This window comes from Schistocerca cancellata, chromosome 3 (assembly GCF_023864275.1).
Source record: "Schistocerca cancellata isolate TAMUIC-IGC-003103 chromosome 3, iqSchCanc2.1, whole genome shotgun sequence".
NCBI classification, from domain to species: Eukaryota; Metazoa; Arthropoda; class Insecta; order Orthoptera; family Acrididae; genus Schistocerca; species Schistocerca cancellata.
In genome coordinates this window covers 127302927-127591284 of record NC_064628.1, presented here as the reverse complement: position 1 = coordinate 127591284, position 288358 = coordinate 127302927, and the positions used below count along the sequence as shown (strand labels likewise).

Here is a 288358-nt window from a genome sequence, read left to right as displayed (position 1 = left end):
CTTCAATGGGTGGAAGAACTAGGAGACTGCATTCTGTGGTAGCTCCTACAGCACCTACGCACACTAGCCAGTGATGATGTGTTACATAGTATCTGGTTGTTGAAGTTACCTGCCGATGCACAGAGTGTATTAATAGAGTGTCCAGGAGATCTGAATGCATTAGCACAAACAACGGATAAGATAGCACAGAAGTATCCCTCAAAGTGAGTTGCAACACTGATGTTGCAACAGGATAACACATCAGCTGTGATTTAGCATTGTTGCACTCTCAGTCAGCAGAACAAACTACACAAGTTCCCACATTGCAAACAGCAATCACCAAACAATGACAGCATCGACATTTGTCAAGAAGTTGTGACCATTCACCTACAGCATCAAACAGCTGCTGGTATCACGAAAAATTTGGTAAGGGCCCACGAAAATGCACACCACCATGTAAATGAAAACGTAACACAAAATCTGTGCAACAAATATTTTTTGTAAAATTGTTTCAGTTTTATAATAACAGAACAGAACTGTTACATACACTGTGTATAAATAATAATAACAAAGGTTGATTAAGGACTTTTGATTAAATAACATTTTAAAGTGAAAATGCCAGTTCTAACAATGGAGAAAAATGCAGTTATTTATGATGTTATTAGTTATGCAAGAACAAATGTACAGGATATGGTAAATAGACTCTACTTATTGCCTTATAAATATTGTTTGATGTGTTTGTATGCAGTGCCTATATATTTTCACTAGAGAAGAAATGTTGTTCCACTTTTCAGCAATTTAGCACACAAAATTAATCAAGAACATTTGAAGTTTCCTTTGGCTATTAATAAAATTTATTATTGTTAGTACCCCAATTCCAATACTATTCTTTGATGTTTTTTGTCACAAGTAGTGTCTTATAACCTCACTTTCAGTATATTAAACAACGTAAATCTACATTTTTCTATGTATGTAAGGCTCTAATTTCTCTAATATTTTCAAGATAATAAAATCCCTATGTTAATATAGGCACAATACACCAAAGAGTACACTCTGTAATTTTGAACAAGTTCTGGCAAGTAGGAGCCAAGAAAAAGTACATTCTATTCTTAAGAAATACCACTTACAAGAAACAGTCATTAAAGTTGGCAGTGCATCCCTGCTCCATATTATGGCTTGTCTGAGCACTGCCTCTTCCATCTCATCTTGCAGTTTCCTTTTTCCTGCTCATCAGCACTGTCTTCCCCATCTTTCAGGGTCTCTAACAGTTCTCCCCGAATGCCTAATCTTTCTTTATCTAAATTTAACATTTGTTTCATTGTGAAACAACTAACAGTTTGTAGCAGTATTTTATGATCTTCACACATAGCAAGATTTCATTCATTGAGTGTTACAACTAAGTCAAGGACATAAAAATGCAGTGTATTAATTGACACTGCTGGCATACACTGGTGCCAGCACACCATGTGGCATAGAGATTATGAGAGAATCAATAGAAGCCAATGACAAGATTCACTGGAAACACGTCGCCAACGCCCTCTCAACCACCAGTGTTTAGGATCACCACTGTGGACCAGAGGGCCAGTTTAGCCAGTTAGTTTAATCCTGTTATGCTCCTTAGTTCAAGTCTGTACGCCGTGGAGTTCCAGCGTGTCACCAAGACAGAGCTGGAGATTTAGCCTCTAGCACAGAGACAGCCAGCGCATAGCAACCTTATAGTGGACATAGCAGACTTCTACTTCACAGCATTAAGGGTATGAGGACTATACAGAAGAGAGCTTATACCACAGCACACGGAAACTTAAAGTTAAGTAGCTCTTTGTTTATGAATAAAGAGCCCAGTTATTAATTACGTGCAGTTTGTGTTATAGATCAAGGACTCTGGCCACCAACCAATGTCCTCTCCTTGCTTCCCATGGTACATCACAACAGAGACAATGAGATGACATGAAAGTGGCTAAAGAGAATACAACAGAGGTGATGAGAATCCTTAAGTGAAGAAGAAATTTGCTTGCATCCCTTGTGCTTCAGATTGCAGGGGTACCTAATTGCAAATTTGTTATTGTGTTCTTGCATGTATTCCAGTATGGGGACCGCAGAACTAATCAAATTTCTCTTTTCAGAGGCTTTGCTTGTTTCTTGCTATAACATATTTGTGTAAACCATGGCTACCATGCCCCTGCACCTCAGCCACAGACAGCCAATGCCATGGATCCAACACAAGCTTTTCAGTTGTAGAAGCAATAAATTGTTGCCTTGCTGATGACAGTACAACAACTTCTGGCTGCACAAACAATGGTGGCTGCCCCACAGACTGAACCACACACCCAACAAGTGCCGCCTACCATCATTCCTACATTCCAGCAATTTAACGACACGGAACAGGAATGGCATGAATATCTGATACTGTCCCAAGTTCATTGTGCAGTTCATTACATTAAAGGTACTGTGAAGCTTCATACTTTCTTTCAATTGCGGGGTTACCAGTGTGAGGTTAGTACAAAAACTATTCCCAACTGCATCTCCTGACGAAGTCATTGCTGCATTAACCAAGTACTATGACCAGCAAGTTCAAGTAGCTGCAGCCAGATACCAGTTTTTTCATTTGCAGAAAAAGCTGGAACAGACGTACTGTCAGTGGTATACAGAATTAACATGCATGACTAGGAAGTGTAAATTTAAGTGTAGTTGTGGCAACTTTTACAGTGATCTCATAATTCGAGGTGCTATAAAATCAGTGTCCTCAATAGGAAACAGATCCTAAAATACTCTGATCTTCACTTCCTCAAATGTTGCAAATCTTAGAGAAATATGATTCAGGTACCATAGAGGCTAATAAATTTGATCGGGTCCCAGTTTGTTGGGTCAAGTCGCCCCTTGCTTGGAACTGCCCCCTGCAGCCACAACAATGAGAACGAACACAGCCGTGTGGACAGCCTTGTAAAATGTAAACAGACCTGTGACCTTAGTGAAGTCTTGCCCTAGATGTTTTGCTCATGATAAAAGGTAAGATTGCCCATCACGTAACACAACATTTTACATGTGTGGAAAAACAGGCCCTGTCCAAACAGTTTGTTCGCAATGGCACAAACACACCAATTTTGCCCAATTCCAGAAAAAACAGGCTCGTGCAAATGCAGTGAACATTCTGTTTTCCAAACATACAACAAGTTCTTACAAACATAAGATAAAGGTTGTGCCTCATTCTTGCCCTAGTGCTGTGCAACAACATTCTAACAAACTATTTGTCCCATTATGCATTGCTGGCCGTCGTGTGAACCTTCAGTTAGACACAGGTGCATCAGTCACTTTGCTTAATCGTGCCATATATGAACAGTTAGGCTCACCAAGTCTTTCTAAATTTATTTATTTATTTACACATCAAGTTCTAACATTTTCCGGATGACCGGAGACTGTGTGGTACTGGAGTGCAAGACTCACATGTCTCTCATGGGTGATTTACATAATGCGATCTTCAAAATGCTTCTTCTCCAAAGATTTCGTACTGGTTAGGGAAATGATACTGAACTACTTCTCTACTTTTGAAATGGTTTCTTACTCTCAGAATATTTTCTTATCAATTTCGCCATATTTTCTTCTTCACAATAAAACAACTACACAAGTTTCACATGCACTTTCAAGTCTCACAAATCAACCCCATCTGGAAAACATTAGTACTTAACATTACCATTACAGTCTCTTTTGGTTTTAATAAACCTTGTCAAAACAGTCCTTGCTCATAGCAAGTCAAACTACAGAGTATATGAGTCTCTAGATAAAACATATTTCATTTGTTCCCAATAGTCACTATATTTCGCTGCCAAAGAGTAACCTTTCATTACTCCTTGTACTGCTTCCAAGGCATGCGTGGCCACCACTTGTCAGCGTCGATAGACTGCCACAACTTAAGTCTTCTCGTAACACACACCCATCCTGCACACATATAAACTGTGGCGAAGTAGACACATTTCCACTCTCACACACTCATCCTTAAAATATCGTGTGTTAGAGACGGTGAAATACGAGTGTCTCTAGAATCTACACCGAAATTCTAGAGGCATTACAAAGTTCCATAGGACCAAATTGAGGAGCAAATCTCCAAGGTCATGAAACATGTCAGTACATGAAATTACCACACGATAGTAATAACAGATAAAAATAAAGTCTTTATGAACCAGAAAAAAGTCAAGCAATAAGGTTAAGTAAACGCATTCAACAATATAACAAGAATAAGCTTGATTTTTGAAGGAACTCCTCGGCAGAATAGAAGTGACCCATGAGGAAAGGCCGGCTGGGGTGGTCGAGCGGTTCTAGGCGCTACAGTCTGGAACAGCGCGATCGCTATGGTCGCAGGTTCAAATCCTGCTTCGGGCATGGATGTGTGTGATGTCCTTAGGTTAGTTAGGTTTAAGTAGTTCTAAGTTCTAGGGGACTGATGACCTCAGAAGTTAAGTCCCATAGTGCTCATAGCTATTTGCACCATTTGAACCCATGAGGAAATTCTTCAGTTTCAATTTGAAAGTGCCTGTATTACTGCTAAGATTTTTGAATTCGAGTGGTAGTTTATTGAAAATGGATACTGCATACCTTTCTGCACAAAGAGTTAAGGAAGTCTGATCCAAATGCAGGTTTGATTTCTGCTAGGTATTAACTGAGTGAAATCTGCTTATTCTTGGGAATAAGCTCATATTGTTAACAAGAAATGACAGTAAGGAATATATATATTGAGTGGCCAATGTCAAAATACCCAGACTTGTGAACAGGTAGGGTTACCATACGTCGCGGATTTGGCGGACAGTCCGCGATTTCATGCTCGAAGACGGGTGTCCTGGACGAAGAGGAAAATGTCCGTGAAAAAAGTGGATAGCAAGTAAAAAAAATTTTTTTTACGCAAGTTTTGCCACTGGCCACTGATCAAGCGTTTCATAACTCCTGCAAACTTGACGACAGCCGTTGAAACCTATGCTGATATTCCGTGTCACTTTAGAATCGCTCGGCTATTTTCAGAACAGACTGTGGAAGCAGTGCAATAATCGATTCTTTGTGATTGTTTCAGTTTTCCGCTGTTGGTTTAGAACATCACTGCTGTCGGTATCTGACGTACTTTGGTCGTGTAAAGGCGAACTGATAGCGTATCTCCTGATGTGAATACACAAAGTAACCAATGTCAAGTGAAGAGGAAGAATTAATGACATTTGGTGCTGAATTAATAATACTTAACGAAATGAACAGACGAAGAAAAACAACGTAGTCGTCGTTGGTGGACCAAAAACATACTATAGAAGACGTGGCGGGAATGACATGCTTTGTGAGCTGAATTTGAAAGACGGTTCTGGCTTTCGTAACTTCACTAGGATGTCGCCGTCAGATTTTGAAATGATGTTGAATATTACAGGACGAGTTGTTTCAAAGAAAGACACAAATTTCAGAAAAGCAATCCCTGTGAAGCAAAGACTTGCTGTTACTCTTCGTTTTCTGGCATCAAGAGATTCCTCTCACAGCCTTGATATTTATTCCACATTTCAAAACCAGCCATATCTCATATAGCTCCGGAAGTTTGTGAAGCTTTGGTTGAAGAATTGAAGGATTATGTAAAGGTAATTAAGCAACGTTAGCAGCACTGAAACACATACCCCAGCAAGAAAAGTGACACAACTCGAAAATGGGAGTTTTGAGTTTATGTCACTGAAAAATATGGATACAATTACAGTATTACTTTTGTATATAATATAACAGAATATAATGCCGTTAAATACTTACTTGAAATGCAAAATAAGCTTGTTATACTTCACTATAAGTTTCGTATAATTCTTTAAAAGTATTTTCTCAAATATTGCATTTTTGAGTTGTGTCACTGTTCTTGTCAGGTTGCGACGTATTTAACTGTTTAGATATTTATTTTTATATTAGCATTTACATATTTGCATCATTCCATGAATATAATTTCTTCAGAATCCAAATCAGATATTAATGTGACAGGGGAATCTGCAGTTGAAGTTGACGCTGATGATTCTACAGTGTCTATGCTTATTATTGTATGCTGCTGCTTCCTCAGAGCATTCAGTTCTTTCTCATACAGCACATCACTTATTCGTTTTGTAGCCACCGCCCTTTCATAGGACGAAAGCTCTTTCAACTTAGTGACAAAAAATTTTCCGAAATCTGTTGCCGAGTCCTGTTGTTGTCGGCGTTGATGTTGCTGCTGCATAATATTATGCAACATTTCTGCTGCATTAAGTATGGGGTCGCTTATTCCCCCCTCCCCTCTTGGCCCGTTTTTGTCGACGTGGTGTGCTGTCCTCTTCATCTTTCTCTGCAGGTTCCTCTGTTTCAGATGCTGCATGTTGAGGTACCTCTTGTGAAACCTGAAGCCAAATTTACTTGTTTCAGATGCCAGCTACTGAAGACAAATGGCGTTCCCATCAATTGCGTGAGAGCAATTGATGGGAAGCACATTGTTCTACAGTGCCCTGCTGCTAGTGGGAGCGAATTTTGTAACTATAAAGGATCGCTTATCATTGTGTTGCTTGCTGTAGTTGACGCCAACCACAACTTTTTACATGCTGACGTTGGCTGCCATGGGAGGATTTCTGATGGAGGTGTTTTCAAGAATGCCCCCGTAAGTGAGCTAATTCACAAAAACAAACTGAACTTGCCACGTCACGAGTGTTTACCTGGAGGGACAAAGCCACTACCATACGTATTCACGACAGATGATGCTTTTCCATTACAGGAAAACACCATGAAGCCGTATCCCGGTAGGCACAACAGAGGCTGGAAAAAGACAGTCGATAACTACAGATTGTCAAGGGAAAGGATGTGTGTGCAAAACACGTTTGATATTATGGCTTCAGTGTTTCGTGTCTTCGGCAAACTGATGCTATTACAACCACAAAGGCACAAACCATCACAATGACAGCAGTGTGTCTGCACAATTTTTTAAGAAGAAATTCGGAGTCATGAAGTTATTACAGCCCACCAGTAAGCTTCGATTCTTTTTGTCCACAAACAGGTGAAGTCATTCCAGGGGCATGGAGACGAGATGCTAATGCATCCTCTATTACTGCACTTCGAAATATACCGTGGAGAACATCTCAAACATTCAAGGAAATTCGCGACGAATTTGCCAGATACTTTATAAGCCCACAAGGAGCTGTTCTATGGCAAAATAATTACAGTTAAAATTGTTGTACACATGAATAAAATTAATCATATGCAAGTATAACCTTGTAGCGACGCTGCCGTGTGCTAATTCAAGCTCGCCGGTGTGTGTGTGTGTGTGTGTGTGTGTGTGTGTGTGTGTGTGTGTGTGCAGTGCTGCGCGGTCGTAATTACTGTACATGACATCTGTGTAGTTCCAAGCCCAACCTCTAGGGGGGCTATGTTTTCTAGCTTTTATATATCTGCAGGTTCCTCTGCTTCAGATGCTGCATGTTGAGGTACCTCTTGTGAAACCTGAAGCCAAATTTACTTGTTTCAGATGCCGGCTACTGGAGACGAATGGCGTGGGAGCAATTGATGGGAAGCACATTGTTCTACAGTGCCCTGCTGCTAGTGGTAGCGAGTTTTGTAACTATAAAGGATCGCTTATCATTGTGTTGCTTTGCGCGAACTTTCACGATATATACAGACCACAAGCCACCCACGTTCGCCTTCCGTCAGAATAGTGTCAACTGCTCAACTGCCCCCCCCCCCCCCCCCCCCCCCCCCCCTCCGTCAATTCCATCACCTTGAGTTCGTGGCCCAGTTTACTTGGATTGCCCATCGCCCATCACGGATCAGCAGTGTTTCCAGTACCATAGACTTTCCTGCGCTGGCACAGGCACAGAAAGACGACGAAGAACTCCTTGCCTATGTTAAATATACGGCTTCCACATTGCAACTGAAACTCGTTGATGTTCCGGGGGAAGATACACAGCTATACTGCGACGTTTCTCGCGGCCAACCTCGTCCCTTTCTGACGCCGGCTTTTAGAAGACAAGCCTTTGTTACAGTACATGGATTGTGCCATCCAGGGGTACACCCGACGTTCCGCCTAGTATCGCAACGTTTCGAGTGGCAGGGCATACAAAAAGACTGCCGCGAGTGGGTCCGATCTTGTCTTCAGTGCCAACGCTGCAAGATTAACCACCATGTACACGCATTGATCGGCGATTTTCCTGATACCACCGTCCGCTTTGCCCACGTTCATTTGGATGTAGTCGGACCACTTCCACCTTCGAACAGACAAAGATATCTGTTTACAATGATCGACCGTTTTACACGATGGCCGGAGGCAGTGCCGGTGGATAATGTCACAGCAGACACATTACCTTCCGCTTTTGCATTGTCTTGGTTGGCAAGATTTGGGTGCCCACTACATATTACCATTGACCGCAGATGGCAATTTGAATCAGACCTGTTCTCACAGCTGGCCAAGTTCTGTGGTTACACCCACCATAAGACCACAAGCTATCACCCAGCAAGCAACGGAACGAAGAAACCTGGACAACCACACTAGCAGTGGTCTTGTTAGGCTTACGGACTACTTTCAAACCAGACTTGGGGTCGTCAGCGGCAGAACTGGTTTATGGAGAAACACTGCGCCTTCCTGGTGACTTTGTAGACGCTGATGCCATAGAGACAGTTGCTACTGGCCAGCCAGATTTCTTGCGATGCTTGAGGAACCATGTATCAAAGATTCGCCCTCCGAAAGCCACACGTCATGGCAAGCCATCCACTTTCGGGCACCAGGACCTGGAACAATGTCGTCACGTCATCACAAGCCGTCCACTTTCGGGCACCAGGACCTGGAACAATGTCGTTACGTCATGCTCCACACTGAGAGCGTTAAACCGCCTCCACAAGCTCCTTATTCTGGTCCATATGAATTGCTACGGCACAGTGCCCACATGATGGATATCCTAGTGCAGGGCTCAACAACTGGCCGGATTTGAGTGCGAGTACTTGCGTCTGCTCAGGCACATGCTTGCGAGCAGGTGCAAGGTCGCGGAGTAGGGAGGGGAGGAAGGGGAAATGCGCGCGCACGTTTGAATAGGGCTGCAGCGTGCCTATGGAATTCGCGCCGACTTTGTAACGTTTAAAGTACTACGATCAGCTCTAACAGTCACTTTGCTGGTTAAGAATCATGTCAAGTCGCCGTTGTGTAACCCCAACCATGCTTTCGCAGTTCAACCCCCACTGGGAGGAATTGTATCTGTTTACAGAAGAAGATGGTGTTGCAAAATGTTTAGTATGTCACAAAACGCTGAATTCTTTTAGGAAATTTAATTTGCAGCAACATTTTATGTCATACCACGCGAAAAACTACGGAAGTGGAAAATGTGATGGACCAATCGTGCACAGGAAGTTATTAAACCTAAAAGGAAGCTATCCGAAGAAAATCTGGACGATGAAGAAAAATCAACTGAGGCAGCTCTCAGAGCAGGTTACAAAATTGCTTTGCTTTTAGCAAAATCCCTGCGCCCCTTCACTGATGGCAATTTAATAAAAGAATGTTTGGTAGTTGCCGCGGAACATTTGTGTCCATCTCAAGTTGAACAGTTTCGGATTGTGCCATTATCTAACATGACCATTATGCGTCGCATACAGGACATGGCAGACGACGTCCAGAGCCAGCTTGCAAATATCTGTAAAGATTTTATGGCGTATTCTCTAGCTCTGGACGAAAGTGTTGATATCACTGGAACAGCGCAGCTTGCCATATTTATTAGAGGTGTTAATAGAGATCTTCAGGTGAGGGAGGAGCTCCTCGATGTGTAGTAGCCATGAAGAAAGTGTTGAAAATATAGGATTGTCGTGGAACACTTTAGTTTCAGTGTCTACAGACAGTGCACCAGCGATGACAGGGAAAAAATCCGGTTTCGTTGCGCTGTTGAAGGAGAAAATGCAAAAACTGACCGTGCCGAATGAAATAAGGGGCGTTCACTGTGTGATCCACCAGGAAAATGTATGTGCAAAGAGTATCACTCTAAAAATGTGATGAATGTTGTTGTTCATACAACCAATTATATGAGGAAGCATGGGCTACAACACAGGCAATTTAAAAGCTTTCTTGAGGATGTAGAAAGCCAGTATGGTAGCCTGCCTTATTACAGCGAGGTCCGCTGGGTTAGTCGTGGCGAATTATTAAATCGACTTTTTTGCCTATTAGATGAGGTAAATATGTTCATGGAAATAAATAACATGTGTGTTCCTGAATTGAAAGCGCCTTCATGGATATGTGATCTCGCGTTCTTAGCAGATTTAACTAGCCATCTGAATGCTTTGAACATTTCACTACAAGGTAAAGATCTGCTAATTACTCATTTCATAGATCGAATACGAGCTTTTAAAATGAATTTGACCCTTTGGGTGAGTCAGCTGGAAACAGAAAATCTAGCTCACTTTCGTAAATTATCATCCTTGCAAGATGTTCACAAAGACTGTGAACGTTATTCACATAGTTTAGTTGCCCTTAAGGAAGAATTTGATCAACGCTTTCAAGATCTGACAGCACTAGACAGTGATTTTGATCTGTTCTCCTCTCCATATTCAGCGAATATTGAAGAGATTCGTCCTGAGCCACAACTAGAAATTATTGACCTGCAGTGTGACAGAGAATACAGAGACAAATTTCAGAACAAGAAAAACATTTTGGAATTCTACAGACACTTCCCTCAGGATAGATTTCCTCGTTTGCACAAACTGGCGGCTACAATAATATCAATGTTCGGTTCCACGTATGTTTGTGAACAACAGTTCTCTGCAATGAAATGTAACAAGATGTGCCTGAGAAACGCATTGTCTGATCGAAATTTAAACTGCACGCTGCGCCTTCAATGCACAAGAACAATTACTCCGAACACAGACGCAATTGTAAAGGGCAAAAAGTACAAGATAACCGAGAATCCCACACTTCAGTGACACCTTTTATTGTGTAACAGTTCACAAATTAATACGAATGTAGAGGCATACACTAAGGTAATAAAATTATGTGGCACGTGTACATTCTCCTTTATTTGTTTCATTTGTCACAGTAATAATTCGTGAGTGATATCCCTGCAGGTATCCGCGGATTTACATTGACTGGCGGCAGCTGTTGTGTGCCCCACGTGACTCTCCCCACTCTCCGCTGTGGTCCGGTAGTGGGGGTAGCGTGCTCGTGCTGCTCCGTGCTCATGCCTTGCTGCTCACAGCTTGCTCCGCGAGCACGTATGTTGTGAAGCCCTGTCCTAGTGAATGGCAAAACCACGACTGTTGCGTTGAATCGGGTTAAACCTGCGTATGTTTTTCCTAACACCCCACTAGCGGCACCTCTTCGTAGGCATCCACCTACCGCTGTTCCAGACACTGACGCCACATCTCCGGCGCCGGCTCTTCAACATCTGCCGCCCAACGCAGCACAACATCTGCCTCCTGACGTTGTCCCTCCTCCTTCTCCGACGAGGACGACCCGTTCTCGACGTCGGGTGCACTTTCCGACGCGGTATCTCGATGCCGACGCTCCGTTTCCGCCCGGGGGGCTGATGTAGCGACGCTGCCGAGCGCTAATTCAAGCTCGCCGGTGTGTGTGTGTGTGTGTGTGTGTGTGTGTGTGTGTGTTTGATGCGCGTGTGTCGTTGCAGTGCTGCGCACCGGAAGCAAATTTTGTAACTCCGATCAGTCCATGCATGCCGGGCGTCGTCAGATACGCGCTCGCAATGACGTTATTGTTGCTGAACTGAAGGTCTTTATTCTTCTGAATCACGTTAAGCAAAGGTCGGACAGCCACCAGTTTAGCTGAACCCGACAACCTTGTTTACCTCTTCATTTGTGTCCCGGGTCTCCTTTGGTTCCTGGATATCATCCAGGAAACATAGATATTTAAATCCAAACCACTTCGTTTCATTAAGTGTGTCAGTATCACATCCAGATTTTTTACTTTCCTCTATTTTTCTTTTCTGTCGTCAGTACTGAGACAACAGAGATTTAATTTTTTTCTCCACGCCACTGCTGCTGGTGCCAAGCACCGCAGCAACTTTTTGTAATGAATCATGTTTGATTTTAGTATTTTTGTAACCTGCGCAACGTACATTCCACAGGCACTCCTCTGCCTCGTAGAGCGATATGAACTGGAAAATTTTGTCTCGTGACCACTCCATTTCACATAAAAATGAAGGGACATAAGATAAACGCACCACTACACTCCAGAGAAACAAAGACCAAAACTGAAAACACTCACTCAGAGCAAACGAACACTAGCGCTGCGTAGCGGAATTTAGTGGTAGTAGGCCACGAACAATGTTTCTTTGATCTCTACCGACGCAGCAGTGGAAGTGGAGGAACGCATTGATGGGCTAAGATTTTCCGATATCGGTGATTTCTGTGAATGCTAATTTTCAGTATCTGTTATTCGTAACTGTGATTTGTCGCAGTTCAGGAATCCAGGTCGTGTATCCCTCTGCACTCTATCACTGCTATTTCTGCGAATTCTGTGACTCCTGCGATTTCTGTGACTTACCACCGTATGAAAAAGTTACATTTGTCCACACAGAAAACTGCATCTCAACAAAACTGTCATTAGGATGTTTTACATTTGTTCTTCCGTTAGCTTTATTTTTGTATTAAAGAAACAACTATGAAAATGTTGATAGTGTAATTAATATGTAAGTAGCCATACAGTACCATAATAGTTAGTGTTTAGAAAATGAATTCTAACATATTGTTATGTTCACAGGTACCCGAACTACATTTCAGTCACTCAGTAAAGTGATAATTCAAAATATCTATGTCAACAGATCTGGAGAAATTTCCACTTCGTCTTTAGACTGTCTTCGTCAGACGAGTGGTTAGTTTCTAAGTGTTTGGATGAACTTAATTACTTAGTGACATTGTTCTTGCAAATGTGAAATATACCCCATTGAGTGGCTTTCATTACAGCAAATATTAGCAATACTACTCTGTCAATTACATTGCTTGTAATTAGTGACAGCAAAAATGTTAAATAATCCTTGTGATTTTGCAGACGCAGTTTCGACTCAGATTACTGGTTGCTGTACGAATCTATCCACAAAGCTCTTGAGAGAGAATCGTGAAGATTAGAGGAGTTAGATACTTTCACTGGGTACCCACAATATGTGGCTAGACTGTATAAGGAAAATAGTGGAGGTTGCAGAATGCAACAACACTTGCCGGCAGCTGTACCTGTTGAACAAGCACAGCTGCCACGCGCTACACCACAAGCGAACATGAACACACCTGTCACTGACAGCGTGGCATGTTTGTCAACATTACTTGCAGATGAAGGATTACCTAGGCAGATTAGATTAGATTAGGTTAATACTTGTTCCATAGATCATGAATACGACACTTCATAATGATGTGGAATGTGTCAGGTTAATAAAAGATGCCTGTGCAAGATATTACATTACACAAAATATTGCATGCCACTAATGTTTAAGTTGGTTTTTTTAGCTTCCTTAATTTATATCTAAAAATTCAGCCAATGAGTCGAAGGAGTTGTCATCTAGAAATTCTTTTAATTTATTTTTAAATGTTAGCTGGCTACCTGTCAGGCTTTTGACACTGTTTGGTAGGTGACCAAAGACTTTTGTGGCAGCATAATTTACCCCTTTCTGCGCCAAAGTCAGATTTAACCCTGCATAGTGAAGATCATCCTTTCTACTGGTGTTATAGCTATGCACACTGCTATTACTTTTGAACTGGGTTGGATTATTAACAACAAATTTCATAAGTGAATATATATACTGTGAGGTTACTGTGAGGATCCCTAGATCCTTAAATAGATGTCTGCAGGATGACTATGGGTGGGCTCCAGCAATTATTCTGATTACACGTTTTTGAGCAATGAATGCTTTTCTACTCAATGATGAATTACCCCAGAATATGATGCCATATGAAAGCATCGACAATTTATGGTATTTACCTCTGAAGAGAAAAGAACAAATGCTGAGGTCTTCATCAGAGTGTTTCGAAATGTTTTACCTTGTACCTGGACCGAAGTCCAGAACAGAAAATTAGACTTGTTGTTGGATACACAGTGGGTGATGTTCTGCTATGGGCTATGGACATGGTGGAACACTGCCAGTACTATGAACAGTTTGAGAGAGCCTTTCTGGATAAATATTCATCTGAGGCCATACAAGAGAGGATCAGACTTGAGGTATTCAACCCAGCTCCATTCAGTAGCAAACATGGAAGCTTAAGCGGCTATTTTGAAAATTACTTGAATAAAACCAGATACTTGGCAAACCCAGAATCTCAAGTAGACATGCAGAAAATTTTAAAAGAACTGTCTACCTGCCCACATTAGGGAAAAACTCATCACCATTCCGAAACACAACACCGAATACTTTCTATTTGTACTGTACTTGACAGATTTGATATACAAAGAGAGACAAGTACAACCCAAGCATGTTAATATGCAGGTAGTGCCACAGAGATTTAAGGACCAGCAAGTGAACAACAGATTTGTAGTAAAACACGGATGGCTACCTTACCCCACACAGACCTACAGTAACTGTAACAGTAATCACAATGGCAATGGCAAAAGCCATAAATTCAAGGGCCAATATAAAAGAAGTGGGCAAAAATTGAACAAAACAGCATATGGTCACCCTGTACAATATGTACAGACACAAGCTACCAGCAACAATCATCCAATTGCTTGGCAAACACAAAACAATACTAGATAGCCATATAAGCCACAGACAGCAGAATTCGACCAGGAAAGTAATGCACATATGCCGAGTAACATGCAAAGGCAAAGAGAATTTCAGTTGAGAGCCTCACCTGTGAGGTGTAATCAAACAACAACAGGCCATATAGTAGAAGTTATGCCTAACCCAGAGACCGATGCCACCGCAATGTCAAAAAACTTGAACCAGTCACAGTAGGCCCCGTTCTGTGTCCTGGGAGGAGACTAGAGGCACGAGCTTGATCGACACTTGCTTCATTAGATATGATCAAGGTAGTGATGTGAAAGATGATTTGTATCAAAGTAACAAGGATACACAGGAATACTTGACAGAGGGCAAGGAACACGCTACTATAAAAGCCGAAATATTTGACCTTGATGTAGCCATTGTGATTGACACAGGTGCTACGATTTATTTGATGTCACAGGGATTCTTTCAAGAACTGAAGAAATGTGAGTGTATACCCACACTACCAGTGCCAAATTGCAAGGTACACATGAACACAGGTAAAGACAAGAGCCTCTATCCACGCAAAGACTTGAGAATGTTTACATATTGAAGAAGGGCTGTATGCCCTCTAAGTTGTATATATGTGTAATAATATTAGATTTAGGCTGCTGAAAAGTCACATTCCAAAGTTTTTGTTGTTAGTTGTCATGGAAAATTTTTGTTTGTGTATTTTCTTATATGTCAAATGTGTAAATGATGAGTATTTATAACAAGGAAGAATTCTACTTTTATATGTGTAGAGATGACGACAATCTAAATACATTGCTTCACCTTGCACATAGCCTAGTTGTAAACAAATAAATGAACTTGTGAAATACATGGTAGCATGCAATGCAATACACAACTCACCACAATGCAAATGGCATCAGAGTGATGTAGTGCAAGTGCACTGGGGAGTAAGCTAGTCAACAAAACACAAGTGCATGCGAGCCAGACAGGCACAGCTGGACGTGTTGGAATGCCCAAAACAAACAAACCTGATGAGCTACAGCCCGTGCTAGCATTTGTAAAGCCTGTTGAATAAACAGAGACATAGAAAATAAAGAGAGAGTCTATACTACAACTAGTACTATCTGCACAATACACACACACACACAAAGATAAGCTAAGGGATTATATACACAGGAAAGGGACACTAAACTATGAGATATTTACTTAAGCTACACTACTATTTACATTATACCTATATATGTACAATATTTGCAAATTTAAGTATTGAAAGTGCACGCACTAATCATACTTGGTAGATGAGGAAAGTCTTGCTGAAGGTAAATAACCGAGTACAGTATAAATGGCAAACTGAATAAGAGGTCACACCACACCTCTAATACACTTTATCTTTCAGATTTATAAGGTAAGTAAAGAGACATACATGACATTAAATAAGTTTTGTGATAACATGACTGCACACTGAAGTCAACGAATACATGGCTGAATGTATGAAGAAAGTATTAGTAGCTATCGAGCCACTATACACTCATCTATGAGGATTTAGTTTTAAGTTAGAAAAAAAAAAACTGTTTGCACATCATGGAGTTCATGCTTATACATATTAGAACGATTCCTGGAGTTAGTGTCCATTATGGGAGTGATACTTTTAACTACACTTGCAGGTCCCCCCTGTGGTTTCTAGCAATGAATTAGAATGTTGTTGTTGTCTTCAGTCCTGACACTGGTTTGACGCAACTCTCCATGCTACTCTATCCTGTGCAAGCTTCTTCATCTCCCAGTATTTACTGCAACCTACATCCTTCTGAATCTGCTTAGTGTATTCACCTCTTGGTCTCCCTCTACGATTTTTACCCTCCACGCTGCCCTCCAATGCTAAATCTGTGATCCCTTGATGCCTCAGAACATGTCCTACCAACCGGTCCCTTCTTCTTGTCAAGTTGTGCCACAAACACCTCTTCTCCCCAATCCTATTCAATACCTCCTCATTAGTTATGTGATCTACCCATCTAATCTTCAGCATTCTTCTGTAGCACCACATTTCGAAAGCTTCTATTCTCTTCTTGTCTAAACTATTTATCGTCCATGTTTCACTTCCATACATGGCTACATTCCATACAAATACTTTCAGAAACGACTTCCTAACACTTAAATCTATACTCGATGTTAACAAATTTCTCTTCTTCAGAAACGCTTTCCTTGCCATTGCCAGTCTACATTTTATATCCTCTCTACTTCGACCATCATCAGTTATTTTGCTCCCCAAATAGCAAAACTCCTTTACTACTTTAAGTGTCTCATTTCCTAATCTAATTCCCTCAGCATCACCCGACTTAATTCGACTACATTCCATTATCCTCGTTTTGCTTTTGTTGATGTTCATCTTATGTCCTCCTTTCAAGACACTGTCCATTCCTTTCAACTGCTCTTCCAAGTCCTTTGCTGTCTCTGACAGAATTACAATGCCATCGGCCAACGTCAACGTTTTTATTTCTTCTCCATGGATTTTAATACCTACTCCGAATTTTTCTTTTGTTTCCCAACCACTGCTTCCCTTTCATGCACCTCAACTCTTATAACTGCCATCTGGTCTCTGTACAAATCGCAAATAGCCTTTTGCTCCCTGTATTTTACCCCTGCCACCTATAGAATTTGAAAGAGAGTATTCCAGTCAACATTGTCAAAAGCTTTCTCTAAGTCTACAAATGCTAGAAATGTAGGTTTGCCTTTCCTTAATCTATTTTCTAAGGTAAGTCATAGGGTCAGTATTGCCTCACGTGTTCCAACATTTCTGCGGAATCCAAACTGATCTTTGCCGAGGTCGGTTTCTACCAGTTTTTCCATTTGTCTGTAAAGAATTTTGCAGCTGTGACTTATTAAACTGATTGTTCGGTAATTTTCACATCTGTCAACACCTGCTTTCTTTGGGATTGGAATTATTATATTCTTCTTGAAGTCTGAGGGTATTTCGTCTGTCTCATACATCTTGCTCACCAGATGGTAGAGTTTTGTCAGGACTGGCTCTCCCAAGGCCATCAGTAGTTCCAATGGAATGTTGTCTACTCCCGGGGCCTTGTTTCGACTCAGGTCTTTCAGTGCTCTGTCAAACTCTTCACACAGTATCGTATCTCCCATTTCATCTTCATCTACATCCTCTTCCATTTCCATAATATTGTCCTCACGTACATCGCCCTTGTATAGACCCTCTATATACTCCTTCCACCTTTCTGCTTTCCCTTCTTTGCTTAGATCTGGGTTTCCATCTGAGCTCTTGATATATATGAATCTTAATCATATAGGTAGGGTGATTGCAAATGTTAGAATATGTCACAGAAATGGCAGAACTGCTATGAACATTTGAGAAATTAACAAATGAAACTTAAGAGGACACTTACTAACCAGTAAGCAAAGTAATCCCATTAGTCAGTTCTGTTCGAGGCACAGTTTGAAGATATGAAACCTAGAAACGAAATGGTTGTTCAAAAAAAAAAAAAAAAAAAAAAAGAGCTGGCAAGACAGTTTGCCAACTTACAACATTCCGCCATCCTGGCAAATCCAACAACTCTTGACCCAAGATTCAACTTCACGCAATTCACAGATGCTGCCACTAAAACAAAAGTAATTAGTTACTTAAATAAATGTGTAAGGAAATTTAACATACCTAAAATCAAGACCAATACCTCTGATGAGTCTGATAAAGAAGATTCAGCATTTGAAATCTGGAAAGACCACAAGCAGTTGTCACACAAAGACATGAGAAATAAGTCATCAACATCTATTGGAAACATGAGTGAAACTGAGGACTATTATGCCAATAAAAGGAGACCCTACTGAAATCTGGGAGAACAAGAAGTCATTTTTCCCAAAACTTGCAGAGGTGTATCTTCCCATCATCGTCACATCTGTGCCAAGTGAGTGCTTGACCAGGGCAACCATCACCCAGGAAAGAAAAGACTTCTGGGGGTTAGATTATCTAAGATTGTTTTAATAATAAAACAAGAATTTTCTTTGGAAGATCCATTTTATTTAGTTTAGTAATCTGATTTATATCAAGACGGTTAGTCATTGCATCAGTCAGTACTTTTCCATATGAACACCAGTGTTTTTAAGAGTTATGCCGTGACACTGTCTGCAGGCATCTTTCCATTCTTTACACCTTGTATGACTTTAAACACCTCACCTTGTATTACTTCAGTAGCGTCATTATTAACTATTTGTGCTCCTGAATCATCTCTTGAATTGTTTGAGCTTAAGGAAATCTCTGTACACTTGTACAAAGTTTTTTTCTGTTTTCTGTTACTGTACCATATCAACGGGTGAAAACTCATGTCTACCCAACAAAAAGGGTGTCTATCTGGTTTTTTTTCACACTGTTGTTGTTTTCAGTTGTTACTCTTCCCAAATATTCTTTGCATCTCATCAAATCTTCATGAACACATTTCTGAACAGTTTTGTTTAATGCAGCTTATTCAGTCTTGCTCCCCTCAATTTATCTTTAATATACTTCATTCATCATAAGAATAAACCTGATGTAAAAAACAAAGCCATGATGATTAGCTGTAGCGCGCGCGCGTGCGCGCGCACACACACACACACACACACACACACACACACACACACACACACACACACACTGGTGCTGTTTTGCTCTTGGAAGTAGATGCAACTGTGGGGCAGTGGATAAAATAAATCTAAATCTTTGCCATTTACAAGAGCGTGAAAACTATTCTTGCTGTCAGCCACAAAACAATGGAGGACATACTGACCATAATTCCAGGTCTGCAAGTCCACATTTCTCTGTACTCACTGAAAGAAAATGTTCCTACTTACTATTTACTCAGCAGGATCAGGAATTATGATTATAAATACAAGTTTTGAGTTGTAACTGATTAATATATGCAGTAAAATTTCACACACACAAAATATAATAATATTCCTGATGATAATAATAATAATAATAATATCCCTATTGGAAACAGCACTATTAACAGTTCAGAGGTGACTTCAACAGAAGTAAAATGGTCTATCACCCTGACTTCAAATCATCAAAATGAATTGGTTGCCTTAAAAGTGGAAAATAATCTCGCCCCTGGATACGCAGTATTGCTAATGTTATGCGTGGCACAGAAGCAGTTACTTCCATAAAATCTAAGTGATCCAGGACAGTGTACAGTCCTCTCAAGTTCACTTCCTACTTTCACCGAAAACATTTTTGGTAGCTATCTGGCTGTGACATTATCCGAGTACAGTGTACACAGGCATTTGACTGAATCGGGCAGGTTGATATCTCAGTGCAGTGTGTCTCTTCTTACTGTCTCTCTGGCTGTATTTATATATGGATGCGGTGGACCACCGAACAGAACTGCTCTAGGCACAGGTATTAGCATCTAAATGGCTGCTTTCTTGGACACATATTAATTAATAACTCTGCCATTTAACACTTTAAATCTTCTTAATTTTTATATAATTAGGGTTAAGTTTGCTTTAGTTACTTAAAAAGTCTTAGCTCGACCACATTTAAACTTTGCCAGCTAGATTTTTTAGAATGGAACCAACAACAGAACATAACCTCTGAACCAGCTCTTTAAAATTCCTTGTAGCTGTAGTTATTTACAATAAAATCTTGAAATTTGGTACAGGTATATTATTGCTTTAATGTAATCAAGTGCTGGAATTAGAACTTTCTATAACAAATACAAATGATACTTAATCTATTATGAAGAAAGAAGTTTACATTCAAATTTGGTTTTTAGTGAATAACTTGAAAACTAATAGAGCTTAATCGAGTCACATAGTTGATGTTTTATATGATACTGAGGCTACATATAAATTTTCATCTTCCTGAGTATAATATTTGGCACCTACAAATTTTTGTAAAAATGGCAATTTTGACCAAAATATTGCCTCGATCAAGTTGAGACTCGTATCTTTTGATTGTGACACACATTTGCACATTCTGAACAATTTTTAGCTTTCTAGCATCATTATTTAGCACCACTTATTTTTTTCTTAAAATAATATATTTAGCAAACCATATTCATTAGATCAATGTTAATATTAATAAACTGAAGCACACACTGACAAAGTTTGGAAAATTTATTTTAATTTTTAATTTCACTCTTGGATTGTGGTGCAATCCTTTGTATGCTATGCACAGATGCGTTATGATTATGTAGCACAGGCAATAGTGAACTGGAGTAAGTTCCAGCATACTCAGTTGCCTCTGTATCTCTCGCAATTATACAACACTTGTTTCACCACACTACTTAGGTATTACATATCACATTACTGTAAATGGTACTTTAAGATATTCTAATGCATTAGCCAACAACATTTTTCTTGATCATGATGCAGGGTGAAAATCAATAATGTTGACTAACTGCAAGGACAGATTCCTGCCGGCCGGGGTGGCTGGCCAAGCTGTTCTAGGCGCTACAGTCTGGAACCACGCGACCACTACGGTCGCAGGTTCGAATCCTGCCTTGGGCATGGATGTGTGTGATGTCCTTAGGTTAGTTAGGTTTAAGTAGTTCTAAGTTCTAGGGGACTGATGACCTTAGAAGTTAAGTCCCATAGTGCTCAGAGCCATTTGAACAGATTCCTAACTGGAAATGGAGGAAAAAAGGTCCTTTGAATACGTAACTAGCAATGTATCAAGGTAAATGGCACTGATGAGTGACAGTTCCTCCAACCATGTGTCATGTGTTCCTTATGTGTTGCAGGCTGTGTGACTGACAGAGCATGCTGCAAGCAGCAGAATGGTCCAGTATTCATATCAGGGACAAGTCGAGATGTTGTTTGTTTATGGCCAAGCAGATGGAAATGGTTGATAGACAGCACAGCTATACCAAAACGAGTACCCTCACTCACGCCAACCACATCACATGACATTTCAAGCCCTTTTTGTACTAGAGTTTGTCTCCATATCCCATATAACCCAGTTCTCCAAATCTGATGTATGCACAGTCCTCAGCCTCCCTGCATGTCAGTCTGTCTGAAAGGACAAATGATCACACAAATGCCCCAAAAGGGCTTCTGTGATGTGGTTGGTGTCTGTTACGATAATTGTTTCTGGTAGAGCCATGCTGCCTCACGGCCCTTTCCATCTGTTTGGCATACACAAATACCATCTCAGCTTGTTCCTGACATGAATACCAGACCATTCTGCTGCCTACAGTATGCTGCATCAATCACATAGCATGAAAACACATGCCACATGGTCAGAGGAACTGTCATTCGTCAGCACCATCTACCATTGCAAATATTGCATTTCGGATACACATTTGTAGGACCTTTTTTTTTTCTCCATTTCCAGTCCGAAACCTGTCCCTGCAATTTGTCAGTTTTATTAATATTCACCCTGTATGGCTATGTAGTTCTTATTTCAAAAATCATGTACAGTGTCAGTCTCTGTAAACACTATTATAGTTGTGGTGTATATGTTTTGCTGTTAATACGTACTGTGAAAACAGCTGATGCTGTGGTTAAAATAGTGAGAAACATGTTATTCTTAATGTTTCTCACAAGTTTACATAGAAATTCAACTCTGAAGTTTTTCAAGGAACTTCGGTACATATTTAATGTTAAGGACTTTTTGTAAATTACATGCAGGGCTCAGTAGTTGATTACTGATGAAGGTGTAAACTGTCCATAACTGATTCAAATCTCAGTGTGGGCTTTCATTATTTTCATTTCTAATTTTTTTTTTTCAGGCCAGTGGCCTTGCTGCAGTAGTAGCACCGGTTCCCGTCAGATCACCGAAGTTAAGTGCTGTCAGTCTGGGCTAACACTTGGATGTGTGACCATCCGGTCTGCCGAGCACTGTTGGCAAGCGGGGCCCACTCAGCCATTGTGAGGCAAGCTGTGGAGCTACTTGACTGAGAAGTAGCGGCTCCAGTCTCATAAATTGACTTAAGCAGGGAGAATGGTGTGCTGACCACATGCACACTGTATCCACATCCAGTGAAGCCTGTGGGCTGAGGACGACACAGTGGCTGGCGGGTACCGTTGGGCCTTCCGAGGCCTGTTTGGGCAGAGTTTAGTTAAGTAATTTTTTTCTGATCAGTTCAGATACTTACATCATTTAGTTATAAAAACTTCATTAAACACTCATATATGCTAATGAACATATACTAAATCATCATTTTTTGAACAATGTTTGTTTGTAATTGTATATCACACAAAAAACTCCATTTTCATTGCAGGTATAAATTCTTAGTTATCAATATTTTATAAAAGATTATTAATAAATATTGTTTAAATTAAGAAAACACTAAAATTTTGGGACAAAAATGAAAAACCCAAATACTCTTTTTTTTACTGTGTCCATTGTTTTATGCCACAGATGTGGTCTCATATCAGTCAAAGCAACAAGCATCATCGAAACAGAAGAAACAATAACTTTCATGTCACAAGCATACTATACAAATGCTGCATTTTCACAGTTGCTACCATACCATTACAATCTGATCCTAATAGAACTGATCTGGATCCAAGTTCAGAGGTTTTTCATGAGAAATAACAAGATATTTAAGCTGCCAGATGTACTGGAAATAATGCGTGAGGCTTTGTCACACATCACTGCCAAACACATCATAAAAGAAGAGGAGAAAATGTGATGCTTGTGTGGCTTTGTGGATTCTGTTGTTGATGACCTCATTAGCAATGCAGCAGATGACAGTTCCAGTACTGAAATATGTTCCTCGGATTCAGATGTAGAAGAAATTTGGAGATTACCAGATGACTGACAATTACTAATATCTTCAGTGGCTCCAATATTTAACTACACAGTGAAATCCCTGCAATTGCTTTTACATCAAACATAGGTCACACGAAAAATTACTCTGTGTTTAAATTAGTAATTTTTTTTTACTCTTGCTTTTAATTACAATACTATGTTAGGTAAGAATGAGAATGTGTTATGTTTTCAGTCTGGTTCCCCAAGAAGTGTGTTGCCACAGTTTTGCTGTGTGGTGTATTATTTCACCCTGTTTACAAATTAAATGACCATCTATATTGTTCAAACAAAGGAAAATCCAAGATGGGATGTAACAATATTGTGAAAAGAGCAGTTGTACTCATCAAATGGTGGAGATGCTGAATCGCAGATAGGCACAACAAAAAGACTGTCACAAAATAAGCTTTTGGCCAACAAGGCCTTTGTCAAAATTAGATCACTCACACACACACACACACACACACACACACACACACACACACACACACACACACACACAAATACAACTCATGCACACATGACCATAGTAGCCGAAGCCAGACTATGAACAGCAGCAGCATTGCATGATGGGAGAGACAGAACTGTGTGGGGGTAAGGAGGAAGCTGGGTTGGGGAGGGGAAGAGAGAGCAGGGTAGGGATGGTGGACAGTGAAGTGCTGCTGGGGAGTGTGCAGGGATGACGTGGAGAATGTGTAGGGCAGCTAGGTGCAGTCATGAGGTTAGACAGAGGACGGGGGAGAGAGGGGTAGCAGAAAAGGAGAGAAGTAAAAAGATTGGGTGTGTTGGAACGGGAACAGGGAAGGTGCTAGATGGGAGAGGGCAATGACTAACGAAGGTTGAGCCCAGGAGGGTTATGGGAACATAGGATATACTGCAGGGAGAGTTCCCACCTGCACAATTCAGAAAATCTGGTGTTGGTGGCAAGGATCCATATGGCATAGGCTGTGAAGCAGTCATTGAAATGAAGAATGTTGTGTTGGGCGGCATACTCAGCGAAAGGGTGGTCCAGTTGTTTCTTGGCCACAGTTTGTCAGTTGTCATGCCCACATAGAATGCAGTACAGTGGTTGCAGCTAAGCTTGTAGATCACATGACTGGTTTCAGAGGTAGCCCTGCCTTTGATGGGATAGGTGGTGTTAGTGACTGGAGTGGAGTAGGTGATGGTAGGAAGATGTATGGGACAGGTCTTGTATCTGGATCTATTACAGGGATATGAGCCATGAGGTAAGAGGTTGGGAGCACGGATTGTGTAGGGATGGACAAGTATATTGTGTAGGTTCAGTGGATAGCAGAATACCATTGTTGGAGGGGTTGGAAGGATAATAGGCAGAACATTTCTCATTTCCGGGCATGACAAGAGGTTGTTGAAACCATGGCAGAGAACATAATTCAGTTGCTCCAGTCCTGGGTGGTACTGAGTTACGAGGGGAATGCTCCTCTTTGGCTGGATGGTGAGACTTCGGGAAGTGGTAGGTGACTGGAAAGATAAGACATGGGAGATTTGTTTTTGTACCAAGTTGGGTGGATAATTACAGTCTGTAAATGCCTCAGTGAGACCCTCGGTGTATTTTGAGAGGGCTGCTCATCACCGCAGATGGAACGGCCATGAGTGGATGGGCTGTATGGAAGGGACATCTTGGTATGGAATGGGTGGCAACTGTCAAAGTGGAGGTATTTCTAATGGTTAGTAAGTTTGATATGGACAGAGGCACTGACATAGCCACCTTTGAGATAGAGGTCAACCATCTAGGAAGTTGGCTTGTTTGATTGAGTAGGACCAGATGAAGTGAATGGGGGAGAAGGTATTGAAGTTCTGGAGGAATATGGATAGGGTATCCTCACCCTCAATCCAGATCGCAAAGATGTAATCAATGAATCTGAACCAGGTGAGGGGTTTAGTATTCTGGGTGTTTAGGAAGGAATCCTCTAGGTAGCCCATGAATAGGATGGCATAGGATGGTGATATGCAGCAACCCATAGTCATACCCTTGATTAGTTTATAGGTAATGAATTCAAAGGAGAAGTAATTGCGGGTGAGAATATAGTTGATCATGGTGACTAGGAAGGAGGTTGTTGGTTTGGAATCCATTGGGCTTTGGGAAAGGTAGTGTTCAATAGCGGTAAGGCCATGGGCATTAGGAATGTTAGTGTAAAGGAAGATGGCATCAATAGTGACGAGCAGGTCACAATGTGGTAAAGGAACAGGAACTGTGGAGAGTTATGGAGGAAATGGTTGGTATCTTTTATATAGGAGGCTAGTTCCTGGGTAATAGGCTGAAGCTGTTGGTCTGTGAGGGCAGAGAGCAGTCCTCTCAAAATATACCTCGGGTCTCACTGAGGACTTTACAGAATGTCATTATCCTCCTAACCTCGTACAAAAACAAATCTCCTGCTCCTTATCTTTCCAGTCACCCACCACTTCTCAAAGCCTCACTGTCCGACCACAGAGAAGCATTTCCCTCATTACTCAGTACTGGAGCAACTAAATTACATTCTCCATCAGGGTTTCGACTACCTCACGCCATGCCCTGAAATGAGAAATGTCCTGCCCTCTATCCTTCCCACCCCTCCCACGGTGGTATTTTGCCATCCACTGAACATACACAATATACTCGTCCATCACTACACAACTCCTGCTCCCAACCCTTTATATCATGGCTTATACCCCTGTAATAGATCTAGATCCAAGACCTGTCCTATGCATCCTCCTGCCACCACTTACTCCAATCCAGCCACAAACATCACCTGTCCCATCAAAGACAGTGCTACCTGTGAAACCAGTCAAGTGATCTACATGCTAAGCTGCAATCACTGTGCTGCATTCTATGTGGGCATGACAACCAACAAGCTGTCTATCTGCATGAATGGCCACCGACAAACTGTGGCCAAGAAACAAGTGGACCAACCTATTGGTGAACATGCTGCCAAATATGATATCTTTCATTTCAATGACCACTTCACAGCCTGTGCCATATGGATCCTTCTCACCAACACCAGCTTTTCTGAATTGCATAGGTGGGAACTTTCCCTGCAATACATCCTACATTCCCGTAACCCTCCTGGTCTCAACCTCCAGTAGTCACTGCCCTCACTCATCTAGCCCCTTCCCTGTTCCTGTTCCAGCACTAGATAGCCATATATTCCATCAATTTCTTTTGCTTCTCTCCTTTTCCGCTAACCCCCCCCCCTCCCCTGCCCTTCGTCTAACCTCCTGACTGTACTTAGCTGCCCTACCCTCTCTCCACCTCATTCCTGCACACACCTAAACAGTAATCCACAGACCCATACCCAGCTATCCCTCGGCCTCCCCACCCCAACCTCCTCCTTGCCCCAATGCAGTTGCCCCTCCCATCACGCAATGCTGCTGCTGCTGCCCGTAGTCTGGCTTCAGTTACCAGAGACTGTAGTCATACTTGTGCATCTGTCATCTAATTTCGACAAAGGGCATGTAGGCTGAAAGCTTATTTTGTGACAGTCTTTCCGTTGTGCCTTTCTGCAGCTCAGCATCTCTGCTATATGGTAAGTAACAACTATCCTTTTCATAATATGTATTGTTCTATGTCCCCCCCCCCTCTTCTTGAACCATGGACCTTGCCATTGGTGGGGAGGCTTGTGTGCCTCAACGATACAGATAGCCGTACCGTAGGTGCAACCACAACGGAGGGGTATCTGTTGAGAGGCCAGACAAATGTGTGGTTCCTGAAGAGGGGCAGCAGCCTTTTCAGTAGTTGCAGGGGCAACAGTCTGGATGATTGACTGATCTAGCCTTGTAACACTAACCAAAACGGCCTTGCTGTGCTGATACTGCGGACGGCTGAAAGCAAGGGGAAACTACAGCCGTAATTTTTCCCGAGGGCATGCAGCTTTACTGTATGATTAAATGATGATGGCGTCCTCTTGGGTAAAATAGTCCGGAGGTAAAAAAAGTCCCCCATTCGGATCTCCGGGCGGGAACTACTCAAGAGGACAACGTTATCAGGAGAAAGAAAACTGGCGTTCTGCAGATCGGAGCGTGAAATGTCAGATCCCTTAATTGGGCAGGTAGGTTAGAAAATTTAAAAAGGGAAATGGATAGGTTAAAGTTAGATATAGTGGGAATTAGTGAAGTTCGGTGGCAGGAGGGACAAGACTTTTGGTCAGGTGAATACAGGATTATAAATACAAAATCAAATAGGGGTAATGCAGGAGTTGGTTTAATAATGAATAAAAAAATAGGAGTGTGGGCAAGCTACTACAAACAGCATAGTGAACACATTATTGTAGCCAAGATAGACACAAAGCCCATGCCTACTACAGTAGTACAAGTTTATATGCCAACTAGCTCTGCAGATGATGAAGAAATTGATGAAATGTATGATAAGATAAAAGAAATTATTCAGGCAGTGAAGGGAGACGAAAATTTAATAGTCATGGGTGACTGGAATTCGAGTGTAGGAAAAGGAAGAGAAGGAAATGTAGTAGGTGAATATGGATTGGGGCTAAGAAATGAAAGAGTAAGCCGCCTGGTAGAATTTTGCACAGAGCATAATTTAATCATAGCTAACATTTGGTTCAAGAATCATGAAAGAAGGTTGTATACATGGAAGAACCCTGGAGATACTAGAACAGAGGTTCACAAATTTTTGTTTGTCACGCCCCCCTCCCAGGGGGGCGCGCCCACCAGTTTGGGAACCTCTGTACTAGAAGGTTTCAGATAGATTTTATAATGGTAAGACAGAGATTTAGGAACCAGGTTTTAAATTGTAAGACATTTCCAGAGGCAGATAAGGACTCTGACCACAATCTATTGGTTATGAACTGTAGATTAAAACTGAAGAAATTGCAAAAAGGTGGGAATTTAAGGAGGTGCTACCTGGATAAACTGACTAAACCAGAGGTTGAACAGAGTTTCAGGGAGAGCATAAGGGAACAATTGACAGGAATGGGGGAAAGAAATACAGTAGAAGAAGAATGGGTAGCCTTGAGGAATGAAGTAGTGAAGGCAGCAGAGGATCAAGTAGGTAAAAGGTCGAGGGCTAGTAGAAATCCTTGGGTAACAGAAGATATACTGAATTTAATTCATGAAATGAGAAAATACAAAAATGCAGTAAGTGAAGCAGGCAAAAAGGAATACAAACGTCTCAAAAATGAGATCGACAGGAAGTGCAAAATGGCTATGCAGGGATGGCTAGAGGACAAATGTTAGCATGTAGAGGGTTATCTCACGAGGGGTAAGATAGATACATACTGCCTGCTGGTAAATTAAAGAGACCTTTGGAGAAAAGAGAACCACTTGCATGAATATCAAGAGCTCAGATGGAAACCCAGTTCTAAGCAAAGAAGGGAAAGCAGAAAGGTGGAAGGAGTATATAGAGCAGAGGTTCCCAAACTTTTGTTTTTCACGCCCCCCCCCCCCCCTTCTGCCAAAAAGAAAACTTCCGTGCCCCCCCCCCCCCCCCGCCCCTAAAAAAATATAGAGATTTTTATTAATTATCAAGAAACTATTGAAAAATTTGTGATGGTGACATCATGTAACATGGTGGACTGTTAATGTATCGAGTCACAGTTATTACGTCATCAGTCTAGTCTAGTGATTATAAGCCACTCCTAAAGTAAAGAAAGTCCTTAGTAAATATTTGCTACCTTTGCAGATTAGTGGATGCGGGCCATTATTTTAAGTTGAGTGTAGCTTATTACTTTCACTCATTATCAAAAGTAGTCACTCAGTCATGGTGTTAATGAACATCACTGATTTGTATGCCTAAAGTGCTCCCTATTTTCATAGCGCATAGGTTGGCATTTATGTCAACGACGACAGTTAACAATATCTAAAGCTGTGAAAAAAATTGCGAATGATTCCTCATTATACATTACGACAAGGAACAGGTTTGATGTGCTACAAAAAGATGAAAATTGTGAACAACAAAGCACTGAGGTAAATAAAAACTTCATAGCTCAAGAAAACATCATAAGTAGCAAGAAACATTCGTACAACAGACACAGCAGTAACATAAAAAGCTCACCTAAACACAAAAAAAGAATAACAGTGGTTTCAGACAGCCATGGGCGATCAGTTGCAGTTAACTTAATGCATCAAAGTCATAATAATTTCGTAATCCAAGAAAATGTTATACCAGGTGCATCATTAACTTCAATACTTGAAAGCTGTAACAACTTACAGAATCTCACAATGAATGACACATTTATAATCTGGGGTGGCACAAATGATGTAGCCAAAAACAAAGCAGACAAGGCATTAAATGCTATAACATCTGCATTAATTAAGCTTCAGCACACAAATGTAATCGTAGTAGGGATACCCCATAGATATGATCTTGCAAACTGGTCTTGTGTGAACGATGAAACCAGTTGAACAAATAAGAAAATAGCCAAAATAATGAAATCTTTCCAAAACACTCAGTTTGTAACAGTCCCTGAGAACAGAGACTGGTACACTTTTCACGGACTACACGTAAATGCTAATGACAAGAAAGAAATGGCCAGAACTCTACTTGCGGTCATCTCTCCAAAAAATCAACTAAAGCCTGCAATATCACTTGAGTGGAAGGATCCAGATGGAACTGAGCAAATAACACCACAACAAGACAAAATTAAAGTACCAGAAATCAACCACAATTTTGTCAAGAGGACAGTAATGAACAATGGAGTAGGAAGATCAGTTTGCAGCAACAGGATATTCAAAAGTCCAGAAACACATTGTGCTCCTAGAAGATCCTCAAGACCAATAAAACCCAGAGTTCAAAGTGACATGTTTTCGTGGGAAAGTAAAGCAACTAACAAATTCCCAGGTCTGGGTAAAAACAACTTGCCAAGCCAGCCAGTTAAAACAACAGAAGCTGTGGCATCAACTGCAGACTCTTCAGCATCACTTATGCAATCAAATGTGGTGGAGTATACACCTCCAGTTACTGCAACTCCTCAGACTGTACGGAGCAAGAAGGCACCTCAACAGCTACCTTGACAACTAGACAGACAGAATCCAGGTTGGGTAGTAGATCGAGAAATGCAAGATCGCCAAAGAACAGGAACACTTTTAATGCCTGGATCCAGAACTTACGTAAGTGAACCAACTCAGTGCATTTTAAAGGAAGATAATCAGAGTAACCAGTTAAAAATACCACTAAGGCTCATGCACCTAAACATACAGTACCTTAGAAATAAGCTTAATATATTACAGGTTTTTGTAAATGAACAGTCAGCTCATATAGTAGTGTTAACTGAGCATGGATTAAAATCTGATTAAATTATTTACTGTAAACTGGAGGGCTACTCCTTAGCAAATAGTTATTGTAGACAGCAACATAAGGGTGATGGTGTGGCAGTTTACATTAGTGAGAATCTCGAGTACAAGAAAAACTATCTAGAGCAGTACAACAAAGAGGGCTTGATTGAAATGACAGGCATTGAAGTCCACACCAAAGAGTGTAGAGAGGTTATGAGAAAACATAAAGTTATTGGGATTTATCATCCACCAAAGGCTGATGTAGTTAGCTTCATAGACATATTTAGTATAGTAGTGGGATGTTGTGGTCCCAGTGATCAAAATATACTTGGTGATATGAATATTGAGGCAATATCTTCCAGTTTGTGTAATATGAGGTTAATAGATACTCTTAACTCATATAATCTCATAAATGTAGTAAATAGTGATACCAGGGTAACAAAGTCCACATTTAGCAGAATTGATTACGTTATACTATGTAAACATATTAAAGACAGTGTTAGGTGCTGGAATATGGATTTTCACTACTCTGACCACAAATGCCAGCTTGTAGAGTATGTAAACACAAGCATCCCAAAAATGACAAAAGTTATTGAAAATAAAAGAATCCTAAAAGAGGGTAACATCCTTGCCCTAAGAAATAAATTAGCTATAGAGGACTGGGATCAGGTTTACCAGACTGAAGGATCTGAAAACAAATGGGTCAAATTCTATGATACTATGCTAAGACACTTTGACAGATGCTGCCCTGTTAAGAAAACATAAAGAGTGTTCACCCATAACCAAAATGCAAAAACCAACAGACTGATACTTCCAGCAAATATGACAAAACTCAGGCAAAACATCCAGGACCTGGATGTGTTACACAAGTCAACAAACCTGCAGGTTTTTAAGGCCAAGTACGATGAAGCCAAGAAAATCATTAAGAAAGAGCTTTCAAATCTAAGAAAACAGATATACAGCAGTGAAATAGCTCAATCAGACAATATAGCCAAGACCTCATGGAGAATTGTAAATCAATTTCGCAAAGCCACACCGAAGCCAGAAACTGAAATTGTAAATATAAGACATGAAGGAAACACAATTAAATATCCTAATAAAGTCTGCAATGTTTTCAATAAATACTTTATATCTGCAGCTGTTAGTCCAGTTAATAACACAATTGTGAGTAGTGAGGTAAAGCTCTGCCCCTTTGAAGAGCCACCTTTTGAATTCAAACAAGTGAGTGAAAAAGAAATAGGCAGGATAATAAATAACCTAAAGAATAAGTTCTCATCTGGATGGGATGGTTTGAGTAGTATCGTGATTAAAAATTGTAATAAGGAATTAGTTAAAATAATCACCCACCTGGTAAACTGGCTGCAGTATCAGAGAACATACATTTCCAAATGTATTGAAATGGAGCACAGTTAAACAAGTGCATAAAAAAGGATCCAAGGAAGAGGTTTCAAATTTCAAGCCCATATCATTAATACCTATCTCAGCAAAGTATTTGAAGTTGTGCTGCTGACACAACTTGGTGACTATTTCTTGAAAAATAAGTTCCCAACAGAGACACAACATGGATTCCAAAAAGATCATAGTACTATCACAGCAACTACGGAATTTCTTCACAAAACGTATGGTGCCCTTGATCAAGGAATGCAAACAGCTGGCATATTTCTAGGCCTTACTAAAGCCTTTGACTCGGTAAACCATGAGTTACTTTTAAGTAAACTTGAGTCATACAATGTAAATGCTGCATCCATGCAATTGCTGGCTACATATTTATTTAACCGCAAGCAGTGTACAAAGCTGACTTACAAAATCAACAATCAGATCATTAATTTCCAGTCCAAATATGAGACAGTCACACAAGGTGTACCCCAGGGCTCAATTTTGGGCCCTTTCCTTTTCCTAGTGTACATAAATGATATAGAGCAACCTTTCAACTCCCAATTGGTAACCTATGCAGACGATACCTCACTGTTATTTCTTGGTAAACAAAATGATGAGTTAACATTGGTAGCAACTGAGGGACTATGTCAAATAACTACTTATTTCCAAGATCAAGGTTTGAAAGTTAATATCAGTAAATTTCAGTTATTGCCATTTAAACTTACAAACTCACACCAAACCTCTATCAGTAACATAGGTGGAATTGAAGTAGTGGACACAAAAGGCTGCAGATTTCTAGGTATTCACCTAGATGAAAATCTAAGATGGGTAAACCATATCAAATTTTTATGCAATAAAATCAGCAGTTCATTACATCTAATCAACCAGTTATCAAAAGTAGTTCCACATCAGACATTAAAAACAATTTATTATGGAACCATTTTTGCACAGATTAATTACAGGGTAGTGCTGCCGACATACATATGAACAGAATATTGACCTTACAGAAAAGAGCAATCAGAATTATCCATGGATTAGGGTATAGAGATTCATGCAGGGAAATCTTTGTTCATCATAAATACCTCACAGTCTACTCACTGTATCTTTACAAATTAATTATATTTTTTGTGACACATCAAAACAAAGCAACAAAGTGCTCTGATATGCATGCCTATAATACAAGAAATAAAGACAGCTACTACAGACAAAGAACAAAATTAAAAACAACAGACCATAGTCCATGCATTAGTGGCCAAATATGGTATAACAGATTACTGAGCTCTATAAGGTGTCACAAAGGGAACTTATTCAAAGTGAAACTGAAATATTTCTTGATTGACAAGTGTTTATATTCTTTACGTGAATATTAATATTAAACTAAAATAAATTATTGTATATATGTGTAGTTGTGTAAAATCTGAATATTTGTAATAGGTACAATGTAACACCCGATATTGTGCCTTATTAGGTACAATGGTACATTTGTATCATGTATATGTAATCACATATGTATATATGACTAAAAATACAATAAATAAATAAACAAGTTACCGAACGGCAACAAATGCCCAGTTCTCAGAACCAGACAAAAAATAAAAAATAAGTTTTACGAAATAATTTTACAGACTACACAGAACTTTCAAAAATATGAATAAAACAACTTCCTTACCTTGATTACATTCCCCTGCTGCACACCATTTCTTTATCAGTATATGATTTTAGGACTACTCTTCGCTTGCCAAACTTTCGCTGTGTCTTCATCCAGAAGAAATACTATTATTAGTTGAAATAACATACCACACGTAACATCAGAATCCATAAGGATCACACGCAGTATTTATATTTAAACCAGATTCACTATGTTTATTTTATATTGTTTCTTCGAAATAGTTTTTTTTATAATTTTACAGTATTACCTACATGTAAGGATAGTTAGGAGAAAAATAACAAGTTCTCTTATAATGTGACGTATTTATTATAAAAATATTATTTCCACACACATATGGCAAGAAACAAACAAATAAATCAATGTGAAAGATGAGCTTGCATATTTTTTACAAGATTTTGAATTCTTGGCTGAATAGTAGAAACTGCGCAACATAAATCATGGCAATACTGAGTTTGCTTCTAAGCTTATTTTTTATCGCCACTACCGCTGAAAATGCTCTTTCACACAAATAAGTGCTTGGAAATGGTAAATACAGTTTCAGTGCTTGTTCTGCTGTGCTGGGATACACTGTGCGATATTTCACCCAAAATAAAGGCTTATCCATCGTCACAAAATCATACTTCACTGCAGAATCATTTTTAATTTTTAAGACTTTCTCTTGTAGTCTGTCTGGCAACACATCCACGTCAATGTGAAATGGACCCGTCGCTAAACTATAATAAATTTTATCATCACAATTGTTAGGGAAGTATCGTTCGAATTCATCAATGAGGTGCTGCAAATGGTTCGATATTTTACTCTTAGTATCAGTATCCTTAAAATCGTTGTGAAATTGGGCTCCTTCCAGGATTCCAAACAATCTGGCAAAGCATGAATAATTGCAGGCTAAAATTTTACGTTTCCTTAATTGCAACTTTTCAGTAAACGCTTTGATGGCATCCCGATGAAAATTATGTTTGACTCTCCACCTTGTAATTTCAAATTCAATGTGTTTAAAGATTTGAAAATATCTGACAGATGGCATCCCGATGAAAATTATGTTTGACTCTCCACCTTGTAATTTCAAATTCAGTGTGTTTAAAGATCTGAAAATATCTGACAGATGGCATCCCAATGAAAATTATGTTTGACTCTCCACCTTGTAATTTCAAATTCAATGTGTTTAAAGATTCGAAAATATCTGACAGATAAGCCACTGCATCATGAACACCGGGCTTTCTAAATTCCACATGCAATTCAGATTGTTTGTTATTTTCCAGAAACTGCATCACTTCGTCTCGAAGTTCAAATAATCTTCCTAGCATATTTCCTTTTGAGAGCCAGCAGACTTCTGTATGAAATAAAAGTGTTTTATACTCTGCTCCCAAGTCTTCACAAAGAGCTGTAAATAACCTGGAATTTAACGCACTCTTTTTTAATATGATTCACGATTTTGATGCACAATTTCGAGATATCATTGCGTTCCTTTGGAAGTGTCTTAGCTGCCAACGTTTAACGGTGTATTACACAGTGGATAGCAGTAACACTAGGGTTTTTTTCTCTGACCATCTGCACGAATCCTGAGCGACATCCAAGCATTGATTGGGCGCCGTCTGTGCATACGCCTATCAGTTTCTGTCATGATAACTCATTTTTACAAAAGAATTCAGAGACGGCTGCCATTATATGAATTGCTTTTGAAGTTGGCTTTAACTCTGTAGAAAACAGCAACTCTTCTTTAATTGCTTCATTTTCTATTTAGCGAACGAAAGCTAGTAGTTGGCAACAATTCGCAACATCGGTACTCTCGTCTAACTGTATTGCGAAAAACTGCGATTGTTTGACGGCCGTAACTAATTGATTTTGTATGTCTTCGGCCATATCATCAATCCGACGTTCCACGGTATTGGTCAGAAAGAGGTATTTGTGACAGTTTTTGTTTACTTTGTGACCCAAGAACAATATCAGCAGCTTTCAACAAACAGCGTTTGACTAGTGTCTCTCCGATAATATGACTTTTCTAGATCCTTGAAATAAGTAGCGATAACTCATATGAGGCTTCCAGTACCTTTTTCTGATGTCTGAGCGAAGGATCCAGCAGTGTGAAACTTAATCCATTTCAAATTATCGCATTTTGCAGCAAAAAATTCCTTCGGCTTCTCTTTCAATGCACCATGCTTTGACCACAAATGGCGTTCCAGACGAGAAGGTCTCATGGAATCATTGCTCAATACCTTGTGGTTTCACAAGGCTTAGGCCTGTCCCACCCCTCATTAAATTGACCAAGAATTATACGAATAATTTTAAGAACAGTTATTATTATTATTATGTTCTTTATGTTTGTTTTTGGGTTTACAGAAGTACTGTGAGAAGAAAGTTTATTTCTGTTGCAGATAATGTGGAAGACGTTGCCCAACGATCACCACGAAAGTTTGACGTAGCGGCAAGTGGACAAGAAATAAAACGAATGCTGCAAACTACCGCGAGCCATGGAAGAGCCTAGGCCGCGAGGGCGTCAACCTTACTACGTCGTTGTTGGACAACGTCAAATGAAGAGATATTCTGCTTTCTCTTTGTAAACAGATCGATCGAGTCTTGAAAGGTTCATGTAAAACGTATAGGCGGGTGACACATTAGGTGGGACCCGATGCCGGTAATACTTCCACAGTTATTAAACAGTTGTTAAATGGCAAAACAAATAGTTCATCATTTATATAGATAAAAAGTAGTAAAGATATAGGAAAGGAAGAGTTGTGGCATCAGAACGAAAAGTGATACATTGCTCAGCAATGAAGGACATAAACTGCGGACGATACATGGCGAAAACAAATCAACTGATAAAATAGTAAGTTCGTAATTAAGCATAAAGCCACGTAACACACATTGCGTCTGGTCAATACCATTTTTTTTGTATAGAAACAAAACCGTATTTGATGTAATCATCATTATATTTACGTTTTTTCACGACACTCATGGTGAAGTAAAAAGAAAACAAGAAGTTAACAGTATAATTTCGCACTAGCACTGATTTTACTGAGGCACAACTGTGAAAGATTCAACGCGATTTCAGCAAAATTCAATACATCAGATGTGTCAACAACTGAAAGTAACCAACTAAAATAAAGGAAAGCTACTGTCATCTGTTGGCACCTCAGATGACTGCTGTGAGGAGTGTGGCGAAGAACGGGGAAGCCTAGCAGCAGCGCAGGTAGTCAGTGCACTGTCTGTCTGCGACCTGGTGGCTGGTGCTGGGAGAAACGGGCTTTTCCCGGATTAGGGCAGAAAGAGCCCACAGACACCCTAAGAATTTGCTACATGTTCTGTGTTGCTGTTCTGAGCAGTGCAGCCTGGGGTTTTATGCGAAAATCGTTTTCGTGCCCCCATCTTTCGTTACTTATAAACGAAACGTTATAAGTTTTGAGATAACATCAATGAATTGGTTGTCAAATTTCACAGTAATTAAGTAAGGTCATGTATACACCTCACACTTCGCTGGAAACTGTGCACAGTGCCAAGCAGTTATTTCTGTACTCGTACCAAAAGAAGCCATTGTTGCAGCAAAGTACGTACACTAATTTCAAACGAAATTATGCCATATTTCAAAACTGCAGAAGAAAAATAACTGTTTAGTCAGATAAGTAATCCGAATGAAAGAGCTGTAGTACTGACCGTTGGGAAAAAAAAACCCCACTAATGGACTACATTGCCTACCTAGCTGGGTTATGTTTCATTGTTAGCACTCACGACAATGTTTCCAGAACGGCGTGAAGTACTCTGCTCAGAACGAACACTTGTACTAGTTTCGCTTTCATGTCGTGCATATTTCTGGTGACAAAGGGCATAACCATGGTGTCCAAATTACGAACCCGCCAGTTCATTTGAAGCGTATACAGTCTGTTAAAGTCACTGTAATCGCATCACATGGGGATCCGCAGGTTGACAGGGTAATAAAACGGCATTTTTGCAGTTTGCAGTATAAGCGATTATTACTCTGATACACATAGCCTGTTGTTGTTGTTGTTGTGGTGGTGGTGGTCTTCAGCCTACTACGGCTAAAAGTTATAACATGACAACGTTCAGTTCATGTGTACAAATGTACGGAATAGTTACCCAGATAGCACAGTAAGCCGGTTTCAAACTTGTTTCCAGCTGTAAAGTTCAAGTATATAAGCTTGATCAAAGCTGGAATATTCAAGCCTGTTAGCTGGATTCTAGCTTGAAATAAACATCAAAGTTGGCAGAGTTCAAGCTATATTTCAAGATTGACTTATCAAGCTTGGCTCCAGCTGTATCTACACACGTGGAATACAGCCTGGTATTTACAGCTTGTTTTAAGCTATATAAATATTAATCTGAATTTATTGAACCTAATTAATTACGTTACGTAATATTTAACATTTGTAACATTAACGCACCGAACTGTTTTCTAGTATAAAACAAACTTGTCAACGAACCACAACTATTAACGCGCGTCACAAAGGTAAAATGGCCGTAAACGTAACTTTACGTTACGTAATATTTAACATTTGTAACATTAACGTACCGAACTGTTTTCTAGTATAAAACAAACTTGTCAACAAACCACAACCATTAAAGCGCGTCACAAAGGTAAAATGGCCGTAAACATAACAAGGCTCAGAAAAGTAAATAAAATAAGATAAAACATAACTAGAGACAGCCACACTCAAACCAAACTCCGCGCCGTCATGACGTCACACTCGACAACACCCTTACGTCACGGCTTATAAACGCTTGTGGCGCTTCCCGTGGATGTCTATGGAAGCTATGCTGCGCGCGCATCTGCTGTACAGCCTTCCAGGGAAATTACAGTTTATTTCAAGCTTGGGAAAATTATTTTAATTCAAGCTAAATTTTTACAGCTTGATGTAAACTGTGTAACAGGTTGATTTTTCAATCTTGAATTTTCAACTGAACCTAAACTCAATACCCACCTTGAAACAAGCTGTGTAACAGGTTGATTTTTCAATCTTGAATTTTCAACTGAACGTAAACTCAATATCCACCTTGAAATAAGCTTGAGTGCTAGCTGGGTAATACCTGACTTCTCTGTTTTCCAATTGTCAGAAATAAGTTGATTACAAATCTGATATATTAGAATTAACGCATATCGCCTTCGTAATTTTGAGAGTTTCTGTGTGTGACATTCTAAACGTGATCTTCAAAAGCTGTATATTCTAGGATAGGTTATTGAGATAGTATTGCGGGAAGTGGGACGCCAAACGACTGCATTTAGCACCATAATCTATCATTAATACACGCTCATTCATTTTTATTAAAATATCGATATTAAAAAGAAAAATTAGATTTATACCGCTAACTCCACCCGCGCGCCCCTTGCAACAAGATGAACATCAACAAAATCAAAACGAGGATAATGGAATGTAGTCAAATTAAGTCGGGTGATGCTAAGGGAATTAGATTAGGAAATGAAACACTTAAAGTAGTGAAGGAGTTTTGCTATTTGGGGAGCAAAATAACTGATGATGGTCGAAGTAGAGAGGATATAAAATGTAGACTGGCAATGGCAAGGAAAGCGTTTCTGAAGAAGAGAAATTTGTCAACATCGAGTATAGATTTAAGTGTCAGGAAGTCGTTTCTGAAAGTATTTGTATAGAGTGTAGCCATGTATGGAAGTGAAACATGGACGATAAATAGTTTAGACAAGAAGAGAATAGAAGCTTTCGAAATGTGGTGCTACAGAAGAATGCTGCAGATTAGATGGGTAGATCACATAACTAATGAGGAGGTATTGAATAGAATTGGGGAGAAGAGGAGTTTGTGGCACAACTTGACTAGAAGATGGGATCAGTCGGTAGGACATGTTGTGAGGCATCAAGGGATCACCAATTTAGTACTGGAAGGCAGCGTGGAGGATGAAAATCACAGAGGGATACCAAGAGATGAATACACTAAGCAGATTCAGAAGGATGTGGGCTGCGGTAGGTACTGGGAGATGAAGAAGCTTGCACAGGATAGAGTAGCATGCATCAAACCAGTCTCATGACTGAAGACCACAACAACAACATTGTTCTATGTTCTTCTTACATCTTAACTGCAACTGTTCACATCACTGCAGGTTATTTGGACCAGATGGCTGGTCAGTACTCTTCAAGTTAAATGTGTCATTAAAGCTGTTGTCTCATATTATTGCTGAGTCACTGTGAGCATATCACATAGCATAAAATGTATCTATATTATCATATTTGATTGTACTCAAGACAGCTAGGCCTCTGTTCTATGTGAAACAAAATTCAATAAGATTCCAGTAAATGTGGAAGAGTACAGAGTGTAATGTCTACATCAGGTTTATTTGTCTGAAGAATACTGTATATAACTGCCTTGTTCCATCTGCATGTTCCAAATTACCCCCATGTCAAATAATTGCCCCTTTATCTTCATTTTCTAAAATGCTAATCTTGTTACTAAATTTAATGTTATAAATTCCTATTTTTAAATAAATTCTGATGATCCACATTTTTGAGTTACTGCCTGATGAGCCTGTTTCTCTCTGGTTTGGTATTTATTTTTACTTCGGATCTTACTTCTCTATGGACATCTCTTTTAAAGTTCTATCTATAAAACTTCTCAACTGTTAGTTAAAAAATAGTCATTTTTCATTTGGTCTTTATCAAACCCAATGCTTTATTTGTGACAGTATATGTTGGAATGCCATACCAGTACCTCTGGTAGAAAAAAAATGTTAAAATAATGTTTAAGGCATGTTGTTGTTGTTGTTGTAGTCTTCAGTCCTGAGACTGGTTTGATGCAGCTCTCCATGCTACTCTATCCTGTGCAAGTTTCTTCATCTCCCAGTACCTACTGCAACCTACATCCTTCTGAATCTGCTTAGTGTATTCATCTCTTGGTCTCCCCCTACGATTTTTACCCTCCACGCTGCCCTCCAGTACTAAATTGGTGATCCCTTGTTGCCTCACAACATGTCCTACCAACTGGTCCCTTCTTCTGGTCAAGTTGTGGCACAAACTTCTCTTCTCCCCAATCCTATTCAATACTTCCTCATTAGTTATGTGATCTACCCATCTAATCTTCAGCACTCTTCTGTAGCACCACATTTTGAAAGCTTCTATTCTCTTCTTGTCCAAACTATTTACTGTCCATGTTTCACTTCCATACATGGCTACACTCCATACAAATACTATCAGAAACGACTTCCTGACACTTAAATCTATACTCGATGTTAACAAATTTCTCTTCTTCAGAAATGCTTTCCTTGCCATTGCCAGTCTACATTTTATATCCTCTCTACTTCGACCATCATCAGTTATTTTGCTCCCCAAATAGCAAAACTCCTTTACTACTTTAAGTGTCTCGTTTCCTAATCTAATACCCTCAACATCACCCGACTTAATTCGACTACATTCCATTATCCTCGTTTTGCTTTTGTTGATGTTAATCTTATATCCTCCCTTCAAGACACCATCCATTCCGTTCAACTGCTCTTCCAAGTCCTTTGCTGTCTCTGACAGAATTACAATGTCATTGGCGAACCTCAAAGTTTTTATTTCTTCTCCAAATTTTTCTTTTGTTTCCTTTACTGCTTGCTCAATATACAGATTGAATAACATCGGGGAGAGGCTACAACCCTGTCTTACTCCCTTCCCAACCGCTGCTTCCCTTTCATGTCCCTTGACTCTTACAACTGCCATCTGGTTTCTGTACAAATTGTAAATAGCCTTTCGCTCCCTGTATTTTACCCCTGCCACCTTTAGAATTTGAAAGAGAGTATTCCAGTCAACATTGTCAAAAGCTTTCTCTAAGTCTACAAATGCTAGAAACGTAGGTTTGCCTTTCCTTAATCTTTCTTCTAAGATAAGTCGTAAGGTCAGTATTGCCTCACGTGTTCCAGTATTTCTACGGAATCCAAATTGATCTTCCCTGAGGTCGGCTTCTACTAGTTTTTCCATTCGTCTGTAAAGAATTCGTGTTAGTATTTTGCAGCTGTGGCTTATTAAACTGATTGTTCGGTAATTTTCACATCTGTCAACACCTGCTTTCTTTGGGATTGGAATTATTATATTCTTCTTGAAGTCTGAGGGTATTTTGCCTGTTTCATACATCTTGCTCACCAGATGGTAGAGTTTTGTCAGGACTGGCTCTCCCAAGGCCGTCAGTAGTTCCAATGGAACGTTGTCTACTCCGGGGCCTTGTTTCGACTCAGGTCTTTCAGTGCTCTGTCAAACTCTTCATGCAGTATCATATCTCCCATTTCATCTTCATCTACATCCTCTTCCATTTCCATAATATTGTGCTCAAGTACATCGCCCTTGTATAGACCCTCTATATACTCCTTCCACCTTTCTGCTTTCCCTTCTTTGCTTAGAACTGGGTTTCCATCTGAGCTCTTGATGTTCATACAAGTGGTTCTCTTACCTCCAAAGGTCTCTTTAATTTTCCTGTAGGCAGTATCTATCTTACCCCTAGTGAGATAAGCCTCTACATCCTTACATTTGTCCTCTAGCCATCCCTGCTTAGCCATTTTGCACTTCCTGTCGATCTCATTTTTGAGACGTTTGTATTCCTTTTTGCCTGCTACATTTACTGCATTTTTATATTTTCTCCTTTCATCAATTAAATTCAATATTTCTTCTGCTACCCAAGGATTTCTACTGGCCCTCGTCTTTTTACCTACTTGATCCCCTGCTGCCTTCACTACTTCATCCCTCAAAGCTACCCATTCCTCTTCTACTGTATTTCTTTCCCCCATTCCTGTCAATTGTTCCCTTATACTCTCCCTGAAACTCTGTACAACCTCTGGTTTAGTCAGTTTATCCAGGTCCCATCTCCTTAAATTCCCACCTTTTTGCAGTTTCTTCAGTTCTAATCTACAGGTCATAACCAATAGATTGTGGTCAGAGTCCACATCTGCCCCTGGAAATGTCTTACAATTTAAAACCTGTTTCCTAAATCTCTGTCTTACCATTATATAATCTATCTGATACCTTTTAGTATCTCCAGGGTTCTTCTATGTATACAACCTTCTATCATGATTTTTAAACCAAGTGTTAGCTATGATTAAGTCGTGCTCTGTGCAAAATTCTACCAGGCGGCTTCCTCTTTCATTTCTTAGCCCCAATCCATATTCACCTACTACATTTCCTTCTCTCCCTTTTCCTACACTCGAATTCCAGTCATCCATGACAATTAAATTTTTGTCTCCCTTCACTATCTGAATAATTTCTTTTATTCCATCATACATTTCATCAATTTCTTTGTCATCTGCAGAGCTAGTTGGCATATAAACTTGTACTACTGTAGTAGGTGTGGGTTTTGTATCTATCTTGGCCAGAAGAATGCGTTCACTATGCTGTTTGTAGTAGCTTACCCGCATTCCTATTTTCCTATTCATTATTAAACCTACTCCTGCATTATCCCTATTTGTGTTTATAACCCTATAGTCACCTGACCAGAAGTCTTGTTCCTCCTGCCACCGAACTTCACTAATTCCCACTATATCTAACTTTAACCTATCCATTCCCTTTTTAAATTTTCTAAGCTACCTGGATGATTAAGGGATCTGACATCTACATCTACATCCATACTCCGCAAGCCACCTGACGGTGTGTGGCGGAGGGTACCTTCAGTACCTCTATCGGTTCTCCCTTCTATTCCAGTCTCGTATTGTTCGTGGAAAGAAGGATTGCCGGTATGTCTCTGTGTGGGCTCTAATCTCTCTGATTTTATCCTCATGGTCTCTTCGCGAGATATACGTAGGAGGGAGCAATATACTGCTTGACTCTTCGGTGAAGGTATGTTCTCAAAACTTTAACAAAAGCCCGTACCGAGCTACTGAGCGTCTCTCCTGCAGAGTCTTCCACTGGAGTTTATCTAACATCTCCGTAACGCTTTCGCGATTACTAAATGATCCTGTAACGAAGCGCGCTGCTCTCCGTTGGATCTTCTCTATGTCTTGTATCAACCCTATCTGGTATGGATCCCACACTGCTGAGCAGTATTCAAGCAGTGGGCAAACAAGTGTACTGTAACCTACTTCCTTTGTTTTCGGATTGCATTTCCTTAGGATTCTTCCAATGAATCTCAGTCTGGCATCTGCTTTACCGACGATCAACATTATGTGATCATTCCATTTTAAATCACTCCTAATGCGTACTCCCAGATAATTTATGGTATTAACTGCTTCCAGTTGCTGACCTGCTATTTTGTAGCTAAATGATAAAGGATCTATCTTTCTGTTTATTCGCAGCACATTACACTTGTCTACATTGAGATTCAATTGCCATTCCCTGCACCATGCGTCAATTCGCAGCAGATCCTCCTGCATTTCAGTACAATTTTCCATTGTTACAACCTCTTGATACACCACAGCATCATCTGCAAAAAGCCTCAGTGAACTTCCGATGTCATCCACCAGGTCATTTATGTATATTGTGAATAGCAATGGTCCTATGACACTCCCCTGCGGCACACCTGAAATCACTCTTACTTCGGAAGACTTCTCTCCATTGAGAACAACATGCTGCATCCTGTTATCTAGGAACTCCTCAATCCAATCACACAATTGGTCTGATAGTCCATATGCTCTTACTTTGCTCATTAAACGACTGTGGGGAACTGTATCAAACGCCTTGCGGAAGTCAAGAACCACGGCATCTACCTGTGAACCCGTGTCTATGGCCCTCTGAGTCTCGTGGACAAATAGCGCGAGCTGGGTTTCACATGACCGTCTTTTTCGAAACCCATGCTGATTCCTACAGAGTAGATTTCTAGTCTCCAGAAAAGTCATTATACTCTAACACAATACGTGTTCCAAAATTCTACAACTGATCGACGTTAGAGATATAGGTCTATAGTTCTGCACATCTGTTCGACGTCCCTTCTTGAAAACGGGGATGACCTGTGCCCTTTTCCAATCCTTTGGAACGCTACGCTCTTCTAGAGACCTACGGTACACCGCTGCAAGAAGGGGGGCAAGTTCCTTCGCGTACTCTGTGTAAAATTGAACTGGTATCCCATCACGTCCAGAGGCATTTCCCCTTTTGAGCGATTTTAATTGTTTCTCTATCCCTCTGTCGTCTATTTCGATATCTACCATTTTGTCATCTGTGCAACAATCTAGAGAAGGAACTACAGTGCAATCTTCCTCTGTGAAACAACTTTGGAAAAAGACATTTAGTATTTCGGCCTTTAGTCTGTCATCCTCTGTTTCAGTACCATTTTGGTCACAGAGTGTCTGGACATTTTGTTTTGATCCACCTACCACTTTGACATAAGACCAAAATTTCTTAGGATTTTCTGCCAAGTCAGTACATAGAACTTTACTTTCGAAATTATTGAACGCCTCTCGCATAGCCCTTCTCACACTACATTTCGCTTCACATAATTTTTGTTTGTCTGCAAGGCTTTGGCTATGTTTATGTTTGCTGTGAAGTTCCCTTTGCTTCTGCAGCAGTTTTCTAACTCGTTTGTTGTACCACGGTGGCTCTTTTCCATCTCTTACGATCTTGCTTGGCACGTACTCATCTAACGCATAATGTACGACGGTTCTGAACTTTGTCCACTGATCCTCAACTCTATCTGTACTTGAAACAAAACTTTTGTGTTGAGCCAACAGGTACTCTGAAATCTGCTTTTTGTCACTTTTTCCAAACAGAAAAATCTTCCTACCCTTTTTAATATTCCTATTTACGGCTGAAATCATCGATGCCGTAACCGCTTTATGATCGCTGATTCCCTGTTCTGCGTTAACTTTTTCAAATAGTTCAGGTCTGTTTGTCACCAGAAGGTCTAATATGTTATTGCCATGAGTTGGTTCTCTGTTTAACTGCTCAAGGTAGTTTTCAGATAAAGCAACACGCTCCGATCCGTAGAACGCCAGTTTTCTTTCTCCTGATAACGACATCCTCTTGAGTAGTCCCCGCCCGGAGATCCAAATGGGTGACTATTTTACCTCCGGAATATTTTACCCAAGAGGACACCATCATCATTTAACCATACAGTAAAGCTGCATGCCCTCGAGAAAAATTAAGGCCGTAGTTTCCCCTTGCTTTCAGCTGTTCGCAGTACCAGCACGGCAAGGCCGTTTTGGTTATTGCTACAAGGCCAGATCAGTCAGTCATCCAGACTGTTGCCCTTGCAACTACTGAAAAGGCTGCTGCCCCTCTTCAGGAACCACACGTTTGTCTGGCCTCTCAACAGATACCCCTCCGTTGTGGTTGTACCTACGGTACGGCTATCTGTATCGCTGAGGCACGCAAGCCTCCCCACCAACGGCAAGGTCCATGGTTCATGGGGTTAGGGTTTAAGACATCTAAATTAAAAAAACACCTACAGAAGGTCACAGTACTGGAACCTTTCTCTCTCTCTCTCTCTCTCTCTCTCTCTCTCTCTCTCTCTCTCTCTGACAAATGTGTTGTTGTCAATGTGCTTTCTCCTGGAAGGAAGTATATTGACCAATGTGTTGGTGTTCTCCTCAAATTCTATTAGTGTGTGACATTTGTTTTTTCTGGACTTATGTTCAAAGCCTCCCAATGAAGAATCATCCTCTAGTTTTTAGCTTACTTTCATATTAAAATACTTCTTTTACCACTTGCTGTTACTCTCTGTAAAGCATCATGAAAATTTTCATGGAATCTGTTGTGTTTATTTTTAGAACAATGTGTGCTATTCTGTGTGATATTCTTTCAGCACTGGTAATTTTTTTAAATGGTTTGCAACAGGATTTGCACTTGAATTTCCTTTGTGATTTGTGTTCCTCTGTGTTGTTTCCATACCCAAGTTCCATTGCTCCATTACTCCTAAAGTTTCTTTCATCCTGTAGCCAGACTACACACACTGCAGAAACTTGGAGGTGGAGCATAGTCTTCAACAATCCCTACCCATTGTATTCCAGCATGATAACCTGTGATGGCTTGAAGACCTTGGTGAGAATTCATCCCCCTCCCCCCCTCCACCTCTGGCCCCGCATCTTTCACGCTAGAGGCCTGCCACCACAACTTAGCCACAGGACACACAGTCTGTGCGCCATGAAATCACCTGCTCTTTCAGTTCCAGGTCTTGCAGAAGTCTGCTCTCCCTCTGTGCCCTCCCCACATCAGCCTATGAAAGAGATGCCATCTCCCCTGCCTCGCAACCTGAGTGTGACATATTATTTATGGATGTCATCCCGTCGCCTTTGGTGATGCACGATGACCTGGTTGTGTGACTTGTCTCCACACCATTTCCCTCCTATTTTGACAACTGCTCCGTAATTATTCAATGGAACTGTACTGGACACTACCATCGCCTCCCAAAGTTGCAATCCCTTATTGTCTTTTACTCCGAAGCTTATGTCATTCTCCAGGAACCTCATTTTGCTGATGCTCACTCACCAACCTTCACGGGTTACGTGCTTTCTGTTGGAACTGAGTTGGCCCTTTGAGGGCTTCTGGTGACATCTACACGTCGGTTCATACGAATGTTGTTAGTACATGTATCCCACTTCATACCACATTGCAAGTGGTTGCTGTTTGGGTCCACTTGGACTCTGCCATCACAGTTTGCAATCTATATTTCTCTCCTAATAGGCCACCTACATCTGCCGCCCTAACTGACCTCGTCCAGCAACTTCGCCCTCCCTTCCTCCTCCTTGTGGATTTTAATGCCCGTCACCCTTTGTGGGGCAGTGCTGCTTCAACGAGCTGGGGACTCCTCATTGACCAATTCCTTGTGGACCACAACCTGTGCCTTCTTAATGATGGTTCCATCAATCATTTTAGTGCTGCATTTGGCACTTTCTCTGCCATTGATCTTTCGGTCTCTTCCCCTCCCCTTCTTCCTTCCTTACACTGGACACCACACAGTGACCTCTGTGATAGTGACACTTCCCGTTGATTCTCTCATTAGCCGGCCGCGGTGGCCGTGCGGTTCTAGGCGCTCCAGTCCGGAGCCACGCTGCTGCTACGGTCGCAGGTTCGAATCCTGCCTCGGGCATGGGTGTGTGTGATGTCCTTAGGTTAGTTAGGTTTAAGTAGTTCTAAGTTCTAGGGGACTGATGACCACAGCAGATGAGTCCCATAGTGCTCAGAGCCATTTGAACCATTTTTTGATTCTCTCATTCCCTTTCCACCTCCCTATGACCAGGTTTCCCTGCTAGGTTTTCCATCATGCCGATTGGCCTCTAAATACATCCCAGGTTGTGTTTCCACCTCCTTTGTCAGGTCATATTGACAAAATCTGTTCGATACGATAATCTCCACTGCCGGCATTGCCGTTTCCCACTTGACAGTTCCTGTTCATCGTCGGCCAGTTTCACGGTGGAGCACAGCTGTTGCCACCACCATCCATGATCATCACTACACCTTGCAACATCTTATGCAGCACCTGTCCACGTCTTCACTATAAAGACCATTACTTAACCAAACAGAGCAAGTGGGTGTGTTGGGAACACTTTGTCTCTTCCCTAGGTTCTTCTGGCCCTTCATCACAGCTGTGGGCTACACTCCGTACACTCCAAGATTGTCAGCAGTAGTCTTGCATTGTGGGCGTTGCCCTTCCAAGTGGCCTTCATACAGAGCCATCAGTTCTTGAGGAACACCTCACGACTCATTTTGCATTTGAATTGGTGACAAACTCCCAGCCAACTGCCTTCCTCTACCGGAAACAGCAGGCTTAAGCTTCCCACTTGTGTTTTACCCCTTATAAGGCAGAATCCTACAGTGAAAATTTCACTAAATGGGAGCTTCTTCTGGCTCTCTCTTCTTCTCATGATTCAGCTCGTAGCCCTGACTCCACCCACAGCCAATTACTTCAACTTCTCAATCCTCCACAATAGCGACGTCTCCTCCAGGTGGTTAACCATATTTGGCTCCAAGGCATTTTCCCCTCTAAATGGAGAGACAATATTGTGGTCCCTGTCCTTAAGCCTGGCAAGGATCCATTGTCCCTTGATAGTTACTGGCCCATCTGCCTGACAAATGTCCCCTGCAAGTTACTAGAATGGACGGTGGCTCGTTGGCTCAATTGGGTCCTCGAATCTCGGGGTCTTTTATCTCCTTACCAGTGTGGCTTTAGGGAGGGACGGTGTACTCTCCGATCAAGCATCTGCTTCAATTGGAAACTGCTGTTCAGTAGGCCTATAGGCCTTTTCTCAGCATCGCCACCTCGTCACAGTTTCTTTCAATCTCTGTACGAGGTGCATTCAAGTTCTAATGCCTCCGATTTTTTTTCTCCAGACTGGAAAGAGACAGAAACATGCGCATTGTTTTAAAATGAGGCCGCGTTCATTGTCAATACGTCCCAGAGATGGCAGCACCGTACGGCAGATGGAATTTTACCGCCAGCGGCGAGAATGAGAACTGTTTTAAATACTTAAAATGGCGACGTTTTCCTTACTTGAACAGCATGCAATCATTCGTTTTCTGAATTTGTGTGGTGTGAAACCAATTGAAATTCATCAACAGTTGAAGGAGACATGTGGTGATGGAGTTATGGATGTGTCGAAAGTGCATTCATGGGTGCGACAGTTTAATGAAGGCAGAACATTGTGTGACAACAAACCGAAACAACCTCAGGCTCGCACAAGCCAGTCTGATGATATGATCGAGAAAGTGGAGAGAATTGTTTTGGGGGATCGCCGAATGACTGTTGAACAGATCGCCTCCAGAGTTGGCATTTCTGTGGGTTCTGTGCACATAATCCTGCATGACAACCTGAAAATGCGAAAAGTGTCATCCAGATGGGTGCCACGAATGCTGACGGACGACCACATGGCTGCCCGTGTGGCATGTTGCCAAGCAATGTTGACGCGCAACGACAGCACGAATGGAACTTTCTTTTCGACAGTTGTGACAATGGATGAGATGTGGATGCCATTTTTCAATCCAGAAACAAAGCGCCAGTCAGCTCAATGGAAGCACACAGATTCACCGCCACCAAAAAAATTTCGGGTAACCGCCAGTGCTGAAAAAATGATGGTGTCCATGTTCTGGGACAGCGAGGGCGTAATCCTTACCCATTGCGTTCCAAAGGGCACTACGGTAACAGGTGCATCCTACGAAAATGTTTTGAAGAACAAATTCCTTCCTGCACTGCAACAAAAACGTCCGGGAAGGGCTGTGCGTGTGCTGTTTCACCAAGACAACGCACCCGCACATCGAGCAACGTTACGCAACAGTTTCTTCGTGATAACAACTTTGAAGTGATTCCGCATGCTCCCTACTCACCTGACCTGGCTCCTAGTGACTTTTGGCTTTTTCCAACAATGAAAGACACTCTCCGTGGCCGCACATTCACCAGCCGTGCTGCTATTGCCTCAGCGATTTTCCAGTGGTCAAAACAGACTCCTAAAGAAGCCTTCGCCGCTGCCATGGAATCATGGCGTCAGCGTTGTGAAAAATGTTTACGTCTGCAGGGCGATTACGTCCAGAAGTAACGCCAGTTTCATCGATTTCGGGTGAGTAGTTAATTAGAAAAAAAATCGGAGGCCTTAGAACTTGAATGCACCTCGTAAGGCTTACAAAACAGTTTGGTGCCATCACTGTCTCCTTACATTCGACAAGTGGGTTCTTCGGGGCCCCACCCAATTTTTGTTCACCAGTTCTTATCCCACCAGTCATTCAGAGTCTGGGTTGTCACTGTTCTCAGCTCTCCACGGATCCAGGAGAATGGCATTCCGCATGGTTCCATATCGAGTGTCCTTTTTCTAATCACTATTAACAGACTTATGGCCTCGTCTTATGTTTTGCATGTAGACGATTTTATGTATTTGGGCTAGCTCCCACTTAGTGGTCTCTGTGGAATGAGAGTTCCAGGGTGCCATCCAGCTTGCTTCCATGTGGACACTGTCACACAGTTCTCAAATCATCTGAGGCTGGTTCATTTTTGTTGTACTACAATCCATCCTGATCCAACACTCTGCCTTGATACCCAGCTCCTGACCATGGTCCCTCACTTCTGTTTCTTGATGTTCTTCCTACCACCCCTTGGTCTCTGCAATCCATGACCTCCTAGCTGATCATGGTGCTGCTGCTTGTTTGGTTGACATCCTCGGGGTTCCTGGCCATGTTGGTATCCCGGGTAATGAACTTGCTAATCATCTGGTAGAGGTGGGGGGGGGGGGGCGATTGGAGGACTGCAGCTAATCCCTTTTCACTCAGTCATGGGCTTCGGAGGCTACCCTCTTGTCTAAAAAAAACTCCATACCATCAAGGACTACCCCACCGGGTGGTATTCCTTCATCTGCCTCTCCTGGGGGGAACCTGCCATCCTTACAAACTTCTTATTGGCCATACTAGGTTGAACCATGATTTTTGACTCCACAATGAGCCACCAACCTCCACTACCTCCCCCCTCTTTGTAGTTGCGGGGGTTAGGTTCGTGGTGATCCATATTTTGCTGGACTGCCCCCATCTTTTGCCCCTTGCACTAAATATGCCCTCCCACCTCCTTTATCTTAGGTGTTGGTGGACAACCCACGCACGGTTATATCTGTCCTTGGTCTTCTTCATGAAAGTGGTTTGTACTCTCAAATATAAGTCCTTGAATTTTTCTCTGTAATTTGAGACCCTATGTTAGCTTAATTATTGGTCACGGAGCCCTCGATCTTGCCTCCAAATCAGCCAGGTTCTTCCTGCATTCTTCCTACATTTTGTTTGATATGTTGTGCTGTTTTCTGTCCCCTTTTCTTGTGTCTTCTTCCCCTGCTCTTGCCCCCTTTGTATTGTCATAATGGTATGGAGTGGATGTCAGAACAGGTTGGTGGCTGTGCTGGTACCCCACTACATGTAGTGTTTCTGGGGCAGCCCTCTCTTTTCTATCCTCTTCCTGCTGCCCTGATGTCCCTTTTCCCTCTTTGTTTGCACATTATCCCTTCCCCTTCACTGGACTATGCCGTTTGTGTTGTTCCTCCCTTAATTTCTGCTTTCCTAGATCATGGGACCAATGACCATGCTGTTTGGTCCCTTCCCCTAAATCAAAACTAATATTTTTTGCCACCATTCTTCTGACTGGACTGATGAGGCTTGCTATGAAGTCCTCCCATGCCAATATCTATATTTCAGAATGTCCTGTACTCACCACATCCTCAATTATTTGTTGGGTATATCATAGTTTCCATTTCTTTGTTCAGTTCTCACCCTCCACAGGTCTCCCAAGTACCATAGAAGTTATTCCTTGTGATCTCTCAGCTTTTCTCAGCTCAGTTGTTCAGTGGTGTTCAGCTAAGTCATTGTTTTCATTTCACACGCAATATTTCAACGACTGCCCCTGTCTTCTCCTTCAGGTGCATGGACTTCAACCAGACTGTGAGCTATTGTCTGTCTCAAGCCACTATTTACAGTGGACTGTGAGTTTGATTCTTCCTCATGCCCACCATACCCTTCATTGTAATTATGTTTACTAAATGCGGTGACCACAATCATAATTCAGTGATATTCCCAGAGCACACAGAAGCCAAGGGTTTCTAGTGTATGCTTCTATTAGGTGCTATTTTTGTGCAGCTAGAGTAGGGGGGGGGGGGGGGGGTGGAAACAACTCTTTTTGTAAGAATGTAGTGTAATGGTAGTGCCATTCTGTGTCTGTATATGTGTGTTTTCTGTAAAACATTTATCAACAGTGATGATGTGCGTGTTTTTGCGTGTTTTTAATTCAGCCGCCCACCAACATCCACGTGTCAATACTCGCTGTCATCATCATCAGTTATCTGCTATATTAGCAGGTCCTTTGCCTCTCCATTTTCTGCGATCCATTGCTTCCTTCTTAAGGCTGCTGTATGTTGTACCGTCCATCATGTCATCCAGTACCTGGAATCTCTTCCTTCCTCGCTTCCTTTTCCCTTCTTCATAACCTTCTAAAACTGTTTTTATCAGTCCGTCATTCTTTCTTAATATATGCCCAATCCAATTTCTTTTTCTTCTCTTTATTACATCTAGTAACTGTCTTTTCTCTCCCACTCTTCTCAGTACCTTTTCATTTTTTACTCTGTCCATCCAACTTATTCTTTCCATCTTCCGCCATGTCCAGATCTCAAAAGCCTCCAGCCTTTCTCTGTCTTTTTTCCTCATAGTCCATGTTTCAGCACCATATAGAAGAACACTCCATACAAGACATTTTATGAGTCTCTTTCTGAGTTCTCTGTCCAGACCGCTGCAGAAGATTCTCCTTTTCTTATAAAACGCCTCTTTTGCCATTGCTATCCTTGTTTTAATTTCTGTGGTGCACTTCCAGTCGGTGTCTATCCTGCTTCCAAGATACTTAAAATTTTGCACCTGTTCTAGTGTTTCTCCATTCAGCACAATTTTTATTTCCTTATTTCCTCCTATTGCCAATACTTTTCTTTTATTTGTGTTAATTTTCATTCCATATTTTTTTCCGTTAGTTGCAATGGTATCCACCAAATCCTGTAATTCTTTTTCCCCTGTGGCTAGAAGGACCATGTCATCAGCAAATCTCAAGCACCCTACTCTTCTTCCTCCAATTTCTACTCCTTTGTCATCTAATGAGCATTGGTCAGTCATATTTTCCAAGTACAGGTTGAAAAGAGTAGGTGATAAACAGCTTCCTTGTCTTACTCCTTTCCCTAGTCTGATCCAGTTTGTACTTTCTCCTCTCACTTTAACTGAAACTTTTTGATTAAGGTATAATGAGTTTATAAGTCTTCTGGTTTTCCAGTCCACCTCTTTTCCCTCATAATAGTCGCCAGCTTGTCCCAAACCACATTGTCAAATGCCTTTTCTAAATCGATGAAGCATATATATAGGTCTCTTCCTTTTTCAATAAACCTTTCCCCCAAGATTTGTAGGAGCCCTATTGCATCTCTGGTGCCCATATTCCGTCTAAAGCCAAACTGCTCCTCACCGAGATTCTCCTCTATTACTTTTTCAAGTCTTTTATTAATTATTCTTAACATCACTTTGGCTGCATGTGAAATGAGGCTGATTGTCCTGTGCTCACTGCATTTCTTGGTTCCTTGTTTTTTCGGTAATGGAATCATTACTGTTGTCAGAAAGTCCTCAGGCCATTCACCACTGTCATATATTTTATTACATAATCTCAATATTTCTCTCATTCCATTATGGTTCAAGCATTTTAGTATTTCTCCCGGTATTGTATCTGTACCTACTGCTTTGCCATTTTTCATTGCAGCAATGGCAGCCTTTACTTCTTCCATTATGATGGTCGGTCCTTTCTCTTCATCACTTACACTGTTGTGTGATTCAAGCTCCAGAGTTTCTGGTTTGCTATTTGTGTCATATAGCTCTTTTATATATTCTTCCCATCTCTGGAGGACATCGTCACGATCTTTGTACACTACCTCTTCGTCTTTACTCAAAATTTCCATAGTAGCACTTCCTGCTCTGTTTTGTTCCCATGTCATAGTCTTTACTCTGTTGTATAGTAAGTCGTATCTTCCCTTCCTGTCCAGTTCTTCAATTTCATCACATTCCTCTTTTAGCCATTTTTTCCTAGCCTGCTCTGTTTCTCTTCGCAGTTCATTATTTAACCTTCAGTATATCTTTCTTGCATCTTCAGTGTTCTTGTTTTTCAATTTTCTTCTCTCCTCCATCTTGGAAATCATTTCTTGTGTGACCCATGGTTTTTTTTACCTTTTACCTTTTCCCTTTTACATATCCTACATTTTGCTGTCCTGCTTTAATGATTCCTTCTTTCAGCATATTCCAGTACTCGTTGCCATTGTCAGGTGCTTCTTTGCCTCGTAATGTGTTTAGAAAGTCCCGAGACAGCATTTCTGTAATTTGTTCTTTGTTGGACCTTATCTTCTCTAAATCCCACTTCTTCACCATTGTCGCCTTTTTCAGTTTTTTCATTCTTATTTCTATTTCTGCCATAAGTAAGTTGTGGTCACTGTTAATATCTGCACCTGGTAATGTGTGCACCTTCTTGATTCCATTCCTGTATCTTTCTTCTACCAGTATAAAATCGATTTGGTTTCTGTATTTATCCCCTGGTGATTTCCAAGTGTATAGCCTCCTCTTATGGTTCTTGAGCCATGTGTTTGCTGCTATCAGCTACCTTTCCCTGCAGAAGTCAATTAACCATTCACCTATGTCATTTCTCTTTCCAAGACCATGACTGCCTACTATGTTTCCCTCTTTCCCTTCTCCCACAATGGCGTTCCAGTCTCCCATTACTATTTTGCAGCATTTTTTATTTTCGTCCATTATTCTCTCTATTACATTGTACGTTTCCTCTACAATTTGGTCATCATGTTCTGAAGCTGGCATATACACCTGGACAATCAGTAAATCTTTTTGTGCTCCTTTCAGCCTTACACCAATAACCCGGTCATTTGCATAGTCTACATATTCCACACATTTAGCCAATTCCTTTGTCATAATCATTCCTACTCCATTAATTCCTTTTACTTCTCCTCCTGAGTAGTAGAATATATATTCATCTGACTGCAACTCTCCATGTCCATTCCATCTTACCTCAGCAACTCCTACGAGGTCCATATGATTCTTTTCCATCTCTCTTTTAAGGTTTTCTAGTTTTCCTGCTTGTAGCAGAGTTCTGACGTTCCAGGTACCAATTCTCGTTTTGATTTTTTGCCTCCTTTCAAGTTGTCCCCCCCGGAGATCCAAATGGGGGACTATTTTACCTCCGGACACTGATTTAACATGAGAGGAAGCCATTTTTTGTGCATAAAATGGAGACTGCATTATGCAGGGAAGATAATCTGCGGTGGTATTCCGTTGCCTTCCGCAGTTCTGGAGGCCGCCCCTAACATGGGATACAGACGACTTTTGCAGCCGCCCACTCCGGGTCAGACACTGCATGAGAAGTATAGGTTGGAAAATGAAAGACCCGTAGCCCTCGAAACCTAATAGCGTCAGGGTCGGAAAAGAACAAGAGCTGGCCGAGGGTGGCCAGATAGGAAAGATAAAAGTGAGGAGCCTGGCATAAGTAAGTGGAAGCAATGCCAGGACTCAGCTCGGGGCCCCGTGGTCGCCAGCCACGTATCACTAGGTGTGACTCCCTGAGTCCAGTACTCGCTGTACATGTAAAAATTACAACACCGATTCATGTGCTTTTGTTTTTTAGAGCCAGACAGATATTCCATGAAACACACATTCTCTCAGCATTTCCCAGCTTTGATGGATGTGATGGCCAGTGAGCTATTAATAAACTGAGTACTGGACCACAAGCCTTATTTTAATTGAAACCTTCATGCCTGTTCACAAGGTTTTCCAACATTTTTATTTCAATTTTAAGTAGACCATCCCAAAAACTTGTTGTACCACAGTAATGATCTAATGATATTTATTTCATTGTTAAATTAAAGGTTAAATTAAAGGCAGGGCTTGATGGCAGCTGATTTGCTTACCTTTTTTAGTCAGATGTGTCACTGATGTTCCTTGCATTGGTCCTCAAGTGCACTAACAGTCTGCTCCACAAAAGACCTGCCACATTCATTTGGAATCTTTGTCTCAGTCTCAGCCTCAGCCTCTTTCTCTGTCTCAGGAGCAATGATTTTTCAGACATCCTTGATTTTGATTGCAACACTCATGCTGTTTCGTGATTTGAGTACTCAATCATAGGGAACACAATTGTAGGTGTAATTACTCAGGGAGGCTTTTTTTGTCTGAAAGTGTTTGAGCTCTACTGGCACAGTCTTTAGCACTGCATTTCTTCATGACAAATGGCGATAGTTCAAGATGTAGAGGTCAGTAGTCAGTCATGGTCACATCAGTGTTGTGTGTAGTTGTAAGTGCATATGCCAGAGCTAAGTGAATTCAAACATGGGTAAATCATTGATGACAGTATTGTGAGTGATTCCATAACCAAGATAGGCAAAGGGTTTGGTGTTTCAAGATGCACCTTATCAAAGGTTTATACCACATACAGGGAAAGTGGAAAACATTATCCATTAAATCACTATGCAGATGAAAGTGTGTGTTCAGTGTTTGTGACACACTGTAACTGAAGAGGATAGTGATGAAAAACAGCTGCAGAAGTCACTGTAGGACTGAATGTCACACTCACAAATCCTATCAGCAGCAAAATAGCACAAAGGGAGCTCCATAAGCTGGGAATTGCAGCGTGAACTGGAATTCAAAAATCACACATCACTAATACAAATGCCCATAACAGGAAAAAATGGTGCAGTAGCGATGGATGAAAATCAGTTGGTTGGGTGGGTCGTGATTCATACATTTTACAACTTTTGATTGAGTTAACATCTGGTGTACACCATCCTAAACTCAGTAGACTGCTTACTGACAAGAGTGAAAGGGAGTGTGGGTTTGGTGATGATTTGGACAGCCATACTGTGATATTACATGGATCCCATGGGAACTGTGCAAGGTTGCTTTACTGCCAAAGATTATGTGAGCATTTTGGCTGATCAAGTACGTCCTATGGTATAATGTTTGTTCCCCAATGGTGATACTGTTTTCCACGCAGCTTGTGTTGTCTAGGACTGGCTCTGACCATGAGGGTGAATTGTCACATCTCCCCATATCACCACAAAACAAGATCTTCATATTATTGTGCTTTGTGGTCGACTTTGGAGAGAAGAGCACATAATCAATATCCACCTCCATCATCGTTACTCGAACTTTCCACTATTTTGCAGGAATAATTCCTTGAAAACCATACAGGACGTATACTTATTCATTCTGAGATAACTGGAAGCTTCTTTGAAAGCCAACAGTTTTCCTACACCATTTTAGGCATGGCAATTTGTTGTGTGGGGGTCAAAGGAGTATTATGCGGCCCTGTGGGTGACTTTCCTGCTGGGGGAAATGTACTAACAAAACACAGGAAATGTGTTCAATCCATGCACATCCACACTGTATTCCCTGGACACTGGATACACTCAGTGTACATGGCTAAGTCACGCAAGGGTGAAAATGTGTGTTCCCGACACTTTAAAATGGGGACCCACCCGTTAAGGGGGCAACCCTAACAGAAAACATCAGTACTCCAGGACCCATGGGGGTTGGCGTTGGGCTGACCTTCCATTCTGTAAAAACCAAATACTCCAAAACCTAACAACGAAATAGCTGGTCTGACCTGTTTACAATGAACAGGCAGATAACTAAAGGACTTGAGATTGGGATCAAGGAATGTTCTATCTCTCTATCAAGCTGGAGCCTTAAAAAAATTATTTGATCAGCTGAATGAGTACTGACTGGATTTTACAGCTATTCAAGAGGTGACAGAAGAAGAATCACACGATTTTTTATACCTACCAAAAGAAAGATCATGTATTTGGTACTGGTTTTATTGTATATAAAAGGAAAAAACATCTAATTATGGACTTCCAGGCGAAATCACACAGATTATGCAGCCTCAAAATAAAAGAAAATTTTTTCAGCTATAGTCTTACAAGTGTTCATGACCCAACTGAAGAGAAGAGGCAAGAAGAGAAGGATTCTTTTTACGATGAGTTAGATGACGTATGCACTGAATGTCTGAGAGGGACAAGTAATATAATTTTTGGAGATAAGAATGCTAAAATAGGAAAAGAAGATGAATGCCAGTCTTGTAAAATGTAAACTTTCACGGCAGGGAATGTCACAATTAATAAAGTTTTCCAGGCTGTTATGCTGTGGTTGAATGGATTTCACCTTAAAACCCGACACTTCATCCCCATCTGCGGGGACTACTGATTTGCCAGGGAGTGAATCGGACATTCAAAGTAGCTACAATGCCCCTCGAAAATGTCCTCTGCACGTGGGCATGAAATGTTGGTTTTTAAGATGAAATCCATATGACCGTGGCATAATAGCGGAGAACATTTTATTAATTGTAATGTCAGTCTTGTTTTGGAAAATACAGTCTACATGAGAACTCAAATGACAATGGGATCAGACACGCACACTTTGCTTCTTCAATAAATGTGGTAGTGGGCAATACAACTTTTAAACACAAAGACGTACCTAAAATGACATGGATATCTACAGATGGAAATATTTTTACCCAACTTGACCACCTCCTAAAAGATGCAAGACATCTGTCCAATCTAATGGATGTTAGATGTCACACGGGTGCTAATTTTGACTCTGACCATTACCTTGTAATGGCAACACCGGAAGTCAAGTATCTAAAGCAAGGAAGGTACGTGGATCTCAAGTAAGAAAATTCCATATTGATAAGAAGCAGCCCAAGTCTGCTCCGAGATTCTCTGACCTACCCAATGAAGACCTGGCACACTTTCCCGACAGTGAGAGGATTGAGGAAATGTGGAAGAATGTAAAAGAAACCCTTACAAAAGCTGCTGGTGAAGGTCTACGAAGAATAGATTGGGCCATACACAATTGACGGTTTGATGAGTGAACACTAGTAACAGCAGTTAAAAATGAAGCTTACAAGAGAATGCATTAGGTAAACAGTATCTGAAGATCTGTAGAAAATTGTAAAATAGCAAGAAGAGGAAGAGAAGAGGAAGAGGAAGAGGAAGAGAAGAGGCTGCACAAATGGAGAGCATAAAAGGAAAGAAAGAAACAGCTGAAAGAGATGCATGAAAAGTTAAATAAGAGCCGAAAGGATTTCCAGACAAAGATGAATTTATGTAGAAATATAAATGGTTTAGTTTTGAGTAGTGATGAAGCAATATGTAGATGATGGACACAACACTTTGACGGACTGATGTATGGTGGTACAGCAGAGAACCAAACAATGTGACCCTCTGTAAATACAATGAACTCCGAGGCAGAGGAACCAGTACGAACTGGTACAGAAGTGGAGGCAGCCTCGAGAAGCTGAAAAATAGTAAGGCCTCAGGAATGATTTAATAAAAGAGAACTCATTAAAATGTGGGAAATGAACTTGTCAAACATTCCCATAATCTTGTGATTAAGATTTGCAGAGATGAAAGTATACCTGACAAATGGAACACAGATACCATATGCCCAGTACATGAGAAAGCTATATTACGGTGTGCTCTAACTACAGGGGAATTTGCCTGTTACCTACAGCATATAAAATACTCTCCAACATCCTTTTTAAAAGGCTTACACTCTGTGTTGAAAATGCTGTTGGTGACTATCAGCGGGGATTTCATCGAGGAAGTTCTACTGTTGATCAGATCTTCAGGATATGGCCAGTACTAGAAAAATGCAAAGAATTGGGACTGATACACATCTCCTCTTAATAAATTAATTGCCTTAGTGTAAGCTACTATGGAAAACACTCAGAGTCAAATTAAAATGCAGAATAATAATTTTATGAAAAGGATAGTTGTTACTCACCATATAGCAGAGATGCTGAGATGCAGACAGGCACAACCAAAAGACTACTAAACGCATAAAACTTTCAGCCAGTAGGCCTTCTTCCGAAATGGACAACATACGTACACACATGCACACAAACACAGCTCACACACATGACCACTGTCTCTCACTATCAAGACTAGACAGTGAGCAACTGTGCATGATGAGAGAAGCAGTCTGGGAGGCTGGGATAAGGACAAGTCTGGGGAGGGGAGGGGGAGGGAGAGCAGAGTATGGATGGGGTGTGGTAAAGTGCTGTTTATGAGAGCACACAGCGGACAAGGTGAGCAAAAGGTATGACAGCTAGGTGTAGTCGAGTGGCACGACAAAGGACTTGTGGAATAGGGGGCTGTGAATGGGAAAATGGAAGGGGATACATGGCATGACAACAAACCAGCTGTCTGTCGGCATGAATGGCCTCTGACAAACTGTGGCCAAGAAACTGCTGGACCAGCCAGTTACTGAGCATGGTACTTAACATAACATTCTTCATTTTAATGACTGCTTCACAGCCTGTGCCATCTAGATCGTGTCTATCAACACTAGCTTTTCTGAACTGCACATGCTGAAGCTCTCCCTGAAACGTGCCTTACATTCCTGTAACCCTCCAGATCTCCACCCTTGTTAAACCGTTCTTCATCCACCTATCCCCTTCCCTGTTCCCACTCTGCAGTCTCCTATTCCACAAGTGCACCATCAGTATTTTCATTTCTCCCTCCCCCCTTCTCATCCTGTGTCTTATCACCCGACTGCACCTAGCTGCCCTAACCTCTCTCCACCTCGTCTCTGTATTCTCCCACAAACAGCACTTTACCATCCCCCACCCACAGCCTGCTCTCCCTCCCCCTCCAAACCCCAGCCTTCTCCTTGTCGCCACCACACACATTGTTTCTCCCATCCGGCTGACAGCTTATGTGTTTAGTAGTCTTTTGGTTGTGCCTGTCTGGGACTCAACATCTCCGCTACATGGTGAGTAGCAATCCATTCTTTTTGTAATATTGTCGTCATTCCATCCTGGATTTTCCATTGTTTAAAATACAGAATATGATATCAAGTGCCTTGACCACAAAAAAGAGGAAAGGGACACACACTATTCTGCCTTCTGTTTAATATAGCCATGGAAGAGGTAAGAAGAGATGCAGGCATCAATACAAGAGGAACTGCCCTGTACAAATCAGTTCAGGTGCTGATATATAAAGATGATATTGATATAATTGCAAGAACAAGATTAGCCTACAGATAAACAAAGCTAAAACAAAGTATATACCTGCAACTACAAGGGGAATTTCATAAGTAATGCACAGGATGATATTACTGTGCATTGTTTGATGCAACAATAATGAAAATTTTGTCAGATGTAGTTGGGAGATTGAGGTAGAAGCACAAGTTTATGTTTTTTCACTGTGTACTCTAAGATAAAATTGGTAACAGGTGTAAATGGACCCTGCAAGGGTCTCAGGCAATGTGAATGTCGAAGACTATAGTTCAATTCTTTTATCTTGGCGGCTCGCGCATGCCCGCCCAGACATGTTGCCAGCTACAAACGACGCACACGCCAAGAGAAGCAGCGCCATAGTACAGTATAGTTCGCAAACTTACCTTTAGGGGGGAGTGTGCAGTTTATGAAGTAAAGCCACCATAGCCGCATTAACCCTTTCACTGCTACAGAGACGCGCTCCCTGCATTCCGCATTGTGCGCGATTTTGTCATCACTGCACTGCTCGCCTGTGCAGACACATGGTGTTCCGACTGCTTTGACACACTTATCATTCAATTTCACAAAAACTATTTGGCCCAAAAATTTGATTTTAACACATCTTCTTGACATACTTTCCCCCGATAAATGACTTAATTTTGTTTCGATGTTCAACACAGTTATTGTACAGCATTAATTGTAGTAAACCATTGCATGAAATTTTGAAGAGTTTGCAGAGGTAAAAGTTCATAGCATATGCTTTCCGTATGGTCGATTTTAGTTGCCACAATGTCGAGAATGAAATGTGGACAAGATACCTAAATTTCATATAAAATTTACTGTATAACAATATCTCATTTAATTTAAGTACCAGATAGGTTTCGTATGTGATATTGGGAAATATTCCATCTTTAGCGACTGTAATAAAACTTTTATTTATACCAGAGTCATTTCGCTTTTTTGTAAAACGTTCTGATTAAAACAAAGTTGGCGAAGTACAAAACTGAATTGTGGACGTAATAAAACATACAAACTAAAATATATTGCCAATGAGGCACAGTGCACAAACAATTTGTGTTTGTCACAATGGACAGCAAACACTTCCCAAAACAAAAAGCATAGATCAGTCGATGAAAACATTGACTATGATGTTGCCAAAGCAGCGAAGCAAAGAATTGCGCCAGACAATCAAGTAGCTCAGCAACGTAAGAGCTGAAATTCTGCTCTAAATAATACTTTTAATACTGTCGCAAAAGAATATATCTCAATATGAATAGTAAAACAGCGACTGCGGAAGAGAAGACATACAAACAAAGCAGATAACATGAATATTGTATGTGTGCCTTTTCACTGTTTTTAATTGCTGTGAAAGGAAATATTGGAGGACAAAATTAGAAAAACTGAAAACTTATTATGATTATAATGAAGAGACAAAGCACTAGAAATATCAAAAAATTGCATTCAAATGAATAAAATTCATGAAGTAATACTCTTTGATATTGTTTATAAATAAAGAAAATATTTAGGACCGACCAAGGTTTGAACCCTGTTGAAGTTCATTGTTGACCGATTAACCCTTTTTTTTTTTAATTACAGAGAGCTGCTAACCCTCTGACCGAACACGCTGAGCTACCGTGCCGGCCTGGTTTAATTAATTGATAGAATGTGAAGCAATTGGTATAAAGAATGCTTTTTCTAAACTTTGTATAAAAGAAAGTCTGCTATCAAGACATTGCTTTTGTTCAATTACTTTATTTATGACTGAACGTTTCTAAAACTGAAGACACTCGTCCATGCTCTGCACTGCAGTCCAGCTCTGGCAGCTCTGGCAATGTCATTCTCTGTTCATTGGCTGATGTGTTTTGTGACGTCAGATGCACAGAACGAACCTTAACTCAGCCGCCGTCATAAATGACGCACACTATAGTAGTCGTACATCAAAACTGAACCTTTATGTGGAAAAAACCTGACAGAAATCCACAGTGCATTAAGCGAAGTTTGTGGGATTTAATCATATCTGTGGTGGTCATACGAGCATAGGCAATAATAATCCAAACCCTGGAAGCCCAAAAATGTCGACAGATGAATGAAATGTGAAATTAGTGGCAGACGCTCTTGAAGAAGATTGCAGTATGACTTGTGAGGACTCTCTAAGGCCATGGGAATACCCTCAACATCAGTATCCTGTAGTCTGACAAATGATTTGAAGAAGAGAAAAGTTTCTATAAGAGGGGTCTCACACTGTTTGACTGAAGAAGAGCAGCAGAAATTCCTGGGCATTACAACCTTGCTCAAACAACAATTCTTGTGTCAGTTTGTCACTATTGATGAAGCGTGGATGAGAGACTTTGAACTGGGAGTGAAATCACAGTTCAGTGAGTGGAGAACTTTAAATTATCCATGTCCAAAAAAATTTCTACGTGCTCAATCAAAGCTCAAGCTTTTGCTTATGATCACCAAGGAATCATCATGACAGATAGAGTTCCACGTGGAAAAAGTGTCAGAGCAATGTATTACCATATTTTCATGCAAAACCTGCACAGTAAAATGGACAAAACCTGACCTCAGTTGCTCCAGGCTGGGCCACTCATTCTCCACAATAATGCTCACCTACATATTAGCAATGTTAAAGCCCAAAAACTGTACGAATACAGATGGAAAGTGCTGTCGCATCCTCCCTACAGCCGCGACATGAGTTCACCAGACTTAAAAATGTGTTCCAGAAGTGGAAAAAACCTAAGCGTGGGTGTCATTATCTTTCTCTGGAAGAGGTTTCTACCATTCAACACATGAATAGGAGTGGTGTTCTAGATGGAATAATAGAGCCACTGAGACATTGGGATTCAGTCATAGAGAAGCAGGGAGACTAAACTGAATGACTGGAAAGAGATATTGAAAAAAATGTGTAAATACACCAAAAAAATTGTGTAGAAGAACTATCCAGATGGGGTCTCATCCATAGAAATTGGTTCATATAAGTTTCATGTCAGGTGTAGTTTCACTTACCTTGGATCAGAAGTAAACTGTAAGAATAAAGCAGTGCTGAAATCAAAAAATGAATATTGTCTCCCAACAAGTGCTACCATGGCCTCAGAAAACATCTGAAATCTAAGTTGCTTTTCAGGAAAACTACACTTATGAAGCTTAAAGTTAACAATATCTCAAACATTTTAACACTCTACTTTTTCAAATTTCTCCGAGTCAATGATTCACTTACAGACAATCCTGTCCTACAAATACACATCCTTAGAAACTGCTTTTTCAAATTAAGATCCATGTTTGATACCACTACATTTCTTGTGGCCAGAAATGCTCTTTTTGCTTGTGATAGTTTTTTATGTCCTCCTTGCTTCATCTCATCCATCATGTGTTACTTTACATCCAAGGAAGCAGAATTCCTTGACTTTGTCTACTTCATGGTCCGCAATTTTGATGTTAAGTTTATTGCTAACCTCGTTTCTGCTTCTCCTCATTACTTGTCTGTGTGTGTCTTCAGTCTGCTCTCAGCCCTTAGGATGTGCTCATTAGACTGTTCAATAAATCCTATAATTCTTCCTCACTTTACCAAGCAGGACGGCACAGTGGTTAGCACAGTGGACTCGCATTCAGGAGGACTACAGTTCAAACCCAGGCCCAGCCATCCTGATTTAGGTTTTCCATGATTTCCCTAAATCACTTCAGGCAAATGCTGGGATGGTTCCTTTGACAAAGGTCACAGCCAATTTCCTTCCCCATCCTTCCTAACCTGAGTTTGTGCTCCGTCTCTAATGACCTCACTGTCGACAGGACTCCTCTTCCTCATTTTCATTGAGGATAATGATGCCATCAATCAACCATATCTTTGCTAGCTTTTCACTGTGAATTTTAATTACACTTCAAAATCTTTCTTTTATTTCCAACATTACTTCTCCAAAGTACAGATTGAACAGTAGTAATGAGAGATTACCTCATTGTCTTATACCCTTTCTAAACCAAGCACTTCATTCTTGGTCTTCCGTTCCTATTTTCCCCCTCTTGGTTCTTGTATCTTTCCCTATAGTTTATACTTCCTTTCCTGAGAATTTTGAACATCTTGCATCATTTTACTTTTTCTTGGATCGACAAATCCTATGAACATGTCTTCATTTTTTTAGTCTTGCTTCCATTATCAAGCACAGTATCCTAAATGCCTCTCTGGTGCCTTTGTCTTTTCTAAAGCCAAGTTGATCATCATCTAATAGATCCTTTTCCATTCTTCTATATATTATTCTTGTCAGTAACTTGGATGCATAACCTATTAAGTTGATTGTGCAATAGTTCTAGCACTTATCTGCCCCTACTGTCTTCAAAATTGTGTGGATGATGTTACTCCAAAAGACTCGTAGATCGTACACACTTCAATAGTCATTTGGTTACTGCTTTCTCCACTGTTTTTTGAAATTTCAAAGGAATGTTGTCTGTACTTTCCACCTTCTTTGATCGCAAGTGTTCCAAAGGTCTGTTAAACTCTGACTAATATTTCATCCCCTATGACTTCAATATCAGCTCTCATTTCTTCTTCTATCACTTCATCAGACAGTTCTTCCCCCTTGTAGGGACCTTCTGTGCACTCTTTCCACCTCTTTACCCTCTCATCTGTGTTTATGAGTTGAATCTGATTTGTCCCTTGGTGTTTATACCTTTGTTTTTAATTTCAGCAAAGGTTGTTTTCTTACTTTTCTATGCTCTTTATCAGTCCTTTCAATGACCACTTCTTTCTCAATTTCTTTGCATTTTTCTTGCAGTCATTTCACCTTTTCTTTCCTGCACTTCCCATTTTATTTCATTCTTAAGTGATTTGTACTGCTATATTCCTATCTTTTCCTAAACAGATTTTTACTTCCTTCTTTCATCAGTCAGTTAAGGTATTTCTTCTGTTACCAAGGTTTCTTTGCAGTTACTATCTTCCTTGCATTTACATTTGCCTGTCCACCTTCTGTGATTGACCTTTTTAGATGTGTTCATTCGTCTTAAACTGAACTATCTATAGTGGTATTCCTTATTGCAGTATATCAGATATATATAACTTCAAATGCAGTTCATCATTCCTCAGTACATGAGTATCCCAGGTCTTTCTACAGTGATTGTTCCTGACAATTCTCTTAAACTTGAGTCTACTCTTCATCATTACTAAATTGTTATCTGAGTCTACATCTGCTACTGGGTAAACTTTACAATTTAATGTCTGATTTCCAGATGTCTGTTCCAAAATGATGTAGTCTAACTGGTAGCTTCCTCTTTCTCCAGGCCTTTCCCAAGTATATCTTCTTCTCTCTCTCGACTTTTGAACATTGTATTGACTATTACTAGCTGAAAGTTGACAGAACTCAATCATGCTTCCTCCTCTCTCATTCCTACTACCCATCTCATTATGTAATGCAACTCTGTCTTCTATTTCTTGATTTTTTCATTTCTCTTTAGAGGTTCAATATCATCATATATTTTCGCTACCTCTTCATCTCCTGCATGTATAAGTGAACTACCATATCGTTGCTGTTGATTCTGATAAGAACTAAATTGTTCACAGTAACTCACTCTCTTCTCTACTCTCCTATTCATGACAATTCCTCCTCCCCTTCCACCATTTTGTGCTGCTGTTGATGCTACGCTCTACTCATCTGGCCAGAAACCCTAATCTTATTTCCAAAGACACCCACTATAACTTGACTGAGCCTTTTCATTTCAGATTTTCTAGCTTCCCTGTCACTCTCAAACTTTTGACATTCTCCATTCCGACTTGTAGAATGTTATTCTTTTGTTGGTTATTCAATCTTTTCGTCATCATTAGTCCCCTTCGGCAGTTCCTGCTCAGGGCTTTGAATGGTGACTGATACGAAATCTTTTGGCTATTAAGTTTTCAATTACAGGCCATATGTCCTGCAGATACATGTCATGTGTCTTTAATGATAAGAAGCCTTCAGCTGCCTTTGCTGATGATTTTAATTCAAAATTTAAACAGTGGTTGGGATTGAAGCTGGACTCATAGCTCTTGGGCCACACTAGAGACATGGTACGTGCTTCTTCATTCCAATTCCTGATATCAGTTTCCTGGCATCAGTACGATCAGATTCCTTGCTGATTATGTGAAGATTTTTTTATGGTACATCTACATTTACATCTACATTCACAATTAAGTGTCTGGCAGAGGGTTCAATGAACCACCTTCAAGCTGTCTCCCTACCTTTCCACCTTTTTCCTGTGGGAAAAACGAGCACTTAAATTTTTCTGTGTGAGCTCTGATTTCTTTTATTGTGTCATAATGATCATTTATCCCTATGTAGGTGGGTGCCTACAGAAAGTTTTTGCAATCAGAGGAGAAAACTGGTGATTGAAATTTCATAAGAAGATCCCGTCACAACGAAAAATGCCTTTGTTTTAATGATTGCCACTCCAATTCATGTATCATGTCTGTGGCACTATCTCCCCTATTTTGCAATAATACAAAATGAGCCACCCTTCTTTGAACTTTTTCAGTATCATCCATCAGTCCCATATGATACAGATCCCACACCACACAGCAGTATTCCAGAATAGGGTGGACAAGTGTAGTGTAAGCAGTCTCTTTAGTAGATCTGTTGCACATTCTACTTGTTCTGCCAATGAATTGCAGTCTTTGGTTTGCTCTACCACAACATTATCTATGTGATCATTCCAGTTCATGTTATTTGTAACTGTAATCCCTAAGTATTTAGTTGAATTTACAGCCTTCATATTTGTGCGACTTATCACATAATTTTCTTTATTCAGGGTCAATTACCACTTTTTCCACCACACAGATATCTTATCTAAATCATTTTGCAATTCGTTTTGGTCATCTGATGACTTTACAAGACGGTAAATGACAGCATCATCTGCGAATAATCTAGGAGGGCTGCGCAGATTGTCTCCTATGTCGTTAATATAGATCAGGAAAATTAAGGGCCTATAACACTTCCTTGGGGAATGCCAGATATTAATTCTGTTTTACTCAACGACTTTCTGTCTATTACTACAAACTGTGACCTTTCTGACAGGAAATCACGAATCCAGTCGCACAACTGAGGCGATGTTCCATAGGCACACAGTTGGGTTAGAAGACGCTTGTGAGGAACGGTGTCAAAAGCCTTCTGAAAATCTAAAAATATGGAGCCAATTTGACATCCCCTGTCGATAGCACTCATTACTTCATGAGTATAAAGAGCTAGTTGTGTTCCGCAAGAACAGTATTTTCTGAATCTGTGCTGACTATGTGTCAGTAAATCTTTTTTCATCGAGGTACTTGGAATACAATATATGTTCCAAAACCATACTGCAAATCGATATTAGTGATACGGGCCTGTAATTCAGCGGATTACTCCTATTTCCCTTTTTGGATGTTGGTGTGACTTGAGCAACTTTCCAGTCTTTAGGTAAGGAACTTTCTAAGAGAGAGCGGTTATATATAATTGCTAAATATGGAGCTATTGCATCTGCATACTCTGAAATGAACCTGACTGGTATACCATCTGGACCAAAAGCCTTGCCTTTATTAAGTGATTTAAGCTGCTTTGTGATACCGAGGATATACTTCTATGTTTCTCATCTTCGCAGTTGTTCTTGATTGGAATTCGGGAGTATTTACTTTGCCTTATATGGTGAAGGAGTTTCAGAAAACCGTGTTTGATAACTCTGCTTCGGTGGCACTGTCATTAGTGACTTCACCGTTGTCATCGTGCAGTGAAGATATTGATTGTGTCTTGCCACTGGTGTGCTTTATATATGACCAGAATCTCTGGGTTTTCTGCCAGATTCTGAGACAGAGTTTCGTTGTGGAAATTATTAAAAGCATCTGGCATTGAAGCACGCACTATATTTCGAACTTCGGCCAAACTTTGGGATTTTGCATTCTTTTGAATTTGGCATGCTTTTTCTTTGCTTCTGCAACAGCGATCTGACCCGTTTTATGTACCATGCGGGAATCAATACCATCACTTATTAATTTATGTGGTACATATCTCACAATTGCCATTAATACTATCTCTTTGAAATCATTCCACATTTTTTCTACGCTTATGTGATCAGATCAGAAGGAGTGGAGGCTATCTCTTAAAAAGGCATTAAGAGCATTTTTACTGCCTGGAGCTGTGAGCGAAGGGTCACCAACTCAGCTCACATCTGCACAGCAGTGTACTCACCTTATTAGCAACAGGAACTCGTGGTGCTCTCTCACTTGACGGTCTAACTGGCACTCAGTAACAGTGAATAGAGTACTTCTACGCCACTGCTCTTTTTATAAAGAGAAATTACATCAGATATTAAATGCAGCATATGTACAAAGTGTGGACATTCATCTACATCTACATCTACATCCATACTCCGCAAGCCACCTGACGGTGTGTGGTGGAGGGTACCTTGAGTACCTCTATCGGTTCTCCCTTCTATTCCAGTCTCGTATTGTTCGTGGAAAGAAGGATTGTTGGTATGCCTCTGTGTGGGCTCTAATCTCTCTGATTTTATCCTCATGGTCTCTTCGCGAGATATACGTAGGAGGGAGCAATATACTGCTTGACTCTTCGGTGAAGGTATGTTCTCGAAACTTTGACAAAAGCCCGTACCGTGCTACTGAGCGTCTCTCCTGTAGAGTCTTCCACTGGAGTTTATCTATCATCTCCGTAACACTTTCGCGATTACTAAATGATCCTGTAACGAAGCGCACTGCTCTCCGTTGGATCTTCACTATATCTTCTATCAATCCTATCTGGTACGGATCCCACACTGCTGAGCAGTATTCAAGCAGTGGGCGAACAAGCGTACTGTAACCTACTTCCTTTGTTTTCGGATTGCATTTCCTTAGGATTCTTCCAATGAATCTCAGTCTGGCATCTGCTTTACCGACGATCAACATTATATGATCATTCCATTTTAAATCACTCCTAATGCGTACTCCCAGATAATTTATGGTATTAACTGCTTCCAGTTGCTGACCTGCTATTTTGTAGCTAAATGATAAAGGATCTATCTTTCTGTGTATTCGCAGCACATTACACTTGTCTACATTGAGATTCAATTGCCATTCCCTGCACCATGCATCAATTCGCTGCAGATCCTCCTGCATTTCAGTACAATTTTCCATTGTTACAACCTCTCGATACAACACAGCATCATCTGCAAAAAGCCTCAGTGAACTTCCGATGTCATCCACCAGGTCATTTATGTATATTGTGAATAGCAATGGTCCTATGACACTCCCCTGCGGCACACCTGAAATCACTCTTACTTCGGAAGACTTCTCTCCATTGAGAACAACATGCTGCGTCCTGTTATCTAGGAACTCCTCGATCCAATCACACAATTGGTCTGATAGTCCATATGCTCTTACTTTGTTCATTAAATGACTGTGGGGAACTGTATCGAACGCCTTGCGGAAGTCAAGAAACACGGCATCTACCTGAAAACCCGTGTCTATGGCCCTCTGAGTCTCGTGGATGAATAGCGCGAGCTGGGTTTCACATGACCGTCTTTTTCAAAACCCATGCTGATTCCTACAGAGTAGATTTCTAGTCTCCAGAAAAGTAATTATACTCTAACACAATACGTGTTCCAAAATTCTACAACTGATCGACGTTAGAGATATAGGTCTATAGTTCTGCACATCTGTTTGACGTCCCTTCTTGAAAACGGGGATGACCTGTGCCCTTTTCCAATCCTTTGGAACGCTACGCTCTTCTGGAGACCTACGGTACACCGCTGCAAAAAGGGGGGCAAGTTCATTCACGTACTCTGTGTAAAATTGAACTGGTATCCCGTCAGGTCCAGAGGCCTTTCCTCTTTTGAGCGATTTTAATTGTTTCTCTATCCCTCTGTCGTCTATTTCGATATCTACCATTTTGTCATCTGTGCGACAATCTAGAGAAGGAACTACAGTGCAATCTTCCTCTGTGAAACAACTTTGGAAAAAGACATTTAGTATTTCGGCCTTTAGTCTGTCATCCTCTGTTTCAGTACCATTTTGGTCACAGAGGGTCTGGACATTTTGTTTTGACATAAGACCAAAATTTCTTAGGATTTTCTGCCAAGTCAGTACATAGAACTTTACTTTCGAAATCATTGAACGCCTCTCGCATAGCCCTTCTCACACTACATTTCGCTTCGCATAATTTTTGTTTGTCTGCAAGGCTTTGGCTATGTTTATGTTTGCTGTGAAGTTCCCTTTGCTTCCGCAGCAGTTTTCTAACTCTGTTGTTGTACCACGGTGGCTCTTTTCCATCTCTTACGATCTTGCTTGGCACATACTCATCTAACGCATAATGTACGACGGTTTTGAACTTTGTCCACTGATCCTCAACACTATCTGTACTTGAGACAAAACTTTTGTGTTGAGCCAACAGGTACTCTGAAATCTGCTTTTTGCATAAATGAGAAGACATTACTTGCACAACAAATAGGCAGAACATTGTTACCCTATCCTTGTGGTTTCCAGTATTTTCATTAAGACTTTTTTTAGCGTATTTATTTCCAAACGACCAGCTGCCAAATAACTACAGACACAGTTGTACCAATCAGTGGAGACATAAAACATGGCAGCTTGAATAGCACAATGGGTAACAACCAAAATTCATTTGAACTTCTCCAACAAAACAAACATTTTCTTAAATAAGGAAGATGAGTATCTCATATCACAAAGGAAACAAAAAAATTAAAGATATTTATACAGATGTGTTACACACAAAAGATCATCATTCAGAAATCATATAAAAACTGAACAGATGTACCTACATGGATACTAGTCAGTATTAAATTACATTATGTATGAAATAAGGAAAAGGGGAGTGTAGCTACATACAAAAAAAGTGGAGAAGTCCCATATCATAGATCTAAATAAGTATTACACTGAAAGTCTCTTTTTGTGCTATGCTTCAATATGAGACTCGAAGTACACACAGTAACAGCTCTGAGAATGTACAGGCCATCAACAGGAAAGGATTCAAACTTCATGACGCATTAAGGGCACTAACCATGCTTAGTAAAAATAACTGAGAAGTGGTTGGTTGTGGACTTGTCAATACTGATTTCATCTCAGATACATCTGATCAATGACACTTAGAATGATTTGCAGCGGAAGGATAACCCCTTAATCTTACAAAAAACTAATAACATGCTTTTCCAAATACATAAAAATTACTTACAGATATCAGAAGTAGATATCAAAGGACATATAGAATGAGGTTGAATATGTGAAGTTACTAGTCATCCAGATGGATAATAAGGGAAGACAGTACTAGCAAATGAGTAAGTTAAGAAAAAAGCTTAGTTCTGTCCACTTTGCACTTAGGAATCTCTCTTACTGTTTTGACCTGCAGTCAGGATTGATAGCAGATTTTTCATACTTTCATTTAGTACTGTTCTATGGCATAATCTTCTGGGGTAATGCAGCTAAGGTCAAAAAGTATTCCACAGAAGAATGCAGTAAAAATATTATGTAAAGCTGACAAAACATCTCACAGAAGCCTTCTCAGGGACCTGCGTACTCTCACACTTATGTGTGAATACATATACTGCCTGAGGGTATTTATGTTTAACACAACTGAATGAGCTGTGCAAGTCACTCCCACAAAAGTAGAAATAAATTCCACAGTGACTATGCAACCCTATAAAGAGTTCAAAAACGAATTTTATATTTTGGTGGCACATTCTATGATGGCTGCCAGTAGATTCATAGAGGACACTGAAAATCCCCAGATGGTCAAAAACAAAGAACAAGGATGCTTCATCAGCCTCTTCTTCTACTGTTAAAACAGGATCTAAATTATCCTTAACTCTAATGCCAGTGTTAACAAGATCATAACTTTGCCAGCATACAGATAGCTAACAGCATTCTTGAGTTAGTAAATGATTTGTTTGAAGTATTTGACAAAAATGGCAGTTGAGTAGAGAGGGAGAGAAAAAGAGAGAGAGAGAGAGAGAGAGAGAGAGAGAGAGAGAGAGAGAGAGAGAGAGAGAGAGAGAGAGAGAGAGAGACTTTTGAAAAACTAAGTGTTTCCTCCTTATGTATATAGACTAGCAACAGCTAAATTTTGAATTAGCCTGCTGCAGTGCCTCCATCTTTATCTTAATAAATAGCTTGATCACTCTTGTCCTTTAAGTCTCTATTTCATTATAGGTTTACAGAACATGATATATTAATGAATGACTAAATGAGATGGGTGGTGGATTGAAAGGTTGTTTTGATAGAAAGAACTTCAAAAGTAAGTACATCATTTGTGCACCATTTTATAATACAAAAATCTTTGGTATTTATACAACAAAATAATTTAAAAAATTAATACATACAGTGTACAATATAGAAAAACATAAATCCTTTAGTGTCACATAAGGACTGGTGAACTTTGAAGCTGTTCCATAATGTTTCCATTCCCAACTTGAATCAACAATCCTGATAACATACTCTGATGACAACCAGTTGTAACATACAACAATCTTTCATTACACAACATTTCATTGACTGTATATACTCAGGCAGCATAATTCATTTGTAAGTCAACTGGTTGAAATTTCAGCTAAAATAATCTAATTAAGACATACCACTTTCAAAATAAATGATGTTTTTGAAAGGCAATCTTGTTATTACAACATGTGTAAACTGTCATTGCATCAACTTCTCCAGCACTCGTGTGATTGTTACACACTTCATAGAGCTGAACAACAGCATCTGTTTCTTTGCGAATCATAGCAATTTAGAATTCATAGTAGTAAAATTTGCCATAGAGACAATTATACACACATGACATGATGAAGTTAATCAAGTTTATGTATAATGCACAAATCACTGCAACCATATCCACAGGAATTATGCTGCTCTAGTACACCAAACTTCAATCTTGTAATAAATAATATGAAGCACACACATATACCATATACACAAGGTTTTTTTACACTGACATGGTATTAACATCTGACTATCACTGATACATTAATAATAGTACAGGCAGAGCATTTTTACAAAGTACACTGAGAATCAAATATTGACATGCTAGAAAAATCCATATCTCACGGACATGTAAGAAAATATAATCATCAAATCTGGATTGTCAGTGCTAATAATTAACAGCAAAATCTACATAGTTTTACAGGTAATAATAGTGACTCTCCAGTAGATACCTTCAAATTTAAAGTGAAATAGAGAAGTATTATACTTTCAGAAGGAAAACTTGTCATAAAATACTTTTATAAGAGACATGAGCTTAAAATTTAACTCAATCAGCATTATCAGTAGTTTTTAATTCACTGTTCTGAAGTGTCACAAGCAATTTTATATAAATGAAAAATAACTGTGTTATTGTTGTTGATGTCAGATCTCATTTTTTAGTATGCTATATGACCAAAAAAAGATATTCAAAGAATTCGTCACTTGTTTGACTGCCTTAGCAGATGCGAATCATTACCACCATCAGTTGAAGTTACTACAATATAGCATTAACAAAATATCTTCATCAGATGTCACATTAAATATATCCACTACTTAGAGATCAACTTCCTAACATTTGTTAGTTATTTCGAAGCATGAGCACACATACATAAATACTGAAGTCTTGACATTTTACTAGAAATATGGAAAGGAACAAAGCAAAATTATTTCCCTAGAATTGAGATTCTTATTTTTTTCTACAATAAAGTGCAGGAAATGACAGCTGTTCTCCATAGAGATGAAGGTGTAGCACAACACAGAAATGGATGTACTGCCTTTTTGCCAAATAAGTACATACAAAACTAACATGTAACAGACTCAGTTCTGACTGTTCTATAGCCAATATTAGCATGAGAATCAATGCCACCCCAGGTAATTATCCTGATGCACATGACAAAAAGGGCCACTTGGAACAACATTATGGCACTTCCTAATACACTATATTTTAATGATATGAGAACAGTATTTCTAAAGCAGAATATAAATTAGTCAGGTTTATACATACAAATGCATACAGGTTGCAAGCAGGACATGAGCTCAAGCATTAGACAAACGTATAAAGCCTAAGCCATCACATTATTGTGTTTCTAAGTGGGAAACTTGCATATTGTTGCAAAAATATAGATTCTATACACAAATATAAAATGAAAAGTAATTCACATCATTGAAGTCACATAAAACATACTGTATGGAGATGAGTGCTGCATTTCAGCTTAGTTGTTCAACTACAAAGGAATTAGAACACCTGCATGCCAGCATTTGAGACTGCTTATTGCATTGCTTCCACCATTACTGATAAGAACTGATACAATTCAGAATATAGTTTTCGAAGTTTCAGATTCATTTTTGGGGTTGATAAGTAAGTATATTCCAGTTCTAATTTAACTGTGCCACCTCTATTGCATTTTGAGACTCGAGGGAAAAATTAAGATAATTGCAGAAGTAAAAATATTCAAACCACAGTGAGTTCTTTTTTTCTTGCCCTTGTCTCAGTAACATGAACTATATCAGATTTTGCACAATAATTCTGGCACACACTTGCAGAACATGTATGATGTGTGCGTGACCCCCCCCCCCCTCCCTCACACACACACACACGCGCACACACACACACACACACACACACACACACACACGGGGGGGGGGGGGGGGAGAGAGAGAGAGAGAGAGAGAGAGAGAGAGAGAGAGAGAGAGAGAGAGAGAGAGAGAGAGAGAGAGCTATTCTACATGCAGTATTACCCTACAAAGCTTTGGAAACCTATTCAGATTCATTTTATTTTTTGGACTACACTTTCTTTATAGACACTGAATTAAGAATCGCATCTTCTTTGTTTGCAGATATGTTCATCATAGAAATAGATACAAGATCAAGGGAAAGGTTGTATTTAGTGTCTCAGCTCCCACAAAACAGCCAATTTTGGTGTCAATTGTTATTCTATTGTATTGCTCTTGCAAATTTGATGAATATTGTAACTTACGAAAATCCATTGGAAACAGTGGAAGTCGCAGTACATTATTTGAATACAGTAGTTTTGGAGCACATACAACTCCCAAAGCACTAGCATCTGATGCAGCTGTTATGCCTATAAGATTATGTACTTCACATGAACATCCTCCTCCCCTGCCCTGGCAATTCCATATAACAAAATTTCTTCCAAAATCTTAGTAGTGACATTACCCATGAGTCTATAATAAAGAGCGTCTTTTGCAAGATATCAAAAACACAGTTAAATTAATGAAACTGAACTCTTAATTGAATATTTCATTAAAATATTTCTTCTAAAAAAAGGAACAATTTGCAGTAGCTTAAAACTGCTATAGGAAGAAATGTAGATTTCCATTGATGGTAAATAGTTATTCTATGCTCCAGGTCCATAGCACCAGTACAAATTGGCCAATGTTTAGTACACCAAATCTGCCACTGCATATAAGATTTAACCACACTCCATTATGTCTAAATCTGAATTTTTATATCAGATCTAAATACAGCCAATTGCCGACAACTACACTATCATATAACACTCGTTATACAAAAGAGCTACTATGTGGGTACACATCTCCAAATTAACACCACACACAACATTCATATATATCAAATAGCTGATATGCTTGACAGTTAAAGAGCACCACACAACTAAATGAAATGAAATACTGTTTTCTGAAACAAAGAAGATGGAGTAAAGTGATTGTTCAATTCAGATTAAAAACGCAAAAAGTCTTTCTCAGGAACTGAAGCCACTTTTACTTTAAATGATAATGAAAATGCAACTTATGGTCTGTCATGACACAAAACCTACATTCAAGGGAAGTAATAGATTTAAAAAAATAGGTTCATATTTCAAAAAAGGGAAGAAAATTAGATATTGGACATGAATATAAAAGTATCCTATTTTAGCACCAAGGCCACACATCTGAGTCATCACCAAAAACACCTCACCACTAATAGCTTCAACCAATATTCTCACCCATGTGCTGCCTCATTCTAAAGACTTCTCCATTCATTTTTGCTTTGTTTTTCTTCTCCATCCCTCTTACCCCTGTATAATGTGGTTCTATGTCATCTCGATTAAAGAGGAATAGTATAGATATAAACTGATAAAAACCTATCACAACTGTAGAATCAATAAATGAATAGTGAATTACACAAATGCCACCTAAAGATTATTTTCTCCACAGCAACAATTTTTTTCCACCCCTAAACCTTTGGGTTAAAACAAAAACACTAAAAATATATATCCTGCATGATTGTGACACAATTAAAACCACTATATAGCTGTAGTTCTAAAGATAATAATAAATGGTCAAAAATATTCTTTCACTTACATGTGATAAAAAAATTACATTTCAAGTATGGTTGAAAAACAATGCATTCTTGAACAGTAATAATCAAGACGTTCAGAAGTTTTCTTCAGATGAACAGTCCAATTCAAAATGCAATAAAAAGTGTGATTACTTTCTCTTCATAACTTTAATTTACTATTAGCAACATAAAAATGGCAACATCTGTGTTGATCAAGTATACCAGATGCAAATGTAGGTGATATGGAATAGAATAGAATAACAGTGTAAGAGGAAAACTGTACAGTGATTCAATGAGTGGTCCATAAATATGCAACATGTGAAGGAATTTGATTAGTGGAAGTGTGACTGCATGTCTTATACTTTAGTCTAGTTGTCATACACAGAACTCTCTTAAGAAGAGTTTCAAATATCTGCAAACAATAACAGTTCTTCAAGGTGATAGACTTGTAAAAAAGAGATGTGCAAGCAATACTGTGTAATTAAAATTGATAACTCTGAAGTAATATTGCCAGGAATTTCTCAACAAATTGTGAACTGAGGCGCTGTCTGACATGGATGAATTCACTGAAGCTCGAATTGGCACTCACTTTATGTTAGCATTGGTAATCAACAGGAAATTATCAGAAGAATAGTACCAGCCTCTTTCTTTCTCTCACAGGTAATTAGTTTAAATTAATTCTGAATGTGATCTTGTAGCTGCTAACTAATTGTTGTTTTGTTCTTAAGTTCTGTCAAGCATATGATGCAAAAAACTCAGAGCAGTAATACCAATAATGGTCAATGAATCCACTTTAATTCTGAGATTGTCTATGCTATCCTGGATACACACTGTATCTCAAATACACTTGTTTTACAGACAATGTGATGTAAAAAATAGTTGGATGAGCACAGAAAGTTCTGTAGCTATTCACATGCAGATACAAGCATGTAAAGAGAACCACAATTATACTCTTACTTAAAGTAAACTGATGAAATGTAATAAAACCTCACTTAATGGTCCCTTGCTGTTGTGCAACACTGTTTATAGGCACCTCAGATAAGTAATCTACCTAAAACAACAGTTATTCAAACTTTCAAATGTAATGTACAGTTGCACATAACTAGGCTTTTACTGCAAGATCTCCTCCAATAATGTGTAAGCCTACAGGAGCAACTGCTTCCCCCAATTAAATAACTACAACTGTAGTTCAAGTTTTATGTGGAATAAAAACATTTTAAAGTGTTGAAATAATGGAGATCCTTCCATCAGCGTTTTAGTACCAACAATAATTCCCAAGCAAAGCTGACACACTACATTATAGAAATTAGCTATTTTATAAAGGGGAGAAAAGGTTAACACAACAACAATAACAGCTGTTTCCATCTGATAGGAAAGTGGAATGATTTGTTCATACTGTATATCCTGTAATTCATAAAAAAGGTAAAACTATACTTCTCCCTGCCTCAAGTATCACATTTACTGGACAAGGACATATTTCCCTACTGCAATACATACTACCAACTTTAGAGTTGCACTAACAGCTCTATGACTTAGCCAGATTTCAACTTTTGAAAAGAAACTTGCCATTTCAAGACTGCAAGGCAAAAAGGTAAATTACATAAATGGTTTCTTTTAAGCTTTCTTAATCATTAAAAGAACTGCAGTACTGTTCTCCTCTTATGTTTCTTCCAATGTTCAATGTGACTGTACTGGATAAATACGAACTGAAGCATTGCTCTAGACACCATTATACAAATTACATTAACAGTAAACAATTTACACAATAAAAAAATATTATCACAGTTGTCATGTAAACATTTAAACAAACCTGTTACCAGTATCTTGGTAACAATCAACAAGTTGAAAACTCTGCTATAAAAAGTATATGTTATGCATTAACAAAACTTTAAAATCGTCTGACACATTGCACCACTATGTTTTCATAGTTCCAATAATTCTTGTAACACATAAAAGTGATCTGGAAAATTAACATTGTTTCTTAAATTGTTCATCAAAATAAGAAACATATTTTGGATACCATAATATGGTAATGAATGTAACAGGAATGCTTTGATTTTGTTTCTCCAGATTAAAGTTTTTCAGTCCTAGGCTAAAAAATACATTAATCAGTTCACCACAGTACACGGTACAGAGCCATTTTCTTAAATACAACACAGCAGCAAAATCAGTGGCACATGTCCTACAATGCTCATTACTTTGTCTCTCAGCATTGTTAGTCTAACTTCAATTTCTCGACTATTCTGTGCACATCGATGCTATGAGTTCTAGTTCTTCATTACAACAAGCACCATTACAGAACTTCAAAAATGGAAACAAAATGTTCTGTGAGAAATGCCACAAAAGATATAAAAGTTACATAAGACACTTATCTCATTTGATGGCCATGCAAGTCATATTCTCACTGAATTAGGCATTCAGCAGTACACCTTGCTTATGAAGCCTCATGCTTCATTGTAACAAGAATCAGAGTGTTAACTCTAGAACAAAAACACATATCCTTCACTTTTTAAAGGAAACAGTTCTTCCTGAATCAGAAATGGCTTTTGAACTTGCACTGGGTGAGGATGGTTTAACTTTATTTGAAGCATTTGAGGGTACTCTTGAGCTCGTTACAGACCCAGTGTTCTTTTCTGATACAGTTTCAAATTTTTGTTGCAAAGATGCAACATGGGAAAGCTTGCTGGCAGCCTGGCGAGCACCAGTGGGCACTGTTCGATTACCAGAAGATTCCGATGCTGACCTTGCAACAGTAGGCCCCTTCCCTGCTGTCCTGATACCACTTTCCTTGCCACTGTTTGACACATTCCGTTTATCTGCTGCACTGCTAACAGATCTTGGTACTGTTGGCTTTGGAGCTGTCTGGGGTTGTTTTCCTGAAACACTTGTCTTCCCTAATGTCATTTGTGGTTGTTTTGCTAGCCCTGTTGCACTAGAAGCTTTAGAAGCACTGACAGATGGTGCACTTTTGTTATTATTTGTTGCTGAGCGTCCAGCAGTCCTTTGACTTATTTGTGTTTGTGATTTATCGACATTTGTTGGCACCACATCAGGAGACCTAGCACCTGACCTACTACCTTTTCCACTTACAACATCAGGAGATTTCTCTGCAGATCCATTCTCAACAACAGAACAACTAGAAACTACATCAGGACTATTATTTACATTACCAGTTTTAACACTGCTAACAGACGTTTTATTTTTACTTGAAGTAGAGCTAGTAGGAGAAGTTACTACATTTCCTTTTGTTATAATTGCAGAAGTGGGTTTCTGAGTTCCATTTGCAGAAGCAGCTACTGGACCTGACACTCTGGTCAGGGCAGCTGCACCTGTTGCAGGCTTTGGTGCTATTTTTTCATTCTTTATGCCTATTTGTGCTTTTGTTACAGATTCTGATGATTTTTTTGCATCTGTTACTGTTGAAGGTGATGAAACACTTTCAGATTTTAATGCTGAGGCTACACCTTTATTTTCTGAATTGATGTTGGCTTTTGTATCAAGTTCAGCACTTCCTGCATTTTGTGGTGTTGAACAGAAAGCTGCAGCCAACGGGCCAGAAGAACGCTGGAGAGAAGAGCTAAACGGTTTGTACGATGACACATCGAAACTTTTAGAAAAACTTTCTGTTGTGGATGCTGCTGAGTGACTAGGAGTAGTCTTAAAAGTGCTAAAATCGCCAGGCTTACTGCTTAAAGTGTTTGGTTTTGTAGTGCCCATTGATCCAGAATTGACAGCTAATGGACTCAGGTAGCCACTACTGGAACTGGATGAACTGTTTGAAGCCTTTGTGCTTGGAGGACCCACTCCACTCTGTGAAGTGTTACTATATGTGCTGGCAGAAGATCTGTATATGCTGCTGGCATATGGTGCATTTACGTAAGTGCCCAAAGAACTGTTAGAAGAAGCTACTGCACTTAATTTTTCAGGAAAAGGTTGTGGTGATCCCGAACCAGCCACTGAAGAGTCTGTGCCTGTTACTGTAGAAGCAGCATCATCGTCTTCCGTTTTGAGTGTGTCACCTTCTTTCTTTCCCCTGGCAACAGTAGAACTACTATATATAGATTCCATATTCCTTGCCTGAATTTCATTTACTATCTCTGAAAGTAGGCCAACTGATTCAGCACTCCCAGCAGAAACACTGTTTTCCAGTGGTTTTGGTGAATGATATTCACTAAATGAGGGTGCAGCATACTCAGATTTCTCAGCTGTTTTTGTATTTCCATTTGTTGTCTTTGCAGTTGTTGAAAAGCCTCTTTCAGTATTCTTCCTACTTTTTTCAGGAGGACTTTCTTCAATCACAGCATATATGTTGTCAGCACTCACGGGGCTTGTTTCTTCATCAATGTTAGCTAATGGGGCAGAACCTTCTTGTATGAGATTTAAGCAGTCATCATAAGCATATTCACCATTGTTTACTGCAGGTGGGTTCTGATAGCCTGGTAGTCCTATGATTCCTGTATGTAATTCATCAGCTTTGGTTGTCGGAGGTGGAGGTGGCCGAGGTGGAGGTGATGTAGGACGACTTCCGGCTGGAATGCTTGTAGGTCTCTTTGTGGCAGAAGACTGTCTCATTGATCCAAATGTAGGAATAGCCGGTCTCTGCACAACCGATCCTGTGCTCCTCATGCTCTGAGCTCGCATGACAACATTCTTATTGGGCTCTTCATTTGATACTGATGCAGCAGCTCTTACTGGCAATGCATTCTGTGGAACTTCTATTTCTTGCAGTGGTATTGGCTCAGAAATCTGCAAGTTTCTAAGTGTATCACGATCAATTTGAAGTTTAGCGGCTTTAACAGCATGATGGTGTGTTCTAGGAAGTGAGTTTGTGCCATCCCCTAGTTTATTTTTCAGTTTCTTTTCATTATTATGGCCTGTTCCATGAGCACTAGACTGTGATCTATTTACTGGATTTTGACGCATCATAAAAGATGCAATACGAGTAAGTGTGGGATAGCTTGAACCATTTTCTTTAGATTTTCTGTCTTCTAATGACGAAGAGAAAGCAGACATATTAACAGCAGATGTGTTAGGTATAGACACAGGCCTGGCAGGTTTATTTGAACTGGTATTGGTGTCTGAAGTTATATTTGCAGGAGGAACTTGAGGTGCTGGCCTTGTAGGTACTGACGGTGCTGCTCGAGCAGCAACAAGCTCCTTAGCAGTGCAAGTAGTTGCATCAAGAATTGGGTTGCTAATAACTGGTCTAGACACAGGTGCACTCGTTACTGATGTGGACAGAGGTGCTGATGCAGGAATAAAGTTATTCTGTGCGGCTGTGGTACATGTATTACTTGACCTTGCAGGAAAATTAGTTGGCTTTGGAGGGAGTATGGCGACAGAGGGGACTACTGGAGGAGAAACTGGAGAGGCCAGTGTCCTCACAGGTGGTGAATGAATCTGCGAAGATCCTTCTGACGAAGAGGGTAATGGTGTAATTGTGAAGCCTTTAAAGTGTCCAAGTAAATTATTCTGAAGATTCCCTGAACTGTTTGTATTTGTCGATGCTGCTGAACCAGTAAGTGATCCAGAACTGCTGTCATGTGCTGGAAGCAGAGAAGCACGAGCACTATCAGAAGCACTTCGGTGGTCAGCAGGAAGCGGAGCAGAAATTTCCAATCCATTGCTTTTATCAGGGTGATACGCCAAGGAATTTCCACGGCTTATTCTCCGTAGTTGACCGTTTTTCTTCTCCAAAGGTTTCATCCTATAGAGAGAATCATTATCATTATATTTCAAGCAATTTACAGCACACAAATTTAAAAGACTGTAAGCAAATTACACACACTGTAAAGAATTCCGTAAAGAGGAGTTAATGTCACAGTATTGCTGCATGATAAATAAGCAACTTTAGTAGTTGATAAACAAACACCACACACACACACACACACACACACACACACACACACACACACACACACACACAATATGCATGTTAAAAGCAACTTCAAAAGCAAAGCAGGAAGCCAGATGAAAAAAAAAAAAAAGAAAAGAAAAAAGAAAAGAAAGATAAATTTACTGAACCACCTAAAGGATAAAACTGCTCAAATATGTTTTGTTTATGAGTCTGCAAATAATAATAATAATAATAATAATAATAATAATAATAACAATTATCATCTTAATTATCAAAATGACTACAATGTAACACATTTACAAGAGTGAAAAGTATGTAAACATTACACACATTATAATAACTAAGTGTAACAATGCATGGTAAAATGTAGTTTATGAACTATTTATGTGTTTTAAAAAATTTCATATTACTCGGAACCAGAAATTTGTCTAATGTACTGCAGTCTGTCCCAGTCCAGATGTATATAAGAAGATATACGTTGTGTTATGATTGCAGGTACATATCATATCTTAAAGAAAAGGTAACATTCATTGCAAATCACACCCATGCTTTAAAAATTAAAGAATTAAATTCATAAATTTAAAAGAGCTTACAGAGCAACAGACCAACACAATGTTAAGTTTAAGACGACGATAAATTATAAAAAGCTTTTCCATTATTTAGCTATTAAAAACAACTAGTAACTGAAAATGAGCCAATTGCAACGATGCTACAAAGCATTTAAGAAATTTACAGATGAAAGCTCTGCAGGGCAATATGAAATAAAATTAGCACTTGAGGGTAGTATCAGTATTTTTTCATGAATAACATATTTAAATAAGTGTTACAGTATGCAATGGTGTTTCTCTGATTTCAACATAATATTTTGAGTAATGACTGTGACAAAACAGTCTTGTGTCTAAAGAAATCGATGGTGGCTTTACTGAAATCATGTTTCCATTCAACAGCTCTGTTATGATTATGCCGAGAAAAACTGGGAGATAAAACATATATGTGCCACCCCTCTGGCAAACGGAGTCAGCTTAAAAGCACGGGATATTTACATTATACTTGAAAAACGTCATGAAGTAATCTCATTATATGGAAAAAAGCATCTACATTATATCTGCACTACATTATTTTGAGAGGCTGTTGCTTCAAATCTTGATGCAAGTGCTGAAACGCTTGGCTTGCTAACAACAGATTTGAAGGCCACATCATTCATTCTTAGCATTGGTGGTGTTTCTGGTGTAGAAGCACCAGATGAGTCTGACTGTTGCAATAATCGTTTTTCTGAAGTTGCAGTTTTTATGGACAAACCTCTAGAATTTTTTCGGAGAATATTTTTGGTGGAATTCCTAATATGATTGCCTACAGATGTAATATTACTCTCAGTGCTTATGCTCTTGGGATGTAGAGTACTTTGAGTGGTTGTAGGTAGATGCACTTCAACATTGACTGTGTTTACACCACCATGTTTTGTCTCTTCACATAGTCCTGCAACATTGTTAGGCACTGTACCTGGTATCTTTGACTCATTAACAATTTGGAAACCTTTTTCAGCATTAAGAATATGGATAACATTACTGTTTGTTGTGGATATTAAACCAGTTTTAGTAATTTCTTTCTTACTTCCAGAAAGGCAACTGTTAACACCTGCACCAGCAACAGAAAAAGAATGTATTTCAGCAGCTGAAGCAGTTTTCTGGAAGTTGTTTTGGCTATTTTCATGCACTACATCACATTTAAAGTAAGTATGCATTCTGTCTCTTAAACTACTGAAGTATTCATGCATAGCTCTGCACAGACCATTCCCACATTCCACTCTACAACAAGAATTACAAATCTGACGCAGTCTCTGGTGCAAGGAAGTTATGAAGTGAGGCATTACGTACGATGGAGGGCCTCTTCCATTCATTGTAATGGTCGAAGATGGGATGCTGCTGTTCTTCTTCCACCAGTACTTCACATTTCGCCGTGTGTAATGAATGAAAACAGCAATTATGGCAACTAAAGGAACAATTCCTAAGAATATCACGTACATTGCTGTGATTACATCTTTTCTTCCTGAAAGAGAAATAACATTCATTAGCAATTTTATATACTAATATGAAAGAAAAAAATGAAAAATGAAATACAATAATTAGGGAAAGCCCAAATGCAACAAGCCATGAAAGACAGTGGTAATAAATACAGTTAATCAAGCAGAGGAATAGAAAGGTTCTTTAACCGCCAGAAATGCTACAGTAGTTTATCTGGGTGGGGGGGGGGGGGGGGTGGAAGAAAAGAAAAGGAAAGAAAAATGTTTGGAAAACAACACAGATGACCTGGAGAAATTAAATTACATTACTGCAAATGACGACATGTTCGGAGGCATCCAGGCATTCATTTTCATAAAATTCCTAAAAGTTACAATGATATTTTTCACAAATAAGCTGCGGAAAAGTTCATACAACATGAGAGTTGTAAGAATGAAAAGTAAAAATGGGCAACACAAAAATGTATGAAGGAACATAACAATCATATGGTCTTAGAAAAATTAGATACTGTGTGCAAGATGATGACACGCAATTACAAGGAAATAAAAGATAGTGATGTTATATCTATAACAAATATCAATAAATGAGGAAAAAATCAAGAAATAAAGTTCACATTAGTAAGAATGTAAAGCGTGTTTTATTGCCTTTGTTGTGTTATAGAAACCCTAAAAGTAAAAATGGAATGAAAGAGAATTTCAAAACATGAACAAAATTCTAAAGAAAATAGATACCAATGCACAGATGAAAAAGCACTTCATCCCAGAAGTAAGAAACAACTAGAAAAACTATTGGCAAGAATGGCCTGAGTCTTCAACATGACTACTGCAGCAAGTCAAAATATTGGTCTCAGTATATAACAACATGATAATGCAGTCACACATATGGAAACATTTTTGCCGAAGATAACAACAGCCACAGAAGCCTACACTTACGTAATTGTCAGGTCAATTAGAGAAGATGCTGGGTCAAGCTAAAATGAAACGGAGGCAAAAGTTATGAAAAGTGATAGAAAGTAGGATAATAACATCCCATCAAAACTGGACCTCTTCAATGTTGATGTTTAGCAGATTCATTTTATAGCAGGAGACGTGTAATCATTGACCTATTTGGAAAGCATGATTTCAAAAAAAGAGAAGAGGGGGAAGATTAATCTTTAATACTCTACTGATGATGGGGTCATCATAACTTGAGAACATCACAACTGGACAAGGATAAGAAAGGAAATTAAATGTGTCATCTTCAGATCATCCATCCTCTCTTTCATCTTAAGAGAGACACATGAAACGCAGATAATCCTGCTCTTTCAGTATGTGAACTAAGTGTCTTCTTAACCACTGTGCCACTTGTATCAATACTGATTATAAAATATGGAAAAATAAAAAAAAACATAGAAGATTGATAATGGTGAAGAAAGTTATCCTTAATAAAACAGATCTATTGATATCAAATATTAAACAACTGAAACTCTGGCATGGAATAACAATAATATAAACTAGGATAGGTTGCCACGCACCACCTGGAGGACACAGCGAGCTGCAAACAGCTAATTTAAAAGTAGACTATTGGATATTATTAAGCTATCAGAAAAGGTTGCTCATCTGATGTAGGGAAAAAACCACTCTCTCTCTCTCTCTCTCTCTCTCTCTCTCTCTCTCTCACTCACACACACACACACACACACACACACACACACACCTCATAAGCACATGGTTATTGTTGCATTCAAATGCAGAGACCCAACTTCAATCATTTCCTCTACAGACTTCCCACATTTACTGCCCTTTATCACCTAGCACCCTGCTCATCACTTTCAGTTTGCCTCCATTAACAATATCATCCCCAGTGCTTACTGCCTTGCCACCACTGAACAGTACCTTTCTCAAACCCGACTGTCTCTAAACCTACAACCTACTTCCTGGTCACCAAGACAATCTACATCATCACCTGTAATTACTTCTTTGAGGGCATCACCTGTAAACAGATCTGCAGTACAGCCATGGGCACCTACATGGCACCATACTATGCCAACCTATTTATGGACCATCTAAAAGAATCCTTCCACTCAGAATCCCAAACCCCCTTACCTGGTTCAGATTCACTGATGACATCTTCACGACCTGCAACAAGGGTAACAACATCCTACCCACATTCCTCCAGAACCACAACACCTTCTCCTCCCCCACCCCCCCCCACCCCACCCCCACTTTACCTGGTCCTTCTCAGCCCAACAGACTACCTTCCTTGATGTCGACCACCACCTAACAGACAGCTCTAACAGTACCTCCATCAACATCGAAACCACCGACCACCAATATTCCATTTCAACAGTGCTACCCATCCAAAACCAAGCAGTCCCTTCCACACATTCTAGCCACCCACGGTCATCGCATCTGCAGTGAGGAGCAGTACCTCTCTGCCAGGGTTTCAACTACCTTTTGTCATGCCCTAAAATGAGAAATCCACATGGTATTCTGACACCCACATCCATCTGTCCCTATTCCCAGGCCCAGATCTAGGAGGGGCAAACTGGGATATCTACCCTTGCAGCAACTTTAGGGGGCGCCAAATTCATATTCTTGAAGAAAAAAAGCCTTGTTTCACCAAGTGCCTAACATCCAGCATACGTTGGTCTATCAATTATTCAAATGATTTTGAAAAACATCCTTGTTATTTTTGAACATTTTACATTGATTTCTGAATGAACCATAAGTTGAGTTTTGAATGCGTGCACAGTGTACATGATATGTCTGCCAGTGGAATCCCCATCACATCTAGAAATAAAAATCTCTGGCAGACAAAGGGGGAGGAGGCCATACGAGCTGAGCTGAATAAACTCGAATGGGTGAATGCCAATCGCTCTTTGTTTATGCAGTTGATTGGGTATGCAGATGATCAGCATTAATTTTATTAGCAAAATCCATATATTCAGACAACCACAGTAGAAATAAATGACTAACAGGAATAACAGGTAAGTAAGATTAATGTGCAATCTTCTTGGTGTATCCAAGAAAATGAGATTTTAACAGAAATTTTTGCCAGGTTGCCACATTACTGAAGGCCAGTTGTATTGTCCCCGGTTGGCTGCCACTTAAGTTCTACCCTCAGAATAGTGTGAAAAACATGTTGTACGAACATGTAATGATGCCTACCCGGAGAATAAATGTGAGATAACTAAACTAGTGATTCTGAAATGGTTAGTGAAGTTAACCAGAGAATAAGTTTTGACAATAGCAGGAGTATCTGATGACAAAATTGGTTTTTAGAACGAGGAAGGAGAAGAAATGGGGACAGCACAGAAATTATGTGGAAGAATATGCCGCTCCCAAATTTATATAAAAATTTCATACTACTACTTTTTGATCTCGTGTTTGAGAAACTGGAGCGTATGAATGAAATGTGGAATTATTTCCTAAGTAAAACTTCTTGCTTGTAGTAGGCCTAATAGACATTTGATACTGGTACTTTGGTGAATTATATTCTGACGTGTTATTTATATAAATGAGGTAGACAAAAATGACCATTTGTACCAAAACAGTCTCACCTATTAGCTGCATGTTACAACTGCTGCAATATTAGAAAGGTATATTTCGTTTTATCTAGCAGACAGTGAAAAAATAGATGTAATCAAACCAAAAAAACCACACCAGTCTTGGATACTATTCATATTAACAGCTTTTTCAGTATTAGACAATGACATTTTGATATTTCGGGTAGCAAAATATTTGATGAACTTTAATGAAGTAATAGATTCCTTCTCCGAAAGGAAAGCACACTATGTAAAGCTGTAGCAAGACTAGAGAGAGAAAAATGCTGTGTAAAGAATTAAAAGAGATCTATTACACTGTTCAGTCCAATGGAACAAACATACAGTACACAGTTTCAGTGTGTAAAATACACACAGTCACAAATCAAACAATTTTTGGTCAAAATTACTAGTGAACTGAACAGTTAATTATATTGATGGAGAAAAACGTGCTTATCAAATGGCAGTAGATTTAAATATGTAGAGAGCTATAAAATTGCTAGCTTTTTCTAGAAGAAGGAATGTGATGGGGAAAAAAACCTGGGAATGCTTAAGGACCTAGGCAAGCTCACTCAATCCCAGGCCAACAGACAATAAAAGAGGGGTAAATTAAGCACAAAAAACATTGTAAAAAAGGATCAAAAATAAAAGAAATTAAAAGGAAAAACAACGAAAAAGAATAAAAGAAGAAACAGAGAGAATACTGCATAACTATCAAACAGAGGCCAAGGAGAATGCAAGATCCAAGCATAGGTTGTGGAGCCAAGTTCTGAGAAGGTATCAGGAGAGAGAATAAGATGGCATGTAGAGTAAAATAAGTAGCGAGGTCATGTGTATGGTACTGCAGAGTGTACTCAGCCATGACACAGAGTACAGACATGAGCAAACATCCTTATTGACCATGCGGTGGCTGTCACATTGATAAGAAAGGTTAGACAGTGATCATATTATGATGCAAGTTGTTTAGCAGATGTTTCTCACTTTGAAGAAATTGGTTTTGCCAGTAAAGGGGCTTGTATAGTATCAGGAGGGTGAACAAGACAGCATGGGCAGTCACACAGGGATAAGCAACACAAGGTATCAGTAGGTAAAATGAATGACGATGGAGTGTTGAGTCTGATGAGGATGTTCCTGAAATTGAAAGATGATGAAAAGCTGTTATGTGTGGGAAATATTAGGTAGAGCACATCTCATTCTTGGACTCAATTTCAGAATATGATAGTCCCGTCAAAGAAGTTGGTTAACTCATTATTGCATTATAAACAAAAGCATAGTAAAGGACAAGAAGACATGCTCTTCCGTCTTGATTCTGAGATGTATTGTCAGTATTACACTGGTTCTTCCAGACAGATAGGGTTGCATCATTGCCAAAGCTATAGAGGAGGGTACATTTCACATGGAAGGGATGACACTTGTTAAATGTAAATATTTCTGTTTGACAGCTGGCTTTATATGTACTGAGTTGTGAACTTTATCTTCTATAAGGATGATATCAGTATTGAGGAAGGTGTTACGAGATTTACACAGGGATCATGTGAAAATTAGTTAACTGTTCATGAAGAGAGAAGCATTGGAAAGAGCTACCATTGTTTCGTATGGGTGCGACCCTGATTCATTTCTATCGTTGGTAAGTGTGTAGCTGATTCTAGTGAACAGTCATTGGTATGGTATTAGAAGAGTTTTCACTGCAGTAAGGTTTAGCACCACAAACCATGTGTATGAGGAATTTTGGTGTAGAGGTAGGTGACTTAGTGGTGACTAGTGAAGTGTGTGGTTGTGGTGGGGCAGTCACTGACTTCAGCTGTTCCAGGAAATTATTGGTGCCTTTAATGTAAAAGGAAAGTTTTTATGTAATAAGTTTCAGATGTCAGTTATCACAGGAATTACCCTGAATGCGTAGTCCATTCCCCTCCTGAGTTGCTCGTATTAGCCAAGGGACTGACTAGTCTTAGGGCTAAGACCTATTTTCCTTTTCACACATTGGTTGGAAGTTATTACTTTTTTATGCAACCTCTAGTACACATTGAGCTAACCAATTAGAGAAGTACTTAGACTTTACCAGCTGTCATCCTTTACAGGTGAAACAACTCCGTCCCTACAACCTTGGCATTCAGGGTAAACTTTCTTACTTGGATGCTGGCTCCTTATGAAAATATAATGCCAGTCTCATTCTGTCTTCACTACCTGGAAGAATCCCACCAGATAGTTCACATAACAAATTTTGCACATGACCTTTGGAAGTCACATATTTCTGATCCTTTTCAAATCAACAAATGAGAACGATTCTTATTACCCATTACTAACATGGTTTAATGTATTAACGAACTTCTTTGGTTGTCCTATGATTTCCCAAAACATTCTGTTCAGATTCCATGCTCATCCTTGGTCAATTTACTTATCATACGATACTTGTGCCTACTCCTACAGTATGTCAACCTTACGCACTCTCTTACTACTACCTGCAACAGTCCTGGTAGTGTCAAAACATGTTCCACCAAAATGAGTGTTACACATTGGCACAAACAAATTTGTTTATAGTAAATATCTAGCCTTTTATAGATGTATGATAGCCTCCAGAAGCTATTAGTCAGGAAGAATAGCCCTAGACAGGGAGCACATACTGGCAACTCTTAGCATCGCATTGCAGAGTTCATTATGCAACATCATAGTTATGACCTTGATATCAGTTTTACAGTATGTGCAAGTTTGTATTCTTCCTCTCAATGCCAGTTCCTTCTTTTTCTCTTACTGTTTTTCTCTTCAGCATTCCTTGTAGTATCATTCATTTTATGTATCCCATTACAAATTTTCTTGGTCTTCATTTCCCTCACTTTTTTGGCTCACTTGTGACATATTTTCATTCATCTTTAATTTGGATATCCCTCTCCTCCAAACACACACACACACACACACACACACACACACACACACACACACACACACAGAGAGAGAGAGAGAGAGAGAGAGAGAGAGAGAGAGAGAGAGAGAGATATCAACTACACAGTTTCCACTCTCATGCTGCCTGTCGAACAAGGCACCCCTGACCCTGAGTGCTGGATACTTATTCTGACAGATACAGTAATTTTTTCATTCTGAAAGCTAGCAATTTTACGTCGTTTGAATATTTCTATCTACTATCACTTAGTGAATATGTTTTTCTTTACCTATATTGTAAACAGTAATTTATGAGAATCTATTGTTATGGGAAGAATTTTAAAGCAATTTATAGTTGCTACAAGCATTTTGAATCATGGATCAACATAAAAGAAAACTTTATGGAAAATGTGACAGTGCACAAATCTAATTTGTTAGGAAAAGAAATAACTTTTTAACCAATATCCACCACACAAAGGCAAATGGGTGGTCCATGTCTTTGTTCATTCAAGCTGCGCATCAAAATAAAGATTTCCTGCAAAAAAATGATCACTCTGTCTACTACAGCCTAACAGTTTTTCTAGTATGTAATCAACAGCAAAACAGGGTAGAAGATGATTACTTGCTTATCACCTGTATTTAGGTCAATTAATTTCTTCGCTAAGAAAAAAATCAAAGTAAAAATTGAGAAATTATGAAAGACTAAAATAAAAGTTGCTATAGAAAAGAAAAAGTCACAGAGAAGCTCAGCTGTAGTCAGACATAACAGATGTAGGAGGAAGATAAGTTTGCTGCAATAAACAGCTGCACCTGCCACAGCACTGAGAGCTGGTAATGCAGAAATTCTTTCTGCTTTTTATTACTATCTTCCTGTTATTAGTAAATTACTCATCTTAACAACAACTTAATAGTATGTTTAAGTGTAGGCTTTGGTGGCCTATCACTGTCAATCACTGTCAATAAAATTCTTCAAGATACGTGACCAAATTGTTTGCATGTAAAATTCTCCGACACTTTGGCCACATTTGCAATTGGCTTTCCTCAGGACCTTATGCTTACATTCAGCAAAATGCACCGAGGGAGGCCATTTGCGACAGTGGCCAAAATGTCAGAATTTTTTATATTGACAATATAGTCACATATTGAATTTTATTGACAGTTAATATCATATACCTGAAGTCAGAAATCCTTATTTATTACACTATACTGTACACTAACTGGTGCTCAGACAATTTTTGGGTCTAAAATTTACAATAGAAATGTAACATGAAATGAAGAATAAACTATAAAATGAAATGTCCCAAAACATAATCTCAATACAAAGGTCCAGTTCATGACTGTAACAAACAAAACTTTAATGATTAGGGTGTTTTATAAAACATTAAAGAAATCAGAATACTATTGATGTTCTCTACAAACCATTTGGATCTGAAGCAGGTCCACTATCTTCACTGCCACCAGTCCCAGGATAGTCACACAATGGAGGAGCAAATCCTGTAGCGCAGTGGCAATGACCTCGACTGTTACAGACACCATTACCATTACAGTTCTGGGGGCACACAGCTGCAGCTCGCAGTGAGCCCACTGGCATACAACGCTGGCTCACACACATCTATCAGAAAATTCAATACGGTACACAGTGAATTCAATCGTGCTGACACTGACTACTTCTCAATTTAATACTTATCATGAACAACATTATCAAGATAATATCAAATACACTATCTTCATGCACATCCTGAAGCAAACTGACTTGTAAATCAGATTGATAGCAGTATTATAAGGTTGGAATCAAGAATCTTTTGACTGTCAAAAAACTTGTTAGCAGAAAAGAAAAATCGATAAGTTACATATTCTGAGAATCACCGTAGTATGCACTCTTATTTTTTCTCTCTGCATTCTTTTCTATTGTTTGAGTGCAGGAGATGGATGAGGGGGGGGGGGGGGGGGGGGGGGAAGAGAGAGAGATAGAACTGTGGTTCACTCCCAAATAACAGCCTTTTGAAAGCATTTCTGTGACTACACATTTCAGTCTTGTTGCTGCACATGCATGCACCACAAACAGTCTAGGATAGAACTGAATGAGCTGTATTGGTAGTGACAATTCCTCTTTCCCCCCCGCCAAAGCGATCTTCAGACACAAAAATTACTACTAATGAAAGTTCTAAAAGTAGTGAACACAACATATTTTATTATTAATAATTTGTCATATTCATTGTCATATTCATTCTAAGAAAAATGAGACAAATAGGATTATAGGTCGCAACATAATTTAAATTATGGCTGTAACCAGTGCCTTGTTTTATTCTTTATATCCACAGTGAACACAATGCAATTATATTTTTCCCCCTAACTATTCAAAATGATTTGTTATATCGCGTCCTCAAACAGACCTACTATGCACTAAATATTGTAAGCACCAACCTATAAACCTTGCCATGCAGCAATGTGAATTTTGAGCCAAATGAGTTTATGATTCCATCACTGGGTGCCCACCGATCAATAGCCAGTGGGAATTTTAAGGAACTGAGGAGATCATTTATATCTCACACTTGTTAAGATCAACAGAGAAATGACTGAAGGAACAAAGATGGAAAAAGAAATCATCTGAGATCTTTTTCATGGAATCAGCTCAGCTTTATCTGAAATGATTTGGGGAAATCATAGAAATTTTATATTGAGACAGTCAGATAATTATCCAAACTCTTCTCCACCCAGACAAAAATGGTAAAACTGGTAACACTGTTATATATACCAATTTCCATATCTGTCAGCTAACTTTCAGTGAAAAAGATAGTATGAAAACAAAGGGTTCCGAAAATGTGTAGAAACAGTCTACAGACCTATGTTCACAGTCACACTGCAAAGATAATAGTCCAGGCTGTAGGTGGAGAAGGGCATGTAGAAAGTATTCCAAACTTAATTCTACTTTAGAGTGCTGTTTGTGGGTATTCTGTGGAGTAGAATCTGAGTTTTTGATCTTTAGGAACTATGCTAATATGATAGGGGCTGAAAAAAACCTTGAAATTTTAGGCCATCGTTATTTCACAAAACAGCAACAAAACACAAGTTTTTTCCTTATAAATTTCATTCATCAAAAATTTTCTGAAAATTGTGTTAAGTGCAACATACATTCCAAAAGTAGAGGTTCTCGTCCTTTAATCAGGTTTCTTACAGTTGTTCAATGTAAATGTTCATTGATGACTTCTTATTCGAGTGACATAAAAATACATTTTTTGTGGACATGCTGTAATTCGAATTATTTTCGTGGTGGTAGTGAGCTAATATGGCAAGTGCTTCACATGCAAAGAAAGTTTGGCAGAATAATAAGTGATTGTAGTTAAAAAGAGAAGAGTTGCTATGCTTAACTTCCCCCAACCCAACTCGCTCGGGGAAGTCATCGTTATCATTTGATTTCAACAACAAGTGCTTCTCATGTGAGGAAGAGTTTACTGAAGAGTTCTGACGTGCAATCCCATGATCAAAAGTAACAATCCCAGAGATAGCAAGCACAATTTTGTCATGTGCAAGACTGAAAGGTATGAATGGGAACAAAAAATTTAAACCTGTATGAGCATGTTGGATAATACAGACACAGATTTAACTGCAGATAATGTGGCATATCAGCAAAAGTGTATTCATAGTTTCTACAAAATATCTGGACATATTCGTTAAATACCGGACAACCTAAACGCAATATAGATCATACCATTGAAATTATATTCGCCTTTCCCAAGGAGAACACTGACAAGCGCCAGTTTTCCCTTGGACAGTTGCTTGACGAGGTACCTGAAAATTCTCATCCAGAAGTTAAGCACATGAAAGAGAAGTATAAACATGACAATCATCTTTGTTTCATCCAAGAGTGGAAATATTGTATGTTTGAAGAAAACTGGCCACAAAATTTTGTCAGACAACTGATACTCTAAGGGGAAAAAAAAGAAGACACTCAAGAAGAAATGGCTCAAATTGTGAAAACTGCAGGCAAAATTAGTTTAGAAGATACCCGCTCTTAAGTGTCCGGCACTACTGCTTACCCTCCCATTGCTAGTTTTTTTGGTGATTCCCACCATGTTGTCCTTGAGACAATGCATCTCCTCCTCCATACAAATCGGGTTCACTGGAATCACGAAAGAAGAATTGTCTTACTGTGGCACATGTCAATAAGTTAGCCATGCAACCAAAATTATTCTTGTCTCCCATTTTAATTGGGGTTGCCAAAAAAAATTACAAGAAGTTAAGATCCAAACTGCTTCTAAATCTCCTAGCGACGTTAGGATTTTCAGCTTCCTATGACAAAGCTTCTAGGTTTGATGGATCATATGTGCTGCAGGCAAAGAAAGATGCAGTTGGTAAGCCAGCCAATCCTTTCACATTGTTCATATGTGACAACACTGATGTCAATGCGAACATGCTGGCTGGTAAAGGCACATTCCACACCCCGAGAGGAACAGACGATACATTTCAAAATAATGGCATATCTAGTCACAGTCAAGTACTATATAAGGATGATTCGAACACAGCTGGTAGTTCAAAACTCAAGTCTTAGTCTTATTTAAAACTCGGAGGGACCGCACTGAAGGAAAACACATCACATATCAATTGAGAAGAGAGAAACACTCTCCTCCCCCCCCCCCTCTCTCTCCCCCTCCCTTTTTTTATACAAGTCAAATTTGAGGAGCCATGAGAGTTAAATCTTATTTTTGTGAACAATTTAAAGTCATAATCCTGCTCTCTTACTAATAGATCTAGTCAGTTAATTTATTCCAATTATATCAAATATAAGATACCGCAACTGTGCTTGTCATCATAGTATCTACTGCACAAAAAAAACATTGCTCTAAAGTTTTAATTTTTCTGCATATCATCATATTTTGGAGCAACTGCTCACAGATATTGTATGTAACAAAATTCTCACCTTTCCTTCACCACACTTTGCTCCATTTGGTACAAGGCCTGGATCAACTTCATTGAGACCAAGGTCAACAAGGGCAGTTCTGCATGGGATAAGGCTTCCACCAGCATTTATAAAGGAATGTGCCAGCCTGGCCACTGATTCCATTCCAAATTCAAGCTTCTCATTCAGATGCTTGCAGTGTAGCATTCCACAGTATATGTCTCTGAAACAGTGAACAGCAACAGTGATAAACAAGAAAAAAATTGTGATAGTAGTGTGGCTGCCACAATACTGTAAATTTTCGAGTACCATCAACAAATATGAGTGCAAAAATCTGCTAAATAAATGGAATATATTGCAAACAAAGAAAATATAATATGAGATTTTGAAATCAGATGTTGGAAGCAAATAGAAGTTAAAATTCTGCTTACTCTCACCGTATTTATGTATTGGAAAGAAAACACACACATTAGTGACTATATATGTACAAAAATAAAAAAGTAGCTTACTCTTTTGTGCATTTGTGAAACGAGCGGTTCAAGCGATCAAATCCACAGTTGCCATTTTGATTGCCTTGTTCATTCATTTCATAACATTGCATGTCAGAGCTCTTCCCTGAGGGGCCCCACAGCAGACGACATTGGTCAGAATGCGTACGGCAAGAACCTTGATAGCAAAATGCCTGCAAGAAATTTCCCATTACTATGCACAACTGTTTCATAAGTTACCTGAATTATATGAAGACACCACAAGAACCTCTGATGTAGTATCTGCAATGCAGCACAGGAAATTTAAATAAATGACTCAATTAATGGCAAGAACACAAGAAACAATGATTACCTGTTCCAAAAGAACATATTTTCATCCTAAACTAACTGGTGCAGTAAAGAGCTATAATTGCACTTTATTAAAAACAAATTTACAGATCTGCTGTTCCTTCTCCTGAAGCTCCCACAACAAATGGCAAATATAGGCACAAGGATTACTTATTTTGATCGTGTGTTGATATGTACAAGTTTTGTTTTGCATTAGCTAAAAGAAGGAACTCATTGCGCTACCCAAGCTCATATAAATACATTAACACAATCTATTTTTCTTCTGCATTGAAAATCTAATAAACATTCTACAACTGAATATTTCCCAGACATACAAACAGTTAGCAGACAAAACATAAAAATCTGTAACCTGCCCTCCCCCCTTTCTCAAAAGTTGTGCTTTAATCACAAGGAGGTTGTTGTCAAGAAAAAGATATGAGACCGAAACAATCATGCCTTACACATGTTTGAAAATTTTGCTTTTACTAATATATTAGCACATAATAAGATAGATAAGGTCATATCAAAAGAAAACAATTGTGCTTGGTGCCCAAATGGATTAATCTAAACAAATATTGTTGATACAGACTTCTGACAAAAATTAACACATAGCAGTAAGGAAAGTTTCAATGCCTGAGACTTAGTGTAGGTTAGTGCAAGGTAGAATGATTTTAGTTAGTTCATGACTGCATGTTTATTGCCAGATAATAAAAGTGAAACAAGCCTACACATGTTCAGTTAGAGTATTTTGTGCAGCCAGCAGCTATTCATTCAGTGTGGCAATTGACTGTTCCATTTCTTTTCCAATTTTAAAAAACTGATCAAAGGCAAGTTCTGTATCACCAGTTTGTTTTATGCTGACATGTGACAGCAAATGAAAATACTGTACCAGAGATAGATAGATAGAGAAAGAGAGGGGGGGGGGGGGGGGGGGGGTTGCAACGCAAGAGCAAAGAGGGGAGCTATGAGTAACTGCCCAATTGGTTAATACCATAGGGTGGATAAACATTACCTGATAATTAGGTCCAGGCAGGATAATGGAAGTTAAATCAAGCGAAACTAAACAACCATGGGCCAGAAATGCAAAGTTGTGAAGCTGCAGCAACAAATCAGTGACGACTATGCAAAAGTTTGTTCAATAAGTGAAAATTTTTTTGTGTGTCTAGCAGTGCATGTAAAATTTATCATCTTAACAAATTAATGGCATTTCATTCCATTTGGTGTGGTTGATTTAATAGTCAACCATTACCCCATAATCACCACATAATTTATGTCGCAGTCAGCCACGGAGTGGAATTCAAAGGTTGCCTTGCTTTGACTGTTCAGCTGGAACAATTATCTTTGGCTTACTGAATTAGTAACTGCACTCTTTACTACAACAGATACCAGCTGGGCAAGCCGGTTTGGATACATACACATCAATGCATTTTATGGCCATAGATCCACAACTGTGCATTTCTGACCTACGGTTCTCTAGAAAATTTTGCTCAATTTGGTGCCCCCTACCCTGCTCTCACCATTTTATCAGGTTGGTTTTCTCTGACCCATATAACAGGCACCTCCAGCAATAGTCATCGGTGCATTTTCTATGGTGCTACACAAAGATTTGCAATTTCATTACTGCAATATGGGTAGTTGGAGCTAGCACAAACTAGTATTATTCATTATGTGTTTCATTTGAAGCACACTATCAGCAAAATAATGTCTGTCTGTCTCTAACTATAAAAAAAAGTGTCTTTAAAAGTGAATGCCCATCTGACACAGATGTGTCATATTAGTCTCATGTGATAACTGGTTTAATAATATGTGCTGGTGAGAGTAAAACATGAATAATAACCAGTACAGTGGTAGCGATCGGGAATATTTGTTCCATGGCAACTGTAATCAGACAGCATGGCACAGAACCACACATGAGATGGAGCAAGTTAGTTAAGAAGGATGTAATGAACAAATGCTCACCATGTCAACCAGTGCAAGAGGACACTGGAGCAGACTTTTCTTTTAAAATCGCAAAGCACATTATGCACAGACATATTTTTGTGTTAGTGATATGGACAATTAAAAATCACATTATTTTGCAAAATGTCTTGAAAGTTGTACTGTCATGGGCTGTACCAGTACTAGGATTATAAGGCTTGTGCTGATCAGCCTCTCAAACATTCATGAGGAACAACAGACATTGAAATATTGGTAAACATTTGTTCACTACTACTTGATAGCTCAACTTGCCCCATCTCGTGTAGGAATTTGCTCTGTCTCCTAGTGCCATTCAGCTGTGTTATTTAGTTGCTGATAAGAGTACTCATTATCCTTCACACCTGTCATAGTTAACAGACACTCTCTGTTGCGATTCCTCTTATGTCTCTCATTGTCCTCACAAAAGGTAGGCTCCTCTCAACCTGAAGTCTGAATGACCTGACTCTCATTCCCAAACTTCTTAGCTATCTTCCTTTCTCCTCGAGGAAGGAACTGACACAGTTAAAAAATGCTAGATATAGAATTAATACATGTATAAGATGCATACAATTGTATGCACAGTTGTGTACAATTATAATACATATCAGCATACTTCATGCTATCCTGTCTCAAATAGCACACTATGAGCAAAATATAAGCACATGACATTTGTCTTCCATGTGCCACTGTTTAAGTGAAATGGCCTCTTGTTTTCTTCCTATCGTATCTTATTTCTGCATACAATTCTGTGCATGTTGCTCACTGGCAATGTACTCGAATCATCTAATACACAAAAAAGTTGCTGAAATCTTCAGAATGATTACTAAAATTCTACCTCCTAAAGAATACTCTCTTATGACATAGCTATCAAAATTTCTCTGGGGAACAAATTACTAACGTCCAAATTTTGATGAGTTAGCTGCTACCTTCATGAATATACAGGTAGCATTCCATATGCATGTGATGAACTATCTTTTTCAGTATTTTACTAACCAGTTACAGTTTTCACATCTACATCCATAATCTGTAAACTACTTAAAAGTGTATCCTAAAGGATACTTCCCACAATACCACATATTAAGGTTTTTCCTGTTCCATTCAAGTATGGAGCACAGGAAGAATGCATCTTGGTATTTAGTAACAGCTTTTCTATATTTGTTTCATATGATTTCTCTAAAAGTTGTTTACAATGGTACTTGAAAAAAACACTGCCATCATTACAGAAATCACTCTTCAACTACTGCATGCCAAATTACAATTCACAACACTAAAATGTAGTTCCTTGAACTTACTTTTCCCCCATCACACACTTCCCCATCCATCTTGTACACGTCATCAGGACAATACTCTGACTGGCCTGTGCAGTATTCTGGAAGATCACATTCATGGTCAGCAGAACGGCACATTGTCCCTGCCTTCATTGGATGACATGTCTTGAAAGACAGGAACAAGGATAATTTATTAATCAAAACTGTACCAAACTAAATACTGTTTTGTAAAAAGAGAATGAAACACTGACAAATTGTAGCACTGTAATAAGAGCAATATAGTTTCTTATAAACAAGTAAAATGCACAGCAACCATCAACAAAATCATGTTTTCTATTTCATCCATAAAAAGAAAGAAAAATTAACTGGTGGGTGTGGATGAGGGAGGCGGGTAGGAGGGGGAGAGGAGATGTAAATGGTCTTGATCTTTGAAGTTATTCTTCAGATAGCACTATATAGCAACTGTGAGCTTTGAAACAATTGTGTATGAACACTAACCATTCAGCTTGATACTGTTTCAACATTTAAAATAAGGTCAATATTTTATGAAAGTAAACTGATACACTCAGTTCAATTTAATGGCATTAACAAATATACAGTCACTCATATAATTTTTCTGAGTAAGTAAAATAAAGTTAAGTAAACATGTTGACATCAATCCATAATCAATCAGTGAGTAGTGAGTGGAATATGGAAATTCCACACAGTGTCCTGGCAAAGAGGCAGTTATTTGTAAGTGCCTTCCTCCATATCATACATATGACTGATAAGTGCTTGCACAATATACTGTTGTGTTTTTGTTATTGTAGATGAATACACAATTAAAGGAACAGGAAGGGTGAAAACCAGTACCAGAACATAACCTACCCCCTCTTGGATAGCACAAAGGCTACCTCCAAGTAATGTTCCCATCCAACAACAGATAAACATAAAATGTGGCACTGCAGAGAGGTATGATATTTAAAGGCAAGACGCTGATCCATAGTGTGATGATCAATAAATTTATAGCAGTCTGCTCCTAGATTAATTTTTCCACCCGAGGACAGATCACCATCAAAATGTGCCACTGGAGAGAGGTTTGGAATTTCAAACAAGACACTTTTGCTTGGTCTGATGATCAAGAACTTTATCAAAGGACTAGATTAAATTAGATTTACTCTGCTCATCTTGCCAGTCTACATCTACACTCTGCAAACCACAAGGTGGTGCATGGCAGAGGGTATGGGTGATAAATCAGAGATATGAGTACATTAAGTTAATTAGGTACTTTGTGGGTGGCTGGTTTGAAATTGCTTTACAAATAAGTATGTAGAAAAAGACTTTAAATGCAATAAAAATGTGTAGAGTTCAGTTGTCTTTATGAAATAAGTAACAGTGACTAAAAGGGATACATGAAGTATTTTATCTCCAAGCACATAACCCACACATTTTCTTTCAGATTACGTCTTACAATCAAGGAGGTGTTGTCACAAGTATTTTTTTAGAAACAGAATGCAGGCTGATTAAATCTTTCTGGGTTATCAGTCAAGTGACACTGTCACCTTGAAGCAATCATCCTCAGACGAAGTATTCAGGTGTGGTAGGATGTGATTTTTTACTAGACCTAACACTCTTCTACCAATGAAGTATCAATGGTACCAGTATTTTGTATCTAGAAGGGAAAGTTATAGTCTGTGGTGGTGGTGGTGGCGGCAGAAGTCCAAGTATCACATTCTGGTGCTGTATGGCCATCCTGTCCTCTGCCTGTTGTGACGGTTTGCCCGCTTTTATTTCTTCATTGATTGTTTTCGGTGTCGACATACTGTCTGAAAAAATAGGGGGTGGAAGTGCAGTACTGTCTACTGTAAATGATGTAGCCGACAGATGCACAGTTGTGTTTCACAGTCCTTTATTTTCACTGTTCACAGCCCCCCCCCCCCCCCCCCCCATATTACACAGTTATATGGCCAGTGCACTATTGTTTAACTTTCGATAAGCCTCATTAATAGGTTGCAGGCAAACATCCACATACTGCTACAATAGCTTACTGTTTAACATCTACGAGCACTAAAAAACATAACCACATAGCCCACAGTTCTTTCGGAATAATCAGGTACGTATGGAATAGACACTGTCATTGTTTTAACACAGTGTCTAATTGTGTTACACTTATTTCACAGTTAAGCTGATGCATTGTTGTTGATATAACCAATACGGGTTCCTCGTCTGAAATTCAGCCTTAGACTGACTGTCTTGGGACCAAACATCTGGCCCTTATATATATCATCACAACAATAGGCACTGAAACTACACATTATTTGATGTTTAATTTGCAGAAATTACAATTAAAACTTAATTCATTAAATTAATTGAATACATCGAAAAGCTGGTTCTTTTTAACGGTTTCTTCTACTACAAAGGTTAAGCTGAATTACGAGGTATGTCCACAAAGTAAGTTCCGTTTGGTTATATAAAACAAATGTGTACACATACAGAAAAAATATGTATTGTACAAAAATCAACATCTGTTAAACTACTTTTCTACATAGCTTCCAAAATTTTGTAGGCACTTGTTATAGCATGGCACAAGTTTCTGTATCCCTTCTTCATAGAAGTTTTGCCGCCTGTGTATTCAACCATGTGGTAACATGTTCTTTCAGCTCGACATCACAATTGAAGTGTTGACCACCACGGACAGATTTGCAGAACTTCCACAGCAAATGCACTAAGTGTAAACTTAGGGCTGTGCTTACTCTTCTCTTCAATTGTGTGAACCAGTTCATCAGTAACCCCGATGGGTGTCCACTTCATTCTTCATTGTGCACTTGATCACATCCTTCATTGAACAGTCTGACCCATCTTCTAACCATTGAATCACTCGTAGCATTCTGTCCATAAACCTCGCAGATTTGCTGATGAATTTCCTTTGGTTTAACTTTCTTTGCATTTAGAAAATGAATCACAGATCTGATTTCACACGCAGCGACATTTTCAATTACGGCTGACATTATAAAGAAGCAACTGCAATCATAACGCTGCCGTGCATGGAAATAGAAACGGAACTTACTTTGTGGACGAGCCTCATTTTTGTTTAAATCATGAAATTAACATACATAGTTATGTAAACAATACTTTTTATGAAGCTGTTAATTACTTTGGAATTAATTAAGGACTAGATTTGCTAATATGTTTTCGAATGGAGCCAAATAAATACTTAAAGAATGCTAGTGTTTCGTCTTCCAAACATTTATAGTTATTATAGAATTTATATTTGTTTACAAGTCAACAATAGAATTTAAGTTACAAAACAATTTCTGATTACATCCTATAAGAAAAGATACCACTAGGAATAGCCAAAATAAATTAGAAAATCAATTACATACATAAAATTAACCACAAAATTAGGTATGGCAATATATTCTTTAACACTGAGGACCAACCTTTCTCTTTTATGAAAATGCAGATTATACTCATGTATGTTAAAGGTATTAAATTCAAAAATGAAAAAATGAATTTTAAGGAGGCAGATGGCAAAACAAGAAGGGAAGTAAAAATATCCCAGCTTGCTTCATCACATTGTGCCACTCTCAGACAAGAGTGGTATTGATGAATTTAGGTTAACACTATGACCCATTCGGAACTTCATTGGCAACAACTGCCCTTGTTTGATACAGTCATCATTTTCTGTATTTCCTCTGCCTCTTAATAACATTACACAGCGCCTTAGTTTAAAATAGCCGCTGTTGGCTCTATCTAACCAAACTGAACACTTGTCTTGTTTTCCACACAGTGCTGCAAGATACAATGCTGTGTCCGGCAGACGAACAAGTGTCAAACTCACACCCAGTACTGTTTTGTGATGCATTTGTAGTTATTGGATCTAGTACAGCATCTACATGAATTTTCATGTTGTGTGAAATATGGTTTCTACAGTGTTGTGGGAACATTTGCAGAGAGCAGCTCTGCATATAATAGGAATGCCAGACACCTGATTCCTTCTTCTGGCTTCTTCTACTTGTTCTCCTGGAGAACACATTTTTTCAGATCGCCAAGTAGCCATTCTCATAAAAGGTTTTTGATAGGTGCTGCAATTTAACAGGCAGGCTTTTCTTGTCACATGTGGCTTGAGTTCTGTGCACCAGGGTGGTGAGCACAGAACTGTGTGACAGGTCTTGATGAGCCCTAAGCTCTGAGTCAATATGACACTGATACAAGCCAAAACACAGATCCATATATAGTGAGCCACAGACTACATACCCAGAAAAATAGAGGAGACACATTTATAATATGTGTAAGAGAAAATGGCAGCAAAACAGCCTCTACTAAAAAATGTGGATGTGGTCTTTAATTACATCTTAGTGTGAATTAATGCAAGAAACTGGAGTACAGCCTGACACACAAATTCAGAAATTTACACCACACATCTTTTAGTACCCATAAGACAACAGTCTTAATGAGTTACTTTGTGAGGCACAAATGTGGAAGGGCTACCCGCTGACTCACACTGCATACAGAATGGTGGGTCCAAGTCTGTTACATTCTGGGTTAAGTGTTTTATAAGTAACAAGAAGACAGACTGACTGACTGACTGACTGACTGACTGACTGACTGACAAGTCACAATATTTATGACACTGTTGGTCAGGGGCGATTCTAGAAGTCGATCAAGTGGGTGGGGTGGGGGTGGGGGGGTAGTGGAATGGAATATTGCTTAAGAAAAGAAGAGTTGGGAGTCAGCCACTGACAAATTCGTAAGATTTGGTTTTGCTTAAAGTAGTTTCTGGTAACTGTTTTGGAGTTCAGGGTAAAAAATGTGTATTAATAAATAATAAGATGCCAGTTTTAAGTTAAATGATATTTACTGGTTTAGGTAGTAAGCTATCTGCCGCTCTTATTTTTTCAGAGTAATGTATTCGCTGATTTCTGAAGTCATTTTATCCAGTGTAATATGATACTGCATTGGGAGGGAGGGCTGTAGCCCCCGGGGTAGGGGGGGGGGGAGGAGGGGGGGGGGCTATAGCCCCCATAGCCCCTCCCTTGGCACTGCCCCTGATGTTGGTAGGTGATCAGTATGCAAACTGATAATGATGAATCAAGATCCTAGAACTTAGAAGTGCTAAGGCCTGAGCTGAGATTGCTGTGAGCATAACTTTGATAAGGTTTAGCATTGTCTCCCCTAACCCTTTAGCTACGGCAGGATTGTTGAAGAGCTTAGTGCCACATGCAAGTTTCTGGAATGCCGTTACTCTAGCATCAGTGAAAGAATATTTGGAGTAGAGGACTGAAGAAACTTGGATAATAACTTCAGGTCTTTGGGGGAGGGGGGGGGGAATAGGGGGAGGGGGGAGAGGTGTTCAACCAGTTCTGTCACATTAAATTTGCCAAGGAGCCTTAAGAAACCCGACTGCTGCTATTATATTTTCAGGATCAGTAAATTGCAGTACCTTATAGAGTCTAAAATAGGCTAGTGGAATTAAAAGACAAGTTGAATAAGATCAAATGGGATGTAGTGGAAGTGCAGTAAAAACCAATAGCCAAATGGAATTAAAATAAGATCATATGAATTATTACAAGGGACCAAATCAGAGAGGCATTTCAGGTGTTTTTATACAGGAAGATGAAAACCAATATTACAGATACTGGAAGAAAGAATAGCAAGAGACTCATAAAAAGAAACGCAAGCTATTGTATGGAAATCATCACATGTGCTCACATCTTGATAATGGGATAGAACAGAAACTGAAATCACAGCATATCCCATAACAATATGGTAGTGGAGGATCTTAATGCAACAGTAGAGAAAAGCCAAACAATGATTTATCAGTGGGAAACATCACAAGAATTACCAGAATTGACTGAGGTCACATGATAGAAGAATTTACAGAGAAGAACAACATGCTGGTCCTGAAAACAATATTCCAGAAGAAAATGAAAATAAAATAGGCTTGTCATGGATCACATAGAATTTAAAATGAAATCAACTACATTTTATATATATGTCATGGTTCTAAGACAGTTTCAAATTGTAACTGATCATTTTACTAGTAAAATGCTTGTGCGCATGTTACTCACCTTCAGATCACAACATTCCCCTGTAGCACAAGAAGCATTAGAGAAAAGCATACAAGTTGTGGCATTACAACATGGATTGTCACAGTGTTCAGGTAATCCACAGTCACACTGCTCTCCGGCTTCCACAAATCCATTGCCACATACTGGGCCATCAAATAGACTGCAACAGCAAAAAATTTTGAGATGTGGAGTCTTTCAGTATTTTCTTTATAATATAATAGTATTTTGTTGGTGATGTAAGTACATAGTATTGGTAATCTTCTGAACATACTTTCAAATTAAAGAAAAATTATTGCACACAATGAATTGAAACAAACAAAGAATTGTAACATAAAATCTCCAGTATCCCTTTAAATGCTGACTATATACAAGCGTGCATTCTATAGAATCAATGACAAAGGAGACAAAAAATTAACATCGTAATTGAAGTTACTTCAGTATTAATGTACACTTATTATAACCGAGTATCATAACTGCACAAAAAACGTGCTTTCAAGCATAGTCTAATTATCTTCTTAAATCTGTACATTTGATTTTACTATAAAATAGTAGCACTTCCAAAACTAATATTATGAATACAATATTCTCTTTTTCTTCAAAATAACAGAGTTAAAGGTAAATGGCTAAAACAATAATGTATATAACAACCTTATAGAAACACTCAAATTTGTGGTCACTTACCTTTTAGGTTTGTTTCTTAAGCAGTAATCCATACCATGCTCAAATGCTAGAGCTAGGTACTCCAAACTACATGAGCTCCAGTGAGTTGGACTCATTGAGCTAGAATGTAATGATTATTGATTAGATCAGTGCTGCACAAAACATATGAAATCAGATCAGTCATAAAGGACAATGAATTCTGAAAAAAAATTACTTAAAATGCTAACAATGCTTGAAAATGATTAAATCAATTGAAATGCTGGTTACCCAATTACACATTTTATTTAAAATAAGTTAATGATATTTCTGCTTTGTTTATACAATTTTACTTAATGCTTCTCTGAGAGACATAAGAGATAAAAAGCTGAGAAAATGGAACAGGGAAGGCAGTTCTTCAGTAATACTGAATACAATGAAGTCCGTCTCTGCAGTTGAGTGACCAGCACATCTGACTGCCATGAAGAAGATCCAGGTTCTATTCATGTTACTCTCAGGGATTGTTTCCTCTGTGGTAAGACTGGAATAATGGTGCACCCAGCCTCATGAAAACAACTGAGGGGCAGCTCTATGGTCAAGAAAACTGATGACAAGTGGGAGGGGGAGGACACTACATCCCTCTAGCTGCATACGAATGGTGCCACTGTATTGTGACAGACAGATTCAACTACTGTAGTATACAATACACCTGATTAGTTAACAATACAATGCACAATGATTTTTTATTACATAGTTGTATATTTGTGGCCATGTAACAATAGTTTAAATAATTTTTTTGTTCAAGTCTTATGAAATTACGTGCTGTAATGGATTAATCACAACGAAACAGTTATCTCATTCCAAGTATTCAGTAGTACTTGAAATGCTTTTTGTTGTAAAGTTTTAGTATTCATGTCACAAACAATGAAGGGAATTAGTGTACATAATTATTTTAATGAACATTTTTATATATTTGTATAGTAATTCTTAAACATATTTATTTTACTAATTTATTACAGAAAACTTTTGTAATTGACAATAGATTTTAATAATACCTAAGGCTGTTGCATTGTAGGAATCTTTCAAATGTGATGGTGGCTGCAACTGCATAGTAGTATGGGGTTCATTATTATGAGTAGCAGTGGGAAGCAGTAGAAGGGTTGTCAAGTTTGATTAGTGTGAATACATGAAATTCTTTAAAATAATCTGATTCAAGATTCTAATAATCTTCATGATCTCTAGTTCAACCAGATGAGTATCAGATCACTTTAGTAACTTTTTCCTACTTCAAAACTCAGTTTAAAATTTTTCAAGAATCATCATATTAAAATGTAGCTACTGAAAATAACTAATTTTGTTGAACTGAAACTTTGACTTAATTCTCGTCTGTATTGTGTAGTAAAGTTACACATCCAGCAAAGGATGACATGGCAGCCAGTCAGCATCACAGTCCTCTGGGCCTGATCACAGAATTACTTCCAAACAATTATCGAATACTGTCCGATTTCCTTAGCAATATAACTGAATGGAGGAATCTTGTAATAATGGCATACTCATGTAGTCAGCATTATACCTTATAAAAATTAGGTTATGTATGGGGGATGACTGCAGCATATAAGATTCCTTCATTTTGCCAGTTGCCCTTTCTTCTGCACTAATATTTTCAACTCTATGTATTTAATCACCTTTGCCTCCTTCCAAAATTGAATTTCATCTTGTTTTCACTAATAATTAATTTTCAGTAGTTTATTTGAGGGATGAAACTATAATAGTGGCGACTATTTATTTACAGCTTAAATAAATAGATACATGTTTCAAGTTTTACTATCCTTCAAAGTAATCACTAGCATTGTGTCAACTCATTTCCAGCAATCTGGAAGTCTTAGGATACCCTTATCAGTGCCAGTTGTGTTGATGATGTTGAACGGTCTATTTAGGGTGACCAACTCTTGTATTTCCCGCGATCTCCCCTATTTGAACATATTTTTTTGTAATCTCCTGGCTCCCATATTTTCAGGCTCATTGGGCATTTTTCTCCAGTTTTTAGATTTTTTTCTTTTTTTACATATGCACATACATTTTTCAAGCATTTAAATTTTGCATGCACGATCAGAATTCATTGAAATGTTGGACAACAGAGACAAGTAATTCTATATCGACATTATGTCTACTGATTATCTTAGAAATTGTCAACCTACACTTGGTGGTTAGACGTGACTTTGTTTCAGTTCCAGTGCTTATTGTGAATCGTTATTCAAGATTTTACAATCGGCAATGAGGACAAAGCTAAAACACCACCAAAAAAGAAAACAAAGTATATGTGTACATATCTTACGAAGTGGGAAGCTTTATATTCCTGGATTGGACCAGCATGGTCAAATGTTTACACAGTAAATTGCTCCATCTGCAAATGTGAGTTTAGCATCACACATGGCGGCTAGAATAATTGTGTACGCCGCATGAATACTTCAAGTAATAAATTATTACTCTGTATTCTAAAAAATATATATCTTACTGTTCAGCAAGTAGTAATTAGTAATCGGCAATTTTCTGAGTTAACTACTTGTATTTGCTTGCAGGTCACATAAGCAAAGCAAATGATGTCACTACATCATCCATGATAACTACCTTCTTCAGCTCTCCTAACCTGAGAAAAGGCCTAACAAACAACAACATGAAAAGCATTGCCGGTGAACTTTCATTTATCCTACTACACAGTATAACACAATCTAAGCTATAGGAACTTGGACTATGCAACCAAACTTTCAAAAACCATATTCAGTGAAACTACTGTGTCAAAGAAAATATCTTGCCGGTGAACTAAAACTGAAATGATCATAATGAATGTATTGGCCCCAAGAAGTGTGAACGATTTTTTGAAAGTTTGACCCCAAAAAGTGTAGCAAGTTCTTTTCATTAGCAACAGATGCCTCCAGTCACCTGAACAGGAAAATGTTTCCTGTTTTAATATGATATTTTAACCCCTTTAGTGGAATTCAAAACAAATTGTTGGATTTCATGGAACAGGCAGATGAACTTTAAATGCATGTCCATAGGTTGTTAAGAAACTCACTTAAGTCAAATAATTTGAATATCAGTAATATATCATCTTACTGTGCTGATGGTGCCAATATAAATTATGACAGTCATGAAACGGTTAAGTAATGAGAATGAAAAAATCCTCAAAGCCAGTTGTTTTTTAACCATGTGCTTCATAATTCCATGAAAAGTGCGTGCAATTGTTTACAATATGTAGATGTTGAAGTGTTAGTATTGAGACTATATAGTCACTTTTCCTGTTCTGCGAAACGAAAAGAAATGTTAAAATCATTTTTTGAAACTGTTGATGCTGAATATGCAGAAAGACTGCAACATGTAAATACTAGATGGCTATCTCTCACGCCTGCTGTAGAAAGGCTTTTAAAAAATTTGGAACCTATAAAAAGCTATTTTAAAAGCATAGATGATTCAGACTGTCCTAAAGTTTTGAACAAGTATTTTTGCAATGAAAATACAGAAGCAGACACAATTATTCAGGCTTATGTTAGTTTCCTTGTGAATACTGGAAAGGTTTTCATTCAAAAAACAAAGTAATTGGAGAATTCTGATCTTAGTATTATGAAATCTCATGAAGCTGTACAGTTAGACAGAGTTAGTAAAGTTAGACAGAGAAAGGAAGATAGATGTTTTGGTAGTGGTACTGTTATTGATCGAAATTTGAATACTACTAGTGAGAACAACTTCATTGAATTGTATGATTCTTTAAATTCTTACTCAGTTAGCATATGTGATGATAGTTTGAAGTGTTTAATCCCACTATGCCTCAAAGGGGAATTGACATTCAATGACATGCATGAAGTTGTGGAATGTGTCAAACTGGATTGTGTGAATGAAGATGAATTATATAAGGAACTTTGTAGTTCTAATAGAAGGAAACATTCCACGAGGGAAAAATATATCTAAAAACAAAGATGATGTGACTTACCAAATGAAAGTGCTGGCAGGTCGACAGACACACAAACGAACACAAACATACACACAAAATTCAAGCTTTCGCAACAAACTGTTGCCTCATCAGGAAAGAGGGAAGGAGAGGGAAAGACGAAAGGATGTGGGTTTTAAGGGAGAGGGTAAGGAGTCATTTCAGTCCCGGGAGCGGAAAGACTTACCTTAGGGGGAAAAAAGGACGGGTATACACTCGCACACACACACACACACACACACACACACACACACACAATGGATGTGTGTGTGTGCGCGCGAGTGTATACCCGTCCTTTTTTCCCCCTAAGGTAAGTCTTTCCGCTCCCGGGACTGAAATGACTCCTTACCCTCTCCCTTAAAACCCACATCCTTTCGTCTTTCCCTCTCCTTCCCTCTTTCCTGATGACGCAACAGTTTGTTGCGAAAGCTTGAATTTTGTGTGTATGTTTGTGTTCGTTTGTGTGTCTGTCAACCTGCCAGCACTTTCATTTGGTAAGTCACATCATCTTTGTTTTTAGAACTTTGTAGTTCTAATGATGTAACTAAATCTGCTCTCTCATTAGAGGGTAGCGTTGGTCAGAAATGGATAAAAGTTTTAACACCTTTGAAATCAAATAATGTGAATTTTGAAAACTTTGGTAAGCTGGTAGATTATGTTATGAGTATGCCAGAAAGTAGCATTCACACTGAGAGAATATTTTCTCTTATGAATAATAAGTGGACAGATGTAAGGAACAGAAGTAGTAAAAACCTGATCAACTCTGAATTTTCCTTATTGTGCAGTGAATTCTTTGAATTTGCTAAAAATGATATAAACTACTGACTGAGGCAAAATCTGTTGCAAAATATGTGTAAGTATTTGCAGTGTGTAATTAAATAGTTATCTTTTACATATACTGCTTTTCTTTTTGGTGAAATTTTACCTCGATTTTAATCTCCCTTATTTTTTGTCAAGGATACAAGTATTTCACTTATTTTCTTTTTAAAAAGTTGGTCACCCTGAGTATATTGCATGATGAATCTCTGTAATGTTTCTGAGGTGAATGCCATTAAGTGCTTTCTTCAATTTTGGAATCAGGTTGAAGTCATCAGGGCTAAGTCTGAGTGTGTTGAATGGTATAACAGTCCCCAGCCTCATCAATCAAACAAATCAGTCATAACTTAAGCACTGTCGTGCAAAATGATGGGTGGAACCCGCAGGAAGTGTTGCCACTTCTTTTTTTACACTGGTCACAGGCTATGATCCAAAAATGAAAAATTCAAAGAAAGAAGCGGCAACAATTTCTGAAGGACGCACTCCTCATTTTGCAGGACAGTGCTCGCACACATATGGCACGAATTGTGACTGATTTATTCAGTTGATGTGACTGGGAAGTGCTGTACCACCTGGTGCATGCCCCAGACTTAAACTTCACTTTAAAACAGTTACAGAGATTCATCAGGCAATAGACTACTCCACTGGAAATGTCACCACAACTGGCACTGCTAAGGGTATCCTATGACTTCCACGTTACGGACAGTTTATTATACATAATGCTGGTGACTACAATGAAACTTTGAAACATGTATCTATTTTGTATAAACTGCAAATAAATAATTGTCACTAGTAAAGTTTCGTACCTCATATATGCATCAATGTGATTTCCATCCATATAAAATTTTGCTTTTGGTAATCTTCATTCCTCTCTCACTATCTATATTTTCCCATTCCACTTGAAAGGACATACATGTGATAACAAATCAAAAGCTGATAAACTTCAATGTCATCTCAGGCAATGAGATCATCATGATTTGTATGCATTAAGGAAAGTCACTGTCTCTTCCAATAACGTAACAGGATATGTTTTGCAATAAACTACAGATTTTTTTGTAAATAATGAAAAGCACACCATATAGTTCTGACCAGATCCTTACCAGTGCAACCTGAAATATGTTGCAGAGCACTGTCTCAACTGGATGCACCATGATCTACAAAGGTACCCACCTGCTGTCACAGACATCCAACTTCCAGAAATACTCATGAAAAACTTCATCAAAATCAGAATTTCAGAAAATCACTGCAACTTCAAATTAGAATATCACCTTAATAAGGTTCAGCATACTTCTTACTAAGAGCTATTTTGCCCTATGTTGGCAGGGAAATGGTAATGTTTTTGAATTTTGCGTATCTCCACACTCTAATATTGTGTGGTATAATATACTTGGAAAATGCTGCAAAAGTAGAAAAAGTTTTTAAACTATAGAAAAAAAATGAGCTGTGAAGTTGACTTGTGGTCTTATAAACTGGACATCCTGTAGGCACCTATTTGAGACTCTTGGGATACTGACACTCAAATCAGAACATCTACTCACTGATGATATTTGTAATCAACAATGAAAAAATTTTCTGAACTAATTGTGATATTCACAATCATGACACAGGGCAGAAGCAAAAGCTTCACAAAGAGTCAGCAACTGTCAATAGAGTACAAAAAGGAATTATCCATTCTGGAATAATAATTTTCAACAACCTTCCTCTGAATATAAAAAAAGGACACTGCCAACCCGAATGTATTCAAGAGGAAACCGAAACAGTACCTCTAAAACCATCTGCATGTAACTCAAATGCATTTCCAGAGATGTAAATCTTGTGAAAGATGTATTATATCATAAATGGTGTTATAATATTATAAAATGCTACTGTACATAATGTTTATACCTTGTGTGTATATTGTGTATAACACTGATGTTTTTCTTGAAATTTTGAAAGTAATCTTACATACCTAGCCAAAAGAAAACTGAATAAGAAAAATCTTAAAAATTATGCTGGATATTTCAGGTATAATGTAAACACTTTAGGAGTAAAGGGCAACAACTTACAAAAAGCAGCCACTAGGTGGTATAATAAGAAGCAATGTTGGGCACCAAGAATACTTGCTTGAAGGGGTTTGTAAATAGGAAGAATAAAACTCTAAAGTGACAGGTCAAGTTGACAAAGTGAGTGACCAGAAAAAAGAAAACAGGAATAGAAGTAGAAAAATGGAGCTTCCAAGGTGAAAGTGCGATACAATGAACATTTATGAGTGTTGATTAGGGACTTGCTTAGTGGAACTGAATGAACAGTACAGAGTACTAAATGAACTAAACTTATTCTCATTGATAAAACCTCTCTCATCAGTAGTAATTACAAGTTTATATATATTGTGACTCATCATGCACATATTAGTGAATTTAAGAACTTTATATATGCTTCATTATCACTATTAGCATAACAATGTTATCCTTTTAAATTGTGAAATAACATTAATAGATACCAACAATTAATCAGAGACAATGTTGAAACTTCATACATGGTAATAGGCTGATCAGTTTAGTATACTGGGTATGTACAATACTCAGTGGAATAGACAAAATAGAATGGTGAAGATACATCTGCAATTTTTTTTTCAGAAACAAAGAATACTCTGCAGATAGAAAAGATTTTAGAAAATGTATGTGTCATTTCTCATGACATGGCATGTGGCCATATTTTTTACTGAGAACTGTAAATGTCATGAGGCAATATTATTTACTGAAAAAGTGAGTCATAACAGTAAACTGATTCTTTCCACAATTGTGACTTACAGAACATATGGATAAGCAACTAACTTACCCCATTTGCCAAGCAAACAAAAGCTTTAACAAAATAGGGTAAAAGAATGTAGTAAAATTAAATCAGTTGATGCTGAGGGAATTAGATCAGGAAATTAGTCACTTGATGAGTTTTGTTATTTGGGCAGCAAAATAACTGATGATGGTTGAAGTAGAGAGGGTGTTAACTGGCAATAGTGAGAATAGCATCTCAATAGGAAAGGCAAGGGTAAACTGGCTGGGATGATAGCAGAATCTTTGGGTGGGAGGTGAGAGCACTAAAACTCATTAGAGTACTTTTTTAGGCTAAGATCAGTGTCCAATCATCCTACATTGATTGAAATTAAGCTTAATGAAAAGTTCAAACAGGCAGGTACTAGAGATGTGAAAATATCACATGATTCTCATAACAGTACAGTGAAAAATAATGTTAGTATGTCACAAGATTCCCATAAAAGTACAGTGAAAAATATTGCATCAGAATATCAGGGGATTAAAAAAAGAAAGTAGATGAGCTTCTTGTTTGTTTAGAAGATTTAGAAACTGGGGGTGGAATAGATGTACAATGCCTGTGTGAACATCAAATAGTCAAGGGTATGGAAAGGAAGCAAGTGCATGTGAGTTTAAACTAAATAGTGGCACTTTTATAACTGTAGCCATGTATAGGTCCCCATTGGGAAACTCAACTATTTTTGAATAACTTTGATCCTTTGTTGTGCTACCTTCAGACAAAGGAAAGCAAATTATTGTTTGTGGGGATTTCAAAGTAGATTTTCTGAAAAATCTGAAAGAGTCAGATAGAAAGCTTGACCTTGAAGTATTACTTGGTTCTTTCAATTTGACATCAGTTATTGATTTTCCTACTCGGGTGGTACAAGAAAGCAGCACACTGATAGGTAACGTTTTCATAGACCAAGATAAATTTAATCAAATAAAAACTTTCCCTGTTAAGAATGGTCTGTCTGATCATGATGCACAGGTAGTTACAGTATATGATATAGCTCCATACAGTAATGCAAAACAGTCCTCCAAAATAGTGTGTTCCATTAACGATTTAACAATTCAAAATTTTAGGGAAAGCTTGCAACAGTTAGACTGGGACTAGGTATACAGGAAACATGATGCTAATTTAAAATTTAACCTATTTCATGATACCTTTGTGAATATATTTGTAAACAATTTCTCTAACAAAACAATGAAATGTAATTGTAAGAAACCATGTAAAAAGCCATGGCTTACTAAAGGGATAAAAATATCTTGTAAACAGAAAAGGGAATGTATCTTATAGCTAGGAGGAGAAACGATCCTGGAACAGTGAAACATTATAAAAACTACTGCACTGTATTAAGAAAAGTTATTAAAAAGTCCAGAATTATGTGCATTATGTCTGAGAGTAGCACATCTGATAATAAAATTAAAACAATTTGGAATATTGTGAAAAGGGAAACAGGGCAACTGAGAGCACAGGAAGACTGTATTTCTATCAAACACAATGAACAGTTTGTTAACAAGAAGTTAGAAGTAGAAAACATTTTTAATAATAATTTTTTAAGTGTTGTAGAAAAAATAGGATCCAGCTATTCATCAGAAAATGCAAGGCAGTATATGGAAAAGGCAGTACCTATGCAGTTTGATAAAACTGAAATTCAACCCACTTCTCCTCCTGAAATTAGGAAAATAATAAATTCACTCAAAAGTAAAAGCTCATATGGAATTGATGGCATTGCCAACAGAGTACTAAAAGCTTGTTCCCAACAAATAAGCAGGGGTCTCAGCCACATATGTAGTAGCTCACTGAAACAGGGTATTTTTCCAGATAGACTGAAATACGTTATTGTTAAACCACTGCATAAAAAATGGGAAAGAGCTGATCCTAACAACTAACGCTGTTGTGACTCGCCGATTATTCAAAGTGCCGCCGCGCAATTGCGCACGTCCTCTACGTGCGGCTCTGTCTGCCAGCCATGCAGCAGCTGCGCCACCTAAGCGGCCATCCGAGCAGCGGCCGCTATACTGAAACTCAGTGTTTAATCGAATGCCGACTTGTACACAGGTCAACTTACTCAGTGACTTATATGTGTTGTTGTGTTGTCCGAAATATGTGTTAAATTTGAAGATTTAACAACCGCCAAATCTCACTTCTGACAGCTTTATCCAAAATTCTTAAAAAAGTAATATATTAAGAGTAGCATCACATATTTGTAAAAATGAAGTACTAACAAAATGTCAGTTTGTTTTTCAAATATGCTTTTCAACAGAAAATGCTGTATATGATTTCACTGATCAAATATTAAATGCATTGAATAACCAAACACCACCTATTGGGATATTTTGTGACCTCTCAAAGGCTTTTTATTGTGTGGATCATGAAATTCTTCTATGAACAATAAACAGTGTAGACAAGAAGAGAATAGAAGCTTTTGAAGTGCGGTGCTATAAAAGAATGCTGAAGATTAGGTGGGTAGATCATTTCAATATCAATTATTCACTGATCAGAACTGATCACTATTAATTATTCATTGACCAGAAATGGGGGGGCAATAAATCTGTGGCACAACTTGATTAAAATAAGGGATAGGTTGACAGGACACATTCTGAGACATCAGGGGATCACTAATCTAGTGTTGAAGGGAAGTGTGGGGGTTAAATTATAGAGGGAGACCAACAGATGAACACAGTAAGCAGATTCAGAAGGATGTAGGCTGCAGCAGTTATTCAGAGATGATGAGGTTTGCATAGGCTATAGTAGCACTGACAGCTGCATCAAATCAGTTTTTGGACTGAAGACCACAACAACAAAAGTGCTGCATGAAGATAATTTATCATGTTAGGACAAAGATATTCATCATTAATACAGGATTTCAGAAATGAAACTATATTATTTAATAAATGTAGCTAATACAATATGAAAATAATACCAAGAATACCTTGACTTTAAAAAGTCTGACAGAGTAACAAGCTGGAAAGTAAAACAAATTTTACTTATTGAAAATGAAAATAGCATTGACAAAACAACTTCCTTTCCATCCAAGTTCTTCTATTTGTCTTTTGTAGCATTACTACTTCACTTTCCACAGTCACGTGTAATAAGTAAATATGTTTTACAAATTATACCTACTATTGTAAAAGCCATTATACTTTTCTTCCAATGAGAGACAAGGCCTACAAATCTAGACATGTGGAACTAACAAGCATATGTAAGGACCTTTAATGTGATAATGTAACTAAGAGATTTACATTACCTGGAAGATGGAGCCATTATACAGCGCTCACTTGGACACTTGCACTCTGCTGTGTCGTGCTCCATTCCAAAGTTGTGACCCATTTCATGTGCCACTGTTGTTGCTACTAGTCCGACCACACTACTATGATCCATACTGACACCACCAGAAAATTCATATGTGCAGATTGGTCCCTTGAGGGCCTTCCCCACAACACCACCCTCAAACTGCACTCTCCTAATTCAAAACATAACACATTAATTTAATTATCAGTAATTTTTTGAACTGAATATTCACACAAACAATAAATAAAGAACAGACAAACCTTTTAAATTTCAGTTAAGCTTGTGTCCCAATAAAAATTAAATTCAGAGTTATTCTAAATGATTGTTGAGGTTTGAAAAATCATAAGACAAAGAACAACTGATGTAGGAATATATATCTTATCAAAGCTATTTTTATATAGTTTTAGAAAGTCTTGTAAAATTACAAATGCCCAATATGAATTATTTAGGAATAAAGGAGATGACTCACCAAAAGACAGGAGTGCCGTGTCTTTGATAGGCACATAAACAAAAGGTAAGGAGCTTGGCTAGCTTTTGGAATGCAGTTCCTTTTTTCTACCTGTAGAAAAACATGCACCCCCCTCCCCCCTCCTGCCACACACACGCGCCTGTCCCCCTACATTGTGCTCAGTCGATTGCCAGCTCTTTACTGCCCCACAGTGAGTGTACTGGGGTGAGTGGGGTGAGGTACGGGTGTGGGGGTGGGGGGTGGGGTAAGGAATGAACACACACACACACACACACACACACACACACACACACACACACACACACACACACACACTCTCTCTCTACCGGGTGGAGGGTGGAGGGGGGCAGTGAGTTATCTTAAGTTCACACCAGGAAGATTATGGGAGCGAAGGATGTGCTGTAAGGATAGCTCCCATCTGCTCAGCTTAGAAAAGTTGTTGGTAGTGGGGAGGATCCTGATGTCATTCGAAGCAGCAATAGATATCTTGCATATTGTACCCTGCCGCATGTTGTACCATTGGGATTGTTGCAGCAGAGTTGGTATATAACATGGCTGCTTTCACAAATGGACCAGCATCTCATGTGGTAGAATAAACCTGTGATGGGACAGGGGTAAGTTTTGCTGGGTGGGTGGACTGGGCAGGTCCTGCATCTGGGTCTTCCTCTAGGGCATGACGCCAGTGGCAGGGGATTGGAGGTGGAAGTGTCATAGGGATGGACTAGGATGATGTGGAGGTTGGGTGGGCAGTGGAACACCACTTTGAGAGGGGGTTGGAAATATCTTTGGTAGGGTGTCCCTCATTTCAGGGCATGATGATAGATATTCAAAGGCTTGACAAAAGATGTGATTCAGTCATTTCAATCCGGGAGGGTACTGGGTGACAAGGGGGAGTGCATCTTTGTGATTGGTTCTTGGGATGGATGTGAGGATCAGGTGTGTTATGACCATGTGGCATGGGAAATCTGATTGTGAATTAGGACTGGAGGGTACTGCCTGCCTGTGAAAGCCTTTTTGAGGTTTCAGCAGACTGAGTGAGGGAGTTGTTCTCACTGCAGATGCATCTACCATAGGTGGCCAGGCTGTATGGGAGGGATTTTTTTGGTGTGGAAGGGGTGGCAGCCGTCAAAGTGCAGGTACTGTTGGTGATTGGTGGGTTTTATGTGGACCGAGGTGTGGATGGAGCCACCTGAGAGGAAAAGATCGACATCGAAATCGGTGACGTGACAGGAAACAATGTGTTGAATTTGTGGAGGAATTAGGATAAGGTGACTGGGCCTTGAGTCCAGATTATAAAGACATCATCAATAAACCCAAACCAGACCAGGAGTTTGGGGTTTTGGGGAGCTAGGATTGTTTCCTCTAGGTGCCCCATGAAGAGGTTGGCAAAGGAGGGTGCCATATGTGAGCCCGTGGCCAAGCAATGAATTTGTTTGTATACCCAAGATACTTCCAACTACTCCAAAAGTCACGATCCGCTGGCCACCCAACTTCCACAACATCCTATCCCATTCCTATGCCACTCCCACCCCCAATCCCCTGCCAATGTAATCATACCCCTGTGGAAGACCCAGATGCAAGACCTATCCAATACACCCACCCAGCACCACCTACTCCAGTCCCATCACAGGCCAATCCTACCCCATCAGAGGGTATGCAAACAAACATCAGAGGGTAGGCAAACAACCAGCCGTCAATTACCACCAAACTGTTGCCAAATTACCGCCAAACTGTTGCAAAAAACAAGGTGGACCACCCAGTGGCACAATTTCCAATATGCTCTGACATTAAGGATGCCTACTGCTTCACCCTTTACATAAACAAGGCATGTCCACAAATTTATTAGACCATCTGGGCACAAAGTTGTCAGATGGAGTGTCCTTCATGCATATCATTTGAAAATGCTGCTGGACTATAGTAATGGAATGATGATGATGATTATGATGGCGATATTCAAGAGTACAAAATACTTTCTCTTTGCTGCTGGCTGCTATATTGAAAACACTGCTATAACTGTCATCTGACAGAAACCGAGGCAGCTACTATCGAGGTAGAACAAAATTTCAAGAGCTTGTCTATCCATCACTTTAGCAATATTAACTGTATATTTTGCATTACCTAAAACAAAGTTATTTAGAATAACTCTGTATCACGACCAATTCACAAGAATATATCACCGATATGTTACCTCCTAAAACACTACCAGTGAGAACTGAACACAATATATGTCCATTAAACACTATAACCACTGCTCACTCAAACAAAACAATTAATAAATAAAGTTTTATAATGGCAATTTCTTTCATCAATTTACCTACTGCTATGGTATCTGCAATACTTCACATAATAGCTAATCAGAGTACAAGAGGTAAAAACTTACGTAAGAAGCTGTGCATTATCATTTGGGTGTTCTTTGACAAGTCTCTGACGACGGTATGTAAGGAAATTGGTCAGTGTAGAATCTCCATTAGACAAAAGTTGGATTTCATCATTTTCTGTCCACACGACTACACCAACCAATGCAATGAAAATATTAAGTGGGACATACAACTGAAAACAAGAAATACATATAGCTGAAATGAAAATTATTTTTAATAATACCTGCATGTATAACACAATCAAAATTTTATGTTTAGTGGATACCTGAAGCCAAATACTTACTGCATTGATAATGTTCGCAATATTCTTACAATGTTCATACACATTATGTCGGCTTTCTCCATGTGCTTTATATTCCTTATTGTCCACAACTAGAACCAGTTCTACAAAACGAGACTTTTTGTCTGCATTGTATGGTCCTCGTACCATCTCAGCCTCCCTTTTATACTGTACATAAAGTAAGGTTGTAGTTCAAAATGCATAACAAAATGAGAGACTTTAATATAGTTGGAGGCACAAAGATAAGAAAATCAAACTTTTGTTCAATGAAGTATCATTTAAATGAAAATCAGTATGTGATATGAAGATAAAAATAAAATATCCTTTTTAATGGTTTTTACTGTATCAGTCTTTAGCACTCTCTGAATAAGTAGCAAGTAATCTTTCTTAAGCTTGAGCCTATAGCTGTGTTAAAGTTCTCAAAGTAAGTCATTTTCATGCATTTGGCCATTATTACAGTATTATTATTATTTTAAATGAACACTTACATCACTTGATAATATCCAAGGTGGCAAAATTAGCTAACTGAAAACGAAATAAAGTGTTCATTTCTGATAACAAATAGCCTCAGTAAGGAAGATGCCTTTTCAAGAATCATCAGTCAGTGCTCTTCACAGAATCTATTCACTTCATTCACTAAGGTGACTATTGAGAGATTGAAATAATGTAACATAAAAAGGAGAAACCAATCAAAAAATGAATCATATTTAACTTAAAAATGTGTATTCAATAGACCTGAACATACCCTGAGAATTCTGTTAAATTCTTCACTTATTATAACATCATGAGGAGTGTCATGGTAACCTGTAAAGTAATTAAACAAATAAGAGTGTTACACTGCCTATCAGTTACAATATAATCAAATTACCTTGTGTAAGATTTATCTCCAACAAAGATGGACTTACCACATGTATGGTTTGTAATAAGATCTGAATGGCTGTACAAAATGTGAGATTCTAGTTCTTCACTTCCGCCACCTCCATCCCCTCCTCCGCCAGCATCTTCTATCTCGGTATCTGCTGGGCCTCTTTCTAAGTAGTGCATCTGTTCCCCATCAAATATGACACCTCTAAAAAAATAAATTGCTGATTTTAGTAATGGTCAAATTGATACAAAATTAAGAGTTAGTGTTCTAGTTTTCATTGTGGTATGTTTTAATGACATATACAATGCACCTTCCACATATTTACAAGTCTCTTACTCTAAACGCAAATATGCGTATGTTATCAAGCACTGTGAAACTCTAACAACAGATTAATCCAATGTTCATTTCTACAGTCAATACTAAAACCATGGGCAAACAGAATCCTCCTCTGGCACTACTCATTTTGTTTCTGTTGCAGTTGCTGCTGAGTGGTGTGTTTAAGTTTTTACATTTCTAACAACACAACAGTTGCAAAATAACTCATAAAGACAGCAATTTTTGTGGCTGATAGTGACTAATAAGTTTATAAATATAAAGTAAAGCATTTCCACACTTACACTATAGTCAAAATAAAAACAGGCAGAAGTTTATCATTCCAGAAGAAAACACACACACACACACACACACACACACACACACACACACACTTTGCACTTTAAACAGCTTTTGTTCAAATGTGTATTTGCTGCAGCCCAATTAAGTGCTATAAATATGGAAGGTATTTATAAAGCATCCTCTTACAATTTTCTACTTCTTCATGGATACTCTGCAAATCACACTTACGTGCCTGGCAGAGGGTTTACTGAACCACCTTCACAATAATTCTCTATTATTCCAATCTAGAACAGCTCACGGAAAAAAACAAACACTGATATCTTTCCGTGCAAGCTCTGATTTCTCTTATTTTATTATGATGATCGATTCTCACAGTGTAGGTCAGTGTCAACAAAATATTTTCCCATTCAAAGGAGAAAGTTGGTGATTGAAATTTCGTGAGAAGATTCTGTCGCAATGAAGAATGCCTTTGTTTTAATGACGTCCACCCCAAATCCTGTATCATGTTGATGACAGTCTTTCCCCTATTTCATAATAATACAAAATGTACTACTCTTCTTTGAACTTTCTCGATGTACTCCATTAATGCTATCTGGTAAGGATCACAGACTGCGCAGGTGTACTGCAAAAGAGGATGGACAAGTGTCTCTTTAGTAGATATGTTATGTTTCTAAGTGTCCTGCCAATAAAATGCAGCCTTTGGTTTGCCTTCGCCACAACATTTTCTGTGTGTTCTTTCCAGTTTCAGTCATTAATGATTATAATTCCTAGGTATTTAGTTGAATTTATGGCCTTTAAATTTGACTGATTTAATCATGTAACCGAAGTTTAACGGGTTCCTTTTAGCACTCATGTGCATGAGCTCACACTTTTCATTATTTAGGGTCTATCACCAATTTTCACACCATACAGATATCTTTTCTAAATTTTTTTGCATTTGTTTTGATCTTCTGATGACTTAACTAGATGATAAATGTCAGCATCATCTGCAAACAACCCTAAGACGGCTGCTTAGATTGTCTCCCAAATTGTTTATAGAGATAAGGAACAGCAGAGGGCCTGTAACACTACCTTAAGGAATGCCAGAAATCATTTCTGTTTTACTCGATGACTCCCTGTCAATTACTATGAACTGTGACCTCTTTGACAGAAAATCACGAATCCTGACACGTAACTGACACAATATTCCATAAGCACGCAATTTCATGGCAAGCTGCTTGCGAGGTGCAGTGTCAAAACCCTTTTGGAAATCTAGAATTTCAGAATCAATTAGAAATCCCTTGTCAGTAGCACTCAACACTTCAAGTGAGTAAAGAGCTAGAAGTGTTTCAAAAGAACAATGTTTCCAAAATCCGTGTTGACTGTGTTTCAATAGACTGTGAGATAATTCATAATCTTCGAACACAATGTGTGTTCCAAAATCCTGCTGCATATTGACGTTAATGATAGGCGACTGTAATTACGTGGATTACTCCTACTACCTTTCTTGACTACTGGTGTGACTTGTGCAACTTTCTGGTCTTTGAGCACAGATCTTTTGTTGAGCTGTTGCTTTTCTTATACAATTAGCTGTTGTCAGAATATGTGCATCCACAGCATCCACCTGTCAGCAGAAGCTGAAATTTGTTAAGTTTCGTAGGGTTGTGATATGATTTAGTACGTAAATTATTTTCTTAGATCTTGTCTTAGAGTGAAAGTAATTTCCCCCAGGATTTGATGTTGATTTTATTTTTAATTCTTTTAGTACTTTTTAAAATGTTTATGACATTGTAAGATGGTATGACGGTTATATGTCATTCAGTAGTTACGTTTGAATATGGAAAATTAGTGCTACACCTGATAATAATAAAATAATAATGACATTAGCAGAAAACCAGACCACTACATTCATTCGTACAGCCATTTTAAGATGAAAAATCAGGCAGTTACCACAAACTGTCTTTGTAACCAATATTAAAATCTGTTTCATGACCACAGCAGTTTGTATTATGCTATATTGAGTACAGATATTTGGGGGTTCTCTACTTACACATACGACACCAGGAAGAAATAACACATACACAAGAAAGCTGAGAGAAAGAAAGGGAGACAGAGGGTGGGGGAGAAGAAAAAGAAGAAAAGCTGTTGCTTTTATTATGCAACTAGGTTTTGTCAGAATATGTGTATGCATCTGTCAGCAGAAACTGTAATATTTAAAAAAATAAGTTCTGTAAGGTTGTGGCATGATTTAATATGTACAGGGTTATTAAAATGATTGAAGCAATTTCACAGCTCTACAATAACTTTATTATTTGAGATATTTTCACAACGCTTTACACACACATACAAAAACTCAAAAAGTTTTTTTAGGCATACACAAATGTTCGATATGTGCCCCTTTAGTGATTCGGCAGACATCAAGCCAATAATCAAGTTCCTCCCACACTCGGCGCAGCATGTCCCCATCAATGAGTTCCAAAGCATCGTTGATGCGAGCTCGCAGTTCTGGCACGTTTCTTGGTAGAGGAGGTTTAAACACTGAATCTTTCACATAACCCCACAGAAAGAAATCGCATGGGGTTAAGTCGGGAGAGTGTGGAGGCCATGACATGAATTGCTGATCATGATCTCCACCATGACCGATCCATCGGTTTTCCAATCTCCTGTTTAAGAAATGCCGAACATCGTGATGGAAGTGCGGTGGAGCACCATCCTGTTGAAAGATGAAGTCGGCACTGTCAGTCTCCAGTTGTGGCAGGAGCCAATTTTCCAACATGTCCAGATACACGTGTCCTGTAACGTTTTTTTCGCAGAAGAAAAAGGGGCTGTAAACTTTAAACCGTGAGATTGCACAAAACACGTTAACTTTTGGTTAATTGCGAATTTGCTGCACGAATGCGTGAGGATTCTCTACCGCCCAGATTCGCACATTGTGTCTGTTCACTTCACCATTAAGAAAAAACGTTGCTTCATCAGTGAAAACAAGTTTCGCACTGAATGCATCCTCTTCCATGAGCTGTTGCAACCGCGCCGAAAATTCAAAGCGTTTGACTTTGTCATCGGGTGTCAGGGCTTGTAGCAATTGTAAACGGTAAGGCTTCTGCTTTAGCCTTTTCCGTAAGATTTTCCAAACCGTCGGCTGTGGTACGTTTAGCTCCCTCCTTGCTTTATTCGTCGACTTCCACGGGCTACGTGTGAAACTTGCCCGCACACGTTCAACTGTTTCTTCGCTCACTGCAGGCCGACCCGTTGATTTCCCCTTACAGAGGCGTCCAGAAGCTTTAAACTGCGCATACCATCACCGAATGGAGTTAGCAGTTGGTGGATCTTTGTTGAACTTCGTCCTGAAGTGTCATTGCACTGTTATGACTGACTGATGTGAGTGCATTTCAAGCACGACATACGCTTTCTCGGCTCCTGTCACCATTTTGTCTCACTGCACTCTCGAGCGCTCTGGCGGCAGAAACCTGAAGTGCGGCTTCAGCCGAACAAAACTTTATGAGTTTTTCTATGTATCTGTAGTGTGCCGTGACCATATGTCAATGAATGGAGCTACAGTGAATTTATGAAATCGCTTCAATCATTTGTAATAGCCCTGTATATTATGAAATGAGCAATGATATTTCTTCATTAAAGACCAAAATAAATTTCTTAATAATACCTTAAACCATTACAAGTTGATATGGCAGCCCATGAATTGCTGTATCCACGCAACTTTCCTTGGTACTGGCACAATTCTGTTTCCTGAAAACAAAGGAGTAATTTAGGTGTTTCATAAAGTACTTTCTGTCACCATTTGCAGCTGCTTTAGAACTTATTTTTCACATTTTATATAAAATACAGTTAAGCCCTTAATCCTGAGTCTTATGAATTCACATTGTACCAATGTGGAAGGTTAACTCTTTTTGAATGACAGTGCCAGTAGATGCTGATTCTTCATGAAGCTACCAATGCTTCTGACAAGTGCTGCATTCTCCTGAGTATTTTGGGTACCTCTAAAGCACCACAATTTTTTATTTTTACCTTTCATCTATAAATTTATTCAGGCATTAAGAGATCAAAAGTAACACTTGACAAAAGGAACAGGATCAACACCTCCAAGAAACAGAAAAAAGCTTATATACCATCACATTCTTCACAGCAAAATATCCTCAGGTAGTGGACAAAGAAAGAAAGGATTAGTAAATGGGTGCAAGAAGTGGACAAGGGGAAGATTTCAGAGCTACAGGAAAGGAAACATTTAGGTACGAAGGACAGGTAAAAAGTAGAATTAATAAAAATATAAAGTTATACACAATGGGTAGGGCACCCAGTTCAACTAAAGAATAACTAAAAGAATACAAGAGAGATAAAAATGGCAATTATGAATGAATTACTGTTTTCTCTTACATTATTCTTATTATCCTTCATAAACCTATGGTGTACTGTTCTTTTTTTTTCATTAATTTAAAATCTCATTTTTAGACAGGTCACATTAAAATTATTATAAATTACCTAACTCTCCTTTTTGTGTGCCAGGCAACTTATCCAATAATGAAATCAATGCAACAATCTGCACAGAATTTACTCACTTCTACATTGAATTTGTACTCACTTTCAAACTATGTGAATAGTTTCATATTACTTTTTCAGTAATTGTTCAGTGTTCATGTCAGATTTGACAACTGTCTAAACAGTTCAAATTTCATTTAGATTAACATTCCACCAATGGGCATCCAAACATATCGATGTATACATTCAAGGGAGGAATGACTCATGTTAAAGTTTACCTTCCAAGCGTCTTGCGATTTGTGTCTTTATATGGCATGATTAGTCTGCCTCCGTAGCGTAGCGGTAGAGTTACCGCCCACCACGCAGGGGGCCCAGGTTCGATTCCCGGCAGGGGACTGGGAGGTTGTGTGTCCATCATCATTGACTTGCAAGTCACCGATGTGGCGTCACCTAAAAAGGACTTGAAATACGGCAGCCGAACTCCCCCGAATGGGGCCTCCCAGCTAACAATGCCATACAATCATTTCATTTCCATGGCATCATTATTAAAATGCTGCTGTAAGTGAAGATTACAGGCAGCATGGTGCCTAGGAAAATTTGTTTTGTACAGACAAAACCACAGATATATGTAATTGTTTCGTTACAAGGACATTAAAATCATCCATCTTAATGAAAATTTTCTTGAACTCTATAAACTGAAATGATGTCCAATGAATATATCCATATCTTACTTTACATCAGAGCACAAACTGTCCAAAGCTCACTTTATTCTCATCTGTATCATTGGCTCCATTTGCCTCTAGCCTGTTCACAGCTATTCTGTCAAATTTCTGATTATGATTTTTATTTCGTAGTTTCTCTCTTTCTGTATGTTTTTATTTATCTACAGTGTCTTATTTGTACTTGCTCCTCAAACCTCATTACCTGAATTTCTATAAAATATTTTCTGACTGTGTTCATATTTCATACTCTATAACACATTGACCTTCCACTCTCTCAAGATGCATCGTTAATTTCTCTAGTATTCAAGTTCCTTCTTGACTCACTCTTCAATATGAGTCGAAGTGACCTTTCTTTTAATTTTATATTGTTTCCTTAGTTTTCAATGGGGCAACAGATACATCCTCCACAGTAATATTTTACCCATTTCCAGATCTTTAGATTATGACAGTAAAATCACAATGAGTAACTACATCTATTTTTTACAAAGAGGAATGTATGTGCAAAAAAACAGTACTTTTTATACACAACAGAGTCTGCAGCAACAGATCTCATATTTTCATAGTGTGGATAAAGCCAGGGTACTCTCACTTCTTACCTTAGATGTTGGTCTGTTGATTACATGCTTGCCATTGTGCTGGTAACGTTCGAAGTATGTATCAGGAATTAGTTCTCTGTAAGAAAGATGACTTTTTGTATTATTTTTAACCACATTTCACTAGAAAACAAAAATATTTTTTTTAATATTTGGCTACACCATGTTTTTTGACAAAAACACCCATGAATATAATATACACAATGGATACATTAGAGTGTGGAAATGGGGTGACACATGTCTGCCAGTTGTGCCAAAAATATGATTTTCTGAGACAAATCACTTCTTCTGAGCATCTAATTCTCAGTATAATTATGAAATGATGGTGTTGCCAAATATATAAGACATAAGAGAGAGCTTATTTGAAATATTTGATACCAATAAGTCTGAGGATAAAACAGAAAATAAAAGAACATGTGCAGTAGTAAACAAAGAGAAATAAGATAACTGAAGTAAGCGAGCTGGGAACATACACTTTCAAACAAAAAATACGAAACACAACCAAGAAGTTATGCAAACTGGCCACAAATTGATTGAAATACAGGTACAACAAAAAATGTATACTTTGGTGGCCAATGGATGTGTACGTGACACTGCAGCACAGTTTCACTGCACAGCTGGCATGGATAGTGAACAGGGAACATGTTAATACCAGGGCATAAATTCTTTGCAAATTGCATTCCTTGTATTCCTCTGGACAGTAACTATGCCTCACAAACAGGCACGAGAACAATACCAACAGATTTCAGCATCTGAGACAGGACTTGGAGTTGAGGTCAAAGAAGCCGTTTGGACTAATTGGCGAATTGCTCAACATTTGAATAGCATTGATGCTACTATACAACAATGTTGGCAGGAGAGGGTGAACCACAGCTGAACACAGCATCAAAAAGGAAGCAGTCAGCGTAAAGAGACAACAGAACGTGAGGGCTGATCAGCCATCAGAGATGCACTCAGAGCTATGGACTCATCATTATTATCAATGTGACTTTCATATGGTGCTTCACTGACCACAAAGACCATGGCAGCTCACAGGATGGGGGCTGAGCCCAAGGTGCCCCTTGTGCCAACTACCAATGACCGTGGACCCAACAAGCCCATCTGCAGTGGTGTCTGACACATTCAGTCTGGAATCCCATTAACTGTAATGTAATTGTCTTCCATGATAAGTCTCAGTTCAAACTGAACCCTGAAGACAAGTGAAGATTTGTCTGAGAATGCCTTGGACAGTGGTGGGACACCAACCTGACTGTGTCTGGCATATGCCCTGACAACCAGGAATAATGGTCTGGGGTGCCATTTCGTTTTATAGCAGGACCTCATGGGCTGTCATCTGCATCACCCTTACAGCACAGCTGTACGTCAACAATATTCTATGCCCACTCTCATTACTCTTCATGGCAAGTTGTCCTAGGATCACAGTTCAGCAAGGTGATTCTCTCCCCCCCCCCCCTCCCCTCCCACACACACACACACACACACACAGTGAGACTTTCTGCTGCTTGTCTTCATGCTTGCCAAATCCTACCTTACCTTGCCAAACAAGGTCACCAGATCTCTCACAAGCTGAGAATGTTTGAAGTATTACAAGCGGGGCTCTCCAACCAGCTCGAGATTTTAACAATCTAATGTGTCAGTGAGACAGTATTTGGTATGATAGCCATCAGGAGGTAATCTAAGTACTCTGTCAATCAATACCAAGCCAAATAACTTCTTGTATAAGGGCGAGAGGTGGACCTACATATTACCGACTTCCTCAATTCGTGAAGCTCTTTCTCTTGAATAATTCATCCATTTTTTTAATTGTTATCTATTTGTCTATTCATGTACATCACGGCTACCAATTTCTGTCCAATTTGGTTAATTCTTTCATGGTGTATCATTTTTTTTTATTTTGTTTTAGAGTGTTTACTAGTGAAGCTGAGGTGACCTACATGAAAACCAAAATTAAGCATTTAAAATAATAAAATTCCTCAACAGACATGAAAAAGACGAAGTAGTTCTAAGTGTCACAATGGATACTATTGACAACTAAGCATAAAATATAGAAACTATATCGATTTTTGTTAAAAAATACATATTTTTCTGATACTAGAAGCAATCATGAAATCTGTAACTATCCACATTTAGTAAATATTTCGTTTTTGATTGCTGAAGACTATGTAGCGACCACAATTAGTAGTGCAGTGCACTGCAGTTCGGTTCACGAGTACATCACATTTTATTTTGCGCGGATGAATTAGTTCCGCGCCGGCCGCCAGGAGCGCTGCGTTGTCCGTTACTCCATGCCGTTTATTCTTAGTACATAGTTTTTTCCGTGTTCTTGATTTCTCCATGTTAATTCAAGAATATTTTTTATACTTAGATCTTTAGTAACCAGCCAACAAGTCACTTATTTGTTTCCGCGCGAGTCTTGACTTGACACACTGCGTCTTAAGGACGTCCTTTATTAATTGCCGAACGAACGAATAAAGCTCTTGTCATCTCAGCATTGGAGATATCGTTGTGCGTTATTTATCATCGGAAAGTAGCAGGATAACCGGTCGGACGGGCCAGAACCTAGCCCTACGACCAAACTGGTGATCCCGACGTGATTTATCGCCTGCCTGACGCACAAAATAAAGTGATACTGTAATATGACGGAAAATCTGACTGCGACCGACCCTGCCGTGTCCAGACTCACCGTTAGACTACCACTCTTTTGGTAGCGCAATCTAGCACTATGGTTTGCACAAGTTGAAGATAGTTTCTTTTACTCTGGAATAACCACCATCGCTACCAAGTTTGTACTGGTCGTGAACCAGTTAGATCATCAGTACGCGGCCCAACTGCAAGACGTGATTACCGCGCCGACAGAGAGTAATGCCTACGACCGGCTCAAGGCAGAACTTATCTGCATACTATCAGCTTCGCAAGAAGAACGCCTCCGCCAAGTTCTGACGCAGGAGGGCATCGGGGATCGTAAACCGACGCTGTACTTGCGGCACCTCCGAAGCAAGATCGACGCTGGCACTGTGCCTGACAGCATGCTGAGAACCATCTGGAGCAGTCGGTTGCCACCTGCCACCAATAGCGTCGCAGTCGGTAAAGGCTTTAGACGCGGTGGCGGAGCTAGCAGACAAGGTACAGGACGCTATCTCACCTGCGCCTATTGGAAATGGAAATGTCGTGTGGCTAGGGCCTCCCGTCGGGTAGACCGTTCGCCTGGTGCAGGTCTTTCGATTTGACGCCACTTCGGCGACCTGCGCGTCGATGGGGATGAAATGATGATGATTAGGACAACACAACACCCAGTCCCTGAGCGGAGAAAATCTCCGACCCAGCCGGGAATCGAACCCGGGCCCTTAGGGCAGTCTGTCACGCTGACCACTCAGCTACCGGGGCGGACACAACGTAGCAACTGTGCAATGCGCGATCACGTCAGCCACAGTTTCGCGCGCCGACTACAGTGCTCTGACGGCAACAGATTAGCGAATTGATGTCTCGGTGTAACACCAACAGCGATTGTGGCCGACCGAGATACCGGAAGCGCTCATGCAGCAGATCACCAAGTGCCTCATCTGCGTCTGTGACTGAAACACAGCAGGGGATATGCTGGTATCACAGGAGATTTGGTGATCAAGTTAGTGGCTGTACCAAACTCTGCACATACCCAAATGCCAACGGCGATCGGGTGTAAACACTTCACCAGATTGTCAGTCTGCGTCACAGCATCTGTTTGTGAGTGACCGGCGTACAGGCAAGAAATATTTGATTGACACTGGCTCTGGTATGTGTATTTTCCCGCGAACGATGTTACACTGGTGTAGGCCGCGTACGTCGTTCTGTCTACCTGCCGCAAACAATTATTCTATTGCGACGTATGGTACGCATCGTTTTGAACTAGCTTTGGACCTACGCCGAGTGTTTGCGTGGGATTTCACGTCGCCGAGCCGATAATAGAAGCGGACTTCCTGGCACTTTATACCCTTCTGCCTGACATCGCCAACACACGCCTGGTCGACCAAGTCACTGGACTGACGGCTGCAGGATTCCGGCACCACGCAACCATCCAATCCGCCAATCCGACTGAAGCAAAAGACAGCGAGTACGCCGCCTAACTTCGGGATTTTCTGGCGCTGACAAAACCTCCAGGTATGCCTAAGGAAGTGAAGCATAGCACAGTGCACTATACAGGGTGTTACAAAAAGGTACAGCCAAACTTTCAGGCAACATTCCTCACACACAAAGAAAGAAAATATGTTATGTGGACATGTGTCCGGAAACGCTGCTTTCCATGTTAGAGCTCATTTTATTACTTCTCTTCAAATCACATTAATCATGGAATGGAAACACACAACAACAGAACGTACCAGCGTGACTTCAAACACTTTGTTACAGGAAATGTTATAAATGTCCTCCGTTAGCGATGATACATGCATCCACCCTCCGTCGCATGGAATCCCTGATGCGCTGATGCAGCCCTGGAGAATGGCGTATTGTATCACAGCCGTCCACAATACGAGAACGAAGAGTCTCTACATTTGGTACCGGGTTGCGTAGACAAGAGCCTTCAAATGCCCCCATAAATGAAAGAGGGTTGAGGTCAGGAGAGCGTGGACGCCATGGAATTGGTCCGCCTCTACCAATCCATCGGTCAGCGAATCTGTTGTTGAGAAGCGTACGAACACTTCGACTGAAATGTTCAAGAGCTCCATCGTGCATGAACCACATGTTGTGTCGTACTTGTAAAGGCATATGTTCTAGCAGCACAGGTAGAGTATCCCGTATGAAATCGTGATAACGTGCTCCATTGAGCGTAGGTGGAAGAACATGGGGCCCAATCAAGACATCACCAACAATGCCTGCCCAAACGTTCACAGAAAATCTGTGTTGATGACGTGATTGCACAATTGCGTGCGGATTCTCGTCAGCCCACACATGTTGATTGTGAAAATTTACAATTTGATCACGTTGGAGTACATACTGACGAAACTAAAATGAGCTCTAACATGGAAATTAAGCGTTTCCGGACACATGTCCACATAACATCTTTTCTTTATTTGTGTGTGAGGAATGTTTCCTGAAAGTTTGGCCGTACCTTTTTGTAACACCCTGCATAAAGACGACAGAGGGGCCGCCATTATCCTGTAGTCCTCGACGGTTAGCCCCGGATCGGTTAGATATCGCCAAGACCGAGTTTGACAGTATGATACGAGAGGATATCATGCGACCGTCCAGTAGCCCTCGATCATCGCCCTAAGAAGTGCGATGCGTGGCACACGAGCGGGGACTATAGAGCACTTAACGCCTGTACAGTGCCCGATCGCTAACCAGTTCCGTTGCTCCGCGATTGTAACTACGCGATGAGCGGTGCCCGACTATACAGCTGTTTCGACTGTGCCAAGGATACACGCATGATACCTGTCGCCGAAGAAGACATCCCGAAGACAACCATAATTACGCCATTCGGCCTGTCTGAAAGCAAATTCATGACTTTCGGCCTCAGAAGCGCTGCGCAGACATGGCAGATTTATCGACTCAGTGTTGCAAGGTCTGTCTTTCTGTTTTGCCTACCCTGACGACATATTGGTATTTTCAGTCTCGCCCGAAGAACATCGCCAGCATCTCGTACAAGTTTTTAAACGGCTAGACGAATACGGCGTTATTCTCAACACAGCAAAATGCATTTTTGGTCAACCACTAGTAGATTTCCTTGGCCACCGAATCTCTCTGTCTGGTTCACTGCCATTATCTGACAAAGTGGAAGCCATCCTATAGATCTCACGGCCGTCCACAGTTAAGGAGCTGCGGCGATTTTTGGGGATGTGGAATTTTTACCGCGGACATTTATCTCACGCAGCGGATATTCAGGAACCATTAACGGCTGTGCTGGCAGGTCCGACATGCAAAGGGAACGCAAAAATACAGTGGACAGACTGCATGACAACTGCGTTTGAACGGGCTAAACAATCAATAGTGGACCCTGCGTTGTTGGCACATCCTGAACCAAGTGCACCGTTAGCGTTGGTTGTAGATGCAAGCCAAACAGCTGCGGGTGCAGTGTTGCAAAAATACAACAATGACGCGTGGCAACCTCTAGCTTCTTTTCGAAGAAATTGTCGCCGTCTCAATGCAAGTGGAGCGCCTACGATCGAGAACTCTTAGGCGATATACGAGGCAATCAAATACTTCCGCCGGCCGGGGTGGCCTAGCGCATCTAGGCGCTACAGTCTGGAACGGCGCGACCGCTACGGTCGCAGCTTCGAATCCTGCCTCGGGCATGGATGTGTGTGATGTCCTTAGGTTAGTTAGGTTTAAGTAGTTCTAAGTTCTAGGGGACTGATGACCTTAGATGTTAAGTCCCATAGTGCTCAGAGCCATTTGAACCATTTGTTGTTTTTGTTTTTGTTGTGGTGGTGGTTTGCAGTTCCAAGAAGTTGTGATTCAGGGGCCTCAGTGGACAATGTCTCGGCAGAAACTTTGGCGTATGCCTTCATACGAGGTGCATTCAAGTTCTAAGGCCTCCGATTTTTTTTCTCCAGACTGGAAAGAGATAGAAACATGCGCATTGTTTTAAAATGAGGCCGCATTCATTGTCAATACGTCCCAGAGATGGCAGCACCGTACGGCAGATGGAATTTTACCGCCAGCGGCGAGAATGAGAACTGTGTTAAATGCTTAAAATGGCGACGTTTTCCTTACTTGAACAGCGTGCAATCATTCGTTTTCTGAATTTGCGTGGTGTGAAACCAATTGAAATTCATCGACAGTTGAAGGAGACATGTGGTGATGGAGTTATGGATATGTCGAAAGTGCGCTCGTGGGTGCGACAGTTTAATGAAGGCAGAACATCGTATGACAACAAACCGAAACAACCTCGGGCTCGCACAAGCCGGTCTGACGACATGATCGAGAAAGTGGAGAGAATTGTTTTGGGGGATCGCCGAATGACTGTTGAACAGATCGCCTCTAGAGTTGGCATTTCTGTGGGTTCTGTGCACACAATCCTGCATGACGACCTGAAAATGCGAAAAGTGTCATCCAGGCGGGTGCCACGAATGCTGACGGACGACCACATGGCTGCCGGTGTGGCATGTTGCCAAGCAATGTTGACGCGCAACGACAACATGAATGGGACTTTCTTTTCGTCGGTTGTGACAACGGATGAGACGTGGTTGCCATTTTTCAATCCAGAAACAAAGCGCCAGTCAGCTCAATGGAAGCACACAGATTCACCGCCACCAAAAAAATTTCGGGTAACCGCCAGTGCTGAACAAATGATGGTGTCCATGTTCTGGGACAGCGAGGGCGTAATCCTTACCCATTGCGTTCCAAAGGGCACTACGGTAACAGGTGCATCCTACGAAAATGTTTGAAGAACAAATTCCTTCCTGTACTGCAACAAAACGTCCGGGAACGGCTGCGCGTGTGCTGTTTCACCAAGACAACGCACCCGCACATCGAGCTAACGTTACGGAACAGTTTCTTCGTGATAACAACTTTGAAGTGATTCCTCATGCTCCCTACTCACCTGACCCGGCTCCTAGTGACTTTTGGCTTTTTCCAACAATGAAAGACACTCTCCGTGGCCGCACATTCACCAGCCGTGCTGCTATTGCCTCAGCGATTTTCCAATGGTCAAAACAGACTCCTAAAGAAGCCTTCGCCGCTGCCATGGAATCATGGCGTCGGCGTTGTGAAAAATGTGTGCGTCTGCAGGGCGATTACGTCGAGAAGTAACACCAGTTTCATCGATTTCGGGTGAGCAGTTAATTAGAAAAAAAAATCGGAGGCCTTAGAACTTGAATGCACCTCGTATTAAACTGGGTGTCACGATTTGCTGTCCTTTGCACATCACCACAGATCGTGGTAAACAATTTGTATCTGATTTGTTCGCAAAGCTAACAGCGTTCTGTGGGATGAGCCAGCACAACACAACCAGCTACCACCCGGCCAATAAAAGCATGATAGAGCGTTCGCACCGCACTTTAAAAGCAGCCCCGATGTGCCACGATACCGGGTGGGCAGAAGCTCTCCCGATGGTCCTGCTTGGGTTACGAAACTCACACAAGCCAGATCTAGACAGCTCCTCTGCACAACTAGTGTACGGAGAGGCGTTACGACTGCCTGGCGAATTTGTAGACGTGACTCCACAGCCTGACACACACCCGTCTACCTTCGTCAGTCGCCTTCATGATCATGACAGAAATCCGACCTCCGAAAGAGTCTATGCACGGAACTGTTGCCAGCCTAGTACACAAAGACATCAGGACGCGCGTTCACGTTATGTTACGAGCCGATGGCGTCAAACCGGCACTCCAGGCACCTTACACCGGGCCACATCGAATCATCAGTAGGGAGTAATCGCACCCTGGATATTCTTGTGAATGGGAAACGAGCCACTGTTACAATTGGCTGGCTCTGAGCACTATGGGACTTAACTTCTGAGGTCATCAGTCGCCTAGAACTTAGAACTAATTAAACCTAACTAACTTAAGAACAACACACACATCCATGCCAGAGGCAGGATTCGAACCTGCGACCGTAGCGGTCTTGCTGTTCCAGACTGCAGCGCCTTTAACCGCACGGCCACTTCGGCCGGCACACTGTTACAATTGACAGGGTCAAACCAGCCTACATCATCAACGACACCCCCCCCCCCTCCGCATCCCCCCAATGAAGCTCTGCGAACACAGCTTCGTCCAGAACTTGGTCCGGCAAAACCACTCCGGCACCACCATCGACCACCAGCTCCAGGGGACCAGCGCACCACAACGTCCGGCCGACTCGGCCACTCATGGCGCACTTCCTGGATGGCTCTCCGCTCCCGTCGAGGAGGCTGTTGTAGCGACCTCAATTAGTAGTGCAGCGCAGTTTTATGCAGTGCAGTTCGGTTCATGAGTGCATCACCCGTGTGTCACACCGCAACTACACTCCTGGAAATGGAAAAAAGAACACATTGACACCGGTGTGTCAGACCCACCATACTTGCTCCGGACACTGCGAGAGGGCTGTACAAGCAATGATCACACGCACGGCACAGCGGACACACCAGGAACCGCGGTGTTGGCCGTCGAATGGCGCTAGCTGCGCAGCATTTGTGCACCGCCGCCGTCAGTGTCAGCCAGTTTGCCGTGGCATACGGAGCTCCATCGCAGTCTTTAACACTGGTAGCATGCCGCGACAGCGTGGACGTGAACCGTATGTGCAGTTGACGGACTTTGAGCGAGGGCGTATAGTGGGCATGCGGGAGGCCGGGTGGACGTACCGCCGAATTGCTCAACACGTGGGGCGTGAGGTCTCCACAGTACATCGATGTTGTCGCCAGTGGTCGGCGGAAGATGCACGTGCCCGTCGACCTGGGACCGGACCGCAGCGACGCACGGATGCACGCCAAGACCGTAGGATCCTACGCAGTGCCGTAGGGGACCGCACCGCCACTTCCCAGCAAATTAGGGACACTGTTGCTCCTGGGGTATCGGCGAGGACCATTCGCAACAGTCTCCATGAAGCTGGGCTACGGTCCCGCACACCGTTAGGCCGTCTTCCGCTCACGCCCCAACATCGTGCAGCCAGCCTCCAGTGGTGTCGCGACAGGCGTGAATGGAGGGACGAATGGAGACGTGTCGTCTTCAGCGATGAGAGTCGCTTCTGCCTTGGTGCCAATGATGGTCGTATGCGTGTTTGGCGCCGTGCAGGTGAGCGCCACAATCAGGACTGCATACGACCGAGGCACACAGGGCCAACACCCGGCATCATGGTGTGGGGAGCGATCTCCTACACTGGCCGTACACCACTGGTGATCGTCGAGGGGACACTGAATAGTGCACGGTACATCCAAACCGTCATCGAACCCATCGTTCTACCATTCCTAGACCGGCAAGGGAACTTGCTGTTCCAACAGGACAATGCACGTCCGCATGTATCCCGTGCCACCCAACGTGCTCTAGAAGGTGTAAGTCAACTACCCTGGCCAGCAAGATCTCCGGATCTGTCCCCCATTGAGCATGTTTGGGACTGGATGAAGCGTCGTCTCACGCGGTCTGCACGTCCAGCACGAACGCTGGTCCAACTGAGGCGCCAGGTGGAAATGGCATGGCAAGCCGTTCCACAGGACTACATCCAGCATCTCTACGATCGTCTCCATGGGAGAATAGCAGCCTGCATTGCTGCGAAAGGTGGATATACACTGTACTAGTGCCGACATTGTGCATGATCTGTTGCCTGTGTCTATGTGCCTGTGGTTCTGTCAGTGTGATCATGTGATGTATCTGACCCCAGGAATGTGTCAATAAAGTTTCCCCTTCCTGGGACAATGAATTCACGGTGTTCTTATTTCAATTTCCAGGAGTGTATTTTATTATGCGTGGATAAATTAGTTCCGCGCCGGCCGCCAGGAGCGCTGTGTTGTGTCCGTTACTCCATAATGTTTATTCTTAGTATATAATTTTTCCCATGTTCTTGGCTACTCCATGTTAATTCTTAAGAATATTTTTTATACTTAGTTCTTTAGTAACCAGCCAACAAGTCACTTATTCTTTTCCGCGCGGGTCTTGCCTTGACGTACATTGCGTCTAAAAGACGTCCTGAATTAACTGTCGAACGAACAAATAAAGATCTTATCATCTCAGCATTGGAGATATCGTTGTGCGTTATTTATCGCAAACTAGCAGGCTAACTGGTCGGACGGGCCAGAACCTAGCCCTACGGCCAAAACTATGACAAGGATGTGTATAGAAGAAGACAACATGTAATCGCTGGCTGCTATCATTTAATGTATATAATCGTGCGGTAAAATTATGGCAGGGATTCTGTTCGTTTCGGTCTCTCTTACTATTGCCTCATAGTTTTGTTCGCTCGCTACTGATCTGATGAACTCGATGTGAGTAATAGCGAATTGCTATACTTAGGTCTGTGATTCTGCTAAATTTGATTTACTCTGAAATAGAGACTTCGCAGTAAATGTGGTTACACGATTTCATTGATAGAAATGCAATTTCCATTTGTCACATTCCTGAGTTGTCAGAATTTTTTGCACACACTGCCGTGAAAATACGCGGAAATTTTAACTTTCAGTAATTATTTATGAAATAGTGCAACCTAAAGCGCACAGACAGTTATACACTACTGGCCATTAAAATTGCTACACCACGAAGATGACGTGCTACAGACGCGAAATTTAACCGACAGGAAGAAGATGCTGTGATATGCAAATAATTAGCTTTTCAGAGCATTCACACAAGGTTGGCGCCGGTGGCGACACCTGCAACGTGCTGACAGTTTCCAACCGATTTCTCATACACAAACAGCAGTTGACCGGCGTTGCCTGGTGAAACGTTGTCGTGTAAGGAGGAGAAATGCGGACCATCACGTTTCCGACTTTGATACAGGTCGGATTGTAGCCTGTCGCGATTGCGGTTTATCGTATCGCGACATTGCTGCTCGCGTTGGTCGAGATCCAATAACTGTTAGCAGAATATGGAATCGGTGGGTTCAGGAGGGTAATAAGAAACGCCGTGCTGGATCCCAGCGGCCTCGTATCACTAGCAGTCGAGATGACAGGCATCTTATCCGCATGTCTGTAACGGATCGTGCAGCCACGTCTCGATCCCTGAGTCAACAGATGGGGACGTTTGCAAGACAACCACCATCTGCATGAACAGTTCGACGACGTTTGAAGCATCATGGGACTATCACCTCGGAGACCATGGCTGCGGTTACCCTTGACGCTGCATCAGAGACTGGAGCGCCTGCGATGCTGTACTCAACGACGAACCTGGGTGCACGAATGGCAAAACGTCATTTTTTCGGATGAATCCAGGTTCGGTTTACAGCATCATGATGGTCGCATCCGTGTTTGGCGACATCGCGGTGAACGCACATTGGAAGCGTGTATTCGTCATCGCCATACTGTCGTATCACCCGGCGTGATGGTATGGGGTGCCATTGGTTACACGTCTCGGTCACCTCTTGTTCGTATTGACGGCACTTTGAACAGTGGACGTTACATTTCAGAAGTGTTACGACCCGTGGCTCTACCCTTCATTCGATCCCTGCGAAACCCTACATTTCAGCAGGTTAATGCACGACCGCATGTTGCAAGTCCTGTACGGGCCTTCCTGGATACAGAAAATGGCCAGCACATTCTCCAGATCTCTCACCAATTGAAAACGTCTGGTCAATGGTGGCCGAGCAACTGGCTCGTCACAATATGCCAATCACTACTCTTGATGAACTGTGGTATCGTGTTGAAGCTGCATAGGCAGCTGTACCTGTACACGCCATCCAAGCTCTGACTCAATGCCCAGGCGTATCAAGGTCGTTATTACGGCCAGAGGTGGTTGCTCTGGGTACTGATTTCTCAGGATCTAAGCACCCAAATTGCGTGAAAATGTAATCACATGTCAGTTCTAGTATAATATATTTGTCCAATGAATACCCGTTTATCATCTGCATTTCTTCTTGGTGTAGCAATTTTAATTGTCAGTGGTGTATTATCGTTCCATAGGAGTTCTGAAGTGTATCACAAATATTTTTCTACAAAAGATATACAGCTGATGTAAATAAAAAGTCCAGAATCGAAAACGGCTAGGCTCGAGGCTTCAGGTAAAAACAATTAATTCTCGGTTTATTCTGGTGTAAAAGTGAAAGATACTGAACCTTAACAACATTACTGATTTATGGGGGATATTTTGCAATACTGAAACTGTGTTTTTGTGGTGTTTAATCCATACTTTATGTGCACCTAGGTACAGACGCTTAACGTCGCGATATTGTTTCTTCTTGCACATACAGACTAGAAGTATTCCGGTAGAAGTGAAATAATTTAGAGACTTAAGTTCCGGTTAGTTTCTATATACAAAGTATTAAGCACGACAGTGGATAGATATTATTTCTGTGCCCTACGTCTAACGTGAAAGTGTACTAACAAGAACCCACGAAATTACTTTCACTTTTATAGACGAAGTATTAAACTTTCTGATCTTAAAGAGTGTACCGCCTTTAAACATTTATAACGTAAACCACTTGCAAAATCATTTTGCGTACGTAACAATAATAATTTCTCCTTCCAAAAGAAACTAACTCTCTAGAAAACGTAATATTTTGCAATAAGATACTACAGTCCTTAATGTCACAATAGACAAACAGGGAAAATACTATAAAGATCTTTGGCAGGGACTATGCAAACAAGTAGTATGAACAAGGAGCCCTTGTGTAGATTTGATAAATATAGACGAAGTACTGCAAGTTTTGAAAGAGTTTGAAAATAAGAAGTCACCAAATGCAGACCCTATTAACATAGAACTAATATTCGTCAATTTTATCTAATATATTTTTCCAAGCTATTCTTTAAAAGATTAGTAAACTTTGCCATACCTAAATCACGCGATCAGCATGAAGCCCTTGTGGTATCAATACTTAAAACGAAAAGAAATAGAAATAACTGCCAGAATTACTTACTTAACCTACACCAAAATATTAACAATAATTCTGAATATTATTTCAGATAAGACCCTATTAAGTAACCAACATTTCTTTATAAGAGGAAAATCCTTTATGTACCATATATGTCATATGACATAATTACTAGAAAAATATAGGGAATTCAACGGTCTAGCACTTATAGGCTTCACTAATTATGTTAAAGCTTTCGACAGAGTGGCTAGATACAAGCTATGTGAAATTATAGAAGAGAAGTGAATCCTTGGTCATCTGTTAAATAATGTTACAAGCTTTTATGGCAAAACAAACACTGAAGCAAAATGTAAATGTGTATAAAAGCAAGCAAATAACTGTAACCAAGGGGTATCGGAGTTACCCCGATATCATCAGCATTATTTAACTTTTATAACTGAAATAATCCTTGGCTCTGAAACATAATAAACAGCTACCAAAGATAAATATTGTAAATGACAAAGTGAATATAGAATCAGGATACGATTTACAAAAGTCAATATACAAAGAGTACTTAATTTCAAAAACATTTAATTTCGAAATACCTGTATACAGAACTAAGGAACAGGCATTTACCAGGAGACAGTTCCCAAGGGCAAAAATCTTAACAAGAAACAAACCAGGGGAAAGGTCACTGTTTTTTAGTGTCTTGGTTTTAGTTTAAGCTTTGACAATTCCAGTGACATTGTCTCCATAACAGAATCATTCTTTAGCTTATGTAACGCAATTAAAAGAACTTTAAATGGCAAAGCCAAATTTGAATCAATGGTAATTTTTTATAGAATCAAAGCAGTTCCTACAATCCCCCTGGAGCAGTGTGTTGCACTCTGACAGGAAAACAATGAATCCAGCCAGCAGAAATGAGGTTTTTACACTCGACTTGAGGGTACACAAGAGCTGATGCCTTCCAAAATGAACATGTATGACCCAGATTAAGTGTAAAGGGTATACCAGAAGAAACTGAAGTGTGTCAGATAAAAATGATTAAACTATGTTAAAAGAATGATTGACAGTGTATATCTAAAAATAATGTAAAATTACAGTGTCTTGGCATAACGTAGTAAAAGATTACAGAAAAGATGGAAAGGGAAATTTTGAGACCTCTGAAGACTGAACGCTTAAAAAAACTAATCCCTGATTATGGTGATGACCACATGTCCCACAAATGAGAACTTACATATTTTGTTGCTGAGAATGACATTGTAAATATACCGGCTTAAAATTGTTGTAAATTTCAGACTAAAAGAGTTATGAGTAACCACACAGAGTCTTGAGTTTCCGGACAGTAATATGTGTTCACATTGGTTGCTCTGCAGTCCATGAAATTCACAACTCTAATTTAATACTAGTAACTTAGGTACAGACATTACAATTTTTACAGAGGTCACTCAGAACAATGCACAAGGCGAAAGTTTGGGTTATAGATTACGTGGTTAAAATGCTGATGATACCTTAATTTTGGAGAATTCTTTACACTGTTAATGCCCTTCTGCTACCTAATTACATGACTGGATGTCAAAAACAGTTGCCTCTGCATAATTTCCAGTTTAGTTCCAGAGAGAATATTTTTAATTTAACCCTACGCTGTGGCTTGAGTCTATCTCAATTTGGATTAAGTTCCAAAAACCAAAGACATATTCTTTCTGTTATCTGTATGTCAGCAGCACTACAATTTTTATCTCTGCGACTAATAATTACATGCTTATGAAGTGTCTCCATGGATAGTCAGTTTTCTAATAAACAGCAGACACAACCTGGGAGGCAGTAACCTCATGAAAACATTCTTTCAAGCTGGCGCTCTGATTTCCAATATTTTGCAAAGCAACAAAAAGAGATTACCCATAGCAAAGAAATTAGAGAGAGAGAGAGAGAGAGAGAGAGAGAGAGAGAGAATAGAACACAGCAAATGTAATACCTGTTTAGGCGAAGATCCAATATAAAATTTTTTCCATCTACAACAAATCCAACGGTGAGATCATGGATGTGGCCCCCTTCCTGAAAAAAGAAAACCAAATTGTGTTTATTAAAATTTCTACCATAAGAAATTATACGATACATTTCATACATAATTACTGGAGAAGATGATCAGGATCCCATAAAACTAAGAAAGGAAAACATCTGTTTTTGGGCTGTAGTAATATCTTAATGCACAACAATCAACTTCAGTACCTCTCTCATACGAAACACGAAGGTCACTAGTTTAAAGATTATCTCTCTTAGCTCAAACATTCTACAGTATTGATACAACTTTCGCTAAACCTGCCTAGAGAGATGAACTGTAGAGGTTTTCATGCTAAAAGCTATCATATTGTTTGATTATGGAATCACACACAGTACAGCCAATGATCGAGGAAAGAGCAGCTTGGAAAAAGGTGGATGGTAGGGCCACTGGCAAACTGGACTGTACGGTGACTTGCATCTACAAGAGGTGCCTCGAATTGTGGTCTAAGAAGCAAAGACGAAAGTAAAAGAAGTTTCAGGAGAGGAATTAAAATTCAGGGTGAAGTGATATCAATGGTACGATTCGTTGATGTCAATGCTATCCTCAGTGAAAGTGAGGAAGAATTAAAGGGGCTATTTAATGTAATGAACAGTCTACGGAGCACAGAATACGAATTGAGAGTACATACAAAAAGAGAAAAGTAATAAGAGGTTGCAGAAACGAGATTAGCGATAAACTTAACGTCATATTTGAGGATCATATGACAGATGAAGTAAAGGGATTCTTCTATCTTGGAAGCAAAATAATTAATGATGGACGAAGCAGATTTTTACAAGCAAAGAGGACAATCCTGGCTAAAAGAAGTGTTCTAGTTTCAAATATAGTAATTAAAATGAAGAAGATTCTTCTGAGAATACACATCTGGAGCACAATAGTGTATTGACGTGAATAGTGAATCGTGGGAAAACAGGGAAAGAAGAGAATTTAACCGTTTTAAACGTCAAGTTACAGAATGGCGCTGAAAATTGAGTGGACTGATAAACACAAGAAATGAGAAGGTTCTCTGCAGGATCGATAAAGAAAGAATATGTGGAAAACACCGTCAAAACAATGGTGGACAGGACAATGGGAAATGTGTTAAGAAGTCATGTAAAAACTTACATGTTATTAGAGGGAGCTGTAGGGGGCAGAGCCTGCAGTGGAAGACACAGATTTTAATACACAAGTTGTCCAAGAAATGCTGCGACAAACTTCTAGGGGTTGTATAGAATGTCTTGAGGAACAAATCAAGGATAGGAACCCATGTCTAAAAACGTCACCCAATGATACTATAGAGCGTCCAAGTTATAGTGCCACTGGGACCCCTCTCGGCAACAAACGAGACGTTGTAGGCAAAAGGTCTTGCAATACTGTTTGTTATTCAGTGATCGCGACTTATTGCCACGAACGCAATGGAGAAGATGGAGTTAGCTGTTGCATATAGAGGCCTTGCCTGCTACGAATACGATGCTCCGTTGCCTTGGTGAACAACGGTTTCGTACACGACTTTCCAGCTTCAGTTATTTTTCTCCTGTACATCGAAAAACGTTGGAGATTCTAGTGTGTTCCACGATAAAAATGAACTGCATATGGAAACTCATGTCTGAAACCGTCATTCACTGAGGCAACAGAGCATCACATTCATAGGAGACAAGGCTTTTCTACGCAGCAGCTATCTCCACCTTCTCCACTGATGATGGCAGTCAGTCACGATCGCTGAACAACAAATAACATTGTGACACGTTCCGCCTTCGGTCCAGCGTACAAAGTACAAAGTCATATTTTTTGCTGAAGGGGTAGACTGGTGGCGGGCGTCGGCACATTTATCTTTGACGCTCTGTAGCATCACTGAATGACATTTCCGGACACTCGTTCCTATCCTCGATTTGTTCCTCAGGACACCCTCTACTATGTTGCAACATTTCTGGGACATCTTGTATCTCCAGCAAATAACTGAGGACTTTGGGCTAAGTGCTTACTCCGAGATGAAGAGGTAAAAAGAAACCCTCGTTAGTAGAGTTTAAGGGGACGCTATCAAAGGGCAGGATTAATCCTTGTACATCAAGCAACATACCAGATGTCAGTAAGATTTAGTTTTCAGAATGTGAACAAAAGAGTTTGTTTGTATCTTCATTCCAGCTTGAAATCACTGAAAATCACTATTTATCTCACTCATTCCAACTGTGAGTTTTACACATGAGAAAGTGACTCAAAAGGTCAAAATTTTATGTGATCGACTCTAAGATAGCTAAAAGATTAATTCTTTACTGACACTGCATACAGAGTCACAATGATTCTGTTTATGGACGCTACTCTGTCGCATTACAACACTGTTCCACCATAAAAGATGGCAACAACTGGGGAGAAATAAAACATTTTAATCTTTCTACTTTTACCAAGTGAGGACTAGGGAGCCGAGATATCAATAAAAAGTCAAGTCCCAAACTGATCTAGCAATCGCATTCAGATCTGTAATAATAAGATCAGGCTACACGTCTTTTCACCTGAGATACAGACCAGTAATAAACCACTGGAGACATCACAGCTGTAAATTTATTTTCAGAACCTGAAAGGATGTTTTCCATTCAGCTTAATGCCTGTACGGTGCGACATCTCTACCTAACACGATAGTCGTTATAAACTACTGCAAGACACCATCTAACTGTCACATATCATATGCTGTGGAGTAACAGTTAAGGAATAACATCACTACAGAATTTTCAAAAAAAAATCGTTTTTTATTGGCTTCAAGAAGCTTGAAACCTTCTAGAACACGAGGCAAAAAGTCTAATCCCTGAAAAAAAAAATTGGTTCTATAGAATTCCTAACTCCTAATCTAGCGAGTCAGATGACCCAAAACGGCTTACCTACGCCGTCTTGGTGTAGTTAGAAGCATTTCGAAACAATAATACGTCAGCGTGGCGTCAGTAGGTGTACGAAAAAGATATTTATTTCGCTTCGAATCTCGATTTTTGTGTGCAGTATTGACTTTTGATAGTTTATTTGTGAGCTTAGAGTTACAGTCGTCTTCAAGTAAGAAGGAGTGGTAAGAAAGTGTACTCAGGCAAAAAAGATGCGAGAGCTTCGTATCCAATGCGGCGTCGAAGCTGTAGTGTATGTCATCAAATCGTCCAAAGAAAAGATGAGAGCCTGACCGCAGTTCGAAATGAGTTTGTGCCTCTGCCAAGAAATTGAAAGACAGTGAACAGGATTTTTATGTGAATTACCGATTGAGCTATAGGATTATAAATTTTCTTCCATTTTCTCAACACGTCCAATGCAGACATCACGTTGCAAGAACGAAGTTCTCGAGGTACAGGCTTCACATTAATTATACTTATCCAAACAGCGCAGAGGTTGTTACACAAAGCAGTAAGTCTACACGGGACGCACAGGAAATCAGCCGTCGAATCGTCCATCCAATGCGCCTTCTTGGAACAGAGCTAAACGGAATAGTAAAGTTTCGTGCGTTCATGGAACTGCCATGGCAGATATTTCAATCTTTCTATGATAAACTAATGGATATGATTTCGATCTCAACGGCACCAGTACGATAGACGAGTCCTGGGATAGCAGGTTAATGGTAAGCGTTTCTTAAAAGTAGAATTTTTTTTCAGTTGTTCATTTCTACAACACATTTCAAAACTTCAAACGCGTTTTTCTCGGAATATGATTCTACAACGCAGCGTAACTCCAACAACTTTCAATCTTTTTATTTGAAAATTTAATCACGGCTTTGAAATAACATACATACGGGATCTTCGATTAATTTAAACAATATTTATTAACAAATTACTTTTTTGGTGAAAATTGAACGATTTTATACAAACACTCACCAATTACACAAAAATCAATATTCCTAAAATCGCCTATGTGGTTCACTAGCTACGTTCATTTAGATTACACAGTTTCTCTCTCTCTCTCTCTCTCTCTCTCTCTCTCTCTCTCTCTCTCTCTTTCCCAGATTCAAATTGGCGCCAGCCATAGTGTGTGCCGTGCCCCAGAGCGTTTTAAATTCAACAAACCTCAGGAGAACTGCTGCAGTGTCACTATTGTTTAACATTTTCTGACAAAAATTGTTTCTAATATACTTTAACATATGCTCAAGAAGGACCACAAGTATTGTTTCTCTATCATCTTTCCTTCCGCCCAAAAGAAATTGTCATGCGTACTTTTTTTTGTTTTTTAGGACGTTACAGTGGTGTTACCCCTTAAAATTTCATCACACAAGATGTCCAGAAATAAACTGAAGAAAACCGAAGACTTATACATCGGAAACCATGTTGAGTTCACACGTCTGAAACGAACTCAAAAATTATTTCACATGGCGAAACTGACGCAGTGCACACTTACTCATGCTCGATTAATAAGGAATATAGCTGCTTATCTGAGGTGTGGTGTCCAGAGACAACGTAGTGACCTGCTCGCATGGCGTAACGCCCAATGCGCTATGTTGCTAGTCAGTGAAGTGAGCCAGGTGTGGATCGAACACGGATAGCAGATTAACGGCCGTGGCTGGCGTACCGGCCAGCCTGCGTGTGGTTTTTAGGCGGTTTTCCACGCTCGTTTAAAGCAAATGTTGGGTTGGTTCCTAATTTCCATCTCAGAAAATACGACTCGCAAACAGAACGCAGTTTATACAATTCACAGGCGGGTGGCGCACTAGATTTCCCCCCCTCCCCCCCCCCCCCCTTAGTTAACCTACGGCTGTGGCAACAGGTAGGGCATCTGGCCGCACCAAAGTTAAAATAAATTTGCCAAAACTTCAGCACTGCGGAGTCTATCCTAGACGGCGTAAACGCTAACGAAAACAATAAGAAGAAACAGCATAGACAGTATGGTTTTTTTTTCAAGAGAGAATACATATTTTAGCTGCCTAAATAAAAGTGATGGTGTGTATTGTATCTACGACACTTTCTGAGCGATGCAATCCCGATTTGAAAAACCACTTGCTCCGGGACGAAAAATTTCCGCGACAGAAGGCGTAGAATCCCACGAGCTCAAACTATGAATAACTATGTGAAGATGTGGACGTCTTATTAAAGATCACTGAAGTTCCAAGAATATCATCAACAAACAAATTTGAAATCACAAGATAAAAGAAATGAAATGATCGTATGCCATTAACGGCCGGAGTCCCCCACCTGGATAACTTCGTCCGCGGAGTTGCAAGTCTTTTCAGTTGACGCCACATTAGGCGACTTGCTTGTGGATGATGATGAAATTATGATGAGGTCAACATAACACCAAAGTCCCCGAGCGGAGAAAAATCTCCGACCCGGCCGGGAATCGAACCCGGGCCGGCTGCAGTCAGATGCGCTGACCACTCGGCTAAGGGGACAAAGACAAAAGAACGTAGGATATAAATGGACAGAATAGAGAAAGAAACAATACAGCGAAAACATGGATAGAATAACTGGTACAATGGGACGTACCCTCTGCATGTGCCCCTCGTTGGTTTGCAGAGTATAGATGTAGTAGAGACGTAGGAGTCCTGAGTTTCCGGTATATGAGAACCTTAATCAGGAAAAAAGTGAATAAAAAAATCGACGATTGTGTCCCGAAAGGCAACTGAAAACAAGTGATACGAAATAAACAATTAACAGTATGTTTGCGTAATTCTGTGCTAATCCAGTTCGCATTAATCCAGGTAATAGGGAGCATGCTGTAGCAATGATGTATCCAACGAGAAATTAGACTCGTGGCAATATGCCGGTGGGACAAGGGCCATCGTGAGAAGGTCGCCCTCAGAGATTCTACAGAAGCAGCATCGGCAAGGACGAGCATGCAGCCAACATTCCTCGCGTGGAGGCAACGGCCCGGCATTTCCTGCCGGCAGCAGCCAGCCAACCAGCGATGGGTAGTTTCGGGTGCTGCTGCTGCTGCGGTAAGGTCGCGACAAACTGACCACACGACAAAATATCGTTCTAACCAGCGCTTTTTAAATCAAGTGTTTATCTGTATCATGCAGTCGACCGTGTTGGGTGCTTATCACTGCAAACGGAACATTACGATTGGAGATGGATAAAGCAGGGAATCGACCGTCGGCTTTTTCACGGATCCACACTGACGTCCGCTTAAAGTTATTTTGAAAAAGAATGGAAAACCTTATTTACGATGCCCCGACGGATATTTGAACCCCTCTCTTGGACTACACTAGCCCTCTCCGCACTCTTTCACTACACGAGCCCAACTCTATACAGAGGGAACATTAATAAAACCGACAAACTCCAAGGACAGACTCTTGACAGGAAATGGGGGGGGGGGGGGGAAGGTCCTATGAACATGTGTCCGGAAATACATTGTTGGCACTAGAGATGGCGCTGACGAATGGAAGTTCCTCTGACCACATGTCGTGTGTTCCTTGTGTGTTGCAGGCTGTGTGATTGCCTCAGCGTTCAGTAAACACCAGAATGGTCCGATATGCATGTGGGGAACAAGCCGAGCTCGAGTTTGTGTACTGCCAAGCAGATGGAAACAGTTGAGAGGCAGCACGGCTATACAAAAACAAGTACCCTCACAGACATCAACCACATCACACAACATTTCAAGCCCTTTTAGGGCGTATGTGTGTTCGTAGGTCCTTTCAGACAAACTAACGTGCAGGGAGGCGGCGGACTGTACGTACACAAAGATCTTGAGGACGAGGTTCTACAGGATATTGAGATGAGCCCTACTACAAGCTCCAGGCAAGTGGCCCGCCAACAAGGTATAAGCCAATGTACTATTATATGTATCCTGCATGACAATCCTAACTATCTTCATCCCGTGCAACGAGAGCAAGGATTATCAGCAACAGATTTCCCTCTGTCGATAGTTTTTGCATTAGGCCATCAGAATTATGTGATTTCTATGATCATCCTTTTTACCGCCGAAGGAACCTTTACCAGAACTGGCATCATCAATCTGCATAATCGACATCTGTGAGCTACACACAATCCTCAGTAAATGGTTGACGCGTCTCTCAGCATCGGTTCAGCATCAACGTGTGGGCAGGCATTCTTGGCGACTATATACTTGGACCGTTTATCATTCCACAACGCCTCGATGGAGGCACGTTCCTGGACTTCCTGCGGAATACTCGGCCAGTACTGCTTGAGAACTTGCCTTTGGCAATATGACAGGTTATGTGGTTTCTGCATGACAGAGCACCACCCCACTTCCGCATCACAGTTCGCCGACACCTCGACATCATCTTCCCCAGATGTTAGATAGTACCTCTGGTGGCATCTCAAAAGCGTTGTGTATACTGAATCAGTTCCTGATGTCCAGACCCTTGAACAGCGTGTGCAACACCTGTGACACTGTTTGGAGAGATGTCGGAACGTGCAGAAGAGTGCGGCAACACATGATGTGACGTGTGAACGCGTGCCAGCATCCCATAGAGGCCACTTTGAGCATCTGTTGTGACGTGGATGCGATGTAGCTCTCTACTGTTTTCAGGGACGATGTGTTGTCGTCGCACGCACACCGCCCATTTCCGGACACATGTTCACGGGCCCTTTTTTCATTCTAGTCAGGAAACCGTCCCCGCAACTTGTCGGTTTCATTAACGTTCACCCTGTATTTCCATTTATACTCCGCACGCCACTTTATGGTGGGTGGTGTAGAATACTATGTCTGCCAGTCACAGTCCCTCCACCTCTTCCTGTCGCAGTCGCGAATGGTCCGATTCTTAGTAAGCCTCCGTCAGACCTCGAATCTCTCCAGTTTTACCGTCGTGGATTTTTCGCGAGGTCTACGTAGGACGAAGCAATATATTGCACGACTCTTCTAGAAATGGATGCTCTCAGAAATTCTGAAGTTGGCTAAGCGTCTCCGTGATGCATTCGTGCGTATTAAATGAACCTAAACGCAGGAATTAAATGCGGGGAGGGGGGAGGGGGAAGGTTATTTGCAAGTTGCACAGAAATCGGACCGCAGTTGTAAGAGTCAAATGACATGAAAGGGAAGCACTGGCTGAGAAGGGGGTGAAGCAGGGCTGTAACCTAGTTTCGGTGTTATTCAAACTTTACGCTGAACAAGCAGTAAAGGAAACCGAGGGGAAATTTGGAGAGGGAACTGAAGTTCAAGAAAAAGAAAAAAAAACTGCGAGGTGTGCCGATGATAGTGTAACTCTGTGAGAAACAGCAAAGGACTTGGAAGTGGAGCTGAGTAGGATAAATAGTATCTTGAAAGGAAGTTATAAGAAAAGCAAAACGCAGATAATGGAATGTAGTCGAATTAAATCACTTGATCCTGTTGGAATGAAATCAGTAAAGGAATCACTAAAAGTGACACACGAGTTTTGTTATTTCAGCAGCAAAATAACTTGAGTACGGACGAAGCAGAGAAAACATACATGCAGTCTTGCAGTAACAAGAAACGCATTTCTGAAAAAGGACGAATTTGTTAAAACCTAACATAAGTTTAAGTGTCTTTCTCAAGGTATTTGTCTGGAGCGTAGGCTTGTACGTAGTTGAAACATGGGTGACATAGTCCAGTCAATGACGGAAAATTAGGGGGAAAATTAGCAGATAACGAGGATGGAGGTCAATATTGACCACGCAGACTTCTCTCCAAAGTAAACCACAAAGGTTCAATAATAATGAGATTTGATGATTGTGGTAGCGAGAGGGCATCTACATCTACATTTATACTCCGCAAGCCACCCAACGGTGTGTGGCGATGGGCACTTTACGTGCCACTGTCATTACCTCCCTTTCCTGTTCCAGTCGCATTTGGTTCGCGGGAAGAACGACTGCCGGAAAGCCTCCGTGCGCGCTCGAATCTCTCTAATTTTACATTCGTGATCTCCTCGGGAGGTATAAGTAGGGGGAAGCAATATATTCGATACCTCATCCAGAACGCACCCTCTCGAAACCTGGACAGCAAGCTACACCGCGATGCAGAGCGCCTCTCTTGCAGAGTCTGCCACTTGAGTTTGCTAAACATCTCCGTAACGCTATCACGGTAATCAAATAACCCTGTGACGAAACGCGCCGCTCTTCTTTGGATCTTCTCTATCTCCTCCGTCAACCCGATCTGGTACGGATCCCACACTGATGAGCAATACTCAAGTATAGGTCGAACGAGTGTTTTGTAAGCCACCTCCTTCGTTGATGGACTACATTTTCTAAGGACTCTCCCAATGAATCTCAACCTGGTACCCGCCTTACCAACAATTAATTTTATATGATCATTCCACTTCAAATCGTTCCGCACGCATACTCCCAGATATTTTACAGAAGTACCTGCTACCAGTGTTTGTTCCGCTATCATATAATCATACAATAAAGGATCCTTCTTTCTATGTATTCGCAATACATTACATTTGTCTGTGTTAAGGGTCAGTTGCCACCCCCTGCACCAAATGCCTATCCACTGCAGATCTTCCTGCATTTCGCTACAATTTTCTAATACTGAAACTTCTCTGTATACTACAGCATCATCCGCGAAAAGCCGCATGGAACTTCCGACACTATCTACTAGGTCATTATATACACTCCTGGAAATGGAAAAAAGAACACATTGACACCGGTGTGTCAGACCCACCATACTTGCTCCGGACACTGCGAGAGGGCTGTACAAGCAATGATCACACGCACTGCACAGCGGACACACCAGGAACCGCGGTGTTGGCCGTCGAATGGCGCTAGCTGCGCAGCATTTGTGCACCGCCGCCGTCAGTGTCAGCCAGTTTGCCGTGGCATACGGAGCTCCATCGCAGTCTTTAACACTGGTAGCATGCCGCGACAGCGTGGACGTGAACCGTATGTGCAGTTGACGGACTTTGAGCGAGGGCGTATAGTGGGCATGCGGGAGGCCGGGTGGACGTACCGCCGAATTGCTCAACACGTGGGGCGTGAGGTCTCCACAGTACATCGATGTTGTCGCCAGTGGTCGGCGGAAGGTGCACGTGCCCGTCGACCTGGGACCGGACCGCAGCGACGCACGGATGCACGCCAAGACCGTAGGATCCTACGCAGTGCCTTAGGGGACCGCACCGCCACTTCCCAGCAAATTAGGGACACTGTTGCTCCTGGGGCATCGGCGAGGACCATTCGCAACCGTCTCCATGAAGCTGGGCTACGGTCCCGCACACCGTTAGGCCGTCTTCCGCTCACGCCCCAACATCGTGCAGCCCGCCTCCAGTGGTGTCGCGACAGGCGTGAATGGAGGGACGAATGGAGACGTGTCGTCTTCAGCGATGAGAGTCGCTTCTGCCTTGGTGCCAATGATGGTCGTATGCGTGTTTGGCGCCGTGCAGGTGAGCGCCACAATCAGGACTGCATACGACCGAGGCACACAGGGCCAACACCCGGCATCATGGTGTGGGGAGCGATCTCCTACACTGGCCGTACACCACTGGTGATCGTCGAGGGGACACTGAATAGTGCACGGTACATCCAAACCGTCATCGAACCCATCGTTCTACCATTCCTAGACCGGCAAGGGAACTTGCTGTTCCAACAGGACAATGCACGTCCGCATGTATCCCGTGCCACCCAACGTGCTCTAGAAGGTGTAAGTCAACTACCCTGGCCAGCAAGATCTCCGGATCTGTCCCCCATTGAGCATGTTTGGGACTGGATGAAGCGTCGTCTCACGCGGTCTGCACGTCCAGCACGAACGCTGGTCCAACTGAGGCGCCAGGTGGAAATGGCATGGCAAGCCGTTCCACAGGACTACATCCAGCATCTCTACGATCGTCTCTATGGGAGAATAGCAGCCTGCATTGCTGCGAAAGGTGGATATACACTGTACTAGTGCCGACATTGTGCATGCTCTGTTGCCTGTGTCTATGTGCCTGTGGTTCTGTCAGTGTGATCATGTGATGTATCTGACCCCAGGAATGTGTCAATAAAGTTTCCCCTTCCTGGGACAATGAATTCACGGTGTTCTTATTTCAATTTCCAGGAGTGTATATTGTGAAAAGCAATGGTCCCATAACACTCCCCTGTGGCACGCCAGAGGTATCTTTAACGTCTGTAGACGTCTCTCCATTGATAACAACATGCTGTGTTCTGTTTGCTAAAAACTCTTCAATCTAGCCACACAGTTGGTCTGATATTCCGTAGGCTCTTACTTTGTTTATCAGGCGACAGTGCGGAACTGTATCGAACGCCTTCCGGAAGTCAAGGAAAATAGCATCTACCTGGGTCTCATGAACAAATAAAGCGAGTTCGGTCTCACACGATCGCTCTTTCCGGAATCCATGTTTATTCCTACAAAGTAGATTCTGGGTTTCCAAAAACGACATGATACTCGAGCAAAAAACATGCTCTAAAATTCTACAACAGATCGACGTCAGAGATATAGGTCTATAGTTTTGCGCATCTGCTCGACGACCCTTCTTGAAGACTGGGACTACCTGTGCTCTTTTCCACTCATTTGGAACCTTCCGTTCCTCTAGAGACTTGCGGTACACGGATGTTAGAAGGGGGGCAAGTTCTTTCGCGTACTCTGTGTAGAATCGAATTGGTATCCCGTCTGGTCCAGTGGACTTTCCTCTGTTGAGTGATTCCAGTTGCTTTTCTATTCCTTGGACACTTATTTCGATGTCAGCCATTTTTTCGTTTGTGCGAGGATTTAGAGAAGGAACTGCAGTGCGGTCTTCCTCTGTGAATCAGCTTTGGAAAAGGGGTTTCGTATTTCAGCTTTACGCGTGTCATCCTCTGTTTCAATGCCATCATCATCCCGGAGTGTCTGGATATGCTGTTTCGAGCCACTTACTGATTTAACGTAAGACCAGAACTTCCTAGGATTTTCTGTCAAGTCGGTACATAGAATTTTACTTTCGAATTCACTGAACGCTTCACGCATAGCCCTCCTTACGCTAACTTTGACATCGTTTAGCTTCTGTTTGTCTGAGAGGTTTTGGCTGCGTTTAAACTTGGAGTGAAGCTCTCTTTGCTTTCGCAGTAGTTTCCTAACTTTGTTGTTGTTGAACCACGGTGGGTTTTTCCCGTCCCTCACAGTTTTACTCGGCATGTACCTGTCTAAAACGCATTTTACGATTGCCTTGAACTTTTTCCATAAACACTCAACATTGTCAGTGTCGGAACAGAAATTTTCGTTTTGATCTGTTAGGTAGTCTGAAATCTGCCTTCTATTACTCTTGCCAAACAGATAAATCTTCCTCCCTTTTTTTTTATATTCCTATTAACTTCCATATTCAGGGATGCTGCAACGGCCTTATGATCACTGATTCCCTGTTCTGCACATACAGAGTCGAAAAGTTCGGGTCTGTTTGTTATCAGTAGGTCCAAGATGTTATCTCCACGAGTCGGTTCTCTGTTTAATTGCTCGAGGTAATTTTCGGATAGTGCACTCAGTATAATGTCACTCGATGCTCTGTCCCTACCACCCGTCCTAAACATCTGAGTGTCCCAGTCTATATCTGGTAAACTGAAATCTCCACCTAAGACTATAACATGCTGAGAAAATTTATGTGAAATGTATTCCAAATTTTCTCTCAGTTGTTCTGCCACTAATGCTGCTGAGTCGGGAGGTCAGTAAAAGGAGCCAATTATTAACCTAGCTCGGTTGTTAAATGTAACCTCCACCCATAATAATTCACAGGAACTATCCACTTCTACTTCACTACAGGATAAACTACTACTAACAGCGACAAACACGCCACCACCGGTTGCATGCAATCTATCCTTTCTAAACACCGTCTGTGCCTTTGTAAAAATTTCGGCAGAATTTATCTCTGGCTTCAGCCAGCTTTCTGTACCTATAACGATTTCAGCTTCGGTGCTTTCTATCAGGGCTTGAAGTTCCGGTACTTTACCAATGCAGCTTCGACAGTTTACAATTACAATACCGATTGCTGCTTGGTCCCCGCATGTCCTGACTTTTCCCCGCACCCTTTGAGGCTGTTGCCCTTTCTGTACTTGCCCGAGGCCATCTAACCTAAAAAAAACCGCCCAGTCCACGCCACACAACCCCTGCTACCCGTGTAGCCGCTTGCTGCGTGTAGTGGACTCCTGACCTATCCAGCGGAACCCGAAACCCCACCACCCTATGGCGCAAGTCGAGGAATCTGCAGCCCACACGGTCGCAGAACCGTCTCAGCCTCTGATTCAGACCCTCCACTCGGCTCTGTACCAAAGGTCCGCAGTCAGTCCTGTCGACGATGCTGCAGATGGTGAGCTCTGCTTTCATCCCGCTAGCGAGACTGGCAGTCTTCACCAAACCAGATAGCCGCCGGAAGCCAGAGAGGATTTCCTCCGATCCATAGCGACACACATCATTGGTGCCGACATGAACGACCGCCTGCAGATGGGTGCACCTTGCGGCAGTTCATAATAGCGCTGGACGAAGCGAGCTGCGTGGACGGAGGTCCTGCCGTCTTGGAAAGCAGCATCACCACAGGGGAGCAAACAGTATGCCCTGAGACGAACCTGGTCAGCCAAAATGGTCACAATCTTTGGCAGTAATGCGACCTTCCAGAGTAACCATGGAGTCCGTGGAATACAAGACATGACTGACCAAATCACCACTGAACCAACGCCACCTTCCACTCAAGACGTAAATTCGGCCTTAGTGCATTTTTATGGCTTCGAGTTTTTATTTTCATTTTATTTTATTTTTTAGCTCGCCCTGCCATTCGTTGCTTATGGAGCTCCCTTCGTATTGTTTTGGCGCCGACTGGGTTCGGAAGTGCGACATTCAGTTCTGCTGTGACCTTTGTTGCTGTTGTCCTTTTACTTTTCGCCACTATCCTCTTCAATGACCGTCTATCATGATCATACAACACACACTTCTGTCTTCGTTGTTTTCCGCTTTCCTTGTATGAGGTATAAATTTTCGATTGATACCTCTTGAAACATCATACATTACAGCTACCTTGTTTACGGAAGCATTCACCGTGCGAGCACCAACATTTTGCCCTCGTTCGAATTCAGCTAGCTACGACATAATGCACTCACAAGTACGCAGAACACTGTTGTGAGCACGGGTGACTCCTGAAACGTACGGAGGACATTTCACAGGTGCAGTTCGTGGTCAAATACAATGGCGCATCTTGCATGCTTGGCAAGCGTCTGCATTGATGTTTATGCATTTATGTGTTTACATATTTTTGTTCAAAATGGTTCAAATGGCTCTGAGCACTATGTGACTTAACTTCTGAGCTCATCAGTCGCCTAGAACTTGGAACTAATTAAACCTAACTAACCTAAGGACACACATCCATGCCCGAGGCAGGATTCGAACCTGCGACCGGAGCGGTCGCTCGGCTCCAGACTGCAGCGCCCAGAACCGCACGGCCACTCGGGCCGGCTTACATATTTTTGTCGAAGCCCTGTAAGCTGCAGCAGTTACTCAGATATGAAGAGGTTTGCACAAGATACGCTGGCGTGGAAACCTGAATCACAACTTCTTGAAACTAAAACCACCACCACAACAAAAACAACAAATGGTTCAAATGGCTCTGAGCACTATGCGACTTAACTTCTGAGGTCATCAGTCCCCTAGAACTTAGAACTACTTAAACCTAACTAACCTAAGGACATCGCACACATCCATGCCCGAGGCAGGATTCGAACCTGCAACCGTAGCGGTCGCGCGGTTCCAGACTGAAGCGCCTTGAACCGCTTGGGCACACCGGCCGGCCAAAAACAACAGCGACAACGACAAAGAAGACTAAGAAACTCGTTGCTCTTCTTCGGATCTTCTCTATTTCGGGTATTTATCCTATCTAGTACAGATTGTTGACTGATGAGCAATATGCAAGTACTGGTCGAACGACGGTTGTATAAGCTACCTCATTCATGGGTGGACTATATATCACGTAGCTCGTTAACAAATAACAGTTTCAAGTAGGCGAGGCAGGTATTGGTGGACGCCAAGCATACTGTGTCCGCCCCTCTGCACAAAAACCAAGAGCATCTGATTGCTGCTTTGGGGACCCGGGTTCGATTCCTGGTATCGTCGAGGATTTTGCCTTGATAAACGTGTTGGAATGCAGATAGTCTGCTGAGGATAAAAAGGATCCACGTGAAGAGAAGGTAGCAGCTCCGTTTGGTAACGTCAATATTCACTACTGGCAGAGAACTGCGCAAATTACATGGCCCTTCCTACTGTTCGATGACCGCATTGCCACAGAAAGATCGGTTGAGTCTCTTTCAGTTAGGAAAGAGTCTAAAAGATTTTCACAGACATTTAAAAGTCCTGCTTGTGCACTACGATCTGCGCTTATCACATAGATCTGAACTCAGCAAATAGATATACATGTCTTTCGATACACGTGCATACTATTTCACACTGAAATCTTCGATGCCGTCTTCAAAATCGGTAACAAGAATCTGTTAGTAATCTTTCCACGTTCGACCCGATAAGAAATATTAGCGCAGGAATCTACAATTCTCAATCCTCGTCATTTCCAGTGCGTTATTCTTTACGTTGATTAAATGGATTCATACCACTGATTAGTTTTTAATTACTATTTATCACGAACCATGGTTTTTTCCTATGTAGTGTTGGTGTTAGACACGTATCTTTGTGTGCTGGTTCATTGAACCGATTTAAGACTGTTATTCGCGTGATCTTCCGTCTCAATATTTATAAGCCGCGCGGAGTGGCCGCGCGGTTAGAGGCGCCATGTCACGAATCGTTCGGCCCCTCCCGCCGGAGATTCGAGTCCTCCCTCGGGCATGGGCGTCTGTGTTGTCCTTAGCGTAAGTTAGGTTAAGTAGTGTGCAAGTCTAGTGACCGATGACCTCAGCAGTTTGGTCCCTTAGGAATTCACACATTTGAACAATATTTATAAAGTTTATGTTCTCTTCGACTTATGTGACTGTAAACAAACTTGTTGGTATAACACAGAAGTACATACGGTGCTATTAGCCCGGGGTTCTTTGGCGTGCCCAATTCTGCACAACTTCTGCTTTTCGTAAAATCACTGTACGTGGATTCAATGTGATCGTTGTTGCGAGAAAAAGAAAAAAAAATCAATATTAAAAACGGTGTCGCCTTTGAAAATCTCGTAGTAACACCAGCAGTCTTACAAAATAACGAATCCCGATTTTCCGAAGCAAATAAAAGAGAAGCCTGTTTTTATCACTGCATAGGCTAAATAACGCCAAATAAAACAGAACACTGTGCTGCACGCATGTTGCTGACGTAAAAATGTCAGAAAAGTCAAGCGTCGCGCAAAAAAAACTGGACTAAGGTAACGAGTGATGAAATATAGTGAGAGGCTGTGCAGAAAAAACGCAGGAACATTCAGATGCCTGCATTTTCACAATACAGATAGCTGCCATGTTGCTGTGTATCACAGCTACGAACAAAGCGAGTGGGAAGAGGAGTAACAAATCTTCCCGTATCTTCAGTCGCACCTAACAAAGCGCCGCCCCTGCTGCTTTCTGTTTAAGGCAAAGAAGTGGGGGTGGTTGCTTTGTCAACGAAAGGTACCAAGAGCGAGTTTTCCACTAAGAATTACATCGCACCGCACAGTTCATTGTTATTCTCCCACACACGGGTTTGCAGGATGCTCTAGGCCTGTGGAGCTTCCACCTTATTTGAAAATACTTTAGCTTAAGTGTTTACCTTATTCTGATGATGATGATGATGATGTTTGGTTTGTGGGGCGCTCAACTGCGTGGTTATCAGCGCCCGTACAATTTCCCAACCTTTGCTCAGTCCAATTTCGCCACTTTCCTGGATGATGATGAAATGATGAGGACAACACAAACACCCAGTCATCTCGAGGCAGGTGAAAATCCCTGACCCCGCCGGGAATCGAACCCGGGACCCCGTGCTCGGGAAGCGAGAACGCTACCGCGAGACCACGAGCGGCGGACTCTTACCTTATTCTGAGGACAACTGGCATGCTCCTTGAGAATCATCTCCACAATAGAAATTGTTCCACGTGGGCACAATTCGAAATCGTTGCGCTGTGACGTTCAAAGCCGAGACACGTAACTGTCCCCGTTTGTTTCACAGAAACATTTGGAAAGTAATAAAAATATCATTGATATGGAATAGATGAGACATATGGGTGAAAGTCATTTATTAATCAATTAGTGAGTGTAGCGATTTACAGTGTCAGCCACCAAAACAGCAATACCAGGAAATTTTGTTTATTAATCATATGCAGTTTAGTAGGAAGAATACGTGACTAAATTTGTTACTGATTTAAAAATATATAGAGTGATTGAAAATAGAAGAACAGATTTCAGTTGTTCATTACAGGCAAAATATAGAAGATAAAAACGCATGGCGCATGTCACTGGTCAGAGAATAGTTCTAAGTTTTGACACAGCTACGCTGTTGCTTGACTGTAGCAACAGGGCCACTATGCCACAAGAGGAATCATCTTGCGTGTTGGAGTTCGCGCGAAGTCCATCCATTGTTCATTGCCTTTGGCCTCCAAGGTCACCAGACCACAACTTGCGATTTTTTTTTTCCTCCGGGGACACATAAAAGACCGTATCTTTGTCCCAAACACGGCAGTACTCTTCAAGAGCTAAGAGACTGAATTGTTGAAGCTGCCGATTCAATAAACTGGGACCTATTGATTCACGTGTGTGGAATGAAATGAACTACTGTTTCGATGTTTCTAGAGCATCGCATGGTGCGCATGTTGAGTGTACGGTTTAGTGACCGTAGAAAGATACAAGACGAGTCAGACAAAACTTCCAGTTGGTGTGATGAATGGCAGCTAACTCTAAATGTGGAAAAAATATAAGTTTTGCGGACGAGTAGGAAGACCAAACCTGTAATGTTCGGATACAGTATTACTCGTGTCCTGCTTGACTCAGTCAAGTCGTTTAAATCTCTGGGCGTAACGTTGCGAAGCAATATGAGATGGAACGAACATGTGAGAACGGTGGCAGGGAAGGCGAAAGGTCGACTTCGTTTTATTGGGAGAATTTTAGGACAGAACTGTTCACCTGTAAAGGAGATCGCATATAGGGCGCTGGTGCGACCTATTCTTTAGTACTGCTCGAGTGCTTGGGGTCCGTACCAGCTTGGATTGTAGGAACACACAGGAGCAATTCAGAGGCGGCTGCTAGATTTGTACCGGTAGGTTCGAACAACAGGTGTTATGGAGATGCTTCGGGAAGTCAAATGGGAATTCCTGGAGGGAAGCCGACGTTCCTTTCGAGAAATACTACCGAGGAAGTTTGGAGAACCGGCATTTGGAGCTGACTGCCGAACGATTCTACTGCCACCAACACACACTGCGTGTAAGGACCACGAAGATAAGATACGAGAAATGTGGGCTCATACGGAGGCATGTAGACAGCCGTTTTTCCCTTGCTTTATTTGCGAGTCGAACAGGAAAGGAAGTGACTAGTAGTGGTGCAAGGTACCCTCCGCCACGCACCGTACGGTAGCTCGTGGAGTATCTATGTAGATGCAGATGCAGTGTCTGTGCGAACATAAAACTTTTAGCATTCCTCTACGCAGTGACATGCGAAATGTGCTTCCATCTTTCATACTGTCTGTAATAAACACGGAAATGTGTTCTTTCTCTTTGAATCGCCCATATATAGTGTGCGAAATTAAGTACACAGGGCTGCCAACTCTGGCACCAATAGGTTGCATACCGAGTCGAACTGAGTTCGGATGCTTCAACTCTATGCCAGAGACACAGTCGCAGTGGCTGGCGAGTGGTGGGGCACCAGTCCCTCATCAGCCCATGACGAGGAGTTTTTAATGGTTGAGAGACTTGGAGAACGTACATTCTAACACCCTCCGTATCGACACAGATCAGGACACCATGGGCAACAAACGGTTGTGTGTTATCGTGTTGAAAGATGACATTACAGAGACCTCGAAAAAAAGGCACTGCAACCAGCCTTGAAGCCTTGACATATCAGAACTGTAATGCCTGCAGTCCAAATAACTGTGTATACGGATCAGAAGTAGAGGTTTTATGTGCCCACTGGTACCCTATACCTTATGGCGAGGTCGAGTGCAATCGGGTAACGTTTCTTCTCCTCGGATCCGCCTCACACGGGTACGCCCATCGTGTTGCCATATTCAGAACTAAGACTCGGCTTAAAAGTCGACGGGGGACCACCCCTCTTGTCCAGCGTTGTTGTGGCGCACACGACTGCAGGTGCGCTTCTCTCTGCTTGCGACACAGGGGGACAATGGTCGTCGTGCTCACGATCCGTGGTGTTCCAGACGTCGTCGCAGCACTGTTTGTGTGGAAACTTGCGATGCTGCAAGGTGCCAATTTCCTGACTCAAGGTACGTGATGTGGCTGGGCATCACGCATGCCCGATAGGACAATACGCGTATGTCTGTCCTCTTGGACTAGTCGCGGGGAGCTGTTGAGATCCTACAAGGCGTTGAGCATTGTCCTCCTGAATCTATTGATTCCATATTCGAATTAATGTCGTGGGATCCCGACAAACGTGTCCAGCAATGTCGTGGAACAGTTACCGAAGTTTCGATAGGCTATGAACCTATGCTGTAGACGTTTTTCGCCTTTACCCGAGGCACAATACAACCAGTCAACATTAAAAAGTGATTTTAAACCGCTGTGAAATATTTCCTTTTACAAAGGCTTCAGATGACGTTAATCCAAACTCCGTTGTATTTTTGTGCTGAAATCCTAATATTTGCATATCCAAGCATGTACACTGTCCCGTCACATTAAAGTGAGCAACTGTCAAAAGCCTGAATAGCCCTCTTTGGCAGCAAGGATCGCTGCGAACCGTGCAGGAAGAGTGTCACTGAGGTCCTGGACGGTAACGACAGGGATATGGAGCCATACGGACTCCAGTGCCACGGACAGCAGCGCTACGCTTCTCGGCTGAGAATCAGTGGCGCGAACAGACCGATCGAGGCGGTTGCACAGATTCTCTATTGGGTTTAAATCCAAGGAGTCTGGCGGCTAGAGGAGTATGGTAAAGTCATCCTGGTGTTCTTCGAAACGCGCACGTACACTCTGAACCGTGTGACACGTACTGTGTACTGTCTTGTTGGTAAATGCCAGGGGGCAGAGAAGAAACAAACTGCATGTAGGGGTGGACACGGTACCCAAGGATAAAGCACTCCGTCTTCAGGCCACAAGTGGCCCATGGGACCATCCGACCGCCGTGTCATCCTCAGTGAGGATGCGGATAGAAGGGGCGAGTGGTCAGCACACCGCTCTCCCGGTCGTTATGATGGTTTTCTTTGACCGGAGCCGCTACTATTCGGTCGAGTAGCTCCTCAATTGGCATCACGAGGCTGAGTGCACCCCGAAAAAATGGCAACAGCACCCGTCCAAGTGCCGGCCACGCCCGACAGCGTTTAACTTCGGTGATCTCACGGGAATCGGTGTATCCACTGCGGCAAGGCCGTTGCCTTACCCAAGGATAGATAGATGCATCGTTCATCCATTGTGCCTTCCAGAGTCACCCTGACAATTCCACAAAAACATTCCGCAGGACAAACGCTGTCCTCTGGCTAATCGGTGTTTGCTTTCAGACGTTTCACGCTGTACATGCCTAAGACGATCAGTCCGATCCACCTGTCGACACTCAGTGGAAGTCCAAATGTGGTACTTGTGTGCAAATTCCAGCTTTCGTCGCCGATGAACAGCAGTCTGCATGGGAGCATGAACCAGGAGCCTGCTGAAGTGGTCCACGCGCATCCACGTTCACTGGACCGCCGTTGAGGAGACATTGTCGGTAGCCCCTTGGTTCATCTGGGCGGTCAGTTGCTGAGCAGCTGCACGTGTATTCACTCTTACACATCTCCGCACCGTCGTTCACCCCTGTCATCTATGGCCCGTGGTGCACCACAGTTACCTCGGCACTGGTTTTGGATAACGCCGTTTTACCATCCACGGTATACTTTAACCACGGCGGCACGTGAACAGTTTACAAACGTAACCGTTTCGGAAATTATTCCACCCTTGGCCCGAAAGACAATAGTCATGCCCTTGTAGACGTGTGATAAGTGGTTCAGTTTCCGCATTACGACAACGACTGCACTGTTTTCCGCATCCTCCCAACACGCTTCACATACACTCCACTGCTACTGCTGCCACTTCCCGATGACGTCGAACATAGATGGTAGTCACATTTAATGTGACTGGACCGCGTAGCACAATTCATGCCAAATCTACGTTTGTTGCAATGCGTCGCAATACCAAACAACGTAGTACAGGCGATGGAAATATAGATCTGAGAGCGCGGTTCACTAGTCGACGACAATGAGAAAGAAGGGAGGGTGAACCTAGAGGCAGGACGTTACCTCGGCCTGCTGATGAATCGCCGAACTTAACATTCTCAGTCGGTCGGACGCTTCACCTGTTCTCACTTCGGAAGACGTTACCTTTTGGAATTTAACCCAGCCCCCCATGCACTGTGTGGTAATCAGGAACGACGAGGCACTGCCTTTCCTTCATTTGTCAGCCAAAACCTAGTGGTGTCTTGCACCATCAGGATTTCACCAGGCGATCTCCACACTGAACACCACCTTTTTATGGGGCTATATTAAAGACAAGGTGTACAACAATAACCCCAAAACCATTGCTGACCTGAAAACGGCCATTCAGGAGGTCATCGACAGCATCGACGTTCCCACACTTCAGCGAGTCATGTAGAATTTCGCTACTCGTCTGCGCCACATCGTCGCCAATGATGGCAGGCATATCGAACACGTCATAACCTGAATCCGAATACCTGTAGTAACGTTTGCATGTTGAGTAAAGTGGATGCACGCCGTAGTTTGTAACTAATTTACCTTTTCTTTCATATAGTCCAGTAACTGTCACCCGGTAATATAAGAGCACTCAGTAATTCCAGGACTCGCTGGCGGAACCGTGATGCCGGTGTAAGAACAGTGCCGGTCCCGGAATCCCGTTCTGCGAAGACAGCGGCCGCCTTTGTTGCAGTCGGCATTCCGCGGCGCTGCGTGCCCTTCCAGGTTGGTGCAGCGGCTGCACTCTGCACTCGCGCTGATCAGTCTGCGCCAACAGCGCGGCGCGGCGCCTCTGTGCCACGTGGCAATCGGCTGAGTGCCTGACTTCTCGCCACACGCACACACACGGCTCTTTGTCTCTCCTATGAAACGGCCTGCTGTCTACCGCGATCGGTACAATGAGGCGGGGATATCGAAGGGAAGGCCGTTTGGGTCATGACATCCACCCCTCCAAAGAACATTCCACTAGAAACAGCACAGTCCCGGCTAGCTCCCCCTCCCCCCCCCCCCAAAAAAAAGAAAAAAAGGCCACATCGTATTGCAGTAGCATATTTACAATCATAATTCTAACACCCAAACCTCCAGATAGCCTATATCGACAAAACGTTGTATATCGACAGAGTATCGACCCAAACTCTGAAACACTTTCTGCCATGTGCCGTCGTCCACGAGAACGTGCGTAAACAGTAAGTAATAAGTTGGTTGGTTGGTTGGTTTGGGGAAGGAGACCAGACAGCGTGGTCATCGGTCTCATCGGATTAGGGAAGGAAGTCGGCCGTGCCCTTTCAGAGGAACCATCCCGGCATTTGCCTGGAGTGATTTAGGGAAATCACGGAAAACCTAAATCAGGATGGCCGGACGCGGGATTGAACCATCGTCCTCCCGAATGCGAGTCCAGTGTCTTACCACTGCGCCACCCCGCTCGGTAAGTAATAAGTAACACCTGACCTATGGAGGTTACGGAAAGCATTACTGTGAGCGTCTGCTGTCGTATAGCGCTCCCGCGAGGAAGTCGACAGAACGTTAGTTTGCCGGACTTCGGAGTTTATAGCAACGTTCTATTGGCAGTCTGCTTCCACTTCATTTATTTGAAAGCAGCAAACCTATACAACACATCTGCAGTTTTGCAGAACAAACACCAGTAATCGGAAGAGAAGAACAAAGAATCAATTGGACAGCACGTGCGGAAGTAGTAATAAGAAGAAAATACTAAGTAGCTGTACTTAACTGATCGAGCTACTTGGTAATATGGTTCTTTCAGGTCACGTTTTCATCAATATACACACCGAAAATTTGGAGCAGTATAAATCGTTTACTGACTCATGTTCATGTGCCACATGAATTGTTGGTATGACTATTTGTTAAAGGGAACTGAATACAGTGAAGTTCCTCAAAATTTATCGAAAGCCCATTTTCAAAGAACCAAGTAGTAATAATTTATTTCAAGTTCTGCTACCAGTCACTTTTTATTCTTTGCTTAATCTAACATAATGCAACGCGTTTCAAACATGTTCTGTTGATCTTCAGGCGTTTACACATACATATAAAGAAATGTTAGTTAAAAATATACAGTCTTAAACTAGATTAATCGAGAACTCTTTGTCCATTGTTTTTTCTGTAGCTGCGGGTGTGGCATTTGGGAGAGGGGGGGGGGGGGGAGGGGGGAGGAGGGGGATAGTGTATGGCTAGAAATCGAAATCAGTTATGTCTTCTGCTGATTTCGATTTCTAGCCATACACTGCCCCCCTTCTTCCCCCCCCCCAAATGCCACACCAGGAGCTAAAAAAAAAAAAAAAGGACAAAGAATTCTAGATTAATCTAGTTTAAGGCTGTTTATTTTTAAGTAACATTTCTCTATATGTATGTATGTATGTATGTATAAACGCCTTAAGATAAACAAAACATGTTCGAAACGCGTTGTATTATGTTAGATTACGCATAAAATAAAAAGTGACTGGTAGCAGAAACTTGAAATAAATAATTATCCCACATAGTCACGGTGCACAAACGTAGCCACTATGGCTGAAAATAACCAAGTAGTAAACATCGTCAACTTGTAACGCCGGAAATGCATATCCTCCTATTTCCATCTATTGTACTATAAATTTGTTTTCGTTATTTTTGTTACCTGAATATATGACATTTCTGTGTCTTTACATATTGTAATTGTTTTACTATTTGTATATATATATTTATGCATTTATGTCGATGTATAATTGGTTTGTTTCGTAAATATTATTTGTATTTATACGCTGAGTCTTGCCTAGGGAAAACTGCTATCGAACGATTACATCGATAGGTCGTGTGGAGAACCAAAGTGTTGAGGAACTTTGGTAGTGTTAACTCGGTCGCGTGGAGCGCGGGCAGAGGGGGAGTCTGGCTGGGGTGGTGCAGTGGAGCAGGTGTGTTGTGTGAAGCTCCCGCGAGTTGCCGCGCTTTCGGGGTTTGGCAGCATGTAATTGCGCTCGACTTGCGATGATAGTTTCTGACACGGTGTCGCGGACGGGAAGCATTAGCTGGCGCACATCAAGAGCCCGTTTCGCCTGGTGCCCGTGTCGAGAAGAAGGCGCGCCAACATCCAGCTTCTGCAACAGCGACGGCCGACAATGAGTGACTGTCGCCACCTCCTCGATCGACGGCTTCAAACCTTCAATCAACCAACAAGGAAGACTGGAAGCACGTAAAGTTTTAGAACTGTATGGCAGACCTCAGCTTTTCAAACTTTTAAAATTGTTGCATAACAAAATTACAGCAACTTAGCATGAACGTTTGTTGCTCAATTGTCCCAATTGCATTACCAAGCAGGGTCCCTTCCTTTTCCGGTATGAACCCGAGTGTCGTTGAAATTCAAATTCGATTTCACTGCTTTAATTTCAAAGTTCAGTTAAAGTATTCATAGCTGGCTACAATATTAGATTACGCAAGCACAAATTAAGAGTGCGAGTTTTGTTACCATATTTTAGCTTACCTGTGACTGCAGCTCAGCTTGGTACGTACTAAATTTTACTATTGTTAATTGTTGAGAATCATTTAATTCAAGTTCAAAGTTAAATCTCTTATTTCTAAATTGCGTAGATTCAAGTAGCTTTTGAAATGATTGTTGAGGTAGTCCAAGACTAACCGTATTTTACTGAATTTCGATGTGCTTCAGAAAGAAAGCTCACTATTAACTTCAGTCACTAAATTAACTTTCGATTTTCCGGTTTTATTAATTCTTTTGCGAAATTAAGCCAGAGTGTAGCGAAATTTATTACTTCTGACAAACTTTCAGTTTTCACACTACACTTGTCAACCTTCAGTTGCCACGCTTCTAGTGCTAATTATATGTGTAATAATCTTTCTTTTTCAGTTACTATAGTAATTGTCCTTAGGACTGGCGACCGTAATTTTCCCCAAATCTCAAATATCTAATTACCGCTAATTAATTGTTAACGTAACGTCCGCACATTTACTTTCTTTATTAACTTTACCCCTATTTCAAAACTAATTTCCACCAGTTTCATTAGCATTTTCCCTTTCATTTAGATGTAACCCTTTCCTCCCTCTTTACCGACAAATTAACTTCGGTGACGATTGCTTTTCCTAAATTTCCATTAGGTACACGCGGTTTAATTTTTCACTGTCATTAAGGTCGATAAGTGAGGGGGAGGTTACAAACTATTTGTTGTCTTGCTTTGTCTCTTACGGGGTTTATTATAACGTTAGTATCGTCTGCAAGATGTACTTATTCTAGCTGATGAATGTTAAGTTGAAGGTCATCCACATATGCAATGCATCGCAGTGGAAGCAAAATTTAACCTTGTGGGACTCCTTTAGTGATCTCCTCCAGTCACTAATATTTTCTGTCCTTCTAAAATTATTGAAATTATTCAGTACAACTTTTAGCATTCTTCTTGTTAGGTACGATTCAAGTAAGTTGTTTGTAAACCACCAATTTCATAAAATTAAGCCTTTCTAAGGAGCAACATGTAATGGTACAGTGTACCCTCCGCCATGCTCCGTACGGTGGCTTACCTTACGGTGTATCGATGTACATTTACGCACTCAAATTGCAAAGATCACAAAAATTCCAACTGGTGAGCTCCAACAAGTGAAAGTCTGAACGTACACTGCTAGTATGTTCATCCCCTTTTTTTAAAAAAATTTTATGGGACTTAAATGCTAAGGTCATCAGTCCCTAAGCTTACACACTACCTAACCTAAATTATCCTAAGGACAAACACACACACATGCCCGAGGGAGGACTCGAACCTCCGCCGGGATCAGCCGCACAGTCCATGACTGCAGCGCCTTAGACCGCTCGGCTAATCCCACACGGCTGTCCATCCCCCCCCCCCTTTTTTTTATTCACGGTGCTGGATCCTGTTGTTCTGACCGACATATCAGTTCGCTACATGTAGAATCTTAAAACTTATTTCCTCATACCTATGCTCTATGTACTTGTTTTACCTGGTGAGATACAGGGTAATTTAAGCAATCGATTATCAACTACTGAAGCAAAGCCGATAGCAACATCAACACACTCTGATCCTAACCAAAACTGATGTCACATTCCTTCTATTTTTGTTATACGTAATATACACTCCTGGAAATGGAAAAAAGAACACATTGACACCGGTGTGTCAGACCCACCATACTTGCTCCGGACACTGCGAGAGGGCTGTACAAGCAATGATCACACGCACGGCACAGCGGACACACCAGGAACTGCGGTGTTGGCCGTCGAATGGCGCTAGCTGCGCAGCATTTGTGCACCGCCGCCGTCAGTGTCAGCCAGTTTGCCGTGGCATACGGAGCTCCATCGCAGTCTTTAACACTGGTAGCATGCCGCGACAGCGTGGACGTGAACCGTATGTGCAGTTGACGGACTTTGAGCGAGGGCGTATAGTGGGCATGCGGGAGGCCGGGTGGACGTACCGCCGAATTGCTAAACACGTGGGGTGTGAGGTCTCCACAGTACATCGATGTTGTCGCCAGTGGTCGGCGGAAGGTGCACGTGCCCGTCGACCTGGGACCGGACCGCAGCGACGCACGGATGCACGCCAACACCGTAGGATCCTACGCAGTGCCGTAGGGGACCGCACCGCCACTTGCCAGCAAATTAGGGACACTGTTGCTCCTGGGGTATCGGCGAGGACCATTCGCAACCGTCTCCATGAAGCTGGGCTACGGTCCCGCACACCGTTAGGCCGTCTTCCGCTCACGCCCCAACATCGTGCAGCCCGCCTCCAGTGGTGTCGCGACAGGCGTGAATGGAGGGACGAATGGAGACGTGTCGTCTTCAGCGATGAGAGTCGCTTCTGCCTTGGTGCCAATGATGGTCGTATGCGTGTTTGGCGCCGTGCAGGTGAGCGCCACAATCAGGACTGCATACGACCGAGGCACACAGGGCCAACACCCGGCATCATGGTGTGGGGAGCGATCTCCTACACTGGCCGTACACCACTGGTGATCGTCGAGGGGACACTGAATAGTGCACGGTACATCCAAACCGTCATCGAACCCATCGTTCTACCATTCCTAGACCGGCAAGGGAACTTGCTGTTCCAACAGGACGATGCACGTCCGCATGTATCCCGTGCCACCCAACGTGCTCTAGAAGGTGTAAGTCAACTACCCTAGCCAGCAAGATCTCCGGATCTGTCCCCCATTGAGCATGTTTGGGACTGGATGAAGCGTGAAGCGTCGTCTCACGCGGTCTGCACGTCCAGCACGAACGCTGGTCCAACTGAGGCGCCAGGTGGAAATGGCATGGCAAGCCGTTCCACAGGACTACATCCAGCATCTCTACGATCGTCTCCATGGGAGAATAGCAGCCTGCATTGCTGCGAAAGGTGGATATACACTGTACTAGTGCCGACATTGTGCATGCTCTGTTGCCTGTGTCTATGTGCCTGTGGTTCTGTCAGTGTGATCATGTGATGTATCTGACCCCAGGAATGTGTCAATAAAGTTTCCCCTTCCTGGGACAATGAATTCACGGTGTTCTTATTTCAATTTCCAGGAGTGTATGTTTGTAACAACAGCAAAACAGCGCTGACTGCTTGCTGATTCCGTAGACACCACACAATCCTTCTGAAACTGCATTTTAAGATCCTTATAACAAATCCATATTTCGAATGTTGAAACCATTTAACTTCATTATTCTGTATTTTTCTACCAAGAATTTTACGAAGGTCATAGTAGGATAGTAGGTTTCATGTGGTACCTACTCTTTTGGTTAATTCAAAAACTGTATCACGTATTGACAAAAGGATGTATTCTGTAACACTTAAATTTAGTTACACGGTGTTTTCAAAAACACAGTTCATTCAGCTAATGCTGGGGGACAGGTGATCATGTTTTATACATACAACTGGAACCCAAAAGCAATAGGTGAGTGAATATTAATACAATATTAATCGCAATATTTAAGTCTCCGTGACTGCAGACATGTTACATACTTGCGAAATCTAAGGCCAGTTTTAGAATCAGCACAATAAATTCTTTAATATGAGACATTTTACACGTCATTCCATTCCAAAGTTCATAAAAATTACGTTTATTTTTTGCTACGATGGCAGATTGAATCGTGGAAGGAATAACTGACAAATATTGTTGCTACAACAATTACTTGCATTTCGACTGATTAACTATACTAAATCTCTTTTTATGTAAAAGCTAGTATGAATTAAAATAGTGCCACCTCGCAGCTTCATTCTACTATGCAGTTCAAATTTATACTTTAATTATGTGATCTGATCTCCCTTAAACTGATGTGGAGATGGATGCTTCTATATAGAATTTCGGGCAGAATTTTAGGAGGCGCTAGAGGGCATTCTAACTGTGTCGATGTTTGAGGAAGGTCGTTAAGACCCCCAGTACTATATTTTTTTGTGAAGGCCTGCCAAAATTAAGTTAGCAACAGTGCAGAAACATGGCCGATGGTTGTTGTTATTGTGAATGCTGCGAACTGTGTTTACTAATAAACCATGTAATTTGAATACATGTTTAACTTTTTACTGGATACGTAGAACACAGCACCTTTAACACATATGAACTTGGGCAAAACGCCTCAAATAAACTATTCAATTCCTGGAGGATATCGATGAAATTCGTAACATGGATTGGTAGCACAATTTACGTGGGCTTATAATTTAACTGTTTTTATACATCATGTTACAGGCAACGCCACAATGGCCATCCAGATGTAGTTTTTTGTTGATCTCCAGCATTTCTTATTAAAAAAGTGGTACTGTCCTCAACCCGAAAGTGGGATTTAATGTAATAGTGATTTAAAAGGCACGATCCTAATGGATATGGCACACTTTTGCCTTTCATGGACGTTTGAGCTAATTTAACCGGTCAGTTACAGGAGGATTACATTTAAGGTGGGTCCCATGTCATTGTGCGATATGGCATTTTTCATACTAACAGATAAATGCCATAGGTGAAGAAGAAGGTGAGCGACAGAAAACATTCTAGGACCGACCATAGACTGAACCCTGGAGCTTCCGATTTGTAGTCCGGCAGTATCCACTCTGCCAATGTGAGTAGACTGAAGTCATATTGTTAACTAGTTATTTACTTCTTATTATTACAAAAAAGGTACGTGATCACACATCAGTGCATGTCAACAGTAGACACTTACGAGCACTTTGCGTCTTTTGTGAGTAGATACTTAGTCCCAGTCTCCTCGGCAATATGTGTCTCCTTTCGTAATTTCCGTATCACCGACGGTTTAATTTTCTATAGTTTACAAGCACGTTCCGTCGCCCTCACCGTCTAGCCAACAGTAAAAGTAAAACTTCAAAGAAGGGCAGCACTTTTTGTATTATCGCGAAATATGGGGGAGAGTGTCACTGAAATGATACAGGATTTGGGCTGGACATCATTAAAACAAAGGCGTTTTTCGTTGCGGCGGAAATCTTGTCACAAAATTCCAATCACCAACTTTCTCCTCCGAATGCGAAGATACTTCGTTGACACCGGCCTACATGGGGAGAAACGATCACCATAAGAAAATAAGGGAAATAAGAGGTCGTACGGAAAGATACAGGTGTTCGTTCTTTCCACGCGCTATATAAGATTGGAATAATAGAGAATTGTAAAGGTGGTTCGATGAACCCTCAGCCAGGCACTTGAATGTGATTTGCAGAGTATCGACGTAGATGCAGAATGCGATGCAGGCACAGAAAGGTGTGATAGCGGGGCGAGGCAAGAGAGAACCTGCAATGGTCTCATTTACAGTCGGGGCCGGACGGATTGGACCGCAAACTGAGGTGGTATGTACGCGCACGTGCTGTAATTAAGGGTCGGAGCGTTACCTGGAGACACAAGCGGGATCCGAGCGGGCAGCGGACGTTGCAGCGGACTTCGGCGATGCGATGCACGAGTCACGAATGTCCGTCGCTAAAGCGCGGAACTCTGTCTGCAAACCCCGCACCCCGACAGGAACTGCGGAGCTCTCGTCCAGGCGACAGACAAAAGGCCCCCGCGTTTCATTGTGCGGCGCATTACGCGATCCAATAAACTGTAAACCGGCGCAATTCAATTACGCGCCGCCGGGTAATCTTTTGTAATCGGGTTCCGCGCGAGCGGAGTGAAAAATGTACGTTTCGCCTGCGAGGACGCCGCACGCGCTGTTTTTCTCTCTGGTTTTCCTTTCTTTTATTTTATTACAGAAAACGCGTACTAGGTACGAATAAGCGTGCGTGCTGTGCCCCAAACGAGGGGAAGGGGGATTCCGCACAAAAATGGCTCGCCGATACAGCCATTTATTCAAAAGTTCGGTTTGTGAACAAATATTAAAACAAACACATCCATCTAGTCTATGAAAATACCGATACAAGTAACTCAGAAATAAACTCGGAAAAAGGAGTGCCCTAGAGGAATACAGTATCCACAAAAGAGCAAACATGAACATCGAAAAAAGTTCCGTAGTGTCAACAGGGCAGTGGACAACAAGATGTCAGTGAGGCGATCTCCTAAATATTATCCTTCAACTCGTCGTGCCGCTTCAGTTACTCGTACAGTGCATCTGTGGGTATTAACAGACAACACATCGCTTCCAATATAGGAATTATACAGCAGGCAGAAATAGAAAGGAAAGCTAATAATATCTCAAGAAATTCTCATTACGTTGTTCGTCAATGCGTGAAGAAATATTCGGTAATCCGTGAAAAAATAAAGTGGCCTGCAACACCACTGAAGACTCCTTAAAACTGATCCATTAAATTTCCGGCATGCAGCCGCGCAAATAAAACTTCCTCCACTGATATTTCGGCCGCGTATCGTCCGGCTATCCTCAGAGTGAGTCACAAGACTGACGACAAGATGCCAAGCGCGGCCTTATATGCTCCACCGCGGCGGTACTGCGCATGCGGGTCACAGATGCTGGTCGGCGAACGACAACATCCAAAAAGGGGTGGCAGCCGTCTTTTTCTATTTCGATAGTAAATTTAATGCTAGCATGGATGGAATTCAAATGCTCAAGGAATCGATGTAATTCATCCATATCATGGGGCCATACCACGAATGTGTCGTCCACGTACCTCCAGAAGACCGTTGGTTTAGAACTTGCTGAGTCCAGTGCCTTGTCCTCGAAGTCTTCCATGAATAAATTAGCTACCAGAGGGGAGAGGGGGCTTCCCATGGCAGCACCATCAATTTGCTCATAAAATTCACCATTACACTGAAAATAAGATGATAGAAGCAAATGTTCAAATAAGGCCGTAAAAGTGATGGCACATTAGGACATCCGTATATCGGAAACCAACGCACACAAATCTGTATTTTCATGCCAGTAGCTGCCATCACCCTTCACAGACCATAGGTGTCCTTAAGACCTTAGTGCATCGGGCGCACTGTATATCCGATAAGGAACATTTGCAAGAAGAGCTCACATACCTCAAGAACAGTTTTAAATCGAATGGATATTCTCCGCAACAAATTCGTAGAGCATTCGATGCAAAACCTAAAAAGCAGGTACGTGATGGGGAAGAAGATAGTAATTCCTTCAGATCCAGTGCGTTTTTGCCCTATGTGGGTGCTCTTTCTTCGAAGATAGGCCGTATTCTTGAGAAACACTGTGATAAGGTGATCTTCCGGCCCCCCACGAAGATCGCAGCTTTACTCGGCTCTGTGAAGGATGATTTACAGCTTCGTAAAGCGGGTGTGTATCAGATTCATTGCGGAAATTGTGAGCAGTCATACATAGGTCAAACAACACGCACCGTTCATGAGAGGTGTGTGGAGCATCGAAGATACACACGCTTATTACAGCCAGACAAGTCAGCTGTGGCCGAACATTGTTGATACAGGTCATTCCATGAATTACAGTGATGTGAAGATTTTAACACCCACCTCTAGCCAACAATTTAATAAATAGAGATAATGGTTTTAATTTGGACAAAGCATGGAATCGAGCTCTTGGAGTAATTAAACTGCAGAGAAGCCGTCATCGTGTCACCGCCGCCGATCATACATCGATAAGCGAATCGAATGTCTGTACGCCTTCGCCACAGGCGGCCCAAGTGTAGTCTGCCGCCGACCAGCATCTGTGACCCGCATGCGCAGTACCGCCGCGGTGGAGCATATAAGGCCGCGCTTGGCATCTTGTCGTCAGTCTTGTGACTCACTCTGAGGATGGCCGGACGATACGCGGCCGAAATATCAGTGGAGGAAATTTTATTTGCGCGGCCGCATGCCCGAAATGTAATGGATTATTCATTATGCCGCGAGAAGTTGAAAATGCACATCCTTTAAACTGGTTTAGCTTTTTTTAACTGACACCACTTGGCGCCTTGCATGCCAGGATTTAAATCTCTCCTCTAGATGACTGCAATGCTTACGTGTATATAGTGTTTTCTTGCTCTTTTGTTCTTCATAATGATGAAGAAGGTACCAGCACATAGCCTATTCCTGTCGAATAGCGTCAACCTTGAAGTTCCGATCCAAGGACGAGAATCATCGTGACCGCCCGTACTTCATGAGGTCCTGCAGACAGATTTGGAATTTAATCTAGCACTTCGGTCTAGAATATGGTTGGTGGTCAACAAACGTACGCCATCACTTCTCCTCCTTTTGCCGGCCAAATAATACAAGCGATGGAAACTACAGTATTTCATTCGATACGACTACGTCCATGGGAACTGCCACCCCACGAGAGTGGGCATGACCCGAAATAATGAAGATCACCTACGATACGAAATCAGGAAACGCTGTTGTGATTATAGGGCACACATTGACGGTCTAATTCCATCCATGACCCCTTGTCAATTCTTAAGAGGAGCTGATTTCCTCAAATCCCTACCTGGCCATTCTAATAAAAGTTCCCCATGGCTTAACTTAGTGTCTTCAGGTGAATGCTAAGGTGGGATAATGTAAAGAATCGTATTACCATTATGACTTCAGTTTTTTATCTCCAGGATTAGGCATTTATATTAGGCATTTACTGTCGGATAAACAGGGTGAGACAATCAAACGGAAAGATCTGAGGATTTGCTGGCTGTCCTGGTGGAGGGTCATGGGAATGGGGGGGGGGGGGGGGGGGGGACTTGATCGCGCACATGCAACCAGGTGGAAGTAGCCATGAGACGTTGATCAAGTGCGCGACTTGAGTCTGCTGTAAGGGCATAAGACTCTGATATTTTTATTGGAGCTCAACCGAGCTCAACGCGCTTTCCATCGAGAATTTAATTTACGAGATTGTAGCATTTCTTTCTATGATGGTCAAAGTTTCATTGAGCTATGTTACTTGGCAGTGACACATCATGCGAAAGTTAGTTTCGTCCGTAAGTTTTGCACACCACCAGTGTGTCTACACTCAGTTTTTTTTTTCCCTTAAGCATCAAATATCGCCAATAACAACTATAGCTTTCTCCTTTAACAGGGCTGACTTTTTCACTCATAAAGACTAGTTACTTAATGAAAATAGTTTCTTCAGTATGTGTACACAGTATAGGCTTTTTATCTGTTAGGCTACTGTGAAACCTCTGCTCGTATGGCGTGGCGTGCAGAGCGGTAATTTCCGAGACACTAAAGTGAACGAGATATGAATCTAATTCGTGCGGCGGATTAACGACCGTGGGCTGGCGCACCGGCCAGCCTGGGTGTGGTTTTTACGCGGTTTCCCAAGCTCGTTTATGCAAATGCTGGACTGATCCCTACTTTCCGCCTCAGAAAATACAACAAACAAACACTTAAAAAACGATCTCTCTCTCTTTCTCTCTCTCTCTCTCTCTCTCTCTCTTACACACACACACACACACACCGAAGTTTACACAGTTCACAGAGACAGATGGCGGATGGCGGATGCGAGTTCCCTCCCTTAGTAACTGACGGCTGCGGCGACAGGAGGGGCATCCGGCCGCAAAGTTAAATGAAATAAAATTGCCAAAACTTGACCCATCCCAGACGGCGTAGCGAAAATAATAATAAGGAGAAGCTATTACAAAACCTAAAACGTGTATTACTTTCAAAGATCTGGTCTGACTTGTGGAATAACACTCAAAGGGAAAAGTATCCAAGTAGTCCTGCAACATTTCCATTGCGTCACATAAACAAAGCAACCTAATAACACTGTATAAAGACTAAGAAAACGCAAAATCACGAAACCTCCCAACTACAGCATAAGTGAGCGAGGCGAAAAAAAGGTTATGCTTCGGACGATGACGCCGCCTTCCTCCCTCCCACCTACCAACGTCAGCATCAAAACTTCCTGACACCTTTATTTTTGACAACCCGTTCCGTGTCGTGCCGCCGATGGTCGGCGTGAATGCTAACATTTGAAATGCAATGTGGAATCTTCGACAAGGATAAAGCTTGAAGAAATGAATTAAACTTTGTGCCACGCGCGGGACTTGAGTCCAGGTCTCTTGCTTACTAGACAGATGTACTATCCACCACACCACCGTGGCACTAAGGCTACCACAGATGCACAGAATACCGTAGTCCAATGCCCTCCCTAACACAGACTTCAAAATTCACATCTCAGCCCATCTTCATTTTCTCCTCCTCAAATCGTCAGTATTGGGTAGGTTCTCCAGGAAAACGTAATAACGCCACATCATTAGATAGTTTCCGCCGCAGGTACAGGCAGGATTTCGCCATTACGTACAGAGCTAGGGTGCTATTCCGATATCGGAGATCGTCGTCAATACTGGCAATTTTAGAAGACGAAAATCAAGATGGGCTGAGGCGTGAATTGAAGTCTGTGTTAGGTAGCGTAAGGGTATTCCATATAAGTGCGTTAGCCACACTGCCAGGGCAGTGTAGTGGATAGCACATGTGCCTAGTATGCTGGGGACCTGGGTTCAAATCTTGGCCTTGGCACAAATTTTAATTCATTACCTCAGCTTTTATCCTTATCGAAGATAAAGACGAGACTCAGTATGCCGCTACGAAAATGGAATTACATCAGAGCAATGTAGAATGTTTTGACCTTCCTATCCATTCCATCAATTGTGAATCAATCTTTATGAGTGAAAGGTTTTCACGCTCCATACGCTGTGCCTAATCCACCTACAGCATATGGCTTCACTATCAGTCAGTATGCCATTCAAATATGGTCGTTATTTCTGCATAGCGCTTTCACATACATTAACTCTATTACTGTAGTTCGTACATACATACTGTAGTTCGTTCATACATACTGTAGTTCGTTCATACATACCAGGTTTTTATAATTTAAGTGCAGCTACTCACAAAGAAGCCAGTTTACGCTGGGAAAAAAATTAGTTCCAATTTAGGCCACCAGGTGCAAATCTGGCGCCGTACAGCATCTCGTCGACGCCTCCAGTACTCATATTGAACGAATGTGTAAGCGGCAATTGGTAATAATAATATCATCACTATGTCTTTCTCACTTGTTCGACGTTTACTGCCCACATCCCGATCCTAATACATTACATATGGAAACGTCTCTATACATGTTTCTTGCATTCACAGCGCCAGACTTGCACCTGGTGGCCAAAATTAGAACTAATTTTTTTCCAGTGTAAATCAGTTCCGCATTAAAGCATTAGCAAATCTATCAATTTTCGTTGCCATACGATAATTACACAGCCCACACTGGATATCTGTGAGTAGCTGCACTTTAATTATAACCCCCCCCCCCCCCGGCATCGGATGTATAGTTTTGTAAGAGCTGTAAAGAGCTCCAAGCCAACAGTGAGTGCTGCTGTAGCTGTGCGGTCGCAGCTGTGGCCAAATTGCCTTCGGAATCAATAGACACGGAGGGGCGGTCGCGTTCACCTTAAATCAAGCGTCCCGATTACCGCATTAACCGCCAAGCGCCGCCCGGGTAATGTAATGAGATTAGATGCACGCTAACGGCAGCTGCAGCCAGCTCAAAGGAGAGACGGCTCACTCCGCCAGCACCAAGAGCCGTAGCTTCTGAAACAGCGCCTCACAAAGGAAGACGCTTGTTACGTGCGCCGGTTGGGGGAAAAAAAAAAACACATGTCCGCAAATTGCTGCTGACTCACCTCCACCGCAATTACATATTTTATTTTCTCCGTGTAGCAAGCCATCGCGGAAGTACTCTGAGCCACCAGCACACTCTGAGAATCGCAGTTGTGTTCAGTATACACGGGCAGTTGGTCAGATAGGAAGATCGCCAGCTCCATATGACTCAATTTGTTTCTTTAACTCCAGTCTAGGACCATAAAAATTGTCATCCTCCAATCGATTTCGGTCGATAATGACCATATTCACATCTGATTAAAACAGACGAAGACTTACACAGAGTGAGCCAAAAAGAACGCCCCTTTTCAACTGTTAACAATAACCTTACTAAGAGAGGCATTTGTGATTTACAAATGCAGACGTGTTAGTGAGACTCTGGATTTTCATGCTGTATATAGCACTCACTTCTTAAAGATCACATCCTCAGATGAGCACACTCTCACTGTAGCAATCAAGCAGACGAGCTATGAAGCTGCCACGCAGTGTTTTCCAGCACAGCAACACGAATACCGGCGACTTCTGTAGGGATGTGGGCCTCCAGCGCCTGGGATGTTGGCCTCCAGTGCCTGGAGGTTTGCAGGGCGACTTTCCAACACCCTGTGTGTAAGATACCCCCAGAAGGAGAAATCCAGAGTGGTCAGATCGGGTGAACTTGACGGCCAAGCCTCGTCACCAGATCGGGAGATGAGACATCCAGCAAACCGTTTACGCAGTTCATCCACCGACAGACGGGCGGTGTGTGCAGTTCACCGTCCTGTTGATGGCACGTGATTGGACGGTGAAGGTTTAACCCGCGGAAAGCTCGTTGGGCCGCTACTATTGGCTTCGTCCCATCGTAAAGCTCTGTCATATAACCGTGGTCTCGCACAAGTTCTCCGTTGTTGTTGTGGTCTTCAGTCCTGAGACTGGTTTGATGCAGCTCTCCATGCTACTCTATCCTGTGCAAGCTTCTTCATCTCCCAGTACCTACTGCAACCTACATCCTTCTGAATCTGCTTAGTGTATTGATCTCTTGGTCTCCCTCTACGATTTTTACCCTCCACGCTGCCCTCCAATACTAAATTGGTGATCCCTTGATGCCTCAGAACATGTCCTACCAACCGATCCCTTCTTCTAGTCAAGTTGTGCCACAAACCTCTCTTCTCCCCAATCCTATTCAACACCTCCTCATTAGTTACGTGATCTACCCACCTTATCTTCAGCATTCTTCTGTAGCACCACATTTCGAAAGCTTCTATTCTCTTCTTGTCCAAACTAGTTATCGTCCATGTCTCACTTCCATACATGGCTACACTCCATACAAATACTTTCAGAAACGACTTCCTGACACCTAAATCTATATTCGATGTTAACAAATTTCTCTTCTTGAGAAACGCTTTCCTTGCCATTGCCAGTCTACATTTTATATCCTCTCTACTTCGACCATCATCGGTTATTTTACTCCCTAAATAGCAAAACTCCTTTACTACTTTAAGTGTCTCATTTCCTAATCTAATTCCCTCAGCATCACCCGACTTAATTCGACTACATTCCATTATCCTCGTTTTGCTTTTGTTGATGTTCATCTTATATCCTCCTTTCAAGACACTGTCCATTCCGTTCAACTGCTCTTCCAAGTCCTTTGCTGTCTCTGACAGAATTACAATGTCATCGGCGAACCTCAAAGTTTTTACTTCTTCTCCATGAATTTTAATACCTACTCCGAATTTTTCTTTTGTTTCCTTTACTGCTTGCTCAATATACAGATTGAATAACATCGGGGAGAGGCTACAACCCTGTCTCACTCCTTTCCCAACCACTGCTTCCCTTTCATGCCCCTCGATTCTTATAACTGCCATCTGGTTTCTGTACAAATTGTAAATAGCCTTTCGCTCCCTGTATTTTACCCCCGCCACCTTCAGAATTTGAAAGAGAGTATTCCAGTCAACATTGTCAAAAGCTTTCTCTAAGTCTACAAATGCTAGAAACGTAGGTTTGCCTTTTCTTAATCTTTCTTCCAAGATAAGTCGTAAGGTCAGTATTGCCTCACGTGTTCCAACATTTCTACGGAATCCAAACTGATCTTCCCCGAGGTCGGCTTCTACCAGTTTTTCCATTCGTCTGTAAAGAATTCGCGTTAGTATTTTGCAGCTGTGACTTATTAAACTGATAGTTCGGTAACTTTCACATCTGTCAACACCTGCTTTCTTTGGGATTGGAATTATTATATTCTTCTTAAAGTCTGAGGGTATTTCGCCTGTCTCATACATCGTGCTGACCAGATGGTAGAGTTTTGTCATGACTGGCTCTCCCGAGGCCATCAGTAGTTCTAATGGAATGTTGTCTACTCCCGGGGCCTTGTTTCGACTCAGGTCTTTCAGTGCTCTGTCAAACTCTTCACGCAGTATCTTATCTCCCATTTCATCTTCATCTACATCCTCTTCCATTTCCATAATATTGTCCTCAAGTACATCGCCCTTGTATAAACCCTCTATATACTCCTTCCACCTTTCTGCTTTCCCTTCTTTGCTTAGAACTGGGTTGCCATCTGAGCTCTTGATATTCATACAAGTGGTTCTCTTCTCTCCAAAGGTCTCTTTAATTTTCCTGTAGGCAGTATCTATCTTACCCCTAGTGAGACAAGCCTCTACATCCTTACATTTGTCCTCTAGCCATCCCTGCTTAGCCATTTTGCACTTCCTGTCGATTTCATTTTTGAGACGTTTGTATTCCTTTTTGCCTGCTTCATTTACTGCATTTTTATATTTTCTCCATCATACCTGAATTTCCGACTTCCTTACAATGCTACTTAGCGGGTCACCGACTACTTGGGCACACACCAGCAGTCACATTAACTGAAAAGGGCGTTATTTCTGACTCACCCTTGATTATCCTAAGATGATTTAGACAAAGTGACGTCGTCAATGAAACCGTTTCGATGTCGTTCTGTACAGATATGTATCTGTCCTAATGGATATCTGAAAAGACTTGGACACCATTTCAATTTGGTATAACGAATGGCAGCACTCTTTTCTGTGGATAAATGCCAGACAAAGCCTGTAATAAAAAGAACGAACCCGATACTACCTGATCACTATGTTACTGGTGAAAATGTTGGGCACATCACTTCCAGCGAGCACTGAGATTTAATGCTCAGAAGCAACGCGAAATGGGACGATAACGTAAAATCAGTATTTTGGAAATCGAATGGAAAATGTAGTATATCTGTAAGTAAATCGCTTGCAAGCCGCTAGTGCTACCAATTTTGTCGTCCCAGTGCCTGAAGTTCTGACCAAATAGGAATGAAAACAGTCATCGATCGAAATGGAAAATCACTCCTAGGATCGATATAGCCCACACGAAAGAGTAACAGAAATGCTTACGGTACTTAAACGGGAACCGTTGGCATAAAGAAGACGTAGTTCTCGCGAAACGCTGCTGGGTAAATTTAGTGAATCTGTTCTCTAAGAAGAGTGTGCGATTACAACGCCACCACAATCGTGTATCACGCGTGGGGATTACGACAACAAGACAAGAGAGATTAGGGCACGTAAAGAGACTTGGACACAGCCAATTTTTCCCTCGTTCAATACGCGAATGGAGTACGAAATAAAATCGACATAATGATACGATGTACCCATTGTCTTACACTGTGCAGTGGGTTGCGGTCTGCTTGTGTAGATTCAGGTCTTCCGTCATGGCAGATCTCACAGACGACGTCTGGACAACGCCGATAAAACAGTAAGAACTAAACTCTTCTTTCATCTGTGAATATAATGGAAGTTCTTCACAATTATGTTTAATTTGTAGGTATGTCAGTTTGGCGTCTTTAATATTGCATACTATGGTTTTATTATTTTTATTTCTTAACAATATCATTATACATTTTTATTTCTTGACAACTGTATTATACACACACTGCATACACTCCTGGAAATGGAAAAAAGAACACATTGACACCGGTGTGTCAGACCCACCATACTTGCTCCGGACACTGCGAGAGGGCTGTACAAGCAATGATCACACGCACGGCACAGCGGACACACCAGGAACCGCGGTGTTGGCCGTCGAATGCGCTAGCTGCGCAGCATTTGTGCACCGCCGCCGTCAGTGTCAGCCAGTTTGCCGTGGCATACGGAGCTCCATCGCAGTCTTTAACACTGGTAGCATGCCGCGACAGCGTGGACGTGAACCGTATGTGCAGTTGACGGACTTTGAGCGAGGGCGTATAGTGGGCATGCGGGAGGCCGGGTGGACGTACCGCCGAATTGCTCAACACGTGGGGCGTGAGGTCTCCACAGTACATCGATGTTGTCGCCAGTGGTCGGCAGAAGGTGCACGTGCCCGTCGACCTGGGACCGGACCGCAGCGACGCACGGATGCACGCCAAGACCGTAGGATCCTACGCAGTGCCGTAGGGGACCGCACTGCCACTTCCCAGCAAATTAGGGACACTGTTGCTCCTGGGGTATCGGCGAGGACCATTCGCAACCGTCTCCATGAAGCTGGGCTACGGTCCCGCACACCGTTAGGCCGTCTTCCGCTCACGCCCCAACATCGTGCAGCCCGCCTCCAGTGGTGTCGCGACAGGCGTGAATGGAGGGACGAATGGAGACGTGTCGTCTTCAGCGATGAGAGTCGCTTCTGCCTCGGTGCCAATGATGGTCGTATGCGTGTTTGGCGCCGTGCAGGTGAGCGCCACAATCAGGACTGCATACGACCGAGGCACACAGGGCCAACACCCGGCATCATGGTGTGGGGAGCGATCTCCTACACTGGCCGTACACCACTGGTGATCGTCGAGGGGACACTGAATAGTACACGGTACATCCAAACCGTCATCGAACCCATCGTTCTACCATTCCTAGACCGGCAAGGGAACTTGCTGTTCCAACAGGACAATGCACGTCCGCATGTATCCCGTGCCACCCAACGTGCTCTAGAAGGTGTAAGTCAACTACCCTGGCCAGCAAGATCTCCGGATCTGTCCCCCATTGAGCATGTTTGGGACTGGATGAAGCGTCGTCTCACGCGGTCTGCACGTCCAGCACGAACGCTGGTCCAACTGAGGCGCCAGGTGGAAATGGCATGGCAAGCCGTTCCACAGGACTACATCCAGCATGTCTACGATCGTCTCCATGGGAGAATAGCAACCTGCATTGCTGCGAAAGGTGGATATACACTGTACTAGTGCCGACATTGTGCATGCTCTGTTGCCTGTGTCTATGTGCCTGTGGTTCTGTCAGTGTGATAATGTGATGTATCTGACCCCAGGAATGTGTCAATAAAGTTTCCCCTTCCTGGGACAATGAATTCACGGTGTTCTTATTTCAATTTTCAGGAGTGTACTTTTCAATTATTCTTTGGTTTGTACCTGGCCTAGCTCAGTTAATGCCGTTCATACAGTAATACGGTTTTAACGCTATAGCTAGCGAGTGGCGTTTGGGAGAAACCGTGGGGTGTGGCCGTGTTGTTAGCTATGATTTCTTGGGCCTGTCCCTTCCGCCCTTGGTATTAGTTCCGGCGGCGGGCAGTCTATGACATACGTACTGAGGGATCTCATTTTCGTTCGCACAGGGATCTGTTGATAGATCCTGTTCGCCGTCCGTGAAAAGTGGCGGGCTGGCCACTTAGACAGTGCGCTACTTTTAAGGTTCCCAAATTTGCGTTCTACGGCATTTATTGGGTGCGGTTCTGGTTGACTCACAGAACCTTTTCTTGATCATAGAATGAAGGCTTTCACGACAGGTGTTGTCATCACTTAACACTTCCGGGATGAGATGCCGTGGTCCATACATAAAAAAGGGGAGAGTTTTATGTATGGACCGCGGCATATCAGCCCGAAAGTGGTAAGTGATAACCGTTTTTTGCGTCACCCGCATGGGATCTCAACGCTGCATCATAAATTTTTCGTACGCAATACAGATATGACCTGCTGTTCGCATTTGTATGGACCCTTTTAATGTTGATTAATTATACATAATGTCCCTCTTGTTTTTTTGTAGCTCCTGGAGATGGGATTTACATACCGAAACCCGAGTCGGGTGTACGATTTTATGGAAAATAAGGATTCGTCAAGTGCAACTGGAGCGGATTTATTCATAATGGAAAATTTTAGCAACAGTTCTGGATGACCCTTAAGAGTATATTGTGTTCAATAGCTTGAGCGCGCTTTTCAGTGAGTCTTGAAAGGAAAGTTAACTGATAGAACCCATAAATTAATTTTAGGTGCCGTTCTTCATCCAAGACATAGGTTTTGTTCCTTGCGAGGTATCATAGTCGGGAAGATGATGATTTCTCCATTCATGGCCACGTACGTTCAAGATAGCAAGTATGAAAACGGAATAGAAATGTCTTCTCCGGCCACCACTATCGTCGAATTTAAATTGTGTGTAGCGATTTCAGTCTGTATTGTACAACACCCGTTAACCTCTTCCTGCGGCGGGGTCAGGGATTTTCTCTGCCTCGTGATGACTGGGTGTTGTGTGATGTCCTTTAGGTTAGTTAGGTTTAAGTAGTTCTGAGTTCTAGGGGACTGATGACCACAGATGTTAATTCCCATAGTGCTCAGAGCTATTTGAACCATTTTTTGTACGCCGTTGCTCAACATTCCTCTTCTCCGGTTCTGAATTGCCCGTTTGAGTTTTTTCAGCCTCACAGTACCTGTCAGCGTTAATTGTGGTCCCAGCGATTCGGCTCCGACGACGAAGGGAACGAAGAGGTTCATATCTTCTTGAAAAGCATGGTGGCGAGCTGGTATGACATGGGCATACAAAAACTGCCACAGCGTCTACAAAAATGCATCGACAGAAATGGTGATTATGTCGAAAAATAGCTAAATGTTCAAGCTGTAAACTGATGTAAACCATTATAGAAATAAACAGGTCTATGTACTTATAAAAAAAATAGGAGACCTTACTTTTGGGATTACCCTCGTACTATCCCAGCAGTACAATTATTAAAAGAAAACATACTTCTGTTCGTACAGGCACTTGAAAAGAGAGCTGTTGTGTAAATACAATATAGCTTAATACGAAGGAGTGGTTTTAATAAATATTATGTGGGTGCTGGCGCTATCCCTGAAGACTGTTAAAACAGTTCAACGTCAAACTAATAGCGCTACCTTCAAGGACAGGGTCGTAGCTCAGTGTGAGAAGGATAGACGTAGACTTGATCTCTGGTACAATGACGTCAAAACGACGTAGGTCGACCAACTGGAAGACGGCTACTGCTTATAAAAGGCCGCTAAAGACGCAGCCATGGCAGTTGAAAACCCAGTATAATTTAGCAGAAGTGTGCGTTACCTCGACATCACATTGGGCACTAGGTTAACGTGATGCCAGCAGGTACAGAAACAGTTGGGGAGGTGGGTTAGGTTCAAGCATGTCAACTCGCTGCTGACCCCAACATCAACTGTATCAGGACATCTCGACTTCATCCTGCTCAAGCCCTCGCTCCGACCGGTCTTTGAGAAGCATGCCGTAGGATGGGGGAATGCAGCGGTTTCACGTATATAGCTTCCACAGCGAGTCCATAGTCGTTTAACGGATTTGTAGTTTGCGAGGGCACTCTCGCCTACAAATAAACGGAAAATCAAACTCGAGTAGCGTAACGCATAAGGCTACAGCGACTGAGAAGAAGGGTGGAGTCCGAGTCGGATCATGCGTCGAATTAATGTCCGATTCATCGGTCATCTTGGGAGTAGCTTTTAGTCTTATCTACATATAGGTGCACTAACAGGCAATAAAACACATTCATGTCTGAAAGAAGTCTCGAAGGCGACAGTCCTTTTTGGAAAGAGGTGGTGTTACAGATTGGGACAGCACCAAGGGCGCAGCCTGTGAAAACTCCGTACGATAATCACGTATTTTACAAGCTGACAAGAGGTCTCCCCTACGAAAGGTGTCCCGAGTTTTAAGTGAATACGCGCCGAGTATGTGTGTAGCGTTAGAATTTCACTCTTTACGAGTCCACATTAAACTGTGGTCCCCCCAGTACCTGATTGCGTATGTCAGTTCAGACGTCGGAGGAAGGCAACGGCATACCACCTGTCATAGCACCGCACCAAGTATAGCAGTGTGGTGCTCAAGCTGACCTTCTGGTTGTGACAATTTTACCTTTCGCTTTAGCTTCTCCAGATAAGCCACATCTGAAGAAATTTCTCATTTTATTCAATTAACTCTCTCTCTCTCTCTCTCTCTCTCTCTCTCTCTCTCTCTCTCTCTGTGTGTGTATGTGTATGTGTATGTGTGTGTGTGTGTGTGTGTGTGTGTGTGTGTGTGAGAGAGAGAGAGAGAGAGAGAGAGAGAGAGAGGGAGGAGAAGAGAAAGGGGGGCATCGCTGGGTATGACAGGGCATGGGCTGAAACGAGCGCCAACTGGAACTTTGCGTCGATCCGAGAGGCAGCAGGGATCCTGATTAGAGCCCCCATCAGTCAGACAATTTCATTTCCTCACAAATCTCAACGTCTTCTTTTAATGTACTTCGTTATATTACTAGCAAGGAATCTCCTCTGTGTTATAGCCTCAGTTGGCCATAAGAACCAGCAGCGGGTGCTAATAACGTACTTGTCCGTAGTCATCACATTCCAAGCAGTCAACTTGTGTTTAAGGATTATGAAAGGGGAAAACACGAACTGTAACTGTTTTACTGTTTTCACTATTTCCTTCACCAGTCTTCGGCTTACAGGGCCACCAACAAGCAATCACTGATCACGAAGATAAAATCAGTCTCACAAGAAGATGCACACTTTTCCGCTGCTCCATTCACTTATGGACCGAGGCGAAACCTCGATATACGGTATAGTTAAAAGTACCCTCTCTTATGCAATTTACAATGATTCACTATGTACAGATGCATGGCTAGAACAGACACATTTGGCGAGGCAGTCGAATATTTAGTCATGTATAACACTTTGAAGCATGAAATTAAAATAGAACCAAAACAAAGTGGATAACTACGATGAGTGAATTAATAGACAAGAATATCACAGTCTAACAAAAAAATTAAGCACCTAGAAGGGGAGAAGCAAACGAAACGAAACTTCACGAGGTGGGAGGTTATGTGATGTTATTTCAGTGATTACAGAACCGAGTCAAATCTGGAAAGAACTGTACAATATGAGCCCACATCAGTGTGACGTTGCTACCGCTCTCGCCTAGATGCGTGCACTGCTGGACTAGATACGTGCACTGATTCGGTCGGGAAGAATGTCATAAGACTGTTGTAGCCTCTCCTGAGGCAATGTGGGCCACAGCTGTTGTACATGGTTCTTAATATCTTGGATACTGTCACTGGGAAGGAAATGAGGCCCGAGCTAGTCCCACACGTTTTGGACAGAGGACAGATCTGTGATCTTGCTGGCCTTGTGAGTACCTCAAAATTAAGCGGACAGTTCATAGACACACGTGCCGTATCTGGAGGAGCATTGTTCCATTGAAAAATAGAATCACGATACTGTTGCACGAGCTAACACTAGAAACGCAGGATGTCCGTGACGCTCCGATGTGCGGTCAGAGTTCCTTCAATCACTACAAGCTCGTGACCTGAAGTCAGACCCAACTGCGCTGAGCAAGATGACGCTAGGAGTAAACCCACTGCGGTTCTCCAATACACCGGAAGGCTGCCGCCACACTTGATGACGATGGTCATCAGGGTTGGTGCAGAACCGCGATTCGTCGCTCGATACAATGCGATGCCATTCGTGGACAGTCAAACCTTCCCGGTTACGGCCGTGCCCCAAGCGCAGCCGTTTTTGTTGTGATGTTAACGGCAGTTACGTACGGGACAGTAATTCCTTGGTCCGACTGCTGCTAGTGTCAGACTAGTGGTGCTGGATGACACAGATTGTTCACGGAGTCCATTATTTGTTCTCGGATCACAAACGCAGAAATATAGGGGCTACGACGTGCTTGGTGCAGCAAACGGTGATCAGATCAGACGTGATCGAACAGAACCACCACGATGACGACGACGACAAAAGCGCCTTCTGACACGTTTCCACGCAGTCCAATATCGGGCCCGTCACGTGCAAATGCCACACAGAGCTGGATACTGCACTCCTAGACCAATTTGCCAAGTGCAGACCAACTACGAGCCTCTCTTTGAAAGTGTCAGGTACTGATAACGCCGTCTGACATGAGTACGCGGCATCTCCGTGTCCTTCAGAGTGAGCACTCAACACCTATCGCCGTCCACGCTCCTTACAGACCCTAAGAGGCCTGGTAACAGCACTAAACACGAACAACCTCCGCCGGCCGTTATATCCGTCACAGAGAATTGCAATTCTAATCACTTACATACCGGTAACCATCGATGGTGCGTACGTGTACGAAGTTACAATGACATCAGACCATGTTTACTGGGTGCTTCACTTTTTTTTTTATCAGGCAATATACTACAGCGTACAGAAGTGAATCAGGACGTAGATGAAGTTGAACTGAGGGGAGGGGAACTGTTAATTTTGTCTTGATCATTGAAAATCAAGTGAGGGTTAATGACAGATGCTTACCACCGACATCTGCAGCAACAGTACTAGCCTGCAATTCAAAATTAAGTGCCAGGCAGAGGGTTCATCGAACCAATTTCAAGCTATCTCTACTGTTCCACTCTCGAACAGCGCGCGGGGAGAACGATCACCTAAGTCCATGCGAGGTGTGATCTTTTTCATTTTATTATGACGATCGTTTCTCCCTAGGTAGGTCGGCTCCAATAAAATATTTTCAAAGTATTCTACCAATAGGTCTCAGTGTTTAGTTTGCTTTCCCCCACAACATTATCTACACTATTGGCCATTAAAATTGCTACACCTAGAAGAAATGCAGATTGAGATTTCTACTCTGCAGCGGAGTGTGCGCTTATAGGAAACTTCCTGGCAGATTAAAACTGTGTGCTGGGCCGAGACAAGAACTCGGGACCTTTGCCTTTCGCGGACAAGTGCTCTACCAACTGAGCTACCCAAGCACGACTCACCCCCTGGCCTCACAGCTTTACTTCTTCCAGGTAAAGAAATGCAGTTGATAAACGGGTATTCATTGGAGAAATATATTATACTAGAACTGACATGCGATGACATTTTCGCGGAATTTGGGCGCATAGATCCTGAGAAATCAGTACCCAGAACAACCACCTCTGGCTGTAATAACGGCCTTGATACACCTGGCCATTGAGTCAAACAGAGCTTGGATGTCTTTTACAGGTACAGCTGCCCATGCAGCTTCAACATGATACCACAGTTCATCAAGAGTAGTGACTGGAGTATTGTGGCGAGCCAGTTGCTCGGCCACCATTGACCAGACGTTTTCAGTTGGTGAGAGATCTGGAGAATGTGCTGGCCAGGGCAGGAGTCGAACATTTTCTGTATCCAGAAAGGCCCGTAGAGGACCTGCAACATGCGGTCGTGCATTATCCTGTTGAAATGTAGGGTTTCACAGGGATCGAATGAAGGGTAGAGCCACGGGTCGTAACACATCTGAAACGTAACGTCCACCGTTCCAAGTGCCGTCATTGCGAACAAGAAGTGACCGAGACGTGTAACCAATGGCACCCCATACCATCACGCCAGCTGATAACGCCAGTATGGCGATAACGAATGTAAGCTTCCAATGTGAGTTCAGCGCGATGTCGCCAAACACGGATACGACCATCATGATGCTGTAAACAGAACCTGGATTCATCCGAAAAAATGAAGTTCTGCCATTCGTGCACCCAGGTTCGTCGTTGAGTACAGCATCGCAGGCGCTCCAGTCTGTGATGCAGCGTCAAGGGTAACCGCAGCCAGGGTCTCCGAGCTGATAGTCCATGCTGCTGCAAACGTCGTCAAACTGTTCATGCAGATGGTTGTTGTCTTGCAAACGTCCCCATCTGTTGACTCCGGGATCGAGACGCGGCTGCCCGACCCATTACAGCTATGCGGATAAGATGCCTGTCATCTCGACTGCTAGTGATACGAGGCCGTTGGGATCCAGCACGACGTTCCGTATTACCCTCCTGAACCCACCGATTCCATATTCTGCCAACAGTCATTGGATCTCGACCAACGCGAGCACCAATGTCGCGATACGATAAACCGCAATCGCGATAGGCTACAATCCGACCTTTATCAAAGTCGGAAACGTGATGGTACGCATTTCTCCTCCTTAGACGAGGCATCACAACAACGTTTCAGCAGGCAACGCCGGTCAACTGCTGTTTGTGTATGAGAAATCGGTTGGAAACTTTCCTCATGTCAGCACGTTGTAGGTGTCGCCACCGGTGGCAACCTTGTGTGAATGCTCTGAATCACTTGCATATCAAAGCATGTTCTTCCTGTCGGTAAAATTTCGCGTCTGGAGTAAGTCATTTTCGTGGTGTAGCAATTTTAATGGCCAGTAGTGTATGTAATCGTTCCAACTTATGTTATTCGTAATTGTGTATTTACCAATATCAGAAGCTTCGAATAAAAGGAACAGGCTATTCACAGTTCTTTTTTATTCTGACATGTGAAATAGTTGCAGCAAGCAGCAACCGAAGAATCCACTGGAATATGCAGCCAATAAGACATCCCCGCCACAAACTGAAATATCTTTACTGAAGCAACCGATTCCGCAAAGTGTTATTTCGTCTTCAGGCGTTTACGCTCTATTGCCCATGTGAACAGCAGAATTGTTGTGTGTTTGAGCACTGATCTAATAAAGGCACTTGTACTCCGTCGGTAATAGTTTATTGACAAAGTATTGCAAGTACCTGCACTGAAGGCTTCGGGAAAATAGTGTTGAGTTAGCTACAGGTTTCGTTTCACTGCTTTCGCCACGAGTGAATCTTCTGGCGAGTGGCGCATGCGCAGCGCTTTAAAGATCACGGCGCTTACGTAAGGCCGCGGCTGTCCCCTCGCCGTGGGCGAACCAGCCCGCCCCGACGGCCACAGCACCGGAGCCAAGGGCGCCTCACCCGCTCTCCAGTACTACCTACAGCGATCAACGTCGCCTTCGTTTACTTGGCCGCCTCATACATGCCGTTCCAGGGCTACATCTGTGTAGGACAGTGGTTCCCAACCGTCCTTTCACCATTGCGATTACCAAAACTTTTTTAATTCCCGTTGTTCGTCTAAAAGGTATACAAAATATCCACGCCTGGCGGCTGTAACCGTTCCACTGAACTGAAACCATCTTCCAGTAAGAAATTTCTTTCGCTGCAGGATTAGCTGTAAGTCAGAGGGCCCAAAACTAGGTAACTGGAAGGATATTTCTACAAAGGTACTTCAGATGCGCGTTTCCGATTGCCAAAAAGGCATCATAGTAGACGGAGCATGGTTCGAATGAAGGATGCTTTTTTTCAACCTCGGCTCTTTATGGAGCTTTTTTTCATCCTGGCATTGTTCAAAACAATTATCTAGTACTTACCAGTTATTTCTTTAGCATTTGTAATGGAAACGACACGAGATATCGCTTTTGTTTCCCGGAAAACTTGGGTCCTTATACCGGCACATGTCTCCCGTAACAGTTACGTTGCAGATAAAACCTGTACCGACACTGGTATCCACTGGTATATCTACGGACATCCGCTACATTAAAGGCTAATACAATACTTCGAATAGCCGTCCGGGGTGGCCGAGCTGTTGTAGGCGCTACAGTCTGGAACCGCGCGACTGCTACAGTCGCAGGTTCGAATCCTGCCTCGGGCATGGGCGTGTGTGATGTCCTTACGTTAGTTAGGTTTAAGTAGTTCTAAGTTCTAGGGGACTGATGACCTCAGAAGGTAAGTCCCATAGTGCTCAGAGCCATTTGAACAAATACTTCGAATATCTGAAAGCTGACATTAAGCAAAACTCTCCTTTGTTCTTAAAATTTTAGACGGCAGTATGTAACTGTAACTCAGCAATTGATATAAAATGCTAAAAATCAAATAAAAATAGTCTCGATCTAGTTTTCGGATTTTTTATTTGTCAGCAACCGGTTTCGGCCCTTTCCTCAGACCATTTTCAGGTTTTTGACTGCCATTACAGCTGCTGGTGGCGGCAGACGGAGAGAGATCCTTAGAAGTAAGGTTGTCATTGCTTTGATATTACCTTGCAACATCTATTGGCTTTGTGACGCCTATACGTTATCTTTCTTGCAATATGAGAAGTATATTCCTAACAAGGGAACCTCCCCATCGCACCCCCCTCAGATTTAGTTATAGGCCTTGAAAAACTGAACACAGATCAATCGAGAAAACAGGAAGAAGTTGTGTGGAACTATGAAAAAAAAAAGCAAAATATACAAACTGAGTAGTCCATGCGTAGGATAGGCAACATCAAGGAGATTGTGAAATTAGGAGTGCCGTGGTGCCGTGGTTAGCGTGAGCACCTGCGGAACTAGAGGTCTTTGGTTCAAGCCTTCCCTCAAGTGAAAATTTTAATTTCTTTATTTTCGCAAAGTTATGATCTGTCCGTTCATTCATTGACGTCTCTGTTCACTGTAATAAGTTTAGTGTCTGTGTTTTGCGACCGCACCGGAAAACCGTGCGATTAGTAGACGAAAGGACGTGCCTCACCAATGGGAACCGAAAACATTTGATGGCAAGGTCATAGGTCAACCGATTCCTCCACAGGAAAACACGTCTGATATATTCTATACGACACTGGTGACGGCATGTGCTCCACATGACAGGAATATGTTGTCGACCCACCTAACTTGTACACTTGGCGAATTGGTAAAATTACCGATTTAGGTTTTCTTGTGGATGTGATAATCACTCCCAAAAAAGTGATGAAAACATAAGAGTTTGTCACATAAACTGCAACAAATAATTGCAACAGTTTCACAGTCGCACAGTTTTCCCTGTGCTCTGTCAAAAACATATGTTTTTAACGGTTTAAAATTTTTGTGTGTAGACCGTCAAATCCTGCATGTGTCCAAGCAAAGCTGAACATGTCCTGGAATTTTGGAGAGCGAAGTTGATTATGTGTGAGTGCCTGAACTTTGATAATTGTCTGAAAACAAAAAATTAAACTTTTCATTCGAGGGAAGACTTGAACCAAAGACCTCTCGTTCCGCAGGTGCTCACGCTAACCACGGGACCACGGCACTCCTGAGCTCAGAGTGTCCTTGATGTTGCCTATCCTGCACATGGTCTGTGTCTGTGTTTTGCGACCGCACCGGAAAACCGTGCGATTAGTAGACGAAAGGACGTGCCTCACCAATGGGAACCGAAAACATTTGATGGCAAGGTCATAGGTCAACCGATTTGTATATTTTGCTTTTTTTTTCATAGTTTCACACAACTTCTTCCTGTTTTCTCGATTGATCCGTGTTCAGTTTTTCAAGGCCTATCCACTGTGCCAACTTATAACTAAATCTGAGGGGGGTGCGATGGGGAGGTTCCCTTGTAAGAAGCACCTAGTCGTTAGCTACAAGCGAAATGTGAGCCGCGAAATTTTTGCCACCCTAACTTAGCGCCATGTCGTGCGTGACACACGAGCTAATTGGTGCATCGGAATTAGCATTATTGAGGTTTGTAGAAGCATTCTTTCTGTATGGACACGAGACAAGCCCATCTTCCTGAATTTAGAGGTAATCACACGAACATCGTAATTACATTCTGCCAGCAACTAACTTAATTTTGAACAATTCCTGGTAGCTCGACTGCACAGTTACGAAAGCAGCCACAAGGACGGTTCTAAGATGCTCCTTCCGTTCGAATCATCGTCGCAAGACAATTCCTGCCGGTCACATATCACATACTCACTGTTTGGTGCTAATCAATGTCATTATTAAAGTTTACCTTGACGATTTTTTTTAATCATCAGTCTTTTGCCGATCTCATTCCTACGGCCTAGCCCGTATTCTCCCGTAATCATTTCTTCTGTTCCTTCCCCTACACCCGTGTTCCTGTCGTCCATGATTATTATATTTTCATATCCCTTTAAATACTGAATTATCCGTTCAATACCCCCACATACTTTCCTATCTCTCTGTCTCCAGCTTACGACGTCGGCATGAACAGTTCACAATAACTCATTCTCTGCCCTACATTCTTATTCATAACGAATCCCACTCCCGTTATACCATTTTCTGCTGCTGTTGGTATTACCTTATATTCTTCTGACAGGAAATTACATTGTTTCCATTTCACTTCACTGACCCTCACTGTATCTAGATTGAGCCTTAAATAACATCTCCTTTTTCAGATTTCCAGCTTTCCTACTATGTTCAAACTTCTGACATTCCATGCTCCGACTCGTAGGACATTATCCCTTCGATTGTTATTCCCTTTTCCTCATGGTCACCTTCCGCTTGGCAGTCTGCTACCAGAGAATCATTTCTGAGAAAATAACGTCCAAGTTTTCGACGTAATTTAGATGCCTCTTAGCGCGCGATAAGCTCAGCGGTCGGGCCTCTCAATTTTGCTTCCCGTTTTCGAAACCTGGCTATTGTTTTATTTTACTTTATTTCTTTCATTTATGAATCCACGTCTGTAGAAGGTTCGAAAGGAATGTTTCTTGTCAGCTTATGGATGCACGTGCGCTATATTATCGTAAAATTATAGCTGGTTTCACAATAAGTGTCGTACATTTATTATATAATGTATGTGTTATGGCAATTTCAGGGGTCACAATCTTTTTAAATTCTCATATTCTTATAGTTCATTCTTATATTAGTTCTTAATTCTTACACTTTATTCTAATGTTTATTCTTCAGGAAGATTTGGTGCAATCTCTTGGATGATGCCGATCGTAGAAAGATTCGAAACACAGAAATTCCAAACAATGCGAACATCTCGCGAGGGTAGGTTTGCCACAGCGAAATGTTGTCGTATAAATGCCTCTCGGCAATGAAACGACGTTACCACTGCTAAAGATTTCACGCGCTGGCAATAATTTCGTTGCAAGTCACGCAAAACGGATCAATTTTCGGAAAACTGGCGCTTACAACTGATTATGAATCAAAATACACCACGGGAATGGCACCGAAACAATTTCAAGTAATTTTTCCATCTACTTATTGTCTTTTTGGTTCATTCACCCTGCAAATAGTAGTGAGAACAAATTATTTCAGTACACATCGGAAAACATTCTCGTGTTAATCTCTATGGACACGGGTAGACAAACAAAAATAGAAAAAAAATAATAATCGTTTTTCGAACACGGGGCACAAAAGTGTGGACTCGTGATGCTAGCCACTGCGCCATCGATTCGGTTGAACTACTGACTCGCTAAAAGCCACATAAAGTAAGCCCATCTCGAAAACATTGACCGTCGTTAGAAACGGTCGAGTACCTACGGATGAGCCGAGACACGTGTTCGCTTATTTTGAACCTTCTTCCACTGGGACAACTTTTAGCCTTTTTCCGAACAAGCGAGCGTAGTGCAGCGACTAACGTTCACGGTTACAACACCGGCAGTACGGGTTCGAATACTGACCACATCGTTTTGTACTTTTTTCCTCTAGTTTCATCATACACAATATCATTAATCAGTATAGGCCTCGCAAAGTTATTCAAAAGTAGTCATTCTCGTCCTACTAATTCCATTAATAAAACAACCATTAGAGCAAACTTTCTTCAAATGTGTGTTCGGACAATTACAGAAGACATTACAGAATCGTCTCACTAGCTATCGCTTACATCGGTTACTGTACAACAACAGAATTCTGGATGGTATTTGTCCTAGAAGCAACCGAACCACAAATTTGTACAGTACCACAAACATTTAACGAAAGCTACTGCCATGCACGCACAAGGATTTTTCAGAGGCGATACCGGAAAACACACTTCGTTTGAATTCAAAAAGATTTTTCTCTCGTCAGTCAACTTCGATGCGAAGAACAAGTATTTTGACCATTCCTGTGAAAGCAGGTACGCTAATCTGAAGCACAATAAAAGAATGTATTTTTATGGAATCTTTCCTCGAAGCGATTTCTCTGTTACTCTTCACTAATGAGGTGATTTTTTAATCTTTCGTGAAAATATTAACCTGCCTGTGCCAATAAACACTACAGGGATAGCAAGGTGGAGTATATTTGGGTGGGATAATTTTTAAGGTGTAGATGCATGCATTTATTTTATCGAAAAATATTTTATCGAAAAGTGTCTGACGCGTCTGCCCTCCGCAAGAATCAATATTGTTAAGATATTTGTCTTGTCACACGTATGGAAGAATGACACATTTTAAAATCTCTTCATACAGCACTTTCGTTAACTTCTACCGCACACCAAAGTTTTTAATTTTTGAATCAACACGTCAACTCTTTTTTGAAAAATCCGACCAGGTTTCCCGGATTGTTCTTGCAAACATAGGAAAACGTAACGGAATATCTTTCGAGATAGTATACTGTGCCCGGAAGGAAAGTCTAATCTTGTTCACTCTTCTTTTTTTCCACAGGGATGGTTTTCACTCCTTGTCTCGCAAGGGGTCACAAAAGCAAAATCTGATCACGTACCGCCAGAGTAGCTCCCATCAACCTTAGCCGCTGCACTGCGCTTACTTGCTCGATATATGATTAACGTTAGAGGTGTAGGAGGTCCGCGTAAGACATCAACATCGATCTGCTTGGCAACCGGGGGCTGTCGCATGAAAAGATGCTAGCCGGGTACTCCGGACAGGTCTCTACCTATTAATAAACTACGACTCATCAAAATATGTGGTTATCGGGTGACAGTCCCCTTGCCGGATGCGGGACAAATCAGAGACACGTGCTTACCGCTCAGGAAACCGTATATTCCTCAATGCATTTGTGGTACGAACTGCAGTGACCGGTCTTGCATTAAGGAGCTGCATGACCTTGAAGGGCACGACGAGAGAGTTTACCTCGCATACCGGGGAGCATTCAGCCTCCCTGCAAAAATTACCAAATCGCTCATGTTCTCATATCCAATAGCTTCCTGATCCATGATTCTGAGAGTTGGAGATGTACTCGCCTCGCGACTGCTTTATTGCTAGGATCTATCTCCATGCCCTCTCTTTCTAATAATTCGACGTTCCTCAAAGTTCGAAAGATGGTCATACGTCCTCTGGGCATGCTCTGTTGCAATCCCCAGTTGAAAAGATTCAGCAACGTTGCAGGCACCCAGTGGTCATCACGTGATTACACATTCTTCAGATGAGGGAAGGGCTTTTTCTGTAATGAAAATATGCGAAACTAAGCCATCAACAAATGCCACTGGCATGCAAACACTGGCGTAACAGACCGTTAGCGTCCGGTCAAGGTGTCCATGGTGTAAGACAATCCATTTCCGTCGCTATATTATTCCTAGAAACTGACGATTGCCAGATCAATGACATTAGAAATGTTTCGTAATATACCGGCCAAGCCCCGAGAAGTTATCAGAGAATGCGTCGCGGCGCTGTGAGGTCTTCTGTGGCGCACAATGAGACTAAAGTCCTTTAGGAGAACAAGACTCCATTAACGTATGGTCGATAGCTCGGTTCCGAGTACAAAGCTATGGGACGAATGCGCGCCGGAAGCATGGCGGTAAATCAGTAGCACAGAGGTGCGCTTTTCTGCGCACGCGTTCGACCCCCTTTCCAAACAAGATAATGGACGGCGGAACGCGCCGCGAATAATCAACTGCTGCCAGCCCCAGGGACGCGGGAGAATAATTAAATGCGGTACAGCACAGCCGGTAGCGCAGAATGCACTCGGAGCGGCAGAACGGCTACATCGCCCGTGTTAAGACAGCGCCGGAAACAAGCTACCGGTCCGGCGGTAATGTCGTAAATACATTCTCTCTCTCTCTCTCTCTCTCTCTCTCTCTCTCTCTCTCTCACTGTGTGTGTGTGTGTGTGTGTGTGTGTAACTACTGCAACTTCTACTCAACAATACCGTCAATTAAATGAAATCGTTTGCCTATGAAGTATCGCTTCAGCTGTGCGACTCAATTCGTGATTTCTCGTCAGGAAGGTCACAATTTGTAGTAAGTGACGTGAAGTCAGTAATATCTGGCGTTCCACGACTGTTATAGGTCTTCCGCTGTTTCTGACCTATATTTATGTATTTATTTATTTATTTATTTCTACTGATATGATTAGGACCATCAGGCCCTTTCTTACATGTGACACGGGTTTTACACATACAGTTCCTTTTTTACATCTTAGTTATCTAAGAAATAACAATTTTAATGATAATTAGTATTTTAATGATACGAATGTCTATATAGACAATGTGATTAGATAATTTTGACTATGAACCAATAAAGCTAATATTGGCAGTACTTCCACTAATGCCGCCGCTGACACTAATAATAATGACTATAATAATAATAATATAAATGACAATAATAACAATAATGACAGCGACAGATACATATAGAATTTATAGGCGTACAAAATATGTTTTCTGATGTAGCGACTTACGGAGAAACAAAATTCAAAGAGACTACATCAGCTAAGAATACTGGGGAATGACGAAGATATGATTGTACAGGGGTAAAGATAATGTACAGGACCAATGGTAGTCATTTTTGTTGCTTCAGCAGGTATGTCATTAACAGTCTTCTGAACCTGGAGGCGATATACTCGTAAACGATTTAGGAAACAATCTGAGCAGCTGTCTTAAGATTGTTTGCAGAAAATTCTGTCGTTAATCGTCTCGTAGTCAGAAGATCATCAAGACCAACTGCAAAATGATTTAGACAAGATATCTATACGGTGCGAAAAGTGGCAACTGACACTAAAAATGAAAAGGGTGAAGTTAGTCCCCTTCAGTACTAAAGGGAATCCGTTAAATTTCAGTTGCGCGTCAAATCACACAAATCTAAGGTCTATGAATTCAACTAAATACTTGGGGATTACAAATACGAATAACTTAACTTGGAACGACCAGATAAATAATTATGTGGGGGAAAGCGAACCAAACACTGCGATTTAGTGGCAAAACACTCGGCAGGTGCAACAGGTTTACTACACAGACTGCTTATGCCACGCTTGTCCGCCTCTTCTGGAGTATTGCTGCGCGGTGTGGGCTCCGCATCAGGTAGGGTCGACGGAGGACATCGAAAAAGTTCAGTGAAGGGCAGCTCGTCTTGTATTATCGGCTAAAAGGTGAGAGTGAGCCACGGATATGACGATACGCGGATCATTAAAACAAAAACGTATTTCGTTGCGACAGGACCGACTCAGAAAATTTAAATCACCAATTTCCTCCTCTGCAAGCGTTAATACTTAGTTAGGGCCCACCTACACATGAAAAACTGATCATTGTAATAAAATAACAGAAATCAAAGTTTGCACGAAAAGGTATAAGTGTTCGTTTTTCCCGCCCGCTGTTCGAGAGTGGAGCCGCAGAGAAATAGCTTCTTGGCGGTTCAATTAAACCTCTGCCAAGCAGTTAATTGTGAACTGTAGAGTAATCGTGTACATGAAGATGTAGATTATGTACTCGTAATATTAGAATAAAATGAAACTCTTACAGTGAGGTTACTATAGTTTGTTCTTTTCTTGTTCCAATTGGCGTTGTAAGTAGACACTGGTAATGTCCGTGTTAGAAAAACCATTTCAGCGCTGCTATGGAGTAAGTAAAAATTATCTAAAACATGTTGTCCGAACATTTCGTGAATACGGCGTCTTTTTCGTATAATTAAGAAACTCAACATGACGCTCTCAAGGGAACAAAATGACATATGTTGAAGTTATTTCAGGAGTAGTATACCCCAAGGAAGTGTGATACGACCGTTACTACTTACAACATACACAAATTATCTCGTGGATAACTTGGGAAGCTCTGGACAGCAATACCAGAAGACGGTGGCGAAGTGGGGGTATATTTGCCGATTACGTCCTTAGATTGTCACCTTTCCTTTCAATGTGACCGCTGGACGCAATGAAAACGACTATATGACCGTTAGTATCAGCACAAAATCTTCACCATGCTTCACAGTAGAGACGTCTGCTTACTACGGTTCGCATAGCTATTTTTCCCAGGTGAACACTTCGTTGTATACGACCTCCAGTTTAGCCATGTAAAACAAACCTTTACATTGTGTACTTAATTGTACGGAGGAAACACATAAACAAAGATTTACAGAAGTAAAAGCTCAAGCTTTCACAATTTTTTCCAAAGCAAATTTTTAAAAAGCACACATTTTCTCTTATCAAAGCTAGCTTCAATTTAATCATAAGCAATACATCAAAATGAAAATGTGAGTATTACCAAAACCTAACGATTTTTCCTATACTTGTAAGGAAAGCAACTACAATAGCTTAGTAGTGGAAAGGCATCAGGAACAAATCAGATACATTAAAGATTCTATAAGATTATGAGAAAGAACTAGCTTCCCTTCAAGCAGGAATTTATCGTAATTTTGAGGAGCAACGTAGGGTACCTAGCGGCTGTAAAAAATGCGCAGCTTATTCCCGTGTTCAAGAGGGACCCAGGAAAGATGCACATAATTCTAGAGCTATATCGTTGACGTCAATTTGTTGTAGAATTGTGGAGCATGTTTCATGCTCAAGAATTAAGACTTTTTGGAGAGCAAAAAAATCTCCTCTATGAAAATCAACATGGATTCCGCAAACAGAGAACTTGTGAAATGCAGCTCGCTTTGTTCCTCCATGAGATCCACAGCGCTGTACACAAAGGCACTCAGGTAGACGCCGCTTTCGTTTACTTCAGGAAGACATCCGACACCGTCCTGCACTGGCGTTTAGTGTAAAAAATACGAGCTTACCGACTATCGAATCAGATTTGCGGCTGGATTCAGGGTTTCCTTGTAGACGAAACTCAACTCGTCCCTCTTAACGGAACAAAATCGACAGATGTAAATGTAATTTTCGGAGTAGCCAAATGAAATGTGATAGGACCGTTACTATTTACAATGTATATCAATGATCTAGTAGAAAGTGTCGGAAGCTCCTGAAGACTGTTGGCAGATGATACGGTTGTCTGTAAGAAAGTAGCAACGCCGAAAGGCGGTATAGATTTGCAGAACGGCTTGCAGAGGACTGATCATGAACGTAAAAAAAAAGTACCATACTGCGCATACAAAAGAAAAGTGAAACACTACTCTACAACACTAAAACTAAACTGAACTCCGTCCGAACAGGCCATGAATGCCCAACGGTAAAATCCTCAGTCCACAGGCGTCACGGGATGCAGATATGGAGGGTATGTGGTCAGCACACCGCACTCCCGGCCGTGTGTCAGTTTACGAGATCGGAGCCGCTACTCCTTGTTCAAGTAGCTCCTCAGTTTGCCTCACAAGGGCTGAGTGCACCCCGCTTGCCAACAGTGCTCGACAGACCGGATGGTCACCCATCCAAGTGCTAGTCCAGCCCGACAGCGCTTAACTTCGTTGATCTGACGGTAACCGGTGTTACCACTACGGCAAGGCCGTTGGCACACTATACAACACACTATTGATGATAAACTGAAAACAGTACCTACGGTGAAATATCTAGGAGTAACTATCCAGAATGCCCTAACTAAAATGACCATATACAACAAACAGTAGGAAAAGCAGATGCCAAACGGAATCTTAGGAAGACTCTTAAGGAAATGTAATTCATCCACGATAGAAGTGGTTTACAAGACGCGTTTTCGACCAGATTTTTGAGTACTGTTCATCGATCTGGGACCCTTACCAGGTAGAACTAACAGGGGAGACGGGAGAGAGGGGAGAGGTTAGAGGGAGGGAGGGAGGAGGGAGATAGGGAGAGAGATCCACTGAAGAGCGGCGCGTTTCGTCATGCGAGCCTTTTGTCGGTCGGAGAGCGTTACAGAGATGTGCAACAAACTCCGGTTGTACACGAACCAGAGAGGTGTTGTGCATCGTGGTACGGTTTGTTATTGAAATTTCGAGGTAGCAACTTTCAGAAAGAGTCTGAAAACATTTTACTTCCTCCCACATACATCTCGCGAAATGATCACGACGAGAAAACTCTAATATATTAGAGCCAATACAGAGGCTTGCCGACAAACACTCTTCCCACGCGCTATTCGCGAGTGGAACAGGGAAGGGGGGATCAATTAGTGCTACCAGAAGTACCCTTCACTACACACCGTTACCTGGCTAGCGGAGTAAGTTGTAGATGCCCGCCCGGTTAGCCGCGCGCTCTAACGCACGGCTTTCCGGAATCCGCCCGGTGGATTAGTGTCGAGGTGTGGCGTGCCGGCCAGTCTGTGGATGGTTTCTAAGACGGTTTTCCATCTGCCTCGGCAAATGCGGGCTGGTTCTCCTTATTCCGCCTCAGTTACACTAAGTCGGCGATTGCTGGCAAACACTGTCTCGACGTACGCGTACACCATAATTACTCTACCACGCAAACATTTGGGGTTACACTCGTCTGGTGTGAGACGTTCCTGGGGGTCCACTGGGGGCCCTACCGCACAATAACCCTGGGTTCGGTGTGGGGCGGCGGTGGGGTGAGTGGACTGCTATAGGGAGGAGGAGATTAGTGTTTAACGTCCCGTCGACAACGAGGTCATTAGAGACGGAGCGCAAACTCGGGTGAGGGAAGGATGGGGAAGGAAATCGGCCGTGCCCTTTCAAAGGAACCATCCCGGCATTTGCCTGAAGTGATTTAGGGAAATCACGGAAAACCTAAATCAGGGTGACCGGAGACGGGATTGGACCATCGTCCTCCCGAATGCGAGTCCAGTGTGCTAACCACTGCGCCACCTCGCTCGGTTGGACTGCTATAGCCTGTTGTGCGGTTGTGAAACACTGAGGGTTATGGCGGAGCGAAGCGTCTTCGTCGTTTCTAGGTCCCCAGTTCAATACAATACTATACAATACAATACAAGGTCGTAGATGCAGATGAATAAAAGAAACTGATTGAGGGAGGTAGTATACCATACTCACCAATGCCTCCAAAAAATTCCAATCTTTCTTAGTAAAATTTGGAACACCAAAACATCAGTTTCTAACTCATATTCACAAACACATGTAGCAATACCGTGAACGTTGGTTCTATGTAGACGTAAAGGAAAAGAGGTACGGTTGAAGCGGAGTCGAATAATGACAGAAATCGTTGATCTGCCTAAGTCTTCGTAAATCAAGGGATTTAAGATTGCAATGCCGCACAATCTCCATTTTTCATTTTTTGGTACAAGATCCACATCTCTTGTCGCTGATATTTTAAGTGCCTCTTTATGTCACGTAGGCAATCTGCATACGGCGATTTCAAATCAAGGACAGTTCTCTTAACTGCAGCTTGCTTCGCTAATATGGCAGCTGCCTCATTATAGCGGTTGCAGCTTGTGAGTGGATCCTTAACGGATGGAATTTCTGTCCCCCCGGTTTACAGCGAACAGATTCCAGTACAACATTCAGTGTATAACGATTGGTTGTTTTATTCCATCTCCTGTGACCGTAATATCTTTGAAAAGGAAACTGAAGGTACAAACCTGAGTGCTTCCCAAATTGCCACTGTTTCCGCTGTAAAAACGGAAGCGCTTTTAGGTAGTTTGAAGACTTTACTGACTTGGATCTGAAGGCTTAGAGAAGCACATCCAGCATAGTCCTATTGCGGAATTTTGGATCCGCCTCTAACGCTATAGCGAACAGCGTAGAAACATCGAAACTCATTTCCAATTTCCAATATTCGGTGGTGGTTACATTTGTGCTGCTTGCAAGGACATAGTATCTTCTCTGCATTCACGTGTTTAACAACAGGTTTGGCATTACCACCTGAACGCCGGGAGGATTGGTGTAAGCAGGTGTTTGCATTTTTTGGAAGTCTGCAATTTCTGACAAGGCTGTGGACCAACACAATCTCACGAAGATTACTGATTTACAGGCAGGTGGGAGCGCCCCACAGACTATCTTCACTAAAAGAAGAAATCAAAGATGACGTCAATGAAAAATGCCTTGCTCGTGTGAGAATAGTTAGATTGGTTTGCCTCCTCCGTGCGCAGCAGTTGTTCCGTAGCTGTTGACAGCATGTGTATTGAAATTAAACGCTCCAGCTGCCACATACATTGTAGTTTTATTCAGCTTAATTACCTGCCATTTCCAAGTACTTTTTGTGTTTATGCCGACAACAGCACAGTCACGTAATATACTATATAAATTCGGATGACATGCACTGTTGAGAATAAAATAACTGACAACGGCGCGTGTCGTCCGGATAAATAATTTTATTATGTAACTTCGCGGCCCTTAGCGTAAACATCCATCATATTTGAGAATGGGGTACAACTGAGTCGAAACCTGTTGTGCGAACAAAACAACATTATTGGAATCTGAAGCGTTTAATTTCAATAAACAGAACATCACTGCGTTTCGGATCACTGAGAAAACAACTCCCGGAAATAATGTGTTGACACCAGAATCTTCACATTATCTCAATCTTCCTTAGTACAAGACATTAAAGAAAACATATCGGACACAAGGATAATTATCTGTTTTCGAGCAGCTTTTCAGTCTGGGAAATATTGTTCATTTTGTATTTCCGCGCGTGTGAGCGAGCGAGTGAGAAAAATACGAGTATTTTATCATGTAGAAGATCTCTAATTAGTTCGGATTATCTTCACATAAGAGGCACTACATGCAAAAATTCCTTGCATGTACATTTATACGAAAACCCACCTTCTGAAGTTGTTTATAATGAAATAAAGTAGCAAAGTCCAGTAATAAGGATGTAGTCACTGCTCATTTCACACATCATACAGATAGCCAAAACACCATTCGAGGACTTTGTGGACAAATGAAGGAAACAATGGGTACAGAAACATTTGAAGGTGCTCGGAAAAAGGTTTCTCTGCGACGCATAAAAATTATCCAGTTAGTTAGGATATTTCAAAGCACTTATCGAGCAGAGTGGCTTAGTGGTTAACACACTATATGACAGTTCTGGAAAAAGAGTGGTTCAAATCTCTGTGCGGATACTGATGTTAAGGTTCCCCGCGGTGTCGGTGAATTACTTCAAGTGAATGCCGAGATGGTTGCCCCATCAAGGTCACGACAGATTTTCATCGCTCTCGTCGATCCGACACGATGTTCCGTCTCTTAAATTCGTTATCGGTAGGAAGTCACGCTGTGGCCTCTCCTTGGCCGCCAAACACTTGCCTGTTCACGAGAAGAAACAAAGCATGTGATCTCCGGGGTCTAGTGCAGCAGGGGATACAACCCGTCGGCTTTGAACAATGACGTCATTCCTTAGTCATAGATCGTAATGTCTTCACTTCGAGGCATAGATAATAAAGCAGTTCTGTGTTCTAATAAGCACTATCATTAAAATAATTGAATGTTAATGTAAAAGCGATCGCTTGATATTCGGTACATCATTAAACGTGTGATTTAATTAACTTAATTGTTTGCTTTTTATTCGGCCGGCACTTAATATTTTTCGTAATGATATTGAGGAAACAAAGGAATGCGAGAGAGATAAACATTGATCTTGTCAAAAGCCGAGAAGCGATTCTTCTTAGTGTTGTAGCTCCCTTCAGTAGCTAATAAGTGTTTTTTGGCTTTAAAAAAAAGTCACGAGATAGAATAAACTGATCCTACTTTATTAAGCAATAGTGTTTTTTGGCTTTTTTAAAAAAAATCTCACGAGATAACTGAAACATAACAGCAAAAGCGAAAATGGTAAACTGCAAATAGAATAGATTAGCCACGCATAACACCCACCCACCTCCCCAGGAGTCGGAACTCCCGCACCCATTAGAATATACACATGCTTCAGTAGGTGATAAGTGTTTTTTGCCTTAAAAAAAAATCTCACTGGATAGAATAACCTGATCCTAAGATACAGATGCTTCAGTAGCTGATAAGTGTTTTTTGGCTTTAAAAAAAATCTCACGAGATAGAATAAAGTGATCCTACTTTATTAAGCAATCAATAAAAAAACTAAACTAAAACATAACAGCTATTGCTGTTATGTTTCAGTTTCGTTTTTTTACTGATTGCTTAATAAAGTAGGATCACTTTATTCCATCTCGTGAGATTTTTTTTTAAAAAAGCCAAAAAACGCTTATCAGCTACTGAAGGGAGCTACAACACTAAGAAGAATCGCTTCTCGGATTTTGACAAGATATTGCTTAATAAAGTAGGATCAGTTTATTCTATCTCGTGAGATTTTTTTTAAAAAGCCAAAAAAACACTTATTAGCTACTGAAGGGAGCTACAACACTAAGAAGAATCGCTTCTCGGATTTTGACAAGATATTGCTTAATAAAGTAGGATCAGTTTATTCTATCTCGTGAGATTTTTTTTTAAAAAGCCAAAAAACACTTATTAGCTACTGAAGGGAGCTACAACACTAAGAAGAATCGCTTCTCGGCTTTTGACAAGATCAATGTTTATCTCTCTCGCATTCCTTTGTTTCTCAACATTCTCCTCAGCTCTTTCATCTTTCTAATACATGGTCTCTGGCGACTTGTGACGTCATTGTTCAAAGCCGACGGGTTGCATCCCCTGCTGCACTAGACCCGATCTCTGTGGTACTAAATCCGAGGCATCCCAAGCACCGCGCGCACTGTCAATACATTCAACACGAATGGGAAGGTTTTCGATCAGTTTGTTGTATTGCAGACAGTGTACACAAAAGTTAAGTAGTTTACAGGAGTGGAAATCCTCTTAACACAACAAGCCTGGAGTAGAGCATTTAGCTCGCAAACTCACGCCTCTGGAATGAAGGACCATGTACACGCTACCTTGCAGCGCTCTTCGTAGCTTATCCCCACACCTGCGTTCGATTACACCCGCAAAGGCCTTGTTGGCGAAGGTCCCCGGACTGCCTCTAAAGAGACGCGAGTGAAAGGAGAATCAGACTCAAGTTGACTTCCTGCACGTTAGACAACTAGTATACTCGCTATGAAAGTCATCATCTACCACTCTCTTACGCCCTGGTGGGCGCTCTTGCAGATGATCCAGAACGTCACGCGTGCCTCTACGAGCGTGTTTGTTGACGCAATACTGAATTGCAATAAGAAAATAAGAGTGAATATCAAAGGAGCACTTCCGCACACAATTCATTTCAAATTCTCGATTGGGCAATTTCGAAAATACCGGTACTGTGAACCGCCGAGGAGAAACCCACACTACGATTGAATGCGCGTCCGATGTTAACGACCGTTGACACGATACGTAGGCACGGCGATTATGGTTTTTTGGTGGTTTCTCATAAACCAGGGAGGCATGAAACTAGAGAAACATGAGACTCACTACTGCTTCATTTACAGAAAGATGTCACAGGTCTGGTGTTATATTAAGGCGTGCGAAATTCGGTGTGTTGTCTTCTCAGGCTGAACGAAAGAATAATGACTGTCGAGGCCTCATCTGTTACTGTCAAAACGTTCTCATTGAAACAGTCACAGAGAACAGCTATGGAATTTGCAAGACCTTTCCACAAAACAGGTCACTAGCTTCAAACAACTCGCTATGTCTCAGCGCATAATATCTGTTGTTCTTGTGATCTTCAGTCCTGAGACTGGTTTGATGCAGCTCTCCATGCTACTCTATCCTGTGCAAGCATCTTCATCTCCCAGTACTTATTGCAACCTACATCCTTCTGAATCTGCTTAGTGTATTCATCTCTTGGTCTCCCTCTACGATTTTTACCCTCCACCCTGCCCTCCAATACTAAGTTTGTGATCCCTTGATGCCTCAGAACATGTCCTACCAACCGGTCCCTTCTTCTTGTCAAGTTGTGCCACAATCTCATCTTCTCCCCAATTCTATTCAATACCTCCTCATTAGTTATGTGATCCACCCATCTAATCTTCAGCATTCTTCTGTAGCACCACATTTCGAAAGTTTCTATTCTCTTCTTCTCCAAACTATTTATCGTCCATGTATCACTTCCATACGTGGCTACACTCCATACAAATACTTTCAGAAACGACTTCCTGACACTTAAATCAATACTCGATGTTAACAAATTTCTCTTCTTCAGAAACGCTTTCCTTGCCATTGCCAGTCTTCATTTTATATCCTCTCTACCTCGACCATCATCAGTTATTTTGCTCCCCAAATAGCAAAACTCATTTACTACTTTAAGTGTCTCATTTCCTAATCTAATACCCTCAACATCACCCGACTTAATTCGACTACATTCCATTATCCTCGTTTTGCTTTTGTTGATGTTCATCTTATACCCTCCTTTCAAGACACTGTGCATTCCGTTCAACTGTTCTTACAAGTCCTTTGCTGTAACTGACGGAATTACAATGTCATCGGCGAACCTCAAAGTTTTTATTTCTTCTCCATGGATTTTAATACCTACTCCGAATTTTTCTTTTGTTTCCTTTACTGCTTGCTCAATATACAGATTGAATAACATTGGGGAGAGGCTACAACCCTATCTCACTCCCTTCCCAGCCACTGCTTCCCTTTCATGCTCCTCGATTCTTACAACTGTCATCTGGTTTCTGTACAAATTGTAAACAGCCTTTCGCTCCCTGTATTTTACCCCTGCCACCTTTAGAATTTGAAAGAGAGTATTCCAGTCAACATTGTCAAAAGCTTTCTCTAAGTCTGCAAATGCTAGAAACGTAGGTTTGCCTTTCCTTAATCTTTCTTCTAAGATGAATAACTGAACCTGGTCGCAAAAAAGTCAGCCCTGTTCTTCTTATAGTGTCTTAGTCAAAACACTGAAAAAAGTACACGTTTTTCTCCCTCCGTTTACAGAACATTTAAGAGATGTTAAGGATTAAAAAAAAACATTTTAATTAGTTTTTTCAATCATTCTTCCTTAATACGTCATTTTTGTGATATTTTAAGCTATATCGTACCTACTGAAGTTACGTTGCTTGTTCTGGAATTTCTGTTGAATAAAGATCTTTCCTTCAAAACGAACTCTAGGCCTTTTTACTGTCGTCACAAAGGACACCTTGATTGGCAATAGATTTGATTAAAATGAATGGGTAAATCGGTGCTGGATCTATGACGACAGTAGCGTCAATGACAATATTTTACACGGTTTTAATCTGCGGACGGGTAGGGTCACAAATTTTCGGCTGATTCAGATTCCGTAGTAGTGTTCTAACGGTAAACTGATAAGCCGTAAATACATCTTTGCTCTTTTCTGTTCAACCTGACTGCGAGGAATATAACGAAACAGCACATTGTTTTGTGTACAAATTTTGTTTGCCATTATACGAAAGGAGAAAGGATATTTTATACTTCTTCCTCTTGGCCGCTTGGGATTAGCCGAGCGGTCTCAGACGCTGCAGTCATGAACTGTGCGGCTGGTCCCGGCGGAGGTTCGAGTCCTCCCTCGGGCATACGTGTGTGTGTGTGTTTGTCCTTAGGATAGTTTAGGTTAAGTAGTGTGTAAGCTTAGGGACTGATGACCTTAGTAGTTAAGCCCCATAAAACTGTTTAAAACGGTTGACTTGCCTCTTCAGCAGCGTAGCAGTTTGCTGGAAACAAACTATTTGGATACGACAGGGTTCCGAATCGAATACTTTATATTTAAAACAGCGAAAAAAATTTCCATGCACGTGATAATAATTAATGAAAGTTATTTACATTATATAACAATTACATAGCATCTATAACACATAAGGAAAAAGATGACATTCGTGTGATGCATATACATATGGCAAATTTAATTAATAACACAACAAACGATAACTCGTAGCCGACGAATCATGTTGGGAAATGCAACATACACCATACGAGAGGGAGTGTCTGGCAGCGAGTAGTGTGCGCGTTGGCGCTGCTCCAGCGCAATCGATCAGAAGCACGAACGGCAATTCTGGAAGACCTACGTTACACGAGTTTGGGTTCGAAGCGTCGGTACACGGCAGCGCCTTATCGGCTTCTCTCTTCCGATTACTTTAGAGGGAACTTGGCCGTCGGCAGTGTCTATTTTAATTGCAAATGGCACCCAGGCGGGATAATAAATTCTTCTTCTTTTTTTCCCCCTCCTGTACCGCGTGGTTCCCGGCAAACAGCCTGGAATGAATAATGGAGTCAGAGCAGACAGCGGACAGGAGGGTCAGTACTTCACGACATCTCTGCACTGCCTCAGCCACAACGACAACCAAAACCGCAAGCTGCTCGGTGTGTCGTGACCACACGCCTCCAAGTGGGCTCTCCGCCCTTCGGCCTGTGAACGAGTCACAACAGGAGAACTAGTTTCGTCTACGGGAAAGTCGTACGGCAAATGCTCCGTTTTTCCTTTTCTTGTTACCCGCGTGAGTATACAAAATGTTGAGATGTAGCGTGGACTCATCGGTAGCACTACTGTTGCTCTCTTCAATCTATTTTAACGTTTCCACCCTCACTTTCATTAGGGTAGTTTTTACTTATAAACGAATATATGCGAAAAATTTCTCGGGTTTGACGTTTGAGTTTATAAAGCAGATCTGGCGTTTTATTCTCGGCAAATATCGTATATTTGCAATCCCTGAAGCATGTTTAAATAGGAGTAAGACGCCTGATGTTAAAGTGTTCTTTTGATAAGAACAAAAAGTTCTATATTACGTTTATATAAATGTTACGACTGGGTTTCAAATTTAAAATTTCGATGTTTGACACAACCAGCGTCAGCTGGTGAACGTCGTTACAACTCTCTGTAGTTTATTGAGCGACCATCAACTGTAGATTCCTATCCAAATGGTTGTACTGCTATACAGCAAAAAAGCTTCAAGGCGTGACGTTGCAAAAAATTTGGAATATACCGTCCGCCCAAAAAACTCCGAGACTGATTTCAGTGCTGGCGTATAAGCGACATCAGAGCAGTTAGTTTGATGGCTGCTTGAACAAACAACTGTAAAACAACAGACTTTTTTCGACCAGTCAGCTGCGAGCTGCCACAGTGTATCAACGTCGTCGTGTCACAAATCGCTATGGACCAACATACCTAAATCAAGTACTGAAGTCAATTCTCCAGAAAGTTTCGAAGAAGAGAAAAATATGTGTGCAAAGCATGTCTTGACTCCCGAACAAAATCGACGCGTCAACGCCTGCCGCGACTTGCAATTCTCATCATCATCATCATCATCATCATCATCATTTAAGACTGATTATGCCTTTCAGCGTTCAGTCTGGAGCATAGCCCCCCTTATACAGTTCCTCCATGATCCCCTATTCAGTGCTAACATTGGTGCCTCTTCTGATGTTAAACCTATTACTTCAAAATCATTCTTAACCGAATCCAGGTACCTTCTCCTCAGTCTACCCCGACTCCTCCTACCCTCTACTGCTGAATCCATGAGTCTCTTGGGTAACCTTGCTTCTCCCATGCGTGTAACAAGACCCCACCATCTAAGCCTGTTCGCCCTGACTGCTACATCTATAGAGTTCATTCCCAGTTTTTCTTTGATTTCCTCATTGTGTACACCCTCCTGCCATTGTTCCCATCTACTAGTACCTGCAATCATCCTAGCTACTTTCATATCCGTAACCTCAACCTTGTTGATAAGGTAACCTGAATCCACCCAGCTTTCGCTCCCATACAGCAAAGTTGGCCGAAAGATTGAACGGTGCACAGATAACTTAGTCTTGGTACTGACTTCCTTCTTGCAGAAGAGAGTAGATCGTAGCTGAGCGCTCACTGCATTAGCTTTGCTACACCTCGCTTCCAGTTCTTTCACTATGTTGCCATCCTGTGAGAATATGCATCCTAAGTACTTGAAACCATCCACCTGTTCTAACTTTGTTCCTCCTATTTGGCACTCAATCCGTTTATATTTCTTTCCCACTGACATTACTTTCGTTTTGGAGATGCTAATCTTCATACCATAGTCCTTACATTTCTGATCTAGCTCTGAAATATTACTTTGCAAACTTTCAATCGAATCTGCCATCACAACTAAGTCATCCGCATATGCAAGACTGCTTATTTTGTGTTCACATATCTTAATCTCACCCAGCTAGTCTATTGTTTTCAACATATGATCCATAAATAATATGAACAACAGTGGAGACAGGTTGCAGCCTTGTCTTACCCCTGAAACTACTCTGAACCATGAACTCAATTTACCGTCAACTCTAACTGCTGCCTGACTATCCATGTAAAGACCTTTAATTGCTTGCAAAAGTTTGCCTCCTATTCCATAATCTTGTAGAACAGACAATAACTTCCTCCTAGGAACCCGGTCATATGCCTTTTCTAGATCTATAAAGCATAGATACAATTCCCTGTTCCACTCATAACACTTCTCCATTATTTGCCGTAAGCTAAAGATCTGGTCCTGACAACCTGTAAGAGGCCTAAACCCACACTGATTTTCATCCAATTGGTCCTCAACTAATACTCGCACTTTCCTTTCAACAATACCGGCGAAGATTTTACCCACAACGCTGATTAAAGAGATACCTCTGTAGTTGTTACAATCTTTTCTGTTTCCATGTTTAAAGATTGGTGTGATTAACTGCTTTTGTCCAGTCTGATGGAACCTGTCCCGACTCCCAGGCCATTTCAATTATCCTGTGTAGCCATTTAAGACCTGACATTCCACTGTATTTGATGAGTTCCGACTTGCAATTCTTTTTTGGAAAAAATCGTCACGACTGACGAGACTTTGTTTTAGCAGTACGAATCTACCACAAAACAACAAAGAGCAGGAATTAAACGTCAACGCTTTGGCGCTTGAGATCAGCAACGTTCAAAAATAATGTTTTTCTCACAGTTTCACATGGCTGAACGGTCTGTACATTGCCCTAAAGTGGGGGAAAGACTATGTAGAATAGCCTACCTGAACCATTACAACTACCGCCTTAATCTTTCTCCACTTTTTATTGACCCAATCTCGAAACTTGTAGACTAACGTTAAAAATATTTCAGCATTTTAAAATATTAACTTGCCAAAATTTATGTAACAACTGAAATTGTTGCTTACGGCATCAAGCTCCATTTTCAATTAACAACCTGAAAAGTTAGTTACGTAACCATTTGTGATAAACATGGTGAATTTTATTGAACACGAAAAGAAAATTTAATAAATGCCTTTACTCTTGACCACGTTGAATTGCATCCTGCAAACATGATTTTAATTCGAACAAACTCCTCCACAATATTTTAAAAATTGTCTCCGCCCCTCCTCTATATCTACCGAACAGTACGCTTGTTCGCCCACTGTTTGAATACTGCTCAGCAGTGTGGGATCCGTACCAGACAGGGTTGATACAAGACATAGAGAAGATCCAACGGAGAGCAGCGCGCTTCGTTACAGGATCATTTAGTAATCGCGAAAGCGTTACGGAGATGATAGATAAACTCCAGTGGAAGACTCTGCAGGAGAGACGCTCAGTAGCTCGGTACGGGCTTTTGTCAAAGTTTCGAGAACATACCTTCACCGAAGAGTCAAGCAGTATATTGCTCCCTCCTACGTATATCTCGCGAAGAGACCATGAGGATAAAATCAGAGAGATTAGAGCCCACACAGAGGCATACCGACAATCCTTCTTTCCACGAACAATACGAGACTGGAATAGAAGGGAGAACCGATAGAGGTACTGAAGGTACCCTCCGCCACACACCGTCAGGTGGCTTGCGGAGTATGGATGTAGATGTAGATGTAGAACTCCCTCACCCTCCCCCCTAACCATGTACTGTATTTCGAAACTTAAGCTTCCGTGTCTTAAAGTGTGGTAAATTGGTCTAAATGACGGCAAGACATAAGCTGAGGTAAGTGGTAAATCATACTGCAGGTTTCAGGAATCATTTCAAATAATAATTGTGGGGAAACAGTTGCACTGAATCTGATGTCATCGTAACTTATGCCAGTAGCTAGAAACTGTAACGTAACTAAGATCCCCCTCCTCGCAGCTTGTCTTGCTAGTGTATTCTTCCCGTCAAATATTGTCTGAAGTCTTTCAGTAGCTCCCAACATCATGTTTCATCCATTCTTAATAGTTCTGAAAATCATCGACCCCCAGCTCGTTAACACACACACACACACACACACACACACACACACACACACACAGTCTTCTCCTTAATTAGCAGGGCGTTGATGCATTTCTACCTTTGCATTATCCATTTCTTTGACCACAGTTTTCTCCCGGCTTTTTTGGCTTTCTTACCTTAAAAACAACTAAGACAAATCATAGGGTTTGTATCTTTGGAATACCAAGCGGCATCTTCCAGAACTTAACTTCAATGAATGAAACAAAGAATTTGCAACCAGCGACAGGAACAGGGCGGCGCCGTATGAGCTGAGTGAAGTCGGTCAAGAGTCAGGGGGTGTGTGGGCAGCAATGTAATTAGTCGGTCGATTGCTGCGTGTGTAGGGCCCTTGAGAGCTCAACACATTTTCGGCAGCGAGGCCATTACAGACGAGCCGCTAATTGAAATGGACGTGGCGGTGGGAGGAAGTCGCCTACGGCCTCGTTAAAGGAATATTCGTGGCTTTCGCTTGCAGTGTCTAACAACACTACCACATTTAATAACGATTGTGGTGTTGCTCACGCTGCTAAATACTGCATTTTCGGGCAACAACAGTCACATTATGTGGCAGGAGTCACTCGAGTACAGTTAATGGTCATTTCATGTAATAATCAAAAAACTAGGCACTCATCTTTTTGTGTTTCCCACGCTGGTCTCGTCGTAAAATCATGGCTCAATCGTTGAAAATCTAGGTGGTTATGATTCCAAGCTCGGATGCAAAGAGGCCTAGATTTTATTCTGCTATATTCAAAAGTTATGTAGATGCGCTTCACAAACCATCTTTGAAGATTACACTTTGCTGGAGAATGTGATGTAAAAAAATAATCATCACTCCGAAATTAAGTTACACTTCCTTTTAATTGCTTTTATTGCAATATCACGTAAACACAAAACATCACTTCACAATACAAAACATACTTAAAACATCTTCCTCACAGTCACTGTTAAAGTTCACATTTTATAAGCTGACTACGTTATGCGTCTTTCCAACATGACGTCCAACACTTGACTTTCTCAAGGTCCGACTCTCCAACAAGTTAACAACTAACTAATAATCGCTTACGCGCCCAAAAATCAGAGTTACAAGTACGTCAAAGGTCATAGTGACAAAAGAAAGAATACGCATAAGAATATCATTGCAATATAAACATATCGATGTATCACAAATGAAATCAAATCTGAATGCTGTCTCAGAAATATGTCAAGTACTTTGCAGAAACACAGTAGAATATTACTGGTGTCGAGCGGTTCAGTTGAGCTGCCGCAATGGTTACGTAATTCAAGTACCATTACAAGTGGTTAAGGCAGACCACAGGGTTCAAAATTTTCACCGCTGCGCTACCTTTTTCCACGAGTGCTGAGCAATGTTTTCCATTACATTCGCTCAAGCAGAAGATAGGTCATGTCGACCGCCGCGATTATGTCATTTTGCGATCATTTAATGACACTACTTTTGTTCTTTATAAGGGAACCAAAAACGAGTCCCTGAAAGAAGTAATACACATTGCTTCCAACCAACTTTACTTTACACTGCTGCTGTTACAATCAAGCTAGTACAAAGTGTGCAAACCTCTTCAACTCTGCGAAATGCTTACTATAGTCAAACCTTCGTCTCCCTCCCTCTACAATTTTTATCCTACATACACTCCTTCATTGCCACATCAACCATTCTTTCTTGCCTCGGCATGAGTCCTACATATCGTTTCTTCTTTCGGAGAGTTTCAGTTACTGAAGTGTAATTTGCAACTGCAACAGATCGTTCGACAACCTTTTCTTTTGTCACCAGTCTTCTCATTGGTTTAATGTGGCCCAGCACGACGTCCGTTGTTATTTGTTGGATATATTCCGATCTCTATCTTCACCTACACTTCCTGCATAACTTATGTTACTCCTCATTACTTTCGCCTTTCATCAGTTCGCCCTTAGTCTATAGTGTGGTACTAATTAGACTGTTTTTCAGGTTAACAGGCCCTGCAGTTCTTCCTCTCTTTCACTCAGGCTAGCACTGCGATCAGCGAATTTTATCATTGATAGCTCTTCATCATGAATTTTAATCCCACTCCTGAAATGTTTTATTGCTTCTCCAATGCACAGATTGGACAATAAGGGCGAAAGGTTTTATAAACTTCCTAATCCGAGCACGTCGTTCTTGGTCCCCCATTCTCATTTTTCACACTCTGTTCTTGTACATACTGAATATTACCCCTCTTTTCCTGTACCTTACACCTACTTTCCTGATAATTTCCAACATCTTGCAGCATTTTATGCTGCCGAACGCTTTTTCTAGGTCGATAAATCCTATGAAAGTGGCTCGATTTTTCTTAAGACTTGCTCCCATTATCAAACCTTTCTGGTTCCTTTACCTTTCCTAACGTCTTTATGAACTTATCCGCCCTTGCTATCTCCAATCCATAAATTCTGCAAACCAACTTGAGTAGTCGTTTCTTCCAATGATTTCAGAAATTCTGAAAGAATGCGATCTATTTCTTCCACCTTATTTGATCGTCAGCATTCTAAAGATCTGCCAACAGTGACTGTAATACTGGATGTCCCTTGTCTTCCATATCGATTTCCATTTCCTCTTCTAACATGAATCAGGCAGTTCCTCCATCTCGCAGACGTCTTCAATGAATTCTTTCCGTTTATCTGCTCTCTCTTCTGTGTTTAACAATGAAATTCCGCCTCCACTCTTAATGCTGACACCTTTGTTTTTGATTTCACAGAATGATGTATTGACTTTTCTATGTGCTGCATCTGTCCTTTCGACGACAATTCTTTTTCGACTTCTTCGCATTTTTGCTGAAGCCATTTCTCCTTGGTTTCCTGTTTATTTTATCCACAAGTGACTTGTATTGCTGCACTGTTTTTTCTTGAACATTTCTGTGTTTTATTCTTACGCAGATCAATCCCTTGTGTTAGTGAAGCTTTCTTCGCTATTTCCTTCCTCGTACCTATAGCTGCCAGTCCAATTACTATGAGTGTCCGTTTTTACATACGTCAATTCCTCTTGAACTGAACTGCCTATTGTATTCATAATGGCAGCTTCCACAGTCTTACAGCACTGCAGACGCACCTCGTCGTTCTTCAGAATTTCAGTATGCCACTTCTCTTCTCACTCATTCTCCCGGAAGTACTCTCTTAATCTTCAGTCTACTCTTGGTCATTATTAAATTGTTACCAGAGTCGATATCTGCTCCTGCGTGTTCCCTAGAAGTGTAAAGGGCACTACTGTCTGTAGTGGTATCACGTAGCAGAAAGTACCCCTTAAGGCATCGCTGGTTCTCTAAACTTTAGGAGTTCAAATGGTTCAAATGGCTCTGAGCACTATGGGACTTAACTGCTGAGGTCATCAGTCCCCTAGAACTTAGAACTACTTAAACCTAACTAACCTAAGGACATCACACACATCCATGCCCGAGGCAGGATTCGAACCTGCGACCGTAGCGGTCAGGCGGTTCCAGACTGAAGCGCCTAGAACCGCTCCGTCACAGCGGCCAGCTTTAGGAGTTGAGAATGCCCTTTCCAGAAGGGCACTGTTTGCTGTTACGTTCGACAATTCCATAGCGCTGACGGTCTTCCCATAGAATGCGGGTTGGGAGTCATCGTTCGGGCTTCGCGTGGAACAGTCGCAGCGAAAAGAATTATTGGGACAGTTTGTTACTGTGATGAAATATGAGTTTGGAAGGTTTCCGTCGACTGGTAGAGCAACAGTGAGTAATTATTCAGTTGATTCGAGGAGGGTTCGCGTAATTACATAGGAAATCAGGGTACGAAACAGGATCGTCATTATTAGTCAGTGGCATCTGTTGACGGGGGGTGCTACTTTAAGACGCGGTTCACGCTGAGACGAAACGATATCCGGTACTTTAGGACACGCTGCAATAGAGGTCGTGCGACGCGATGCTTACCGACGCAACACGCGTGTTGTCACTGGAATGTTGCGGTTCGCCGTATGACAAGCGCCAAGGCAGCTCCAATCACGTTTCCGTTTCAATCACGATCTCTTCTGAAGAGGATGTTCTTTTGTCTTATTATTTAAAGCTAAAAAAACTGAAAATGTGTGGGTGTGTGTTTTCTACATCTCCTCCTAAAATACTGGACCGATTTTGATCAAACTTGGCGCTCATATCCCTTCCCGTCAGGCAACAGTTGCTGTCAGTGTAGGAATCACCTGCCTATCATATATTATAGCTCGGGAGATAAGCCGTCATAAACACTGAGATGCGTGATAAACTGCCGCATCATTCATGAAGTTTTAATACATTCATTCTTTACTACTGAGACACTCCTAGAGTCGAGACAACTTAAGGAAATCTGACACCTGGCAGCGCTTTTGACAGCTTTCAACTGCAAAGGGCAAACTGATGTAGGCGAAAACAACAGTTGTCTATGAAGAGGCGTTGCCATGGAGACGTTTACAAAATCGCGTTGCAGACATGCGAAGCAGCTATACTTAAACATTTGTATACAGTGCTTATTTCTTTGTAAGTCTGTTTCATAATTTCAAAGGTGTTTCTACGAATACATGGCAACGAATTTTTTTTTCGATATTACACTTAAAAAAAAGGTAACTCTGCCCGAACAGGCCATGAAGGCCCAACGGTACCGACCGGCTGCTGTGTCAAAATTGGCAAAATAAATACAAGGCAAACGCTAGGTTTTGGCTAAACTGTGGTTTCTGCTCTCTTTCCGCCATTAAAAACGGTTTCTATATGTTAGCTATATTTCGTATGCACAGTATATCAGCTAAAAATCGCCAAACGTAAACTTTTCAGCGACTGTATTCTTCACTGAAAATTCTTAACATGCTCGGTGGTTTACTTATTTCCAAAGTATCGCACTAACTGCGGACAACAGCGTAAGGAAAACCTCATTATCGAGCTGTGGTGTCAGACTACAACATGTGAGAATTTTTTTTTTAACCGAATAGTTTATTAGAGTCGGATGAAAATCTTGCATAGCGGAGAACCAATGCGAATATAAAACCCGCGGTTTTTAATGCTTACAAAAAGCATAAGCTTTACTGAGAAACTAACTGGACGGATGTAGCTATGCTACATTTACATAGCAATTTTTTTCAAGGCATCTCTGATGACTTGAAATCTGTATTGCACAATAGTTGCGTGGAACAACCAGCACCCCCTGTTGCGTCGGGCGTATCGATTGAGATACACTATGTGATCAAAAGTATCCGGACACCTGGCTGAAAACGACTTGGCGCCCTCCATCGGTAATACTGGAATTCAATATGGTGTTGGCCCACCCTTACCCTTGATGACAGGTTTCGCTCTCGCAGGCATACGTTGAATCAGGTGCTGGAAGGTTTCTTGAGGAATGGCAGCCCATCCTTCACGGGGTGCCGCACTGAGGAGAGTATGGATGTTGGTCGGTGAGGTCTGGCACGAAGTCGGCGATCCGAAACATCCCACAGGTGTACTGTAGGATTCAGGTCAGGACTCTGTGCAGGCCAGTCCATTACAGGGATGTTATTGTCGTGCAACCACTCAGGCACACGCCGTGTGTTATGAACAGGTGCTCGAACGTGTTGAAAGATGCAATCGCCATCCCTGCATTGCTCTTCAACAGTGAGAAGCAAGAAGTTGCTTAAAACATCAATGTAGGCCTGTACTGTAATAGTGCCACTCAAAACAACTAGGAGTGCAAGCACCGTCCGTGAAAAACACGACCACACCATAACACCACCGCTTCCGAATTTTACTGTTGGGACTACACACGCTGGCAAATGACGCTCACCGGGCATTCGCCATACCCACACCCTGCCATCGGATCGCCACATTGTGTACCGTGATTCGTCACTCCACACAACGTTTTTCCGCTGTTCAATTGTCCTTACACCAAGCGGGGCGTCGTTTGGCATTCACTGGCGTGGTGTGTGGCTTATGAGCAGCCGCTCGACCATGAAATCCAAGTTTTCTCACCTCCCGCCTGTCATAATACTTGCAGTGGATCCTGATGCAGTTTGGAATTCCTGTGTGACGGTCTGCATCGATGTCTGCCTGTTACACATTACGACCCTCTTCAACTGTCAGCGCCGCGCGGGATTAGCCGAGCGGTCTGGGGCGCTGCAGTCATGGACTGTGCGGCTGGTCTCGGCGGAGGTTCGAGTCCTCCCTCGGGCATGGGTGTGTGTTTGTCCTTAGGATAAGTTAGGTTAAGCAGTGTGTTAGCTTAGGGACTGATGACCTTAGCAGTTAAGTCCCATAAGATTTCACACACTCAACTGTCGGCGGTCTCTGTCACTCAACAGACGAGGTCGGCCTGTATGCTTTTGTGCTGTACGTGTCCCTTCATGTTTCTACTTCACCATCGCATCGGAAACAGTGAACCAAGGGATGTTTAGGAGTGTGGAAATCTCGCGTACAGACGTACGACACAAGTGACAATCATCTGACCACGTTCGAAGTCCGTGAGTTCCGCAGAGCGCCCCATTCTTCTCTCTCACAATGTCTAATGACAACTGAGATCGCTGATATGGAATACCTGGCAGCTGGTGGCAGCAAAATGCACCTAATATGAAAAACATATGTTTTTGGGGGTGTCCGGATACTTTGGATCACATAGTGTATGTGTCGGTGTCGTACGCCACCACCTAGAGGTGGCGCAATGTCTTATCGCTGTCGTCACAGTGTCTACTGAACCAACTAAACTATTGCCTTGAAGCATGAGACAAAATGTATGGGATTTCGGAATTTCTGTCTGACCATGATGTAATCCAGCTGGAATCACCCCGTGTGCCCAGATTTTTCGAAGTATATGAGGAGATCAAAAAGTTTCCGATCGAAGGCAGTACAGTCCAGAATCGGTATGCCAAAAAGGCAAAATAGGCGTGAGCACAGAGGCTCTCATCCCACGGATGAACCACGCTGAAGAAGCCCGTTTGGTAAAACGCCGTGTCCTGATGCGCGAAGAAGTCTGTAACTGGCTGCTGCACATCTTCGTCCGAGAGGAATCGTTGTATAATTAAGGCCTTAATTTAAAGGGCAGACGGCATGATAATCGCATGGGGAGAGATCAGGACCATGGGGCGTGTGGTCAAGTGTCTCCAACTGGAGCCGACGTTAACTTCTGCGTTACGACATTTGCGATATGGGGACGAGCGGCGTCGTGAAGCTGCAGCACCCCTTGGCACACCACTGCACAACGGTGGTTTTTGACAGACATGCTGTCCCATACACATTCTTCATTCTCCGATGGATGTCTACCGGTGTTTGTCCTTCGGCAGCCAAGAAACTACCAACAGCACGTTGGTCCTGTTTGGACGCATTTGGTAATAACGTCGCCATAGTTCATGTTTCCGTATTTACCGTACGCACGTGGAAAAGACAGGAATGCCACACTAATCCCTTGCCTTCATTGCGGTGCTTACATAACTGCATCGGAGTGGCACTTCATTGGATATGCACTACAGCAACACCCTCAAACAGCAAGTTATTGATCGCCCCCTTATGTGCCTCCTTCTGTTGTGATTTCTGAACAGTGTATTCGCTATTACTACTTAAATTTGTTACAGAACTCAGTTAGCCTTTCTCTTCTATTCCTCTTCTACTCTCCCGTAACTCTTCTATTCCTTCCTCTGCTACAGTTTTCCAATCAGATATGTTTAGTAGATATTCATCTCCATTTGCATACAGACTTACATGTTCAAAATCCTCGTACACTTTCTCTATGTCCATCTTCTGCTTGTGACAACGACAAATAAAAACTGTCACAATATACAGTTTAATGCTAATTATGTGACTCAGACTAGACTGAATTTTTCGTTATTGTGGCCTGAGTTACGTGGTGTAACAAATTCCACTGCAATAGGCAGAGAAAGCAAAACAAAACAAAACCATATGTCCATGTGAAAGAAGCAGAGAAAACAGATGTCCCCACGATTGAAGCGTCGATATCGATAAGTCCAGTATTGCTCTCCTGGAAAATTCATATCAAGTCTGAAGCTGCTAGTTGTTTGCTTGAGGTAGCGTCAGACTTGGCAGTAGTCACTGACATATTTCCCAGTATCAAGGGTAATACAATCAAAATATGTTTTGCTGTTTTGACCCATCAACTTAATAATTCATGACCAGAATTCCCTGCTGTTTTTCAAAGAACCTACGGTGGTATATACTTTTCCCACTGATCTTGGCCCCTAGCCCGAATACCTGCGATGGATGTTTCACAAAATAAGATTCCAACTGTTTCTGAGAGGTAAAGACGGGGGGACGCCTGGCGGTATCTTATTGGCAATATGTCAAATATTCTGCATCATAGTGAACCAAGGTGTGCCACTGGTGATAAATTAAAAACAAATCCGTATTCGTGGAAATATCTACTTAGGGCTGTGACTGAGATCCTGTGCTATGTTGTAAGACTACAATGACAGAAACCAGCTCAGTGTTAATGCCGAAGGAGGCCGAAGAGATGCATGTGAAGAATAAGTTTTCTTCAGTAATGAACGACAGTGATGATTCCTGGCGAGGTGCAGATTGCTGTTTGCATAGCCCCTATTCTGAGTCATTATTGAGAATAATCTTTTACTGCTCTATTAATTACACCATCAATTTTTAATATAACTTCCGTTATTAATTGTGAGAAGAGTGAAGATAGTCCAATACTGGATAAAGTTTTTCTGTTTATTGCTTATTCGACCTTATGAATGTTGTCAAGGCTGTCGCGCTCTTAGTAATAAAATATAGTCAATATGTGATACACTAAAGTACGTTACTGATTACTATAGGCTGCGTACCGAGCTCTGATTAACAGACCGTATTTCCACATGATAGTGATGGGAACAACTAGATTCACTTTGGCAATGGGGGCAGGGGGGCTTGGAGGCCGAACAATAGTATAAACAATACAAGGAATGGACCAAAGTAAATTAGATATCACACAAATGGCTGTTTTAAATGTTTCACTGATGCGGCACGATCCATTACGGCCTTACCGGTAACCAGTCTGCTGCAACAAGCAGTTAACAATACTGAAACCTGCGCACCAGGTTGGCCATGCGAGAGCGGCCGATGTGTCCGTGTACTCACCGGATGGCGTGAGCTGGAGATCTCCCTCTTCTCACGGGCGTGGAACATGCGTGGGCGGACCACCCTGTGGCGGTGGAACTCTGGAGCCAGGCCTGCCAACAACAAAGAGAACCTGTTAGCAAACCGGCCGACGCCCACTCAAAGGAGAGCTGACCTACAATTGTACAGAATCAGTGTGCCTGCTACGTAACAATCTAGCCAAGGAGAGGCGCGAGCCATCGCCAACAAAGAAAAAGTGGCTGCAGGAGTCCTGAATGAAATATGCGTTGTTTCTGTGAATCCGAGCAATGTGCAAAACTTTGATTTAAAAAGTAATTTAACGGGAAACAGTTCTACACCACTGCAATATTTTTCGATATGGCCTGGAAAGGCCGACAACAACCCTAATAGCCTGCAAAAAATATTCAACTTATTGCACACAAAGTCGCTGTACACTGTCTGACTTCCGTCTTTACTGTAACAAAACTTAGTCCCAGCTTTACCTTTCTCCTCGCTCCAGAAATTAGAACACGTCACAAATAATAAAAAGCAAACAGACAGTCCGTTATTTCGTGAACGCCATTCAACGACTGTACATTACTAAAGCTTAAGCTGAAAAGCTGCCGACCGACTGAGTACAGTTTAAACCAGTAAAGGGTACACAAAAGAAATTCCGCTCAGTTTACTCGACAAGCAGACATTCTTTGGACGTAAAAGCGCGTGAGAGGTCAACTACCAGAATATTAAGGAACTAATTATGTTTAAAAAGTTTTCGATGGTGTTGAGCCAAAAGTCACATGGCGGTTTGTTCTTTCAAAAAATAATTCTATTTAGCTACAACCTTTTCCCCCACAGCTTTGCCTGCATATGTGTTCGACACATATATTGAATACATCTCCTCCTTCCCTCTGTGTCCACTTCATCCACCTCAGTATCTCCATCCCCCCACTCTATCTCCACCTCCCCCTTTCTTTGTGTATTCATACACTATTCCCCTCTCTTTGTCCATTTCCTCCACCTCCTCTCTCACCACATCTTTCTCTCCCCCCTCCATCTTAGTCCCAATACTACTCCAACACACCAGTCATGCAAGGAATGCTACCCATCAGGGGCTTAAAAATCATTTATTTGCGCCTGATGTACAGTCTGCATGCAAAGCAGGTTGATAAAGCAGGCTGTTACTATTCTAACACAACACACCTGTCACACATGGCAGCCTGGAAAAAAAAAAAAAAACAACATGTCTTGCCCCTGACATGTAGGCTGCTCTTCAAAGCAGGTTCATTTGGCAGGCCGATATTGCTCCCACACAATATGCCTCTTGTGCAGTGTAGCCTTTATACTTGGTAACTGGAAAAACACATTTTTACCCATATCACTGCTCCTATTAGAGCTAGGTTATAAACCTCACAGTGCTGATACTGATGAGGCTTGCTTTTTCTGTGGCAAATTTGGTTGAAATCGATCAAGGGGTTTGGGAGGGATTCCAAACATAAACACATACACTCTACCTACAATCCCTGCTATTCTGAACGACAAATATTTATTTTTCGATATGTAATTTGTTTTCTTAATTTTTCCTCTATTGCGTAAGCATTCTGTTTTGACCCTTTTTATTATTCTTTAGGGCAACGGAGTATTTCTGTTATTCCTCAATGTACCCATAAGTGGCATTGTTGTGTGCATAATTCAATAAAAGAAGCATATACTTTCAGAAAATTACGTAAATAAATAACGAGATGAAGTTCATCCATGGCACATTAGATCTTTATTTTTTTCGCTTCTAACAATGTGGATCAAATCTTTGAAGATCCCATTTATATAAGGGGCAGTCAAACACAAGAAATATGGGAAGAAAAGTAAGTAAATTGTCTAATACTTCAAAAATAATCGTCATTGTTGTTAATACGTTTATCCCACTGCAAGACAAGATGGTCAATGTCTTCATCGAAAAATGTTTGCATTTGCCTATGGAATGATTATTGCATCCAGGTGTGCACAGCTTCGTCCAAAGCAAATAGACAGGCACAAATGTCTTTCTCCAGGGCTTCAAAAATTGGAAACTGCATGGGGAGGGACTGGAACTGTGTGGAGGATGTGTAAGGGCTCCCCAGCAAAACTTCTGCAGCATACTCGTAACAACAAGCACACCGGCTCCAGGAAAGTTATCATTACCCCTACCAGTCAGTGCAAGAGCCCGCTGCTCTTTGACATTCTGGAACCTGGCGCCACGATTAACACGAAGTGATACGTCACTCTGCAAAAACTGAAGCACACTATCAAGTCCAAACGCCCAGGAAAGTTGTCAGACGGCATCGTTCTGCTGCAGTATAATAACTGCCCTCATGTTGCTAACTTTGCTCTGAGTATGTTGCAGAAGTTTCGATGGGAAGCCCTAACACGTCCTCCAGACATTCGAGGCCATCGATTTGCTACAGTCAATGAGGTGCAAGCCTGGGTACAATCAAATGGTCCCACAAGCCGCAAACGTTTTTCCATAAAGCCACTGATTGTCTCGCCTCATAATGGGATCAGTTATGGCGATTACTTTTCAAATAAAAACAGTTCACCCACTCTTTCTACATCTGTCTCTTTTTCATTTGACTGCCCCTTATATAAACGAATTATCAGAAGACTACGCCCATCAAACTTCTAGTATATCTCCAACGACTTTTCAAGTTGGTTTTTTAATTATTGGATGATAGTAGAACTGTACGACTTTTAGTTGTTCTTTGTTACAACTGAAATTGTCTGGTGGCTGGGAATACGTCTTGGATCTGACGCATCAGGATACTGAGTCCTTAACAAGTTGATTAGTTTGTAGTGTGGTCATCTCACAGAAATTATTTAGATGGTAGCAAAGGCTTGTGGTCCCTAATGTGAGCATATAGTCCATAATTGTCAGAGTCATCCATTGTACACAAAATTCTGATTTGCTGCGACTGTGGCTTTTTGACATGTCTACTACTGCCAACGAACCCACTGCTGCCCTCTCCAACCTATGATTCCAACGTCATTAATGACGACGTCGTACATATACAACAGAACGAGATAAATACAACCATCTAAGTACAGTGCAATATTTTAAAAACTAAGGATTATTTTTCTCTTTCAATTAGAGCAGTTTAATGAATAGGCCTGTTCCCAGGCGTATTTACAATTTCATCTGTCTCTGTAAAAGAGAACTTCAAAATTTGAGGATCTTTTCTCAGAGAATGGGTTTTACAAAATGTGGTGGCTTTTAATCGATAGTGCATTCACATTAATGTATTCTGTAGGTTAACTATGTCGTTGCATTATGTTTTATATTTCATAGTGGAAGACGAATGTCCTGTTTGTATCGTTATGTGAAACACCGGAATCTCGTGAAGTGGGCTTTGCCTGAAACCAATGAAAAAGTAACTCCTGATCTGTCCACTATAGTTCGCAGGATGAATTGACTGTACATTCAGAATGACAAGTACTCCGATTACCCACCATCCTTAAAAATCTATTATGTATTAATCTTTACTGTAAGCACTGTTACTCCCACTTCTCAGAAGTAATCTCCTAACTCTCTCTGTTCGAAAGTGGAAAGAAGAACGAGAGTTTCGTTGAAATTCATTTGATTTTGTATCTAGATGCTAAACGGTGATGCGGTGTGTATGTTCCTGAAGTTTCCTAGCTATAAAACTGAAATAGTAAACTGATGATGAATACAACTGCGTCGTGGAAGTACAGGATATTCTCCCCGTCCGTCAAGTGGACATTCTTCAGGGAGGCGTTTTCTGTACATGATCTCCAGTAATTTCGAAGGAGAATTCTATTTGACAGTCCCTAGATGAGAGAGTACTTGTTTCGGAAATAGTTGCACATTTCCACTTCGTTTTTATCTATTTACACTTCATTTTGTGCGATTGGTTTCGGCGCCGTAACTCCAATATGAACCGGTCATTCTTAAGTTGTGGCTGTACTGCTTTCAGCTCTAAGACAATAGTTTCTAAGCGCGTTTGCGAACAAAATTTTTCATAAGGCTTTTCAGAGCCAGTTCCGTAATTTAAAGGTATCTACACACGAGAGTGCTGTGACAAGCAATGTAACGAGAGAGGTCTCGACTTTTAACCTAACAATTGCCGTTTTCTCCAACGTAAATGAGGCCCTTGATCATCGTGAACGATCCCTAGACGGGAGTGCTAATGCGAAGAATTGAGAGGCCGCTCATAAAATAATCTGCAGAGTATGCACTTTTGTACACGTTATTCATTTGCCACTGTTTTGGCTAGCAAACATTATTTTTCCAAAATCATCTACGTTCAATGCGACCATCTTACACCATCTTACTGGGAGGGCCTGTATGCTCGCATGATACCACCCTACTGCTCGAAGTCGGAGCAAACGACTTGGTGGACCAGTAACCTCCACATCAACCACATACTGCTTCCCGCAGAGTGCATTCTTCATTGGGCCAAACAGATGGAAGTCGAAAGGTGTGAGATCCGCGCTGTAGGGTGGTTGAGGAAGCACAGTCCAATCAAGTTTTATGAGCATCACCAACAGAAACGTCCAGTTGAGCAGCGAGGTGTTTGAATGTGATCCGTCGATAACCTCGAATGAGAGTGTCGGCACGTTCCAATACTGCAAGAATCACAGCTGTTTGCTGCCAGTCGGTACGTGGCAGATCGGAGAGGTTTGCGCTACCTTGTTGCGATGACGACGGACGCATCGCCCAGCGACTCACCGTGATTTTGTTCACTGGCAGGTCTCCTCAGACATTCTGCAAGCGTCTGCGAATATCTGCGATGCTCTCGTTTTCCGCCAGAAGAAACTCAGTGAAAGCTCTAAGTTTGGAACGCACCTCCGTGACAAACACCATGATGGCTACGTACAGCGCAGCCAACTACCAAAACTTCATGGAGCTATAGACGCTGAAGCGGGAATATTCCACGAAATCCCACAACAAATTCCACATTTTTTTCAACGAAATTGGCAGAGAAAAAAAAAAAGTGTTGCATTGAACGTTCCTCGTACAAACATAAATGACGAAAGCAAAAAGAATAAGTGCATTGCTTCGATAGACAACATATCGCATCAGCGACATTGTCATTAACTGTTGTCTTAAGAAACTGTATAGAATTCAGAAGTTTGTCTTCTGTATCTTCAGTAAGTTGGAGTTTTGATAACAATAATCGTTATGAAAACAATTTCAAGTTGCACAGCGCAACTTATAACAATCATACGCTTGTGTTTGTTGACATCAACTGAGATAGAGGGGCACGGGAATCAGCTGCAAAGCGTCCACCAGTCGCTGGCCAGCTCGTGTTCTGCGAAGCGCGGGTAATTATTGTAATGGCGTCGTCCTACACGAAGGCAAACGAGACAGCAGACACGTCACGTCAGCGGCGCCTGACGTCACGTGGAGGCTCGCTGTGTGGGACTGCGGCCAAGCGAGGCGCAGACCACAAGCTGACCACAAGTGGTGGCCCTGAGAGCATTCGCAGAAATGTATCGGATAACAACCGCATGTTCCGATGGCAACTGTCACTCTCGTGCTTCAAGTTTCGGCGCCAGGTTACCGAGTACGATGAACGAGCAACTGGGAACGAGCAGCCTTGTAATACAAAGCCACGTTAGCTCGTAGTGAATTGACGCGCGATTTCAACTTTTCGACAGCCTACGCTCGCTTGTGCGTCCAATACGATGATCACGAAGTCCACGAAGGCACAAGCCCACTCACCTGCACCCATTGCAAGTCTCAGCTTCTCCACAAACTAACCCCAAATTAAGATATGCCCACCCTAATGTAATACCTGGGATGAACTCCAACCCACGTATTTCCGGGAGTGTAAGGCTATATCTCCAAGGAAAACCGAATTCGGCGTCCTTTTCCAAGTAGTCATAATCTCAGACCACGGTCATTAGAGTACGTGCTATCACGCACAAGAATGCTCTTGCCTCACCGCACGGCATAGAAGTTTACAGGCACACCCTACGTTCATGTTTAACGCAATCGCTAGTTTTCATGTTTTAGTGTATTATTATTATTTTTTAATTATTATTATTATTATTATTATTTTTTAATTATTATTATTATTATTATTATTATTATTCTTTCTTTCTTTCTTTTCTCAGACGTTATGTCTAGTCAAAAATGGAAAGTGACGCGGACCTTGATCAAGCGTCACTTCCTTTTAACTGTACGGTATATGTTATATTGCATTTAGGAACTTTCGGGTAATTGAACATGTATCAATAATTACGGATTTCTGTAGTTGTATACATAAGTTTGGATGTAGCTGTATTGCGTTAATGTACTGGTGGATATTGTGTGGTATGACTCCTGTAGTTGATAGTATAATCGGTATAATGTCGACTTTATCCTGATGCCACATGTCCTTGACTTCCTCACCCAGTTGGATGTATTTTTCAATTTTTTCTCCTGTTTTCTTTTGTATATTTGTTGTATCGGGTATGGATATTTCGATTAGTTGTGTTAATTTCTTCTTTTTATTGGTGAGTATGATGTCAGGTTTGTTATGTGATGTTGTTTTATCTGTTATAATGGTTCTGTTCCAGTATAATTTGTATTCATCATTCTCCAGTACATTTTGTGGTGCATACTTGTATGTGGGAACGTGTTGTTTTATTAGTTTATGTTTTATGGCAAGTTGTTGATGTATTATTTTTGCTACATTGTCATGTCTTCTGGGGTATTCTGTATTTGCTAGTATTGTACATCCGCTTGTGATGTGATCTACTGTTTCTATTTGTTGTTTGCAAAGTCGGCATTTATCTGTTGTGGTATTGGGATCTTTAATAATATGCTTGCTGTAATATCTGGTGTTTATTGTTTGATCCTGTATTGCAATCATGAATCCTTCCGTCTCACTGTATATATTGCCTTTTCTTAGCCATGTGTTGGATGCGTCTTGATCGTTGTGTGGCTGTGTTGGATGATACAGGTGCTTGCCATGTATTGTTTTCTTTTTCCAATTTACTTTCTTCGTATCTGTTGATGTTATGTGATCTAAAGGGTTGTAGAAGTGGTTATGAAATTGCAGTGGTGTAGCCGATGTATTTATATGGGTGATTGCTTTGTGTATTTTGCTAGTTTCTGCTCGTTCTAGAAAGAATTTTCTTAAATTGTCTACCTGTCCATAATGTAGGTTTTTTATGTCGATAAATCCCCTTCCTCCTTCCTTTCTGCTTAATGTGAATCTTTCAGTTGCTGAATGTATGTGATGTATTCTATATTTGTGGCATTGTGATCGTGTAAGTGTATTGAGTGCTTCTAGGTCTGTGTTACTCCATTTCACTACTCCAAATGAGTAGGTCAATATTGGTATAGCATAAGTATTTATAGCTTTTGTCTTGTTTCTTGCTGTCAATTCTGTTTTCAGTATTTTTGTTAGTCTTTCTATATTTTTCTTTTAGTTCTTCTTTAATATTTGTATTATCTATTCCTATTTTTTGTCTGTATCCTAGATATAGGCTTCTGTTTTTTCCATCGCTTCTATGCAGTCGCTGTGGTTATCCAATATGTAATCTTTTTGTTTAGTGTGTTTTCCCTTGACTATGCTATTTTTCTTACATTTGTCTGTTCCAAAAGCCATATTTATATCATTGTTGAATACTTCTGTTATCTTTAATAATTGGTTGAGTTGTTGATTTGTTGCTGCCAGTAGTTTTAGATCATCCATGTATAGCAAATGTGCGATTTTGTGTGGGTATGTTCCAGTAATATTATATCCATAATTTGTATTATTTAGCATGTTGGATAGTGGGTTCAGAGCAAGGCAGAACCAGAAAGGACTTAATGAGTCTCCTTGGTATATTCCACGCTTAATCTGTATTGGCTGTGATGTGATATTATTTGAATTTGTTTGTATATTAAGTGTGGTTTTCCAATTTTTCATTACTATGTTTAGGAACTGTATCAATTTAGGATCTACTTTGTAAATTTCCAATATTTGTAGTAACCATGAGTGGGGTACACTATCAAAAGCTTTTTGGTAATCAATGTATGCGTAGTGTAGCGACCTTTGTTTAGTTTTAGCTTGATATGTCACCTCTGCATCAATTATCAGTTGCTCTTTACATCCTCGTGCTCCTTTGCAACAGCCTTTTTGTTCTTCATTTATAATTTTGTTCTGTGTTGTATGTGTCATTAATTTCTGTGTAATGACTGAAGTTAATATTTTGTATATTGTTGGTAGGCACGTTATGGGGCGATATTTAGCTGGGTTTGCTGTGTCTGCTTGATCTTTAGGTTTCAGATAGGTTATTCCATGTGTAAGTGTATCAGGGAATGTGTATGGGTCTGCAATGTAACTGTTAAATAATTTAGTTAGATGTGAATGTGTTGAGGTGAACTTCTTTAGCCAGAAATTTGCTATTTTATCTTTTCCAGGGGCTTCCCAATTGTGAGTAGAATTGATTGCTTGGGTGACTTCATGTTGCAAAATTATCAGTTCAGGCTGAAATTACACTGTCAGAGACAGAGGAAATGATCAAATATCTTTTTGAAAAGTCTCTAATGCATAAGAAAAGTAGGTCTAATACATTTCTTTCGGATGTTCTTTAGTAACCATTAATTTTCAGTAATAAGCTCCTTGCTTTTACTGACCTGTTTAAAGATAATCAACAATTTAGTAAGAAATTTAAATTTTTAAAGGACTATATCTACATGTACTTAAGTAGATTTACATCTACTATAAATGTTTGCAGCTAAACTTAAATAAAAAAAATCTGAGGTGCCAAAATTGTCAACCTTAGGATCAGATCAGTTTTGGGATAATTTTAGGTGCAATTCATATGTTCAATTCCCATTTTCTTTTACAAAACGGAATATTATCAGTTTAATAAACCATGATATTTTAGGTGATAGTTGCGATTCTGAAGCTTCAGAAAATTATTTTAGAGATCACAATTATTTAATAGTATAGGCATAATATTGGAAGGTAGAAAAAAGTTATCTTAACGTGACAACAATAGGGATGCTTTTGTGAGGCTTGAAACACTTTTTAATTTTTACATTAAAGGCTGATTCGCATCACACTTTGCACAGGCTTTGGACCGTGAAAATGATAAATGACCATCTACCATCCTGGCGCGTGTAAAATCAGCCTAAACACGCTGAACTAATGTACACTCTATTTACAATTACAACTTAATATTACCTCCTATAATGCTGCTTCAATGTTTTAATAATTTTATCTCAGTAATCTGCGAGGACTCAGTGGTCCTCATAGTTTTTTAATACATTATTTTAACGTATTTTAGTCCAGTTTCTGAATATGAGCAATAGCTTTCAAGCAACGCCTAATGTTGCCAGTCTCTTCATAATTCTTTACGATTCTCTCTATCCTGTCGTCCTGCTTCAAGTACTACTTCTTCCTCTTCTTACCTTCAAGATTCATTTACAATTTCATGTACATGCAGTTTGTAAGCTCTGCTTCCTTTTTCAAGCACTCCACCAAAATAGTTGATTCTAGGGCGAGTGTTTCTAATAATACTATTTATTTTGTTGTGCCACCCTTCAACAGCATTCGTCGTTCGGTGCCTTTTTCCGTAACAGTCCCACATTTCTATTGCGATATCCTCATTCTCTAGCCATTTATCCACAAAGTAGTCAAAAAATTGAGAGAATCTTCCGTTATCAGGAGCTTCTGCATGAATCTCAATCCATCCACTGCTTACGTCCTCCGGTTTTACAACTGCCAGCTCTGCACACACGCTGACGTGAAGTCTTAAATCCTCGTTCTAGCGGTACTCTTCAGTTAGACCGAGGACTCGAATTCTTCTGCATAAAGTCTTCTTCATACGGAAATAGAATCCATTTATTTCAGTTGTGGGAAAAACTTGACGAATGGCCAATATCGCAGCTGCCTCAAAGTCCACCTTTACTTGTTTAGGACACCACTCAGAGACTGCCTGCTTTTATCAGACGAAACAGACGAGCATATGTGTCTTTCTTCTTATTAGGGAGTAGTGCAAATACAGTAGGAAGAATGTTTGTTTATTTAATCGGACCTCCTAAGTCTACGTGTATGGTGTAGATCTGTGGAAACTGCTTGCTGCATCTCTTAAATGTTCCATCCATAAAAAAATGGGAACATATTTTTAACCTTTCTTTTCCTTTGCTTCCACTAAAAATCATTATTCTCACCTCTAATCTGTCGTCTTCCAGAAGAAAACTACTGCCATCTCCCATTTTAATAGATCTTCATGAAAATCAGTTCCATAAGAGTTCTTAGGCTCTTGTTGGTTCCCCTGCTCTTGACTCCATCGACGACGAATGGTTCTCTTCATAGATTCTGAATTAGGCATCACTGTAACAGTCATAAACTTTATTATGTAGATTTCCCATTTCATCCGCGTATATCTCCGATAACTGTGTAGTTTCTTCTCGGGACCTTCTCTTTGCCCTTTCCACTTGCTTTCTCACTTTCAGAGCCGCATCGTCAGGTGGGTGGTCCACAGAGATGTTCTAGTACGTTCAACACTTCTCCGTTCCTCGAAAGCAGCTTTCCCTTGCATTGATTCGCTTTTCGGCGTAAGCACATCCACGTGACAACACCTTCTTTAGATTCCCTCTGTTTAAGATACGCGTAGCCTTTGTAATGAGCAGGAGGCCTGCCCTTGTTCGTTGTAATAACTTCCATACTGATAGTCGCGTTAGGAAATTCGAAAGCAAACTGGGCTGGCGGGTGAGGAGGAGGAGGAGGGGGAGCCAAGGGACCCAACCCTTCGGAGCAGGTAACATCGTGGCAAATGTCCGGCGTGGCAAATGTCCGGACACCGGTTATCACACCCCTCTCCATACCGGTAATCTCTTTCTAAACCGGGGCCGCTATTTCCCCTTCAAACAGCCGCACTGTTGATCTTAACAGGTTAACTCCACCCCGTTCCAGCCGTCTGATGAATGGAAATCCCCTTCGTGCGAGATCGCGGTTAGTCCACGAAGGTAGAGACCTTAGAATGATCATCGTGTTTAATCACGCACAGCCCTTAAAAAAAAAAAATCAAAGAATGCTACCCTGAGGAGACATCACGTTAATACCGTGTAAAACCGCTTCTAGTGTTAATGACGGCTTTATTTCTAGGAAGAAGAGTTTCCACGAGTTGTTTTTAGGTATGCGATATTCAGCTAAATCCACGCACTTATGATCAGATCGCATAAAGCTACCTAATAGCGGAGACACTGACTGCTACGTTACACCCGCTCTTCCAAATGGTCGCACACATTTTTCTTAGGGTAATATACAGAGTGATTTAATGGGCCAGTCGAGATGCGACAGGGTGCCTGAGTGTTCGTCAAACCAGTAACGCACGTGTCGCTGTCCAGGTCATCTGGGAAGAAAGGACGGTACACAGCATACACTCCATGGAGATGTCGCAATACACATCCTGGTAACCTGACTGGGTGGACTCACGGCATGGGACGAAAAACATCACAGAACTACCTCTGGCCTGAATTGCTCCCTCCACACACTGCGAGTAGACGCCTCATGCGACCGTTGGTGCACACGATCCCTTGAAACATTGCACGCTTTCAGCCGACTGCTGTTGACTTCGCTCACTGAAGACTTGCAGCTTTATGTGCTGCTGCGAGCAAAAGCGCTTTTCAAAGTACGAAGTATCTGAAGCGCAGTTCCCTTCCCTATGCTTCGGAAACTCTTTGACATCGACCTGCAGTCGCTGATGAGCCGGGAAATTCGACCGCAGGCCCCGTCGGTCACGTTTTTACGGCCAGTGTTCTCGTGCCGTGCTACATGGCTGCCAGTGGTATACCGCTCCTTGTAGACACGTTGAATACGAGGTGTCTGAGAAAAGTAATAGGACTGGCGAAGCTGCGAGTGATCTGGCAACGCTATGTTGTTATGCTTGTGTAGACCGGTGTGTTGATACCTTCCAGATGCTCAGTCCGAACTTCAGCTCCGTTCAGTCATCACACGATTTTTGAGAGCGCCATCAGTGAAGATGTGTTTTGTTGAGTGTTACGAAAATGGAACAAACTGTCAACTAAGTGTTTTACAAAGAAGACTCAGGAAAAGGGTGAATCTAGTGAGCCGCCCGGACATTGCAGAAAAAATGGCTCTGAGCACTACGGGACTTAACATCTGAGGTCATCAGTCCCCTAGAACTTAGAACTAATTAAACCAAACTACCCTAAGGACATCACACACATCCATGCCCGAGGCAGCATTCGAACCTGCGACCGTAGCAGTCGCGCGGTTCCGGACTGAAGCGCCTAGAACCGCTTGACCACAACGGCCGGCGGACATTGCAGACAATTGAATGCTGCATCATGGCAATGCCTCATGTTACACGGCCACTTCCACCACGGAATTTTTCACCTTAACAGGCATTCTTGTTGTTCCACAGTCTCTCCCTCTCTTTCTCCTACCCCCCCACCCATCCCTCCCACCCAATTCATATGATTCGAGTCTTTGTGACATTTTCCCCTTTTCGCGAGATTGAAAAATATCTAAAAAGGACTCATTTTTCGACTCTTGAGAGCATTCAAAAGAATGTGACCGACGTGTTTAAGGCCCTAATAGCTGAAGCCTTTCAGCGCTGCTACCACGACTGGCAACGACACCGCAGACGTACTGCCTCCAAAGGGAACTAATTTGAAGGGGACAATATCGTTGTTTGAAAAAAATATAAAATCCTCGGTAGATAAGAAATCAGTCTCATCACTTTTCTCGCACACCTCGCAGGCCGCATTGACGTTGAAGTCATAAGAACGCTCAACCAGCCATTCAGTCAAGTCTCCACGTCGACCCATCTTACGGTGCTACTTCCACTCATCCGACTGGCGCACGTACAGATAACTAAACCGCCACGAGTTACGTCATAGAAGAAGGGTGACATGACTATCTGGTACCATTCTAGAGCATCTAACTCGCTCCATAGCGACCAGTGCGCTCTCTTAAAGGAGTCGCTAATACACTACTGGCCGTTAAAATTGCTACACCAAGAAGAAATGCAGATGATAAACGGGTATTCATTGGACAAATATATTATACTAGAACTGACATGTGACTACATTTTCACGCAATTTGGGTGCAAAGATCCTGAGAAATCAGTACCCAGAGCAACCACCTCTGACCGCAAAACGGCCTTGATACACCTGGGCATTGAGTCAAACAGAGCTTGGATGGCGTGTACAGGTACAGCTGCCCATGCAGGTTCAACACGATACCACAGTTCATCAAGAGTAGTGACTGGCGTATTGTGACGAGCGAGTTGCTCGGCCAGACGTTTTCAGTTGGTGAGAGATCTGGAGAATGTGCTGGCCAGGGCAGCAGTCGAACATTTTCTGTATCCAGAAAGGCCCGCACAGGACCTGCTGAAATGTAGGGTTTAGCAGGGATCGAATGAAGGGTAGAGCCACGGGTCGTAACACATCTGAAATGTAACGTCTACTGTTCAAAGTGCCGTCAATGCGAACAAGATGTGACCGAGACGAGCCGGCCGCGGTGGTCTAGCGGTTCTGGCGCTGCAGTCCGGAACCGTGGGACTGCTACGGTCGCAGGTTCGAATCCTGCGTCGGGCATGGGTGTGTGTGATGTCCTTAGGTTAGTTAGGTTTAAGTAGTTCTAAGTTCTAGGGGACTTATGACCTAAGATGTTGACTCCCATAGCGCTCAGAGCCATGTGAACCAATTTGATCGAGACATGTAACCAATGGCACCCCACACCATCACGCCAGGTGATGTATGGCGATGACGAATACAATGTGCGTTCACCGCGATGTCGCCAAACACGGATGCGACCATCATGATGCTGTAAACAGAACCTGAATTCATCCGATAAAATGACGTTTTGCCATTCGTGCACCGTGGTTCGTCGCTGAGAACACCATCGCAGGCGCTCCTGTCTGTGATCCAGCGTCAAGGGTAACCGCAGCCACGGTCTCCGAGCTGATAGTCCATGCTGCTGCAAACGTCATCGAACTGTTCGTGCAGATGGTTGTCTTGCAAACGTCCGCATCTGTTGACTCAGGGATCGAGACGTGGCTGCACGATCCGTTACAGTCATGAGGATAAGATGCCTGTCATCTCGACTGCTAGTGATACTAGGCCGTTGGGATCCAGCACGGTGTTCCGTATTACCCTCCTGCACCCACCGATTCCATATTCTGCTAACAGTCATTGGATCTCGACCAACGCGAGCAGCAATGTCGCGATACGATAAACCGCAATCGCGACAGGCTACAATCCGACCTTTATCAAAGTCGGAATCGTGATGGTACGCATTTCTCCTCCTTAGACGAGGCATCACAACAACGTTTCAGCAGGCAACGCCGGTCAACTGCTGTTTGTGTATGAGAAATCGGTTGGAAACTTTCCTCATGTCAGCACGTTGTAGGTGTCGCGACCGGCGCCAACCTTGGGTGAATGCTCTGAAAAGCTAATCATTTGCATATCACAGCATTTTTCTGCTAAGGGTTAAATTTCGCGTCTGGAGCACGTCATCTTCGTGGTGTAGTAATTTTAATGGGCAGTAGTGTATTTAGACCGGCAGCTTATTGTCCTAACGGTAACTGTATTGAATCTGCAGCGAGGCGACGATGGGGCGACGCTGCTGGGAGCGATACTGGGCGACTAGACGAGGCGCGGCAGGTCCTATTCCGGGAGTCGGTAGGGGGTCCAACCTTCTGCAGCGAAGATCTGAAATAGCGCGCCGGCTGCGGCTGCGGCTGCGGCTGCGCCTGTGGCTGTGGCTTGAGTCTGGGCCGCGCAGCGCTGCGCTGTGCTGTGCTGCAGGGGCCGCCGGGGCCCGCCGCCCTGCCCACGCCGCACACCTGCTCCTACACTCGCGTGCAGTGGGCGGCGCCGACCGGCTCGACCCGGCACAACACCGCTCACCCGCTTCCCTTGCGCAACTCTCACGCGCTTCAAAACAAAACAGATTTCACTCTCTTCTTCCCTTGAATTGTCCTTCGTGAGCGAATCAGTACAGCAGATGCCGAGTGACTAGACCGCGGACAAGGCGCCTGAAACTTTTTGGGCCCAGGCGCAAAGTCGTTTTTCGGCCTGGGCGAGTCTATTCATTTTATGACAGACGTCACGTCTCTTTTAAATCAGCTTAATGAAGAACTACGTGGGAAAAAGAAATTCAATTTATTCGACGTTAGTTATTTCATTCGGAAAGAAACTATCGTTTTTTGCTCAAGTTTTTGAAAGAGAAACATCACCATGAAAATAATTCTGAGACTGACATTTGCTATTTAAAAACAACACTTTTAAATATTAGGGCCGCTTTCCTCAACAAGTTTCAGGAATTTAGAAACAGCAATGCCACGTTAGCCTTTGCCAAAAAAATCTGTTAATGCTACTGAAAAATAATTACATTATTCTCTCTTTAATATTGACAGCGGAAATTTGGAGATGCATTAAAAAAACAAAGAATTGTGGAGCTCGAAATTTGGATGTCTTTGTGCTGATATGGAACTACTGCAGCAAGAAAAACGTAAACTTAGGTTCAAATGGCTCTGAGCACTACGGGACTTAACATCTATGGTCATCAGTCCCCTAGAACTTAGAACTACTTAAACCTAACTAACCTAAGGACAGCACACAACACCCAGCCATCACGAGGCAGAGAAAATCCCTGACCCCGCCGGGAATCGAACCCGGGAACCCGGGCGTGGGAAGCGAGAACGCTACCGCACGACCACGAGATGCGGGCTCGTAAACTTAGGTTGTACCACAAGTAGTTGCTTTGAAAGACCGTATGAAGCGGCATATGCCGATTTTTAACACGTGAATTATGTAATCACCTGAAAGAACTAGCATTTGCTGTTCTTTCCTTATTGGGCGCTACACATTCATGCGAACAATCATTTTCAAGCGTGAACCTTATCAAGAGTAAACTGAGAAGCCGTCTTATTGATGACAACCTGGAATTCTGCCTAAACTTTGGAAGGAGATGTTCACATTAGTGTTTATCCGTTATTGTCACGGTTTAATTTTATGAAGACCTAACAACTCGATTTTATCAATAAATAACACTGTTTTTAAGTAAGATATTAAATCTCACTGAAGTTACGTACAGTATAGCTGAGACTTTCAAATAAAGTGTTAAGTTTATTAAATTAATTTTAGGGAGCGCTGTAAAGTGAAAGAATATGTAGTGTCGGGCATTGAGACCGGTATGCTGAGATCGTCTGGAATACAGAGAGGGCGAACTAAAATAGATAGACGAAGTTAATAACAACGTGATTACCTGTGTATTTTAACTTTAAAAGATTTGGCTCTCAAAACAAATTTCAGTCGTTGTACTGCTGATATTTGGCTCCGTGGACTATGACGTTTGCAGAGCACTGGATTAGACCGTACCCCTGTATATAAGAATTCCACTTGCGCGTCCTATCCACCGTGCTTCCAGGGTTTTTCTTCGAGAAGACTGGAATCGGATGGATCTACTTTCCTGTGGCTATACTGAGGGGCTACTTGGATGACAATGAGCGGCCACAAGGTCTGGAAAGCCAACAACGGCTGGCAGAACGGTGTGCTGATCTCATGCCCCCTCCGTATCCTTTTCGAATGACATCTGGCAGGGGCTGACACTGTGGTCGATCAGCTCAAAAATGGTTCAGATGGCTCTGGGCACTATGGGACTTAACATCTGAGGTAATCAGTCCCCTATAACTTAGAACTACTTAAACCTAACTAACCTAAGGACATCACACGCATCCATACCCGCGGCAGGATTCGAACCTGCGACCGTAGCGGTCGCGCGGTTCCAGACTGAAGCGCCTAGAACCGCTCGGTCACAGCGGCCGGCCTAGGTCGATCAGCATCGTGAGGTTCTCTCAGGAGGAGAGAGCGGATGTGGTTGTGAGGATATCTCTTAGCGTCAAGAAGAGGTTGATCATACTAAGTTTCTATAGATTCCATTTTCTACTCTTGTGCTTCTCTTTTATCCGCAAATCAGTTTCATACATCACACGTCCGACGTACTTCATTGATTTCATGCATCCAGCGATTTTAACTTTTTTTTTCTACTCTTAAAGGGACACATGACAACTGACTCTAAATGTCAGAATTAAACTTCAATCCCGTCCCTAACTCTTACTGAGACAGTCCCCTTTCGCCTGATACTCGGTATTGACTCAGAATGGTCCAAACAATTACGAAAGGGAATACAGGTGCGGGTGAACGAAAAATGGCAAATCAAAATAGAAGATATAATCTCTAGGTTAACAACATACCAGTAATGCGCCATCTTCTTGTCTCCAGCATCATGTTGATCTATAGCGGATGTCCAAATAAACTTTACATCCTGCTTTCCATAATTAAAAAAAGGAAGTCTTATCGGTACGCTCGAGAAAGTTTCATTGTATTCCAGTGAGAGTATTGTCACTTTCCAACAACGAATTACAACCGAGGATGATGTGGACTTTTCGATGACCAAGAGGACCTTAAAGTGGTTGTCTTTAAAAGGAACGTCCTCTCCCAATTCCACTCTTTTAGCTATATTCAACAATAAACACCATGTCGACGAGATTAAAAAGCCCGTAGGAAAAATTAATAAGTTATACAAAACTGGAATCTGTCATCATTATCCTACAGTTTATACACTAAACATATGACCTAAGAACAGAAAACTGGCTCACAACGTGTAATGTATTGAGAGGAACAATTAATATTATTGCATTTCATGGAAGTGGCTTCACTTGAACGAACTCTGGATCGCAAATGTGAAATCAGAACACGATGCAGACTTGAAATATCTTGGCTGCAATATCACCTACGAATATGAGAGACATTGAGAATAGATCATTTTCTCTTAAAAGTGTGCCACAAAGCCGACGCTGGGAGGCCAACACGAAAGTGAAACCACTTACAACTGACGAACCATTGACTATCACAGCTCTGGTGTCACAGTGTGACACAACCGCAGAAATGGATCCCAGATCGAAAGAGCAGAAATGGGGTTCGTATGTGCAGTGAAGCGCTGCTCCAAAGGAGACCATAAAAGACATTATGACATTAAAAAAATAATTACACCCTGAGTCTACGAAACAAATTTTTGTGAATCATATCACATATGTCGCATAAAGTATTTTTTTATTTATTACATTAGTAACATGTTCCGCATTCTACGAAAGTGTGGTGTGTTCAGAAACAGGTGGACTGTTAAAATTAAGCAGAGCAGATCGCCCAGTCCATGAATATGATGATGACCTTTACTAGGCGATAACTGAGCTCTTTACCTGGCTCACTCGCCGCTCTTGAACATTAAACGAGCCTATGCAGAGATTACGTTGTCGATTTCGTTGCCCTGACCTAAGTGCAGCACTACATAACGAATGGTACGAAGACGCCACGAGATCCTGAAGAAGATACTAGCAGAGGGGTCGAAACATCGATCGCATACAAGAAATATGACGCCGCTTAACAACGCAGAAGATTTTACCTTCAGTACGAAATCCCTCTGCAAACAAATAATGAGGGTTGTGTGTTACTTCTGAGGCGAACACCGTCCGGGGTTCGAGTCTTCCCTCGGGCATGGGTGCGTGTTTTGTCCTTAGCGTTAAGTTAGTTTAAATTAGACCAAGTAGTGTGTAAGCCTAGGGACCGATGACCTCAGCAGTTTGGTCCCATAGGAACTTACCACATATTTCCAAAATAAGTTCAAATGGTTCTAAGCACTATGGGACAGCTGAGGTCATCAGTCCCCTAGAACATAGAACTACTTAAACCTAACTAACCTAAGGACATCACACATATCCATGCCCGAGGCAGGATTCGAATCTGCGACCGTAGCATCAGCGCGGTTCCAGACTCCCAAAATAAGTAGTGCAACACTTTTTCTTCTGAAAGCATGCTGGGTTTCGTTAGAACTTCCTATACACCATATTAGTCCCCAATCTTTTGGCTACAAAACCCTGTTTTTCAAAATAATATAATCTCCGTTCAGTGCGACGGCTTTACGCCACCTTCTGGGAGGACCTAAATGTCCGCACTATGTACCACTCTACCGGTCGACGTCGGAGCACACTTCTTGGTGCATTAATAACCTCCCCATCGTCCACGTACTGCTTCCCGCGGATGTCAGCATTTTTAAACATTGCAAGAGTCGCAGCTGTGTGCAGCCGGCCGGCACGCCGGAGCTCGGACAGCTTTTGTGCGGTGATGACAGATGCCTCGCCCAACGAGTCACCGCGCTTTTGTTCACCGCCAGGTTTCCGTAGACGTTCTACAAGCGCCTATGAATATCTGCGAAGGTCTGGTTTTCCGCCGGAAGAAACTCAATGACAGCTCTCTGTTTGGCAAGCAACTGCGTTACAGACGCCATTTTGAAAGCCACTTATAGCGCCGCCACCAATCGCAACTTCATGACACTAGAGGGGCTGAAGCGGGAGTATTCCGCGATGTGCCACAGCCGAAAATGGCCGAGAGAAAAAATGTATTGCATCGCTTACTGAAAGCCCCTCGTACATCAACATAATGGAGGAAACAGCATCCTGAAATCGCGTAGTGCTGAACGCAAAATGAGTGAGCTCAAGAACGAGGTTTGAGTTTTATGACCGGTAGACAGTGGGTGGAAACAATCAGCGAGTAATAGTGCCCCGTCAATTAGATAAAAGTGTATATGGGACACACATACGTTACGAAAGGGAACTCGAGGGAAGTGGAAAACCGCAACAGCCGCGCCAGTAAGGTTCTCGCAAACTTGCGCCTCCCGAGGCGTCGCCATACTTTAAACGGAGCCAAACGCCCCAGCGAAACCTTCACCCGCACGGGCGTGGCTGGTTACGGGCTGTAAATATGAAAATTTAGTACTCGGCAGCAAGCGCACCCGGCCGTACGGCGGCCGGCAGTTTCCAGCACACAACCCCAGCACGGCACGTTGCGTAAAGAGACGGCGGCGATCTACGGGCCAGCTCAGGTCCCGCACACCTGCGCTACTTCACTGGCTTCAGCACGCGCGCGCTGTTGACCTTTTCTTCTTGTTCTACAACGTCGTCTGTCTGCTTCCGTAAAAAAGCAAGCTTTTCATTTACAGATTGCATAGGCCGACGAAGAAATATTCTTTGGTTGCAACTTTTTTAGTAATCTCCATGTTTTTATCTGACCTTTTTCTATCACGTAAAGTACTTTCACAACGTGGTTTTGGCAATTTTGTACTTCCAAGCATACACGTTTATCTGGAATGAAAAGCAATTTAATTTTTCAATACGAACAGAGGATTTCTTAACGAGTAAAGATGAAGATACCTCTCTATTTAAATTGGACTATGGTTTCCCTCTTTCCCTTAATGCGTCTTATAAAGCTTAAAGCACCTTACATAGCTGACTCTCGCATCGTACTGGTATTCCAGAGGCCACAATATCGTCTTCTGATAAAAGCGCTCCCACTAGTTCTCACTCACCTCATCCAAAATTTCAGGAAAAGAAATCACGATAACTGTTTAGAAACTAAGTCTTGGGCCTCATCAAACAGCCTGACTTCTTGAACGTTACCAACATGTTGGCTACAAAACAAATGTAAGATGCGTCCTTTCTGTTGCCTAAACATTTAGAAAATATCCTAAATGATTCATACCCAAGCCGCCCTCTTACCCACATTCACTTTTTATTCATAGCTGGAATCAATCATCATTATTAGAATTTCACGTTGAAAACTACACTTTCAATTTCGCCTCTGGTACGTGAAAACTCTCGCACAGATACTTGGTTTCCTCCGCTGCTGCCACTCCTCTACTGGACTCAAAACACACTAATACGTCAGCCGGCCGATGTGGCCGAGCGGTTCTAGGCGCTTCAGTCCGGAACCGTGCTGCTGCTTCGGTCGCAGGTTCGAATCCTGCCTCGGACATTGATGTGTGTGATGTCCTTAGGTTAGTTAGGTTTAAGTAGTTCTACGTTCTAGGGGACTGATGACCTCAGATGTTAAGTCCCTTAGTGCTTAGAGCCATTTGAACCTTCTGAACTAATACGTCGGAAATGTTCCGATTTCTCCACTTGACACTTCATTTTCTAGCGTCCACAGTTCCACTCACTATCTCTAAATAACAAAATAAGAGTAAGTAAACTCCAATACCAACAGTGAAATACAAATAAAAAGTGACGATCGATAAAGAAACCCATAGCAACCAGAATATCAACACGCAAAACAAAAACGCTACGAACTTAGGACGCCACCCTAATACCTTTTCACGAACATGCTGAATATGACTTACATATTTCTCTGACACTTTGCAACAGCAGCTGCTTACCTTGCTTACATGAATCTAAAGCAACTGTGATTTAAGAGTTCGGCAGCAATGCAACATTAAGCAGCAGGTGACAAGATGTCGTCCTCAGGTATTAATTATTGGCAAACGTCTACAGGTCGGTTCACATCAATGGCTTGAATACTTGCTGTACTTTTTATAGCCGTAACAATCTACATTACTGCAAAGTGCCATTGGCTATAATAGAACCTAGTGCTCGGAGACACACTGTTTCGAAAGAGTGCAATCATAGGGACGACTGAAACTAGCCGAGGACTCTCCACTTTCCAATCTGCTGTTTACGCCTGTCGCGAGCTGTTAGTGGAAGTTACAATGGTTGATCAGCTGAGATGTACAATCAACGCACACCTGAGTATTTCCGTACGAGGTCTGACTTCTCTTATTTTATTGCGATGGTCATTTTCTTCTATGTAATCAACAAAATATTTTGGTTTATGTAGTTCCTACAGTTTCGTGGGGAAGGACCAACTTATTTAATAAATCTTTATTTAAATTTCTGTCACAGTTGCATGTAATTTATACTGATTACGAGTTTCGAACGTAGCCGTTCATTTTCAAACCAATCCTGCACTAAAAGTGCTTGTCACACAGCAAAATTCCAGTGACATACTCAGTTAACGTCCACACAACACGTAGTCATACAACAGATCTTGTGTGGTCTTATTACATGCGTGATGCATTCAAAAGATGAAACTATACTGCTTAGTGCAATTGGCAGAATTATAAAACATTTTAGCACTCTGATGGGAGAACTGGTTGTTGAAATTTCGTGAAAAGATCTCGCTGCAGCGAAAAACACCACGCCACATCCGTGATACGCTCTCTCCTAATTAGCGATAATACAAAACAAGCAGGTCTTCTTTAAAAAATTTCTAGATCCTCTGCCAGTCCTATCTCGATAGTATCCCACGCTGCGCAGCAATAATACAGAAGGCGGATGACAAGCGTAATGTAGACTGTTTCTTTACTAGATTTGCTGCATCATCTTTCTGTCAGTAAAATACAGTCTTTGGTTGGCATTCCCAGTAACATTTTCTGTGTGATGGCTCCATTTCAAGTCGTTCGTAATTGTAATCCCTCCCCGTATTTAGCTGAATCTACAACGCTTAGATTTGCATTATTTATAGTGTAACTGAAATTTAACGTATTCCTGTTAGTACTCACTTAGAGGACCAATCATTTGTTATTGTTCAAGGTCAACTGTCACTTTTCGCACCTTGCGAATACCTTGTCCCAATCATTTTACAAGTGTGTGTGTGTGTGTGTGTGTGTGTGTGTGTGTGTGTGAGTGTGTGTGAAATCTTATGGGACTTAACTGCTAAGGTCATCAGTCCCTAAGCTTACACACTACTTAACCGAAACTATCCTTAGGACAAACACACACACCCGTGCCCGAGGGAGGACTCGAACCTCCGCCGGGACCAGCCGCACAGTCCATGACTGCAGCGCCTCAGACCGCTCGGCTAATCCCGCGCGGCCAATCATTTTACAATTACTTTGATCTTCTGACGACTCTACTAGACAGTAAACGATAGCATCATCTGCAGACAATTTAAGCGGGCTGATCAAATTTTTTTCTAAATCGCTTATACAAATTAGGAACAGCAGACGACCTATAATACTTCTTATGGGAAACGCAGATATCACTTCGGTTTCCCGTCAGTTACTGCGAACTGTGAACTGTGTGACAGGAAACACTGAATCCTGTACGAAAGAAAGAGTAAGGTACGAAATTATACACTGTAATTAAAGCACGTTCACGCTTCTGCTACTACATTTGTCACGTAATGCAAACTGAAACTCAACGAAACAACGAGTTACTGAAAATTACTTCCAGCACCAGTATTCGAAATGCCTACCTCGTGGACGAAAGCTACTGCTTTGGCGTGGGTTACGGGTATAGTAAGCACTGTTATTTTCCAGTATCTCACAACGTCAGAACGCTCCAGGGCACAAATGCGTTTCCCTCTCCGCCGTCCCTACGGCTACTAATCCCCGAAAGAGGCAACGCCGCCTACTCTTTATGGAACATTCGTAATCCTAGGGCGCAGACTGCCTCTCTAATCCGGCGAGAGCGTAATCCCCAACGTTGACCGTCCTGACAAATTGCGTTTGGAGAAGCTCGGCCTCAGCTGGAACTGGACGCATTATCGCGTCGTCGCCGCCCCCTCTACCAACGCAGGGAGATGTCCCTCCTCTGCGCATAAATCCAGCCGTTTTCGGAAACGTCTCTCTTTGAGACGCTGTGTCCATCTGCCTGACTGCTACACAAACGCTTCCCGGCACATTCTGTACCCACACGAAGCCTCCCACTTATACGGATTTCCTGCCTAAAGCAATCTCTGAATATTGGAGGTTTGTGATTCTTGAGTTTCTCCCGGCGTATTTGATAATCAAAATATCCACGGGTATGCTGCCGGTCTATAGTGTCCAACGGGCACAATATTTCGGCGATCAAACATGTCGCCATCATCAGGTGAACTGACGGACTGAGCTCCTGTGAACGTGCCGGCACGGAGATCCGTACGCTATGGCTGCTCAGAGGGAACTGGGTTCGGTCGCGGCGGCGGCCGATTTAAATACCCTCCGCCCGCGGCGCGCTCCCTCCGCCGTCCGCGCCCAGCGCCACGGTCGCGCGGTGGAACAGATTGCGACGGCGTCTGAGATGACGTCGGTGTGATGGCTCTGTCCGCCGTGGTCGTCACAACTATACGTCTGCTCGATTTACTCTTGATTAACCCGATCGCTGGTTCCCAAGCCTTGCTAAGATTATAGCCACAGTCCCGGTTTATGAGGTCGTCATTGGTGCGAATTTCGATGGCCTCTCTAACAACGCTGTCCCAGTATCTCGACGTCTGTACCAGAATCCTCGTGCGGTCATACTCCAAACCGCACGAGGATTCTGGTACAGACGTCGAGATACTGGGACAGCGTTGTTAGAGAGGCCATCGAAATTCGCACCAATGACGACCTCATAAACCGGGACTGTGGCTATAATCTTAGCAAGGCTTGGGAACCAGCGATCGGGTTAATCAAGAGTAAATCGAGCAGACGTATAGTTGTGACGACCACGGCGGACAGAGCCATCACACCGACGTCATCTCAGACGCCGTCGCAATCTGTTCCACCGCGCGACCGTGGCGCTGGGCGCGGACGGCGGAGGGAGCGCGCCGCGGGCGGAGGGTATTTAAATCGGCCGCCGCCGCGACCGAACCCAGTTCCCTCTGAGCAGCCATAGCGTACGGATCTCCGTGCCGGCACGTTCACAGGAGCTCAGTCCGTCAGTTCACCTGATGATGGCGACATGTTTGATCGCCGAAATATTGTGCCCGTTGGACACTATAGACCGGCAGCATACCCGTGGATATTTTGATTATTGGAGGTTTGTCTTTCGAACCACATGCGGTTCGACATCTAATTTGATGAAGTAATAGCAGTATTTGGCTGATTTGGATTCTAATGAAACTAAGTGCCACTGAGAAGACGAGGAAGCGTGTGTGTGTGTGTGGGGGGGGGGGGGGGGGAAGTAGCTACTTGCCGTCCGCAGCTCGTGGTCGTGCGGTAGCGTTCTCGCTTCCCGCGCCCGGGTTCCCGGGTTCGATTCCCGGCGGGTTACGTGATTTTCTCTGCCTCGTGATGACTGGGTGTTGTGTGATGTCCTTAGGTTAGTTAGGTTTAAGTAGTTCTAAGTTCTAGGGAACTGATGACCACAGATGTTAAGTCCCATAGTGCTCAGAGCCAGTTACTTGCCGTCCTACTTAGCTTTCATTCCACCATCACTGCTTCATCTACATACGTACTCCGCAAAACACTATATAGCGCGTGGCGGAGTGTACCCAACATCACTACTACTCATTTCCTTTCCTGCTCCACTCGTAAATAGAGCGAGCAAAAAACAACTATCTACCGGGTGATCGAAAAGTCAGTATAAATTTGAAAACTGAATAAATTACGGAATAATGTAGATAGAGAAGTACGAATTGACACACATGCTTGGAATGATACGTGGTTTTATTAGAACCAAACAAATACAAACGTTCAAAAAATGCCCGACAGATGGCGCTTCATCTGATCAGAATAGCAATAATCAGCATAACAAAGTAAGACAAAACAAAGATGATGTTCTTTACAGGAAATTCAATATGTCCACCATCATTCGTCAACAATAGCTGTGTTCGAGGAATAATGTTGTGAACAGCACTGTAAAGCATGTCCGGAGTTACGGTGAGGCATTGGCGTCGAATGTTGTCTTTCAGCATCCCTAGAGATGTCGGTCGATCACAATACACTTGCGACTTCAGGTAACCCCAAAGCCAATAATCAATCACACGGACTGAGGTCTGGGCACCTGGGAGGCCAAGCATGACGAAAGTGGCGGCTGAGCACACGATCATCACCAAACGACTCGTGCAAGAGATCTTTCACGCAACTAGCAATATGGGGTGGAGCGCCAACCTTCATAAACATCGTACGTTCCAGCAGGTGTTTATCAGCCAGGCTGTGGACGATGCGATTCTGTATGTAACATATCGGCGTACCTCTCACCCGCCACGGTACAAGTTTTCCTGTCCAGCGCCATCTGTCGGTCACTTTGTGACCTTTTTTTTGTTCTAATAAAACCCCATGTCATTCCAAGCATGTGTGTCAATTTTTACCTTTCTATCTACATTATTCCGAGCTTTATTAAGTTTTCAAATTTATACTGACTTTTGATCACCCTGTATATGCCTCCGTATAGCCCCTAATTTCTCGCATGTTTATCTTCTTGGTCCTTACGCCAAATTTGTGACTGCGGCAGTAGAATCGTTCTGCAGTCAATTTCAAATGTCGGTTCTCTAAATTTTCTCGGCAGAGTTCCTCGGAAAGAATGCTGCCTTCCCCCAAGCGAGTCCCATTAGAGTTCCCGAAGAATCTCCGTAATACTTGTGTGTTACCCGAACTTACTGGCAACAAATCTAGCAACCCGCCTCTGAAATGCTTCGATGTCCATCTAATCTGACCTCGTGCATATCCCAAACACTCGAGCAGTATTCATGAGTAGGTCGCAACAGCGTCATATATGCTGTCTCCTTTACGGATGAACCACAGTTTCCTAAATTTCTCCCAATTAATCAAAGTCGATCATTTAACCTCAATAGCACAATGCTCATACGCTCTTTCCATTTCACATCACTTCGCAACGTTACGCCCAGATATTTAAATGACGTGACTACGTCAAGCAGGACAACTAATGCTGTAACCGAAGACTTCAGGTTTGTTTTTCCGACTCATACGAATTAACCTACATTTCTCTACATTTAGAGCTAGCTGCCATCATTTATATCAACTACAAATTTTGTCTCTCATCTTGTATCGTCCTACAATCCCTGAACTTCGACACTTTTCCGTACACCACATCATCAGCAAACACACGCAGATTGCTGCCCAACCTGTCCACATGGTCATTTGGTGACAGACTGAGCATGACGTCATTTTACTGAAACCAACGTCTAAGTCACGTGACTCGGAGCAAATGTTCAAATGTGTGTGAAATCTTATGGGACTTAACTGCTGAAGTCATCAGTCCCTAAGCTTACACACTACTTAACATAAATTATCCTAAGGACAAACACACACACCCATGCCCCAGAGAGGACTCGAACCTCCGCTGGGACCAGCCGCACAGTCCATGACTGCAGCGCCCGAGACCGCTCGGCTAATCCCGCGCGGCTAGGACCCGGAGCACGAAGCCGAGCATGTAATTACGCACTTATAGTGCACAATTTGACAGTTTTGTTACAAATCAAATGTTGTGCTTTTTACTAGATGCAGAAGCAATAGCCTTCACATATGCTCAGATTTCTCTTGTTTTTTATCATACAGATTAGGTAAAGTGACGAAAATCTCATTTGCGTAAGTGAATTATAATAAAATACTTGCAGAGGTATTTCCATAAGTTAGAAGTTAGGATGGATGTTGGTCCTTGGATGTAAAACTTGGTGAATGACTAAGATTTTGAGACGACATATCGTTAATATCTGGATCACTACACCAGTATAATCAGCGTTCTGTAATGCATTACGCTTCCTATCTTGATGTCGGCGGTATCTGTACTGGATTAAGCAAAAGTCAGGAAACATACGTGCTTATTTTGTGTAAATACCTGACATTATGCACATAAAAGCTTACTAAAGCATTTCACACATATTCACACATATTCTTGTGAAATCTTTAGAAAGCTAATGCTGCGTTCGAAACTGTTATTCTGTCTTCCACTTCCATGGAAGTGGCGAACTACAAGAATTCACAGTACAAATACGAAACCAGTATTCACTAAAGAACAGTCATTCTGTCGGTTGTTAAAAGAACTGTCAATACGTTTCAACTTGACCACATGTAAAAACGATAACCACTGCTTTATTATCAGGGATTTAGGAGAAACTAGATTAACTGCACTATTACATTTTAAGAGTAGTACTACAGTTCGTTGAATTGTCAAAATCAATGCTTGATTTCAACTGTAAATGAGAAAAACTGTAGCTGTCAGCTCAGCTCCTCGTCCCACAGTGCATAATGACAGGAATTCTGCTTTCTGCTCCTACTCACGTGACTTACATGTAGGTTTCAAGCGTTAACACGGCAGAGATAGAGACATGCGCGGTCTATGTTATACACTCCTGGAAATGGAAAAAAGAACACATTGACACCGGTGTGTCAGACCCACCATACTTGCTCCGGACACTGCGAGAGGGCTGTACAAGCAATGATCACACGCACGGCACAGCGGACACACCAGGAACCGCGGTGTTGGCCGTCGAATGGCGCTAGCTGTGCAGCATTTGTGCACCGCCGCCGTCAGTGTCAGCCAGTTTGCCGTGGCATACGGAGCTCCATCGCAGTCTTTAACACTGGTAGCATGCCGCGACAGCGTGGACGTGAACCGTATGTGCAGTTGACGGACTTTGAGCGAGGGCGTATAGTGGGCATGCGGGAGGCCGGGTGGACGTACCGCCGAATTGCTCAACACGTGGGGCGTGAGGTCTCCACAGTACATCGATGTTGTCGCCAGTGGTCGGCGGAAGGTGCACGTGCCCGTCGACCTGGGACCGGACCGCAGCGACGCACGGATGCACGCCAAGACCGTAGGATCCTACGCAGTGCCTTAGGGACACTGTTGCTCCTGGGGTATCGGCGAGGACCATTCGCAACCGTCTCCATGAAGCTGGGCTACGGTCCCGCACACCGTTAGGCCGTCTTCCGCTCACGCCCCAACATCGTGCAGCCCGCCTCCAGAGGTGTCGCGACATGCGTGAATGGAGGGACGAATGGAGACGTGTCGTCTTCAGCGATGAGAGTCGCTTCTGCCTTGGTGCCAATGATGGTCGTATGCGTGTTTGGCGCCGTGCAGGTGAGCGCCACAATCAGGACTGCATACGACCGAGGCACACAGGGCCAACACCCGGCATCATGGTGTGGGGAGCGATCTCCTACACTGGCCGTACACCACTGGTGATCGTCGAGGGGACACTGAATAGTGCACGGTACATCCAAACCGTCATCGAACCCATCGTTCTACCATTCCTAGACCGGCAAGGGAACTTGCTGTTCCAACAGGACAATGCACGTCCGCATGTATCCCGTGCCACCCAACGTGCTCTAGAAGGTGTAAGTCAACTACCCTGGCCAGCAAGATCTCCGGATCTTTCCCCCATTGAGCATGTTTGGGACTGGATGAAGCGTCGTCTCACGCGGTCTGCACGTCCAGCACGAACGCTGGTCCAACTGAGGCGCCAGGTGGAAATGGCATGGCAAGCCGTTCCACGGGACTACATCCAGCATCTCTACGATCGTCTCCATGGGAGAATAGCAGCCTGCATTGCTGCGAAAGGTGGATATACACTGTACTAGTGCCGACATTGTGCATGCTCTGTTGTCTGTGTCTATGTGCCTGTGGTTCTGTCAGTGTGATCATGTGATGTATCTGACCCCAGGAATGTGTCAATAAAGTTTCCCCTTCCTGGGACAATGAATTCACGGTGTTCTTATTTCATTTTCCAGGAGTGTATATTTGGTATATGATTTGAGACACAGCGCGTCCTACTCAACCGCCCTGACAGCAGCGAGCGAATCGCGCAGTGGTCAGCATACCGGGATCGCTTCAGGACGACGACGGTTCTCATTCGCGTCCGAGCATCCAGATTTAGGTTTTCCGTGATTTCCCTAAAATGCTCTACGCAAATGCCGGGATGGTTCCTTTGAAAATGCACGGCCGATTTCCTTCCCCATCCTTGCTACGCCTCTAATGATCTCAAATCGACGTGACGTCAAACCCTGATCTTCATTCCTTCTGTACTGAGTGGAGTTTTACCTTTACCTCCATTACACTCGTTGTTGCACATGGTAATATCCTGTAGTGAAAAGAGTAATGAGAAATGGTTACCCGATAAAGAAAATTAAAAAAAAACTACACAAGTCATGAGTGTGGTGCAAAACATTTTTTTTTCTTCAAGTAGTTTATTTTCACAAGTTATTACAAGGGACACTTCCATGTGTGGCTGAGTATTGTATAGAAGTGAGACCCAACTGCTCTAGGTTTGCACTTCGTTGACTTGTAAGTTTTCAAAATTACATCGCCATCATCACTCCGTCATTCATAGTTGAAAGTTGGTGACCCATAAAACAGTCTATTCCATTTTTCCCGGTCTTTTGTATCGCGGAGTAGAAGGTATGTCTTCTCCTGTACCTGGTCCAGCCATCGTGTCGACGGTATTAATTGGAATCGTTTATCCTTCGACTTTGCCTTGGATGATCATTCTTTTCAAGTTCCCTCCTGTCACCGAACTATGTGACCAAAGAACTGTAGGATTCATTGGAAACAAATACTGGACAAACAAATAATGGACAACCTCTTCTCCACTCTGTGCTAGGGAAGATTTGATCTGTTAGTTCCCTTGTCCAACCATAATATTCTCAGTAACCTCCTACATGTCGACATCTCAGAAGCATCAACTCTTTTGCTGTCCCCTTCAGTTATTGTCCACATTTGAGCGCTATAGAGGAAAACTGGAAATACCAGAGATTTCAGCACTTTCGATTTAGTATGTCTGGTTATGGCTCGGTCTTTCCAAATCACCGTCGGTTTTGATGCAGCATCCCTGCCCAGAACAATTCTACGTCATATTTCCTGTGTATGACCCATCCTATTTCTGAACCACTGAGCTTAGATACAAAAAGTAATTAGCTTCTTCACATTCCAGTAGTACACCAAAGGCTGGCACTGACTCACTTCTGTCAGTTACCATTATCTTTGTCTTCTTGTTATTTCAGACACTCCAAGTTGGTCACTTTCTCTCTTAACACTATCCAGTAGTTCCTTCATTGCCACTCGTGATTCTGTGCACAGTATAGTGTCATCAGCAAATCTTAAATTACTGATTCTTCGTTCTCCAATCCGGAACCGACCAGTCCAGCCATGAAGATTTTTTCTCATAACACATTCTCCATAGACGTTAAATAGAACTGGCGATAGAATGCATCACTGGTGACTTTAAATGGTTTAGAAGGACGTGAATTAGTCTTATCCAGTCGCATTACTGCCTTGCTATTACAGGATTCTGATTAGGATAACAAGACGACCAGGAACGTTAATTTCTGCTAACACGCTCTACAGTAATTTCCACCGAACACATTCGAAAGCATATCGATTTCTCTACGTTTTTCAATTAACTGGCTCCGTTGGTATTTCTTTATCCAAGCAGATACTCAGGCGTTCATGGATGAGAGAAAAATCTCTATGGTATTTGAACTCGATGAAATGGTTTTTCAGTTCTCCCGACGCTGTGTGTTTCCTTTCTTATGAAATGGAATCATTACCGACATAGACCAGTCTTCTATCCAAGTTCCATTGCTCCATATCCTGTTAAATACTTCATGCATGATTTACAAATCCCTACCTCCTGATGATTTGCTCATTTTGGGAGTAATACAATCAGTCTAAGTGCTTTATTTATTTTTTACTTTAGCTACAGCCTTTCGGGCTACTTCTTGTAAGATGTTACGTCGCTTTACTACTGGAATGTTTGCACGACCAAGTTTTCCATTTTTATGCGTGTACAACATATTTCAGTATGTTCTCCACCGACCAACAGCTAATTCTGTTGGTTAGAACTTTGCCATCTTCATCTTCTACAAACAATGTTCTTGGTTTGAAGGGTCCTGTAAGTTTCTTTATTTCACTAAACATGCATTTGGTCTCACTGTAATCGTGGAATATCAATTCTCTCACATGTTTCACTGATGTAATTATTTGTTTCTCCTTGGTAATTTCCCCGTATTAACGCCAACAACCTGCGGTCTAAGTCGAAATAAGGCCTCGGGAGTAGACGATAATCCGTCAGAACTGCTGATAGCGTTAGGAGAGCCAGCCATGACAGAACTCTTCCATTTGGTGCGCAAGATGTATCAGACAGGCGAAATGTCCTCAAACTTCAAGAAGAATTTTGTAATTCCAATTCCAAAGAAAGCACTTGCTGACAGGTGTGAAAATTACCGACCTACCAGTTTAATAAGTCGTGGTTGCAAAATACTAACACGATTTTCTTACAGAAGTATGGAAAAACTGATAGAAGTTGACCTCAGGGAAAATCAATTTGGATTTCGGAGAAACATAGGAACACGCGGGGCAATACTGATCCTACGGCTTACCTTACAAGATAGGTTATGCAAAGACAAACCTACATTTATAGCATTTGTAGACTTAGAGAAAACTTTTGACAGTGTTGACTGGAATACTCTCTTTGAAGTTCTGAAGATATCAGGTGTTAAATACAGGAATCGAAAGGCTATTTACAACTTCTACAGAAACCTGGCGGCAGTTACAGGGGTCGAGGGGCATGAAAGGGAGGCAGTGGTTGAAACGGGAGTGAGACAGCGTTGTAGCCCATCCCCGATGTTACTCAGTAAGTACATTGAATAAGCAGTAAAGGAAACAAAAGAGAAACTTGGAGATGAATTTAAGTTCAGGGAGCAGAAATAAAAAACTCTTGAGGTTTGCCGATGACATCGTAATTCTGTCAGACAGCAAACGACTTGGAAGAACAGATAAACGGAATGGACAGTGTCTTGAAAGGAGGACATAAGATGAATGTCAGCAAAAGCAAAAGGAGGATAATGGAGTGAAGTCGAATTAAATCAGGTGATGCTAAGGGAATCAGATTAGGGAACGAGATACTTAAAAGGATTAAATAATTTTTGGTATTCGGGCAACAAAAAACTGATGATGTCCGAAGTACAGAGGATATAAAATGTTTACTGGCAATGGCAAGAAAACATTTCTGAAGAAGAGAAATTTGTTAACATCGAATATAGTTTTAAGTGTCAGGAAGTCTTTTCTGATAGTATTTGTATGGACTGTAGCCATGTATGAAAATGACACATGGACGATAAACGGTTTAGATGAAAATAGAATAGAGGCTTACGAAATGTGGTGCTACAGAAGAATGCCGAAGATTTGATGGGTCGATCATGTAACAAATGATGAAGTACTGAACAGAATCAGGAGACAAGAAATTTGGGGCACAACTTGACCAAAAAAGGGATCGGTTGATACGACACATTCTGAGGCATCAGGGGATCACTAATTTAGTATTAGACGGAAGCGTGGAGGGCAGTAAGCAGATTCACAAAGACGGAGGTCGCAGTAATAATTTGGAGATGAAGAGACTGGCACAGCACAGAGTATCATGGAGAGCTGTATCAAACCAGTTTTCGGATTGAAGATCACAACAACAACAACAACAACAACAACAACAACTTGAGGTACTGCCGAGTTCACTGTAATTCTCTCACTCTCAGCACTTTCCTATTCCCAATGAATTGTATGATTAAGTTAGTAAGCTATAAATTTTTATTCCTTCCCTTTTTCTACCCATGACTACTTTTTGCAGCTGCTGTAACTAATGTCTCAACCGGGAAATTCCATTTCTCTGCAGATGTCATAATGTCTCATAGATCGGTCGAAAGTATTCTTGGACTAGATTCCTAAAAAAATCAATTTCATCCTTTTGCTCTCGTCTTCTTGCTTTTGGAGGCGTCCCTTTACCTTCCGGCAGCTCCATCCTCTGTTCAAGATACAGAAGATAAGGGTCAGGACCACAGTCGGCACCTAAAAGAGTCTTAGTTTTTAACGAAACATTCCATTTTAAGCCAATCACAAGTTCAGAGCATAGCCAACTGATTACGGTAATTTGTACCTGGTGAGGTCCCGATAATAATGTCTTTGTGGATGGTGTTGGAAGCAGGTGTTGGTGATAACAAACTTATTTTCGTGACAGAGCTGAAGCAGTAGATCTTAACGATCATTTCTTTTACCAAAGCTGTGACAGCCAGGTACTTTATTTGATGAGCTCCATTTTCCTATCTTAGCGCTGCGATATCTTTCTTTTTGGGTATGACTCGAGGCAGTTGGAAAGACACTCATAAAATTCTTCCATCTCTTCATCATCAGCTGCTGAAGTTGGTGGAAATTCTTGTATAACATTCAGCTTGCAAGGTCAAGTGCTGAATTTCATTGGTATTATTCGGTCGCTGACAGACTTTAATCCATTACTGCAGCGTTCTATCCCTTATGTACTAACAAGGCAACACCACTGATCAACTAGAAAAATATACACTATTGGCCATTAAAATTGCTACACCAAGAAGAAATGCAGATGATAAACGGGTATTCATTGGTCAAATATATTATACTAGAACTGACATGTGATTACATTTTCACGCAATTTGGGTGTATAGATCCTGAGAAATCAGTACCCAGAACAACCGCCTCTGGCCGTAATAACGACCTTGATACGCCTGGGAATTGAGTCAAACAGAGCCTGGATGGCGTGTACTGCTACAGCTGCCCGTGCAGCTTCAACACGATACCACAGTTCATCAAGAGTAGTGATTGACGTATTGTGACGAGCCAGTTGCACGGCCACCATTGACCAGACGTTTTCAATTGGTGAGAGATCTGGAGAATGTGATAGCCAGGGCAGCAGTCGAACATTTTCTGTATCCAGAAATGCCCGTAGAGGTCCAGCAACATGCGGTCGTGCATTATCCTGCTGAAATGTAGGGTTTCGCAGGGATCTAATTAAGGGTAGAGCCACGGGTCGTAACACATCTGAAATGTAACGTCCACTGTTCAAAGTGCCGTCAATGCGACAAGACGTGACCGAGACGAGTAACCAACGGCACCCCATACCATCACGCCGGGTGATACGCCAGTATGGCGATGACGAATACACGCTTCCAATGTGCGTTCACCGCGATGACACGAAACCTTTATCAAAGTCGGAAACGTGATGGTACGCATTTCTCCTCCTTACACGAGGCATCACAACAACGTTTCACCAGGCAACGCCGGTCAACTGCTGTTTGTGTATGAGAAATCGGTTGGAAACTTTCCTCATTTCAGCACGTTGTAGGTGTCGCCACCGGCGCCAACCTTGTGTGAATGCTCTGAAAAGCTAATGATTTGCATATCACTGCGTCTTCCTCCTGTCGGTTAAATTTCGCGCCTGTAGCACGTCATCTTCGTGGTGTAGCAATTTTAATGGCCAGTAGTGTATGTATCGCCGTTAGCTGTTTTGAAGTGCCCACCACTTTTGTAGTGAGCCTCTGCTAACCGTAGTATTCCAATTTTATTTCGCTTGTATTCCCTTTCTACAATCAGTAACTTTCAAAATTACATGAAACGGAAATACTCTATCTCTCTTGTGAAGTACCTCAGTGTTCAAGGTTAAGGATAACGTCATTTTCTTCCTACTTCCTTGGAAACAGAATTTTTTCGAGACCCCATTGTTACGGTTTTGGCGCGATTCGAACTGACCGGTATTACCACTGACCAACGGCGGCCGTGGCTATGCCGAGGCAGCTGCTAGACCAGAGCCTCGTCAGCGATGAAGGCGGTTGCCGAGGTCAGCCGGCGCGGCGGGGTGATTACGCCTCGTCTACCTGGCTGCGGCGCGCCGATGGGGCACAGCGTATCTTATCACGCTGGCGCGACGGACACTTTCAGCGGTATGAGACGCCTTTGTGTGCCACTAACGTCACACTTTCATCACACAGTTTTGAGTTGGCATTCGGTAGCATCGGGAGGTTAACATAACGTTGCGTGAGAATCCATACCTAACGCCACTACTTTACAATTCACACTTACATGTTTGGCAGTTTGGAAGAGCAGTTGAACGGAATGGACAGTGTCTTGAAAGGAGGATATAAGACGAACATTAACAAAAGCAAAACGAGGATAATGGAATGTAGTCGAATTAAGTCGGGTGACGATGAGGGAATTACACTCCTGGAAATTGAAATAAGAACACCGTGAATTCATTGTCCCAGGAAGGGGAAACTTTATTGACACATTCCTGGGGTCAGATACATCACATGATCACACTGACAGAACCACAGGCACATAGACACAGGCAACAGAGCATGCACAATGTCGGCACTAGTACAGTGTATATCCACCTTTCGCAGCAATGCAGGCTGCTATTCTCCCATGGAGACGATCGTAGAGATGCTGGATGTAGTCCTGTGGAACGGCTTGCCATGCCATTTCCACCTGGCGCCTCAGTTGGACCAGCGTTCGTGCTGGACGTGCAGACCGCGTGAGACGACGCTTCATCCAGTCCCAAACATGCTCAATGGGGGACAGATCCGGAGATCTTGCTGGCCAGGGTAGTTGACTTACACCTTCTAGAGCACGTTGGGTGGCACGGGATACATGCGGACGTGCATTGTCCTGTTGGAACAGCAAGTTCCCTTGCCGGTCTAGGAATGGTAGAACGATGGGTTCGATGACGGATGTACCGTGCACTATTCAGTGTCCCCTCGACGATCACCAGTGGTGTACGGCCAGTGTAGGAGATCGCTCCCCACACCATGATGCCGGGTGTTGGCCCTGTGTGCCTCGGTCGTATGCAGTCCTGATTGTGGCGCTCACCTGCACGGCGCCAAACACGCATACGACCATCATTGGCACCAAGGCAGAAGCGACTCTCATCGCTGAAGACGACACGTCTCCATTCGTCCCTCCATTCACGCCTGTCGCGACACCACTGGAGGCGGGCTGCACGATGTTGGGTCGTGAGCGAAAGACGGCCTAACGGTGTGCGGGACCGTAGCCCAGCTTCATGGAGACGGTTGCGAATGGTCCTCGCCGATACCCCAGGAGCAACAGTGTCCCTAATTTTCTGGGAAGTGGCGGTACGGTCCCCTACGGCACTGCGTAGGATCCTACGGTCTTGGCGTGCATCCGTGCGTCGCTGCGGTCCGGTCCCAGGTCGACGGGCACGTGCACCTTCCGCCGACCACTGGCGACAACATCGATGTACTGTGGAGACATCACGCCCCACGTGTTGAGCAATTCGGCGGTACGTCCACCCGGCCTCCCGCATGCCCACTATACGCCCTCGCTCAAAGTCCGTCAACTGCACATACGGTTCACGTCCACGCTGTCGCGGCATGCTACCAGCGTTAAAGACTGCGATGGAGCTCCGTATGCCACGGCAAACTGGCTGACACTGACGGCGGCGGTGCACAAATGCTGCGCAGCCAGCGCCATTCGACGGCCAACACCGCGGTTCCTGGTGTGTCCGCTGTGCCGTGCGTGTGATCATTGCTTGTACAGCCCTCTCGCAGTGTCCGGAGCAAGTATGGTGGGTCTGACACACCGGTGTCAATGTGTTCTTTTTTCCATTTCCAGGAGTGTAGATTAGGAAATGAGACACTTCAAGTAGTAAAGGAGTTTTGCTATTTAGGGAGTAAAATAACCGATGATGGTCGAAGTAGAGAGGATATAAAATGCAGACTGGCAATGGCAAGGAAAGCGTTTCTCAAGAAGAGGAATTTGTTAACATCGAGTATAGATTTAAGTGTCAGGAAGTCGTTTCTGAAAGTATTTGTATGGAGTATAGCCATGTATGGAAGTGAAACATGGACGATAACTAGTTTGGACAATAAGAGAATAGAAGCTTTCGAAATGTGGTGCTACAGAAGAATGCTGAAGATAAGGTGGGTAGATCACGTAACTAATGAGGAGGTATTGAATAGGATTGGGGAGAAGAGAAGTTTGTGGCACAATTTGACTAGAAGAAGGGATCGGTTGGTAGGACATGTTTTGAGGCATCAAGGGATCACAAATTTAGCATTGGAGGGCAGTGTGAAGGGTAAAAATCGTAGAGGGAGACCAAGAGATGAATACACTAAGCAGATTCAGAAGGATGTAGGTTGCAGTAGGTACTGGGAGATGAAGAAGCTTGCACAGGATAGAGTAGCATGGAGAGCTGCATCAAACCAGTCTCAGGACTGAAGGCCACAACAATGTTTGGCAGAGTGTTCGTAAAACAATTTTTAGACTGTATCTCTACCGTTCGCCTCTGGAACAGCATGTGGGCAAAATTAACAGTTAAATCTTTCCGTGCGAGCTCTGCTTTATTTTATCACGACCGTCATTTGCCTGTATATAGGCGAAAGTCAACAAAATATTTTCATATTCGGAAGAGAGAGTTGGCTACTGAAATTTTGTGAAAAGATCACGCCGCAACGAAAGAAGCCTTTATTTTCAAGATTGCCTCCCAAAGTCGTTTATCATATCCGCGACACTCTCTCCTCTGTTCCGTGATAATGGAAAAATGCGCTGCTCTTCTTCAAAATTTTCGATGTTCTCAATCAATTCTATCTGGTAAGAATCCAGAAGACGATGGGCAAGAGTAATTTAGGCTGTGGGCAGTCTAGTAGATTTCTTGCATCTTCTAAAAGCTCTGACAATAAATGAAGACATTACTTGGAGCAACTCCAGATAGCAGTGACCCTTCCAACATTAAAGCAGTACGGTGGTTAACGCTGCAACTGAATAAAAGCCAACAAAAGAAACAATACACCGTACACGGCGACTCAGCAAAAACTTACACCCCGTTTCTTTTAGGAACCGTTCAAGATATCGTACCGACGTTTTCAACATACAGGGTGCCCCAGGACGAAAGATCAATATCTCAGTATATTACAGGAACGCTCATTTCAAGCAAGAAACTTCCCTTGGGCATATACTCTATTCCAAATGGAATAATGTACATTTATTTTAGCGCAAGTGGCACCCATATACGTGTCTTATCGACCCAACTTCTTTGACGTTTTATTCTACCCAAAACTACCTCGTTGTTGACGGGAAAGGATTAATTTAATTTTTTGAAAATTCGTTTGCTGAACACCTTGAGGCACGTTCTTCGCAACGCGGACTGCAACGTACTTCCAGCACGACAGAGCCTTTGCAGGTTTTCCCATACGTGTGAGTAAATATCCTAACCGCACGTATCTTATTCGCTGGACTGGTCGTGGTAGTACGATTAATCTGCCACAAAGGTCGTCGGACCTCTGTTTATGGGGCTGGATGAAATCTGAAGTGCTTGGTCGCATCATGGACACTGCTGCCTTCATTAAGGAACCTGCAGAGGCACGCAGACAAGCAACACATTTTCTCCCAAGAGTGCACAAATGCACTGAAGTTGGCGGTGATATATTCGAACACTTATTGCGAACTGTACAACAGCTGTAATATGACATTTACGATAATATTTAGAGGTAAATGTGTTAAAAGTGCACATTTTAATTGATACTTTGAAAAGCGCATGTTGTTATGTTTACTAACTATCGTACATATTTAAACCTGACGATGTACTGAACAATATAGAAAATAAATAATAGTGTACATTAAATTTGGTCTATCGAGGAAACCATTTGGAGCAGGGCATAAGAGCGTATGTAGTTTTTTGCTTCAAATGACCGTCCCTGTCATATCCCTGAATATAGACCATTCTCTCTGGAACACACTGTACAATAGTACGCAGGGGGGCACGTAATTCTTTGCAAGTTTAATCCACTTAACTATTGTATCAACTGAGATTACTGAAGCAATGGTTTGTAATGGTACGATATACTTCTGTAACGACTGTCCGAAGTGCTTGATAATATGAGTATACTGATATTTTGTAGTTCTCGTAAGTCCGAAGCCCAGTCTGGTACAACTCTCCAAGCTTATCTATCTTCTGCATGCCTTTTCCTCTCTGCACAGCTGCTGTAAGCTACCTGCTTGATGTCTTCACAATTTTTACCCTCCCCACTCCCCTACAATGTCAAACTGATGATTTCTTGACGACTATGAACTCATCTTTTCAAGAGCTTTAAAGTCATTGAAAAAGTATTCGTCCTACTTAAAAAGCTGTACTTGTTTCAGTATCTCAGCTGATACAAGCGCCAAGTGTATTAAACATGCAACAACATTACGGGCTCCTCTGCCTGCTGTCACGTGCCGAAAACCTCGTTTAGATGTCTTGAACAGGAAAGAGTACACTCGGTCACACGAGGACAAGGGAGAAATTAACTTACTGCTGTATCGATATGCTACAGCTGCTTTAAAGCTGACTTCTGTATGGAGCATCAACAGTAATTTGAATAATTCTTAAATACCACAATACTCTATAGCAATGGTTCCCAACAGGTGGTCCGCGGACCCCCAGGGGTCCGCGAGCTATGCCTGAGGGGTCCGCAACATGTTATTAGAATAAAAAAATATATTAAATATATTTCGTATGATAACAGAATTTTTTGTTGTAACTGTATTTTTTCAAATAAATAATACCTTGCATGAAATTAGTGTTTTCTTATTTTTCACACGTCTACTCAAAAATCTCAAGTGTAGTACACTTGAAAGACCAATACACTCAGTTTTAATTTTTTCCTTTCATTTTCAGTTCATACTCAATTTTTATTTTTTTAAGGAGTTTGTTATACTCAACACTCAGATTTGAAGACAAAGATTTTGAGCAATAATCAAAAATTTAACAATAACAATGGTGGCTAAATTGAAAAAGTTTTAAGCTCAATATTTTTTTTCAATAAGGAATATGTCAATGTTTTTTCTAAGTACCAAAAATAGAAAACGTATAATAAGACTCTTAATTTGGCTTTTTTTAGGTACTTGATACTGTGATATGACAAGGTACCAATCATGCTCGATGAGGGGGTCCTCGAGAAAATTTTGTTGGGAACCCCTGCTCTATAGTGATTGGGAACATAGCGCGTACTGATGGATCAGTGATTCCTGTATAGCTGTCGGCGTAAGTGTAAGTTTTCATGTGATGTCATTTATTGCTTTTTGATATTGATAAACAATCACTATAGGAGGTTCGCACTCCAGTGTGGTCTACGGAGATAATGATAATTATTTTCATCCACGTTACCGCTATTACCTGAAGTATTTTGTATCTAAAGTATTTTTCAAACGATGTTTCGGTTTTGTGGAAGACATATTTCACCATTTCGCATCCAGCAAACATGTTTGCCATTGCATCATTCGGCTGTTCACCTATGTATGACACACACGATGGAGGTTGGAATTCGCGTCCTTCATGTTAGGAGAATACAGAGAATGTATTCATAATATCAGGAGGCATAAGTAATTTCCTCTCTCCCTATCCATCCCTCTACTGTAGCTGAGATATCAACAAAGGCTTACTATCTGTCATTTAAAAGGACACAACTTCGCAGTGCATGTGAACAGAGTCTTTCTGCATCCACCATAACTTTTTTCCAAATTTTCACTGCGTTGAATCGGCCATTACAAGCCGACAAGGTTCGTTTGCATATAAATGGAAAACCAGGCGTGAAAAGGAAAGAATAGCATTATGAGAAATTCAAGCCTACAGATAACACCGAGTAAAACATTGGAAATGGAGCAGCCGCGCAACTACAGCACTAACGTTTAAAAGAAGGACTTATACTGAACCAGTGGGTAATAAAACAATGTAGTATATAGTACCTAAGAAGAAATAAAATGCGTGCAATCAAACGTGATAAAATCGTGCTGTGCATTGTATTCATATACAGGAAAGGTACGGCAACAAAACCTTGGAGTGTCAATCTGTAGTTCTTACATATCACTCCACGATAGAGTGCTTGCTCTACTTTGGGGATAAATTAGGTGGAGCTCTGTCGGCAAGGAATGATTTTTTTTTCTTGGCGCATCTCTCCGCATAGCGGTGGTTAGAATAGCTTTACACACTCGAGCTTCCCGCGTCTATCTACACCATAAACTTCAGCAGCTGCAGACTCTTCTGCACAGCTATCTTGTCAGCCTGGACACAGATTTAAAATGTGAGCACTCAAAAAAGTCGTTCGTACATGGAAACGGCTAATATAATGAGAGAGCTCTGCGTCATCACGCCTACAGCTACTGCAATTTATTTTATTTTTCACTTTATAGTTCCTCCTGTGGAACTGTAAATGGTATTTTCTTGCAGCTGATGATTATTGGTTTAAGGAGACTAAACATCTAAGTCATGACTCTCCTGATATTTTCTTCTCCAACATAACTTTTAATAAAATATATATATTGCGTATCCCTCATAGATTTCTGCAAACACTTGGCTTTTACCAGCTTGTTATATTATTTCCGTGTGAATATAACTTCTTTCCAAATTTTACGCTGTTCTTAGGATATGTTTTGCGTCATCGCTTGCCTTCGACTGCCAGCTTATACTATGTAGAACACGCCAAATTAGTTTGTGTGCAGATTCCACATTTTACATCTACGTCAATACTGTTGCTAAGCCCCCGAGTAAGCTCAAATCTATCTAATTTTACCTCCATAGTGTTTTCGCGATATATGTGTAGGACGAAGCGATTTTGGCCGACTCTTGTACGTATGCTCTCATAATTTTGGCATTAAATCACACCGTGATGCACGTCTCTTTTTCTAGTGAGAGTTGGACAAACATCTCAGCGTAGCTTTCCCGCTTAGTAATCGAACCCGCCACAGCTCTTCGGATCTACTTTATCAAGTGTTCGAGACTGAGGCACTGTACAAGTCCATCAACAGCACCTTACGTACCCCCAAAGCACGGACCTGTTCAATCTAATGTACGAGTCTAATATTGTTTTACCTTCAGCAAATTTCACATTTTTTTCGCTCATACCTCGAGGTCAGTACCGGTGTAGATGAATTCCGTGTCCGAACATCACATTTGTTTATGTAAAACATCCTATAGACATTGTACAATAGTTATTCCGTGATTCATTTGCTTTTACGCAAAGTTCTTGTTAATGAAACCCACACATTTCACAAAGAATTATGAATGAGTTTGGCGAAAGAAGCAACGATAGTTACGTGAGAGAGAATTTTAACATATCGTGTTAGCCGAGTCTCTTAAAAGACAGTAACACTGTTGCAGTCATTGTCCGCCGCTCGGGTTCGATTCCCGGCGGGGTCAGGGATTTTCACCTGCCTCGAGATGACTGGGTGTTTGTGTTGTCCTCATCATTTCATCATCATCCAGGAAAGTGGCGAAATTGGACTGAGCAAAGATTGGGTAATTGTACGGGCGCTGATAACCACGCAGTTGAGCGCCCCACAAACCAAACATCATCATCATCACTGTTGCAGTCACTAATTGTGTGCCAAGATATTCTGCGCATTTGAGATTAACACTGTGTCCGGGTGGCTCAGTGGCTAACGCAACTGCCTAGTAAGCAGGAGATCCCGGGTTCGAATCCCGTTCCGGCACACATTTTCACTCGCCGCCGCTGATTGCACATAAAGTCCCGATGCAGCTGGTATCATCAGTTCCTTCCCTTTACTTTCTCCCCCCTCCATCTTCAACCTACGTAAAGAGACGTATTATCGGTGACAGATGCTGCTGTAAGTAAGCGTTTACAATATTACCGTTCGCAGTTCTTTTCTTTCTCGCTTGCTTGTTTGTGACAAGCCGAATGTCAGTCAGATGGCATGTAGTACTCGCATTTTACGCAACATCCACACGTCGAAGGCTTTTTATTTCGTCATCAGTCTTCTGACACGTGATGCGGCCCGCCACGAATTCCTCTCATGTGCTAATCTCTTCATCTCAGAGTAGCGCTTGCAACCTACGTCCTCAATTACTTCCTGGATGTATTCCAATCTTTGTCTTCCTCTACAGTGTTTGCCCTCTACTGCTCCCTCTAGTACGAGGGTCACTCCAAAAGAAATGCACATTATTTTTGTAAAAATACAGTTTTCATTCTGCATGTGTTAAAGTTTTACAGTGTGTAGATACATCCTTCCCGCTTGTTTTCAAACTTAGTTCAACCTGTTCCCGTGAGTGGCGCCATCACAGCATGTCTTCAAGATGGCTGCTACACTTGACGTTCGTCAGAAATGGTTCAAATGGCTCTGAGCACTATGGGACTTAACTTCTGAGGTCATCAGTCCCCTAGAACTTAAAACTACTTAAACCTAACTAACCTAAGGACATCACAAACATCCATGCCCGAGGCAGGATTCGAACCTGCGACCGTAGCGGTCGCGCGGTTCCAGACCGTAGCGCCTAGAACCGCTCGGCCACTGGGCCGGCCGTTCGTCAGAAGCAACGTGCTGTCATAGAATTCCTGTGCTGTGAAAACGAGACAGTGGGAAACATCCACAAGAGGTTGAAAAACGGGTAGGCAGATGTTGCTGTCGATCGTAGTACAGTTAGTCGGTGGGCAAGCAGGTTACGTGATGAAAGCGGGCACGGCAATATTGAGGATTGTCCTTGCAGCGGCAGGCCTCGTACTGCACACGCTCCAGGCAATGTGCAGAGAGTCAACGAATTGGTGACTGCTTACAGAGGCATCATAGTGAACGAATTGTCACGCTACGTTGGGATAGGGGAAGGAAATGTTTGCAGAATACTGAAAGTGTTGGCGTTAAAAATGGTTTGTGCCAGGTGGGTTCCCAGGATGTTAACAGTGGCTCACAAAGAAACAAGAAAAACTGCATGCAGCGAACTTGGAACAGTACGAGAATGGTGAAGATGAATTTCTTGGAAGAATTGTGACAGGTGATGAAACATGGCTTCATCATTTTTCACCAGAGACGAAGAGGCAATCAATGGAGTGGCATCATGCAAATTCACCCAAGAAAAAAAAAATTCAAAACCACACCTTCTGCTGGAAAAGTTATGGCTACGGTGTATTTCGATTGCGAAGGACTCCTGCTTGTGGACATCATTCCAAGTGGAACCACGATAAATTCTGATGCATATGTGACGATTCTGAAGAAACTTCAAGCTCGACTGAGTCGTGTTTGACCACATCAGCACAAGCAGGATGTTTTGCTATTGCACGACGATGCAAGGCCACATGTCAGTCAAAAAACCATGGAAGCGATCACAAAACTCGGATGGACAACACTGAAACACCCGCCTTACAGTCCTGACCTGGCTCCATGTGACTATCATCTCTTTGGGAAAGTGAAAGACTCTCTTCGTGGAACAAGGTTTGAAGATGATGACTCCCTTGTGCACGCTGCCAAACAGTGGCTCCAACAGGTTGGTCCAGAATTTTACCGTGCGGGTATACAGGCGCTGGTTCCAAGATGACGTAAGGCAGTTCAGAGGGATGGAAATTATATGGAGAAATGAAAATATTGTTCCTAGAGGATGTATCTACACACTGTAAAACTTTCAAACATGTAGAATAAAAGATGGATTAAAAAAAAAATAATGCGCATTTCTTTTGTAGTGACCCTCGTACCATGGAAGTCATTCCTCATGTCTTAAAACATGTCTTATCATCCCGTTGCAATGTCCCCACAGGAAATACCCTCTACCACGCACCAATTAATCATTGTCTATCAAACCATCCACATTCATTCACTTTGGAAAAGTATCTGATCTGATTTTCTCGTAACATATGCGGCGACAGCTCGACGACGCCAAAGTATTTTCTAGTGCGTTTATTCTTTGAAATAACAGAGATGCTTTCTCCATGGTTGTTAGAGTGGTAACTAGGACAGCTTCTGGAGTACCTGTTGAGGGATTGACGTGTTTCTGAGAGATACATATTCTGCTTTTCTTCTTGCTAAAGCGAGCCAATTAACATTTGTGCCGCTAGCGATTTGTTTGAGGAGAAAGAGACTGTAAAAGGAAAATAATTAAGGCGTGGAATCACCGGAGATCTGGATACGTAATGGAGATGGTTTTAATACACAATTTCCTTCATAAATAAGGTTTGTGACTTTTTGTTCGGGAGTGAATGAAGGAATGAGTTTTTTCTGAATCATTTGAAGATCACGTTGGCCCTGTAATTAGTGGGGAAGTTTCAGCTGTGTCGAAGAGAGCCTGCAATCACTGAGTCTGTGTTAAATCGTCCAAAAAGGCTTCGTACACATCTGGAATTCGTAATCTTTCGTAAAAGGAACAAATTGTCCACACGATTGATTCTCCCGACTGAATGCAGTGTTTAACAGCAATAATAAATGTAAAGATCTCTTACAGCAAGCCAGCCGCTGATTACCAAGACGAAGGACTCCACCAAAGATTCTATCTGGCTGATTTCACGTAATGAAATATTATATTAAAAACTGTACATAGATAAAGGAGAGAAAGAGAGAGAGCGAATGAAAATAGAGATAATACTAATACTCCTCCATTAGTCTAACTTTTCGCCTGTCTTATCATGGATCAGCCAAGAAATGGGAGGCCCTTACTTTACTGTATAGATTTGTGTGAAGGTGAAGGGATATTAAAGGCAACAGATACACGTCTATGCAGACAAGACATTACACAAAGTTAGAGGCTAGCTGCATTCATCATCTATTCTTAGATGAAGAGATGGCAACTTATTATCCTTAAAATTTAAAAAATGTTAAACCGTCCCTTCTCCTTATCAGTGTTTTCCACACGTTCCTTTCCTCTCCGATTCTGCGCAGAACCTCCTCATTCCTTACCGAAGGCTTTACAATCGCGATTTAATGCACACGTAATTGTAGCAGACCTGCACTACCACGTGCTTGGCTCTGGCGCCAACGAGGTCAGATGCAAACGTGTAAGGGATTCAAAACACGCGCGACCGAAGCCAACAAAATTTATGGCAGCAAGCCGGTGCGTTGTTTTAAGAACAGCGCTCGAAAACCTGTTTCCGGCCGCTGCAGACACGTTTATTTTGGCTCGTACGCCGCCTCCGCAGGGAGCCCATAAGGAAAGCCGGGTGTCGGGCGTTTTTACGAGTCCGAGGCCGGCTCGGTCGCGCTGCCGGAGCGCGGCAGCGGCAGCTGCAGCTGCAGCTGCGGTAGCCGGCAGGCCGGCAGCTGGCGGGCTGAGTCAGCGCCGCACGGGCACAGGGTCCGAGCGTCGACCCCTGCGCGCCGCGCCGCACCGCGCTTGCCACACACCGCTATTACTGCCCGAGGCCGCCCCAACTGCCGCATTCTCCCTCCTGTGACTGCACCTCTCTCAAACACGACCGACGCTTCACCGTGTGGGCACATGAGCGCTATCCGAAAACTAACATCCTTTAAACTTAAGATACAAAATAAATACGGCACCGTTACCAGACTACTAACTATAAAACTAAACGTTTTTATTACTCTCCTAACACCACCATTCAGATTTAACGAAATTGACGTGCGTCCTATTTGGCTTAGAATGTTAATCACGCCATGTTTGTTTTCACTTCACTGTGTTATTTATTCTTGGACAGACACAAAAGCCACACGACGATAGGGCAGTCTGGAGCACTTTTACCCGATTTGTTTTCAATTTTTTTTAAATTTTTTTGATTAGATTTATTGTGCTTAAAATTGTTTAGTCTTACAACACGGTTAATTAAATATAACTTTTTATAAACCAGGTGATGCAGCTACCCCACCCGATGTAGTTTAATGCAACCCGTAACGTTACATGGCCTTCGAAACCATGAGCGCAGTTTTCGTATTCCCTCGCTCACTACGCGCATACTATTCGTCCTTCAGAAAAAGATGACAGGACCTTTCTGTAGATAATTTAGATAAATTTTATACTTGTATACGTTTTCGCTAATGGCCATAGTTTCAGAGTTATTCAAGAAGACGTGCAAAAGTGACGTTCAAACGCACCCCCCACTCCGACTACGCCCCCGTCTGTCAGTATTTCTTTCTCCTACTACTGCACAAAAATTTGCGATTGTACGATTTATTTGCCATATTCGACCTCTTTTGGTCTTCACTGACCTTATTACGTCAACAGCTTAGTCGAGGAGCACTTACAAACTGTAAAATTAATCTTTATACAAATTTTACATAACTAATTCTCTGAATTTCAACAGCATAAAATAAACAATTACATCGCTATTGTTTGCTGCACACTCAACAGAATGTAGTGTGTTGGTATGTTAAGGTCGATTCACACTAGACGTGGACCGTTTGGGGGCGTCACCGTCAAATAGTGGTGTCTTCACGCTATAAAGAACGTCAACAAGACGTCAATTCGCTTAGGCCAGCAGGGAACAATGAAAATGATGATGTGAGATACCTACCATCCGTGATACAAGAAGTCGGACTACAATATCGGAATTAAGGAACCAACAACAACAAAGTTTATCAATGGCCAAAGCAAATTTCATAACGGGTGTTTTTGATTAATTTTGTGCGGTAAATTTCTGAGAAGTAACATTGCATTGTAAAACATGCATATTTATTTGCTAGTGAAAATACACTGAATACCACATTTAGCAGCACGTACTATAACGAGACATGCAGGAAGAGGGTCAATGATGTGCTGGAAGGTACCGACAGAGGTGTAGAGCCGTGCCGAGTCCACTGCCGTGGCCAGCTGCGCTAGGTTTCTCGGTTGACAACCCATGGCGCACACAGCTGGATCGGGGTGGTCCCACAGATCATCGATTTGGTTTAAAAATCCGGGGAGTTTGGTGGCCAGGCGAGTACGGTAAGTTCCTGCTGGTGCTCTTCGAACCATGCACGTACACTGTGAGCTGTGTGACACTCTGCATTGTCCCGCTGGTAGATACACTATGTGATCAAAAGTATCCGGACACCTGGCTGAAAATGACTTGGTTACACGTTCGTGGCGCCCTCCATTGGTAATGCTGCAATTCAGTATGCTGTTGGCCCACCCTTAGCCTTGACGACAGCTTCCACTCACGCAGGCATATGCCCAATCAGGTGCTGGAAGGTTTCTTGGGGAATGGCAGCCCATTCTTCACAGAGTGCTGCACTGAGGAGAGGCATCGATGTCGGTCGGTGAGGCCTGGCACGAAGTCGGTGTTCTAAAACATCCCAAAGGTGTCCTATAGGATTCAGGTCAGAACTCTGTGCAGGCCAGTCCATTACAGGGATGTTATTATATATGATGATAGTAACTGTTCTCGAAAGAACAGATGCCACTGATGACCGTGGAGCTTCTATAGAATAAATGATAAGTAATTGAAACCCTCAACTGCTGAGAGGTGTTGTTGATATACCTTGATGGGGACAGCTGAAAATGGTTTCTACATACGTAATGTTCCTAATAGATATTTGCCCAAATATTAGATTGTGGACAGTTGGGAATGTGGGTCTCACGGGAAGCGTGCGAGGGATAAGTCCCTGCAGTCCCTCTATTCATCTGTGTCCTCGGTGGCTCAGATGGACAGAACGTCTGCCATGTAAGCGGGAGATCCCGGGTTCGAGTCCCAATCGGAGCACACATTTTCAGCTGTGCCCATCGAAGTATATAGACAACACCTGTCAGCTGCTGAGGGTTTCAATTAATTATCATTTATAGGGATGTTATTGTCGTGTAACCACTCCGCCATAGGCCGTGCATTATGAACAGGTGCTCGAACGTGTTGAAAAATGCAATCGCCATCCCCGAATTGCTCTGCAACAGTGGGAAGCAAGAGGGTACTTAAAACAACAATGTAGTCTTGTGCTGTTATAGTGGCACGCAAAACAAGGGGTGCAAGCTCAAAATGGTCCAAATGGCTCTGAGCACTATGCGACTTAACTTCTGAGGTCATCAGTCGCCTAGAACTTAGAACTAATTAAACCTAACTAACCTAAGGACATCACACACATCCATGCCCGAGGCAGGATTCGAACCTGCGACCGTAGCGGTCGCTCGGTTCCAGACTGTAGCGCCTAGAACCGCACGGCCACTCCGGCTGGTAAGGGGTGCAAGCCCCCTCCATGAAAAACACGACCACACCATAATACCCCCGCTTCCGAATTTTACTGTTGGCACTACACACGCTGGCAGATGACGTTCACTGGGAATTCGCCATATCCACACCCTGCCATCGGGTCGTCACATTGTGTACCGTGATTCGCCACTCCACACAACGTTTTTCCACAGTTCAATCGTCCAATGTTCCCTTACACCAAGCTAGGCATCGTTTGGCATTTACCAGTGTGATGTGTGGCTTATAGCAGCCGCTCGACCATGAAATCCAAGTTTCCTCAACTCCCGCCTAACTGTCATAGCACCTGCAGTGGATCCTGATGCAGTTTGGAATTTCTGTGTGATGGCCTGGATAGATGTCTGCCTATTACACATTACGACCCTCTTCAACTGTCGGCGGTCTCTGTCAGTCAACAGACGAGGTGGGCCTGTACGCTTTTGCGTTGTACATGTCCCTTCACGTTTTTACTTCACTATCGCATCTGAAACAGTGGACCTAGGGATGTTTAGGACTGTGTAAATCTCGCGTACAGACGTATGACGAAAGTTACACCCAATCACTTGACCACGTTAGAAGTCCGTGAGTTCCATGCAGCGCCCCATTCTGCTCTCTCACGATCTCTAATGACTATTGAGATCGCTGATATGGAGTACCTGGCAGTATCTGGTTCAAAAAATTGTTCAAATGGTTCTGAGCACTATGGGACTCAACTTCTGAGGTCATTAGTCCCCTAGAACTTAGAACTAGTTAAACCTAACTAACCTAAGGACATCACACACATCCATGCCCGAGGCAGGATTCGAACCTGCGACCGTAGCGGTTCCGCGGTTCCAGACTGCAGCGCCTAGAACCGCACGGCCACTTCGGCCGGCGCAGTAGGTGGCAGCACAATGCACCTAATATGAAAAACGTATGTTTTTGGGGGTGTCCGGATTCCTTTGGATCACATACTGTACCTTGCCGGGAAAAAACTTACTGCACGTAGGGGTCGATCAGGCCCACCAGGATAGATACATACTTGTGTTGTTCCACTGTACCCTCCAGAATGATATCGTCCAGGTAATAGCCTCCGGCCTGGACTCTTCCGACAACTGCTCAAAGTTGTTTCCTTTCAGACGCTTCACGCCGTACACGCCTAGGGCCATCTGTCCAATAGAGCAAAAAACGTCGTTCATCTAAAAAGGCCACCTGTCGCTACGAACTGGACGTCCAGCTGCGGTGTCGGCGTGCAAATTCCAGCCTTCGTCGCCGACGAACAACAGTCAGAGTGGGTGCTAAATCAGCCGCCTGTTGCGGAGGCCCATACGCAGCTACGTTCGCTGGAAAGTCGTGGAGGAGGCACTGCTGGTAGCCCCTTGGTTCATCTGGGCGGAGAGTTGCTCAACAGTTCCACATCTTTAAGTCCTTACACATCCCCGGGACCGTCATTCGCTCCTATCATCTATGGACCGTGATGCGCCACAGTCGTCTTGGCGTCGGTTTTGGATGGCGCCATTTTGCAATGCACGGTTTACTTCAGCCACAGCGGAACACTAACAGTTTACAAACACAGCCGTTCCGGAGCTGCTTCCATCTTTGATTCGAAAACCAATGATCATGCTCTTTTGGACGTCAGATAAATCGCTCCGTTGCATTACGAGAATGACTGCACTGTTTTCCGCTTTCCCCCGACACGCTTTATATACCCTCCACTGCTAGTGCTGCCACATGCCGTCTGTGAGTGATTATTGCACGTTGACGTCAAAGATAGTAAGTGGTCATATTAATATGCCTAGACCGAGTATATACATACAGATACATCTTACAATATCTACAAGGAGATACATAAATCCTGTTTATCTTACCGGTTACGTTTTTTCCGCTCTGTAGCAAATAACGACGTAAACAATTGTATTCTTCTGCTTCTTCACTGAATGCAAGGTTATATAATGAGATGACTTTCATCAATATATATTGTAGCGTTAGCTCTGTTCAGCCTAAATAATTTTTCGCTTTCAGACATCTGGCCTCATTATGGAAGAAAACTCAATGGAAAAAAAATCAGAGCCATCATGTAGCATCTGCAATTTGTCACGAAAAAAAATGAAAATAATGAAGACTGCGAACACGCAAGAACACGAAAGCCATTTCTATAACAGCACGCGAAAATAGAGTAACTTTCAAAGTTAGCAATGATGACACAGTTACCACCCACGAAATTCACCCACCAACGTTAATGTCAAAACTTTCTTTCCGAGAAACCTTGACGGTGACGTCCCGTTCTGTGCCGTGGGCGGTCTGTATAAATGCAGACATCTGAAATGAATCTTGAAATGTTTTGACGTGACGTTACGTTTCATTCCGTCAAGTGTGAATCGGCCTTTTAAATCAGAAAACTTATTCGTCTTTACGCCCAGAAGCGGAACACCAAATGTAGTTTAAAACAACATATCTCTTAGTGCTTCCTGTATGACCCTCAAAGTTTGGATGTGATTGAGTAGCCAAGTCAGAATCATCCTTTAGATGTTTTACTAAGTACTAAGTTTTTATGTGTATGTTTATCTAATGATCGATATAAAAGATGCACGTACCAGTTTCCCTATTTACGAAGACAGTTTATGTTGTCTTTGCCAATATAATATGTCGTGTGCAATCGGGTTTCTAAAGTACCTCACACGCAGACACGAAGGCGAGTTCTTGAGTGAACACTTTACTTCCCTTCACTTCCACGGCCATCCATATACTTTACAGGTCTTGCAAGCCGAGTCTACTGGTATTTCCTAACTAACCCGCCTGAGGTACTATTTAGGACGATATCAATTTCTGTCCAGGCTGAAGCACCTTGTAGAGAATTCCAAATCCTTAAAGGTAGTTGCCGTTTTATTCGTACCGCCAATCTTCATACAGCGGTGATGTTGCCTCCAACGGAGCTACAGCTACGTCTCTAGTTGACGGCAGGAAACTCAACTTCCCTTCTTTCATTTCTCCCCTCTTATCCCGAGAGTCTCATCAGTTTTCAAGTGTCTGAACCAAAGTGGTGGTTGTTAGGAGTATCTTTAACAATAATACTTAAAACAACGGCCTGTCGCTAACAGGTAGTGGCAAGCTTTACAACTTGAGCCCATTCCAATGGCTTTCGTATCAATGTGGCTTACTGTGTAAGGAAAGTATGCTCACGGAATTGTTAATACTAACGCCCCCCCCCCCCCCCCCCGTATCTCTCTTGTGGCGTCTGCCACTTAAGTTGGATATCTCCGTGACCCTTTCATGCTTACTAAACGAAGCTGTGACGAATCGCGCTACTCTTCTTTGGATTTTCTCTATTTCTTTATCAATCCTATCTGATAAGAGTCCTAACATGGCGTATAGTACTCCAGTATCGGTCGAACGAGGCTTTTGTAACCTAGCTCATTCGGGGGTGGACTACACTTCTTGAGGACTCGTCCGCTGAATCTGTCTGTTATCCGCCTTTCCTGCTATTACTTTTATGTTGTCCCGCTTTAAATTAGCTTGTACGCACACGCCCAGAACATTAATGGATGTGACTGCCTTCACTGAATGCTTGGAAATCGTGTAAGCGAACAATTTATAACATTTCTTTAAGTTGAAGGTCAGTTGCTAATTCCTGCACAAAACGTCCGTCCTCTGCAGGTCTTCCTGTATTTTGCTACAATTTTTGAGCGTTGAGGTTTCTATGAGCAAACAGCTTCATCCACGAACAGTCAGTCTATGGAGCTTCCGGCGTTCTGCTTATTTGTTAAACAACTCATGAGGCCACACGCGGTTGAGTGAACTTTGCCTCTTACTTTTCCAATTCACAAAAATTCGGATTGTTCGACGCGAATCGAACCCGGAACCTCGCTACAATAGACCGTGACGTTAACCACTCAATGTGGCCGTCTTCAAGGATAGGGCAGAGGGAGAGAGAGGAAGAGTGAATAAGAAAGAAGTAGGAGGAGTGATGTAGGCGGCCTCCACGCAGCTTCAATGCTGACTGCATAGTGAGTAGGGAGCGCGAGGTTACAAGCCGAGAAGAATCTCTGCACGACAGAAAACTAAAACGATTGCATTGCTACCGCATTCGGCATTCTAGTGTCTGAACGCTGAAATGTCACTGACTGCCGGTCTGAAATACTCAATGGGTTCTGCTGTTCAGCAATTCAGTTCTCTGGGAGAAACGTTTTTGTTATTTAATAACTAGGTCCCGCGGAGGGCCGGAACTGCTATCGACTTTAATACATGTAAAAAAGAACAAATTACATCTCTGTGCAAAGTAGGCCTATGCCATCTCTCTTTGTCACGATTTTTGTTACAAGCAACAGTTGTAAAGAGAATGCTGGAAAATGCTCGCTGTCAGATTGTAAATTAATATAGTTTGTGTGGAAGTGTGTGTAGTGATATAACAACTGAACATCAAAATGGAGGCAAACAGATGGACACTAACCGAAAAAGGCCGCCTATACTATCGCAATAAGTAAAAAAGTAAATTTACATCCATATCGACATAAGCAATAGTCATGGCGATACATTAAAGCGTGTTCCATCTTTTTGTCATAGAGCCAGCACCCAGCATTATGCTAGCAATAACGATGTAGCTTCCAGAAACCATCTGAAGATGAACCTGAAAAGGTTCGAAAACCGGTTTATGGAATAAAACATAATTATTAAAAAAAAGTGACTGGCTGCTGTTTTGTATAACTTATTTACATTCAACTTATAGTCACGGTGCTAACATATTCGTAATGGATAAGCATAATCTGAAATTATGTTATTCCTGGCCGGCGCAGGCATCCCGGATCGAACACGTGGCGGTTTGAGAAGAAACAGAAACACATTCCTTCGGTCCGGAAAATAACAGGAACGGCAAAGACGACAGTTCCGAGGAAGAAACGAAAAATAAGCCCGCAAGCGGTGAGTGAGAAGCAACGCGCTTGCGGCGGCCAGTTTAGTGGGCAGTTAAGTGGCGGGAGGGAACTGTCAGGATGTCGGTCGCGGCATATGCGGGCCTTTTGGCTGCAGCGTGGCGCCTTGCCAGCCACGAGCCAGGGACTGCAGTGTGGTTGCTGCCCGCAGGGCGAACCTGACACACTTTGCATTCCTCTACTCGGACCAACAGACGGGTTTCCCAAGCTGGTACACATCGCAAGCATACCTGATTCAACGTGTAGAAAAATTAAACATTCATCCTTCGCGAATGTGATAGAGTGTGACTGCGCTAAACAAAGATTTTCAGAAATAACTGTAACCACTGGTCTGTCGTGATGGTACAATTTTGACTTTACCGTAACCGGTTTCAAGTCGCCCACTAACTTATCATTAGATAGTACGCACTGCTTACTGATTAATTGTAGCATTATCAGAGTCGCTATGTATAGTTATTTGCATACATGGGTTTAATCCTGGTCAACAAATCATTTTGGAAAACACAGATCATGTTTTCCAGTTATGTTGATTACTCAGCGCTACACAAATTCCCACGTGGTTTTTGGGAGTTGTTGACTGTAAAACCAGTTCCGAGAGCTTTTAAGTAAGATATTTCCCAACGTCAGACGACATTAAAAATTGAAAAAAAGTATTTACACACCACACATATTTTATCAAGTGCGTATATCAACAGCGAGCTATCGTTTACGAACGATAATGTATGTTAAACTCTACTGTATGCTGTTCAGTATATCATATGGAAGGACAATTTAGAAAACGAGAAATTCTCGTTGTTCATTACTACTCCCCTGAAAAAGAAGCTAAATTTGTAGCAGTGAACGGAATTTAAATGTGTGCGTCTTTCGCATTTTGTGTTGCAAGCGCTTGAGAATTCCTTCCGCGATGGATACAATTTGATAGATACATTTTCCATAAACATGAGTCACAGACAAAAGGTTTCACTGGTAGGAGAATTGATAAACAAAATGTCAAACGCAATACAATATTAAGATGCGCTCGGTTTTAGCTAAGATACTTCCAATCAGTTTCAAAATAACCGTTCACTAACGCTGCGTTGTCGCTAGTAGACACACCGAGCGAGGTGGCGCAGTGGTTAGCACACTGGACTCGCATTCGGGAGGACGACGGTTCAATCCCGTCTCCGGCCATCCTGATTTAGGTTTTCCGTGATTTCCCTAAATCGCTTCAGGCAAATGCCGGGATGATTCCTTTGAAAGGGCACGGCCGATTTCCTTCCCCATCCTTCCCTCACCCGAGCTTGCGCTCCGTCTCTAATGACCTCGTTGTCGACGGGACGTTAAACACTAATATCCTCCTCCTCCTCTCGCTAGTAGACACGTGTGCAGTTTGTGTTGGAAGCGTGGACGTGCTCCACGACAAACACGTCGTCAATATTCCATTGAGCGCGAATTCACAAATTTTTAATGTATTGTTACTGATTACAATTTCCGTATTTTGTAAAATATTGTTTAGTGTACTGGGCTGAATGTAGACAAATCATCACTTCGAAGCAGAACACTGGGCGCTCAATCTTCATCGATTTTCTTGGAGGTGCTGAAATTCGGAAGTAGTGTCCCTAAACTAAGTATGTATCTATCTCGTGTCGGTGACTGTGGTTGGTACCTGTGCAGTAAGCTGTAGCGTGTTTGTGTTATTGTAAGCAGAGGAAGTATACCTTCCAGCTTGATTACATCATGGCGAGACAGAGGCGTAGAAATCAGCCCTACCCAAGGAGCAGAGGTAGATCTCGATCACAATTTAGTTACGATGAAGATTGGACTGAAGTTTATGAGAAACGTACGGAACAATCAGTGTGGAAGGAAAAGGGACACTGAAGTATTAAGGAACGACGAGATGCGTCTGATGTTCGCTAAGGATGTGGATACTGCGATAAGGAATATCACAATAGGCATTTCAGTTGAAGAGGAATGGACAACTCTAGACATGGCAATCGCAGATGTTGAAGAGACCAACACAGAGACAAGAAAGGTAACGGCGAAGAAACATTCGGTAAAAGGAAAGTACTTCAACTAACTGACGAAAGAAAGAAGTGTAAAGATGTTCAGGGAAATTCAGGAATACAGAAGCGTAAGTTATCTTTCAATGAAATGAACAGGAAGTGCAAGTAAGCCAAAGCGAAACTGCTACAGAAATAAGTGAAGATACAGAAAAAGAAATGGCCGTCAGATGGACTGATTCAGAGTAAAGATATGAAAAAACAAACATCGTGAAATTAAAAGCAAGGGCGTCAACATTAACAGTGCAAGGAGAATTCCACTGTTAAACGCAAAGGAGTATGCGGGTGGGTGGAAAAAGTACACCGAAGGCCTCCAAGAGGCAGAGGTTTTGTCTGGTGATGTGACTCAGAAAGAAATATGTGTCGAGTAGACATGAAAGATACAGGGAACCCAAAAGCAGAGTGGATAAATCATATTCCCTCGAAATTTCTAAATCACTGGGGAAAGTGGCAACCAAGCGACTATTCAAGTCAGTATGTCGAATCTATGAGGCTGGAGATACACCATCATACTTTCGGAAAAATATCACCTACGCAATCCCGAAGCAAGGGCAGGAAAGTCAGAAAACTATCGTACAATTAGCTTAGCACTCCATGAAGTAAAGCGGCTGACAAGAACAGATGACTATCAATTTCGCTTTAGGAAAGGTAGGGGCACCAGAGAGGCAGTTGTGACTTTGCGCTTGCAATCATTAATGGAAGCAAGACATTAGAAAAACCAAGACACGCTCGTAAGATTCGTGGACCTAGAAAAAGCATTTGACAATGTAAAATGGTGTAAGTTGTTCGAAATTCCCAGAAAAATATGTGTAAACTGTAGGGTAAGAACGGTAATACACAACCTATACAAAAAACCGTGAGAAATGATAAAGTTTCAGAAGAGGAACTAAAATTCACAGGCCGGAGTGGCCGTGCGGTTATAGGCGCTACAGTCTGGAGCCGAGCGACCGCTACGGTCGCAGGTTCGAATCTTGCCTAGGGCATGGTTGTGTGTGATGTCCTTAGGCTAGTTAGGTTTAATTAGTTCTAAGTTCTAGGCGACTGATGACCTCAGAAGTTAAGTCGCATAGTACTCACAGGCATTTGAACTAAAATTCAGGGTGAAAGGATATCAATTATACCATTACCTGACGGCATTGCTGTGCTCAGTAAAAGTGAAGGAAAATTACAGAACCAGTTGAATGGAATGAACACTCTGATGAGTGCGGCGTATGGAATGAGGTAAACCGAAAAAAGAGAAAAATAATGAGAAGTAGCAGAAATGACAGTAGCGAAAAACTTAATATCAAATTTGGTGACAAAGAAACGAATAAAGTACAGGACTTCTGCTACTGTGGAAGCAAAGAAACACATGGCGGAGGAAGTAAGGAGGACATAAAAAGCTGGCTAGCACAGGCGAAGGCAATATTCCTAGTCAAAAGCAGTCTATTAGTATAAAATATCGGCCTTAATTTGACGACGAATTTGATGAGAATGTACGTTTAAGAGTACAGTGGAACTGCTTAGGGAACTGTAAGAAACCCGAAAACGAGTGTCGCAGCGTTTGAGAAGTGGTGCTGTACAATTCAAGAAAATTAGGTGGACTGAGAAGATAACAGTTGAGGTGGTCTTCGCAAGATCTGTGAGCAAATGAAGATATGGAAAAGTCTGACAAGAAGATGGTATAGGGTGACAGAACGTTTGATAAGACATCATGGAATAGCTTCCACGGTTAAAACAGAAAGCTGTAGAGGGCAAAAACTGCAGGGGAAGACAGAGGCAGGAATACTTCCAACAAGTAATTGAGGACGCTGCGTACAATATTGGGCGGGCCCGTATCAAATCAGTAAGAGGACTGCTGACCCGAATAAAAAAGTGAAATAAAAAGCAGGGAGGGTGGCATCGGGATCCGCCAACAGCCCTCACATAACAAGAGCATCAATGGGGTGCAGAGGCAAGAATGTATGTATACGACCACGTTCCGCTTTCGAAAGTGTCACACATCATGCTGGTGAAATACAGATGATCCCGATTTCGTACACCATAATGATTCATCAGACTGTGTGCGATTCACCAACCGGCGCTACGCTACTGTAAGATAGCGAGCTTGGATTCAGTGGACAAACTGAAGCTGTCCACAGTACCGAGATTGGATACCACAGTGCTTTACTAGCCACTGACGTATTGGAGCTGACATACCTCTCTCTCTCTTTTAAAGTCACTTAGCCAATTAGAGGGCACAGGTTAACACATCCTCCGAACCACGGTACAACTTACCATTTTGCATAAACACCGAGTGGTTAAAATCGAAGTCAGCTGTAATTATCGTATGGCAGCGAAACTTGGTAGATATTCTTGTGTGTTAAAGCAGAAACCCATTTAAGCTGGCAAAAATTAGTTCCGAATTTGGGCACCAGGTGCAAATCTGGCGTTGTGAATGCAACAAAGACGTATAGAAATGTTTCCATGCGTAATGGATTAGGAACGGGATGCGAGCAGAAAAGATCGAACAAGCAGGAAAGGCATAATGTTGATTTTATTATTAACCATCAGTTACACAATTTGCTCAGCGTGTGCACTGGGCCGGCCGCGGTGGTCTAGCGGTTCTGGCGCTGCAGTCCGGAACCGCGGGACTGCTACGGTCGCAGGTTCGAATCCTGCCTCGGGCATGGGTGTGTGTGATGTCCTTAGGTTAGTTAGGTTTAAGGTAGTTCTAAGTTAGGGGACTTATGACCTAAGATGTTGAGTCCCATAGTGCTCAGAGCCATTTTTCGTGTGCACTGGAGACATCGACGAGATGCTCTAAAGCCTCATATTTGCAACTGGTGGCCAAAATGGGAATAATTTTTTTTTCAGAGTAAATCAGTTCCACATTAACGCATTAGCATATCTACCATTTTCGCTGCTGTGCGATAAATAGAGCCCTCATTGGGCCTACGTGACTAGCTGCACTTCAGTTGCAAGAACCCGGTACAAATCACATTTAAAGACGAAAGAATGGTGGTTCTGAGCACTATACGACTTAACTTCTGAGGTCATCAGTCGCCTAGAACTTAGAACTAATGAAACCTAACTAACCTAAGGACATCACACACATCCATGCCCGAGGCAGGATTCGAACCTGCGACCGTAGCGGTCACGCGGTTCCAGACTGAAGCGCCTTTAACCGCACGGCCACACCGGCCGGCTAGACGAAAGAAGCAACGAGTGAAAAAACGAGAAGATCCTAAGAATGAGCCCTGAACCTTTTGTTGTATGACACCCCCCTTTACTCAATAACCACTGCGTTCATTGAGTACAAGAGCTGGAAAACTGATGGGTCCAGAAGGCGACGACCGGCGCGCAGTAACCGCTAGCGCAGCAGATGCCTCCGGAAGCGCTGAGTCAGCTGCCCTGGTGTCGGGAAGCCGTTATGACGGCGCGGCGGCTGGCAGAAATACCCGGCTGGACCGCGGCCAGCCATCCTGCTCCGCGGAAAACGCCAGCCGCAGCGCCAGTCTGGCCCGTGCCCCGCCTCACTGGCGCCAGTGCGCCGCGGGGCCGCACACTGGCGCCGGTAAATGTCACGCCCCGCTGCACCTCCCATCACAGCACCACCGGTCTACTGACGCTCCACACTACACTGGGACTTCTGTCACGGCGCCCTGGGGGGCGTGCACTCCGCAGTCAGTGATGAAAAAAGTATGCCGAGGGGCATGGGTGCTTCCTGTTTCGTAACTGCTACCTACGTGACACCACTAACGGGTTGAACTCTACTATAGTCGGATTAAAATTACTTGATAGCTCGCCCTATTTGCCCAAGAAATTCACAGTGCCGTAGACACTGGCGAGCAGATTGATGCCGTATTCCTGGACTTCAGGAAGGCATTTGATACGGTTCCGCACTTACGTTTAGTGAAAAAAATACGAGCTTACGGAATATCGGACCAGGTTTGTGATTGGATTCAGGATTTCCTAGAAGAAAGAACACAACATGTCATTCTTAACGGTTCAAAATCTGCAGATGTAGAGGTAATTTCGGGAGTACCGCAAGCAAGCGTGATAGGACCTTTACTGTTTACAATATACATAAATGACTTAGTTGACAACATCGGTAGCTCCGTGAGGCTATTTGCAGACGACACGGTTGTCTACAAGAAAGTAGCAACATCAGAAGACTCGTACGTACTCCAGGAAGACCTGCAGAGGATTAATGCATGGTGCGACAGCTGGCAGCTTTCCCTAAACGTAGATAAATGTAATATAATGCGCATACATAGGGGCAGAAATCCATTCCAGTACGATTATGCCATAGGTGGTAAATCATTGGAAGCGGTAACGACCGTAAAATACTTAGGAGTTACTATCCGGAGCGATCTGAAGTGGAATGATCACATAAAACAAATAGTGGGAAAAGCAGGCGCCAGGTTGAGATTCATAGGAAGAATTCTAAGAAAATGTGACTCATCGACGAAAGAAGTAGCTTACAAAACGCTTCTTCGTCCGATTCTTGAGTATTGCTCATCAGTATGGGACCCTTACCAGGTTGGATTAATAGAAGAGATAGACATGATCCAGCGAAAAGCAGCGCGATTCGTCATGGGGACATTTAGTCAGCGCGAGAGCGTTACGGAGATGCTGAACAAGCTCCAGTGGCGGACACTTCAAGAAAGGCGTTACGCAATACGGAGAGGTTTATTATCAAAATTACGAGAGAGCACATTCCGGGAAGAGATGGGCAACATATTACTACCGCCCACATATATCTCGCGTAATGATCACAACGAAAAGATCCGAGAAATTAGAGCAAATACGGAGACTTACAAGCAGTCGTTCTTCCCACGCACAATTCGTGAATGGAACAGGGAAGGGGGGATCAGATAGTGGTACAATAAGTACCCTCCGCCACACACCGTAAGGTGGCTCGCGGAGTATACATGTAGATGTAGATAGCTGACACTTCATGCATTCAAGGTGATTTTTTCCAACCCGAATGCTCAACGTCAGTCACGCCCGAACCGTTCGCCATTGCCAAATTGCCGTAACAATTGGTCAGTTGACTTCCAGTTCTTCGTCCGGCTCGTTTTCTTGATGTATTTGGATCCCAAAGCGTGCGGCTAGCCTATTACTTCGTATTTCATCACACATGATAACCAATCCCCCCCCCTTCAATCCTCCTCCCCCAACACACACACACACACACACACACACACACACACACAGTCCGCCCCCTGGTAGATGAGTGGTCAGCGCGGCAGAATGTCAATCCTAAGGGCCCGGGTGACGTCAATCGAAAGACTTGTACCCGGCGAACGGTCTACCCGACGGGAGGCCCTAGTCACACGACATATTTTTACACACACAAACACAAAACGATGCTAACGAAATATACACATTTCACACACAGATCAAACACTGTTTGATCCTTCCGCACTACATGTGATTCAACGTCAAATATACAGTTATTATAATGACAGATATCGGCTTACATTAGGTAAGCTTTGCACGACATTTGCGTGAAGCCCATTTTTTGGATCTTGCAATTCACGTTGCAACAGGATCATTGGAGTCACAAATATAACAACCTAATGCAGTGTAGTGGCGTAGTGCAGGTGGTTAACCAAGAAGATGGTTCGAATCTCTTCCAATGCAGCGACATTTTTGTTATTTGTAAATCTATAGACTTCATTATTTTCTGCCAGTTGATTGGTTCGAATGCATTTTTTTATTTCTAAAAAAAAATTACGATTTGCTTTTAGCGCTGAAACTGGAATTTTTCTTATTGAGTTTTCTCATAGAGGTTAGCTTTAATCGCCGTGAAGAAAGCGATCGTGATTTCAGTTCTGCCACAGATTGCTGACGGCCATTTCTTCGGATACAAAGCACATCACAGGGTTGTGGTTAAACTAGCGCAAGAGTTTGAATTCAGAGTTACAAATCGCGGTGTCCGCCGCAATTGACTCTTTGATCACTTAAAAGTCAGCTGTCGACAGAGCATCTAGTCGGACTTAGCTCCACATATTGTCACTGCATCTGACCTTGTATGTATGATAGATTATTAGAACGATGGTAACATCGACAGTTCAGTATACATTTAACAACATATTACGATGTAATAAGTGCCGTACTAGTCAGATCTTGTGGGACTCTCACAGTCAAAATGCTGCATTCTGATGACGACATGTACTCATGTCAGATAGATTTAAATTCTGACAGAATGTAACTTTGCAGTGTTACTTGAAAATGGCAGTAAAGACGAAATTGCAATAGTAACAAATATTTTATACAGTCAACGAGGACTATGATGTCTTTTAAGAAATATTATATGACTGTGAATCCCAACCATGAGAAGTTAATCATTTGTGAAATGACCCGCCGTGTGTGTGTCGCCTATAACCGAACGGTAACTGGCAGCCGATGTGGCAGCACTTGTAGCGGCAAGTGACAGATTTAAACCGTCAAGGAATTTTAATCTGCCTATAGTTACGACTGGTCTGGGGTTTAGTCGGCTTCTGTACTCTTCGAGCAACGTCGCTACTTTGGAGATAACGAATCCAGGTCCCGCCTCTGGCACGGCCAAGGTCCCACAAAAACACGTACACACAATTATCCGTGTTTTATGTGTTACTCACTGCCGACATCATAGTGCACATTTAATGAAAACAACACAATAAAATGATTGCGGAACGAAAGCCATACTGTTCGAACGAACACCTATTCTTAGTCCACCACGTCAGAACCAATCTTCTGCACCAGACAATCTGTTCCGGAATCAGACTATTTGCTTCATCTTTCTTAAGGGCACGAGCTTCTTATTCCTGTACGGATTTCGGGACACGTCCGCTCCCCACAATAGGAAACAACAAAATCTCTTTCTAATAGCGCTTTGCTCTTTCGTGTATGGCTCCTACTACGCTGACATGGAACGGAGGAATACGAAAACGGAAATGTTGGAAATCAAGTTTCGATGACGAGTTTTTAAGTCAAATAACGATCTTCGGTCGTTTTACACCAGTGCCCTCTGGAAATACACTATCTAATCAAAAGTATCCGGCCAGCTTTTAATGGACATTAATATGGAGCTAGTTCACTCTTGGCCTTTATGATGGCTTCAGATCTGCTGTGGACACTTTCAATAGTGTCTGAATGTCAGTAAATGAATGGCAGCAATTTCTTCCTCAAGAGCCGAAAACAGGGAAGATAGTAATCTCGGACACTGGTGTCCGGAGCGAAGTCGACGCTCTTGCTCACCCAGAAGGTGTTCCACTGAGATCGCGTCGGGATTTGAGCAGGCCAGTCCATTTCAGAGATGTTAACAGTCCACAAACCATTGCGTCACAGACGCTGCTTTGTGGCAGGGGACACTGTCATGGTGATACACTCAATTACCGTCTGCCAACTGTTCTTCTGCTGTACGCAGTACACAGGGCTCTAAAATATGTTGATATCCTTCCGCATTCGGCGTTTTCTGAAGCCTAATAAGGGGGCCACGTGGTAACCACGAAAAACACCCCCATAGCGTAACACCACTTCCTCCGTACTTTACTGTTAGTGGGAGGTAACGTTCTCCGTTGGCGTTCGCCAACTCCAAAC

General features: G+C 42.0%; 1 protein-coding gene across 1 annotated transcript; it reads right to left on the bottom strand.

Moving 5' to 3' along the window:
* Positions 1–73232: 73232 nt before the first annotated feature.
* LOC126176160 (mucin-17) lies at positions 73233–230382 on the bottom strand. Its single transcript, XM_049923301.1, has 18 exons — positions 230373–230382; positions 224681–224772; positions 143765–143844; positions 128416–128491; positions 126268–126350; positions 122053–122216; positions 121893–121951; positions 121151–121315; positions 120870–121039; positions 117977–118192; positions 107187–107285; positions 106506–106665; positions 100480–100620; positions 96926–97098; positions 96438–96639; positions 92939–93131; positions 84979–85150; positions 73233–82954 (listed from the first exon to the last, which is right to left on the bottom strand). Exons 1-18 carry the CDS (start codon positions 230380–230382, stop codon positions 79750–79752), a joined length of 5460 nt encoding a protein of 1819 aa, XP_049779258.1. The 3' UTR covers positions 73233–79749.
* Between the last annotated feature and the right edge of the window lie 57976 nt (positions 230383–288358).

Bases quoted from the DNA above. Each gene is read 5' to 3' on its own strand.
- LOC126176160 (XM_049923301.1), bottom strand. The intron at 128,492-143,764 runs GTATTACATTTG...TCTTTCTTACAG, and splicing joins TTGGATCTTCGCCTAAACAG to AGAACTAATTCCTGATACAT. The intron at 126,351-128,415 runs GTAAGAAGTGAG...CTTTGTTTTCAG, and splicing joins TCAACAGACCAACATCTAAG to GAAACAGAATTGTGCCAGTA.